Genomic DNA, 285,000 nt, shown 5'->3' with positions numbered 1-285,000 from the left:
CACAAACACACACACAAACACAGAGAGATACACTGACATACAGGCACACACATAAACACAGGCAGATACACACACATAAACACATACAAACACAGGCAGATACGCTCACACACAGGCACACACAAACAGGCAGATACACTCACACACGCACATACACACAGGCAAACACATACAAACACAGGCAGATACACTCACAAACACACACACAAACACAGAGAGATACACTGACATACAGGCACACACATAAACACAGGCAGATACACACACATAAACACATACAAACACAGGCAGATACGCTCACACACAGGCACACACAAACAGGCAGATACACTCACACACGCACATACACACAGGCAAACACATACAAACACAGGCAGATACACAGACACAAACACAGGCAGACATACAATCATGACTGTAGTGGGTCAGGGATGTGTGACAGCTCCCCAACACCACCTTCTATGGGACACGATGGGATTGGCCACAAATGCTGGCCTAGATGGCAAGGCCCACCTCAGAAAGAGTAAGGAAAGCAGCTGGACACCACTGAGGACAAAGCAGCTGCTTGGTCACTCCACCTTCAACATTCTATTTCAGTTACATCACCCATCAACAAGACTGTGGCTGGTTACACCTTGCTGCAATTAGATTAGTTTAGGGAAATCTGCAATACATCCCCACCAAGTCCAACATATGCATCCTGAGGTATCCTGTTCAGAACTGAATGATACTGTGACATATACAATTGGTAAAAAAAAGATCCAGTCAGGTTTTTATATCAGTGCAGGAGTGGGGCGGCTCAGTGGTTAGCACTGCTGCCTTGCAGTGCCAGGGACCTGGGTTCAATTCCCGCCTCAGGCGACTGACTGTGTGGAGTTTGCACGTTCTCCCCGTGTCTACATGGGTTTCCTCCGGGTGCTCCGGTTTCCTCCCACACTCCAAAGATGTGCAGGTCAGGTGAATTGGCCATGGGAAATTGCCTGTAATGTCTGTGGATATGTAGCTAGGTTTCAGGAGAAAATGAGGACTGCAGATGCTAAAGAGTCAGAGTCAAGAGTGTGGTGCTGGAAAAACACAAGTCAGGCAGTATCCAAGGAGCAGGAGAATCGGCGTTTCGGGCATAAGCCCTTCATCAGCTAGGTTGATTAGCCATGGGGATGGGATGCTCTTTGGGGAGTCAATGGATCCAATGGCCTCTATCTACACTTCATGGTTAAACCAGAATTACTGTTTATTACAAGTAAATAGATTCAAGCAACAGGTAAACAATTATAAACTATTGATTCATGGCTTTTTTGGGGGGATTACAATCAGTTTCCTAACTCGCCTGCAGGGAGAAACAGTAACCACAAGGTTATCACTTTTGTACCAAGGACCAAACTAAGAGGTCAATCGAGACTATCTGCCATGGCCAATGGAGAGATGCTGGTATTTTCTTCAAATTCACTCCTGGGGTATGTACATCACTGGCTGACCAGCACTGATTGCTCATCCCTAGTTGCCCTTGTGAAGGTTGTACCAAGCTGCCTTCTTGAACTTGGAGACCTGGGTAATGTTCTGGGGACCTAGATTCACATCCTGCCATGGCAGGATATGGTGGAATTTGAAGTCAGTAAAAATCTGGAATTAAAAGATGACCATAAAATCATTGCTGATTGTCAAGAAAACCCATCTGGTTCACTAATATCATTTAGGGAAGGAAACTGCCATCCTTACCTGGTCTGACCTACATATGACTGACTCTCAACTGTCCTCTGAGCAATAAAGACAAAAATAGAAATTGCTGGAAAAGCTCAGCAGATCTGATAGCATTTGTGACAAGAACTGTTTCAGCTCCAGTGATCCTTCCTGGAGGAGGGGATATAGCATTGCTGATCAGAGAGTGTATCACAGAGACAGAAACGAAGGGTGTTGAGGACGGTTTGTCTACTGAGTCAGTTTGAGTGGAAGTTAGGAACAGGAAGGGAGCAGCCACCCCATTGAGGGTTTTCTACAGACCACCTAGTAGCAGCAACGAGATTGAAGATTCTGGAAAAATGCAGAAGTAGCAGGGTGTTGTTGTGGGTGACTTCAACTTTCCCAATATTGACTGGAACCTCCTGAGTGCAGGTGGTTTGGATGGAGCCGTTTTTATCAGGTATATTCAGGAGGGTTTCCTTACTCAGTATGTAGACAGACCGATGAGGGGAGAGGCCATTTTGGATTTGGTGCTCGACAATTAGCCAGGACAGGTGTCAGATCTCGCGGTGGGAGATCACTTTGATGACAGTGACCATAACTGCCTCACATTTACCACAACCTTGGAGAGGGAAAGGAGCAGTTACCATGGCAAGATATTTAATTGGGGAAAAGGAAATTATGACGCTGTCAGACAGGGGTTGGAAAGTACAGACTGGGAGCAATTGTTCCACAGAAAGGGCACAGCAGACATGTGGATTCTATTTAAGGAGCAGTTATTGGGAGTGATGCACAAATTTGTTCCTCTGAGACAGGTAAGAAGGGGTAAGATTAAGCAACCTTGGATGACGAGAACAGAGGAGCTTCTCATCAAAAGGAAGAAGGCAGCTTATATAAGGTGGAGGAAGGAAGGATCTAGAACAACTTTAAAGGGTTACAGGCTTGCTAGAAAGGAGCTCAGAAATGGACTGAGGAGAGCCAGGAGGGGGCATGAAAAAGGCCTGGCAGGAAGGATTAGGGAGAACCCAAAGGCATTTCACTCATACGTGAGGAATAAGAGAATGATCAGGGAGAAGGTAGGGCCGATCAGGGAGAGCGGAGGGAACTTGTGCGTGACGTCTGAGCAGATAGGGGAAGCACTAAGTGCAATTTTTTGCTTCAGTTTTCACCAAGGAAAGGGAACTTGTTGTGAATGAGAACTTTGAGCAGCTGAGATACAGGCTTGACCAGATCAAGATCGATGAAGCTGATGTGCTGGAAATTTTGGCAAACATTAAGATTGATCAGTCCCCAGGGCCAGACCAGATTTATCCTCGGCTGCTCCGGGAAGTGAGAAAGGAGGTTGCTAAGTCACTGGCGAAGATCTTTGCCTCATCACTCTCCATGGGAGTCGTACCGGAGGATTGGAAGGAGGCGAATGTTGTTCCTCTTTTCAAGAAGGGGAATAGGGAAATCCCTGGCAATTACAGACTACGTCTGTGGTCAGCAAAGGTTTGGAAAGAATTCTGAGGGTTAGGATTTATGACTATTTGGCAAAACATAGTGTAATTAAAGGCAGTCAGCATGGCTTTGTGAGGGGCAGGTCATGCCTCACAAATCTTATTGAGTTCTTTAAGGAGGTGACGAGATAGGTCGACGAAGGTCGAGCAGTGGATGTGGTGTATATGGACTTCAGCAAGGCATTCAATAGGGTTCCCCATGGATACCTCATTCATAAAGTCAGGAAGTATGGCAGACAGGGAGATTTGGATATCTGGATTCAGAATTGGTTGGCTGACAGAAGGCAGAGAGTGATTGTAGATGGAAAGTATTCTGCCTGGAGGTCAGTGTTGAGTGGGGTCCCGCAGGGCTCTGTTCTTGGTCCTCTGCTCTTTGTAGTTTTCATAAATGACTTGGATGAGGGGGTTGAGGGGTGGGTTAGTAAATTTGCAGATGACACAAAGGTTGGAGGTGCTGTCGATAGTATAGAGGGCTACTGCAGGCTGCAGCGCAACATAGACGGTGCAGAGCTGGGCTGAGAAATGGCAGATAGAGTTCAACTTGGATAAATGCGAAGTGATGCATTTTGGAAGGTCGAACTTGAATGCTGAATATAGGATTAAAGACAGGATTCTTGGCAGTGTGGAGGAACAGAGGGATCTGGGTACATAGATCCCTCAAAGTTGCCACTTAAGTGGATAGGGTTGTTAAGAAAGCATACGGTGTTTTGGCTTTCATTAACGGGAATCAAGTTTAAGAGCCGCGAGGTTTTGCTACAGCTCCAAGTCCCTGGTGAGACCACACTTGGAATATTGTGTCCAGTTCTGGTCACCCTACTATAGGGAAGATACAGAGGCTTTGGAGAGGGTACAAAGAAGGTTTACCAGGATGCTGCCTGGACTGGAGGACTTGTCTTATGAAGAGAGATTGAATAAGCTCAGACTTTTCTCTCTGGAGAGAAGGAGGAAGAGAGGAGACCTGATCGGGATATACAAGATAATGAGTGGAATAGATAGAGTCAATAGCCAGAGACTTTTCCTCAGGGCAGGATTGACTGGTACGAGATGTCATAGTTTGAAGATATTAAGAGAAAGGTATAAAGGAGAGGTCAGAGGTAGGTTCTTTATGCAGAGAGTTGTGAATGCATGGAATGCGTTGCCAGCCGTGGTGGTGGAAGCAGAGTCATTAGGGACATTTAAGTGTCTGCTGGACATGCATATGGATAGCAGTGAGTTGACGGTTGCGTAGGTTGTTACTATATTTTACATTAGGATTAAATCTCAGCACAACATCATGGGCCAAAGGGCCTGTTCTGTGCTGTACGTTTCTATGTTCTATGTTGCTTGGAGCTGGGCTGTGGGCAATAAATGCTGACTTGAGCCAGTGATGCCCACATCCTGTGACTGAATACAAAAAACAGCAAGGATAAAGGAAGATTGGTAACAGTGAACCCTTACCCAGTGCCACGTGCTGGTCGAGGTGGGAAATAGGAATGGTACTAGGAGTGGTCATCAGGGCACGTCCCACATTGAGCACTTTATGAACTTGTTCTGGGGACCGTGGACTCCATTTGGCATCTAATAGGAGATGATACATTGGATATGTTCACAGAACATGATTGTTCTCAAGATCTTGTGTTGTAAGCAAGGCTTGTTGGGTGAACAACCATAAACAGAAAATGGAGTACTGACTGTGTTCTGGATGGGTGCAGCTCCAACAGCATTGAAGGAGCTCCACCCCAGGATAAAGCAGCTATCTTGATTCAAAAGCACACTCAGCACTTGGACATTCACTGCCTCCATTACTGATACAATGGCCATAGTGGGTACCATCGACAGGAAAAGGATTCTTGAGGCACACTGGTAGTGTCCTTACCTGTGGGCCAGAGGGCTGGGTCAAGTTCCACCTGCTCCAGAGGTGAGTCATATTATGTTTGTACAGGCTTTTAAAAATAATTGCCTTCGACAAGATTTCTTGCACAAATTCATCAAATTCCCATGGATGGCACCTTCCAGCTACCTTAGGGGCACAGGGGCAGTGGATTGATGGGAACATCAGTGACTGCAGTTTCCCCTCCCAGCCACATGCCAGCCTGACTTGGAAATATATCGTCTTTCTTTCAGTCTTGTTGGGTTAAAACCCAGAGCTCTCTCCCTGGCAGCATTGTGGGCCTACCTGCAATACGTGGACTGCAGTGGTTCAAGACGAGAACACACCACTACCTTCTTCAGGGGCAACCAATAAATGCTGGCCCAGGCAGCGATATCCACATCCCAGAAATTAATTTTTAAAAATCACTCTGATGCCAGTTTGTGGTGCTCCCCAGTTTATGTTTTGTCGGGGCAGCTCAGCTCCTGACCTTGTTACAGCCTTGGTTCAAGCATGGACCAAAGAGCTGCATTCCTGAGGGGAGGGGAGAGGGACGGCACTTCACATTAAGGCTGCACTTGACTGAGTGTGGCATTGAGGAGCCCTAACAAATCCAGAGTCAGTGGAATTAGGGGTAAACTCTCTGCTGATTGTAGTCATACCTGACACAAAGGAAGATGATTGTTGATGTTGGAGATCGCTTATCTCAGCTCCAGGGCACCTCTCCAGGAGTTTCCCACAAAACAAAACTGGGATGTTAAAAATACTGTAGATTTAATGAGTGAAAGATGGGGGGGTTTCTGTAATGGAAATTAGGGAGAATGTAATAGGGAGGTTATACTGTCAGGATGAGGTGGTGAGAAATATGGGGCATAAATCCTGCAAAGATTGTTTCGATATGTCTGGTATGGTTCTCTCCTGTAAATTGTATGTGATCCATCGTTTCACTATCACCTTCAATATTTTCTCTCCAGTTATTGTTCAGTTCCTATTGAACGTTTAGTTGGCCCAGAATCAAACATGATTCAACATGTAGTTACAACATTTAAAAGGCATTGGGATAGCTACATGATAGGAAAGGTCTGCAAGGACGTGGGGCACACAAAGGCAAATGGGACAAGTTTAGTTTGGGAACCTCGGTTGACCGAAGGGTCTGTTCTGTGCTGTATGACTGTATGACTCTGACACTGCAATATCACTGGGTTGGTTATCCCATACCCCAGCCTATGTATGTTTGAATCACACCATCGCAAAAGGTGACATTTGAATTCAGTAAAGTCTGGAATTAAACACTGGCGTATTAGTGACCATGTAACTAAGATCCATGTCGGCCAGAGCAGGTAAACGTAACAGACATCTTTCCTTAAAGGGCATGAGAGAATCTGATGGGGCTTTTTATGGCATAAGGAAAGACGTCTGCCATGTTTACCTGCTCTGGCCGACATGTCACTCCAGACCCAGCAATGTGTTTGACTCTTAACTTACTTCTGAAATGAATAACAAGTTATGCAACTCATGTACAATTAGGCAAAAGTGAGGAGTGCAGATGCTAGAGGTCAGGGTCTAGACTAGAGTGGTGCTGGAAAAGCACAGCCGGTCCTAATGAAGGGCTTTTGCCCGTAATGTCGATTTTCCTGCTCCTTGGATGCTGCCTGACCTGCTGTGCTTTTCCAGCACCACTCTAATCTAGACTCCAGTTCAATTAGGATGGGCAATAAATGCGAGTGTTACCAGTGACACCCACATCCTCTTAACAACATTTTAAAACTGATACTCACAGAAAAAGAGTTAGATATGTATTTCCACAACCATGGAGAGAGGCAAATGTAATTCCTCTCTTCAAGAAAGGAAATAGGGAAATCCCCGGCAATTACAGACCAGTAAGTCTCACGTCTGTCGTCTGCAAGGTGTTAGAAAGGATTCTGAGGGATAGGATTTATGACCATCTGGAAGAGCATGGCTTCATTAAATGCAGTCAACACGGCTTTGTGAGGGGCAGGTCATGCCTCACAAACCTTATCGAGTTCTTTGAGGATGTGACTAGAAACGTTGATGAGGGTCGAGCTGTGGATGTGGTGTATATGGACTTCAGCAAGGAATTTGACAAGGTTCCCCATGGTAGGCTCATTCAGAAGGTCAGGAGGAATGGGATATAGGGGAACTTAGCTGTCTGGATACAGAATTGGCTGGCCAACAGAAGACAGCGAGTGGTAGTAGAAGGAAAATATTCTGCCTGGAAGTCTGTGGTGAGTGGTGTTCCACAGGGCTCTGTCCTTGGACCTCTACTGTTTGTAATTTTTATTAATGACTTGGATGAGGGGATTGAAGGATGGGTCATCAAGTTTGCAGATGACGCAAAGGTTGGAGGTGTCGTTGACAGTATAGAGGGCTGTTGTAGGCTGCAGCTGGACATTGACAGGATGCAGAGATGGGCTAAGAAGTGGCAGATGGAGTTCAACCTGGATAAATGCGAGGTGATGCATTTTGGAAGGTCGAAGTTAAAAGCTGAGTACAGGATTAAGGATAGGATTCTTGGCAGTTTGGAGGAACAGAGGGCTCTTGGTGTGCAGGTACATAGATCCCTTAAAATGGCCACCCAAGTGGACAGGGTTGTTAAGTAATCATATGGTGTTGTGGCTTTCTTTAATAGGGGGATTGAGTTTAAGAGTCGTGAGATCTTGTTGCAGCTCTATAAAACTTTGGTTAGACCCCACTTGGAATACTGCGTCCAGTTCTGGTCACGCTATTGTAGGAAAGATGTGGATGCTTTGGAAAGGGTTCAGAGGAGGTTTACCAGGATGCTGCCTGGACTGGAGGGCTTATCTTATGAGGAGAGGTTTACTGAGCTCGGACTTTTTTCATTGGAGAAAAGGAGGAGGAGAGGGGACCTAATTGAGGTATACAAGATTATGAGAGGCATAGATAGAGACGATAGCCAGAGACTATTTCCCACAGAAGAAATGACTAACACGAGGGGTCATAGTTTTAAGCTGGTTGGAGGAAAGTATAGAGGGGATGTCAGAGGCGGGTTCTTTACACAGAGTTGTGAGAGCATGGAATGCGTTGCCAGCAGCAGTTGTGGAGGCAGAGTCATTGGGGACATTTAAGAGACTCCTGGACATGCATATGGTCACAGAAACTTGAGGGTGCACACATGAGGATCAGTGGTTGGCACAACATCGTGGGCTGAAGGGCCTGTTCTGTGCTGTACTGTTCTATGTTCTATGTTCTATTTCCTCAGGCCTATACACATCCCTGGAACATCTGTGTAACAAGGATACCTATGTCAGGCTTCTAATTACTGACTACAGCTCCGCCTTCAACACCATAATTCCAACCGAACTAATCTCCAGTCTCCGAGGCCTACTGCAACTGGATCCTTGACCTCCTCATCCAGAGACCACAGTCAGTGAGATTAAGCAACAGCACCTTCTCCATGACAATCCTCAACACTGGTGCCCCACAAGGCTGCATACTCAGCCTCTTACTGTAATCCCTGTACACACATGACCATGTGGCCAAATTTAATCTGAACTCCATCTCCAAGTTCACTGACAACACCACCATTGTAGGCTGGATATCAAATGATGATGACACAGAATAAAAGAAAGAGAGAGAATGCTTGGTGACGTGGTGCAAAGATAACAAGCTCTCCCTCAATGTCAGCAAAACTAAAGAGCTGATCATCGACTTCAGGCAGCAAGGAGGAGGGTACGCCCCTGTCTACATCAACAGAGCTGAGGTTGAGATGGTCAAGAGCTTCAAATTCCTCAGAGTGACCAGCACCAACAATCTCCCTGGACTAGCCACATTGATGTGACAGTCAAGAAGGCACAACAACGACTCTTCTTCCTCAGAAGGCTAAGGAAATTCAGCATGTCCATAAGGATCCTCCCCAACTTTTACAGATGCACCATAGAAAGCATTCTATCTGCACGCATCACAGCCTGGTACAGCAACTGCTCTGCCAGGACTGTAGGAAACTACAGGAAGTTGAGACCACAGCCCAGTCCATTACGCAAGCCAACCTCCCATCCATTAACTCCAACCACACTTCTTGTTGCTGTAGAAAGGCAGCCAACATCATCAAAGACACCTTTCACCCCAATCGTTATCTGTTCCAACTTCTTCCCTTAGTCAGATGATACAAAAACTTAAACACATACCAATAGGTTAAAGAATAGCATTTTCATCCGCTGTTATTCGATTTCTGAATGGACTTCTGAAATTTTAAATCTAATGTTGATCTTTGCCTTTTGTGCACCTTTTTTGCAGCCGTCACTCTGTACTCCTCACTCTGTACAAGCACCCCATCGTCTTTGTGCCTTTGTATGGTATGATCTGCCTGTACTACACGCAAAACAAAACTTTTCGCTCTGCTTAGGTATATGTGATAATAATAAATAAATCAAATTACTTTCCAATCAATCTGTTAGGAGATGTTATCCCAGACCTTTGGTGAAGGAAGGAGTTGAGCCTGATCCCCTGGGTCAGAAATAGGGACATAAACACTGAGCCACAAAAGCCCAAAGAGGAATGAGACAAGCACTTGATGTAAATTTAGACTCTTTAATTGTTCCTTATCTATTTTAAGCAGATAATTCAATCTGCCCCACCCTCTTAATATCTCCAGTGGATCTGTGTCATACAGGTGTGTCTTTTACATTATTCCTGGATCTGACCAAAACCCAGCTGAAATTCTTGTGTTCCTTTTGTAAGTGTGTCCCACAGATCTTCCTGATGACGTATGTAATTGTTTCCGACGTTGTCAATTGCTTACGTAAGAGGTGACTGCAACGTGAGCATCACACAGTACAATGAATATTATCTCAAAGGAAGACTGAACCTTGCACCTTTCACAAATGCAGGATATTTTAGGGTGCAGTTATTGTTATAAGACTACAAACTTGACACTCAATTAGCGCATAGCAACCTCTCACAGACAGCAGTCAGATGTTGATCAGAGATTTTATAGAACATTCCAGCACAGTCCAGGCCCTTCAGCCCTCGATGTTACGCTGACCTGTGAAACCAGTCTGAAGCCCATCCAACCTACACTGCTCCACGTGTTTGTTCAGTGATGTTAGGGGAGAGATAAGACTTAGTCCATATACAACAGGGAGAACATTCTTATTCTTTCAAATCAGGGCCATGAACTCTTTCATCATATAAAAACAGAAAATGCTGGAGAAACTCAGCAATTCTGGCAGCATCTGTGGTTGCAGAGACAGATTTAATGTTTCGAGTCCAACGTTTCCCCACTTCAGGGGCCAGGTGGACTTCAATTCAATATCAAGCAGCACCTCTGAAAATATAGCACTCCCTCAGAGCTCCCCCTCCAACAATACAGCACTCCCTCAGAGATTCCCCTCCGACAATACAGCACTCCCTCAGAGATCCCCCTCCAACAATACAGCACTCCCTCAGAACACCCCCTCCAACAATACAGCATTCCCTCAGAGATCCCCCTCCAACAATACAGCACTCCCTCAGAGATCCCCCTCCAACAATACAGCACTCCCTCAGAGATCCCCCTCCAACAATACAGCACTCCCTCAGAGATTCCCCTCCAACAATACAGCACTCCCTCAGAGATTCCCCTCCGACAATACAGCACTCCCTCAGAGATTCCCCTCCGACAATACAGCACTCCTTCAGAGATCCCCCTCCGACAATACAGCACTCCCTCAGAGCTCCCCCTCCAACAATACAGCAGTCCCTCAGAGTGCCCATCTGACAGTGCAGCACCCGATAGTGCGACACTCCCTCAGCACTGACCTCCCAACAGTTGACTACTCCTTCAGCATTGAATCTCTGACAGTGTGGTGCTCCCTCAGCACTGACCCTCCGATAGCGTAGCACTCCCTCTGTACTGACCCTCCAACAATGCTGTGCCCCCCTTGTCAGGTTAATGGGCTCAAGTCTTTGAGTGAAGGGGTGTAGAGACAACCCTGGTAATTATAGCCCAGTGAGCCTTACTTCTGTTGTGGGTAAAGTGTCGGAAAAGGTTATAAGAGATAGGATTTATAATCATCTAGAGAGGAAGAAGTTAATTAGGGATAGTCAACACGGTTTTGTGAAGGGTACGTCATGCCTCACAAATCTTATTGAATTCTTTGAGAAGGTGACCAAACAGGTGGATGAGGGTAAAGTGGTTGATGTGGTGTATATGGATTTCAGTAAGGCGCTTGATAAGGTTCCCCACTGTAGACTACTGTACAAAATATAGAGGCATGGGATTGAGGGTGATATAGTGGTTTGAATCAGAAATTGTCTAGCTGAAAGAAGACAGAGGGTGGTGGTTGATGGGAAATATTCATCCTGGAGCTCAGTCACTGGTGGTGTACCGCAAGGATCTGTTTTGGGTCCACTGTTGTTTGTCATTTTTATAAATGACCGAGATAAGGGCGTAGAAGGGTGGGTTAGTAAATTTGCGGATGACACTAAGGTCGGTGGAGTTGTGGACAGTGCTGAAGGATGTTGTAGGTTATAGAGAGACATAGATAAGCTGCAGAGCTGGGCTGAGAGGTGGCAAATGGAGTTTAATGTGGAAAAGTGTGAGGTGATTCACTTTCGAAGGAGCAACAGAAATACAGAGTACTGGGCCATGTACATCGATCCCTGAACGTTGCCACTGAGGTTGACAGGGTTGTTAAGAAGGCATACATAAGTTAGCTTTTATTGATAGAGGGATCAAGTTTTGAAGCCATGAGGTCATGCTGCAGCTGTACAAAACTCTGGTACGGCTGCACTTGGAGTATTGCGTAGAGTTCTGGTCACCGCATTATAGGAAGGATGTGGAAGCTTTGGAAAGGGTGCAGAGGAGATTTACTAGGATGTTGCCTGGTATGGAGGGAAGGTCTTACGAGGAAAGACTGAGGGACTTGAGGCTGTTTTCGTTAGAGAGAAGAAGGTTGAGAGGTGACTTAATAGAGACATACAAGATAATCAGAGGGTTAGATCGAGTGGACAGGGAGAGCGTTTTTCCTCGGATGGTGATGGCTAGCATGAGGGGACACAGCTTTAAATTGAGGGGTGATAGATATAGGACAGATGTCAGAGGTAGTTTCTTTACTCAGTAATAGTGGCATGGAACACACTGCCTGCAACAGTAGTAGCCTCGCTAAATTTAAGGGCATTTAAATGGTCATTGGATTAACATATGGATGAAAATGGAACAGTGTAGGACAGATGGGCTTCAGATTGGTTCCATAGGTTGGCGCAACATCAAGGTCTGAAGGGCCTGGACTGAGCTGAAATGTTCTACGTTCTATGAGTGGGACTTGAACCCACAAATTATCAGAAATTGCAGCAGGACCTTGATCAGCTGGGGAAGTGGGCCGAGAAATGGGAAATGGAGTTTAATATGGATAAGTGTGAGGTTTTGGATGTACGTTTGCTAGCTGAGCTGGAAGGTTCATTTCTAGACGTTTTGTTACCCTACTAGGTAACATCTTCAGTGGACCTCATGTGAAGCAATGCTGAAAATTCCTGCTTTCTATTTATATGTTTGGATTTCAAATCTTCTCAAAACTCGATAAGTGTGAGATCTTGCATTTTAGAAAGTCAAATCAAGGTAGGAGTTTCATAGTGAATGGGAGGGGCTTAAGGAGTGTAGTGGGACAGTGGGACCTTGGAGTTCAGGTGCACGATTCTCTGAAAGTGAAGTCCCAGGTAGACAGGGCAGTGAAGGAGGCTTTTGGCACACTGACCTTCATCAGTCAGGGCATTGAGTATAGGAGTTGGGATGTTTATGTTGCAGTGATACAGGCCACACTTGGAGTATTGTGTTCAGTTTTGGTCACCTTGCTGTAGGAAGGATGTTATTAAAATGGAAAGAGTGTGGAAGAAGTTTACAAGGATGTTGCCAGGACTCGATGGTCTGAATTACAGGGAGAGGTTGGACAAACTAGGACTTTTTTCTTTTGAGTGTAGGAGACTGAAGGGGGAGCTTATAAAAGTGTATAAGATCATGAGAGACATGGAGAGGGTGAATGCACTCAGTCTTTTTCCCAGGGTTGGGGAATCGAGGACTAGGGGCATCAGTTTAAGGTTAGAGGGGAAAGAATAAAAGGGAACCTGAGGGGCAATGTCTTTACTCAGAGGGTGGCACACACATGGAATGAGCTGTCAGCAGAAGTGGTTGAGGCGGGTACATTAACAACATTTAAAAGGCATTTGGACAAATACATGGATAGGAAAGGGTTAGAATGATATGGGCCAAGTGCAGGGAAATGGGGTTAGCGTGGATGGACAGTTTGGTCAGTATGGACCAGTTTGGGCCGAAGGGCCTGTCTCTGTGCTGCAGGACTCGATGATCCTTAAACTGGCAATGAGAATGCTAACCAAGGATCGATATTGATGAAGAAAGCACAAGAATCTTTCTTTGACTGGAATGATGAAGGGCAGGAACAAAAGGAATGTGGTCATACATTAGGTTCAATTTTCAATTTTTAGGGAGAGTCAGAAGTAGCAGTGAGATGAATAACAAGATGGGTGTGCGTTTGTCGGAAGTGGGGAAAGTCGGAATGCCAGTCTACAGTTTCACAGACTCTGCACTGAGTATAGGGCCTTCTGTTAAATACCTGCAGGCTGATATTGATAGCAGTACTGCCTCAGTGCTGTCTGAAAGGATTATTGTTCTTATCCAGCAGCTCATTATCAATGCCGGAAATCATGGGTGATGTCAAAAACATTGGGTGGGTGGGGGGATATTAACAGGAGATGAAATCTAACTATGCCAGTTGTCTGGGACCCCCCACCCACTTGGGTTCCTGTTATTTTACACGCAAAGAATGTTCTGTTCAGTAGATTGGCAATGTGAGCATTCAAAATGCCTTTTGTACATTTCAAACCTGAAACACTTAACAAGGTAAGAAATTGGGGCTGGACTCAGGCCTTCAACCTCTTGAGAGTGCTCTACCATTCACAATCCCAGCTTATTTTCCACCTCAGACAATGTTTGCACTGTCCACACATTCCTGAAACTCTTACTGCGCAAAAACCATCCAACTTTGTCCTGAATGTTGTCAATGAAGGAGCATCAACAACCATCGGGAGCAGAGAATTCTAAAAAGTCACAACATGCTGAATGAAGGAATTTCTCTTTATCTCAGTCATAAATGATTAGACACTGACAATGTCTCAGTGTTCTGGATTCCCCTTTTTTCATAAGATGTGACAATGCCAGTATATTACTGCAGATCCCTAACTGTCCTTGACCAAAGTGGCGCACTTGGTCATTTCAGAGGACAGTTATGAGGCAACCACATTACTATGAGTTAGCAATTTTTGAGAAGATTTGTAGCTCAGGTTGATGATATGTAGGTAAGTTAGCTCGCTGAGCTTGAAGGTTTATTTACAGACATTTTGTCCCCATACTCAGTAACCTCATCAGTGAGAGTCTCTGGTGAAGTGCTGGTGGTACATTCTGCCTCTCTACAGGTCTTGGCTTCTTAAAGTGGGTTTTGGCATTTCTGGTTCTTTTTTCCGAGGGAAGGTAGGTAGGATCTAAATCGATGTGCTTATCGATGGAATTCTGGTTAGAATGCCACGCCTCTAAGAAATCTCATGCGTGTCTTTGTTTCGCCTGCCCTAGGATGTGTGTGTTGTCCTAGTCAAAGTGGTGTCCTTTGTCTGTATGTATAGAAACCAGTGAGAGTGGGTCGTGTCTTTTGGTGGCCAGTTGGTGTTCATGTATCCTGGTAGGAAATTTCCTGCTAGTGTGTCTGAAGTAGTGTTTTTTTACAGTTCTTGCGTGGTATCTTGTAAATGATGTTAGTTTTGCTGGTACCACATTAGACAAACTAGCAGGAAACTAGTTTATAAACTTTGTTATAAAATACAGTGAAGAGTGTTGCATAGTGTTGCCATTATCTGGCACTTTCTTAAAAAACAGAAAGATAAACCAGAACATAGACTCTAAAGGCAGAGAGGTCAGGAAATAAAGGTCAACTTCACAGTCCTTTTTGTTAAGTGCTCTCTATGGGGCCATGGGCCTGGTGACTAGGCACAAGACCCTCCACCACTGCTGTGGGAACAAAGGTCTTTGGCACCACCTCACCTCCACCAACACCCTCGCCACCATGAGTCCTCAGTGGACATTGCCAATTCAGAGACCATAGATGTTGCCAGGTACTGCACTGACTCAAACTGAACTCCACCTCCACCGTGAGTCTGCCTCAGACTGACTTCACCTTTGGGTGTCATACTCGACTCAAACCTGGTTCCATGACCATCGCCATGGACCTGAGCTGGAGGCAGACGCTGCTAAGAACCTAAATTCACCCCCCCCCCCCGCCCCCAGGGCAGGCAGGAGTCGGCACTGGGACTGCCTCAACAGCCTAAACATTGCCTGCCTCACCTCCCTGCTACTGCCAGGATTCAGGTGGTTGTCAGTAAATTTCTAAAAAGAGAATAAAGGTGACATTAGTCACCAATGGCATGTGGGGTGCCGGGCCCTCATGGTCAATGTGACAGTGGTAGCGACCTGAGAGAAGAGAGGCTGGTCAGTCCAGAGTTGGCTGGGAACCAGCTTCTGTAGGTCAGACGGCGGAACACAATCCCAGTCACTGAGATGCTCTCTCAAGCTGACATACCCAGCACCCAACAAATATCAGGACAGTCACAACTAAGATGGGCAAGTGATGCAGCCTGACACTCACTATTCAAAGTGAATCTTCAATGATGGGCCCAGGTATGGTGTGTGGCCCTCATGGGGTTGTCACTCAGAAAGCTTCACCCCAGTGTCTGAATGTGGCGTTCACTCTGTAACGAAGCTCGGCCATGATCATTGAATCTGATGCAACCAAATAAATCAACCTTGCAGCCTCCTGCAAAAGCAGTTTTGAATGGGGTGAAAGATAGCAGCACGCTGCTGTGCAGAGGGATCTGGGTGTCCTTGTGCATGAATCACAGAGGGCTGGTCTGCAGATGCAGTAGGTAGTTAAAGCAAATGGAATATTGTCCAGCATTCCTACATGGATGGAGTTTAAACATAGGGAGGTAATATTGAGGCTGTACAAGGTGCTGGTGAGGCCACACCTCGAGTACTGTGTCCAGTTTCGGTCTTCTTACTTGAGAAAGGATGGACTGGCACTGGAGGGGGTGCAGAGGGGGTTCACTTGGATGATTCCGGAGTTGAGGAAATTGGCTTATGAGGAGAGGCTGAATAGATCAGGACAATACACATTGGAATTTAGGAGAATGAGGTAGGATCTTATAGAATTCTTATAGAATCACATATAAATGATGATGGGAATGGATGTGATAGAAGCAGGGAGGTTGTTTCCACTAATGGGTGAAACTAGAACTAGGGAGCATTGCCTTGAAATATCGGGGAGCAGATTTCGGACTGAGTTGAGGAGGAACTTCTTCACCCAAAGTGTTGTGAATCTGTGGAATTCCCTGCCCAGTTCAGACTACCTCATTGAATGTTGTGGTTCTGTTCGCCGAGCTGGGAATTTGTGTTGCAGACGTTTCGTCCCCTGTCTAGGTAACATCCTCAGGCCACTATAAATGCTGGAGGAAAGATCACAGAAGTGCTTCACAGGAGGCTCCCAAGCACTGAGGATGTCACCTAGACAGGGGACGAAACGTCTGCAACACAAATTCCCAGCTCGGCGAACAGAAGCACAACATCGAGCACCCGAGCTACAAATCTTCTCACAAACTTTGAATATCTCATTGAATGTTTTTAAGGCAAAGACAGATAGACTTTTGAACAGTAAAGGAATTAATGGCTATGGTGAGCAGGAGGGTAAGCAGAGGTGAGGCCACAAATGATCAGCCATGAATTATTGAGAGGAAGGGTAGGTGTGATGGGCTGGATGGCCTCTTCCTGCTCCTAATTCTTATGTTCTTATCAGAGACAGAGAGAATATAAGGAAATCCCAAGACAGCAACTTGTTCAAATCCTTCCCTTACTGCTGCAGAGGATTCTGGGTACTGATCAGTTTTGACAGTTGCCTACCCACTGACTGGAATCAGACAAAACTCCCGAGATGGTCACCTTTGGAATCTGGGAGGGTTTCCCTTTGAATGTCAACATTTCCAAGTCTCTCACTAAGCAGTCTCACACTGCGTTTTTAAAAATTTTTCTTAACAAACTGATTATTTTCAGAGTTTGCCATACTATGTTCCAGTTGCCATATTCCTCCCAAATTGCTCATGTTCTCTATTTCCTTAGTGCACTCCTCATAGATTATTCTCCCAATTTATTTTGTATTGTCAGCAAACAGGAATATATTACTCTGTTCCTTTGTTGAAGTTATTAATGTAAGCTGGAAATACTTGAGACCAAAGTCTAATCCTGGTTATAAAGAGCTAGTTATAACCTGCTAATGCAAAAATGTCCCATTTGCTTCTATCCTTTGTTTCCTGTCCATTCCCAATCCTTGATCCATGTCAATATTTTAGCCCCAATCCCATGGGTTTTCTTTTAGGTAATAACCTCTCATATGGCACCTTATTCATTGCATTTTAAAAACTGAAATACACTTTGGCCAACAGCTCCCTTTATCCATATTACGATATTTATCAAACATGATTTATTTTTTTCAAACCTATGTTGATACTGCTGAATCATATTTGGACTTTCCAACTGCACTGTCACAACATGTCTCATAATTCAATAGCTATTTCAAAGCACCACCAACGGCTCAAGTAAGGTTTTAGCATGTTGTAGAATACTTTCTGTCTAAAACGCCATGTCATTTTCTCTCCTGTGAGCACAGACACTTGCTGGTGCTGGAAAGAGTTGACTTAGTTACTGCAATCTGTCAAATACAATTTCCCTTCCATAAATCTGGATTGACTCTGATTAATATTTTGATTTTTCAAAGATTTCAGCATTGTGTATATACAACTGACACTGGGCTAACCAGAAAAAAGTGAGGACTGCAGATGCTGGAGTATCAGAGTCAAGATTAGAGTGGTGCTGGAAAAGCACAGCAGGTCAGGCAGCATCTGAGGAGCAGGAAAATCGACGTTTTGGGCAAAAGCCTTTCATCAGGATCAGCCCTGATGAAGGGCTTTTGCCCGAAACATTGATTTTCCTGCTCCTCAGATGCTGCCTTACTGGGCAGACCAGCCTTGCTGTAAGAATATAAGTCGGAATAGGCCATTCAGCTCCTTAAGCCTGCTTTCCCAATTAAATACAATCATGGCTGATCTCATCTTGATCTCAACTCCACTTTTCTGCCCATTCCCATAATCTTTTAACCTGTTCCTAATTATAAAATCTCTCTTTGTCCTCCTTAAATTTACTCAGTATCCCAGCAATCACTGCACTCTGGGGGAGTGAATCCCACAGATTGATGACCCTTTGAGAGAAGCCGATCCTCCTCATCCCTGTTTTAAACTTGCCCCCCCAATCTTAGAACTATGACCTCTTATTCCAGATTGTCCCACATAAAGTACCATCCTTTCTACATCTACTTTGACAATTCCCTTTAGCATCTTACATACCTCAGTTAGATTAGATTAGATTAGATTACTTACAGTGTGGAAACAGGCCCTTCGGCCCAACCAGTCCACACCGACCCTCCGAAGAGTAACCCACTCAGAACCATTTCCCTGCTAACACTAACACTAGTGGGGAAGGCAATTTAGCATGGCCAATTCATCTGACCTGCACATCTTTGGATTGTGGGAGGAAACCGGAGCACCCGGAGAAAACCCATGCAGATACGGGGAGAATATGCAAACTCCACACAGACAGTCGACCGAGGCAGGAATCGAACCTGGGTCCCTGGTGCTGTGAGGCCATGCCGCCATTTGATCTCTCATTCTTCTAAACTCTGCAGAGTATCGACCCAAACTGTTCATTCTCTCCTCATAAGACATACCCCTCATCTCTGGAATCAATCTAGGGAACCCTCTCTGAATAACATCTAAAACTGTCCAGTACTGCAGATACAGTCTCACCAATGCCTTATGCATTTACAATAACACTTCCCTACTTTTATACTCCATTTAGATCCTCCTTTTTAAACCTTATTCTTTTCTTAAATTGTGTGGTTAGGTTTGCTAATTTTTAATCTTTGTGTAACTAGGAATTGTGTAAGATCAAAGCTAATATTTCCAGCATCTCTGTGGTCTATCCTTTGACAACCTAAGGCTGCAGATCATCAGGTCCTGGGCTACCTTTGCAGTTCATTGGAAGGAAGACGACTTAGGAAAAGGTGCAAATGATGACAGCCGAGATTGACAGAAAGCAAGGACCAGGTTGCTGAACTTAACATGAATCACTATAGGGTGGCATGGTAATAATAGTTTCGATCAAATCTTTTAATAATCTGAAATAGCTCATGCTTCTGAAATGGAAAGAATGTAACCTATCCTCGTCATTTAACCCTTTCATCACTGGGCTCATTCTGGGGACTCTCTCTAGGTTTAATATCTCCATCCTGTGATATGGTGCTTTATATAACCCAAACTTCATCTCCTCGCTGTTATACTTCTGTTTTCCTGTTAATTCAGCTCTTTAGTTATCATTTGTCCTCTAGTTTTCAAATCCTTGAGTCTCTCCACTCCTCCACAGTTCCAAGCTGCTCATCATTTGGAAAATACTTTGATGACATCACATTTGGCCACTTTGCAGTCTGTTGTGCTGCACTTTAGATCAGATGATAGTCTCAGCTCACAGAGCAAGATCAAATTCAGAATCCCTACACTATCAGAATAAAGAGTGGTTGATTTGGATAGCTCTGTAGTGATTGGAGCGAGGTCAACCAGGTGGACGTTATAGAATTGAATTCCCTGACTGGGCCGTTAGCCTGGATCAATCAGGGAATCCTGGCTGACAGATAGCAATAGGAGGGTCAGTGGTTCTGTTCACTCTGAGAACTGGCTCTGAGGGAGCTGGAACAGTGTCAGGGACTTGGTGATGGGATACTGGCCTCTGGGGAGTTATGTCAAGTTCAGCTAGCTGGACAGCTGATTTGAAATACAGAGTAATGCCAGAATGTGGGTTCAATTTCTGCATTAGCTTTGGTTACAACTAAGGACTTTCCTTGTCAAACCTTTCCTCTTACTTGAAGTGTGGTGAATCTCAGGCTAAGCCATCACCAATCATCTCTCTCTAATGAGAGAGCAGCCTTATATTCTGCTAAAGACACGTCAACCCTACATTCAGAGAGCACTTAGCTGAGCCATTCTGACAATGCACTTGTGAAACAGGAAGTCTCAGCATCCTAAATAAATGTGTAAACAAACAACAAAGAAACGTTACAGCCCAGGAACAGGCCCTTCGGCCCTCCAAACCTGAGCTGATCTAAATGTACTGCCTAAACCTGTCGGTCAATTTCTAAGCATCTGTATCCCTCTGCACCTACTTATGTATCTGTCCAGATTCCCCTTAAATGAATCTACCGTGCCTGCCTCTACCACCTCTGCTGGTAACGTGTTCCAGACACCCACCACCCTCTGTGTAAAGTACTTGCTGCGTGTATCCCCCTTAAACTTTCCACCTCTTGCCTTGAAAGTGTGACCTCTCGTTACTGAATCCTTCACCCTGGGAAAAAGCTTGTCTCTATCTACCCTGTCTACACCCTTCATGATTTTGTCGACCTCAATCAGGCCCCCCCTCAATCTCCTTTTTTCTAATGAAAACAATCCTAACCTACTCAACTTCTCCTCATAGCTAGCACCTTCCATACCAGGCAACATCCTCGTAAACCTTCTCTGCACCCTCTCCAAAGTGTCCACATCCTTTTGGTAATGTGGCGACCAGAACTGTACACAGTATTCTAAATGCGGCCGAACCAAACTCTTGTACAATTATAACACGACCTGCCAGCTCGGATACTCAATATCCCTAAATCAGTTGGTTTTAACAGGATTGACTGAGATCTCACTTCTCATAATCTAACTCATTAGTTTTGATCATAGTTCCTCTTGATTCCCTGTTGAAGATGCTGGTGCACAGATCCACAGGTGCTGGATGAACTGTGATCACTTCCCAGAATTTAACATTCAACAAGAATATTTTGAAAGAATCCCCACAGTTTGGAAATGGCCATTCAGTCCATCATGTCTGCACCAACCTTCTGAAGAGCATCCCACCCCACCCAGCCCCTTACTCTATCCCCATAGTCCTGCGTTTCCCCGGGCCAATCCACCCTAACCTGCACATCTTTGGACTGTGGGTGGAAACCGGAGCACCCGGAGGAAACCCACGCAGACACGGGGAGAATGTGCAAACTCCACACAGACAGTCACCCGAGGCTGGAATCAAACCCAGGTCCCTGGCGCTATGAGGCAGCAGTGCCAACCTCTTTGGGAGGTCTTGGGGATTTGAGGATGTTGTGTAAGTGGAGGTTTGGGTATTTGTGTCTGATTGAACCAAGTGGGAGATTGCTGGGCTTAAACTGGCTTCTATGTTTTCTACAGCAATGACTATACAAGGCAAGGTCTTCCATTGGCTGGAACAGGCTTTGGGACATCCTATGGCTGTGAAAGGAGTTACATAAATATAAGGCATGAGGGGCATGGATAGGGTGAATAATTAAGGTCTGTTCCTCAGGGTGGGGGAGTCCAAGTCTGGAGGGTAGAGGTCTAAGGTGAGAGGGGAAATATTTAAAAGGGATTTAAGGGACAACTTTTTCACACAGAGGGTGGTGTGTGTATGGAATGAGCTGCCAGAGGAAGTGGTGGAGGCTGGTACAATTACAACATTTAAAAGGCATCTGGATGGGCACAGGAAGGGTTTAGAGGGATATGGGCCAATTGCTGGCAAATGGGACTAGATTAATTTAGGATATCTGGTCAGCATGGACAGGTTGGACTGAAGAGCGTGTTTCTGTGTTGTATATCTCTATGACTCCACAAGTCTTTCTTATTTTTAAAATGATAAATTATTGTGATGTGGAATGCACTGCCTGAAAGGACATTGGAAGCAGATTTAACAACAACTTTCAAAAGGAAATTGCAGATTGGATAAATAATTACAAAGAGAATATGTACTGGGCTAAGAGGGGAGGGACAGCTGGTGAAAAGTAAGGGGAGTGGGGATAACTGGACAGCTCTGCCAAATAGCCAGCACAGGTATGATGGGTGAATGGCCACCTTTCTTGCATAAAATCTTTCTTTCTCCCGAGCGGATGGCAGCTATAGATGTTTGCTGATGCTGCAGAGAGTTCACTTTCCTGTTCTAACTGGTTACCAGAAATTAGTTTCTTCTGTATCTTGTTAGCCATGTCATGCTCAGGCATGAGCAGAGAGATCGGATCTGTCCACATTCATAGCTTCAATTAGAATTTAGTGAGTCACTTGCAGTGACATGCTGCATATGAGGCAAAGATTGTGTTCTCCAAACACTTTCCCAAACCTTCTCTCAATCAGAAAATACCAGATGGGAAGGAATTGCATTAATATAGCAGCCTTCTTGACCACAGGTCAACCCCACGTCTTCGAAGAGAAAAACAAATAGCTTATCTCTAAAGGCAAGCTGAAACTAGACCTGGCAGCTCCTCTGTTCACCACCTCCCACCCCACATTAGCTTGTGCAGTTGATACTCTCTCTGGATTTGCAATTATCAAGCAGAGCACAAGAGTCGCCAATGTTTGAGGGTTAAAGAACAGTCAAAGTCACTCCTTCTCTCCTGCAATCTCTGCATCGTTAATAGCTCCAGGATCATTGATTTCCTCATAGTCAGTGAAGTATTTCAAACCATTTTCCACCAAAGGCGTTTCAGTCTCAGTAACTCTGTGTCGAACTTCCACCTACTCTCGACCTGCTTGACTCGCTTTCAAGTGATCGTTGAAATGATTGAAAAGTTGATGGGGGGGGGCGTTAAAGATTCAAACTGGATTGATTAAACACCCACAACCCCTCACCTTCCCCAAAGCCGTCTCACCTGTGGAGTTCCAGATGGTTTTATTTCCTGTCCGATGCTGTCTGTGCTCTTCAAGTAATTGGCCCATTTTTTGAGAAGTCTCATTTAGAATAAGTGTAAGGAGCTGCGGGCTGACATGAAGAGATAAATATACTGCAGCTCGAGCGAGAGGCAGGGACCAAGCTGCTGGCAGGCAAACTGTTCCCCGGATGGGCTCTGACAATGACACAAGAGTCTCACCTGAAAGATGATCTTCCACCTGTCACCAGGGAGACAGCAGCAAAACACCTGGAGGGCAGTGTTTATCACAGATTTACTAATCCAGAGCGACAGAGGGTGGAGCTACTCACACACCAATCCTTCCAGATTAGTTTTGTGTTTGGTGCCAGTGGAATATTTCCAATCTATGATGGAAGGGCAAAAATGCAAAACACAAACAATACAGCAGATCCCCTGAATAACCTCGGAACAGGAGAAGATCACAGCAAAGGCTTTTCATAATATCGAGCATAGTACTCCCAATGCAGCACGGAGGGAGGGTCAGTGCTGAGGGAGTGCCGCACTGTCGGAGGGTCAGTACTGAGGGAGTGCCGCACTGTCGGAGGGTCAGTGCTGAGGGAGCACCGCACTGTTGGAGGGTCAGTGCTGAGGGAGTGCCGCACTGTCAGAGGGTCAGTGCTGAGCGAGTGCCGCACTGTCGGAGGGTCTGTACTGAGGGAGTGCCGCACTGTCGGAGGGTCTGTACTGAGGGAGTGCCGCACTGTCGGAGGGTCAGTGCTGAGGGAGTGCTGCACTGTCGGAGGGTCAGTGCTGAGGGAGCAGCGCACTGTCAGAGGGTCAGCGCTGAGGGAGTGCCGCACTGTGTGAGGGTCAGTGCTGAGGGAGTGCCGCACTGTCAGAGGGTCAGTGCTGAGCGAGTGCCGCACTGTCGGAGGGTCTGTACTGAGGGAGTGCCGCACTGTCGGAGGGTCTGTACTGAGGGAGTGCCGCACTGTCGGAGGGTCAGTGCTGAGGGAGTGCTGCACTGTCGGAGGGTCAGTGCTGAGGGAGCAGCGCACTGTCAGAGGGTCAGCGCTGAGGGAGTGCCGCACTGTGTGAGGGTCAGCACTGAGGGAGTGCCACACTGTCGGTGGGTCAGTGCTGAGAGAGTACCGCACTGTCGGAGGGTCAGTGCTGAGGGAGCACCGCACTGTCGGAGGGTCTGCGCTGAGGGAGTGCCGCACGGACAGAGGGTCAGGGCTGAGGGAGCGCCGCACTGTTGGAGTGTCAGTGCTGAGGGAGCAGCGCACTGTCAGAGGGTCAGTGCTGAGGGAGCGTCGTACTGTTGGAGGGTCAGGGCTGACGGAGAGCCGCACTGTTGGAGGGTCAGTGGTGATGGAGTGGGCTCTGTCGGAGGGTCAGTGCTGAGGGAGCGCTGCACCGACGAAGGGTCAGTGCTGAGGGAGCGCCGCACTGTCGGAGGGTCAGTTCTGAGGGAGTGCCGCACTGTCGGAGCGTCAGTGCTGAGGGAGCACCACACTGTCGGAGGGTCAGTGCTGAGGGAGCGCCGCATGGACAGAGGATAAGCGCTGAGGGAGTGCCACACTGTCTGAGGATCAGCGCTGAGGGAATGCCGCACTGTCGGAGGGTCAGTGCTGAGGGAGTGGGCTCTGTCGGAGGGTCAGTGCTGAGGAAGTACCACACTGTCGGAGGGTCAGTGCTGAGGGTGCGCCGCACTGTCTGAGGGTCAGTGCTGAGGGAGCGCCGCACTGTTGGAGGGTCAGTGCTGAGGGAGTGGGCACTGTCGGAGGGTCAGTGCTGAGGGAGCACCACACTGTCGGAGGGTCAGTGCTGAGGGAGTGGGCACTGTCAGAGGGTCAGTGCTGAGGGAGTGTGCACTGTCGGAGGGTCGGTGCTGAGGGAGCACGGCACTGTCGGAGGGTCAGTGCTGAGGGAGTGGGCACTGTCAGAGGGTCAGTGCTGAGGGAGTGGGCACTGTCAGAGGGTCAGTGCTGAGGGAGTGGGCACTGTCGGAGGGTCAGTGCTGAGGGAGCGCCGCACTGTCGGAGGGTCAGTGCTGAGGGAGTGGGCACTGTCAGAGGGTCAGTGCTGAGGGAGTGTGCACTGTCGGAGGGTCGGTGCTGAGGGAGCACGGCACTGTCGGAGGGTCAGTGCTGAGGGAGTGTGCACTGTCGGAGGGTTATTGCTGAGGGAGCGCCGCACTGTGGAAGGGCCAGTGCTGAGGGAGTGGGCACTGTCAGAGGGTCAGTGCTGAGGGAGCGCCGCACTGTCGGAGGGTCAGTGCTGAGGGAGTGGGCACTGTCAGAGGGTCAGTGCTGAGGGAGTGGGCACTGTCAGAGGGTCAGTGCTGAGGGAGTGGGCACTGTCAGAGGGTCAGTGCTGAGGGAGTGGGCACTGTCAGAGGGTCAGTGCTGAGGGAGCGCCGTACTATCGGAGGGTCAGTGCTCGAGGGAGTGCCGCACTGTCGGAGGGTCAGTGCTGAGGGAGTGGGCACTGTCGGAGGGTCAGTGCTCGAGGACTGCTGTCATGTAGGAGCTTGTGACTTTGGGAGTGGGTAATAATCTGAGGCTGCAGATATTCTGTCAACGTCGTGACAAAATCTTGAGCCTAACTCTCAGCAAGTGTTTTGAAAGAGAGCATTGTGTGGTGACATTAGAATGGTGTGTGGTGTGCTGGAGAAGGATGCAGAGGTTGTGAGCTGTGTGTTTCTGCCTCCAACTATTGGCAGGGCGTGGAATGGAATCAATTGTGAGGAAATGGAATATGTTGGGGACTGTTGTCAGTGATGTCTGTCTTCCCAAGGAAATTTTATTTCATCAAAGACAAGCAATATGACAGCACAAAATGTAGGTACAGGGTCAAGAGAAATGCTGCCGAGGTCGAGTTGTGTATCATCAGTGTGCATGTGCGGTCTCACTGTAACACTGAACAATGTATGAGGGATATGTGGGCTGGAGGGCAGATCCTTGAGGGGATCCAGAGGTAATGACACAAAAGGAAGAGAAGGATGAGCTGAAGCTGCCCTGCCTTTGACAGATATAAGAGAAGAGGAACCAAGTGAGTTAAAGCTGCAGAGACACTGAGGAAGGTTCAGAAATCCTTTTTGAAAGTTAGTTCTGAATCTGCTTCTGATCCTGATCACACCAGCTCATTGTGCAAAAAGAATTTCCCTTATCTTCCCCAATGGAACCTTTGTCAATGTGTCTCTCTGGTTACTAACCCTCTCTACTGAAGACAGTTGATCATTAGTTACTCTATCATAACCGCATACCATTCTGAACATTACCTGCCGGGTAGCTTTTTCACACAGAGGGTGGTACATGTATGGAATGAGCTGACAGAAGATGTGGTGGAGGCTGGTACAATTACAACACTTAAGAGGCATTTGGATGGGTATATGAATAGGAAGGGTTTGGAGGGATATGGGCCGGGCACTGGCAGGTGGGACTAGATTAAGGTGGGATGTCTGGTCAGTATGGATAAGTTGCATTGAAGAGTCTGTTTCCGTGCTGTACAGCTCCAGGGCTCCAGGACAGAGTCTTTGGGTAATGTCCCTGTGTCTCGTCTGGAAGGTCTGGGTTCAAATCCCACTTCAGAATGTGATAGCTACAGAGATTTGTCATAACATAACCAAGAAATATTGATTAAATCTGCTTTTAACCCACTACCCTTGGATACTTCATCAAGGAACTCAACCAGATTAATCAAACATGATTTGCCTGAACAACTCTAGACACATTTTACAAACGAATCCATAGCTTTCATATACCATTGATGATCATCTCTCCACCAAGCTCCAGCCTGCTGCTACTACAGATTACTACAAAGCTTGTTAATCAACATACCTTAACGTTACTGAAGCACAGTGGAATTCACTGGTGAAAACACACCTCAGCTGGATAAGAGATTATATCTTCAATCGTCAGCTTCTGTCTTCTTGATTTTAGAACATGGAACATTCCAGCACAGATGGGCCCTTCATTCCTCGATGTTGCGCTGACCTGTGGCACCAATCTGAAGCCCACCTAACCTATACAATTCCCTTTCTTCCATAGGTTTATCCAATGACCATTTAAATGTCGTTAAAGTTGGTGAGTCTACTACTGTTGCAGGCAGTGCATTCCACGCCCCTACTACTGAGTAAAGAAACTACCTCTGACATCTGTCCTGTATCTATCACCCCTCAATTTAAAGCTATGTCCCCTCGTGCTCACCATCACCATCTGAGGGAAAAGGTTCTCACTGTCCACACTATCTAACATTATTTAATATGTCTCAATTAAGTCACCTCTCAATCTTCTTCTCTCCAACAAAAATAGTCTCTCAACCTTTCCTCATAAGACCTTCCCTCCATACCCTGTACTGGATTAGTGGTTCTGGAAGAGCACAGCAGTTCAGGCAGCATCCAACATGCTTGTTGGATGCTGCCTGAACTGCTGTGCTCTTCCAGCACCACTAATCCAGTATTTGGTTTCCAGCATCTGCAGTTATTGTTTTTACGTTCCCTCCATACCCGGCAACATCCTAGTAAATCTCCTCTGAACCCTTCCCAAAGCTTCCATATCCTTCCTATAATGTGGTGACCAGAACTGTATGCAATCCTCCAAATGCGGCTGAACCAGAGTTTTGTACAGCTACAGCATGACCTCATGGTTCCAAAACTCAATCCGTCTACCAATGAAAGCTAACACACCGTAGGCCTTCTTAACAACCCTATCAACCTGGGTGGCAACTTTCAGGGATCTATATACCTACTCATCCACACTACCAAGAATCTTACCATTAGCCCACTACTCTTTATTCCTTAATGCACAATCCACAACTCCACCATTAAATCACCCTCAATCCCATGCCTCCATATTTTATGCAATAGCCTACCATGGGGAACCTTATCAAACACCCTATTGAAATCCATATACACCACATCAACCGCTTTACCCTCATCCATCTGTTTGGTCACCTTCTCAAAGAACTTAAGAAGGTTTGTTAGGCATGGCCTACCCTTCACAAAACTGCATTCACTATGCCTAATCAACTTATTCATTTCTAGATGAATATGATTCCTATCTCTTATAACCTTTTCCAACATTTTATCTACAACCAAAGTAAGGCTCACAGGTCTACTATTACCAGGGTTGTCTCTACTCCCCTTCTTGAACAAGGGAACAGCATTTGCTATCCTGTAGTCTTCTGGTATTATTCCTGTCGACAATGACGAGATAAAGATCAAATCCAAAGGCTCTGCAATCTCCTCCCTGGCTTCCCAGAGAATCCTAGGATAAATCCCATCTGGCCCAGGGGACATATCTATTTTCACATTTTCCAGAATTGCTAACACCTCCTCCTTGTGAACCTCAACCTGTACCTCAGTATTCTCCTAAACCACATTGTCTTTTTCAAGTATGAATACCGATGAAAAATATTCATTTAGCGCTTCCTCTATCTCCTCAGACTCCACGCACAACTTCCCACTACTGTCCTTCATTGGCCCTAATCTTAGTCCAGTAATTCTTTTCTTCCTGATATTCCTGTAGAAAGCTTTAGGGTTTTCCTTGATCCTATCTGCCAACAACTTCTCACATTCCCTCCTGGCTCTTCTTAGCTCTCTCTTTAGGTCCTTCCTGGCTAACCTGTAACTCTCAAGTGCCCTGAGTCATCACATCTCATTCTAACATAAGCCTTCTTCTTCCTCTTGACAAGAGATTCAACTTCCTTAGTAAACCACAGCTCCCTCTCTCGACCACTTCCTCCCTGCCTGACCAGTACATACTTATCAAAGACATGCAGTAGCTGTTCCTTGACTAAGCTCCACATTTCAATTGTGCTCATCCCCTGCAATTTCCTTCCCCATCCTATGCATCCTAAATCCTGCCTCATTGCTTCCTAATTGTCTTTCCCCCCACCTATAACTGTTGCCCTGCGGTATATACCTAATCCTTCCCATCGCTAAAGTAAACATAACCGAATTGTGATCACTATCACCAAAGAGCTCACCTACCTCCAAGTCTAACCCCTGGCCGGGTTCATTACCCAGTACCAAATCCAATGTGGCCTCGCCCCTTTTTGGCCTGTCTACATACTGTGTCAGGAAGCCCTCCTGCACACATTGTTCAAAAACTGACCCATCTAAAGTACTCAAGCTGTAGTATTTCTGGTCAATGTTTGGAAAGTTAAAGCCTCCCATAACAACTACTCTGTCACTCTTGTGCCTATCCAGAATTATCTTTGCTATCCTTTCCTCTACATCTCTGGATCTATTCAGAGGCCTATAGAAAACTCCCAACAGGGTGACCTCTCCTTTCCTGTTTCTAACCTCAGCCCATACTACCTCAGTAGGTGAGTCCTCAAATGTCCTTGACTAACAGTGCCACACCTCCCCACCTTTACCACCTTCTCTGTTCTTACTGAAACATCTAAATCCTGGAACCTGCAATAACTATTCATATCCCTGCTCTATCCATGTCTCCGAATTGGTCACAACATCAAAATCCCAGGTACATGCTATATAATCCCATGCTATAAGTTCGCCCACCTTATTCCGGATGCTCCTGACATTGAAGTAGACAAGCTGGGAATTTGTGTTGCAGATGTTTCGTCCCCTGTCTAGGTGACATCCTCAGTGCTTGGGAGCCTCCTGTGAAGCGCTTCTGTGATGTTTCCTCCGGCATTTATAGTGGTTTGAATCTGCCGCTTCCGGTTGTCAGTTCCAGCTGTCCGCTGCAGTGGTTGGTATATTGGGTCCAGGTCGATGTGCTTATTGATTGAATCTGTGGGTGAGTGCCATTTGATGTAATGGCACTGTTCACCTCTATTGACAAAGCCCTAGCCAGAGAAACAATAGCCAACCTGCTGGACATACAGAACAGACAACAGGACGGTGAACCTATCAACAAAGACGGCATAGTCAAACTACTGGACCTATGCCTCACAACACACTTCACATTCAACAACCAAATATATGAACAAATCAACGGCACCCCCATGGTCTCACCGATCTCTGGACTCATAACAGAAGCGGTAATGCAAAGGTTAGAACAAACAGTCTTTCTGCAAATTCAACCCAAACTCTGGGTCAGATATGTGGATGACACCTTTGTAATCATTAAAAACACAGAAATAGAGAACACACACCGGATCATCAACGCCACACTCACAGGAATCTGATTCACTAGAGAGGAAGAAAAGGACAACCAACTCCCATTCCTAGATGTGATGGTACAGAGAACACCGAACGGAGAATTCACCACAAAGGTATACAGGAAAGCTACACACACAGACCAAGTCCTGAACTGCAAAAGCAACTACCCCAACACACACAAAAGAAGTTGCATCAAGACACTGTTCTAAAGGGCCACAACACACTGCACTACACCAGAACTGCAAAAAGAGGAAGAAGAACACCTATACAAGGTATTCGCCAAAAACGGATACCCTCGCAATTTCATCAACAGATGCGTAAGGGAAAGACAACGGAACGAGGACATGACACAACCCAAAGGACTAGCCACACTACCATACATCATGATGATCCGTTGTGTGTTCTCGATTTCTGTGTTTTTAATGATTACAAAGGTGTCATCCACATATCTGACCCAGAGTTTGGGTTGAATTTGCGGAAAGACTGTTTGTTCTAACCTTTGCATTACCACTTCTGTTATGAGTCCAGAGATCGGTGAGCCAATGGGGGTGCCGTTGATTTGTTCATATATTTGGTTGTTGAATGTGAAGTGTGTTGTGAGGCACAGGTCCAGTAGTTTGACTATGCCGTCTTTGTTGAACTGACAGCCAGACTACTGCGACCACTAGGACTCATAACAGCACACAAACCAACAGCCACGCTCAGACAGCAACTCACCAGAACGAAAACCCAATATCTAGCATGAGCAAAACCAATCTAGTGTACAAAATCCCATGCAAGGACTGCACAAAACACTACATAGGACAAACATGAAGGCAGCTAACGATCCGTATCCATGAACACCAACTAGCCACGAAACGACACGACCAGCTATCCTTAGTAACCACACACGCAGATGACAAGCAACATGAGTTCGACTGGGACAACACTACTATTATAGGACAAGCCAAACAGAGAACAGCCAGGGAATTCCTACAGGCATGGCACTCATCCACAGATTCAATCAATAAGCACATCAACCTGGACCCAATATACCGGCCACTGCAATGGACAGCTGGAACTGACAACCGGAAGCGACAGATACAAATCACTATAAATGCTGGAGGAAACATCACAGAAGCGCTTCACAGGAGGCTCCCAAGCCCTGAGGATGTCACCTAGACAGGGGACGAAATGTCTGCCGCACAAATTCCCAGCTCGGTGAACAGAACCACAACAACGAGCACCCGAGCTACAAATCTTCTCCAAACTTTGAAGTAGACACATTTCAAACCACCTTCCTGCTTTCTGGTGAACTCTTGCAACCTTAAAACCTTATTCCCTGACCCCACTTCCCTAAACCTCCTGGACACTGGAACTACAATTTAGATTCCTATCCCCCTGCTGCATTAGTTTAAGCCCATCAACCCCTCCACCCCCCACACCTCCCCCAGGATATTGGTACCCCTCTGGTTCAGGTGAAGACCATCCTGTTTGTAGAGGTCCAATCTACCCCAGAATGAGCCCCGATTATCCAGGTATCCGAAACCCTCCCTCCTGCACCATCCCTGTAGCCATGTGTTCAACTCCTCTCTCTCCCTATTCCTCACCTCGCTAGCACATGGCACAGGTAACAAACCAGAGATAACAACTCTGTTTGTTCTAGTTCTAAGCTTCCACCCTCGGTTCCTGAATTTCTGCCTTAAATCCCCATCTCTTTTCCTCTCTATGTCACTGGTGCCTATGTGGGCCACGACTTGGGGCTGATCCCCCTCCCCCTCAAGGATCCTGAAAACACGATCAAAGACATCACAGACCCTGGCACCTGGGAGGCTACACACCAACCGTGAGTCTCTCGTTTCCACAGAACCTCCTGTCTGTCCCCCTGAGTAGGAGGGAAATCAGGAGGGCAAAACGGGGACATGAGATAGCTTTGGTAAATAGAATTAAAGAGAATCCAAAGGGTTTTGACAAATACATTAAGGACAAAAGGGTAACTAGGGAGAGAATAGGGCGCCACAAAGATCAGCAAGGCGGGATTTGTGTGGAGTTGCAGAAAATGGGGGAGATACTAAATGAATATTTTGCATCAGTATTTACTGTGGAATAGGATATGGAAGATATAGACTGTAGGGAAATAGATGGTGACGTTTTGCAAAATGTCCACATTTCAGAGGAGGAAGTGCTGGATGTCTTGAAACGGTTAAAAGTGGATAAATCCCAAGATCTGATCAGATGTACCCGAGAACTCTGTGGGAAGCTAGGGAAGTGATTGCTGGGCCTCTTGCTGAGATATTTGTATCATCGATAGTCACAGGTGAGGTGCCAGAAAACTGGAGGTTGGCTAACGTGGTGCCACTGTTTAAGAAGGGGGGTAAGGACAAGCCAGGGAACTATAGACCGGTGAGCCTGACCTTGGTGGTGGGCAAGTTGTTGGAGGGAATCCTGAGGGACAGGATGTTCATGTATTTGGAAAGGCAAGGACTGATTAGGGATAGTCAACATGGTTTTGTGCGTGGGAAATCATGTCTCACAAACTTGATTGTGTTTTTTGAAGAAGTAACAAAGAGGATTGATGAGGGCAGAGCAGTAGATGTGAACTATATGGACTTCAGTAAGGCGTTCGACAAGGTTCCCCATGGGAGACTGATTAGCAAGGTTAGATCTCATGGAATACAGGGAGAACTAGCCATTTGGATACAGAACTGGCTCAAAGGTAGAAGACAGAGGGTGGTGGTGGAGGGTTGTTTTTCAGACTGGAGGCTTGTGACCAGTGGAGTGCCACAAGGATCGGTGCTGGGTCCTCTACTTTTTGTCATTTACATAAATGATTTGGATGCGAGCATAAGAGGTACAGTTAGTAAGTTTGCAGATGACACCAAAATTGGAGGTGTAGTGGACAGTGAAGAGGGTTATCTCAGATTACAACAGGATCTGGACCAGATGGGCCAATGGGCTGAGAAGTGGCAGATGGAGTTTAATTCAGGTAAATGCGAGGTGCTGCATTTTGGGAAAGCAAATCTTAGCAGGACTTATACACTTAATGGTAAGGTCCTAGGGAGTGTTGCTGAACAAAGAGACCTTGGAGTGCAGGTTCATAGCTCTTTGAAAGTGGAGTTGCAGGTTAATAGGATAGTGAAAAAGGCGTTTGGTATGTTTTACTTTATTGGTCAGAGTATTGAGTACAGGAGTTGGGAGGTCATGTTGCGACTGTACAGGACATTGGTTAGGCCACTGTTGGAATATTGCGTGCAATTCTGGAATCCTTCCTATCAGAAGGCTGTTGTGAAACTTGAAAAGGTTCAGAGGAGATTTACGAGGATGTTGCCAGGGTTGGAGGGGTTGAGCTATCGGGAGAGGCTGAACAGGCTGGGGCTGTGTTTGTTGGTCAGCATAGAAGGGCTGAAGGGCCTCTTTCTATGCTGTATGACTTTAAGACTATAAAAATAAAATCAATGGTTAATTTTTTTTATTCATCAGCAGGAAGAGCGAGAGGTGTCGACTGGGGGCTGATGGGAAGGTGAATCACTCATTTAAAAACTTACCTTGAGCATTGGGGCCCTCCATTTTTGTTCCTATGTGGGAAGTGCACCCAACTCGTCAGAGGCTGAGGGGTGACCTTGTAGAGGTTTACAAAATTATGAGGGGCATGGATAGGATAAATAGACAAAGTCTTTTCCCTGGGGTGGGGAGTCCAGAACTAGAGTGCATAGGACCAACAAACACCAAATTACACTGAACCCATTTACTCACAATTGGTCCATAGCCTACTCTGCCTCCACCACTCTCTCAAGCAGCACCTTTCATACTTCTACCACCCTCTGGGTGAAAATTTATTTTCTCAGATCACCTCTAAACCAGGACACTAGTGGTGACACTTACCTCCCACATTCTGCAGGAGGAACATTCAACTGTCCTAATCTCCAGTCCCACTATTCTAAATTCCCATTTAGACTTCCCAAATAGAAAAATATAGAATGGATCCAAGATGGCAGCCTCCTTTAGGATCGTGTTTGTTGGGCTCCACGCTACAACATCGACCCGACAGAGCCAAACCCATCCTAAATACTTTACTGTGAGTAAAAACACAGTAAAGGAGCAAGAAACCTGAAAAAAAAATCTACTTCCCTTTGTCCTTGCAGCCGGAGAATGCTGAAGAAAGGAGGAAGCTCACCTGACGGTGGGGCCATGGCCCAGCCCACTGAAGCAGTGAGCTTGCTCATTCATTGGCCCTGGTTGAGGAACTGGTCAAATCTCGTGAGGTCCTGAGGAGGCAGATCCAGGAAACAATCGAGGAGAAGCTGGGCCCTGTATCCTCTATGCTGCAAGACCTGGGGAAAAGGACCAAAGAGCTGGAATGCTGGGCCGCAGGGATACAGGCAGAGACTGACTCCTCTAAGAGCAGGATTGAATCCTGGAAATACAAGTCCGGGGTCGGTTGGATCTGGCAGACAACCTTGAAAACTGGGGTAGAAGAAAGAACCTGCATGTTGTTGGCATACTAGAGGGGCAGAAGGTGAACGGCTGGTGGAGTTCTTTGGTAAGTGGTTCATTGAATTCCTTGGTTTGGAGGTTGAGAAGGGAAGGATAACAATCGAAAGAGCCCACTGGACCGTGGCACAAAAGCCAGGTGCGGATCAGCATCCACACCCTGTCCTGGTGAGGTTCCATCATTATAAAGACAAGCAGAGGGTCATGGAAGCTTCCAGAGCCCAGGCAGGGACCCGAGGGCATCGGTGTGTGGGGGCTCCAGGGTCATGTTCTTTCAGGACTTTTCGGCGGCAGTGATCTGGAAAAGGAAGTCCTACGATGGCGTCAAGAAGAGATTGAGAGAGCTTGGGATCCAGTATTCTTTAAGGTATCCAGCAGTGCTTCAGCTCAATCATAATGGATCCATACATTTGTTCAACTCACCAGAGAAAGTGAAGGACCTTTTGGACACACTGGCTTAAATTGAACAACTGAGTAGGTGTAAAGGACAGAGCTGTTTGGGTTTATTCTTTAAAAAGGACTTGGTGCAGTCTCCTTTCTGGTAATAAATTGTGAAATGATGTCCGGGATGGGTAGAGTATTTATCTTTAATCTCTAAGTTATGTGAAGGGATGGGTGACATATTTATTTTTATTTTACTTGTCTATGGTACTAACCTTGCTCTTGGTGTTTTCTTTTCTCTACCAGGTGGTGGGTGTATGTGGCACGACCCCAGCTGGTAGGAGTTGAGGGGGTGGTTGGGATGGTGGGTAGGATGTGTAGGTACCCCCTTTGAATGGGGAGTAATTCCTCCAATCAGTGCCTTGGGCAATCTTTTTTTTTTGTTTTTGCTATATATAGTTTTTGTAAGTTTTGCAGATTTGTTGGCTGTAGTTATTTTAGTCTGTGTAGTTTTTGGGACTTGTGGATTTTTTTGCATTAAAGCTCTGCCATCTGTAAGGTAAAAACAATAACTGCAGATGCTGGAAACCAGATTCTGGATTAGTGGTGCTGGAAGAGCACAGCAGTTCAGGCAGCATCCAACGAGCAGCGAAATTGATGTTTCAGGCAAAAGCCCTTCATCAGGAATAAAGGCAGTGAGCCTGAAGCGTGAAGAGATAAGCTAGAGGAGGGTGGGGGTGGGGAGAGAGTAGCATAGAGTACAATGGGTGAGTGGGGGAGGGGATGAAGGTGATAGGTCAGGGAGGAGAGGGTGGAGTGGATAGGTGGAAAACGAGATAGGCAGGTAGGACAAGTCCGGACAAGTCATGGGGACAGTGCTGAGCTGGAAGTTTGGAACTAGGGTGAGGTGGGGGAAGGGGAAATGAGGAAACTGTTGAAGTCCACATTGATGCCCTGGGGTTGAAGTGTTCCGAGGCGGAAGATGAGGCGTTCTTCCTCCAAGCGTCTGGTTGTGAGGGAGCGGTGGTGAAGGAGGCCCAGGACCTCCATGTCCTCAGCAGAGTGGGAGGGGGGAGTTGAAATGTTGGGCCACGGGGCGGTGTGGTTGATTGGTGCGGGTGTCCCGGAGATGTTCCCTAAAGCGCTCTGCTAGGAGGCGCCCAGTCTCCCCAATGTAGAGGAGACCACATCGGGAGCAATGGATACAATAAATGATATTAGTGGATGAGCAAGTAAAACTTTAATGGATGTGGAAGGCTCCTTTCGGGCCTTGGATAGAGGTGAGGTAGGAGGTATGGGCGCAGGTTTTACAGTTCCTGCGGTGGCAGGGGAAAGTGCCAGGATGGGAGGGTGGGTTGTAGGGGGGCGTGGACTTAACCAGGTAGTCACAGAGGGAACGGTCTTTGCGGAAGGCAGAAAGGGATGGGGAGGGAAATATATCCCTGGTGGTGGAGTCTTTTTGGAGGTGGCGGAAATGTCGGCGGATGATTTGGTTTATGCAAAGGTTGGTAGGGTGGAAGGTGAGCACCAGGGGCGTTCTGTCCTTGTTACGGTTGGAGGGGTAGGGTCTGAAGGCGGAGGTGCGGGATGTGGACAAGGTGCGTTGGAGTGCATCTTTAACCACGTGGGAAGGGAAATTGCGGTCTCTAAAGAAGGAGGCCATCTGGTGAGTTCTGTGGTTGAACTGGTCCTCCTGGGAGCAGATACGGCGGAGGCGGAGAAATTGGGAATATGGGATGGCATTTTTGCAAGAGATAGGGTGGGAAGAGGTGTAATCCAGGTAGCTGTGGGAGTCGGTGGGTTTGTAAAAAATGTCAGTGTTAAGTCGGTCGTCATTAATGGAGATGGAGAGGTCCAGGAAGGGGAGGGAGGTGTCAGAGATGGTCCAGGTAAATTTAAGGTCAGGGTGGAATGTGTTGGTGAAGTTGATGAATTGCTCAACCTCCTCGCGGGAGCACGAGGTGGCGCCAATGCAGTCATCAATGTAGCGGAAGAAGAGGTGGTAATGGTGTAATTACGGAAGATAAACTGCTCTATGTAGCCAACAAAGAGACAGGCATAGCTGGGGCCCATACGTGTGCCCATGGCTACGCCTTTGGTCTGGAGGAAGTGGGAGGATGATATTGTACACCCTGGATAATGAAGACAAGCATCCTGTATGCCTTCTTCCCCACCCTGTCTATCTGTGCTGCCACCTTCAGGGATTTATGGTCTTGTACACTAAGGTCCCTTTATTGCTCATTACTGCCTGGGGACCTTCTCTTATTAGACCTTCCAAAATGCATCACCTTACACTTATCAGGATTAAATTCCATCTGCCATAGCTCTGCCCAATTTACCAGCTGATCAATATTAGACTTTAGCTTGAGATAATCCTCCTCACTATCTACAACACCCACCAATTTTCATGTTGTCTACAAATTTACCTTCTACATTCAAATTATACCATCTACATTCACATCCAAGTTGTCAATTTACGTAACCAACAGCAAGGGTCCCAGCACCGATCCTTTTTTGTACACCGTTTATCATAGGCTTCTCATCACAAAAACATTCTTCTACCATCCCCCCCTTGTCTCCTATTTGCAAACCAATCTTGGATCCAGTTTGCCAACATGCCTTGGATCCCATTGGCTCTTTCATTGTGGACCAGCCTTCCATGTGGGACCTTGTCAAAGGCCTCACTGACATCCAAAGGCCTCACCACATCAACTGCACTACCCTCATTAATATACTTAGTCATCTTTTCAAAGAAAAACTCAACTAACTTTGTCAGTTAGGATCTCTCTTTAACAAATCCATGCTGATTATTCTTGATCAATCTCTGCCTTTCCAAGTGTTGATTAATCCTGTCCCTCAGATTTTTTTTTCCAATAATTTCCCAATCATTGATGTCAGACTAAACAGTCTGCCCTATACCTGTTGCCCTTCTTGAACACATTAGCTATCCTCCAGTCATCTGGCACTACACTTATGACCAGCGAAGTATTAAATGTCTCCACTAGACCCCCAGCAATTTCCTTCCTTAGCTCCCATAGTAGCCTGAGATTAATGCTCCTTTTTGCCCACTTAAACATCTATTACCTCCTTTTCATTAATCTTAACATGTTCTGGAACCTCACCTCCGAAATCCCAAGCTACAATGTCTTTCTGCTCTGTGAACACAGATGAGAAATATTAATTTAAGACCTCACCCATGTCCTCATGCTCCATTCCCAGGCTGCTCCTTTCATTTCGAATAGGTCCCACTTTTTTCTTGGCAATTCTTTTTCTCTTCATCTATTTATGGAAAGCCTTGGGGTTTTCCTACCTGCCAAAGATATTTCATGGCCAATCTTTCCTTCCTAATTTCTTTTTTAACCAATCTACAACTCTCCATACTTTTGAAAGGCGCTCCCTGCGTGTTCTGTGCTGTACCTGACATTTACTTCTTTCTTTTTCTTTATCAAACTCATAATATCCATTGACATTCAGAGGTCCCTGACCTTGCTGCCCTTCACTCTTAGAGGAACAGGTTGGCCGTGAATTCTCACTAGACTACTTTTAAAAGATCCCCATGTTCCACACGCAGACTTAACTGCATGTAGCTGCTTCCAGTCTATGTCATCCATATCCTGTCTAGTGACATTGAATTTGGCTTTCCCCCAAATTAGACACATAAATTCTGCCTGTCCTTATCCTTTTCCATAATGACTTTGAAAGTTGCAGTTATAGTCACCTTCCCAAAATGCTCAGCCACTGAAACGTCAACCACTTGACCATCTTCATTCCCTACGATTAGGTCTAGCACTGCCCTATCCCTAGTCGGATGATCCATGTACTGCCACAAAAAGCTCCTCCACATACCTTTTAAAATGACCACTCTGACTAATCCTTTCACGTTAAGATGATTCCATGTAATGATGAAATCCTATAACCCAATTTCTCTCACATCTCCCTGTGATTTGCCTACATTTCTGTTCCTCGGTCTCCCTCTGACTGTTGGCAGGCCTGGAAGTAAATCCCAACAAAGTATTTGCCTCTTCTTTAATTCTAAGTTTTACCCAGATGGCCTCATTTGGAGACCTTTCTGTGACATCCTCTCTCATGCCTGCAGTGATGGTCTCCTTTATCAGTAATGCATTGCCCCCACCTCTCTTGTATCTCTCCACTGTGCCTGAAATTTCTTTACCCTGGAATGTTGAGCTGCCAATCCTGCCCTTCCTTCTGTTATGTCTCAGTGATTGCAATAATATCATATTTGTGCATGCTGATCAATGCTCTAAGTTAATCTGCCTTACCACCTCCTTTCATCACATTCGATACAATTTTGTTTTCCAGTCCGCCCATGTGCATTATCTGGATCATGTCGTCTCTGCCTACTGGACTGTCCTAGTATTCCTTCTATATCTGATTGGACCTTGCTCCTGACTGTCCACCTCTGTGCCCAACCCCCCTGCCAAATCTGTTTAAATTAGTGAAATCTGTTCAAATCCAGCCCAACAGCATGAGCAACCCTCCTAGCAAGGATATTGGATCCATTCCAGTCAAACTTGTACAGGTCCCATCAATCAATGATTCAAAAATCTAAAGCCCTCCCTCCTACAATGTCCTTTAGCCACATGTTCATCGGCATGGACGAATTGGACTGAAGGGTCTGTTTCCGTGCTGTACATCTCTATGACTCTATGACCTATCTTCCCAATTCCTATACTCAGTAACATGTGGCACGAGAAGTAAGCTGGAGATTACAACCTCAATAGGCTTCCTCTTTAATCTATTACCTGACTCTCTAAACTCCTGTGACAACACCGCATCTCTTTTTTCACACATGTCGTTGGTGCCAACATGCACCAGATTGCCCCCCTTTAGAATGTCCTTCAGCTATTCTGAGACATCCCTGACCCTGGCATCAGGGAGGCAACATACCATTCAAAAGGCTCACTGCATCCACAGAACCACTTGTCAGTTCCCCTTATAACTGAGACCCCTATAACCAAAGCTCTCCCAGTCTTTTTCCTTCCCTGCTGTGCTGATAGCAGGCTAAGATAAACCTGGCTGTTGCTGCTTTCACCCTGAGAGGCCATCCCCCACCTCAACACGGCATCCAACATAGTATATCAGTTTGAGAAGGGGAAAGGACATATGGGACTCTTGCATTGCCTGCCCTCTCTTATGGGTCTTCCTGATGATCATCCAACACTTCTCTTTCTGTGTAGGCCTTAATTATGATGTGACTGGCTCATTAAATGTGCTATCCTTGACATCCTCAGCCTTATGGATGCTCCATATGTGCCCATCCACAGCTCCATGTGCTCTATGTGACAATCCTCTTCCTCTCTGTATGAGCTTGATCTGCACCCTGTCCCTCTCCCTCTCCGACTGAGCTCGATCCACTCCCTCTCCCTCTCCCTCTCCCTCTCCAACTGAGCTCGATCCACTCCCTCTCCCTCTCCCTCTCCCTCTCCGACTGAGCTCGATCCACTCCCTCTCCCTCTCCCTCTCCCACTGAGCTCGATCCACTCCCTCTCCCTCTCCGACTGAGCTCGATCCACTCCCTCTCCCTCTCCTGCTTCAAGTGAGATTGATCCATCCCTCTCTCGTTCCTCCATTCAGAGCTGCTCTGAGGAATGATCACTCAACTGAAACGTTAACTCTGGTTTCTCTCTACAGGTGCTGCTAGACCTGCTGAGCTTTTCCAGCAAGTTCAGTTTTTGTTTCTGATTTCCAGCATCCACAGTTCTTTTAGTTTTTAATGTCTAGAGGCGATGGTCTCCAATTCTACAGTGGCATATGTAAATTTGATTCCAATAAAATCTGGAATTAACAAGTCAGTCTAATGATAACCATGTATCCACGTCACAACCAACAACACAAACAGAAGTTGCTGTAAAAGCAGTTCTTTCAGTTTTTATTTAGCATGTAACAAAATCAATTGTTATAAAATTATGTCTGGTTTACTAATGGCCTCTAGGAAATTTGCCGACCTAGCCTGGTCCTGTCCACATGTAACTCCAGACAGACAGCAATGTGTTTGACTCCTAATTGCCTTGTGAAATGGCATAGCAAGCCACTTGGTTATCTCAAACCGTTATAAATTCTGAAGAAAATCATGAAACTGGAGAGACCACCTGGCATCGGCCTGGGTACCAGAAATGACAATGGCAAAAAATCAGCCCTGTTCACTCTGCAACGTCCTCCCGAGTGATATCTGGTGGTTAGTGCCAAAACTTGGAAAGCTCACTCACTAATTCGTGAAACAACAGCCTAAAAAGGTCATATACGTGGACTCATACCGTCCATGTTCCAGTCATCACCATCCTGTGAGTGCACTAGGAGAACTGACCTAACTTTGAGTCCTCCACATTGACTCTGCTCTACATGAGATGTCATAGCATCAGGTCATACATGGAAAGAAAACCTCTTACTGATGATCATATACCAACCCTACTTCAATTGATGAATTGGTATTCCTCTACATTGAAACCCATTTGGTAATGGCACAGAATATACTCGAAGGGAGGAATATCAAATGCCAAGAGTGGCTCAACAGCACAATTACTGAATGAGGTAAAGCAAGCTAAAGGATGTAGCTGTTAGACTGGGTCTCTTTTAAAATGCATTCATGAGATGTGGCCATCGTTAGTGAGGTCAGCACTCAGGGACCATACCTAGTTGCCCTTGAGAAGGTGGTGGTGAGCTCACTGCTTGAGCATCTACAGTCCATTTGGTGTCAGTCACAATGTCCTTCAGGAGCCAGTTCCAGGATTTTGACTCAGCGATGGTGAAAGACCGGTGATGTGTTTCTGAGTCAGGATGGTGAGGAGGCTTGGAGGAGAACTTGCAAAGGGCTGTGTTCCGATGTATCTGCTGCTCTTGTCCTTTTGGGGTGCAAATACTGTTTTAGTATTTTTGGTGAATTTCAGTAGCGTGTGTGCTGAGATAGTCAACACTGCTGCTCCTGAGCATTGAAAGCAGAGGGAGTGAATACTTGTGGATCTGGTGCCAGCCAAGTGGGCTACTTTGTCCTGGATGGCGCTGAACTTCCTGAGTGTTGTTGGAGCTGTGACCATCCAGGCAAGTATTCCATTGCATCTCTGACCAACATTCCCTCTAAGCTGTGCGATTGCATTACTTTGTTTCAGAAAGTTGCTGCCATACATCGATATCAGAGGCTTATATCGTTGGCAAGGCACTGCTCCTGACTTGTGATTTGTAGATGCTGGACAGGTCTTGCAGAGTCAGAAGCTTAATTACTTTGCGGCAAGCGGTGAGGGAATCAACAAGAATGGAAAATCAACTTGATCTCAACGCCAACAATCTATCTGTCATCGATGCATCTGCTCGTAGCAGCATCAGTAGAGATTAGCACCACTCACTTTGTCTTGGTGGTGACAAAGTCTTGTCTTCACACTGAAGCTCCCTCCATCACGTTATGTGACAGTGCCACCATGCTAAATGGGACAGGACAGATTGACCAAACAAGACCAAATATCGTAGAGAAGCTATGGGCCATCAGAAGAAGCAGAACAGTTTTCAATGACAATCTGTAATCTCATGGTCCTCAGTTCCCACGCACAAAACCACGTTGACTATCCCTAATCAGTCCTTGCCTTTAGAAATACATATACATCCTGTCCCTCAGGAATCTCTCCAACAACTTGCCCACCACCAATGTCAAACTCACTGGTCTATAGTTCCCTGGCTTGTCCTTACCATTTTTCTTAAATAGTGGTACCATGTCAACCAACCTCCAGACTTCTAGCACTTCACCTGAGACTATCAATAATACAAATATCTTAGCAAGGGGCCCAGCAATCAGTTCCCTAACTTCCCACAAAGTTCTAGGGTACACTTGATCAGGTCCTGGGAATTTATCCACTTCAAGACATCCAGCACTTCCTCCTCTGTCATGTGAACATTTATAAGATGTCGCAATCTATATCCTGACATTCTATATCTTCCATGTCCTTTTCCACAGTAAATACTGATGCAAAATACATGTTTAGTATCTCTCCTCATCATCTCCGGCTCCACATAAAGGCCGCCTTGTTGACCTTTGAGGGGCCCTATTCTCTCAATAGTTACCCTTTTGTCCTTAATGTATTTGTAAAAACCTTTGGATTCTCCCTAACATTATTTGACAAAGCTATCTCATGTTCCTTTTTTGCCCTCCTGATTTCCCTCTTAAATATAATCTTCTAAGGATTCACTCGATCTATCCTGTCTATACCTTACATATGCTTCCTTCTTTTTCTTAACCAAACCCTCAATTTCTTTAGTCATCCAGCATTCCCTATACCTACCAGCCTTTCTTTTCACCCTGACAGGAATATACTTTCTCTGGATTCTCGTTACCTCATTTCTGAAAGTTTCCCATTTTCTAGCCGTCCCTTTACCTGTGAACATCTGCCCCCAATCAGCTTTTGAGAGTTCTTGCCTAATACCATCAAAATTAGCCTTCCTCCAATTTAGGACTTCAACTTTTAGATCTGGTCTATTCTTTTCCATTACTATTTTAAATCTAATAGAATTATGGTCGCTGGCCCCAAAGTGCTCCCCCACTGACACCTCATTCACTTGCCCTGCCTTATTTCCCAAGAGTAGGTCAAGTTTTGCACCTTCTCTAGTAGGTACATCCACATACTGAATCAGAAAATGTTCTTGTACACACTTAACAAATTCCTCTCCATCTAAACCTTTAACACTATGGCAGTCCCAGTCGATGTTTGGAAAATTAAAATCCCCTACCATAACTACCCTATTATTCTTACAGATAGCTGAGATCTCCTTACAAGTTTGTTTCTCAATTTCCCTCTGACTACTGGGGGGTCCATAATACAATCCCATTCTTATTTCTCTGTTCCACCCAAATAACTTCCCTGGATGTATTTCTGGGAATATCCTCCCTCAGCACAGCTGTAATACTATCCCTGATCAAAAACACCTCTCTTACCTCCCTTTCTATCCTTCCTGTAGCATTTGTATCCTGGAACATTAAGCTGCCAGTCCTGCCCATCCCTGAGCCATGTTTCTGTAATTGCTATGATATCCCAGTCCCATGTTCCTAACCATGCCCTGAGTTCATTTACCTTCCCTGTTAGGCCTTTTGCATTGAAATAAATGCAGTTTAATTTTTCAGTCCTACCTTGTCCCTGCCTGCCCTGACTGTTTGACTTGCTCCTTTTCCCGACTGTACCAGTCCCAGGCTGATCTCTTTCCTCACTATCTCCCTGGGTCCCAACCCCTCGCATTACTAGTTTAAATCCTCCTGAGCAGCTTGATCAAATCTCCCTGCCAGTATATTAGTGCCCTTCCAATTCAGGTGCAATCCATCCTTCTTGTACAGGTCACTTCTACCTCAGAAGAGCTTCCAATGATCCAAAAATGTGAACCCTCTGCCCAGCTCCTCGGCCAAGCATTCATCTGTGCTATCCTCCTATTCCAATCCTCACTAGCTTAACTCAGATATGATTACTCTTGAGGACCTCCTTTTTAAATTTCTGCCTAACATTCTACATTCTTCCTTCAGAATATCATCCTTTTCCCTTCTTATGTCATTGGTTCCAATGTATACAGTGACTTCCTGCTGGTCCCTCTCCCCTTTGAGAACATTCTGCACCCTCTCTGAGACATCCTTGATCCTGGCACCAGGGAGGCACCACACCATTCTTCATGCTGCCAGCCCCAGAAACGTCTGCCCGTGCCTCGGCCTAGCGAGTCACCCTAACACAATCGATTACTTGGAAACCACTGTATCCCTCTTGCATTAGAGCTTGCCTTGATACTAGAAACTTGGCTGTTTGTGCTACATTCCCCTAGAGTCCATCACCCCCTACATTTTCCAAAACTTGTTTGAAATGGGATAGCCACAGAAGACTCCTGCACTACCTGCCTAGCTCTCCTACCTTTTCTGGACATAACCAATCAACCCGACTGTTTCTGCAGCTTTTTTTCCCTTCCTATAACTGCCATCCATCACACCCCTAGCTCTTTAATTCCTCATTGCCTCTAACTGTTGCTCCAACCGATCCATGTGATCTGGTAGGATTTGCCGCCAAAGACACTTCCTGCCGACACAATCATCAGTAACATGGAAACTCTCCCTAAACTCCCATATCCAACAGGAAGAGCATATCACTGTACTAAAAGTCATCTTTACTCCTTCACAATCTACAGACCCAGAAAACAGCACCATCTTATTGCTCTATAAAACACTGCTCCATGCTAACTTAGTACTTACGGTTTATATTTTAAAATTTAATAAAGAGACAGGTTTCAAGAAAACATATAGTCAAGAAAGAACCCAATCTACTCACTGCTGCAGACTTACAGTGAGGTTACATGTTAAAAACAATACACTGGTCTGTACCTGTGCTGTGAGCTCTCCCACACAGGTTCCTCCAAGGTCAGCTGTGAATTTTGCTGCTTGTTAATTTTTCCTAGATGCACTTTGATGTCCAGAGGTACATTAACTCAAACAGCAAAGGTAGTGTCTGTGCAGATTCACTGCTGTGTCAGTTAGCAGTGTAGGTTTCTTACTCTCTCTCTCTCCCTCACTTACCATGTGCTCGCCTCCCTTTGTCTTTCTCCCGTTTAAAAATGTCATTGTTTTGACTTTTTTCCCCAAAGTTCCAAAACAATTCAACAACATATAAAATGCTCCTGGAATTTGAGGAAATCACCTCCAACACCTAAAATACCTCAAAAAAAAGAGCAGCTCTTACAGCCACAATTTTTTCCCATCCTCAATCTTGGGGATTACCCAGAATCCTGCCAAGGGCAGGGCGCATGGGAACACCATCGCCTGGAAATTCCTCTCCAAGCCACACACCAAGATGTATCCCAGAATGTTGTGGGAAGTAAGGGAGGAAATTATGAGACCCCTTGCAGAAATATTTGCATCATCTATCACTAGGGGTGAGGTAAAAACAATGACTGCAGATGCTGGAAACCAGATTCTGGATTAGAGTGGCGCTGGAAAAGCACAGCAGTTCAGGCAGCATCCGAGGAGCAGGAATATCGACATTTCGGGCAAAAGCCCTTCGTCAGGAATACAGGTAGAGAGCCTGAAGGGTGGAGAGATAAATGAGAGGAGGGTGGGGGTGGGGAGAAAGTAGCATAGAGTACATTAGGTGAATGGGAGTGGGGATGAAGATGATAGGTCGGGGAGGAGGGTGGGGAAAGGTAGCAAAGAGTACAATGGATGGATGGGGGTGGGAATGAAGGTGATAGGTAAGAGAGGAGGGTGGAGTGGATCGGTGGAAAGGAAGATAGGCAGGTAGGACAAGTCATGGGGACAGTTCCCTAAAGATGCACCTGAATTGGAAGGGGACTAATATACTGGCACATCCACCAATATCATTTATTGTATCTGTTGCTCCCGATGCAATCTCCTCTACATTGGGGAGACTGGACGCCTCCTAGGGAACTGGACGCTTTAGGGAACATCTCTGGGACACCCGCACCAATCAACCACACCGCCCTGTGGCCCGAAATGTTGATTTTCGTGCTCCATGGATGCTGCCTGAACCACTGGGGTGAGGTGCCTGAACCACTGGGGTGAGGTGCCTGATGACTGAAGGGTGGCTGCTATTGTACCTTTGTGAGATCTATAGACCCTTGAGCGATTTTGGTTGTGGGTAAATTATTGGAGGTGATTATAAAAGGATTTACGGACATTTAGAGAGGCAAAACTTGATTCGGGATAGTCAGCACGGTTTGTGTGAGGAAAATCATGTCTCACAAACTTGATAGAGTTTTTTGAGGAACTTACCAAAAAGGTTGATGAGGGCAGAGCAGTAGACGTTGTTTATCTGGATTTTAGTGACACCTTTGACTAGGTTCGGCATGATAGACTAATTAGTAAAGTTAGGTCACATGGGATTCAGGGTGAGCTTGGCAATTGGATATATAACTAGCTTCATGGCAGGAGACAGGGTAATAATGGAGCTTTGCTTTTCGAACTGGAGGTCGATGACTAGTGGTGTTCCATTTTTATTTGTCAGTTATATAAGTGATTTGAATGAGAATATAGAAGGCATGGTTAGCAATTTTGGTGTCATTGTAGACAGTGAAGAAGGTTATCTAAGTTTACAGAGGGATCTTGATCAAATGGGTCAATGATTGTAAATGGCAGATGGAGTTCAACTTGGATAAATGCAAGGTATTGCATTTTGGTCCAACAAACAAGGGTATGGATTATACAATTAATGGTAGGGCCTTGGATAGTGTTGAGAGTGTGGTGCTGAAAAAGCAGGTCAGACAGCATTTGAGGAGCAGGAGAATTGCCGTTTCAGGCATAAGCCCTTCATCTGGAAGCATCCTGACCTGCTGCACTTTTCCAGTACCACACTCTCGACTCTGATTTCCAGCATCTGCAGTCCTTTTCTCCTTGGGTAGTGTTGTAGAACAGAAAGACCTAGGGGGTGCAGATACAAAATTCTTTAAAGTTTGCATCAGATATAGGCAGGATAGTTAAAAAGTCGTTTGGCATACTTGTCTTCATTTTCTGGATTAGTGGTGCTGGAAAAGCACAGCAGTTCAGGCAGCACCCAAGGAGCAGTAAAATTGACGTTTTGGGCAAAAGCCCTTCATCAGGAATCCAGGCAGAGAGCCTGAAAAACAGTAAAACTTGTCTTCATTGCTCAATCCTTTGCGTATAGGAGCTGGGGCATCATGTTGAGGTTGTACAGGACATTGGTGAGGCCTCTTCTGGAATACTGTGTCCAGTTCTGGTTGCCCTGTTATTGAAAGGATATTCCTAAGCAGGAGAAGGTTTGGAAGAGATTTACCAGGATCTTGCTGAAAGGCTGGATAGGCTGGGATGCTTTTCCACAGGAGTGTAGGGGGTTGAGAGGTGACCTGATAAAAATTTATAAAATAATGAGAGGTATAGATAAAGTTGACGGTAAGTTTTGAGAAGATTTGTAGCTCAAGTTGAGGTTCTGGATGTAGGTTTGTTCTCAGCAAGCAAATCTACATCCAAAGTTGACAGTAGTTGTCTATTCCATAAGATCAGGAATGTCAAGATGAGGGGACCCATTTTTCAGGTGAGTGAAGAGAGATTTAAAAAAGACAGAAGAGGCAAATATTTTACACAGAGGGTAGTTACCGTGTGGAATGAACTTACTGAGGAAATGGTAGGTGCAGATACAATTACAATGTTTAAATGACAATTGGATGGAGACTTGAATAGGAAAGCTTTGGCGGGATATGGGCCAGGAGCAGGCAGTTGTGACTAGGTTAGTTTGGGATTAGGTTCGGCATGGACTGGTTGGACCGAAGGGTCTGTTTCTGTGCTGTGTAACTCTGTGATTATCCTGACTTGGAACTACAGCAAAACTTGTTTTAACCAGTACCTTATGGATTGGCACTCTTGAAGAGCCGGCAAAAATTATATAATTCAAATACAAGAAGGTTTCCGTCTTATCACAATTTCCGCGATGTCTGAGTAGCTAGTTGAGGGTGCGAGTGAAAAATGTCTGACAGTAAGTTTTATTATGGCAAAGTTGCATTATTATTTAAACTATTTGTGCTGTAAACAAAATGGTATGTATACCCCCTGCATTACATTTCTATTACTTAGAGTGTGTTTCATATTGATTATGAGGACCTCCTGATCAACTGGAATATTTGATCAATTGGCATACTCCTGGTCCCATAGGTGCGGGTTAATAAAACATTTGGTGCATTTCAGTATTCTTTTACTGTTGCTGAGTAAAAAGCCTGGCACTATAACTGGATGAATGAATAAAAAGGAATCTCACATATCGAATGAAGTAGCTGAACTGAATGAAATGCTTTCACTGGTTTTGCATTGGTGATCACCTAGCCCTGCCGAAAGGCAAATGTCTACACTGTGGGTGCAGAATGGATGCAAATTAGCCTCTGGGCACTCATCAAGCATGGAAGAAAGCATTTGTTTTTCTACAAGTGTTCACAATCTCAGGTCATACTCAATATAACTATTGTCAACTGTGGTCATCGCTGCAGTGCACAAAACAGAAAAGGCAATTTATGCCCATTAACAATAAAGAATGTTTAAACATAATTTTTTTCACAGGTTTGGAGAGTCACTAGCAAGTACACTGTTTATTTTCTATTCCCCATGACCAGGTCATTGTCTCAGTATTGTTTGTTGAGGGATAAATATTGGCCCCAGGTCAACCCACCTCCCCCTCCTTCCTTGAATTACTGCCCTGGGATTTTATGCATCTATCTGAAAAGGCAGCTGGAACCTCCCCTTGATATCTCATCTGAAAGTTGGGGCCTTTACAGTGCAGTGTTCCTTTAGCACTGCATTCAAATTACTGGAGGAGGAATTGAACTCACAACCTTCTAATTTGCAGATAAGAATGTTCTCCACTAAACTATTTGACCCATTAAAGCTATGTTCAGGAATCTCTGTTTGGTTTCAACATAGTTTAGTCATATGAACATGTTTCCCATTCTTTAATTCTTGCAGAAAGCACCAACTGCTATTTCCTGGGATTCAGTTTAGCTCTCCATTGGCTCACCGGCCTTCCTAAGGACCTGAATCTCACTTGAGTTTTCTGTTTCAATCATGCTTTGGAACAGGAAATTGAACGTTCATTCTGTTATGATCTCAGCTGATGTTATTACTGGACAAGTCCGCTCTGAAATCTGGCTTGACAAATCAGATAAACAAAAAACAAAGAACTGTAGATGCTGGTAATCTGAAACAAAAACAGAAATTGCTGGAGAAACTCAGCAGGTCTGATGGTATGTGTAGAGAGAGAAACAAAGTTAACATTTTGGGTCTATTGACTCTTCTTCAGAATGTTGGAATTTCTCCAGCAATTTCTGCTGTTGTTTTTGATAGATTATATTTTGTTTGGTTTTAACAAGATGGTCTTTCACTGAAACACAAACATACAATGCTGCAGATATGAATTTAACAACAAAACAGAAAATTATTATACAAAAGTAATTAAAATAAAACAGAATAAACCAAACTATTTACATATAACACAATTTCAAAGATTTCAAAAGACACAGTGAAAATACAATCCCATTAATCCCAAAACACTTCCATTACAGTACTCAATCAGAGACAGTACATTTTTCTATCCCACTTAAGGTTTGACTAAGCTTTAGGTTCAATTCCAGTTGTGAGAATCTGCTCGCTTAGTTGGCTGGATAGCTGGTTTACTATGGTTTACTTAGGTTCAATTCCTGCACAGGCTGAGGTTATTATGAAGGATCCTCCTCCCTTATGTGAGGTATGATGATACTCAGATTAAACATCCACTGGTCACTATTTTCTAATGACCGAGCACCCTATGGTCTGGTAAGACTACTGTAATGTTACCTGTTACTGTTTTATCGGTAATGAATCCTTCACGTATGAAGTAGAAGCAGGAGTTGGCAATTCATCCCCCTGAGCCTGCTCCTCCCTTTGAGTGGATCATGGCTGATCTCATCTTGTCTTCAACTCCACATTCCTGCCCGCTTTCCATAACCTTTGAACCTATTGCTCATTAAAAATCTATCTCCTCCTTAAATTTACTCAATATCCTAGCATCCACCACACTCTGGTATGTGAATTCAACAAATTCACAACCTTTTGAGAGAAGTAATTTCTCCTTAACTCTGTTTTAAGCCTGCTATCCCTTATCCTAAAACTATGACTGCTCGGTCTAGATTGGCCCACATGAGGAAATGTCCTTTTGACATTTACTTTGTTAATCTCTTGTGCACCTTATACACCTTAATTAGATCTACTCTTATTCTTCTAAACTCCAGAGAATATAGACCTAAATTGCTGAAACATTCTTCATAAGACAAACTTTTCATTTCTGGAATCAATCTAGTAAGTCTTTTCTGAACTGCCTCCAGTATACTTACCTGTCCAAAAAAGGCGACCAAAATTGTATGCAATACTCCAGGTGTGAACTTACTAATGTGAGACACTTTAACATTATTGGTGGTATGGTGGCTTAGTGGTTAGCACTACTGCCTCACAGCACTAGTATCCCAGGTTTGATTCCAGCCTTGGGTTGAATTCATATTTTCTAATCTGATTGCTAGAGGATCAATTATACAATTTCAATTTCTGATTCATTGTCTAATTGCTCTAATATCTCTGATTCACTCACTAATTCTTTCACTACCAATAAGTACACTTTGTCCTGGCTATATTTCATATCATATTATTTTTATAGAATCACACAGTCATACAAATTCTTCGGTCCAACTCGTTCATACTGACCAAGTTTCCCAAACCAAACTAGTCCCATTTTCCTGCATTTATCCCATATCCCTCTAAACCTTACCTATTCATGTACTTAATCAAATGTCTTTTAAATGTTGAATTGTACGAACTGTACTTGTATCCACCACTTTCTCAGGCAGTTCATCTCACACACATACCACTGTCTGTATTAAAAATTTGTTCCTCATGTCCTTTTTAAAACTTTCTCTTCTCACCTCAATTCCATGCCTCTGTATTTTGTGCAATAGCCTCTGTGGGGAAAAGACCTTTGTTATTCATTTTATTTATGTCCCTCATGATTTTATAAACCTCTATAAGGCCACACCTACGTTCCAGTGAAAGAAATCTTAGTCTATCCAGTCTCTCCTTGTAACTCTATAGGTATATCAGGAATAAAAGAATGACTAGAGTAAGATTAGGGCCAATCAAGATAGCATTGGGAAGTTGTGTGTGGAGTCAGAGGAGACAGGGGAAACGGTAAATGAATATTTTTCGTCAATATTCACACTAGGAAAAGACAATGTTGTCGAGGAGAATACTGAAATACAGGCTAGTAGGCTAGATGGGATTGAAGTTCATGAGAAGAGGGTGTTTGCAATTCTTGAAAGTGTGAAAATAGATAAGTCTCCCTGGCCAGATGGCATTTATCCTTGGATTCTCTGGGAAGCCAGGGAAGAGATTGCTGAGTCTTTGGGTTTGATCTTTATGTCGGTCATTGTTGACAGGAATAGGGCCAGATGACTGGAGGTTAGCAAATGTTGTTCCCTTGTTCAAGAAGGGGAATAGAGACAATCCTCATAATTATTGACCAGTGAGCCTTACTTCGGTTTTGGGTAAAGTGTTGGAAAAGGTTATAAGAGATAAGATTTATAATCATCTAGAGAGAAATAGGTTGATTAGGAATAGTCAACACAGTTTTGTGAAGAGTAGGTCATGCCTCACAAACCTTATTGAGTTCTTTGAGAAGGTGACCAAAGAGGTGGATGAGGGTAAAACAGTTGATGTGGTGTATATGGATTTCAGTAAGGCATTTGATAGGGTTCCCCACAGTAGGCTACTGCACAAAATACAGAGGCATGGGATTGGGGGTGATTTAGCAGTTTGGATCAGAAATTGGCTAGCTGAAAGAAGACAGAGTGTGGTGGTTAATGGAAAATGTTCATCCTGGAGTTCAGTTACTAGTAGTGTACCACAGGGATTTACATATGAACGAACTGAAACCAGCATGGTCATTCTAAAAGATGAGAGACTTAACAAACAATGCAGGTATTTTTCAATATATAATTTCAGTTACATCACACTGTAAACTTTTGCTATAAATTGTGTGTCTTACAATCTTATTCTTCACAACTACCTGATGAAGGAGCAGCACTCTGATAGCTAGTGCTTCCAAATAAACCTGTTGGACTATAACTTGGTGTTGTGTGATGTTTAACTTTGTACACCCCAGTCCAACACCGGTGTGTCCAAATCATGACTAAGGTTGGTGGAATCGTGGATAGTGCCGAAGGATGTTGTAGGCTACAGAGAGACAGCAGAGCCTGGCTGAGAGTGGCAAGTGGAGTTTAATGCGGAAAACTGTGTCAACTTCCAATTGACTTTGGAAGAAGTAACAGGAATGCAGAGTACTGGGCCAATGGTAAGGTTCTTGGTAGTGCAGATGAGCAGAGAGACCTCAGTGTCCCTGAAAGTTACCACCCAGGTTGATAGGATAGTTAAGAAGGCATTTAGTGCATTGGCTTTTATTGGTAGAAGGATTGAGTTTCGGAGCCACGAGGCCATGCTGCAGCTCTACAAAACTTTGAGGCAGCCGCACTTGGAGTATAGCGTGCTGTTCTGGTCACCGCATTATAGGAAGGATGTGGAAGCTTTGGAAAGCATACAGAGGAGATTTACCAGGATGTTGCCTGGTATTGAAGGAAGGTCTCACAAGGAAAGGCTGAGGCACTTGAGGCTATTTTCATGAGAGAGAAGGTTGAGAGGTGACTTAATTGAGACATATAAGACAATCAGAGGGTTAGATAGGGTGGACAGTGAGAGCCTCTTTTCTTGGATGGTGATGGCTAGCATGAGGGAACACAGCTTGAATTTGAAGGGTGATAGATATAGGACAGATGTTAGAGGTAGCTTACTCAGGGAGTAGTAGGGGTGTGGAACACACTGCCTGCAACAGTAGTAGATTCGCGTTAAGGGCATTTAAATGGTTATTGGATAGACATATGGACAAGAATGTAATAGTGTAGGTTAGATGGGCTTCAGATTGATTTCACAGGTCAGTGCAACATTGAGGGCTGAAGGGCCTGTACTGCGCTGTAATGTTCTATGTTAACTCAAACCTTCCAATCCCAGCAACATCCTTGTAAATCTTTTCAATTTAATAATATGCTTTTTATCCTCAGGCAATTGGAACAGTACTCCAAAAGTGGCCTCACTAACCTCCTGTAAAAAACCGCAATGTGATGTCCCAACTCCTCGACTCAATGGTCTGAGCAATGAAGGCAAGTGTGCTAAACACCTTCTTAATCATCCTGTCTACCTGTGATGCAACTTTCAAAGAGATATGTATCTAAACTCCCTGGGTCTCTCAGTTCAACAATAATTTCCAACATGTTAACATGATATTCACTGATTATTTCTTCTGCTTAGAGTATTCATTACATATTTCACATCATTGAGTTATTTCTTGATTATTTTTATTCATTTGTAGAGTGTGGGCATCGCTGGTTGGGACAAGATATTTTTGTCCATCCCGAGTTGCATTTGAGAAAATGGTAGTGAGTTGTCCTCTGGAACCACTGCAATGCATATGCTGTAGGTTGACCAATAATGCCATTATGGAGAAAATCCAGGTTTTTGACCCAGCAACACTGAAGGAATGCAATATATTTATGAGTCAGGATGGTACGTGCTTTGGAAGGAAACTTGAACATAGGTGGTGTTCCTATGTGTCTGTTGCCCTTGTCCATCTCGGTGGTAGTGGTCATGAGTTTAGAAGATGCTGTCTAAGGATCTTTGGTGACCTTGCATTTAATGGTTCTCCAGTGACAGGTAACAATGTGAATATCTTCTTTCCCGGAACAAAATTGATTCCCTTACTGATTAAAAATCTGAGCCTTGCATATACTTAATGACTCAGCCTCACCAGCCCCCTGTGGTAAAGGGTTCCTCAGGTTTGACAGAAAAAATTCCTCCTCACCTCTAACCTAACTGGGTGACCCCTTACTCTGAAATTATGCCCTCGGGTTCTCGACTTAATCACAGAGGAAAACAACCTCTCAGCATCTACCCTGTGAAGTTCCCTAAGAATCTGTATGTTTGAATAAGATCTCCTCTCATTCTTCTAAACTCCAAAGAGTGCAGGGTCAAACTATACTACCTCCCTTTCTCAGAAGTAACTATTTTATGTATCCAGCTTCAGTCAACACTTCTACAAACTGGTCCAAGCTGAAACTAATAGGGCTAATCATTCAACTCTTTCAGACAGACTGCTCAAACTCATACACCTCTTTTTCACAATCCGAATAAATTATATTAAAATATATACAAATCACACACCTTACAACTCAGTCAGCTGTACGGGGATGTCATGATGAGAAATGGCACACCACTGACTGTTGAGAGAAACTTCTCACCTGCCTTTTCCACATTCTGGTTCACTACTACTGATCATGGAAGGTATGATCTCAACAGTCGCCATTGGTACTTCCTCCTGCCCTGAACTTTGCTGGAACTGGTTTGTATTCAAAGCTGGTGAAGTGATGTTGAAGATCGTAGCATCACAGAAGGCCATTTGGCCCATATGGTCTACACCAGCTATGACTAATGGATTATCAGTCAGTGAGTACATTCAAGGCAGAATTCTTTTTGGTATTGAGAGAGAGTGAGACAAAGTGGGATTGAGGTAGAAGATCAGCTATGAATGTTTGAAACATAACAGACTGAAAGGTCCAAATGGTCTGCTACTGCACCTATTTCTTGTCAATAAAGTAATGCTACGTAGAAATGTTCATTTCAGTGATTTCCATAAGGATTCACTATAGTTTAAATTTCTCAGCAAGTCAGGCAACATGTAAGATGTGACAGACAGAGTTTCAGGTCAATGACCTTTTATAAGATCTGATAATGAGTTTCCTTTGGGGACGGGGGCTCAGTGTCTCTGTATGTCGCCCATGGCACACTGTGAGAATGCATCCTGTCCTGGCAATGTGGGACAAGATTTATTTTACAGCTTGTTCTCCCTTAATTTTCCTGCAGAGAAGAGCAATTAGACCTCATATTGTCAGATATTAGTTTGCACATTCTGTTAATTTCTGAGATATTAATTAAAATGTCAGAGCATGTTGGTTGGAAAGGCTGGAAAGTGGCTCTTTCTGCTCCTGGATTCCTCATGTTGTTAGTCTGAGCCCTTGTTCGATGGTGACGATTTGGAGATGCCAGTGTTGGACTGGGGTGAACAAAGTCAAAAATCACACACACTTATCTCTCCACCCTCCAGGCTCACTGCCTTTATTCCTGATGATGGGCTTTTGCCCGAAACGTCGATTTCGAAGCTCCTCGGATGCTGCCTGAACTGCTGTGCTCTTCCAGCATCACTAATCCAGAATATAGTCCAACAGGTTTATTTAGAAGCACTAGCTTTCGGAGCACTGCCACCTGATGAATGAGCAGCACTCAGAAAGCTAGTGCTTCCAAATAAACCTGTCGGATTATAACCTGATGTGTGTGATCTTTCACTTTGTTTGAAGGCGGTTGTCCTATCGACAGGGAGGGCTTGGAACTGGGTGGGATCCTCTCTAATCGAGGCCCTGGCTTCACCGGCAGCAGCAGGCCCCACGTTGCCATGACAACGGCGGCCAAGCGGGCTCCGTCTCGATTGGCGGAGCCCGGCACCGTCCCCGGCCGCTCATTGGTCGAGGGCGGGGCCCCGCTGGTCGTGATTGGCCGCGAGGCCGATTAATATTCCGGCGGGAAAGGCGCGCGCGGCTTTAGTTCGAGCGGCAGCGGGACCGGGTTCACGGCGAGATCACCAACGGATCACCACATCCCGGTCTCCGGAGAGTCTTCACCCGATCTTCCCCCGGCCCTCACAACACAGACACAGACCCCGGGCCTCAGCAACATGTTCGTCATCAAGAGAGGTACTGAGCCCGGGGGTGGGGACATAGACCCCGACCCTAACGACAGACCGGGGATAGGGGGTAGTATAGACCGGGGAGGGGAGATGGGGAGGAAGTGTATCCCCCGCCTCCCGGTGAGGGATGGGCCTGACCTCTGGGAGAGTGTGGGCTTGGGGTGCAGCCATCCCCCGGGGGAGGGCAGCTTTACCCCCGGGCTGGGGAGCGATGGGCCTGGTCCCCTGGGTGCCGTGGGCCCCCTGTGTGTAAGGTCTTTATTGAAAGATGAGACCCTGAGGGTGTTTACGGGGACGGGCGGGTGTGGGGAGAGGAGGCTCTCCCTGTTGTGGGACAGCCCGCACCCTGGGCTCGCTGGTTTCAAACAAATCAGGGGAATGTCTGTGTGGGTGGGTGTCTGTGTGGGTGGGTGTCTGTGTGGGTGGGTGTCTGTGTGGGTGGGTGTCTGTGTTTGTCTGTGTCTGTGTGGGTGGGTGTCTGTGTGGGTGGGTGTCTGTGTTTGTCTGTGTCTGTGTGGGTGGGTGTCTGTGTGGGTGGGTGTCTGTGTGGGTGGGTGTCTGTGTGGGTGGGTGTCTGTGTGGGTGGGTGTCTGTGTGGGTGGGTGTCTGTGTGGGTGGGTGTCTGTGTGGGTGGGTGTCTGTGTGGGTGGGTGTCTGTGCCTGTATCTCTCTCTCTCTCTCTCTCTCTGTGCAGCTCTCCCTGAAAAGGCGGTGGAAGCAGGATCCATGAACATTTGTAATACAGAAATTGTCAAGACTCCTGTTGAAGGGATGAGGGGTTCTCAGAGGTGGACAGGGATGTAGATTCATCATCCATTATATTATTAAATGGAGCAGCAGGATTTTGGGGCTGAATGGCCACCTCCTGATTTTAATCCTTATATGACATTCAGTCTCCCATTTCATTGTCAAATTATTCAGACTGTATCCAGTTTGAATCCATATGTTCACATCCATAGTGGGAGCTGCCAATGTAAACATGTCACCATGTAGTTACCTCCTCCTGCCAGCGGGAGCGCTAGCTCCATGGGTGTGACATGTTTACATGGACTGTCCCCGTTATAAAGGGGGCATGAGAAATGGTAAACTTTGAATGTGGGCAGATGTTTGACTGTGTGTAGGTATGTTTGATCATTGTGCCAACCCCCAGTCAGTGCAGATAGGGAGCACTGGGGGATGTAGTTATTAGACGTTTTCAGATTAGCTCAGTGTCCAGTGGGTCACTGGGTCCAGTGCCACTGTAAACCCTCACCCTAGCTCGGGTCGTGTGAGCTAAAGCAAGATATTTCGGATTTTCTGCAGTTAAAAAACAGAAACTGCGAGAGAAATTCCACAGGGCTGGCAGCATCTATGGGCAGAGTTGAGATTTCTAGTCCAATATGACTTCTTTGGAGTGCTTGGTGCAGGTTCTTGCAAGGCTGACGAATGGTGAACCTTTCCATGTCTGGTCTGGGGGAAATTTGTAATTGGTTTAATTTCTGTTCTGGCGCTCTGTGGCTGTTTTGTCAACCTATAGCTTTGTGTTTCTGTATTCCACTGAGGCTGGTCAGTACCTGTTGTCCTCTTGATAGCTTTAATTTTCTCCATTATGCAGAAATAAAGTGCGATTGCTCTGCCTCTGAATATAACTATTCATTGCTTTGTCTGATTTTTTAAAAAATCATCTTTCCAGTGTTTCTTTCGACTCTTTGCAGCTCCCTGTAATTCCACGGTTCTACTTCCCTTTATATACACTTTTTTTTGTTCTCCCGCCTGAGTATAGTTTTGAATTTGGCGCCGAAGCAGTTGGTTATAAGAGTGGCGGGAATTGAGTGAACCGCGCTGAACCTCAGCATATAAAAGTGAATTTAAACTGGGCTATGGATCAGGAAGCTGGAGAGAGAGACGTGGATAGAGAGCAGGGCCTCGGGTCAAACTCTCGCCCCGCGTATCAAAGCGAAACTATTCCAGCGATAACAAGTTCAGGGCTTTCGAATGTATGGGGACTGAAATAAGTCAGACGCTGGTGAAATGGACACGGTTTCGGAAGAATGAATAGAATTTATAAATCTCAATTGAGACGATGTCGAAGGTTAGTTTTAACTCATTCAAGACTAGTAATTCTAAAACAAATGCTTGCAGATTACACCAGATGTTCTCCGAAATCGTTGGATGACTATTGGAACATGGTACACCCTCTGTTATACCTCTGGGTGTACAATTTTGCAAGGCTCATTAATCAATCTTCAACCAGCCAGACCGGACCTTTGTAACGTTGGGCAATGGGTGGCAGGACCCAGAATCTATGATCTTGGCTAAGGTTTAGACACCATAAAGTGTGTGTTCTGTTTGGTATTTACAGGCTGCTGATTGCTGCAGAGGTGGACTTGTGGCTTTTCTCTGACCTTCAGTGAGTGTATTTCGAGATGGATTTGCAAGGACAGTGGAAATGATACAAAACTTGCATGTATTATGAATTGTGAAGAGAGAAGTAACCTTGCAAAAAGCTTGAACACACTGGAATAAGTAGATGTGTGGCAGAATTTAATGAAAAAAAAGTGTGAGATAATTAATTTTGGTCTGAAGAAAATGGTGTTGTTATAAATAACATGTACATTTTTAAAGGAGATCTCAGGCATGTATTGGCACCACATTTAAGGTAGAAAGTGTATTAGTGAAGATAGAGAAACTATTTACAACAGCCATTCTTGAAATGAGTTGCAACAGTATGGATTGATCAGAGGTGGCTGTTCTAGTCCTGAGCGCAGAGAGCATTGAGACAATTTGATAGGTGTTCAAAATTATGGTTCTGAATAGTAGATGTAGATCCCCCAAAATAGAAATGGCTGAAAAACTTGTCTTGTAGAGCCTTGGTGCGACCACTTCTGTATCAAACCAGGCACTCAGTCTACACACTAACCCATCAGTCTTGCAGCATTATTCACACCACTCAGCTGTTCTCCCCTTTAAATTAGTTTTAATCAACCTGTTCAAACATGTTACGTGAGGTAGGTGGGTCTATCTCTGGCCAGAAAGTCATAATTGTTGACCCACCAAATCTTCTCACTCTATTTTGTGTCAGTATTGTCTCCTTATTTAAAGAAAGCATTACTTGCCATTGAGTGCAACTAGGTTCACTGGTCTGAGTCCTGGGATGGGGATATTTTCCTTATGTGAAAGATTAACCATGCTAGACCTGTAGTCTCTGGGGTTTAGAAGAATGAGGTGATCTCATTCAAACATGTAGAATTCATACAAGATAGCTGAAGGAATGATGTTTTCTCCCAAGCTTTTGGCTCTAGAATGAGGGGATACTGTTTCAGGATAGTGGAGAGGCTGTGTAAGACCGAATTGAGGATTTCTTCACTGGTGAGCCTTCAACGTTATGTACTTAGGAGGGCTCTGGAGGCTCAGTCAGTGAGCATGTACAAGACTGAGATCAGTAGTTCTACACATGAAAAACAGCACAGGATATGGGGATAGTGCAGAAAATTGTGTTAAAGTACTGGTAGTTCTCTTGTAACGCCATGGTTCGGTATCTGTGCAATCTTGCTTTATAAGAAAATTGTGTGATACCGTCACCATTAGAACTAATGGGGCTGGACTTGTGTTATAGCTAATACAAGTAAGGAAAGTTTGTGTTCTGGAAATATATTTAAATTTGGCAATTGTGTTATAGCCAATTCGTGTTGTAGAAACATGTTATAGGTGATGGTACATGTCAGCACAAATTGATCAGGGATCTCAAAGTGAAGGAGCCATTGGGAAGTAGTGACCATAATACAATAAGCTTCAATCTGCAATTTGAGAGGGAGAGGGTATAATCGGCATGACAATATTTCTGTTGAATAAAGGGAACTATGGAGCTATGAGGGAGGAGCTGGCCAAAGTTCAATGGTGCAATACCTTAGCAGGGATGACAGTGGAGGAGCAATGGCGGATATTTCTGTGTATAATGCAGAAGATGCAGGATCAGTTCATTCCAAAAAGGAAGAAAGATCCTAGGAGGAGGCATGGGTGGCCGTTGCTGACGAGGGATGTGAAGAAACATAAAGTTAAGAGAGAAAAGTATAACATAGCAAAGATAAGTGGGAAAACGGAGGACTGGGAAGCTTTTAAAGAACAACAGAGGATTACTAAGAAGGAAATACGCAGAGAAAAAATGAGGTACGAAGGTAAACTGGCCAAAAATATAAAGGATAGTAAAAGCTTTTTTAGGTATGTGAAAGGCAAAAAAATGGTTAAGACTAAAATTGGGCCCTTGAAGACAGAAACAGGGGAATATATTATGGGGAACAAAGAAACGGCAGAAGAATTGAATTGGTACTTCAGATCTGTGTTCACTGGGGAAGACACAAGCAATCTCCCTGAGGTAACAGTGGCTGAAGGACCTGAACTTAAGGGAATTAATATTTGCCAGGAATTGGTGTTGGAGAGACTGTTAGGTCTGAAGGTTGATAAGTCCCCAGGGCCTGATGGTCTACATCCCAGGGTACTGAAGGAGGTGGCTTGAAAAATCATGGATGTGTTGGTGATTATTTTCCAGAGTTCAATAGATTCGGGATCGGTTCCTGAGGATTGGAGGGTGGCTAATGTTGTACCACTTTTTAAGAAAGGTGGGAGAGAAAGCAGGAAATTATAGACCAATTAGTCTGACCTCAGTGGTGGGAAAGATGCTGGAGTCTTTTATAAAGGATGAAATTATGACACATCTGGATAGTAGTAACAGGATAGGTCAGAGTCAGCATGGATTTATGAAGGGGAAATCATGCTTGACTAATCTTATGGAATTTTTTGAGGATGTAACTCTGAAGATGGATGAGTGTACCTGGACTTTCAGAGAGCTTTTGATAAAGTCCCACATAGGAGGTTAGTGAGCAAAATTAGGGCGCATGATATTGGGGGCAAAGTACTAACTTGGATTGAAAGTTGGTTGACTGATAGGAAACAAAGAGCTCCATTTAGGAATGGCAGGCAGTGACCAGTGGGGTGCCGCAGGGATCAGTGCTGGGACCGCAGCTTTTTACAATATATGTTAATGATATAGAAGATGGTATTAGCAATAACATTAGCAGATTTACTGATGATACTAAGCTGGGTGGCAGGGTGCAATGTGAGGAGGATGTTAGGAGATTACAGGGTGACCTGGACAGGTTAGGTGAGTGGTCATTGGCATGGCAGATGCAGTTTAATGTGGATAAATGTATGGTTATCCATTTTGGTGGCAAGAACAGGAAGGCAGATTACTACCTAACTGTAATCAATTTAGGTAAAGGGGCAGTACAAAGATTTGGGTGTTCTTGTACACCAGTCAATGAAGGTAAGCATGCAGGTACAGCAGGTAGTGAAGAAGGCTAATGGCATGCTGGCCTTCATAACAAGAGGGATTGAATATAGAAAAGCAAAGAGGTTCTTCTGCAGCTGTACAGGGCCCTGGTGAGACCACACCTGGAGTACTGTGTGTAGTTCTGGTCTCCAAATTTGAGGAAAGACATTCTGGCTATTGAGGGAGTGCAGCGTAGGTTCACAAGGTCAATTCCTGGAATGGCGGGACTACCTCACACTGAGCGACTGGGCTTGTATACCCTTGAGTTTAGAAGACTGAGAGGGGATCTGATTGAGACATATAAGATTATTAAAGGATTGGACACTCTGGATGCAGGAAACATGATTCTGCTGATGGGTGAGTGCCGAACCAGAGGACACAGCTTAAAAATACGGGGTAGACCATTTAGGACAGAGATGAGGAGAAACTTCTTCACCCAGAGAGTGGTGGGTGTGTGGAATGCTCTGCCCCAGATGGCATAGAACATAGAAAAATACAGTGCAGTACAGACCCTTCGGCCCTCGATGTTGCGCCGACTGAAGCCTACCTAACCTACACTAGCCCAATAACCTCCATGTGCTTGTCCAATGCCCGCTTAAATGACCATAAAGAGGGAGAGTCCACCACTGCTACTGGCAGGGCGTTCCATGAACTCACAACCCTCCTACCTCCAAGTGCTCACCTACCTCCAAGTCTAACACCTGGCCTGGTTCATTACCTAGAACCAAATCCAGTATAGCCTCACCTCTTGTTGGCCTGTCTACATATTGTGTCAGGAAACCCTCCTGCACACATTGGACAAACACCGACCCATCTAACGAACTCGAGCTATAGCTTTCCCAGTCAATATCTGGGAAGTTAAAGTCCCCCATAACAACCACCCTGCTACTTTCACTCTTCTCCTGAATCATCCTCTCAATACTTTCCTCTACTTCTCTTGGACTATTAGGAGGCCTGTAGAAAACTCCTAACAGGGTGACCTCACCTTTCCTATTTCTAACCTCCGCCCACACTACCTCAGATGGCAAGTCTTCCTCCATCACCCTTTCTACTGCTGTAATACTATCCTTGACAAGCAATGCCACACCTCCCCCTCTTTTACCCCCATCTCTGACCCTACTAAAACATTTAAACCCTGGAACCTGCAACAGCCATTCCTGTCCCTGTTCTACCCACGTCTCTGTAATGGCCACAACATTGAAGTCCCAGGTACCAACCCATGCTGCAAGCTCACCTACCTTATTTCTTATACTTCTGGCATTGAAGTATACACACTTCAAGCCACCTTCCTGTTTACAGGCACCCTCCTTCGAGATCGATGCCATGTTCCTAACCTCCCTACACTCAAAGTCCTGTACCCTAAAGCTACAGTCCAGGTTCCCATGCCCTTGCAGAATTAGTTTAAACCCTCCCAAAGAGCACTAGCAAACCTCCCCCCAAGGATCCTGGTGCCCCTCAGGTTCAGGTGTAGACCATCCTGTTTATAGAGGTCCCACCTTACCCAGAAAGAACCCCAGTTGTCCAGAAACCGGAATCCCTCTCTCCTGCACCATCCCTGTAGCCATGCATTTAACTCTTCTCTCTCCCTATTCCTCGACTATCTTATCACGTTGCACGGGTAACAAACCAGAGACAACGACTCTTTTCGTTCTAGCTCTGAGCTTCCAACCTAGCTCCCTGAAAGCCTGTCTAACATCCTCACCCCTCTTCCTACCAATGTCGTTGGTGCCAACGTGGACCACGATCTGGGGCTGCTCCCCCTCCCCCTTGAGGACCCGGAAAACACGATCAGAGACATCACGTACCCTTGCACCTGGGAGGCAACATACCAATCGTGAGTCTCTGTCGCCCCCGCAAAACCGCCTATCTGTGCCCCTCACTATTGAGTCCCCAATAACTATCGCTCTACCTTTCTCCACCCTTCCCTTCTGAGAAACGGGGACAGTCTCCGTGCCAGAGGCCTGAACCTCGTTGCTTACCCCTGGTAAGTCATTCCCCCCCCCCCCCCCCCCCCCCCAAGTATCCAAAACTGTATACTTGTTCTTGAGGGGAATGACCGCAGGGGGTCCCTACACTGGCTGCTTCCTCCCACTCCCTCTCACTGTCACCCATCTCTATAACTTTCGGAGTAACTACTTCCCTAAAGCTCTGATCTAGGACCCCCTCTGCCTCCCGAATGATCCGCAGTTCATCCAACTCCAGCTCCAGTTCCCTAACACGGTCTTGGAGGAGCTGCAGATGGGTGCACTTCTTGCAAGTGTAATCAGGAGGGACGCGAATGGCATCCCTCACCTCATACATGTTGCAAGAGGAACATTGCACTGCCTTCGCTACCATCCCTCTAAAAGGTAAACTTTAAAAACTAGATCTAAAGAAACAAACAAGCAAAATGCAGCACTTACCTGCTTGTCACAATGGGTCTTATTATTAGGTTAGAGGAGGGCGGCGGGTGGGAGGCTCTACCCCTGTAGTGCTTCGGGTTCCTTGCCTGCGCGTTTTTATAAGAAAAAAAACCTTCCCTGGTAAGCTAGCGCGACACCAGCTTCCGGGTCCGCTAGGCGCTTAAAAAACACTTTAAATTTTAGCCGTTAAAAAAAAACAATAACTGGACTATACCGTGACTTAAAAAAAACACCATCAGACAGCCGTTACCTGCTCCGCTGAGAGAGTGAGCAGTGGAGGCCCAGTCTCTGGATTCATTTAAAGAGTTGGATAGAGCTCTCAAGACTTATGGAGATAAGGCAGGAACAGGATACTGATTAAGGATGATCAGCCATGATCATATTGAATGGTGGTGCAGGCTCGAAGGGCAGAATGGCCTACTGCTGCATCTATTGTCTATAGGAGAACCATCTGTACAAAAATAGCCACAATTTTGTTGGCCGTAGGCTAAAGGTTGAGTGGCCTCCTGTAGTTGAGGAGTGGCCTCCTGAATTATTTGTAGTTGAGCCACAGACTTTGCATCCCTACTACTGATTCCCTCACCTCTTGCTGCTAATGTCTTGATGCTCTTGCAACTTATGAATTCCTTTCCTAATTCTATCTGTCTGTGTGTCTCTCCCTCCTTTACGTCAGTCAGAAACTTTTCATTATGCTAAAGATGCTTTTTAAATTACAGCTGATATTGACTGCTTAATGGATGAAGAAGTGCTTAAACTTGTAATGTTTTGCTATTCAGATGGACGCCAGGAGCGGGTCATGTTTGACAAGATAACATCCCGAATACAGAAGCTGTGCTATGGCCTGAATCCTGACTTTGTGGATCCAGTGAGTGGCTTTTTAATGATTTTCTGTTGCCACTGGTGTGAAATCATCATTAGCATTTCATTGGTGGTTGGTTCTGTGATTGACTGAGCTAAGTGTGTTCCCCTGGTGAAGCATAGAACCATTAGGGAAAAGCTTGCATTGTGATTTTCGGATGCCCTAAAGTGATCCACATCCAACTTATGACATACAGTAAATAATATATTAAATGCAAGATCTTAGTATACAAATGATACCCACGAACAGCAATATAGTAATGACGAAATGATTTTTATATTGAAGGACAAGTATTGCCACTCTCGCCTTAAAAAAAGCTCCCTCATCTTGAAATCCCCACCCTGTGGAAATGATGTCTGCCATTCACCTTATTTGATAAACCTCTATAAAATCACCTTTCATCTTAGAACATAGAAAAGTACAACACAGAACAGGCCCTTCAGCCCATGATGTTGCGCCGAGGATTAATCCTTATCTAAAATAAAATAACCTAATTTACTGACCCCTCAATCCAGTGCTGTCCCTATCGCTTAAGTGTCCCTAATGACTCAGCTTCCACCACCACCACCACTGCTGGCAACGCAATCCATGCGTTCACAACTCTGTAAAGAGCCTACCTCTGGTGTCTCCTCTATACCTTTTCTCCTAACATTTTAAAACTATGACCCTTCCTCGCAGTCAATCCTGCCCTGGGGAAAAGTCTCTGGCTATCGACTATATCCATGCCTGTTATTACCTTGTACATCTTTGATCAGATCACCACTCTTCCTCTTCTCCAAAGATAAAAGTCAGATTTTAGTCATCCTCTTTTCATAACACAAGCCCTGAAGTTTGGCAGCATCTTGGGAAACCCTCTCCAAAGCCTCTGTATCTTCCCTATAATAGGGCGACCAGAACTGGACAAAATATTCCAAATGTGGTGTCTCCAGAGGTTGAAGAGCTGCAGAAAAACCTCACAGCTCTTAAACTCGATCCCACTGTTAATGAAAGCCAAAACACCATATGCTTACTTAGCAACCCTATCCACTTGGGTGGTAACTTTGAGCGATCTATGCACTTGAACACCAAGATCCCGCTGTTCTTACACACTGCCAAAAATCTTGTCTTTAATGCTATATTCAGATTCAAGTTCGACCTTCCAAAATGCATCACTTTGCATTTATCCAGTTTTCTCAGTACACCACCCATGCCCTCCACCTCCTCTAAGACTTCTGTTTCCCTGGCTCCCAACGCCTCATCTTCACCACGGATATCCAATCCCTCTACACCTCCGTCCACCATGACCAGGGCCTCCAAGCTCTCCGTTTTTTTTTCCTCTCCAGATATCCCCAACAATACCCTTCCACCGACACTCTCATTCATTTGGCCGAAGTGGTCCTCACCCTTAACAATTTCGCCTTTGAATCCTCCCACTTCCTCCAGACCAAAGGGCTAGCCATGGGCACACGTATGGGCCCCAGCTATGCCTGTCTCTTTGTTGGCTACGTAGAGCAGTTGATCTTCCGTAATTACACCGGCAACACTACCCACCACTTCCTCCGCTACATTGATGACTGCATTGGTGCCACCTCGTGCTCCCACGAGGAGGTTGAGCAATTCATCAACTTCACCAACACATTCCACCCTGACCTTAAATTTACCTGGACCATCTCTGACACCTCCCTCCCCTTCCTGGCCCTCTCCATCTCCATTAATGACGACCGACTTGACACAAACCCACCGACTCTCACAGTTACCTGGATTACACCTCTTCCCACCCTACCTCTTACAAAATGCCATCCCATATTCCCAATTCGTCCACCTCCACTGTATCTGCTCCCAGGAGGGCCAGTTCCACCACAGAACACATCAGATGGCCTCCTTTTTTAGAGACCGCAATTTCCCTTCCCACGTGGTTAAAGATGCCCTCCAATACATCTCGTCCACATGCCGCACCTCCGCCCTCAGACCCCACCCCTCCAACCGTAACAAGGACAGAACGCCCCTGGTGCTCACCTTCCACCCTACCAACCTTCGCATAAACCAAATCGTCCGCCAACATTTCCGGCACCTCCAAAAAGACCCCACCACCAGGGGTTTATTTCCCTCCCCACCCCTTTCTGCCTTCCGCAAAGACCGTTCCCTCCATGACTACCTGGTCAGGTCCACGCCCCCCTCTAACCCACCCTCCCATCCTGGCACTTTCTTCTGCCACCGCAGGAACTGTAAAACCTGCAGCCACACCTTCTCCCTCACCTCTATCCAAGGCCCTAAAGGAGCCTTCCACATCCATTAAAGTTTTACTTGCGCATCCACTAATATCATTTATTGCATCCGTTGCTCCAGATGCGGTCTCCTCTACATTGGGAAGACTGGGCGCCTCCTAGCAGAGCGCTTTAGGGAACATCTCCGGGACACCCGTACCAATCAACTACGCCGCCCCGTGGCCCAACATTTCATCTCCCCCGCCCACTCTGCCGAGGACATGGAGGTCCTGGGCCTCCTTCACCGCCGCTCCCTCACCACCAGACGCCTGGAGGAAGAACGCCTCATCTTCCACCTTGGAACACCAACCCCAGGGCATCAATGTGGACTTCAACAGTTTCCTCATTTCCCCTTCCCCCACCTCACCCTAGTTCCAAACTTCCAGCTCAGCACTGTCCCCGTGACTTGTCCGGACTTGTCCTACCTTCCCATCTCCTTTTCCACCTATCCACTCCTCCCTGACCTATCACCTTCATCCCCTCCCCCACTCACCCATTGTACTCTATGCTACTTTCTCCCCACCCCCACCCTCCTCTAGCTTATCTCTCCATGCTTAAGGCTCACTGCCTTTATTCCTGATGAAGGGCCTTTGCCTGAAATGTCGATTTTGAAGCTACTCGGATGCTGCCTGAATTGCTGTGCTCTTCCAACACCCCTAATCCAGACACAGGATAAGGACAGCTGGGTTACTGTCAGAGGGAGGAAAGAGAACTGACAGACAGAGCAGGGATCTCCTGTGGCCACTGCCTTTAGCAACAAGTATACCGTCCTGGGGGATACTGCTGGTGGGGACAGTCTACCAAGGATACATAGTTGACAGATCTCTGGCACTGAGGATCAGAAGGGAAGGGCGTTGGGGGAGGGGGGGAGGGGTGGGGGGGCGGGTGAAGGAATATAGAGAAATGCTAGCGGTAGGGGGACTCCATAGTTAGATGGATTAACAGGAGATTTTGTGTCAGGAACAGGAGTCCTGGAAGATTGTCATCGATGGGGTGTACAAGATTCTGAAAGGGGAGGGTAAGCAGCCAGAAAACATGGTACATATTGGTACTAATGATATAGCCAGGAAAAGGATTGAGGATCCGAAAAGGGACTACAGAGAGCTCTGATGGAAACTAAACAGCAGGACAAGTTGAGTAGTGTTCTCAGGTTTGCTATCAGTGCAACGAGATAGTGAGGTGAGCAACAGGCAGCTGGTGCAGGAGGGAGGGTTTCAAATACGTAGACCATTGCTGTGCTCTTCCAGCACCACTAATCCAGAGTCTGGTTTCCAGCATCTGCAGTCATTGTTTTTACCTTCTCCTGTGTCTGCAGAGTGACCTCCTCAATTTCTCCCTCAGCCTCCTGGATGATCTGCAGTTTGTCCAGCTCCAGTTCCCTAACTGTTTTTGAGGAGCTGGAGCTGGGTGCACTTCCTGCAGATGTGGCTAATGGAGAAGTGTCGTGTCTTTCACCTGCCACATTCTCCTGGAGGAACATGCAACTGCCTTATCATCCATACCCTGCTAATCTAAAAGCCCACACAGGACTAAACAAGGAAGAGGGGGAAAAAAAGAAAATCTGAAGAACTCAGATTAGACCCTTATTAATGTTAGAGGTGGGTGGGAGGGAGACCCTGCTGTCTTGGCTTAGATCTCACCCACTTTTTAAAAAAAAAGTGCCCTTCCCAGCAACCCTCACTTCTCTCTGCCCTATCTCCTTGCCACTCTGTAAAGATTGGAGCTTCCTACTCTCCAATGAAAAACATCACAGCCTATTCAGCCTCTCCTTATAATTCACACTCTCCAACGAGCTGGTAAATCTTTTTCTGAGCCTCTCCAGTTTAATATCCTTCCTACAATAAGGTCACCAGAACTGTACACTGTACTGTAGAAGAGGTCTAATCAGTGTCCTATACAACCTCAACGTAATGTCCTAACTCCTACACTTAATGGTCTGAGTAATGAAGGCAAGTATGGTAAATGCCTTAACCACCCCATTTACATGAGATGCAACCTTGCAAGAATTGTGCTCCTGAACCCCTAGTCTCTGTTCTATAACACTGTCCAAGGCCCTACTTCTAACTGTACAAGTTGTTAATATTCTTTAATGCTATAACAATTATCTAATTCCCCTGTAGGGATCAGTGCTCAGATCCCTGCTGTTTGTAATATGCTTAAATGACTTGGAGGATATTGGAGGTGGCCTGATCAGTAAACTTGCGGATGACAGATTGGGGGAGCTGCGGAGAGTGAGGATTGCCAGAAGGTATGACAGGACAGAATACTCTAGGAAATGGATGGAGAAAAGGCAGATGATGGTTTCTCAGGTTAGAAATGTTAATTGCCAGGGAATGTAGGTTAAAGGCAATAAAGTGGTAAGATTAAAGGAGATGTGAGGCGCAAGTTTTTTTTAAAGAGGGATGTAAGTGCCTTAAATGTGTTGCCATATGAGGTGATGGAGGTGAATTGGTGGCAAAATTCAAGGAGGTATCTTGACTAATATATAAAAATGTAGGGAACAGAGGGTTATGGACCATGTAGAGGTGAAAGGTTTTCTGTTCAGAAAGGCATCATTTGTCTGCACAGTCTTGGTGGGCCAAAGGACCTTGAGATTTAATTGCACTTCCTGAATAATCAATGAGTCATATAGACGCTTTTGCCTTGCAAACCTGTGATCAAGGATAGTCAGCATGGTTTTGTGAAGGGCAGGTCATACCTCACAAACCTTTATTGAGTTCTTTGAGAAGGTGACTAAGGACGTGGACGAGGATAAAACAGTAGATGTGGTGTATATGGATTTTAGCAAGGCGTTTGGTAAGGTACCCCATGGTAGGCTACTGCAAAAATTACGGAGGTATGGCATTGAGGGTGCATTAGAGGTTTGGATTAGGAATTGGCTGGCTGGAAGGAGACAGAGGGTAGTAGTTGATGGTAAAGGTTCATCTTGGAGTGCAGTTACTAGCGGTGTTTTATAAGGATCTGTTTTGGGACCATTGCTGTTTGTCATTTTTATAAATGACTTGGAGGAGGGGCTTGAAGGCTGGGTGAGCACGTTTGCGGATGATACGAAAGTCGGGGGAGTGGTGGACAGCGAAGAAGGATGTGGCAGGTTACACCGGGATATAGATAAGTTGCAGAGCTGGGCAGAAAGGTGGCAAATGGAGTTCAATGTAGCTAAGTGTGAAGTCATTCACTTTGGTAGGAGTAACAAGAAGATGGATTACTGGGCTAATGGTAGGCTACTTGGTAGTGTGGATGAGCAGAGGGATCTTGGTGTCCATGTACACAGATCTCTGAAAGTTGCCACCCAGGTAAATAGTACTGTGAAGAAGGCATATGGCGTACTGGGCTTTATTGGTAGAGGAATTGAGTTCCAGAGTCCTGAGGTCATGTTGCAGTTGTAAAAGACTTTGGTGTGGCCTTATCTGGAGTATTGTGTACAGTTTTGGCCACCATACTCTAGGAAGGATGTGGAGGCACTGGAGGTTTACCAGGATGTTGCCTGGCATGGTTGGAAGATCGTATGAGGAGAGGCTGAGGCATTTGGGGCTGTTCTCATTGGAGAAAAGAAGGTTTAGGGGTGACTTGATAGAGGTGTACAAGATGATTAGGGGTTTAGATAGGGTTGACAGTGAGAACCTTTTTCCGCGTATGGAGTCAGCTGTTACTAGGGGACACAGCTTTAAATTAAGGGGAGGTTGGTATAGGACAGATGTTAGGGGTAGATTCTTTACTCAGTGGGTTGAGTATTCATGGAATGCCCTGCCAGTATCAGTGGTGGACTCTCCCTCTTTATGGTCATTCAAGCGGGCATTGGATAAGCATATGGAGGTTATTGGGCTAGTGTAGGTTAGGTAGGCTTCAGTCAGCGCAACATCGAGGGCTGAAGGTCCTGTACTGCGCTGTATTTTTCTACGTTCTATGTCCTATGAATTTCCAAGGAATTTGAGTCTGTAGACTTGTCAGCCGATTGGTGCCTTACTGTCCTGAAGTCAAAAGTCATGTTAGTCATTTGCAATAAATTTGGAATTGTTGTTTGTTCTAATGAGTGCCAGAAGAACACTAAGATGTTTAGATAATCTGCGGCAAGTGTTGTCAGTCACTTAAAGTCAAGAGTGTGGTGCTGAAAAAGCAGCCTGACCTGCTGTGCTTTTCCAGCACCACACTCTGCTCTGATGTCCAACATCTGCAGTCCTCACTTTCTCCTGGTCATTTTGAAAGGACAAGTTAAATGTCTGTGTAGTTTGTGCACCAATTGATGACTAATTTGTGCATTGCTTTCCTGCTGTGATGGATCAACTTGTCTTTCAGGCACAGATCACAATGAAGGTGATCCAGGGTCTGTACAGTGGCGTTACCACTGTCGAACTAGATACTCTAGCTGCAGAAACAGCTGCTACAATGACCACCAAGCATCCTGACTATGCCATTCTTGCTGCAAGGATTGCAGTCTCCAACCTCCACAAAGAAACCAAAAAGGTTTTCTCTGGTGAGTAATATTTGTGAGAATTTGCGATAGAATGATTGACCAAATGTGCAGGCCAATGTCATATTGACAGGTGACTATCAATGACTCTTGATTCTATCAATCCGATATCTAGGCAAGTTGGTGGAGTGGATGGGTAGGTGGCAGACAAATTTCAATGTCGAGTAGCATTATGATGACTAGATGATTCAGTGGTTAGCACTGTTGCCTCTCAGTAACAGGGACTCTGATTCATTTCTGTGTGGCTGTCTGTGTGCAATTTGCACATTCTTCCTGTGTCTGTATGAATTTCCTCCCATAGTCCAACAACGTGCAAGCTAGGTGGATTGGCCATGCTGAATTGCCCAAAGTGACCAGGGATGTGCAGGGTAGAGTAAGTGGATTCGCCACAGGAGATGCAGGGTTTAAGGGATAGTGTAGAATGCTCTTCAGAGGGTTGATGTGGACACAGTGGGCCAAATAGTTTGCTTCCACACTCTACAGATTCTGATTTGAGTAGAGAAATGAAGTGATGCATTTTGGTAGGAACAACTGAAAGACTGGGCTCAGTGGTTTGCACTGCTGCTTCGCAGCACCAGGGTCCCAGGTTAGATTCCAACCTCTGGCAAATGTCTGTGTGGAGTTAGCACATTCTCCCCATGCCTGCGTGGGTTTCCTCTAAATGCTCCAGTTTCCTCCCACAGTCCAAAGATGTGCAAATCAGGTGAATTGGCCATGCTAAATTGCTCATAGTGTGAGGTGCATTAGTCAAAGGCAAATGGGTCTGGGTGGGTTCTCTTTGGAGGGCTGGTGTGGACTGGTTGGGTCGAAGGGCCTGTTCCACACTGTAGGCAATCTAATCTAACAATACAAAACAAGGACACAATTCCAAGGGAAGTGCAGGAGCAGAAGGATCTGGTTATATATGTGCACAGATGATTGAGAGTAGCCAGGTGATTGGAGAGACAACAAGTGAAGCATCAGAATCCTCTGGTTTAGTAGAGGCATAGAGAGTAGGAGCAAGCCCATCCACCCACCTGGAGTATTGTGTATAGTTTTGGGTGCCACATCATAGGAAATGTATGAATGAATGAAAGACAATACAGCCCCTTCAGGAACAGGCCCCTCAGCCCTCCAGGCCAGTACAGGCACGCCTTCCCCTGCCGTGCTAATGCTATGTTCACTTACAGAATCTGTATACCTCTAATACCTTCCTAATCATGTATTTGTCCAGGTGCTTCTTGGATGCTGCTATTGTCTGCTTTTACGACCACCTCTGGCAGCATGGTCCAGGCAGTCGCCACCCTTTGCATTAGAGAGAGTGTAGAAGTGATTTACAAGAATGGTGCCAGGAATGAGAAGTTTTAGCTATGAGGTTAGATTAGGTTAACACCCCTCTTTGCTTGATATCTTTGTTTTTTTTCTTTTGCAGAGGTCATGGAAGATTTATATAACTATGTGAACCCTCTTACTAACTCTCATTCACCCATGATTTCCAAAGAAACATTGGAGATTGTACTGGAAAACAAAGATGTAAGTGCTTTCTTACTCAGGGTTTGGTGGGGTCTAATTCTAACTCCCTTGTGTACACTGAAGGTGCAAATGTTATAATGTTAAGATGTTTTGACAAGAACCAGGATTGATCCAGGATCTAGACTAATTGCAGTAGGTGTACTCTAGATGCAGCAACTGGCCTCCGTACCCTTTGGTTCAGGAAATCTAAATCCCTGATCCCTGTACATCCAACTGTAGATTCCCTTATAGGCAGGGCAATATTGTAATGTCTATTGACTAGTAATGTTTGATGCTCAGGACCTATCTGAATGGGTGAGGTGTCTTTGGGATTAGCTGAATAACAGATTTCTTCTAAAGTGATGCTTTGCTTTTCTTTTCATTTAGCGCCTGAATTCTGCCATTATCTATGACCGGGACTTCTCATATAATTACTTCGGATTCAAGGTGAGCTGGTTGATGAGGTGGTGTTCACTTTATGTTAATACCTTTGTGTTGGCTTACGTTTGCATTATTTTTTCACAGACACTGGAGCGTTCCTATCTTTTAAAGATCAATGGGAAAGGTATGTTTAATTTGCTGTTAATTCTTGGTGTAGGATAGCGGAGATTGGATATCTCACTGGATCCCTTGCTGAAGAAATGTCAGCTGAGAGGAGTCAGCAATTCTCTTCATAACCATTATTTCAATCCTTAATTGGCAGAGCAAGGACAAAATGCCACAGATGCTGGAAATCTGAAATAGAGAATGTTGGATAAACTCAGCAGGTCTGACAGCGTTGATGGGAAAGAAAGTTCTGAACAAGTCACCGTGGAACTTGTTTTTCTCTCTCCTCAGATGCTGCCAGATCTTCTAAGTTTATCCTGCATTGTATTTAGACCATAAAACTTAGGAGTGGAAGTAAGGCTATTCGGCCCATCGAGTCCAGTCCGCCATTTAATTATGGCTAATGGGTATTTCAACTCCACTCAACCATGAGTGGAGTTGAAATTTGTTCCTTCACTGCAGAGACTTGATCTCTGAATATTCGTAGTTTATGAACATATGAGGCAAGAGTATGTTGCTCAGCCTGTCAAATCTCTTTCTCGCCTCCACCCCCCCCCCCCCCCCCCCCCCCAAAACAAAATCACCATTCAATAAAATCACGGATGACTGGGTAACTCCATATTTCACTTACCCCAGATAACATTATCTTGCTTATCAAGAATCTCTGTCCATATTACAAGTATTAAAGACTCTGTTTCCATTGCTTTTTGAGGATGAGTTCTAAAGGCGCTCAACCCTCTGAAATTTTTTTCCTTGTCACGTTTTGTTTAAATCAGTGACTCTTCATTTTTAAGCAAGAAGAAATATCCTTTCACATCTACCCTGTCAAGGCCCCTCAGGATGTTAATTAGTGTCCTTTTGTTTCTAAGATTTGACTCAGCATTGAGCAGAGAATGGAGTGGTGGTTTAACTCTCTCCTTTCTTTTTAGTGATATTTAATCTTTATGTCCCTGAACTGGTAGGAAAATAGATTCATTCCTTACTGAACTGGTTAGTGTTCTAATGAAATGCTGACCAGCATCAGTTTGGTTGATTGACTTTTCTTGTGGCGTGGTTTGTGATAGGCATTTCTGGTATCCATTGTGTATAGGAATTGACTTGAGGATGTTTGGCTGATACAGTCCATTAGTGTAGCACAGCTGTTTCCCGCACTCACCCCATGTGATTTAATGCTGAACTCAATTCAGAGCAGTAGCTCTTGAAAAGTGAGGGGCCTTTTGAGTTAGCCTGAACCTGTTGTGTCCCTAAGAATCCTGGCAGTCTCATAAGTGTTGGATTCAGGTTCATTCTATATGTACTGATGAGATGCTATGTTGTGCTTGACATGGATTCTTGTTTCTCAGTGGCAGAACGGCCTCAGCACATGCTTATGAGGGTTGCTGTTGGGATCCACAAACGTGATATTGATGCTGCCATTGAAACATATAACCTGCTGTCTGAGAAGTGGTTTACTCATGCTTCTCCTACCCTGTTCAATGCTGGTACAAACAGACCTCAACTCTCAAGGTATGGAGCTGTCCTCAGCTTTACTCCCCATTGTTTCTAAAAGTTGAATTTTCTTTCTAAGGCACTTTCTTCTCGTCTTTGCACTTATTATCATTGATAGCAAGCCTCATTAACTTCTGAGGTTGGAGTCAGAATAATTATTTAGAAGCTCCTCAGTATGTTCCTCTACTTTCCCTTCCTCCAGTCTGTGAGCTTTACTGAAGTGGCGTTCATGCTCTTTTACTTTGTCTGATGTTTTCTAATCCTGAGGTGTCTTGGGCAATAGAGGAACTGAACCAGGGCATTTTGGTCAAATAATACTTAATGAGACTGCAGTTCATTATTAGCATTTGAATGCTTCAGAGTCTTGCAAGATAGTTGAACATGTCAGTGTGACCAAACATTACTATGGAAAGGTCATACAGTATTCAACAGACCCATCGTCCTACTGAGTACCTTCAGTTGTTAAACATAATTGAGGGAATTACACTTTCACGTTGAGTTTGTGACTCCAAGTCCATGACAATGTGACTCTTAACTGCTTTCTGAAATGGTCTGGCAAAACCTCAATTATACTAAATTATTAAAATAAAAATGATACTGTGGGGAAGCTAGGAATCATCTGTGCTTTATAGCTTTATCTGTGACATCCACATCCCAGGAATGATTAAAAAGAATAAGCCACTTACTTAGTCAAACATACTGTGTGGATCATTTTGAATAGAGTTGGCAGCTTCCCTTCCTTGAAGGCAGTCAATAAAGTTTTCATTAAGCTATTTTCAGAGTTACGTTTAGTGATTGTCCACAAGTTTACTCTTGGGAAAAATTCAGTAAATTATCTTGTCTGTGAATACTATCATTGCTTGCTTCCAGCCTCCCATCACTACTGCTATGATTATTTTTCTTATTTCTTCTAGCACCTTTATTAGGAGACTTTGCTTTCCTCCATCAATCTTCCCTGTATGAATCAAAGCTCAGTGTTGAGCAGCAGCAATTCCTGATTCATCCTGGGGAAGGATAGTTTAGTGCTTATTTAACTGTGCAAGCAATCCAGTATCTTGGATGAATGCACTGGAGGCAAGTTTCTAAATCCTGCCACAGCAGCTGGGTAAATTAGATTCAATAAGTCAATATAGAATAAAATGCCACTCATTGTTTATGCTCGTGAAACTACCATACTGCCATAAATCCTACTAGTTTCAAGTGTTCTTGTGACAAAGGAAAACTGCTGTCCTTGTGTGGTCTATGTACATATGATTTCAAACCCACACCAATGTTGTTGACTTTTAACTGCCCTCTGAAAGGCCTTGCAAACCATTTAAATGTATCACACCACTTTTAAAAAAAAGACTGCATTGCAGGTGTACAGGCAGTCCCTGAGTTGCAAATAGGTTTTGTTTTGGAATCTGTTTCTTAGTTAATTTCTTTGTCCATCAACTTGTTCTGACTCAATGTAAAGCATCTGTTCATAAGTTAGGAGTGTTTGTCGGTCAGATGTTGGTAAATTCAGAGTCCCATACCTAGATTAGATGAACTGCTGTTTACCACCATCTCCAGCCCAACAAAAGTGGGCCTTCCCAATGACTTCCCCTCATCCTGTGAATGAGTGGTGGCTTGTGCAATGAATCCTTAGTAAGGAAGGGATAGACCCTTTCTCCCCTCTCTGTTGACCCACTGAACTGACTTTGTCTTGCAGCTGTTTCCTGCTGGCCATGAAGGATGACAGCATTGAAGGGATTTATGACACCTTGAAGCAATGTGCTCTGATTTCCAAGTCTGCCGGTGGGATTGGTGTTGCTGTGAGTTGTATCCGAGCGACAGGAAGCTACATTGCTGGCGTGAGTACAGAGAGTGCAGTTTGCACATTCAGCAGATGGGCAGTGGCCATCATGCTGTGGGAAAGTGTTCAGCATTGTAATTACCACGCAAACCTGCAATTAAGCTGCTCCTTGGTGTTGTTTTTACTCAACTTCCTCCCACCCTATCTTAATTTCTTTATCTCTTCTATTCCTTTCTCCTTCATTAGTTATTTTTTAACTTCCCCCTTAAATTTAGCTAAGATTTGTCCCAATTATTTCCTGTGGTAGTTAATTTAATATTCTCACTACCCTCTTGGTAAAGTGGGTTTCTCCTGAATTCCTGATTGGATATATTAGTAACTATCTTGTATGTGTAGCCATTTGTGTTTTTTTTTAGATTAGATTAGATTACATTACAATGTGGAAACAGGCCCTTCGGCCCAACAAGTCCAAACTGACCCGCCGAAGCGTAACCCACCCATACCCCTACATTTACCCCTTACCTAACACTACGGGCAATTTAGCATGGCCAATTCACCTGACCTGCACATCTTTTGGACTGTGGGAGGAAACCGGAGCACCCGGAGGAAGCCCACGCAGACACTGGGAGAACGTGCAAACTCCACACAGTCAGTCGCCTGAGGCGGGAATTGAACCCAAGTCTCTGGTGCTGTGAGGCAGCAGTGCTAACCACCGTGCCACCGTGATCTATATAATTAAAAAACCTTTCTCTGCATCTATATTTATCAAACCCCTTCATAACGTGCCTCAATTTGATCACTCGCTTTAAACATGTCACTCTCTTGCCCTGATGCACCTCCCTTGCTGTTCTGTTCATCACAACATCACTTGGCATAAGCTGGTTATGAAAAGGAGCAAAACAAATTAGAGAAGTGTTCAACTCCAAGAGGACTGATTTCAGTGATTGGACCAATTTGTGGGTGGCACAGTAGTTAGCACTGCTGCCTCACTGCACCAGAGACCCGGGTTCAATTCCCGCCTCAGGCGACGGACTCTGTGGAGTTTACACATTCTCCCCATGTCTGCGTGGGTTTCCACCAGGTGCTCCAGTTTCCTCCCACAGTCCAAAAATGTGCAGGTTAGGTGAACTGGCCATGTTAAGTTGCCCGTAGTGTTAGGTGAAGGCGTAAAATGTAGGGGAATGGCTCTGGATGGGTTGCGCTTCGGCAGGTCGGTGTGGACTTGTTGGGCGGAAGGGCCTGTTTCCACACTAAGTAATCGAATCTAAAAACTGGTTCTAGCCCTAGAACCCTTTAAGGCCCCTATGCTCCTCTAATTCTGGCCTTTTGTGTAAGCCTTGGCATATGAGCAATGTTACCACCAGGTGGGGTCATGGATACATGTGCAGTAAATCACCAGTGGCAGTATGATGTTGATTTAACTATTAATTTCATCCAGTGTTGCTCTAAACTAAATAATTCTGATTTTCATTGGTAGAGGGATCAAAGGTGGGGGAGGAGAGAGGGAGGTATCTAGGAGAATTTTTGAACTCTTGTACTGGGATGCTGGAACTCGCTGCTTGAAAAGGTAGTTGAGTCAGAAGCTCAAGTAACAGTTGAGCGATACTTGTCTGTACAGAGGGATCAAGGTGGGCATTTTTAATGTGGTGACCTGTTTCCTGTCTGAGATCACTAGTCCTGTGCAAATTTTTAATTTTAATCATTCCACCATTGGGGGATTTGGCTCTAAGTTATTAAATCAGGTTTCACTTCTTAATTCGTCCTACTTGGTGTCAAATGTTTGTTTGATAGCATTTTGTCAAGTGCCTCAATGATTCTCAAATTAGAGGGACTATATTAATATAACTTATCGATAATGACCTGTTATCATTTCAGACCAATGGAAACAGTAATGGTCTTGTCCCGATGTTGCGGGTTTACAATAACACAGCACGTTATGTGGACCAGGGTGGAAACAAGGTAATTGTTAATATAGGAGGAGGTGATGTCCCTCTGGTATTGTTGACGGACTGTTAATGCAGAAACCCAGATAATATTCTGGGGACCCACGTTCAAATCCTACCGTGGCGGACGGTGGAATTTGAATTCAATAAATGTCTGCAATTAAGAGTTTGAATGATGCCCTTGAATCATTCCTGGTTGTTGGAAAAACCCTTCTGGTTCGCTTCAAGGAAGTGAAACTGCCATTCTTACCTGGTCTGGCCTACATCTGACTCTAGACCCACAGCAATGTGGTTGACTCCTAACATTAGGCAGTAGTGGGCGGCACGGTGGCACAGTGGTTAGCACTGCTGCCTCACAGCGCCTGAGACCCGGGTTCAATTCCCACCTCAGGCGACTGACTGTGTGGAGTTTGCACATTCTCCCCGTGTCTGCGTGGGTTTCCTCCGGGTGCTCTGGTTTCCTCCCACAGTCCAGGTGAATTGGCCATGCTAAATTGCCCGTAGTGTTTTGTAAGGGGTAAATGTAGGGGAATGGGTGGGTTGCGCTTCGGCGGGTCAGTGTGGACTTGTTGGGCCGAAGGGCCTGTTTCCACACTGTAAGTAATCTAATCTAAATGCTGGTCTAGTCAGTGGCATCTTTGTCCCATGAATAAATAAAGGAGAAAAAAAAAATGTCCTGCTATAGATATACAGTGCCAAAATGTAATACCCTAGATTCCAGACATCAGGAATGAAAAACTGAAATTGGAACACCCTGCAGATCTGGCTGTATCTATGGAGTTGAAGTTTCAGCTTGGCAACCGTTCACTAGAACTGGAAGAATTTAAAGATGAAGCAGTTTAGAAGCAAGTACAAAATTTATAAAGGATAGAGAGGGAAGGACAAGTCTGTATTGGTAGCAGACAATCCTCCATTTAGAGTCATAGTCATAGAGATGTACAGTATGGAAACAGACCCTTCGGTCCAACCCGTCCATGCCGAACATATATCCCAACCCAATCTAGTCCCACCTGCCAGCACCCGGCCCATATCTCTCCAAACCCTTTCTATTCATACAACCATCCAAATGCCTCTTAAATGTTGCAATTGTAACCAGCCTGCACCACTACTTCTGGCAGCTCATTCCATACACGTACCACCCTCTGTGTGAAAAGATTACCCCTGAGGTCTCTTATATTTTTCCCCTCTCACCCTAAACCTGCACCCTCTAGTTCTGGACTCCCCGACCCCAGGGAAAAGACTTTGTCTATTTACCCTATACATGCTCCTCATAATTTTGTAAACTTCCATAAGGTCACCCCTCAGCTTCCGACGCTCCAGGGAAAACAGCCCCAGTCTGTTCAGCCTCCCCCTATAGCTCCAACCCTTGCAACATCCTTGTAACTCTTTTCTGAACCCTTTCAAGTTTCATAACATCTTTCCGATAGGAAGGAGACCAGAATTGCACGCAGTATTCTAACAGTGGCCTAACCAATGTCCTGTACAGCCGCAACATGACCTCCCAATCCTGTACTCTATACTCTGACGAATAAAGGAAAGCATGCCAAATGCTGTCTTCACTATCCTATCTACCTGCGACTCCACTTTCAAGGAGCTATGAACCTGCACTCCAAGGTCTCTTTGTTCAGCAACACTCCCTAGGGCCTTACCATTAAGTGTATATGTCCTGCTAAGATTTGCTTTCTCAAAATTCAGCACCTCTCATTTATCTGAATTAAACTCCATCTGCCACTTCTCAGCCCCTTGGCCCATCTGATCAAAATCCTGTTGTAATCTGAGGTAACCTTCTTTGCTGTCCACTACACCTACAATTTTGTTGTCATCTGCAAACTTGCTAACTGTACCTGTTTTTCTCGCATCCAAATCATTTATGTAAATGACACAAAGTAGAGGACCCAGCACCGATCCTTGTGGCACCCCATTGGTCACAGGCCTCCAGTCTGAAAAACAATCCTCCATCAGCACCCTCTGCCTTCTACTTTTGAGCTTGTTCTGTATCCAAATGGCAAGTTCTCCCTGTATTCCGTGAGGTCTAACCTTGTTAATCAGTCTCCCATGGGGAACTTGTCAAATGCCTTGCTGAAGTCCATATAGTTCACATTTACCACATGTAGGTTTGCTCACTAATCTGGAAGGTTCATTTCCAGACTCTTCGTATTTAAAATGAGACAATTCAGGAGTGAGATAGGAGGTAATTTTTCTCTTGAATATTAGTGGAAATCTAGAAAACTTTCAAAAGTTTGGATGCTGGATGTCAGTTGAGATTTTCAAATAGTTGATAGACTTTTTGATGTTATGGGCGAAGGGCAGGGAAATGAAGTTGGACTGCAGTTTCAAGGGACTGAAAGCTAATTCCGGTGTAAGATTTAGAGGTAATGGACATAACACAAGAGAAAGGAGCAGTAGTAAGCCATTTAGCACTTTGATCATGGCTGGCCTGATGTTCTTAAACTGCACTGCCTGTTCCCTAGTCTACTTTTTCAATCAAAATTATATTTGAACTTGGAGAATATCATGATTTGGCCTCCAATGCTCTGTGGAGAACCTTCTGAAGACTATTGACCCCAGAATGGAATAAAGCATCAGTTGTCTTCAGACCAGCATATTTATCTGACCAGCAGTAAGTAGAAGGTGTTGTCACTCACTTATCAGAATCTACAGCCACAAGATACCAAGTTCAATCCAGAACTTGTTGACACCCTTAATGAATTCATATGGTTGGCCATTCTTGGCGCTTCAGATTAAATCATATCTCAAGCCCACTTTTTGTCTAGAAATTTATTTATAGAATGTTTGAATAATCGTGTATAGTGTAGCTTCAATACTTTCAGTGACAACTGACCTGAGTTTGATTGGCTTTCTTGTCTTGTGCAGAGACCAGGGGCTTTTGCCATTTACCTGGAACCCTGGCACATGGATGTTTTTGACTTCTTGGATCTGAAGAAGAACACTGGGAAGGAGGAGCAGCGAGCTCGTGATCTATTTTATGCACTTTGGATTCCAGATCTCTTTATGAGACGTGTAGAGAACAACCAGGTAAAAAGGTAGTAATAAGTTGATGGAGAGGGGCAAAAGTAGGGAGTATAGAGGCAGGGGATAAGACAACTTCTTGAATGTCTGTTAAGGAAAACATATTCCTGGATGACTTTAACCTCTGGATGTACCACAGGGGTTTATGTGCTCTGAACTAGTTTTGAAAACTGACAACTATTTACACAGCATGCTCCCTCACCGCAAAGTGGGAGTGAGCTGATAATTGATTTTGGTGATTTTAATTGAGAGAACAATATTAGGCAATAAGGCACCACCTCAGTTTCTTGAATAGTGGCTTGTGACCTTCAAGATCCACTGAAAGGACTTTAAATGCCATGTGAAAGATGACATGACCAGACGAAACCGTAGTTAGATTGGAAAAGCTTCTGTCTGTGTTGAAGTGAATGGGCTCCTTTCATAGTTGATTTTCACTTCACACTCACCACTCTGATTCTTGTAGGATTGGTCTTTGATGTGTCCCCATGATTGTCCGCGCCTCGATGAAACTTGGGGAGAAGAGTTTGAGACTCTGTACGAGAGGTAAGGAGATATTTCAAGCAGGAAAGATGGGACTACCTGAGTTTAGAATGCAGCTATCTGAAACCTTGTAATATGGCTGAGATGTGAGGAGTGTGCTGACTTGCACTCATTTCACTATTATGCACGTTATAACATTATAATCCAGTTGATGTTAATGTTGAACAAACCCAATGCCAGAGTGAAACTTGGATTTTTTTAATAGGCTCTAATGTTTTTAAACTGTGGCACTGGCCAATACTTCTGGAATTCTAATGAAGACTAAAGAGTTTACTAAGCAAGAATGAATGTAAACAAATAGACTTTTGGACATCTCCACACCGTGGCCCCAAGCTTCCAGACAAAGCTCTAAAATTGACTGTCCTATTTTAAAAATTTGTTTGTGGGATGTGGGCATCACTGGTTGGATTAGCATTTAATGGCCATCCCTAGTTTCCCAGTGGGCATTTGAGTCAATCCTATTATTATGGGTCTGCGGCCACATGTAGGCCAGACAAGGTAATAACAGCAATTTCATTCTCTGAAAGAAGTTAGTGAACCAGATGGATTTTTATGGCAATTGGCAATTTTTTTTGCTCATTCGATTTTTAATTCCAGATTTTAAAAGAAACGATTGGGTTTTTAAAAATTAGTTGAAATCGCACCATCTTTCCATCGTTTGATGTTGGGTTCCCAGAATATCTGTTTCCTGTTTCTTCTGTTCCACCCTGTGCAATCCTTCAAATTGTAGCCCACAAGCATTATTACTATCTAGCTTTCTCTTCTGGCAGATATGAGAAAGAAGGACGTGCGCGCAAGGTGGTGAAGGCACAACAGTTGTGGTATGCAATCATTGAGTCTCAGACTGAGACAGGAACTCCCTATATGCTGTATAAAGATGCCTGCAACAGGAAGAGCAACCAGCAGAATCTGGGTACCATCAAATGTAGCAATCTCTGCACTGAGATTGTGGAATATACCAGTAATAATGAAGTGAGTAAATGCACAAAAAGATATTGTCTTGTTGATTTTTGAAATACCAAGCTGCTACAGAGAACAGTTTGTAAAAAGCCATCACTGCAAGATTGTGTCTTTAATTAGCATTTCTGTTAATTGATACATTGAAGATTTAGAATGTTTATTACCAGCATTCTTCTGCTGTTTGGCAGAATATAGCAGTTAATTTATGCACAGCAAGATCTCTCAAACAGTATTAAAATAATGACCAGGTAATTTTTATTCCGTGTTACTTGAAGGTTGTATATTAATCTGCAGTTGAACTCCCCTGCTCTGAGATCTAAACTGTGGGATCTTTTGCTTTTTGAGGTGGGCAATGTCTCCTTAATATTGTATAAGTAAAACTGCATTTGCTCACTACTGAGGCTAAAGTGTCAGCCTGGATTATGAATTGAAGTCCCTGGAGTGACACTCTTCCCATGTAAACAAGATTAGGGGGCTATAGTGTTGCTTGCTGGTCCACACTGATAATCATGGGATCAATTAACATTCAAGTAACACTTGTGCCAAACACCTACCAACAAGAGAGAATCTAACTAATGTATCCTAATGTTCAAAGCATCACTTTTGCTGAATTGCCTACTGTCAACACCATGTGAGTTTATCATTAATCATAAACTAAAGTGGACTAGTCAGAAATACTGTGGCTACAAGAGCATGTCAGGTCAGAAATTAGAATCATAGAATCCTACAGTGCAGAAGGAGGCCATTCAGCTCATTGTGTGCATTGACCCTCCAAAGGTCATTCTCTCCCATTCCAGTATCCCTGCATGGCTAACCCCTTCTAAAACCAAGGCACCCCAAGGAAACCCCCACACACAAGAAGAATGTGCAAACTCCACATGTTGTTGCCCAAGACTGGAATTGAATCCAGGTCCCTGGAATTGAGGCAGCAGTGCTAACCACTGTGCTGTGGCAGTGAGTAACTCACTTCCTGATTGCCCCACTGCCTATCCACCATTTGCAAGGCACAAGTCAAGAGTGATGGAATGGCGCCAGCCAGGTAAAACAGCCACTTGATTGGCACCACATCCACACTCTCCACCACCGATGCTCTGTAGCAAGTGTGTTCCATCTACAAGATGCACTGCAGCAATTTGCCAAGCCTGCTTCAACAGCACCTTTAAACATGCAATTTCCAGCACTTAGTAAGCTATTAGGATAGCTGATGAAATACATACCACTTGCAAGTTTCTCTCCAGGCCCCCCACACCAACTGACTTGGAAATATATCTCACTGTTGCTGAGTCACAATCCTAGAAATTATTCCTGAACACTATGGATTCACCTGGACCACAGGGGCATGCAGAAGTTCAAAAGGCAGCTCACTGCTACTTTTGAGGATAATTAGAGATGGACTATAAATGCTGGCCTAGCTAGTGATACCTATATCTCATGAACAACCAAAAACAAACTGTAGTATGGTATCAAAAACAGAAATTGCTGGAAAAACTCAGCAGGTCCGGCAGCATCTGTGGAGAGAAATCAGAATGAAAGTTTCTGGTCCAATGACCCTTCCTCAGAATTGCGAGAGGTCATATTTTTGCAGATATTTTGTTGCCTATGACATAACTCCATAACAAGAAGTCATGTTTTGCTAATTGTCTGCTCCAGAGTACTTCTGTTAATTTATGGTTAATGATTGGTGAAAACCTGATTAATGGGTTCTGGTCTCACCCAAAGCTGCAAAAGTTGAAGCCTTGTATTGGACTTCTGGTTTGTGTATCTGAAACACAATTGCTAGTGTCTTGCTCATTATTGCTGAGAAGGTTATGTGTTTCTATGCTTTGTGATACTTTGAGGCCCTCACCATTTATTTGGTGTACTTGTGGTTCTGTTCGCCGAGCTGGGAATTTGTGTTGCAGACATTTCGTCCCCTAGGTGACATCCTCAGTGCTTGGGAGCCTTCTGTGATCTTTCCTCCAGCATTTATAGTGGTCTAAATGCCGGAGGAAACATGACAGAAGCGCTTCACAGAAGGCTCCCAAGCATTGAGGATGTCACCTAGACAGGGGACGAAACGTCTGCAACACAAATTCCCAGCTCGGCGAACAGAACCACAACGAGCACCCAAGTTACAAATCTTCTCTCAAACTTTGAACATTTGGTGTATTTTTTTTTGTTGGCAGGTTGCGGTTTGTAACTTGGCTTCTCTGGCATTAAATATGTATGTCACTGCGGATCGTACTTATGACTTCAACAAACTAGCAGAGGTAACACGTGTAGTAGTTCGAAACCTGAACAAAATCATTGAAGTGAACTACTATCCAGTTCCAGAGGTAAGCACTGGGGGTGAGGGCCAAGATAAGTGAGGTGTTTCAGTGGTTAAATAATGGAGCAAAACATTTTAGTGGATTGTGGGGGGGTTGTCTGTGTCTGAAAGGGTAATGGAAGCAGATACTTATCACGTTAGATGTGCTCCTGAAGTACTGTGACTTCAAGGGGCTAGGAATCAAAAGCTGGGAGTGGCTAGTTATATAGACAGCACAGGTATGACACCTCTGAAATCTGTAAATTTTCTATTGTTTCAGAGGTTGATCTATGAAAGGGGATTTGTATTTGGGTTGCATGCATTTTCCTCTTACTTAAATAAAGCGATTGATTAGGTCTTGGATATTAGCACAGGAGTATTTGTACTTGTGAGCATTGAGACTGCTGCTGGGGTCTGGAGCAGTTCTGATGTAGAAATAACATGGCTTGAGATGAGTGTTTAACCTGTTGACCATTTCCACTTTGTTTTAGGCGGAATATTCTAATAAAAAGCATCGGCCAATAGGAATTGGAGTTCAGGGGCTTGCAGATGCCTTCATCCTGATGCGTTACCCCTTTGAAAGTGAAGAAGCTCAGAAACTCAACATTCAGATCTTTGAGACTATTTACTATGCAGCACTGGATGCAAGTTGTGACCTGGCCAAAGAACTGGGCCCTTATGAGAGTTATCAGGGCTGTCCTGTCAGCAAGGGGGTAAGTGGTTGTATTGAAGCTGAGCACAAAGCGTTCCTGGTCTATCAAAGAATCATGTAATACAGAAGAGACGCTTTGGTCTTTCAAGTCTGCACTGACCAAAGTTCTACACCTATAATCTTTGTTGAGGCTCCACATTCTACGGTCTGTGCTTTTCAGTTTCCCTGCTATTTACCTTTACTCTATTCTCATAACCACTGGTTCCTTACACCTTGGGTTTTATTCATTTGTGTTTGGTTTGGGCATTACAGGAATCACTTTCAGTTTGTTGCTTATCCCTAGTTACCCTGAGATGGCAGTGGCTAGCTGCCTAATAATTGAATGCCTTTCTAAAGGTGCCTGTTGAGGAATTTGAGAATTTGTAACATTGACATTGGGCTTACCTATGAGTCCAACCCAATCAAATAAGAGCCGCAAGTTCATTTTTTATAAGAATGAAGAGCTGGAATAATCAATTCAGCCCTTTGAGCCTGTTCTAGCATTTGAAAGATCATGGCCGATCTCATCTCTGTCTCAAGTCTACTTTCCTCCCAATCTCAATGTCCCTTCAACTCATCAAGAATTTAAGATCTATCTCCACGTTAAATTTACTGTGTCCTAGCATCCACTACATTCTGGGGTAGTGAAATCCAAAAATTCATGATGCCTGAGAGAAGTAATTTGTTTTAATCTGTTTTAAATCTGCCACACCTTATTCTAAAACTGACCTCTCATTCTAGGTTCTCATACAGGGGAACATTCTTATATCCGTCAATCTCCTTAGCATGTTAGACCTCGATTAAATTTCCCTTCATTGTAGTAAACTCCAGAGAATAGAGATCTAAACTACTCAATCTCCCTTCATAAGAAGAACCCCATATCTGCAATCAATATAGTGAACCTCCTCTGAACTTCCTGTAATTCAACTTCATCCTTCCTCAAGGTGACTAAAATTGTATGTAATACTCCAGATGCACCTTGTACCTTGTACAGTTGTAGCATCACTTCCCTACTTTTATACTGTCTTCATTTTTGCAATAAATGCCAAAATTTCATTTGCCTGTCTTATTATCAGCTGTACCTGCAAACTAGTTTTCTGTATGATTTGTGCATAGGACTCCCAGATCACTCTATACTTAAGCATTCTGAAGTTTCTCTCCATTTAAATAAGTTTCCTTTCTATTCCTCTGACCAAAATAAATAACCTCTCACTTATCCTCATTAAACTTCTGCTAAACTTTGACACCTTCACCCAACCTGTCCATATCTATTTGTAAATTTCTTAGTTCTTTGCAACTTACTTTCCCACACATTTTAGGGTTGTCTGCAAATTTGGCTGTAGTACTTTCTATCCTTGTATCCAAGTCATTGATATAGATTATAAGTAGTTGGGGCCTGCGAACTGAACCCTATGGCACCCCACTCATTGTTTTGCTAGCTAGAAAAAGACAGTTCTATCCCAACTTTGCTTTTTATTGGTTGGCCAATCATCTTTTCAAGTGAATATTGCCCCTAAACCCATATGATCTTACCTTGTGTATTAATCTTTTATGCAGTACCTTATCAAATGTTTCTAGAAATCCACATATGCTGTTTCTACAGGATCCATATGGTCCATGATAATTGGCACATTGTAGAGTCAAAGATAGTGTGGAAGCAGGCCATTTGGGACCTAAAATCCACACCAACCTGTCAAACAGCACCCCACTCAGACACTTTTCTCTCTCTCTTTCCCAGCCCCCACCCCAATCTTCGTAACCCTGCATTCGCAATGGTTGATCCACCTAACCTACACTGGGCAATTTCCCATGGCCAATCCATCTAACCTGCACATCTTTGGACTGTGTGAGGAGACCGGAGTACCCAGAGGAAACTCATGCTGAGGTGGAGAATGTGCAAACTCCACACGTTGCCCAAGGTGGGATTTAACCTTCATCCCTGTGGTTATGAGGCAGCAGTGCTAACCACTGAGCCATTCTGCCACCCCAAGCTACATCTTAAGAGAACTTTAGCAAATTTGTCAAGTATATTTACCCTTCATAAAAGCATGCTTACCCTGATGGGTGTATTTTGACGTTCTGAATTTCATGCCATTAATTTCTTCTGACAGCAGATATAAAACTAACTGGTCTGTGGTTTCCTACCTCTGTCTCCCTTTTTCAATGAGTGAGTTTTATTAGAATTTTTCCAATCCAGTGGAATTTTTCCAAAATTCCCTGGATGTGGGAATGTTATAACCAACGGATCCACTATCTCTGCTGTCACTTCCTTTAAGACCCTAGGATGTAAGCTGTCAGGCCTGATTTGTCTACCTCCAATCCGAATAGTTTGCTCAGTACTTTTTCCTGTCGTGATTATGCTGTTTCTCCCTTTTTATAACCTCTGCATTACCTGTTCTATAAACTATAGGTAGGATGTTTATGAACTGGCTGTGTTTAATTGGACGGCTTTCTGGTCACTTTCCCTACTTGTGTTTTTTTTTGTATTTGCAAATTTTAAGACTTCAGTAGGATCAGAATTTGTTTTCCAAATCATTATTTCAGGCCTCTGGATTGCAAATTGAGTGAAATAACCACTGTGCAACTGTACCCAATTAGCTAATGTAAGCTAACAGGAAATGCTTGCTATAGATAACTATCCAATGATTCTTTCTGTGTGAGGTCTGATTAACTGATGCACTGTGTGGTTGATATTTTTGCCGATATGTACTCCCAAGTTGGATTAACTGCTGGAGGACTGACTGCTTGGAACAATTACTGCTGTGTGTATCAGTGCAGCACAATTTAGATAGTATGGCTCCCTCTATATTGCTTCACCTGCCACTGCATTGCCCCACGTGATACTGAGCAGTGTGTACTCTTAACACTTTGTTGGGGGGCTGGGGGATTTGATTAGGTACAGTGTATGTATGGTATTGATTTCCATGGTTGTGTGTTGCATTGCATTGTTCTGTACTAATGAGGACATAACGCATAGATGTATCACATTTTACTGTTCTGCTTTCAGATCCTTCAGTATGACATGTGGAATGTTACTCCCACTGACCTTTGGGACTGGAAGGGGCTAAAGGAGAAGATTGCAAAGTAAATTTCCACAAATAATTTTGAAAGGCAGAGGATTTTGGAGATTTATATTTTTAGGGGGGGGGGGGGTGGATTTGTAAATTTCTGTTCAATTTTCCTTGGATTAAATTTTAAAAGTTAAGAGACTGAGTTGTTCAGGCTGGAAAATTGTCTAATGTATTCTTGATAGTAGGGCATGAAGCTAAGTGTATAAGAGGATTTTATTGGGCTTATCAAAGTCATTAGTGGCACCTACGATGCAGTTCATTGTTCAATTGTGATATTTCCCTTCCTCTTCAGTACACCTGACCCTAAGCTGGAGGATTAGTATCTTTAGTAGTCTTATATTTAACCTCCTAAATCCTTCCTTCATTTTGAATATGTTATGACCGATGTTTTCTCTAAGCTGCGTGAGCTTGCAGCTCCTCTTGATTTCTGCACATGGCATACTGATGGCATTCACTTCCACATCCAACTGTTGCTGCTGCACATGAACCATGAAGGCCTGCTGACTTCGTCATCATCAAAATGATGGAAGGGGTCAAGTGCCATCAAATAGCAGTTGCACCATAAAGTAAACTGATACTCTGTCTGGGTTTTGCAGGACCACTCAGCTCCTGATGTTATTAATCTTGGTTCAATCATGGACAGAAGAGTTGAGTTCCAGAGGTGAGGTTAAAGTGTGACAGTCTTTGACATCAAGGTGGTATTTGACTGCATTTGGTAGCTGGAAGCCCTAGCAAAACTAGAATCAATGCGAAGCAGGGGAGGAAAGCTCTCTGGATGGAGTCTTACCTGGTATGAAGAAAGATAGTTGTGGTTTTTGAAGGTCAATCCTTTTCGCCCTTGGACATCTCTTAGGAATTTGAGGTACCCTTGGCCCAGCTATTTTCAGCTGTTTTCTTTATTCATTCTAGGGGTGAGGATGACACTGGCTAGGTAGCATTTATTGCCCATCTGTTAATTGCCAGTTTCATCAATGATCTTTCTTCTGTCATTGGATCAGAAGTGGGGATGTTTACTGATAGTTGCACAATGTTCAGTTCCATTTGTGACTCCTCAATCTGAAGCAGTCTGTCCAAATGCAGCAAGATTTGGGCAATATCCAGGCTTGGGCTGACAGTAGCAAGTAATATTTGCTTGATACTTGGCCTTTTGACTATATCCAACAAGAGGAGGGCATTTAATCATCTCCCCATGATGTTTAATGGCATTACCATTGTTGAATGTCATGTTAACATCCTGGGGGTTACAGTTGACCAGAATCTCAGCTGAACTGTCCATATGTACATGTGGCTATGAGGAAAAGGTCAGGTTAGGAATTCTGCCAGTAACTGACCATCTGACTCTCAAAACCTGCTTAACATTGACAAAGGACAAGTTATGAGTATGAGGAATAATCCCCACTTGCCTGGATAGGTGCAGCTCCAATAACAGACATGAAGCTCAAAACTATCCAGGTCAAAGCAGCCCACTTGATTAGCACCACCTCCATAAACATTGTTACTCCACCACCAAAATTTAGTAGTAGCAGTGTGTACCACCTATAAAATGCACTGCAAACATTTACCAGCACCTTCTAAAACCCACTGCCATGTCCATGTAGAAGAACAAGGGTAGCAGATACATGGGAGCACCACCTCCTGCACACTCCCTTCCAAACCTCTGACCATCTGACTTGGAAATATAATGCTATTTTTTCATGTCACTGGGTCATAATCCGGGACCTCCCTCCTGGACAGCATAGAAAATGTCTCTACATCAGATGAGCTGCATTGGTTCATGATGCAGTGAACTCCTCAGCATCTTCTCCCTGGCAGTTCAGGGGTGTATGATTAAATTCAGGCATACCCAGTAACAGCCACATCCCATAAATAATTTGAATCTGAAGAAAGCATATCCACATACCTTCACTCATTCTTTGATCTACTGGTTTGCTACCAGACCTTGTCTTTTATTTTCCCATTGACTCATCTGGTCTGATTGTTCTGTCCCTTGCAGTAGATAGGAATGTTACATTTGAGAGGTATCTGCATTTTATAATCTGCTGGAAGTTTTGACCCCTATCCCCTGTGAATAATGAGGAATTAGTATACTTCAGTTTTCAAAGAGCGGGTGCAACTGCAACAGGCTGAATCTATGATGTAGAATGTGTCAAACTCTAATTGAAAGTTTGTCTTTTCTTGGATTGATGCTTTGTTAAACTTTAGTCTTTTCCTGAGCATTCATAATGAGGCTTCTTGTTCTTTGCACTTTTCACTTCACTTAGATATGGTGTTAGGAACAGCCTCCTGATTGCTCCGATGCCTACTGCATCAACAGCACAGATCCTAGGTAACAACGAGTCAATTGAACCATACACCAGCAACATCTACACACGCAGAGTATTGTCTGGAGAGTTCCAGGTCAGTTGCCTTCATATAAACAGGCTTAAAGTACCAAGTAATATAGGCAGTGTAATATTTAAAACAATGAGACTTGGCAAGTTCAGCATCTTTATATATTATCCCCACAGATTGTTAACCCACATTTACTGAAAGACCTGACTGAACGTGGACTGTGGAGTGAAGACATGAAGAACCGGATCATTTCTCAGAATGGATCTATCCAGGTTTAAAAAAAATGCTTCTTGTGACTCATCTTGTTCACTTCAGAGAGATTCTGTTATTAGCTTCAGTTTAATTCTCATTGGTCCTGTATCCATCTCATCTGGTCTTAGTGCCTTGCTTCCTCTTTCTAGAAATATGAAAGTTGATTCCAAAAGTAATCAAGAAGGTAAAAGGAGGGGGTGCAGGAAATGAATGCAATAACTGTCATTAGTTTTGCAAGCACTTTTTTCCTAATGGGGCTAAAAGCTGATAAGTCCCTTGGACCTAATGGGATACATCCTAGAATTTTAAAAAATAGTGGATGCCATGGTAATAGTCTTCCTAATACCCTGAGATGCTGGAAAAGTCCCAGAGAATTTGAAAAACTGTCACTATAACGTTTTTTCAAAGAAGGAGGGAAACAAAACAGCTATTGTTTCCCTTATGATTTTATAAACCTCTGAGGTCACCCCTCGGTCTCCAATGCTCCAGGGAAAACAGCCCCGGCCTATTCCGCCTCTCTATAGCTCAAACCCTCCAACCCTGGCAATATCCTTGTAAATCTTTTCTGTTGGAGCAAGACCAGAGTTACACACAATATTCTAAAAGTGGCCTAACCAATGTCCTATACAGACACATGACATCCCAACTCCTATACTCAATGCTCAGACCAATATATTTAGGACCAGAGGACAAAATCTGAGTAAGGAGTAATCCAGTGAAGACCAGTGAGGAGGCATGTTTTCTGTGTCAGCCATATCTCACTTGCGCTGCTAGAATCACAGCATTTAGGATTCCAGATCCCCTCAGACCTCAGCATAATTTTAAAAAGTCAAAGTCTGGTGCCTACAGTAATGAGAGAGCTGCTGTCTTTTGGGTGAGAAAGCCAACACTGATAAAACGACACATGGCATTGTTTCAGAAAAGAGCAGGAAAATCTTGCTGTGTCCTGGCCAGTATTTATTCCTTGATCAATATTACTAAAACAGGTTGTCTAGTCATTATCACATCACTGCAAAACCTCACCAATAGTATATATACTGCATGCCGTGTTTCCTACATCACAACAGTGACTACACTGAGAGTCCTTTATTGGCTGTGAAGGGTTTTGAGACTTCCAATATATAAATGCAAGTCTTGAAGGAAATCCATTTCCCATTAACACATTCCCTTAAATTGTTTCTAATGTTCCCACACTTAGTGCAACAACTAAATACTTCTGCTAGCGTTACACAGCCCATCACAATTCAAGATTACAACACAACAGCAATTGACTTTGTTCTGTCATTCTAATCAATCACGGTTGATCTTTTTATTAGCTCTATCCTTACCCTCTGGTTTTATAATCCCTAATGGTCTTACCTAACAACCCATATCAATCTGCTTTGATGTTTTTAGTTGGCTTCCAACCATTTTGAAAGAGCTCAAGATATCCAATATCCTTGTGAAGTGACTTCTTGCTGTGCCTCTATATGGCCTGCCTCCAGATAATAGGCTTGTTCTACGCCATCATTACTTCTCCAAAGTATTGGATTCCATCCATTACATTCTTGCCATGAATGTATTCAGCAAAGGCTTTAGCCAAGAGAATAACAAAATGGAGATGAATTTCTGATTTGTTGTGGCAAAATTCTGCCGTTGTATGTGTTATGAGCATTTGGTACTATGCTGAAAGGAATAATGAAGAGGAAAGTGAAAGCAGAGACATTAATTGGTTGGGGGTGGGCGCTGGGGCAGAGTGTGATGTCTGTAGGAGCTATGAACCTGTTTCTTTTGGCAGAGCATTGAGGGGATCCCTGAAGACCTTAAGTCACTGTACAAGACAGTCTGGGAGATATCGCAAAAGACTGTGATTAAGATGGCAGCAGACCGTGGAGCACACATCGATCAGAGCCAATCGCTTAATATACACGTTGCTGAGCCTAATTATGGCAAGCTGACCAGCATGCATTTCTACGGCTGGAAGCAGGTAAATCATAATGATGGATATGGATTTCATATGCCAAATGGCAAGTACAAAGTGCAGAGAGATGACAAATCTTTCAGTGGGTTGTGTGACATACATTCTATGTATTAGAATGCAGTAGATACAAGTTAAAATTGATGAGTCGTTGAGTAGAATTGGCAATTTAAAAACTCCCAACTATCGGAGAATGGATATGAGCAAGCTTGATTGAACTCTGGGATCAATATCCTATTCCCACTTGTCACTTGTTCAGTGTCTTGCTGAGTCTGTTGGTGTGTCTAGCAAGTTCTCTTCCCCTGCAAGAGTGAATGTCATCAGAAAGGAAACAAACTTGGGGTGCTGGGAATTGCAGATGAATGAAAAATTAGTTGCATAGTACTCTGGAGTAACATTTTTATCCAAACCCCTGAGATCCTGTTTGTGCCTACAATTCTGCTATCTTGAACGTTGTGATTTTAATCATTCCACTGTTAGCTGTTGAATCCTGTCTTTATAATAAACTTTAGAATTTCTTCCCTAAATGCTTTACCGTTCGACTGCAGTATTTGAGACACCTGAAAAGCTTTAATGAAACTTTTAGTAACCTGTCCTAAAATATCTCTTTAATACCTGTATCAAGTTTGTCTGTGTTAAAATATTTTGGACAGTTAACTCTGTAAAGACTAAAACAATTGCAATTTATTAAGAGGTGAAAGACTCAATCTGCTACATTGACAGTCCCTCTGCTTCATTTCACAGGGACTGAAGACTGGCATGTATTATTTAAGGACCCGCCCTGCAGCCAATCCTATCCAGTTCACTTTGAATAAGGAAAATCTCCAGGAAAATGCAGCAGTGGCTACAAGTGTTATGGAGAAGAACAAAGCAGCCATGGTGTGTTCTCTGGAGAACAGAGCAGATTGCACGATGTGTGGCTCTTAAACCCGGGAGTGTTGCCTGAGGCTTTGCTAGTGTGCTTTTAATACTGGGTGTAGGTATCACTGGCAACCCAACATCGAAGGGAATTATAGGAACCATTTCAGTTCACCAGATCTCATCTGTTAACAGATACAATGTCATGTGAATCTTTGCCACAACCAGGATTTAAATACAGAACTAACGAGGTCATTGCTAGGAGATCATTTTGTCCTAATACTTGACATACAGCTTTTGTGGAAGGCACAGCACCAGCTGTGTAGCCATTGAGCAGCTTTTGAATTGCTGCATGTTGGTTTGTGAGCTTGATGTGTGCTACATTGTTGAGTGGGTTCCATTTGAGAAGGAGCTGCTGATGGTATGGTTTGGTTTCAATGACAGTGGATTGTGAGCATTATGTATGTCCCAGGTGCTACTGCACTCACTGCCAAAGAATTAGGTGGGTGGATTGACTATTGTTCAACTATAAGCTCATGATTCTTGGTGTATATTCCTTGTACAGTTTCTTAACTATTATGAATGGTGAACCATCATTAAACTTTCCTATAAAACGTTTTGTTTCTCTTTCTGAAGGTTGGGCTGGAATCTATTTGGTATATAGCTCAGTGGTAGCGTATTTCCAGATCATACTTTCAAAGTGCTCTTCAGAGACTTGAACACCGACTCTAAACTGAAACTCTGTCAAGTACTTGAATTCTGAACCTCCGAAGGTATCCTACACAAATCCAGTGACAATGCTTCAAAGTACTTGGCAAGTTGTGAAGTATTTTGAGATATCTGGAGTTAGGTGAAAGAACCATAGGACCAGCATGATCACACCTCATAACCATTAGAATCTGATAGCTGATCTAGTTATGGTCCATAGAAACATAGAACATGGGGAAACTGTTATGTAAGGTTGACTATTCAGGAATGACAGTTTTGCACAATTGTCAGCATTTTGGAAATTGTGGCAATTGATTAGAATAATTAGGACTTTTATATAATAAAGGCTGATGCAAAAGGAATTCTTAATTTAAATGTTTTAGTCCCTCACCTTGGAGCAGCATTTCCCCTACGTTTTTCTTGGTGTGAATCTATTTTGAGGTCATGGGCTTTGTGTGAGCTGAGAGAGAATCTGGGACTGCGTGTTGGGGTGGGGTTAGAGTTGAAAAGGAAGGGTTCTCAAAATACATGAGCATCTGTCTATTCACGGCCTATCATTGCAAAGCAGAAGCAAAGAGGTCTTGGAGCAGTACATTAAGCTATACTCAATAGCAGAAAAGTACAAGTCTTTAAAGGAGCATCATAACTCAGAAACTCATGACCATTTCCATTGAAAAGGACAAGGGCAGCAGATATATGGGATCAACAACCACTTGCAAATTCCGCTCCAAACCACTCACCGTCCTGGAAATATATTGCTGCTCTTTCACTGATGCAGGGTCAAAATACTGAACACCTTTCTGAAGTGCACTGTGGGGCAACCTGCAGCACATGGACTTCAGTGGTTTGAGAAGGCAGTTCACAAGCAAATTGCTGGCCCAGACAGCAAAGCTCACATCACAGGAATGCATAAATCTATTTAAGTTCCATGACAACCATTGTTGCCTCTAAGCTTGTAACCCCAAATCACATGTATCTGTTACCTAGTTTAATTTTGTCTGCCTGGACAAGTTGGACTAAATAGTCAGCTTCCATATCCTGTAGGTGGTAGGGGTTGTGGATTTGAATGGTTCTGTCGGAGGAGCCTTGATTAATTTTTGCAATGCATCTTATATTTGCTAAACTACTACTGCAATATTGTGTTGAGTGAAATTTGAAGGTGGTGGATGAGATGCTGATCAATTTTGGCTGCTTTGTCCTGGATTGTGTTGAGATTACATTCATCCAGGTAACTGGAAAGTTTTCCTTCACCCTCCCAATTTGTACCTTGTGAACAAACTGTGGTGACAAGCAGAATTAGTCAACACAATTCTTTATAGCCACAGTTTTAATTTTGTTCATGGGATGAGGACTTGGTCAGCATTTATTTCCCATTCTTAATTGCCCAGGACGCAGTTAGCAGTCAACAACAGTGGAGACAGGTGTGGGCCAGGCCAGGTAAGGAAACTGATTTTCTCCCCTAAAAGATAATTTAAGATTGATTTTTGTAACAATTATCAATGTTATATGGTCACTATTAGACATAATGATGGATTTTTAATGAATTCATATTTATCCATTTCTCTGTCTATCCAAATCCCTCACCATTTTGCGTGCCCTTATCAAATTTTCTCTCTGGAGAAGCTAATGTCAACAAACACTCTTCACCCTCTGCTTTCTGCTGCAAAGCCAATATTGGATCTAATTTGCCAATTTCCTCTCGATACCATGGGGTCTTACCTCTTTGATCAGATTTCTATGCATCGCCTTGTCAAAAGCCTTACTTAGACTACAGCAACTGGATTACCCTCATGTTCTTGGAAAAACAAGTGCACCGGTGAGCATGATCTTCCCTGACAAAGCTATGCTGACTATCCTTGACCTATGCCTTTCCCCTTAGAGATTAGTGCTTTCCTCTCAATTTTTCTACTGTTGATCAACTCATTGGACTTTAGTCCCCTTCTTGAATAATGGCAACACATTGGCTATCCTCCAGTTATCTGCCATTCCTCCTTTGAATTAGAATTAAATCCCTAAAGTGTGGAAACAGATCCTTCAGCCCAAGTCCACACTGACCCTCTGAAGAGTTAGCCACCGAGACCCATTCCCCTATGCTACATTTACCCCTGACTAATGCACCTAACCTACACATCCATGAACGCTATGTGTAATTTAGCAAGGCCAATTCACCTAACCTGCACATCTTTGGATTGTGGGAGGAAACCCACACAGACACAGGCAGAATTTGCAAACACCACACAGACCATTGCCTGAGGGTCCCTGGAGCTGTGAAGCACCACTAAGCCACCATCCACCTAAGAGAGAATTTGAAAACTAATTTCAGGGTCCATGCGATTTCCTCCCTTGTCTCCCACAACAACCTGGGATACATCTCATCTGGGCCTGAAGAGTTGCCTAATTTTAAGCCTGCTAATACCACTAATATCTCCTCTCTCAATCCTCTTCCCTGATTGTTTTATACCTATATCATTATTCTCTTACAGTACTCAGCTAAAACCTTACCTACTCACTGTCTCACACACACACACACCATGGGTGCTGGGGAAAAATAAGCAGAGCTATCCCTAACCTCCCCTTTAAAAAAAAACTTACCTACATCTTCTGCCTCCACCCAGATTGCCACTTGGGTTCCTAATGGACCTCTTTTCCTTTGCCCTAACTAATTATAATGTGTTTGGGGAAAATAAAGGAAAAACCAGTTTTTCATGCATCTTTCCAACCTTATATTTGAAGTAATCCTTTCACTTTCTATATAGTTTCTGGTGCCTGGAATTGGGTGTTGACTGGTTTGAAGTTGAACCAGTCTTCATGGCCCTGCTTTGGTGTTCTATGACATTCATCTATCAGCCTCTTCAAGTAACACCTGGCCCATCTGTGGCCAGGTGTGTGGATCCAGTATTGTTTCCTCCCTTCAAGGCTCACAACAGAATGGAGGAAAGTCATAAGGTTGAGGGACTGCTGTGTTTGAAGCTGAATTGGTGTTTTTCTCTAGGTCTGTTTATTTTTTTTTACTCTATGGCACTATTGCTAAAACGAGTATCTCATACAAATGTTAGTCAAACTGACAATCTAAATCAATTCAGGTTAAAAGAAGCAATAGTCAACGTGGGAGAAACTCAGCGGGTCTAACAGCATTTCTGGCAGGAGAAGCGGTTAATGTTTAGTGTCTGATGACTCTTCAAAATGCCGTCTTTTTTCTCTCTCTTTGAGGATACTGCCAGACCTGTTGGGCTTGAAAAGTGCTTTAGTATCATTACAGATATCCATCCACCAGCTGCAGTATTTATCAAATTTTAAGAGGACTATTGTACTGGTTGGCGGAAGATGGCAACATTAAAATAAGTAGAAATCGAGTTCTGCTGAAGTGCCAGGGGACTTGAAACGTTATCTGTCTCCTCAGATGCTACCCAGACCTTTTATCTGTCCAGTAATTTCCGTTTTTCAAAGCCTCTGCAGCTTTATTGTAAGGAATCTAAAACTGCACATGATTTACCTAGGCACAACCTGGCCGGCGGGATAAGATTAACCAGCACGCCGTGGGCCGAATGGCCTGCAACTCCTGGAAGGTCTCGGGTTATGTGCTGGCATTCCATCTTGCCTGCACTAAAGATGGCAGCGCCTCGTTAGTCACAGGCAGGCAGCAGTGGAGCAGATGCGCATGTGTGGCTCACTGCCCACGATTTCCCGCGCAGGCGCGACATTGGGGGCGGCGCAGCGCGGCGGCCTGAGGCAGAGAGACCGGGAGCGTTCACCGCACCCCACCCCCACAACCCTCACCCCCCACCCCCAGGGGACAGAGGCAGACAGACAGACAGACTGTATCTGCGCACACTCCAGGCACAACAACACCAACACCCGCAGCCATGGAGGCCGCGGTTGCCCTCCTGGCCTGGCTGCTGTGCGCAGCGATTGTGAGGCGGAGCGGGGCCACGCTGGAGGAGGTGGCCGGGGCAGGTGAGGGGCCTGGAGGGGGGGCAGACCGCAGCGGAGCCGGGGCCTCGGCTGCACACTGGCATTGGGGGTGTGTGTACCTGGGTCAGGGGAGAATGGGGATAGAGTGTGTACCTGGGGGTGGTGAATGTGACATGGGGGAAGTGTACCTCAGGGTGGGGGTATAGCGGGGGGGAGTGTGTACCTGGGGATGGAGTGAGGGGGGTTGTGCTGGTGAGGGGGGAGCTGGGAGTGTGTGTATCTTGCAGCAGGGAGACCTGACTCTGTGTATTGGTCCTGTGTTGACTCATGGATGGAGGGTGTTTGTGTCCAGGACAGGGCATACTTGAGGGTGTGAGTCTGTGTATGTCCAGGTATGGGCCTTGCATGTGCCAGGGCATAACCGCAAAATTGTTACGGTGTAGAAGAAAACCATCCGTGTCTGCACTGGCTCAGAGCATTTTACCTTTGTGCCAGGCTCCTGCCTTTTCCCCCCACAATGCTGCATGCCATTTTTATTTAATACTCGTCCAGTGCCCTCTTCAGTGTCTCAATTGAACCTTCTTCCAGTCAGTGATTGAAGACCTGAATCTCTTACCATATGGAACAGTTATTGTCAATGCACGTTGTTCAATGTTCCTTGCTAAGAGCATTGTGACTCTATCTACAGCACATGGACTGCAAAGGTAGCTCACCCCCACCTTTATCAGGAGCAACTAGGGATGGGCAATAAGTATTGATCAGCCAGTGATCCTCACATCCCCCGAATCAATTTTAAAGCTGTTTATCAGAGCTCCTCATAGCCTTTGATCCACGGAAAACGCTCCCAATTTCTTCAGTTTTTTTCCATAACTGAAATAACATGTCTCATTCTCATAAACCTCTTCTGTGGTCTGTCCAATCCATTCTTTCCTAAAGTACGATTCCCATAACTAGACTCAGTACTCCAGTCGCAATCTAACTGGTGTCTTGGAGTTGAATCAAACAGTGCAGAAGAGGATCTTCAGATCATAAAGACTGTGCTGACCTATCCAGACTAGTCCCACTTTCCAGCACTTGACCATGTTAGGCATTTCATCCAAGTACTTTTTAAAGATTGTGACGTTTCCCACCTCATTGTCCCAGACAGTGCTTTCCAGAACCCGCAGCCCTCTGAGTGAAAGGTTTTTTTTCAATTCCCCTCTAAACCTCCTGTCCTTTATGTTAAAATTATGCCCCACTTTTGACTGCTCAACTAAGAGGGGAGAACAGCTGCTGCTGTCCATGACTCATAATCTTGGACCTCAGTCACCTCCCCTATCACCCTTCTCTGCTGTAAAGTAAACAAACCAAGCTTATCCAGCCTCTCTTCGTAGCTAAACTGCTCCATTCCAGGTAACATCCTGGGGAATCTCTTCTGTAACCCCTCCAGTACAATCCCATCCTTCCTATAGTGTGATGCCAGAACTGCGCGCACAATGCCAGCTGTGGCCTAACCAAAGTCCTGTACAGCTCCAACACAACCTCCCTGCTCTTCTACCAGTGCCTCGACTGATAAAGGTAAGTTTCCCAAATGCTTTCTTAACTAGCTGACAATGTGTTGCTGGAAAAGCGCAGCAGGTCAGGCAGCATCCAAGGAGTGGGGGAATCAACATTTCGGGCATGAGCCCTTCTTCAGGAATGCCTGAAACGTCGATTCCCCTGCTCCTTGGATGCTGTCTGACCTGCTGCGCTTTTCCAGCAACACATTTTCAGCTCTGATCTCTAGCATCTGCAGTCCTCACTTTCTCCTAGAGCCTTCTTAACTACCCAATTAACATGTTCTGCCAACTTCTAGGATTGGAGGACAAGCACCCCTTTGTTCCTCTGAGATTCCTAGTGTTCTGCCATTTATTGAGTACTCTTGGCTTGTTACCTCTTCTAAAAGGCATCACCTCACACTTGGAGAAAGTGAGGACTGCAAATGCTGGAGACCAGAGTTGAAAAGTGTGGTGCTAGAAAAGCGCATCCCCTCTACAAGGATCTCAGCGAGTCTCTCTCTCACTGCACCCCAAGTCATCTCTGCCCTGAAGCATTGCTGTGCTTTTCTAGCACCACACTTTTCAACTCTGGTCTCCAGCATCTGCAGTCCTCATTTTCTCCTAGTTGATCTTAACCTACTGTAAATCCTCTTGCAAGGATGCCTACCTTGAAGAAGCTCTCCTCCTCCCTCTACAAGGATGTCAGTGAGTCCCTCTCTCACTGCACCCCTCAGGTCATCTCCTCTGCCCTGAAGCACTGCCTGGCCTGCTGCACTTTTCCAGCACCACACTTTTCAACTCCCATCACCTCACACTTACCAGGGTTAAATTCCATCTACAACTGATTTGTCCATCTGACCAACTGTCTCTATCTTCCTGTAACCTAAGACCTTCCTCGTGAATAATTTTTCATGTCATGTCATATCCTGACTCTCCAAGTCGAAATTTGTTCTCTCCTTCAAACTTCTCTTCAAAATTTTTCCTATCACTGATGAGGCACACTGATCTGTAATTCCCTGATTAATCTCTGCCACCCTTCTTGATAAGTTAAAGCATATTAGTTGTCCTCAATCCACTGTGCCAGACAGAAATTAAAAATTTGGGTTAGAGGTCTTGTCAATTCTTCCTTTGCCTCCCACAGCAGTCTGGGGTACAACTCATCTGGGCATTTATTCATTTTGAAGCCTGTCAAAACATCCAATTCAAACTCCCAATGTCTTCCTGAAATCTGTACCAACATCATTCTCATGAGTGAAGGCAGGTTGTGAAGTACTCTAACACTACCAATGTCTTCCAGTTCTACACAGATTGCCCATTGGTCCCAAATGGCCTCTACCTTTTCTGTGGTCCATCATCTTCTCCTTGATGTACTTGTATGTTGGGATTCTCCCTAATTTTATCTGCTGGTATTTTTCTCTTGTCCCCTCTTTGCTTTCTTAATAACCACACACACTTTGTGTACCCTGCTAGGGCCTCTGTTGATTTGCTGCCTTTAAACCTGCTAAAAGGCTCTCTCCCCTTACCCAGTTCTGAATAATCCGAGCCATCCAGGGTTTCTCTAGGTTTGTTGCTCTTAGATTTCACCCTTAAGGAAGCATGTTGATCTTGTACTCTGCCCATTTCCTTTTTAAACACCTCCCATTGTTCTTGTCTTATACAAGTTCATCATATCCTCCCTGAGTGTGTACAGTGTCACCCCTGTTTGGGAAGTATAGGCTACTGTATTCTTTATTAACAATTGTCACTACTTGCCCTGCCACCTTTCGGTGACCACATATCCACCCAAGTTTCCTATTCTCCCCCTGCACCAAAATATCCACTGTCCTCCTTGGTTTACAATTCTCCAAAGTTTTGTGTCATCTGCAAATTTGTAAATTGTCTATAGTGCAGCAAGATCTAGAGCATTTTTATATATTGGGAAAAGTGAGGATCCCAATCCCCAAGGATAGTTTCTCACATCAGCCTGTCAGTTCTCTACCTTTTTTAAAAAAAAAAATCCTGGGACATGGGCATTGCTGGCTGGCCCATCCCAAGTTGCTCTTCAGAAGCTGGTGGTAAACTGTTGCCTTGAACCACAGCAATCCATGTGCTGTCGGTAGATCCATAATACCCTAAAGAGAATTTTGACCCAGTGACCCTGAAGGAACACCAATACATTTCCTAGTCAGGCTGGTGAGTGACTTGAAGGGGGCACTTGCAGCGAGTAGTGTTCCCATGTTCTTCTAGATATTAGTGATGGATTTGCAAGGTGCTGTCTGAGGGGCCGTGAGGAATTACTGTGTAGTGTGTACACATTACACAGTATTGTTACTGAGTGTCAGTGGTGGAGAGAATGGATGTTTGTAGATGTGGCACCAATCAAGTGAGTGGCTGCTTCGTCCCGGATGATGTCAAGCTTCTTGTCTGTTGCTAGAGCTGCCTCCGTTCAGGCAAGTGGGGAGTATTCCATCACACTACTGACTTGTAGATGGTAGACAGGCTTTGGGCAGGTAGGAGGTGAGTTATTTGCTGTAGGATTCCTAACCTCTGACCTGCTTTTATGGCCACTATGCTTCAATGGTTAGTCTAGCTCAGGATTTTAATAGACGGGATAGTTCAATCATGGTGAAATCATTGAATGTCAAGGGACGACAGTTAGACTTTTTCTTATTGCAGGTACTTGTACTTGGCAAGTAATATTCACACCACACATCAGCTCAAATCTAATGTTATATAAATATTACTGCATGGACTGTTTCAAAATCTGAGGAGTTGCAAATGATGCTGAACATTATACAATTCTGGGTGAACATCCCCACTTCAGACCTTACGCTGAAGGGAAGGTTATTAGTGAAGGTGGTTGCGCCAAGCACACCACACTGAGGAATGTGGAAGGATCTTGTCGCACAATAGTAGTGTCCCTATCATTGAGCCATGAGATCGGGATTCAAGATCTATCTGCTCCAGAGGTGTGTCATAAGATCTGCACAGGTTGATTAAACAAAAAACATCCTGAAGATATCCTACAGAGATAGCCTGGAGCTGAGAGATTGGGAATGAGCAGTGACCTCATCCTTTTCTGGAAAACTCTTACAGGGCTTGACAGGAAGGATGTTTCTCCTGGCTGAGAGAAGTGGGTTTGGTTTAAAACAAGGGGGCACATGCAGAATAAGGGGAGGTCATCTTGCTTTCAAATGTGCAAAGGTTAATGTAGTTTGGACTTCTTCATCGCAGTGGACTGTGGAAGTTTGTCATTGAATAAGGTCAAGTCAATAATGAATTTCTACATAATTAAACTATCAAGGATAGCCTGAGATAATGATGTTGAAATGAAAGATTAGTTGTGATTTGGGGCGTCACGGTGGCTCAGTGGTTAGCACTGCTGCCTCACAGCACCAGGGTCCCAGGTTCGATTCCAGCCTTGGGTGACCGTCTGTGTGGAGTTTGCACATTCTTCCTGTGTCTGCGTGAGTTTCCTCCCACAGTCTGAAGATGTGCAGTTCAGGTGAATTGGCCGTGCTAAATTGCCCGTAGTGTTAGGTAAGGGGTAAATGTAGGGGTATGGGTGGGTTGCGCTTCGGTGGGGCGGTGTGGACTTGTTGGACCGAAAGGCCTGTTTCCACACTGTAGGGAATCTAATCTCATTGAATAGCAGACCAAACTCAAAGGGCTAAATGACATGCTGGGTCTAGATGAGATTGATCATGATGTTGCCAGGCATGGAAGATGTGAGTTGTAAAAAAAGGCTGGGACTTTTTTCACTGGAGCATAGGGAGTTGGGAGGTGACTTGATAGAAGTTTATAAAATAATGAGTGGTGCAGATAAATTTGTCTTTTCCCTAGATCGGGAATTTCAAAACTAGGGATCACATTTTTTAAGCTGAGAGGAGAGAGATTTAAAAAAGACACGAGGGCAAATTTTTACTGAGGTTAGTTTGCATGTCGAATGAATTTCCTGAATAAGTGGTGGATGTGGGTAGATGTTTGGATAAGTACACAAATAAGACTGGTTTGGAGGGATATAGGCCAGGAACAGGCAGGTGGACTAGTTTGGGATAATGTTTGGCATGGACTGGTAGAACCATAGAGTCTGTTTCTGTGCTGAATCACTATGACTTCCTCTTGCTGCTATTTAACATGTCATTATAAAAACTGCTGGAGGAACTCGTCAGGGCTGACAGCATCTGTGCTGAGAGGAACATTTCTAGCCCAGCGTCACTCTTGTTTGAAGCCTGGTATCTGATGCAATAAAATAGTTTTCATAATCCACAAGGTCAACAGAGCTGCTTTCTCATCAGAGAGAGATGACTGGTGGTGGTTTAACCTGAGGGTCACCATACTCAGGCAAGGGGTGTAATTGAGAATGTGGGATCTTGATGGCAACCTCAGTCAGTATGGGAATTGAGCTCAGTGTTGGCATCATTTTGCGGATGTAAAGCAGCCGTTCAGCCAGTTGAAGCATTGAACAAGGGAAGTTGTTCAGTTCCTCAGCACAATTGCTACTTTCATTTGGATCCTGTCTGATATCTACCTACACATCTATGTTCCATAACCCCTGCGACCTTATCATGAAACATTTTTGTCATTAACCAGTAAACTTTCCATCTTTGTTTTATTAAAACTATTCATAACTTTTAAAAGGTTTATAAAATTTCCTGTATCTCTTGCCTTATTAAGGGCAAACTTTTCCCAGCAAGCTATTGATTGTGCTGTATGTAAGCTGCAGCTCAGACTCTCTGCACAGCTCCCTTCCTGATTGTGAAATGTAAACGTGACCCCTGGCTGCCATGAGATGTTTAAATATTCAACATCCATTAAGTTAGCAAGAAAACTTCAAGTCATTGCCTCTTTGGCTATGTTGCAGTTGTTATTTCAGCGTTGTTATTTACAGCATTTGTACACCACAGAAAAATCACATTTCAGCCAAAATCCTTTCATATTGTGTGAAATTTCTCACTCACTGTTTCAATTAGCTCCCGCTGCTTCTAATTTCAGTGACAAATGTTTAACTAAAGTATTACATAGCCAGACTTTATTTTTATTTGACAGGGCAACATATCTGATTGTGCATCTTTGTTTCAGAAAGCTGTGTGTTGTTTCTTTCTTTCTGCAAAAGATCTACCACTGGGCAAGCAGTTCCTGTTCCCAAATCTCATTCCTGTCGTGACACCTTTTGGCTCTTTTTTCTCTGGCAATATTTGACGTTGGATACTGCTGTGTCAATATTTTGTATTCTGTTTTGCAATGCCACTTGTCACAACGTAATTGACAACTCTGGACTCTGGGTGGCTTTTTAATTGTGTGAACTTTCTGTCCCAACTCTCTTTACCTGTCTTGGATAAAGTGTTTAAGATATTTCACCCATTATTAGACTTGGGGGGGGGGGAAGGGGAGTGATGCCTTAGGCTATCTGATTGTAGATCTATAATGGATGTTGCATCCACATGTTTATCATTTTTTTCTCAATACCTCAGTTGCATTTCATGTTTAGGTCTGCCATAACATTCTTAAGTAGATGGAAACAGCAGAACCTTTTAAGAACATGGTATTTCCTGATTCATAAGAAACCAAAGTTGTACACAAATCTCAATGTGGTCTTCCTCTGGTAAATTCACAATTACAATATCCTTTTGTATACGCGTGTCTATATTCTAGACTTCTTGTCTGTGAAAAAATATTTCCTTAGTGTTACTTTAATTCTCTTATCTACTTGTACATAGCTCCAGTTACTGTGCAATAAAAATATTTTGAGTCAAATATTTTGCAGACTGAGTGAAGGATTTGTTTTTTGTGAGGAGCTGTGGATACATTGGCAGAAGTTTTAGTTTGTTCATGGGGTTCATTTACCACATTGGGTCATTGCTAGTTAAGTCATCAACACTGGGACAAGTTTGATCATGAATACCTGCAAGCTTTTGCTAATGTTATGCCTATTCTAGGAATAAAATGCCAGATTATTCCATTGAAGAAATGCAAGATGCAGCATTTAAACATGCCTTTCCACACAAAAGTCAGTATTTAACTGCAATGTGAGCAAATAGTCTGACTCACATTTTAGCTGCCCTGTTCTCTCATCTCTTTACTCGCTTATTCACTGATTTGAATTTAATCTTCTGTTGATAGTTTCCAACCAATCACTAACCGTAGACATGAATTCCACACTTCCTTATTTCTGTTAAAGTTCAAATCCCATGTTCTAGACCTCTCAACTACTGCAGTCAATCTCCTTCTGTCTACTGTACCCCATCATTGTCAATTGTTCTGCGCTGTAATTTGCATTGTTGAGTTAGGAGTTGATTTATGATTCCGTATTGTAACAGATGGACTTGCCCAGCCCTCTTGGCATGTCCACACCTGCTTTTGCTTATTGTAAGCCACAGAGACTGTGCTAGTGATTTTTTTTTCCTTCATTAGACATAGGCGTAACTGGCTAGGCCAGCAATTTTTGCCTATCCTGAATTGCCTTTGTGAAGGTGGTGGGGGTGAGTTCCAGGATGTTGACCCAGCGACACTGAAGGGACGGCAACGCATTTCCAAGTCAGGCTAGTGAGTGGTTTGATGGGGAACTTGCAGGTGGTGGTGTTCCCATATATCTGGTGCCCTTGCCCTTCTCACTAGAAGGGGTCATGGGTTTGGAACTGTCTCAGGATCTTTGGTGAAAAATGTCCAGCCAGTTTCTACTTCCTTCATGCTGAAGCAGATGCAGGTATAATCAACATTAACTTTGTAGAATGAAAGCACTGTGTAAGACAGTTGGTCAAGTGTGTGAAGTCATTGTGTGGACACAGGGCCTGCACCACTCATGGGTTATAGACATCGCTGGGTGGGCCAGCATTTATTGCCCGTCCCTAGTTGCCCTTGAGAAGGTGGTGGTGAGCTACCTTCTTGAACTGCTAAGGAAAAAAAAAGCCTTTGTTCTTCATCATATCTTTGTCCCTTGTGATTTTGTAAGCCTCTATAAGGTCACCTCTCAATCTTCTATGCTCCACTGAAAAAAATCCCAACCTCCTCTTATAACACAAACCCTCCAGTCTCGAAAACATCTTTCTAAATGTTTTAACATCCTGCGTGGGATCTTGTCAAAAGCTGCCTTATCTACTCTACTAGTAACACCCTAAAATACAAGCACTATGGGCTTGTTAAATCTGATTTCTTTTTTATTAATCCATGTTGACTCTTTCCAATCCTATCATAATTTTTAATGTGTAAATTATCATATCCTTTAATAGATTTTCATGTTTTCTCTGACTGATGTCAGGTGAACATCTCTGAAGATCCCCATTATCTCACTGTAAATAGTGGGGCTATGTTTACAAGCGGAGGACGTTCCCTTGAACCTCCTCTGCCTTAGGTGGGACTAGATTGGGTTGGGATATCTGGTCAGCATGGACGGGTTGGACCAAAGGGTCTGTTTCCATGCTGTACATCTCTATGACTCGATAACTGCTGTGTTTCTCCAGCAGTTTCTGTTTTGGTTTCATTTTTCTAGCATGAGTAGAGTCATAGAGATGTACAGCACGGAGACCGACACTTTTGTCCAACCTGTCCATGCCGACCAGATATCCCAACTTAATCTAGTCCCATTTGCCAGCATCCGGCCCATATCCCTCCAAACCCTTCCTATTCATATACCCATCCAGATGCCTTTTAAATGTTGTAATTGTACCAGCCTTCACCACTTCCTATGGCGGCCCATTCCATACACGTACCACCCTCTGCGTGAAAAAGTTGCCCATTTGGTCTCATTTAAATGTTGCCCCTCTCTCCCTAAACCTATCCACTCTAGTTCTGGACTCCCCCACCCCAGGGAAAAGACCTTGGATATTTACCCTATCCATGCCCCTCATGATTTTATAAACTTCTATAAGGTCACCCCTCAGCCTCTGCTCTCCAGGGAAAACAGCTTCAGACTATTCAGCCTCTCTCTGTAGCTCAAATCCTCCAAACCTGGTAACAACCTTGTAAATCTTTTTCGAACCCTTTCAGGTTTCACAACACCTTCTGATAAGGAGACCAGAATTGCACGCAATATTCCAACAGTGGCCTAATCAATGTCCTGTACAGCCGCAACATGACCTCCTAACTCCTGTACTCAATACTCTGACCAATAAAGGAAAGCATACCAAACGCCGCCTTCACGCTCCTATTTATCTGCGACTCCACTTTCAAGGAGCTATGAACCTGCACTCCAAGGTCTCTTTGTTCAGCAACACGCCCCAGGACCTTACTATTTAAGTGTATACGTCCTGCTAAGATTTGCTTTCCCAAAATGCAGCATCTCACATTTATCTGAATTAAACTCCATCTGTCACTTCTCGGCCCCTTGGCCCATCTGATCAAGATCCTGTTGTCATCTGAGGTAACCTTCACTGTCCACTACGCCTCTAAATTTGGTGTCAAGTGCAAACTTACTAACTATACCTGTTATACTCACATCCAAATCGTTTATGTAAATGACAAAAAGTAGAAAGAACCCTCCACCACCACCCTCTGTCTTCTACCTTTGAGCCAGTTCTGTATTCAAATGGCTAGTTCTCCGTGTATTCCATGAGATCTAACCTTGCTAATCAGTCCCCCATGGGGAACCTTGTCGAAATCCTTACTGAAGTCCATATGGATCGCATACACCGCTCTGCCCTCATCAATCCTCTTTGTTACTTCAAAGAACTCAATCAAGTTTGTGAGACATGATTTCCCATTCACTAAGCCATGTTCACTATCCCTAATCAGTCCTTGCCTTTCCAAATACATATACATCCTGTTCGTCAGGATTCCCTCCAACAACTTGCCCACCACCGATGTCAGGCTCACCGGTCTATAGTTCCCTGGCTTTTCCTTACCACTGTTCTTAAATAATGGCACCACGTTAGCCAACCTCCAGTCTTCCGGCACCTCGCCTGTGACTATTGATGATACAAATATCTCAACAAGGGGTACAGCAATCACTTCTCTAGCTTTCCACATCTAGGGTATATCTCTGGGTGGCTCAGTGGTTAGCACTGCTGCCTCACAGGGCCAGGGACCTGAGTTCAATTCCCGCCTCGGGCAACTGTCTGTAGAGTTTGCACATTCTCTCCATGTCTGCATGGGTTTCCTCCTGGTGCTCCAGTTTCCTCCCACAATCCAAAGATGTGCAGGTTAGGTGAATTGGTCATAGGAAATTGCCCATAGTGTTAGGTGCATTAGTCAGGGGTGAATGTAGGGGAATGGGTCTGGCTGGATTGCTGTTCGGAGGGTCATTGTGGACTTGTTGGACCGAAGGGCCTGTTTCTACACTGTAGGGAATCTAATCTAATCATCTAATCTGATCAGGTCCTGGGGATGTATCCACTTGTATGTGTTTCAAGACATCCAGCACTTCCTCCTCTGTAATATAGACATTTTTCAAGATGTCACCATCTATTTCCCTACATTCTATATCTTCCATGTCCTCTTCCACAGTAAATACTGATGCAAAATACCCGTTTAGTATCTCTCCCCCCATCTTCTGCGGCTCCACACAAAAGCCGCCTTGGTGATCTTTGAGGGGCTCTATTCTCTCCCTAGTTACCCTTTTGTCCTTTAATGTATTTGTAAAAACCCTTTGGATTCTCCTTAATTGTGTTTGGTAAAATTATCTCCTGTCTCCTTTTGCCCTCCTGATTTCTCTCTTAAGTATACTCCTATTTCCTTTACACTCTTCTAAGGATTTACTTGATCATTGCTGTCAAAACCTGACATGCTTCCCCTTTTTCTGAACTAGGCCCTCAATTTCTCTAGTCATCCAGCATTCTCTATACATTCCAGCCTTCCCTTTCACCCTGACAGGAATATACTTTCTCTGGATTCTCATTTCTGAAGGCTCCCCATTTTCCAGCCGTCCCTTTTGAAAGTTCTTGCCTAATACCATCAAAATTAGCCTTCTCCAATTTAGAACTTCAACTTTTAGATCTGGTCTATTTATTTCCATCACTATTTAAAATCTAATAGAATTATGGTCGCTGGCCCCAAAGTGCTCCCCCACTGACACCTCAGTCATCTGCCCTGCCTTATTTCCCAAGAGTAGGTCAGGTTTTGCACCTTCTCTAGTAGATACTGTATCGGAAATTTGTCTAGTACATACTTTACAAATTCCTCTCCATCTAAACCCTTAACACTGTGGCAGTCCCAGTCTAGGTTTGAGTTCTTGTTTTTTTTATATATACCTGTGGTTGCAAGTCCAGCCTTTCCTCATGCTGTGGAAGTGCCTGTGTTAGACTGGGGGGGGACACACAATTAAAAATCACACAACACCAGGTTATAGTCCAACAGATTTATTTGGAAGCACGAGCTTTCAGAGCGCTGCTCCTTTCTCAGGTAGCTAGTTATCTGCCAAAGGAGCAGTGCTCCTAAAGCTTGTACTTCCAGATAAACTGTTGGACTGTAACCTGGTGTTGTGCGATTTTTAACGTTCCTCATAAGACAAACCACCCATTCTAGGTATTAGCCTGGTAAGCTTTCTTGAAATGCTTCTAACATGTTTACATAACATAAGAAAAAGGAGCAGGAGTAGGCCGTTCAGCCCCTTGAGCCTATGCTGTCATTCTATAAAATTGTGACTGATCTGTCCCAGGCCTCAACTCCTCTTTTGTGTCAACTCCTCATAGTCTTCAGTAGATCTATCTACCACGCCCCCCCCACCGCCCCCGCTTAAATAATTTCCATGATCTAGCTCCTACAACTGTGAGAAAATTCTAGACATTCATTGCCTTTAAGAGGAAAAATGCTTTGCATTTCAATTTTACATGAGTGTCCTGTCATTCTGGAATGTCCTACAATCCAACACCAGTGGAAACATTTTCTCAACATCTACCCTTTCAAGCCCCCTCAGGACCTTGTATGTTTCAATAGAATCACCCCTCATCCTCTTAAACCCAAATGAATAAAGGCCCAACCTGTTTAATCAGCTCTTTCATCCCAGGAATCAATCTAGTGAATCTCTTTTGAACTGTCTCTTAATACCACTATGTCCTTCCTCAAATCCAGAAACCAAAATTGTACACATTACTCCAGGTGCAACCTCACCAACACCCTGCACTGTTTTAACAAGACTTTCCTATTCTTCAACACAGAGTGCTAGCAATAAGGCCAAAGCTCCATTTACCACCTTGATTATTTGCTCCATTTCCATGTTAATGTTTCATTTCGTGCACACAAACCCCAGAGCCCACTGCACAGTACCTTTTTGAAATCTCTCTTCATTTATTTAAGTCTGCCTTTTAATTCTCCTGATCAAAGTGTATAACTTCTCACTTTCTTATATTACACTTAATCTCTCATTGTGTTAAACTATTCTAAATATTCTACGACTTTCTTAATAATGGACGATAGCATTATTCCAATGAAGGATACAGCTAACTGTTTGCTACCTTCCAGTTTAAACCTCTGATTTGTTACATACATTCCTATCTTCAAGGTTATGTGGGAGGAATTTTGTTCCTCTGTTGTTGTTGCAATCTTCAGTCTCCTTTTCTGCTGAATCTTCAAGATCCAACCACCCAATGTTTTGGGTGATTCCCTTGTCTGCTACTGTTTCTTCATCTCTGGTTTAATGGGCCTAGCTCTATGATTTTTCCATAAGAGGAAACCTCATTTCAACATGCACCCAATCAGGTCCCCTCAGGATCTTGTATGTTTCAATTCAGTCACCTCTGACCTTTCCAAACTCCAGCAAATACAGGCTCAGCCTGTCTAACCTTTTGCTAATAAGACAATCCTCTCATTCCAAGGATTAGTCTAGTAAGTCTTCTCTAAACTGTTTCCAACACATTAACATCCTTCCACAGGTACTGTGAGCAATACTGCAGATATGGACTCGCCACTGCCCTGTATAAACCTCACCTTCTTGCATTCAATTCCCCTTGCAATCTCAGTTTTCCTAATAATTTGCTTTACCTGCATACTCACCTTCTGCTTCTCTGCCACCGCAGTAGCAGAAGCCAGGTGTTTCCTATACTGGATAATAGGACAAGGCAAACTCCAGGATCTTGGCTCTGGGTGCCCTCCCCCAACCAAAACCAGACTGCAAATAGAGACCAGATTTGCAACTTCACTTTGATGTTATCACTGAACGTGTCTGCTGCTGGCACTGCACCATTTCCTCGTTTGTTATGTTCCAAACACCGTTTCTTCCTCTGTCCTTTATGTGGTTATTTTTTATTTGTTTGTGCAATGTTGGCATTCCTGGTTAGGCTGTCATTTATTGCTCAACCCTAACTGCTCTTGAGAAGGTGGTAGTGAGACTCGCTCTTGAATTGCTGTAGTAAAATTTATGCCCATGCCCGGTTTCTCTTGTACTCCATTTTCACTTGGTTTCCTTAAGACTCTGACTCACCATCCAGGCAGTTACTACTACCTCCTATAAAGCTACCAGTACATAGAGTTACAATTTACTTTGTAACACAGGATTCAACCTTTTATTAATTGGCTTCAGTAACCTCTGATCTGTGGGCAGCAATAGTTTCACCCTGACCTCTGTGAGTGTGTTCTGTGAAATGTAGGTATACATTTTCCTGTTCAGGACATTGGCTGTGACAGGATGGCACGTTTGAATGTTGTTTGCAACAATCACTAGTGGACAGGAAGTAATTTCTCCTCTGCAGGAGTTTAAAGCAACAAACTGGGTAACCATCCTTCCCGGTGCTCATCCACTAGTCATAACACCAGATCAGTTCAGGCAGAGATGTGCTGTGAACTAACCCACGTTAGTGTGAGGGTGGGGGAAAGACTGACAACTGTTGTCTCTCTTAAGTTGTCCTGATTTTAGTACAACTGTGAGCTCACAGGAACAAGGGTTCCTTCAGAGGGCAATTAAGAATGAAGCATGTTGGAATGGGTCTGGAGTCGTGTTTATCCTGGGATTGGTAAGAACAGATTGCCATCCCAACATTGTACTGAAGATTCAAGTCATTCTTATAAACAATAAGCTGACAACTTGATTTCTTTTTTAACCAATTTTAAAAAAGTTTTATTTTAGCTGTATTTAAACTTGCAGCCATCACCTGGGTGTATTTGAACTCTGACTCCCTGGGTTAATAGTCCTGTGGCACCTTCATTACACTGGCAATAAATGTAGACAAAATTCCCCCCACCCCCCCACACTGTGCATGCTGCACCCAATAAATTAAAAAAACCGACTAGCAATCGCATTATGTGGAAGTTGCTGCTGTTTCTTTTAATTTCCTTTAACTGGGAACTCAGCTCTGCAACTTTGTCATAGAGTCGTGCAGCATCGAAATAGACCCTTCCGTCTAACCAGTCCATGCTGAACATAATCCTAAACTAAACCAGCCCCACTTACCTGCTCCTGACTCATATCCCTCCCAACCTTTCCTGTTCATGTACTTAGCCGAGTGTTATTGTGCCCACATCTACCACTTCCTGAGGAAGTTTGTTCCACAGGCGAACAACTCTCTTGTATAATACATCTGTCTCCTTTCCTCGCACCTTAAAAATATGCCCCCTAGTCTTGAAATGCTCCAGGCTAGGGATAAGACACCTACCATTACCCTATCTCATGATTTTATAAACCTTAATAAGGTCATCTCTCCATTTCCTACACTCCAGTGAAAAAAGTCCCAGCCTTTCTTCATAACTCAAACCCTTTATACCCGGCAACATCCAAGTAAACCTCTTCTCAACCCTTTCCAGCTTAATAACATCCTTCTCATAACTGGGGTGGCCAGAACTGGTCACTGTGCTCCAGAAGAGGCCTCACCAATGTCCTGTACAACCTCAACAGAAGGCCTTTTTAAACATCCTGTCTACATGTGACTTCCTGATGGCTTGTTTCTGTTGGTGACATCAATAGAAGCTGTTAGAAAATCAGTCCTGTGATATTTGTGTTCAGATTGAATTAAGTCTCATTCTCTTGCATTTGTACCCTTTAGGGATGACATGGTGGCTCAGTGGTCAGCACTGCTGCCTCACAGCACCAGGGACCTGGGTTCAATTCCAGCCTATGTGGAGTTTGCACATTCTCCCTGTGTCTATGTGGTTTTCCTCCAGGTGTTCTGGTTTCTTCCCACGATCCAAAGATGTGCAGGTCAGGTGGATAGGCCATGCTAAATTGCCCATAGTGTTCAGGGATGTGGAGGTAAATGTATTCGTCAAGGGTAAATGTAGAGTAATAGGGTTGGAGGGTGGGTCTGGGTGGGTTACTCTTCGGAGGGTTACTGTGGACTTTGTTGGGCTGAAGGGCCTGTTACCACACTGGCGGGAGTCTATGATTCTAAGTTCAGAAATGGAAGCAAACTGATGGTTGGAATCAATTGTGCAGACACTGGGATTGGTCTTGTTAGAGCAGAGAAGGTTAACAGAATGCAGAGTCAGCTAGGGCCCCTCTGCTCCTCTCCTCATCAAACCTCCCTGCTGGTTAGAGTCATACCTGGAACATAGGAAGATGGTCATGGTTGTTGGAGGTCAGTCATCTCAGCTCCAGGACATCTCTGCAGGAGTTCCTCAGGATAGTGTCCTAGGCCCAACCATCTTCAGCGGCTTCATCAATGACCTTTGCTCTCTTATAAGATCATAAGGTCAGAAATAAAGTTGGTTGCTAATATTACAAAATGTTTGCAGCTCCTAAATATTGAAGCAGTTCCTGTTTGTATGCAGCAGGACCTGGACAGCATTCAAACTTGGGCCAGTGAGGGACAAGTAACATTTGCGCTACACAAATGCAAGGCAATGACTACCTGCAACAAGAAGGGGGTTTTAACCACCTTCCCATTACATTTATCGGCATTATCACTGAATCACCCATTATCAGCATCCTAAGAATTACCATTGACCCGAAACAACTTAACCAGCCATACAATACGGTGGTTACAACCGCAGGTTAGAGGCTGGGAATCTTGTAGTGAATAACTCACCTCCTGACCCCCTGAAGCAGTAATTCTTGGGGGGGGGGGGGGGTTAAGGAGTGTATCAATGTGTCAGTGTTAGAGGAGGGGCACGGAGAGTGTGTCAGTGTTTTGGAGGGAAGGGAGGTGGGAACCCCTGGGGAATGTGTTGGTGTTGAGATTGTGGGGAAGGAGTGGGGAGTGTGTTGGTGATTGTTGGGGGTGGGGGAGGTGGGGAGAGAGAGCTCCCAGGGAGTGTGTTGGGGAGGGAGAGCTCCCAAGGAGTGTGTTGGGGAGGGATGGAGCTCCCAGGCAGTGTGGTCAGTATTTGGGGGGGGGGGGGTCTCAAGGGGCATGTGCTGGTGTTGGAGAGGGATGAGCTCCCGGGGCGTGTGTCCGTGTTGGGAGAACACCAAACACTATTGTTAGATACAGGGGACTGTGTCAGTTTGGGGCTTCTGGACAGGTGCATGAATGTATTTACAGGAGGACCCCCCCCCAGCGAGTATGTCAGTCTTGCATTGGTAGGGATGTTTTTACCATGTTGGAATATGGTACAGTTTACTGTATTAGTGTAGCTATCATTACCTGATGTCTCCAGGGCAGTGTGTATTGCTGCGACAGATCTGTTTTGTAATGTAAAATGTCTGCAGAGCGTCCATCTGCAATGAGGCATTTGTATTTTGACTGGAAGTGCAGAGAGAAACTGCTCATTTTCCAGCTAGCTGTTACATCTCATGGTAAGCTCGTTATGTAAGTGTCAGGTTCTGCTATGTGCTGCAGGTGCTAATATACTGTATTAGAGAGAGAGAGAGAGAGAAAAGGAGCTGTACAAAAGCCAATGCAGGAAGTCAAAACAGAAAACACTGGAAATACACAGCTGCTGCAACTGGTGACAGTGACCCAGCACTGGAGGAGACTGTTTGAACTATTGTGTCTATGTCACCTCTTTGAGAGGAACCCAATTAGTGCAATTGCCTGAACAGAATCTGAATGATTCAGTGCAGAAGCAGCCATTTGCAAGAGAGATCTGCCAATGGTTTCTGTCTTTAAGCTGGATGAGTTTTAAAAATGCACAGTAAGCACCAGCAAGTCATTGTGATGATAATGATTGATCTGCCTGTTATGCAATAGTACATACAAACACAGGAATACTTGGCAATTTAACAAATGGTTCACTTGTTCTAGCAGTCTTTATTTAATTGAGATGAAGCACATGGTGCTGAATTGCCACAAAACCTGACAGATTACAAGGCATTCCCGACCTTGGAGCCAGGAGACTGGGGTTCAAGTCCCATCTGCTCCAGAGATTGTAATCACATCTCAGAACAGGTTAATTTGGAAGTATTAAAAAAAGCTGTACCATGGTAGGTTTCAACCTCTCTTTGTAATGTCATTAGAACTTGCTTTGTAGAACTCTCTGATTTGTGTTGTCTGATTTACATCAGAAGATGGAACACTAGAGATAGCCATGATGTGGACTGGGGTGGACAAACCTCGATTGTTGTTTGTTAAATATATCATTTCAGTTGTATAACACTGTAATCTTTTGCCATAAATTCTGTATCTTATGGTCCTACTCCACAATCACCTGATGAAGGATCAGCACTCCAAAAGCTAGCGCTTCCAAATAAACCTGTTGGACTGTAACCTGGTGTCGTGATTTTTAACGATAAATAGTCAGAGAGAAGACTGTAGAACCCAGTCACGCTCTCCACCTGAAGGGGTAAGTGTGGAGGAGGTTACGGTTGGACTTGGTTGTGAGGCTTGTTTGAGCCTGTGGCACAAACAAAGTGGTAACCTTTATAGCTGAGCTTCCAGGGGCAGAATGGAGAAGCTTTCAAGTGGGACTTGTGATTTTGGGCTCTGCTGGTCCTCATTCTTCATGATGTGGTGAGCTGCAGTTCTTTCTCAACGTGTTATAGAGTTGTAGATAGTGGTTACCACTGACTGGCTCCATGTATTCTCCTGAAGGCGCACACTGTCTGTCAATGGGGATAAGGAGTTCTGTTCAAATTTTTGGAGGGAGCTAATGTATTTGTACAAGTTTCCTAATGTCCAAGTCATTTTGCCTGATCAAATGTAATTACACGTGTTGCTACCCTGCAATAAACAACTTGTTATCTAAGAACAGTGTGTCTACTGTCGATATTTCATGATGGTGTATCCTTTGCTACTAACCAGTGGACATAGGGGAGGTGATGGGCTAGTGGTGTTATCGCTAGACTGTTAATTTGGAGATCTGGGTAATGTTCTGGGGACCTAAGTTCACATCCTGCCAAGGCAGATGGCGGAATTTGAAGTCAGTAAAAATCTGGAATTAAAAGATGACCATAATATCATTGTTGTTTGTCAGGAAAACCCATCTGGTTCACTAATATCCTTTAGGGAAGGAAACTGCCATCCTTACCTGATCTGACCTACATATGATTGACTCTTAATTGCCCTCTGGGCAATTGAGGAAGGGCAATAAATGCTGACTTGAGCCAGTGATGCCCACATCCTGTGACTGAATACAAAAAACAGCAAGGATAAAGGAAGATTGGTAACAGTGAACCCTTACCCAGTGCCACGTGCTGGTCGAGGTGGGAAATAGGAATGGTACTAGGAGTGGTCATCAGGGCACGTCCCACATTGAGCACTTTATGAACTTGTTCTGGGGACCGTGGACTCCATTTGGCATCTAATAGGAGATGATACATTGGATATGTTCACAGAACATGATTGTTCTCAAGATCTTGTGTTGTAAGCAAGGCTTGTTGGGTGAACAACCATAAACAGAAAATGGAGTACTGACTGTGTTCTGGATGGGTGCAGCTCCAACAGCATTGAAGGAGCTCCACCCCAGGATAAAGCAGCTATCTTGATTCAAAAGCACACTCAGCACTTGGACATTCACTGCCTCCATTACTGATACAATGGCCATAGTGGGTACCATCGACAGGAAAAGGATTCTTGAGGCACACTGATAGTGTCCTTACCTGTGGGCCGGAGGGCCTGGGTCAAGTTCCACCTGCTCCAGAGGTGAGTTATATTATGTTTGTACAGGCTTTTAAAAATAATTGCCTTCGACAAGATTTCTTGCACAAATTCATCAAATTTCCATGGATGGCACCTTCCAGCTACCTTAGGGGCACAGGGGCAGTGGATTGATGGGAACATCAGTGACTGCAGTTTCCTTCAGTCTTACTGGGTCAGACTCCTGGAGCTCCCTCCCTGATGGCTTTGTGGGTCGGTCTGCAGTGGTTCAAGAGAGAAGTTCACCACCACTTTCTCGGCAGCAACTAGGGGCAAGCAATAAATGCTGGCCCAGGCTTCAGTGCCCACATCCACAAATAAATTTAAAAACTCTCTGATGCTAGTTTGTGGTGCTCCCCAGTTTATGTTTTGTCGGGGCAGCTCAGCTCCTGACCTTGTTACAGCCTTGGTTCAAGCATGGACCAAAGAGCTGCATTCCTGAGGGGAGGGGAGAGGGACGGCACTTCACATTAAGGCTGCACTTGACTGAGTGTGGCATTGAGGAGCCCTAACAAATCCAGAGTCAGTGGAATTAGGGGTAAACTCTCTGCTGATTGTAGTCATACCTGACACAAAGGAAGATGATTGTTGATGTTGGAGATCGCTTATCTCAGCTCCAGGGCACCTCTCCAGGAGTTTCCCACAAAACAAAACTGGGATGTTAAAAATACTGTAGATTTAATGAGTGAAAGATGGGGGGGTTTCTGTAATGGAAATTAGGGAGAATGTAATAGGGAGGTTATACTGTCAGGATGAGGTGGTGAGAAATATGGGGCATAAATCCTGCAAAGATTGTTTCGATATGTCTGGTATGGTTCTCTCCTGTAAATTGTATGTGATCCATCGTTTCACTATCACCTTCAATCTTTCCTCTCTAATTATTGTTTAGTTGCCTCAGAATCGAACATGACTTGATACATATCTTAGATTTGCAAAATATGCTCTATAACACTTTAGGATCAGTTTTGATTGTGAAATATAGCTGGATCCAGGACATGCGAGGGTCTCCTCTCAGCAATATTAGTTTAGTGATCAGCTCATGATGTCTGTGTGTAAAATTCAGGTTGTCACTTTCTGGTGATAGTGTTAAGGACATGAGCTTGGCCCTTGAATGGTGACGTTGTATGTACAAGGCCATTGAGTAAGTACTTCAGAGAGACCTCGCTTGTTCCATCATAGAGAGACAGAGAGAGAGAGAGGCACGGAGAGTCTCCCATTTACAATTTCAACATCCAGTTGTTTCTGAAGTGCCTGCAGAGTGTTTGTATTGCTGCTTTACTTGAAAGTTTAGACCAGCTCTCATTAAGTATTTTATTTGCAGAAGCACTTCTGAATAGTAATCGCAAATTGAACATTTTCAATCTCATAAAACAGAAGTTGCTGGAAAAGCTCAGCAGGTCTGGCAGCGTCTGTGCAGAGAAATCAAAGTTAACGTGTTACCTTGTCTGTGGTGTAATTAGTGTGACCTGCACTGACCCTAACTTACCACTTGAATAATGGTGTTTTGCCCAATGTTGTGTGTTACCACCAAGGCCGGAGAAATGTACTGTCACTCATTCTAGTCCCACTACTCCATTGGTCATGATATAAAATAAGTGAGATACTTCTGGGGGTGCCAAGATAGCCAATTAGCTAACCTCCTATATCAGATTTTAAGCACCAAGATGTGTCAAAGACGTTTCTTAATAAATACTGCCTGTTCTCAAATCCCTTCATAGCTATACAGCTCTCTGCCTCTGAACTTCCTCAGGCTGTGTAACCCTTCAAAATTTAATTTCACACTTGAATCCTTGATTCTCATCACTCCATCATTGGTCACGTTTTCAGCTGCCAAGCCTCTAAGCTCTGGAATCCACTCCCTAAAAATCATCACCACTCCTTACTCCTTTAAGACTCTCCTTAAAACCTATGACTTGACTGAGCTTTCACCAGCACCTCAGGATATTTTACTGTGATAAGGGACTGGTTAACGATGAGCTGCTGTTGTGTATATGTGTAGTTGTAGGTGGAGAGGCAGATTGACACTCTGCACCAGAGTGAATGTACATATGTGTGGGTTGTCTATGTTTGTGACTCTGCTTCCTTGTTTTCAGTAAGCTGTTAATAATAACACAGTGCAATGCAAAAGAGTTCTGAAGAGCTGCACCCTGAGGAGATCTGACATGCGCTCAGTGGGCCTCTCTGTTTGTAAAAGCTGTCATCATTAAATAGCTCTGTACTGTGTGTACCTATTCAGAACTGCAGTCCTTTATGTGGCTGCGATGCACTTTGAATGGAAATGATTTTGCCTGTGGTCAATCCCACCCCTTTAATTTGGCAGCCAGTGAAATGACTTATTTGTTTGAGCTGGATTCTGCTACTGAACTAAATTCTTGGACCTCATTGTTTAAGTGCAGAAGCTTCAGCTGAGATTATTGTAGGGAAGTCTGAAGACTTCTTGTTTTATAATAAGTGTCTGCTACTGTGAGTTCTTGCCACCTGTGTACGAATAGAAGAAGGGAAGCAAGCCATTTGTCACTTTGAGCCTGTTCTGCTATTCAGTTCGATCTTGGCTGATCTGTATTGCAACTCCACCTGTAATTCACTTAATACCAGGACCTAACAAAACCTATCACTCAGTTTTAAAAATTGTAACTGACCCTAAACTTGACAGCTTCTTGCAGGGGAGAGGTCTAGATTCATGATCCTTTTGAAAGAAACAATGCCTCCTCATCAAATTTGCTCCTTGTTACCCTAAAGCTGTGACCTCTCATTCTGGATTTCCCAGAAGAGGAAACTTCCTGTCCATGTCTACTTTGTTGATCTCCTTCAACATTTTATAGACCTCACTTAGATGATCTTCTTCTAAACTCCAAAGAATATAGGCCTAAACTGCTCAGTCTGTCCTCATGAGATACACCCCTCATGTCTGGGATCAATTGAGTGAATTCAACAGTTAACGGCAGTGGATACAAGAACTCTGTTGAACTTGACAAAGTTCAAGCTGTTCCAGTCCAGGTACAACACTGACATCTACCTGACAATGTGGAAAATTGCCCAGGTGTGTTCTGTACACACAAAGCAGGACAAATCAACAAGGTTACTGTCTGCCTCATCAGTTTACTTTTGATTACCAATGAATTAATGGAAGGTGTCATCGACAGTGCTCAAAGCATGTGGGAAGCAAGCATGAACAGGCTACTGAGTTAAGTGATCAGCCATGAAGATATTGAATAGCAAGCAGGCTTGAAGGACTGAATTGCCTGCATCTGCTCCTGTTTTCGATACAGGTTCAGCTGAAGGCGAAGACGACAAAATGGTATGTTGACATTCACAGTGAGAGGATTTGAGTACAGGAGTAGGGATGTCTTACTGCATTGTAGAGGAGCTTAGTGAGATCAAATCTGAGTACTGTGTGTAGTTTTGGTCTCCTTATCTGAGGAAGGATGTTTTGGTTGCAGAGGAGTGCCGTGAAGGTTTACCAGACTGATTCCTGGGATGACAAGACTGATGTATGAGGAGTGAGTACATCGGTTGCCAGTATATTTGCTGTGTTTTGGAAGAATGAGGGGGGATCTAGTAGACACCTGTAAAATTCTAACAAGATTGGACAGGCTAAATGCGGGAAAGATATTCCTGATGACTGGGTCACAGTCTAAGGATACAGGTAGGCCATCGAAGATTAAGATGAGGATAAATTTGCTTTCCCAGAGACTGGTGAGCCTGTGGAATTCTTTGCCACAGAAAGCGGTTCTGCTCAAAACATTGAATGCTTTCAAGAAGGAGATAGATATAGTTCTTAGGGCTAAAGGGATCAAAAGGTATGGAGAGGAAGTGGGAATAGGGTAATGAGTTGGATGATTAGCCAAGATCGTAATTAGTGGTGGAGCAGGTTTGAAAGGCTAACTGGTCTACAACTGCTCCTGTTTTAAGCTGCTGTTTCAATCAAGCAGCATCTATTCAGCAACACCCAGGCCTGCTCCCTGATGTTCAGTTTAGGTTGTACCATGACCACTCAGCTACTGACCTTGGAAGTTGGTTCAAACATGGACAGAAGAACTGAATTCCAGAGGTGGGAGTGAGTGTCTGAAACATGACTCTGCTGCTCCTCAGATGCTGCCTAACCGGCTGTGCTCTTCCAGCACCATGCTCTGAACTGTCCTTGATATCAACGCAGCATTTAACCTGGTAGCATCGAGCTCTAACAAAACTGGAGTCAGTGGCAATCAGGGAAAATTGCTGCAGGTTGGAATCACACCTAGCAGAAAGGAAGATGGTTGTGGATGTTGGAGATCAATCATCTCCCCTCCAGAACATCTCTGCAGGAGTTCCTCAGGTTAATGTCAGAGTTTGATTGGTACCAATGACCTTCAGGAGCAGTGTTTACCACCGAGGTTTGGAGTCATCTGGTTTTGGAAGTCCCTGCCTCGCATGGAGATTGGAAGTCAATGCACCAAAAGCAGAGTGTTGAAGAGACCGTTGTTGATGTTGATTGTTGGGTATTTCTAGTCAGTTTGTGTTCCGGTGTCTAGTTTCTTCCTTCTCCCCTCTTAAAAATAACTTGTGTTCAGTATAAGATTGATACTGGTCCTTTACTTTAATAATTATCTTGTTAAAACTGTAGAAGCTACTGATTAGACCACATTTAGGATACTGTGAACAGGATTGATCCCTTTATCGAAGGAAACCGCTACTGGCATTGGAGGCAGTCCAGGGAAAGTGCACTAGGTTCATTCTGGATATTGGAGGGACTGTTGCTGAGGAGAAGTTGAGTAAGTTGGGCCTGTACTCACTGGAGTGTAGAAGAATCAGGGGTGACCCTGTTCAAACACGCAAGTTTCTCAAAGGGCTTGACAGAGTAGATCTCAAAGTCATAGAGACGTACACCACAGAAACAGACCCTTCGGTCCAACTTGCCCATGCTCTGAAGCCCTTAATTAGTCCCATTTGCCAGCAGTTGGCCCATATCCCTCTTGAATCCTTCCTATTCATATTTCCATCCAGATGCCTTTTAAATGTTGCAATTGTACCAGCCTCCACCACTTCCTCTGGCAGCTCATTCCATACACGCAGCACCCTCTGTGTGAAAAAGTTTGCTTGATTGACTATGTAGCCCAAATGTAATTGTAACAACACGATAGCTGACACAGGATTTATCACTGATAGGTTCTGTATTGACAGTCAACTGTAGCATGTGGAAAGAGGATAAAGAAGATATATGTAGGGTATGGATTATGTGAGCATCATTGCTCCTCATCCTGACCCACCCTTATTCTTTCCCTTGTTTCTGTGACCGAACATGTTGGTATACCTGAGCCAGTCAGTGATCTCTGGGTTAGGGATATATGCAGCAGAGGTTAGGGACTGTACAGGACTGAGTCTTGTGTAGTGCATGGGTCTGTATATGCTGTGTTTCCTCTGAAGGAGCCTCATGTTCGTTGGGCCTTTCTGCGCTCTTCTTCACAGGTTGAGATGCTTACCTCACCGAGTCCACGTGAGATTGCAAGCTTTTTCTTCCCTAGTGAGTGTGTTTGTATTCCAGCACAAGTGTCAGAACGGGGAGGGCTCGGTTACTTATTAAATGTCCTAAGGTGTGTGTGGTTCGTCATGTGACTGGATTCTTCCTGCCTATTCCCTTGTGAGCAAGGCCTCCTGATGTATACACCATGTCCCCAGTCCCCTGCTTTGGATCCTGAGGACCAATAGGATGTGTATGTCTTTTCAGCATATCCTGAGGGTGCTGCTCCTGGCTCTCCATGGCAGCCACCAATCTCTGCATGGTGCCAGTCAGATGTTCACGTGCTTGAGGCAGCTGGGTCCCATGGCATAGCAGTTCTCCTGTTGCCTCTCATTTCTGCTAACTGCTCCTGTTCCTCCCTGTGTATGTGGATGAAGTCCCTGATTGCCAACACCTCAGGGCCCCCTTCTGTGGAAAGATTGTTTCCCTTTGTGTGCATGTCTAGGTCTAGGGAGCATGGCCTCACTAAGAGGTAGCAGCCCACTTAGGGCAGAGATGAAAAGGAGTTTCTTCTCTAAGAGGATAGTCAGTCTGTAGAACTTTTCACTGAAGAAAAGTTTCACTGAGGCTGGGTCACTAAATAAACTCAAATCTGAGCTACAGGTTTTTAGGTGTAATAGTAACAGAATCGAGAGTTATCAAGAAAAGGCAAGAAAGTGGAGTTGAAGATCGTCAGATCGGCTATGTTCACATTTGATAGAGGAATAAACTCAATGGGCTGAATGGTCTACTTCTGTTCTTACATCTTAAAGCCCAAGAACAGCAGCTTGTCACCACCACCTCGAGCAGCAAGGATGGGCAATAAATGCTGGCCCAACCAGCGATGCCCACCTCGCCTGAATGAATGAAAGAGTACTGGCACTGCCATAGGATTGGGAAGGTTATTGGCTCCCCTCACAGCTTGCTGTCTGACTGAGACTACACCATGGCTATGTGTGTCAGTGCAGTTACACCAATGGAAGTGTTGCCAGTACCCCAGTACCCTTGTTGCTGTACTGGCTGAGATCACCCTGACAGTTCTACCTTTACGACGTCGCCCCTTGCCTGTGGTGTGGTGACCCTAAGCTTAAACCACCACTAGTCATATCTCTCATAAGAGAGCAACTGTATGTACCTTTATCACACTTTACGTGCAGATTGTGGGTTGCAGGTATTTAAGATAGATCTTGTAATAAGAATAGGTTTTTGAAGTGATTTGCTACCATATTGGCTCAAAGGCTAGCTTTGACAGACCTGGAGAATTGAATGTGAACCTTTCCTGTCGAGCCCCTTGCTGGAGTATACAGGAGGCCAGATCAGATGCAGACAGACAGCTCCACATTCTTTGTCCTTCATATCATCCACCCAGCAATCTTAGTGAGATGCCTATCCCTTTATGAGGCAGTTCCAAAAATACTGTCTTCCTTTTCCTGGATTAGTTAGATACGGCATGATATCACTTACTGCTGCTGCTCATAGCATCAGGCCAATTCCAGTGTCATTGGAGTTTGCAAGAATTATTCATTGCTTTTCAGCCTGACCTGGTCTGAAGTCAGTCGAATGTACATTGTTCTTGTTTCAGTTTCTCTTTATTCACTCGTGAAATATTAGCATTATTGATTGGCCAGGATTTATTGCCTGTCCCTAGTTGCCCCTTGAGAAGATGGGGGTGAGCTGCCTTCTTGAACCACTGCAGTCCATGTGCTGTGCGTTGACCCACAATGCCCTTAGGGAGGGAATTCCAGGATTTTGGCCAAATGACATTGAAGGAATGGCGATTATATTTCCAAGTCAGAGTGGTGAGTGGCTTGGAGGGGAACTTGCAGGGGGTGATGTTCCCATATATCTGCTGCCCTTGTCCAAGATGGAAATGGTCATGGGTTTGGAAGATACAGCCTGAGGATCTTTGGTGAATTTCTGCAGTGCATCTTGAAGATGTTACACACTGCTGCTACTGAGTGTCAGTGCTGGAGGGAGGGGGATGTTTGCCAACATGATGCTAAGCAAGCGGGCTGCTTTCTCATGGTGTCAAGCATTTTTCAAGTTGAATCGAATTGAATTGAATTGAATTTATTGTCACGTGTACTGAGGCACAGTGAAAAGCTTTGTCTTGCAAGCAATACAGGCAGATCACAGAGTTAAGTAAATAATAGGTAAACAGTGGCAAAAACAAAAACACAGTTACAGGCGAATGTTGAGATTTTGAGAGTCCATTCAGAATTGTAACAACAGGAGGGTAGAAACTGTTTTGAAACCGGCTGGTGCGTGTGTTCAGGCTTCTGTACCTTCTCCCCGATGGTAGAGGTTGTAGAAAAACATTGCCAGAGTGGGATGGATCTTTGAGAATGGTGGTGGCCTTTCCTTGACAGTGGGCCTGGTAGATGGATTCTATAGATGGGAGGTTGGCCTTTGTGATTGTTCGGGCCGAGTTCACCACTCTCTGTAACCATCTCCGATCCTGAATGGTACAGTTGCCATACCAGGTAGTGATACATCCAGACAGAATGCTCTCGATGGCGCACCTATAAAAGTTGGCAAGGGTATTCGCTGTCATGCCAAATTTCCTCAGCTGCCTGAGGAAGAAGAGATATTGTTGGGCCTTTGTAACCAGTGCGTCCACATGAAGAGCCCAAGAAAGCTTGTTGTGGATGACCATTCCCAGGAGCCTGACACCCTTCACTCGTTCCACCTCTGTGTTGTTAATGTGTGGGGGGGCATGAGTAACATCCCGCCGAAAGTCAATAATGAGTTCCTTGGTTTTGCCAGCATTGAGAGCTGGGTTGTTCTCAGTGCATCATTTTTCCAGGTCTTCCACCTCCTGTCTGTAGTCTGTTTCGTTGCCACCTGAGATTTGACTGACTATGGTGTTGCCATCAGCGAACTTATGATTGGCATTAGTCTGGTTCAAGGCGATGCAGTCATGGGTATACAGTGAGTACAGTAGGGGGCTGAGTACACACGCCTAGGGGGGGCTGCAGTGTTGAGTGTCAGTGAGGATGAAATATTGTCCCCAACCTTCACTGACTGTGACCTGTGGGTCAGGAAACAGGATCCAGTTGTAGAGAGTGGGGTTTAGTCTGAGATCGCTAAGTTTAGTAATCAGTCTCGCAGGGATCATAGTGTTGAAGGCTGGGCTATAGTCAATGAGTAGGATCCTTGCACAGCTATTCTTGGTGTCAAGATGTTCTAGGGAGGAGTGAAGGGCATGTATATTGCATCTGACATTGGTCCAATAGGCAAATTGGAGTGGGTCACTAGTAGTGGGGAGGCTGGAGTTGATTCAAGCCATGACCAGCCTTTCAAAGCACTTCCTGACCACCAAAGTTAGGGCCACTGGGCGGTAGTCATTGAGACACAGGGATGATGTTGGCCCTCTTGAAAAGGCAGGGACAGTGGCCTGCTGCAGGGAGAGGTTGAAGATGTCTGAGAAGACCTCTTCAAGTTGATCTGCACATGCTCTGAATGCACTGTCTAGTACTCCCATTGTTTTCCTTGGATTCACATGAAGGAAAACTGATCTGACTTCTGATGCAGTGACTGTTGGGATAGGTTCGTCAGGACTTGTTGGAATAGGTGTTACCTCTCCGCCGAAATTCTGCTCAAAGTGAGCATAGAAGGCGTTGAGATAATCTGGGAGGAATGTGTCATTGTCTGCTATCTTGCACTGTGTCTTTTTAGAACCTGCAATCTCATTCAGTCCTTGCCATAGTCACCAGGTGTCTGTTTGGGTCTCTAGTTTAGATCGGTATTGGTCCTTGGCTGTCTTAATGACTCTGCGCAGGTCATACTTGGATTCCTTATATTTAAGTGGGTCTCCTGACCTGCAGGCCTCACGTCTGGTTTTTAGCAGGTTCTATATGTCTTGATTCGTGCAGGGTTTCCTTTTGGGGAACACCTGGATTGCCTTCCTCGGTATGCAGTCCTCCACGCACTTGCTGATAAAGTCTGTGACAGTGGTGGCGTACTCATCCAAGGTACCTGCGGCCTGTTTGAGCACAGCCCAATCAACCGATTCCATACAGCACCGGAGTTGATCCTCTGCCTCCTCCGACCAGCACTGGACCTGTATCCCCGAAGTGGGGGAGGGGTCTACTGCTTGAGCTTTCGTCTGTTAGCTGGGAGAAGAAACACGGCATTGTGGTCGGAGTTCCCGAAATGAGGACGGGGGATGGAGTTATCAGCATCTTTCACACTGGTGTAGCAGTGGTCTAAAATGTTCGGGCCCCTAGTGGGGCAGATAATGTTCTGGTGGTACTTGGGCAACACCTTCCTTTGATTGGCTTGATTGAAGTCGCCAGTTACAATAAACAGGGCCTTGGGGTGTTCTGTCTCCAGAGTGTTCGTGGTGGAGTACAGCACATCCAGAGCTTCCTCAACCTTTGTTTGTGGCGGTCTGTACAAAACAGTTAGTATAGCAGCTGTGGTAGGTAGAAGGGGCGGCATTTGATGGTGAGGAATTCGAGGTTTGGGGAGCAATGGCTGCCCAGGGTTGCAATGTCCATGCACCACAAGTTGTTGATTAAAAAGCAAACCCCTCCACCCTTTGTCTTACCCAAGGACGCTGTACGGTCCATACAATGGATAGAAAAACCATCAGCCTGAAGTGCGCAGTCGGGAATGGATGGGTTGAGCCAGGTTTCTGTGAAGCAGAATGCACAGCAGTCCCACAGGGAGTGTTGTTGGAGCTGCACTCATCCAGGCAAGTGGGGAGTATTCCATCACACTCCTGCCTTGTGCCTTGCAGATGGTGGACATGCTTTGGGGAATCAGGAGGGGAGTTACTTGCTGCAGGATTCCTAACCTTTGACCTATAAATTCTGTGCCTTACAATTGTGTCCTCCACAACCACCTGATGAAGGTGCGTCGCTCCAAAAGCTAGTGTGCTTCCAATTAAACCTGTTGGACTCTTACACCCCAGTCCAACACCGGCATCTCCAAATCATAGCCTCTGACCTGCTTTTGTAGCCACAATGTTTATCTGGTGAATTCACTTGAGTTTCTGGTAAATGGTAATTCCCATGATGTTGATAGTGGGCTATTCAGTGATGGTAATATCATTGAATGTCAAGAGGTGGGGGTTAAATCATTGCTTATTGGAGGTGGTCATTGCCTGATGTGTGTGTTGTGAATGTTTTTTGCCACTTCATAACATCGCAGAATCCTTATAGTGTGGAAACAGGCCCTTTGACCTAACAAGTCCACACCAACCCTCCGAAGTGTAACCCACCCAGACCCATTCCCCATTACTCTATATTTACCTCTGACTAATGTATCTCGCCAACACATCCCTGAACACTATGGACAATGTAGCCTGGCCAATTCACCCTGACCTGCACATCTTTTGGACTGTGGGAGGAAACCGGAGCACCTGGAGGAAACCCACGTAGACATGGAGAGAATGTGCAAACTCCACACAGACATTCACCCGAGGTGGGAATCGAGCCTGGGTCCCTGGTGCTGTGAGGCACTGTGCTGCCCAAGTCTGGGTATTGTCCAGATCTTATTACATTTGGCCATGTACTGCGTCAGTATCTGAAGAGTCCTGAATGGTGCTGAACATTGTGCGGTCATCAACGAATATCCCCATTTCTGACCCTCTGATGGAGGGAAGGTCATTGATGAAGCAGCTGAAGATAGTTGGGCCTAGGACACTATCCTGAGGAACCCCTGCAGAGATGTCCTGGAGCTGAAGTGACTGACCTCCAACAACCACAACCATCTCCTTAATGTGTCAGGTATGACTCTAACCAGTGGAGAGTTTGCCCCCTGATACCTATTGATTCCAGTGTTGCCAGGGCTCCTTGATGCCACACTCGGTTGAATGTAGCCTTGATGTGAAGGGCTGTCCCTCTCCCCTCCCCTCTGGAATTCAGCTCTTTTGTCCATCTTTGACCCAAGGCTGTAATGAGGTCAGGAGCTGAGTGACCCTGGGGAAATCCAAAATGGGCGTCATTGAGCAGGTTATTGCTGAGCAGGTGCTGCTGGATAGCCCTGTTGGTGACATCTTCCATCACTTTACTCATGATCGAGAGGAGACTGATGGGGTGGTAATGGGTTGGATTTGTCCCGCTATTTATGTACAAGACATACCTGGATAATTTTCCACATTTCAGGTAGAGGCCAGTGTTGTAACTGGACTGGAACAGCTTGGCTCGGGGAGTGGCAGGTTCTGGAGCACACGTCTTCAGTCCTATTGCTGGAATAGGGCCCGTAAGCTTTGCAGTATCCAGTGACTCCAGCCGTTTCTTGATGTCATTTAGAGTGAATTGAATTGGCTGGAGCCTGGTGCCTGTGATGCTGGGGACCACTGGAGGAGGCTGAGATGGATCATCCACTCGGCATTTCTGACTGAAGTTTGTTACAAATGCTGCAGCCTTATCTTTTGCCCTGATATGCTGGGCTCTTTCATCATTGAGGATGGGGATATTTGTGGAGTCTCTTCCTCCAGTGAGTTGTTTAATTGTCCACCACTAATCGTGACTGGCTGTGGTGAGTTTAGATCTGATCTGTTGGTTGTGTGTTTGCTTAGCTCTGTCTGTCACTTGCTGCTTATGTTGTTTGGGATGGAAGTAATCCTGAATCAAAAAGTGTGGGCGCTGGAAAAGCACAGCCGGTCAGGCAGCATTCGAGGAGCAGGAGAATCGGTATTTTGAGCATTAGCTCTTCATCAGGAATGACAAAGAGCTTATGCTCAAAACATTGACTCTCCTGCTCCTCAGATGCTGCCTGACTGGATGTGCTTTTCCAGCACCTACACTTTTTGAGTCTGAGCTCCAGCATTTGCAGTCCTCACTTTTTCCCATGCATGTGTTTGGTGGCTTCACCAGACTAACGCTTTAGGTGTTCCTGGTGCTGCTCCTGGAAGGGTATCCAATGGCGTGCCTTCATACTGTTGGAATTCTATGATTTAGCACAGTGATAGTGCCACCCAACATGAAGGAGGTTATACCAGATTGTTTCATCAGATGGAAAGACTGATTCATAGAGATATTGGATCAGTTAGACCATCAGAAAAAGGAGCAGGAAAGGATTGCTCAGTCCTTTGAGCCTGCTCCCCCATTCACTAGGATCACGGCTGATCCCATATTCCTCACGGCCACTTTCCTGCCCTTTCCCTGTAACCCTCGATTCCCTCACTGACCAAGAATCTGTCGATCTCGGCCGTAGATAGTCTTAATGCATATGTCCCATAGCTTGTTTTTATTCATTCATGGGATGAGGGTGTCCCTGAGGGGTGAGGGGCCAGCAATAATCGCCCATCCCTAATTGCCCCAAGGGCAGTTCTGTGTTAACCACGTTGCTGTGGCTCTGGAGTCACATGTAGGCCTTACGAGGTAAGGATGGCAGTTCCTTTCCCTAATGGGCATAAGTGAACCAAACAGGTTTTTTCTGACAATCAACAAAGACCTCATTAGACTCTTAAATTCCAGATTTTTATTGAATTCTGTTGTGCCCCAGAGTATTCCCTGAGTCTTTGCAGTACCGGTCTAGCAATAATATCACGAGGTTGTCGCTTACCCTCCATCTCTCTGTGACGAGGAATTCCAAGGAGTCTCAATCCTCAGAAGAAATTCTCCCTCATTAAATTGGCTGTCCTTTGTTCTGAGACTATTCCTTCTGGTCCGAGACACTTCCATGACGGACAGCATCCTCTCAGCATTTACCCTATATGGCCCCATAAGAATCAAAGAACAATATACCACAGGAACAGGTCCTTTGACCCACCAAGCCTCACGGACACATCAATGATGCCTTTCGAAACTCAAAGCCTTTTTCCTCTTATGTGGTTTGTATTCCTCCATTCCCTGTCTGTTCATATAGCTGTCAAGATGCCTTTTCATATTGTTGTATCTGCCTCCACCACCACCTTTGGCAGTGTATTCCAGGCAATTCCTACCCTCTGTGTAAAAAGAAGTCTCTCACCCGTTCTTTAAACTTCGCACCTTTTTAACTTCAACCTATATCCCCATGTAATTGCCATTTCTACCCTGGGAAGAAAGACTCTGTCTGGCTATCTATTCTATCCATGATTCTCATAATTTTGTAAACTTCTGTCAGGTCACACCTCATTTTTGCCATGCAAGTGAAAATAAATCAAGTTTTTCCGATCCCTACCCATAAGTTAATACCCTGCAAACCTGGCAACATCCTGTTAAGTATTTCTGTACCCTCTCTACAGCCTGCTGGTAATGTGACAACCAGAACAGTACACAATATTCCAAATGTGGGGCTAACTAAGGTTTTATATAGCTGCAACATGACTTGCCAATTTTTATGCTCAGTGCCTTGACCAGTGAAAGCAAGTCAGCTCTTCTTGACCACCTCACCTGCTTGTGCTGCCATTTTCAGGGAACTTTGGATCTATATTTTGCAATATGTGCCTAGATCCTTCTGTATGTTGATGCTTCCCTCCTACATTTGATCTTCCAAAATGCATCACCTCGCATTTAGAGTCATAAAGCATAGAAAAGGCCCTTGTGCCCATCGAGTTTGCACTGACAATCACCTTGCACTTACCAGGATTAAATTCCATCTGTCCTTGGTCTATCCAATTATCCAGCTGATTAATATCACACTGTAATCAACAGCACTAATGTTTGTGTCATCTGCAAATTTACTAATCATACCTTCTGCATTCACTTCCATGTCATTCATGCACATAATAAACAGCAGGGTGTTAGCACCAGTTCCTGTGGGACACAACTGGTCGCAGTCTTCCAGTTGAGCTTTGCCTCATATTTGCAAACCAATTTGTTCAGATTAATCTCCACCTATCATTACTCTGCTGCATCCTCTGGCAATCCTCCTCACTATGTATATTACAAACAACAGGGGTCCCAGCACTAACCCTGTGGAACACCACTGGTTGCAGATCTTCAGTCAGTAAAAAAACCATCTTCTGTGATTAAGCTAGTTCTGTATATGTCTTACCAGCCCACTGTGGATCCTATGTTACTTCACATTTTGTGTTAGTCCTTGATAAAGTTCCTATAGACAACATCCACCTCTCTGCCCTCATGAATCTTCTCTATCAGTTCCTCAAGAAAACTCAGTCAAGTTTGTGAGCGTCAGGAGGGGGAATGAGATTCTGGCTGTGAGTGGGGGAAAGGGGAATGCAGGACCTGATCTAATGTATCTGAGGATGTGGGAAGTTAGGGAGGAAATTACAGGACTCCTTGCAGAAATATTTGTATCATCTATAATCAAGGGTGAGGTACCAGATGACAGGAGAGTGGCTTTGTTTTAGAATGGATGTAAGGAGAAGCCTGGGAACTATAGACGTGTGTGTCTGACTCTGGTGGTGGGTAAGTTGTTGGAGGTGAATCTGAATTATAGAGTTTATATGCATTTGGAGAGATAAGGAATGATTAGGAATAATCAGCATGGTTTTATGCGAGGGAAATTGTGTGTCTCAAACTTGATTGAGTTTTTTGAGGAATTAACCAAGAAGATTGATGAAGCCAGAGTGGTAGTGATTTGTTTAAGTGAACTTTAGTAAAGCCTTTGACAAGGTTCCACATGGGATTCAGGGTGAGCTTTCCAACTGGATACAAAATTGGCTCAATGGCAGGAGACCGAGTAATGGTGGAGGCCTGGAGGCCTGTGACCAGCTGTGTTCCACAGGAATCAGTGCTGAGTCCACTTTTGTTTGTCATTTATCTAAATGATTTAGATGACAATATAGAAAACCTGGTTAGTATATTTGTGGCTGTCACCAAGATTGGTGATATTGTGGACAGTGAAGAAGGTTACTTAAGATTGCAAAGGGATCTTGATCAATTAGTTCATTGGGCTGAAGAGTGGCATTTGGAGTTTAATTGCATAAATGCAGTTTGGTAAAACAAATGAGCGGGATTTATGTAATTAAAAGTAGGATCTTGGGTATTAATGTAGAACAGAGAGACCGAGGGTTTGAGGCACAGAAGTCTTTGAAGTTAGGACACATCTATAATAATCTTTCTATAAAAGGGCAAACTGGACACAATTCTGCAGAAGAGACCTTCCTAACGTACAAATTCAACACAACATCCCAATAAATGCCTTCATTGCTTACACCTTTGAGTATAGGAGTTGGGATGTTGTGTTGAATTTGTACGTTAGGAAGGTCTCTTCTGCAGAATTGTGTCCAGTTTGCCCTTTTATAGAAAGATTATTATTAAGCTGGAGAGGGCTCAGAAGAGATTTACCTGGATGTTGCTGGGAATAGAGGATTTGAGTTAGGGGAGAGGCTGGATAGGCTGGGACTTCTTTCACTAATGCATTGGAAGTTGAGAGGTTACCTTCGAGGTTGAGGAAATCATGATGGGTGTAGATAAGGTGAATGGCAGGTGTGTTTTCCCTCGGGTGGAGGATTTCAAGTCGAGGGGGAATATTTTTAAGATGAGAAGAGAAGGATTTAATAAAAACATGAAGGGCAAATATTTTACACAGGAGTGGTTCATACATGGAATAAACTTCAAGGAAGTGGTGGATCTGAGTGCAGTTACAATGTTTAAAAGAGATTTGAATATGAACATGAATGGGAAATGTTAGGAGGGATAGTTTAGTTTGGGATTATATTCAGCATGGACTGGTTGGACCGAAGGGTCTGTTTCTGTGCTGTATGACTCTGAGAGTGCGGCAATGAGTGGGGGAAGGGGGAATGAGAGTGTGGCGGGGGAAAAGGGAATAAATGTCAGGCAAGCGTTTGGCGAGGGTCAGGCAGGCAGGCTTGTCAGGAATGTTAAATGGGACACATGTTGGCAACTTTACAGACATCCTATATGCTGCACAGTGACGGTAATAAGCTAACAGTCTGGATCTATGTGAATGACTGGGTGGGTGATTCAGTGACAGCGAGTGAATGATCAGTTCCCTGTCAGGGTGGTTGCATGCAAATGTGTGGATGGGTGAGTGTCTCTCAGCTGCTCATGCAGCCACCCTAACCCTTCTCCCTCCCACACCTACCTCCCCACCAACCAATCCATAAAGCAGGCTGATACTCTGCAAATATGCTGCCTCTAACCCTACTTTTGTGTGAATTTCACTGAGACCAGCTCAGAGCGTGCCCACCAGAGAGAAAGAAATTAGTTTAACCCCCCCAGCAGCTTAGTTCAGTCCCAGGTCCCACCCGTTTTCCTGGTCAGGGTCAGGACTGGAAGCTGAGTGTCTCTCTAGCTCTGTTTCTTAAACAAAAAAGCAGTAAAAATATTTTGGGTTATGTCTGTTGCTCAGCCTGTTTTAATGGGCGTAGGTTTATTAAACATTCAGTTAAATGATCGCTATGTCGAGTTGGATTTGGTTCGTGTCCTCCCTCCAAGCAGAATGTTTGGACAGCCCTGGTCTGAGCAATGTTTTGGTAGTTGCACCATCTTACTGTGTCTGACTGAGGGGGTTTGCGTTGGATGTAGTTATTGGAGAATCACTATCTCGTAGACTGTACTTTGGAAAGTTCATTGATTCGGCCAACAACTTATTTCTCTTTGGAAAAAGTTTTGGGCTCTGGACCTAGAGTTCCTGTTCCCTATAGATTCCTTTTCCAGGGTAACACATGTTTCATGCTTTTGGTGGAGGGTTTATATTGTATGTGATTTTTCCTTTGTTTCTCATTCCCCCCCTTCCTCCACACTGATGTCGCCATGATGTGGTGGTGCTGGTGTTGGACTGAGGTGGACAAATCACACAACTCCGGGCTATAGTCCAACAGGTTTATTTGAAACTGCCAGTTTTTGGAGCCCCTGCTCCTTCCCCAGGCTGCTGTTGAGAGAATATATTGGACACAGAATTTGTTAGTTTTTAAAAGATCTTTTACTTATAAATTCTGTGTCCAATGTATTGTCTCTCACCAGCTGCCTGAGGAAGGAGCAGCTCTGAGAGCTTGCAGTTTCAAATGAACCTGTTGGACTATAACCAGGTGTCATGTGGTTTTTGACTTTGTAAGTCAGGCTGCACTTTAACTGTGACAGCCCATGACTCTGGGAAGTGCTTGCAATCTCATCTCAGCCATTTCATTATCTAGTGGCCGTGACCTTGTGTTTACTGCACGCTTGCACACCCACTCGCATTCTCTCAATTCTTTACGAACATTATGTTCAAATCTCTCTTCTCTCCATGGAGGACCCTTCCACGTTGTTTGGGTGCATGACTGCTGTGTAAATTTGAAAAAAATATTGATTTTTGGATGTGCCTGTCATGTCTTCAGGACACCAAAAAAACACACAGCCACTTCAGATGTGTAGTCACTATGTGGTATTGTCAGGGTAATGTAATATGATGACATATTTCAAATGTCTTTCTCACCATATCCTATCCAAGGCAATTGGACGGGTTAAACTGCATCTGAATGGATTTAATTTATTTTGTTATTATTTTGGATTCCTGAATGTTTGTTTACTAAAGATTTGGGACTGTATTTCATAACTTTGCAAATGAGTGGCATTACTCCTATTGAACATTAAGAATACTTGCATTTCTGCAGGACTTCCATGGTCTTGAAGGTCCCAGAGCTTTTTGGAGATGGTTAAGCAGTTTTGAGGTGTCTTCACTGTTGTGAAGAAGGAAACATGTCAATCAATTTGTGCACATCCCTCAACCAGCAATATTGATGTCAACTAGATAACCAGCTTTAAGATGAAAAGCAGAATAGTGTGGATGCTAGAAAAAAGGCTGTGAAATTAAAAGATCTTTTAATTGAAAGATGAGAAATTGCTTTTGAGCTCCTTAAGGTTGGTTGAGGGATAAACATTGATCCGTTCTCCAGGGAGAGCTCCCAGCTCTCTGTGAGAAGTGTGTTTTGTCACCTTTTGGGTGGAAACGTGGAAAGGGGAAACAGCCCCTCGGTTTACTGTCTGAGCTGAAAGACTTACACCTTTGACAGCGCGGCACTCCTTCACACTACCTGGAGTAACATCCTAGATTATCTTGCTGGAATTTGAATCACAAGACTTAGAAACAGACATAGGCCATTTGGCCCATTGAGTCCGCTATTCAGTGAGATCTCAGCAGATCTGATAATCCTCAACTCCACTTTTCTGCCTCATCCTCATAACCCGTGATACCTTTAATAAGAAGAAACCCATGTACATCTGATGTAGAGGGGAGTGTGGTACCCATCGAGGGGCCAGGTCACCCAAGAGAGGGTGTTGGAAGCAATGGATTCTTCCTAGTGTGCATGTATTAGAGGCCATTCTCCTCTGTCACTACTTAGCAGAATCCAAGGGTTGGATGTGAAGGGACAATTGACACCTCTAAGACCAGACGTTGGCACAGTAGCCATACAGATTGATCTGTGTGGTGCAGGTTAGGTGGATTGGCCATGCTAAATTACCCATAGTGTGCAGACTAGGTGGGCTAGTCAGGGTAAATATAGGGTTACAGCAATGGGGTGTGTCTGGGTGGGATGCTCTTCGGAGGGTCGGTGTGGTCCTGCTCCCACATTGTGGGGATTCTGTGATTGTATGGTTCTCAAAACCGTTGCCCTGCGTCTAAAATTTCTTAATTGCTTTGTTTTAGGATTGGTACCATTCTATCATCTTAGTGGTTAGTGACTTTAACTTCACTATCGTGGGTGTTACATAACAATTCCTTTTGTTTTGAGCATTGCCTTTCCTTCTTTGCAAACGGCTAGCTACTCTTATATTTCTCAGAACCAGCGATTAGGTCAAGGAAAGCTAGGATCAATCGGTCTTGTTTGTGTCGAGAACAGAATCAGTTTGTTAACATTTTAAAATTTATATACCAACCTCCCTGTGCTATCAGCTTTATGGACAATTTTGATAATTCAAAATCAACTTTCAGAAAGATTTTTTCCACAAAATGTTAGTGAATGGGCGTCAGTGATTAACAAACTGGCTATTTCAGGAGCCAGCTTTGTGCACATAATATAATTTTTGAAAATGTTCTTCCAAATTTGCAAACAGGGAGTATAGATTATCTGTAACTAGACCCTGTGACCATACAGTGAACTAGTGACCTTTCTGAGCGTCTCTTGGGGGATTGAATGTCCTCTGCTCACTTTGTACTGACTTCCTGTGCCAGGCTTCATTGACCCGGACAAAGTTTCTCAGCTCTTGAGCAGTGTGCAGGGTCACAAGTCTCTGATTCAGAGTTGCCAATTTGTAAACTTGCACCTTGAGAGAGATTGTTTAAGTGGGCGAGCTGCCCAGGCTGCAGAAATGCTCATTGAGTTCATCTTGAAGTTGCTATATCCAAGTGTTGTATTATTCTCTTAACTTTTCTCTTGGTCACTTTGTTTTAAATATTATCAAATAAAAGTACATATCCAAATGTAAAAATTGCATGTAATTTATACATTAAATTACTGCTATTGATATTTTCAGGCTGAGAGACTCCTCTCAGTCAGCCTGCCTTGATATCTCTCCAGTATTAAAGATTGTTGCAATAAAAGCAACAGTTTCCAGATGAATTTCGGGCTTGTCACTTGAATTGTGTAACTAGATAGAGCCACAGAGTCATAGATTCACACTGTACGGAAATAGACCCTTCGGTCCAACTAGTCCATGCCAACCAGATGTTGCAATCTGACCTAGTCCCATTTGCCAGCACTTGGCCCATATCCCGCTAAACCTTTCATCTTCATATACCCATTTAAATGTTGTAATTGTACCAGCCTCCATCACTTCCTCTGGCAGCTCATTCCATACATGTACCACCCTCTGCATGGAAAAGAAATTGCCACTTTAGGTCCTTTTTAAATCTTTCCTCTCTCATCTTAAACCTATGCCCTTTAGTTTTGGAGTCCCCCATCTTAGGGAAAAGGCCCAGTCTGTTCAGCCTATCCATGCTCTTCATGGTTTTATAAACCTCTAAGGTCACCCATCAGCCTCTGATCCTCCAGGGAAACTAGTCCCAGCCTGTTTAACCTCTCCCTGTAGCTCAAACCCTCCAACCCTGGCAACATCCCTGTAACTGTTTTCTATATCCTCTTGAAGACTGAGGTTTTACTCCTTTTTGGCATCCTGTGTTATGGTTTTGTCCTTGAGCACTCATCTGGGAGGTTTAACTTCTGCATGTTTGTACAGAACCTGTTTGCCATATGCATGATTTTGAGAGAGTCGATAACTAAAATCTGATACAAGCTTCTTTGCCCACACAACTTGTCTTCCCCTTGCATGTCAGTACCTCTGGTGCAGTGGGAATGCAGATTCCTGTGTCTGTAGTGCAGAAGAATCTGTATGGAATCTAAAGTTCTGTGCACTGCGTTTGATCGGGATGTGTTGTATGTGCTCCGCATTAAAGTGTGCATCCCTGTTTGTATTATGCACAGTAGCAGAGCAGGATGTTTTGGATCAGTATGTTTTTTTACAGAGAGCAAATGACAATTGAAGTATAATTTCTGTGCTTCAGTGTGCAGACATTGTACCTGGTTAGCTTGTCAGTGCACAGACAATACTGGGGTGACTGATGAGCTGATTGTTTTTGATATTTGGCGGATTAATGTTGAGGTGGATACTACGAGAACGTCCTTGCTAAATACTGTAGTGGGATCTTGTATGCCCACCTGAATAAGCAGGTGTCTATTCAGTTTAACATCTGACTGAAAGATGACAGCTCTGACAGTGCAGTGCTCCCCCAGTGACACACTAAAGGGCCAGATGTGTTGAATTTCATACTCTGGTCTAATCAAGGCAAGTAGCTTTCTGGTTAATTGAATTGCCTGTTGTACTGTGATAGATTGCTGTTACTGCACATCTCTTAAACAGGACACCATCATGAGTCTGTAACATTTGAGAGGTTAGACTTGTTTGACCACTAGGCAAAAGCGTTCTTCCCATGCTGTAGGATTTGGCATGGACTGTTAACTATGTGAACTGACAGAATAAAGTCTCTTCAAAACATCCTGCAGTTCATTATGGCACTCATGACTTCCACTCCCTGTAGTGTTGTGCAGTCATAGAATGTTGTACAGAATGAGGCCAGTCAGCCCATCAGAATTACGTTGGCTCTGGAAGAGCTATCCAGTTAGTTCCACCTCACACTGCTCTTTCCCTTTATTTTTAATCACTGCAAGTATTTATCCAGTTCCTTTTTGAAAGTTATTATTAAATCTACATTATGCTACCTTATAGGCTGACAAAACTGACTGTGATAGAGAAATTCTCACTACATCTCTGGTTGTTGTGCTAGTTAACTGAAATCTGTCCGTCTATCAGTGGAAGCAGTTTCCTCTTTATGTAATTGGAGTCATCTGTTTCTGTATAAAATTAGTGTCTCTTTAGTTCTGTGTTTCTTCTGATCTAATTCTGGTACGTGCAAGATGAAAAGCTCCTACTTCTAGCTTCAGTTTATGTTTCACTGGGCAGTGTTTAGGAGTTTGGAGTCATTAGTTGAAGGTGTTATGAAGTCAGTCTCAGGCATTTTCATTTAATTTGAATCCTGTCTCATTTTCCAATTTTGTCACTGTAAATGGTTACCAGGTTCTGGTGCCATTCTGGTGAGATTTAAGAGGTGTTGGCATTCATGAAGAGTCAATGTACAAAGAGAACAAGAATAGGTCCCTTGGCCCCTCAAGCCTGCGCCACCATTCAGTAAGATATGACAGATGTGATTTTAACCTCAATCTACATTCCTGCATAGCCTGATAATCTTTCATACCCATGGTAACCAAGAATCTATCGACCTCCTCCTTACAAATATTTAAAGATTTTTCATCCAGTGCCTTTTGAGGAAGGAAATTCCAAAGATACTCAACCCTCAGAAGTTTCTCTCCCCCTCATCTCTGTTTTAAATGGCTGAACCCTTTTTTTTTTATCTAGTTCTAGATTTTCCACATTCCCCCCAGAAGTCCAGTCCCCTCAGGATCTTTTGTGTTTCAATTAAATGATCTCTGACTCTTCTAAACTCCAGAGGATACAAGCCTACCTTGTCTGGTCTTCCCTCAAAAGACTACACATTCATTTCAACTGTTAGTCTGATAGGCCTTCTTTCAACTGCTCCCCACACATTAACATCCTTCCGTAAGTATGGTGACCAGTCGTGGACACAGTACCCTATATGTGGTCTCCCCAGTGCCCTATATAACTGAAGCCTAATCTCCCTATTCCCGTATTCCATTCCCCTCACACTAAGTGATAACATTCCATTCGGTTTCCTGAAGACTTGCTGTACCTGCACACTCTCCTCCTGTGTTTCATGCACAAGGACACCCAGATCCCTCTGTATCTCAGAGTCCTGCACTTTCTCACTATTTAGATAATCGGCTTTTTAAAAATTCTTTCTGCAAAACTGGACAAGTTCACACTTTCCCAATATACACCCCTTGCCTCATCTTTGCCCACTCACTGAGGAGACTTTGAGGATGTGCCTGCTGATTTGGGGTTTGCCAGTCCTGTCAAAGATCCAAGTAGAGTGTCTCATGTTCGACTGAGGATGATGTGATGAGGTTTGCCAGACTCATACCTGGAATGGGTGTCTTATGAGGAAAGATTGGACCAGTTGAGCTTATATATATGCTGGACTTGCAAAGAATAAGTATCAGATTGTGAGATGCCGTGACAGGATGGATGTAGAGAGAACCACAAGCCACTGTTTCAAAATAATTGACTCCCCGTTTAATACACAGATGAGAAACTTTTTCCCCACACAAGGTTGTGTGTCTTTGGAACTCAGAAATATATCCTCCGAAAGTGATGGATGCAATGTTTGTGAATGTTTTTAAGGCAGACTTAGGTTCTTGCTCAGGAATGTAGTGTATTCAGATCAGCCATGATCCGATCTAATGGTGGAGCATGCCTGAGGGGCCGAGGAACCTATTCTTTTGCCTGCTCCTAATTTGTATGTTTGTACTTCATTGGTATGTGGAATACCGTGAGGGTGTTTACTATTACTGACAGTCAAGCCAAATACCTTGGGCATTTATTAGTCCAGTGTTTATGTCAAACTTGCCTCAAGTTCCTCGCTTAAAATTGCTGGCTCTGACTGCACTGGAGAGGACAGTTACTCTCAATGTACTTGTCAGTACTAGCCCTGTGATAAATTTAGAGTGAATGTTGGAATCAGTGACTTTCAGAGCTTCACTTCCCCTCACTGAAGGTCCCGCCTCAATTATCATTCACATTTTTAATGCTGTTAACATTTGGGTTTGAGACTTATTTCAGGGATTGGATTTTGACACTGAAGGAACTGTGATATTTTTCCAAATCAGAATGTTGCACGGCTTGGAGGGGAACTGCCCTAGTCCTTTGAGATAGTCGATATCAGCATTTTGGAAAGTGCCGTCAAAAGAACCTTCTGTGGTTGTCATTGTGTGGGGTTGGTAGAAGAAGTAAACAATGGAATACTGTTCAAGCAGGATGTATTGTGCAGTGTCTTTGGAGCTGCATTCCCCTGCACGTGAGGTGGATCTACAATGGGGAATGTACTGATGAATGTGATTGCATCTATTGGCCAATCCATTTCCTCAGGCTGATCACTATGGAATTATAGAAGGATATAATGCAGGAGGAGGTAACTCGGCTCACCTTGCCTGTTATGGCTCTGCATTTTACCAAAGGTTTTGCAAATGTTTGCTTTGGTGGTTTGGCATGTGCTGCTGCAATGACTCTGTCTGAGTCGCATTACATAAGAATTAGGAGCAGGAAGAGGCCATTCAGCCCTTCGAGCCTGCTCTGCCATGTAATATGATCATGGCTGATATCATCTCAGCCTCAACTTCAGTTAGTCATAGAGATGTACAGCACTGAAACAGACCCTTCAGTCCAACCCAATCATGCCAACCAGATATCCCAACCCAATTTAGTCCCACCTACCAGCACCCAGCCCATATCCCTCCAAACCTTTCCTATTCATATATCCATCCAGATGCCTCTTAAATGTTGCAGTTGTACCAGCCTCCATCACTTCATCTGGCAGCTCATTCCATACATATACTACACTCTGCGTGAAAAAGTTGCCCTTTATGTCACTTTTATATCTTTCCCCTCTCACTCTAAACCTATGCCCTCTAGTTCTAGACTTCTTCACCCCAGGGAAAAGTCTTTGTCTGTTTATCCTATCCATGCCCCTCATGATTTTATAAACCTTTGTAAAGTCACCTCTCAGCCTCCGATGCTCTAGGGAAAACAGCCCCAGCCTGTTCAGCCTCTCCCTGTAGCTCAAATCCTCCAACCCTGGCAACATCCTTGTAAATCTTTCATGTACCCTTTCAAGTTTCACAAAATCCTTCTGATAGGAAGGAGACCAGAATTGCATGCAATATTCCAACAATGGCCGAAACAACGTCCTGTTCAGCTGCAACATGACCTCCCAACTCCTGTACTCAATACTCTGACCAATAAAGGAAAGCATACCAAACGCCTTCAATCTGTGACTCTACTTTCAAGGAGCTATGAACCTGCACTCCAAGGTCTCTTTGTTCAGCAACACTCCTTAGGACCTTACCATTAAGTGTATAAGTCCTGCTAAGATTTGCTTTTCCAAAATTCAGCAGCTCAAATTTATCTGAATTAAACTCCATCTGCCACTTCTCAGCCCATTGGCCCATCTGGTCAAGATCCCATTGTAATCTGAGGTAACCTCCTTTGCTGTCCACTACACCTTCAATTTTGGTCACCTGCAAATATACTAACTGTGCCTCTTATGCTCACATCCAAATCATTTATATAAATGACAAAAAGTAGAGGGCACATCACCAATCCTTGTGGCACTGCACAGGCCACCAGTCTGAAAAACAACCTTCCACCACCACCCTCTGTCTACTACCTTTGAGCCAGTTCATTATCCAAATGGCTAGTTCTCCCTGTATTCCATGAGATCTAACCTTGCTTATCAGTCTCCCATGAGAAACCTTGTCGAACGCCTTACTGAAGTCCATACAGTTCACATCTACTGCTCTGTCCTCATCAATCCTTTTTGTTACTACTTCAAAAAACTCAATCAAGTTTGTGAGACATGATTTCCCATGCACAAAGCCATGTTGACTATCCCTAATCAGTCCTTGCCTTTCCAAATACATGTACATCTTATCCCTCAGGATTCCCTCCAACAACTTGCCCACCACCAACATCAGGCTCACCGGTCTGTAGATCCCTGGCTTTTCTTTACCACCTTTTTAAAGTAGTGGCATCATGTTAACCAACCTCCAGTCTTTGGCACCTCACCTGTGACTATCGATGATACAAATATCTCAGTAAAAGGCCCAACAATCACTTCTCTAGCTTCCCACAGAGTTCTAGGGTACCCCTGATCAGGTCCTGGGGATTTATCCACTTGTATGTGTTTCAAGACATCCAGCACTTCCTCCTCTGTAACATGGACACTTTTCAAGATGTCACCAACTATTTCTCTGCATACTATATCTTCCATGTCCTTTTTCCTTAACTGCTCCCCATTAACCCACAACCCTTTACTGATTCAAGATCTTACAAATGAATATATTCCTGAAGCAGCATGACCCTCCCAACCCATGCGTATCATGTTGATCTGATCATTCATCTCCTAGCTGGAGGGACATGGTTTTTATCATCCTGATCCTTGGCGAAGGGAACAATGGAGGACCTATCCTTGTATATTTTGGATGAGAATTTTGAAGTCAGTTAGAGACTGTTGAGATAGGAACTTAGGAAGAGGCATGGCCATTCAGCCCTCCACCCTGCTCAGCTATTCAGTAAGATCCTGGCTGTTCTGTAGCCTAACCCCCCCTTGCCTGTCTTGGGCCCATATCCCTTGATACCTTTGCTTTAATGAAAATGTGTTTATCTTAGACTGAAGTTTAACTAATAAATTAGCATCGACCACCATTTGTGGAATAGAGTTCCAAATCTCCACTACTCTTTGCATTTAGAAGTGCTTTCAAACATCTCTACTGAATAGTCTGACCCTAATTCTCAGACTATGCTCCCTAGTTCTAGAATCTACATCCAGTGGAAATAGTTGATCTTTATCTACCCTGTCTTTCTGTGTTAATATCTGTTCTATATGGTTCTATGACTCCATAATACCCTGGGGACCTTGATAAGATCACCCCTTAATTGTCTAAATTCTAGATAATAAAGGCCCAATTTGTCTATACCGTCCTTGTACTTTAACTCCTGAAGCCCAGGTATCATCCTTGTGAACCAGCTTTCTGTAATATTTAGCACATGGGAGCACTTTCACCACACAACTACAGTGGCTCAAGGGCAAGTCTTCCCACCAATCCCCATCTCATAGGCAACTACTGACGGGAAGCCGAAATCTGCATTGCCAGCGATGCCTGTGACTGAATCTAATTACAAAACATGGCGGGCGCTCTCTCTCTCTCTCGCTCGTGCTCTCTCTCGCTCGCTCTCTCTCTCTCTCTCTCTCTCTCTCTATCTCTATCTCTCTCCCCGCGCTTTCTCTCTCTTTGGATGCAGTTGTTCCTAATGGCAAGAGATTCCTGCATTAGCTGTAATTCAGCACTAGAATTAACCCCAAAAATTTGTATCTGTTTTTATCTAAATGACAAAAAGTAGAGGGCCCATCACCGATCCTTGTGGCACTGCACAGGCCACCAGTCTGAAAAACAACCTTCCACCACCACCCTCTGTCTACTACCTTTGAGCCAGTTCTGTATCCAAATGGCTAGTTCTCCCTGTATTCCATGAGATCTAACCTTGCTAATCAGTCTCCCATGAGAAACCTTGTCGAACCTTGTTCTTTAGATCCTCATGTTAGGAGACTTCAAGGTTGGCATTCCCATAAGCCCTGGATTTTGGCAGTAGTCTTTTCATTAAACCTTTACTGGAGTCAGGATGGGACGATAGTGGTCATAGATAGCCACTTTGGGAGTTTCTGGTAACGGTCTCAATGCAGCCCTAGATATTGCACACTTGAGGAGACTGGCTGACCATGGTGATCTCTAGAAAGTATTAAGTCCTACACTCTGCATTTGACAGCTGTTTGTCTGGATTCCAGTCGCCTTTGTTGTCTTGAAAAGGAATAGCAACTGAACAGTTCACCTCAATGGTTGAACCTTTTGAAAAAGTGAAGCAGCTGCTCCCAACTGATGCAGCATCTGCCAGTCAACTCTTTCACACTTACAGTCAGCTCAAATGGATTAAGACCACAGTTTTAGTTTGATATTTGAGGTCTGCAGAGATGGATGATTAAAACATTTAGTTGTGCTGTTCTGAAGAAGGGTCACTCAACTCGAAACATTAACTTTGTTTCTCTCTCCATGGATGCTGCCAGACCTGCTCCAGCAATTTCTGTTTTAGTTTCCAATCTCCAGCACCCACATTACTTCATTCCAGTTGTGCTGATCAGTTGTTGTCTCGCCCCTCCTCAGAGTTGACTAATCTAAAACAAATATCAACAGGTTTTGAAAGTTTTTTGTGCACCAATCATAATGTCAAACTCCCACAGCATGGATTGTATGCTCAACACTAGGCCCTTTCTCTTTTTGGTAAAAACAATAACTGCAGATGCTGGAAACCAAATATTGGATTAGTGGTGCTGGAAGAGCACAGCAGTTCAGGCAGCATCCAACGAGCAGCGAAATCGACGTTTCGGGCAAAAGCCCTTCATCAGGAATAAAGGCAGTGAGCCTGAAGCGTGGAGAGATAAGCTAGAGGAGGGTGGGGGTGGGGAGAAAGTAGCATAGAGTACAATGGGTGATTGGGGGAGGGGATGAAGGTGATAGGTCAAGGAGGAGAGGGTGGAGTGGATAGGTGGAAAAGGAGATCGGCAGGTCGGACAAGTCCGGACAAGTCAAGGAGACAGTGCTGAGCTGGAAGTTTGAAACTAGGATGAGGTGGGGGAAGGGGAAATGAGGAAGCTGTTGAAGTCCACATTGATGCCCTGGGGTTGAAGTGTTCTGAGGCAGAAGATGAGGCATTCTTCTGGTGGTGAGGGAGCGGCGGTGAAGGAGGCCCAGGACCTCCATGTCCTCGGCAGAGTGGGAGGGGGAGTTGAAATGTTGGGCCACGGGGCGGTTTGGTTGATTGGTGCGGGTGTCTCGGAGATGTTCCCTAAAGCGCTCTGCTAGGAGGCGCCCAGTCTCCCCAATGTAGAGGAGACCACGGGAGCAATGGATACAATAAATGATATTAGTGGATGTGCAAGTAAAACTTTGATGGATGTGGAAGGCTCCTTTAGGGCCTTGGATAGAGGTGAGGGAGGAGGTGTGGGCGCAGGTTTTACAGTTCCTACGGTGGCAGGGGAAAGTGCCAGGATGGGAGGGTGGGTTGTAGGGGGGCATGGACCTGACCAGGTAGTCACGGAGGGAACGGTCTTTGCGGAAGGCAGAAAGGGGTGGGGAGGGAAATATATCCCTGGTGGTGGGGTCTGTTTGGAGGTGGCGGAAATGTTGGCGGATGATTTGGTTTATGTGAAGGTTTGTAGGGTGGAAGGTGAGCACCAGGGGCATTCTGTCCTTGTTACGGTTGGAGAGGTGGGGTCTGAGAGCGGAGGTGCGGGATGTGGACGAGATGCGTTGGAGGGCATCTTTAACCACGTGGGAAGGGAAATTGTGGTCTCTAAAGAAGGAGGCCATCTGGTGTGTTCTATGGTGGAACTGGTCCTCCTGGGAGCAGATCCGGCAGAGGCGGAGAAATTGGGAATACAGGATGGCATTTTTGCAAGAGATAGGGTGGGAAGAGGTGTAATCCAGGTAGCTGTGGGAGTCGGTGGGTTTGTAAAAAATGTCAGTGTCAAGTCGGTCGTCACTAATGGAGATGGAGAGGTCCAGGAAGGGGAGGGAGGTGTCAGAGATAGTCCAGGTAAATTTAAGGTCAGGGTGGAATGTGTTGGTGAAGTTGATGAATTGCTCAACCTCCTCGCGGGAGCACGAGGTGGTGCCAATGCAGTCATCAATGTAGCGGAGGAAGAGGTGGGGAGTGGTGCCGGTGTAATTACGGAAGATCAACTGTTCTACATAGTCAACAAAGAGACAGGCATAGCTGGGGCCCATACGTGTGCCCATGGCTATCCCTTTGGTCTGGAGGAAGTGGGAGGATTCAAAGGAGAAATTGTTAAGGGTGAGGACCAGTTCGGCCAAACGAATGAGAGTGTCGGTGGAAAGGTATTGTTGGGGACGTCTGGAGAGGAAAAAACGGAGGGCTTGGAGGCCCTAGTCATGGCGGATGGAGATGTAGAGGGATTGGATATCCATGGTGAAGATAAGGCGTTGGGGGACGGGGAAACGGAAGTCTTGGAGGAGGTGGAGGGCGTGGGTGGTGTCTCAAACATATGTGGGGAGTTCCTGGACTAGGGGGGATAGGACAGTGTCGAGGTAGGTAGAGATGAGTTCAGTGGGGCAGGAGCACGCTGAGACAATGGGTCGGCTAGGGTGGTCAGGCTTGTGGATCTTGGGAAGGAGGTAGAACTGGACAGTGCGGGGTTCCCGGACTATGAGGTTGGAAGCTGTGGGTGGGAGGTCTCCTGAGGTGATGAGGTTCTGTATGGTCTGGGAGATGATGATTTGGTGATGGGGGTGGGGTCATGGTCGAGGGGGCAGTAGGAAGAGGTGTCCTCGAGTTGGCGTTTGGCTTCAGCGGTGTAGAGGTCAGTGCGCCAGACGACCACTGCGCCCCCTTTATCCGCTGGCTTAATGGTGAGGTTGGGATTGGAGCAGAGGGATTGGAGGGCTGCGCGTTGTGAGGGTAAGAGGTTGGAGTGGGGGAGGGGGGACGACAGGTTGAGGCGGTTAATGTCCCGGCGGCAGTTGGAAATGAAGAGGTCGAGGGCAGGTAATAGGCCAGCGCGGGGTGTCCAGGTGGATGCAGTGTGTTGGAGGTGGGCGAAGGGGTCCTCGGAAGGTGGGCGGGAGTCCTGATTGTGAAAGTAAGCTCGGAGGCAGAGGCGACGGAAGAAGTGTTCGATGTCACGGCGTGTATTAAATTCATTGATGCGTGGATGGAGGGGTTGAAGGTGAGTCCTTTGAGGAGGACTGATCGTTCGTCCTCAGTGAGTGGGAGGTCTGGAGGGATGGTGAAAACTCGGCAGGGCCGGGAGCTGGGATCTGGTGTGGGTGTGGAGCTGGGAGTGGGTGTGGAACCTGTAACTGGAGTGGGTGTGATGGTGGGGGGAATGGGGGTGGAGTCATGAGCAGGGGTAGTGTTCCCCTCGGGGTTCTGGGGGGTGGGGATAGTGACAGTGGGGTCTGTGGGGGGCGTGTCAGCAGAATGCAGGTGAGTGGCGCTGGTGGGGGCAGAAGTGGTAGTGACCATGGCAGTAGGGGTGGCGGAGCGTGTGGCATCAGCGATGATGTGAGGGCCGGAAGTGGCTGTGAGTGGCCATGATTGGGGCGGAAGTGACATCATCACTCAGCGTGGGGGTGGTAGCTGCGTCAGCCACATGGCTAATGGCGTTTCCGAGGCCAGGGGAAGCTTCTGGAATGTTTGAGGAGCGCTGGTTATGGAGGTGGGTGGATAAAAGTTTGTCGTACTTACAGTTTTTGATGTTTGAGATGGAATTGAAATACTGTTTGTTGAGAGTATGAATTCTCCTGAGGATGTAGTACAGAGTGGGTCCTTTGCAATTCTGAGAGAGTGTGGCCCTCAGCTGAGGCAGGGCTGACTGGAGAGAGGTTAGGTGACGGCGCATTGCTGCAAGTGTGGAGCGGAGGATCCTGAAGAAGAACTGTTGCTGGTGTTTTTGAACCTGTAGTCTATACTGTTTGTCCTGTTCGGGTCCGAACTCTACTGGTTTAAAGGTGGTCCGGAGTCCGTGTGGGATGAGTTGGTTACGGAGGCAGGCACTGAGGAAGCAAATGTGGCTGTGGTACCGAGTTTGTTTCACGACATGGTTGAAGAGCTTCAGAGCAGAGGAAATGACCTGGGAGTTGCAGTGGGAGAGGGTCTCCCTGAGATTCTTGTAGAGAGAGGAGGAAAACTTCTTCAAGGCAGGCATCCTTGCAAGAGGATTCGCAGTAGGGTTAAAATCAATGAGGTAAAAACAATGACTGCAGATGCTGGAAACCAACTACTAGATTAGTGGTGCTGGAAGAGCACAGCAGTTCAGGCAGCATCCAACGAGCAGCGAAGTCGACGTTTCGGGCAAAAGCCCTTCATCATGAATAAAGGCAGTGAGCCTGAAGCGTAGAGAGATAAGCTAGAGGAGGGTGGGGGTGGGGAGAGAGTAGCATAGAGTACAATGGGTGAGTGGGGGAGGGGATGAAGGTGATAGGTCAGGGAGGAGAGGGTGGAGTGGATAGGTGGAAAAGGAGATAGGCAGGTCGGACAAGTCCGGACAAGTCAAGGAGACAGTTACTGAGCTGGAAGTTTGGAACTAGGATGAGGTGGGGGAAGGGGAAATGAGGAAACTGTTGAAGTCCATATTGATGCCCTGGGGTTGAAGTGTTCCGAGGCGGAAGATGAGGCGTTCTTCCTCCAGGCGTCTGGTGGTGAGGGAGCGGCTGTGAAGGAGGCCCAGGATCTCCATGTCCTCAGCAGAGTGGGAGGGGGAGTTGAAATGTTGGGCCACGGGACGGTTTGGTTGATTGGTGCGGGTGTCTCGGAGATGTTCCCTAAAGCGCTCTGCTAGGAGGCGCCCTTTCTCTTTTTGGCTTGTTAAAAATGCCTGCAGATTGCAACTCCATAGTAAAGAATGTCTGAAGTATTTTGTGATGCTTGTACATGCCTTAAGCATGACGCCAGTTCATTACGTTTAAGATGAGTTAATAGATTTATTAAGACAGTGTTTAGCCTATACCATAATAGAAAGCCTCAATCTGAACAGTGTTTAAATTCTTTATATGGACATATGAATTCGGAGTAGGGGTTGGCCACTCAGCCCCTCTTACCCAGAACATCATTCAATTGGATCAATCGTTAAATCCATGTGCCCATCAGATAGCCTTCAAAACCCTTCCTCAACAAGAATCTATCCATCTCTGTCCCCAAGATAATCAAGGGCGCTTGTTTCCATCACCCTTTCAGGAAGAGAATTCTAAAGACTCAAAATCCTCAGAGAAAATTTTGCTTAATCTCTATTTTACATGGACAACCTGTAATTTTTAAACCGTGCCCCAGTTTTAGATTCTCCATAAGAGGAAACCTCCTCTTCAAGTCCACTGTGTCATTTGGGACCTTATCCTTCCGAACTCCAGTGGAGACAAACCAAGCCTGTCCAACCTTTCCTCATAAAACAACCTGCCCATTCCTGGTGTTAGTCTGGTCAGCCTTCACTGAAGTGCCTTCAATGCATTTATATTGCTCCTGAAATCAGGGAGCACTCCTGTGCACAGTACTCTGGATGTGATTGCACTAGTGTCCTGTACACCTGAAACAAAGCCATCCTTTGATTGAGAATGGAATACAAACAATCTGATTGTGTTTGGCCTGCAGACAGCATAAGAGTCATAGAGATGTACAGCACAGTAACAGACCCTTCGGTCCAACTCATCCATGCTGACCAGATATCCTAAATTAATCCAGTCCCATTTGCTATCTGGAGGTTTTTCATTCCCTCCAACATATTATGATCCCGTGACTGAGGAGTGTTCCTGTTGATCCCAAGTATCTGTTCTTGCCTAAAAATCAGTTATCTTACCTTTGCAACTGCGTTAACATCCTCTCTCATTCTTTAGGCTGCCATAGTCCAATTATCTCTGGCAAAGTCCTTGCGGTTCCTATGGGCTGGCCGCTGTATGGCTGGCTCACTGGGTATGACCCTAACCTTGTTAACCACATGCTGGCTGGTATTGTGACCACCTGCCTCATTTCTGCCCACACGTGATAAAGAACGGGACTGAGACTCTAACGTGGCTGAGAATGGAGGTCCCCAGTGACTGGTAAACCAGAGGGGGACACTGATCAAATAAAAGCTGCTAATTTTTCAGAATTATAAGTGCTCTGTCGGTTATCTTCTTAAATAGTTTCAAAGCTAATTCCCTATCAAATCGACTGAGTGATTTAAAATATCCAGTATTCCGATGTTGCTGGCTAATCTGGAAAATTGTTGCTTAATTTACCAAGTTGCATTTGTTTAAGTGCTCCAACCACAAATCCATTCGATTAACCTGAACTGTTCAACACATTTCATCAAAAGAGAATTTAGAATGTAAAACTGCCTGCTTTAGGTTGGTGTTTATTATTATATTTGTCTTCATTCCCAATCTGTTCACTAACCAGTGTTTATTAAGACCATAAGGGGTGGCATGGTGGCTCAGCAGTTAGCACTGCTGCCTCACAGCGCCAGGGACCCAAGTTCGATTCCAGCCTCGGGCGACTGTCTGTGTGGAGTTTGCACATTCTCCCCGTGTCTGCAAGGGTTTCCTCCCACAATCCAAAGATGTGCAGGTCAGGTGAATTGGCCATGATAAATTGCCCATAGTGTTAGTTGCATTAGTCAGAGGGAATGGGTCTGGGTGGGTGACTCTCCGGAGGGTCAGTGTGGACTTGTTGAGCCAAAGGGCCTGTTTCCACACTGTAGGGAATCTAATCTTAAAAAAAAAGACAGAGGAGCAGAATGAGGGCATTCGGCCCATTTAATCTGCTCACCGTTTGATCGTGGCTGATAATTCTAAATATGATGCAGGAAAATGCCATTCGGCCCCTTGAGCTCAGTCTGCTGTTCTATTAGATTATGGCTGATCTGTACCCCAACTTAATTTCTTCTGCTTTATTCTGCATCCCTCACAAACGTCTGTTGCTCTCTGTTTCAAAATTTCATTTGACTTTCACTATCCACAGGCTTTTGGGGAAGCATGTTCCGGTGTTCCAATACTATTTATGTGAAAAAGGACTTCTTATCTCACCCCTCAGCAATCCAGCCCTACCCCAGGAACCTTATTTTCTGGGTTTTCCTATTGGAAGAAATTGTCACCAGGAACCTTCTATCTTTTTAAGATGATGTACGAAAAATCAGGAGAAATAGAATTTCACACTGTGCGCATCTAGCCTTTCATCACCTTAAATACCGTGATCAGGTTGCCCCTCGGCCTTCTAACCTCAAGCGGATACGAGCCTGTAGCCTGTTTATCCCTGGATCAGTGTGGTGACCCTGTGAAGCTGTCTCTCTGAGGCTGATATCTCCGTCCACAACTGATCCCAATTGCTCCATGCAGGCTCTGTCCCAGCTCCATTTAACTGAAGCATCACTTCCTCACGTTTAAATTTCAACTCTTGAGATTAAAAAACAAACAGCATTTCAATAGTCATTAATCCTCATTTTCCCACTGATCATTCTTCTAGGCCAGTGTTCCAATGTTGAATCTGATTTTCATAATGGAGTGGTGGGAGGGAAGGCTGCAGGGAAGAAAAGTTGTTTAAAAAAGCATATAAAACTGAGAAAGTCAGGAGCACATGTCTCTTTACAGCTTCTCACGTTGGTCCTGCTTCACTCTCACTGTAATTTAATGGCTACAAATGTCATTTACGTTTCTGTAGCACGTTTTAACATCGTAAAACACTCCAAGAGTCCAACATATTTTGACACCAAACAAGGGCGTATCAGGACAGGTGACCAAAAGCTAGGTCAAGGTAGATTTCAAGGAGTACCTGAAAGTAGGAATGAGTAATAAGTTTAGGGAGAGAATTCTGGAGCCGTGTAAGCAGACAGCGGAGGCCTGGCTGTTGATATGGAGCAACTAAGATCACAGATTTCAGGAGGACCAGAATGAGGAGATTACAGAGATCACAGCCAGTGCGGACTAGATAGGAGCTTGAGACATTAAAGGGACCTGAAAAGAAAGTCCAAGAATTTTAAAATCGAGATGTTGCTAAGCCAGGAACAGATATAGGTCACTGCCACACGGCTGCTGGGTGTGAGGTAGATTACAGGCACCAGTGTTGTTTGAACTTTAGTCTGTGGAGGGCAGAAGTTGGGATGTCAGCCTAGAGAATGTCAGAACAGTCAAGAGCTAAGACAGGCTGCTATCGAAATAAACCCTTGTCAGTCTGTTAGAAACATGACAATCTCAATCATCCAATTCTCTGAAAGGAATAAACACAGCGCTTGGTACCGGCCTCTATAAACACCTGTTGAAGGAATTACTGGATATAAAAATAGGGATGGTTTACACCAGCCTATCTATAAAACATGCCTGGCATTTGCTGTTCCACTAAAAAGCCTTTGGCAGTGAGATTTGAGGATGTTCTGTCATAAGTGTTCCTTTCCGTTTTCCTGCTGTGGACGTCAGTCACGGGTTGCTCAGGAAAATGAGGAAAGTAAACAATTGCATTACCTCATTGCTCAGCCATTACAATGCTGTGTGCTCTGTTTAAACACTGCACAACCTTTTCCCATATTCACTACATCACCACCAAAGTGGAAAAGGTTTTCCTTAATTATTTTTTCTCAAGATGTGGATGTTGAATGTGTTACTAGCCTGCCTTGAGTGGTTTGATGCAGTTGAGTGGTTTGTAAGAGTGATTATGATTTTAAACACGTTGGTTACTGCAGGATTGGAGTCTCACTGGGATCAGACTGTTAACAGCTGCCTTCCTTCTCTGCAGAAAACAAGGTTATGTTTTTAACTAAAATTGGGTAGCCATTTTTATCTCCATTGTTTAAAATTAAATTCAAATTTTAAAAGTCTAAAAATTGTAAGATTTGAACTCAGGTTATTATAATCCCAATCCAATATTATAGCCATCACACAGATGCTCTAATACCTAGCCATCATAAAATTTGTCACATGTGAGAGTTGAATAAAAGCTGGAGAGAAAGTAAACTTGCCAAAGTGCTCAGCTTAAAAGCTGACCTGAACACTGAGTGATGATGGCTCGGCACTGTCCTATCAGACTAGGTTATCTTGTCATTGTGCCCTGCTTGGAGGTAAGTCCATGCTCATTGTTCACTCATTCTTCAGCTGGAGTTGTTCTCTTGGTAACCTTTGTCAGTGGTGTTTTGCCATTGCCTTCCATTGTCCAGGTTAGGTGAGCAGACAGGTCCTAAGGCTGCCTTAGTTAGGATGGGAATCAAACTGATGCTGTTGGTGTTTTGAACATAAAGCCAGCCATCCAGCCAGCCAACTGAACTAATTCCATGGATCTGAACAGTGCCCCTGTAAAGTACCTAATGTGTGATGCAGAATCAAGATACACTCTTGATCATTGAGCTAGTCATCTGTCTTATATTGTTGCCTCCAACTCCTATCCCATTTCTCCACCTGATGTCACCCAATCACGGCGGTCACTCTGAGCTAGTCCTGTCAGTGGGAGCTTGTCCAGTTGGTTGGTATCTCAGACAGAGATCCAGCTGGAGACCTCCATAGGTTCAGACCTCAGCTTGGTACACTGCCACTGGGAGCTTGTTTCCCTCAGTCCAGTTCCCTACATGAGGCTGTACAGACCCTGAGCTGTGTGTACAAGGACTAAGAAATAACGGTGTTTGGTACATTCTTAACCCCTCAAACTCCTCTTTTATCCTTATCCCCTTCAGGCTCACGACTTCCCCCACCCTTAACCCCTCAGAGTATCCCTTTGTCCTTAACTTGTGACATCTTTGATCCTATGCAGCCTCCATGAGGTTTTACCTCTGTATAATTCCTGTGAGTATCTTTAGCCATAAATTGAATAGCAATTGGGAGATCATCTTGCAGGAGAGTAGAACCATCATAAAAGAGCACACCTATTATTTGAGTACAGTCATGGATCTTGCAAGAGTGTGGGAACCACTGCAATGGACGACATTACATCGTCAGTCCCTATTAACATTCTCTGCTGTTGTATTGAGCTGTATTCCTACATACTTCTGTTCAGGTTTCTGGTCCTGGCTGATGCTCCGCATTGGAGTAGTGTGAGTTAGAGATCTTTCTAAAAGCAGTGCCAGTTTGCAAAATAAAAATGGACATGTTGGAAATCCTCAGCAGGTCTGGTGGTGTCTATGCAGAGAGAAGCAGAGTTAATGTTCAAGTCTCTGATCTTTCACTAGAATAAGCTCTGAAACATTAATTCTGTTTTCCTCTCTACGGTTGCTGCCAGATCTGTTGAATATTTATGACTTTTTTTTCACTTAAGATTCTGACAAAATTTGCAAAATGAAGATCTGGTATAAAAGCCATTGTAACCGTCCCACCTTACAGATACAGGCAGCAGTGATACTGAAGCTAAATTCAAGTTCTGAAATAGTTTACAAGGTTGACCGTGGTTCACATTTATGAGCAGGAAAGGTGCGCCAGAGCAGCTTCACAAACCACAAAGCAACCGAGAGTCAAGTTTTGTTCCCCTGCTCTCTACATCGGTCTTTAGTGAAATCCCATTGAGGGGACTGTGTAGACAGGCCTTCATTAAAAGGCTATACTCTGCAACCACAGAGCATTTGAACCTCCGTAACCTGGTTTCTGGCCTGGCTCTCTCATTCTGAACTAGTTCACAGGCTGCAGTGTAGTAAGTCTCTGGTTTTAATACTTCAAATGCTTAGCTGCCAAGGATTAGGGTGTATAATGTCACCTTGCCCTTTACATTCTTATTTCAAAAATGTTTGCTGGAGGAGTGGGAAGAATTATTTCAGATCCTTTTACAAAGCACATAAAGCTGACATCTTTAGAGATTGGGAATCAATTCCATGGGTATCTTACAGGTTTGGAGGAGCAAACTAGCATCTCTATAACCCACGTGTGTGTGTGTGTGTATGTGTGTGTGTGTGTGTCCCAGAGATGGGTGTTAATGTTGTGTGTATTTTCTTCAGAAGGTGCTGTTGATTGACACTCTAATTGTGTTCCTCCTTTCAGACCTGTGCAGGATTGATGAAGCCTCGTGCCACATCGAGGAGGAAGTGCTCCGTTTTGAAGCCATTATGAGTATTCACAAACAGATGGATGACGATGCGAATGGAAATGTCGATGTGGAGGAGAGTGATGAGGTTAGTAAAAGTACAATTACAATTGTCATAAAACATAGAATAGTACATATCAACACCCGAACACACACTCGGCTGCAATTCAGCCTTTACCCTTCCCCTTGCCCATGCTGACAAGATCCAAAAACAGCGAAACTCCAAGTTGCAGGAAAGAATAAAACAGATTGATGATGTGGTTATCTACCTTGCTTCCTCGAGGAATGGCTGTCCCTTTATCTATATTGTGAAAGATTAATAACAGGTGTATTTTAAAAGTTTAACCCAGTGGTCATCCCTTATTGAAATTTCATTTGAAAGTCTTATTTTGACGGCCAGTGGAACTGTTGCAACCATTACATCCTCAGCTCAGTCCGTAGGTCACTGCTGGCAGTGTATGGTCAGACTGAAGGAGCAGAAGTGCTTGTTACAACTGTCCCCCTTGCAGCATTTTGATTCTGAGTTTTGGGTTGGTACAACTGTGTGTTGTGTTCTGCTGTTTCAAGGCAATGTAACTTCAGAATGACAAGTACTTGACAGTTCAGCCTTCAACACTATTATCCCCTCAAGACTGATTACTAAGCTTAGTGATCTCGGACTCTCTAAAACTGGATCCTCAGTTTCCTGACCCACAGGTCACAGTCAGTGAAGGTTAGGGACAATATTTCATTGTCACTAACACTCAACACTGCAGCCCCCCAGGGGTGTGTACTCAGACCCCTACTGTATTCACGATATACCCATGACTGCATCACAAAATACCAGACTAATGCCATTTGCAAGTTCACTGATGACACCACCATAGTCAGTCGAATCTCAGATGGTGACAAAACAGACTACAGACAGGAGGTGGAAGACCTGGAAAAATGGTGCACTGAGAACAACCCAGCTCTCAATGCCGGCAAAACCAAGGAACTCATTATTGACTTTCGGCGGGATGTTACTCATGCCCCCCCACACATTAACAACACAGAGATGGAACGAGTGAAGGGTGTCAGGCTCCTGGGAATGGTCATCCACAACAAGCTTTCTTGGGCTCTTCATGTGGACGCACTGGTTACAAAGGCCCAACAACATCTCTTCTTCCTCAGACAGCTGAGGAAATTTGGCATGACAGCGAATACCCTTGCCAACTTTTATAGGTGCGCCATCGAGAGCATTCTGTCTGGTTGTATCACTACCTGGTATGGCAACTGTACCATTCAGGATCGGAGATGGTTACAGAGAATGGTGAACTCAGCCCAGACAATCACAAACCCAACCTCCCATCTACAGAATCCATCTACCAGGCCCACTGTCAAGAAAAGGCCGCCACCATTCTCAAAGATCCATCCCACCCTGGCAATGTTTTTCTACAACCTCTACCATCGGGGACACACACACCAGCCGGTTTCGAAACAGTTTCTACCTTACTGTTGTTAGAATACTGAATGGACTCACAAACGCTTAACATTCATCTGTACCTGTGTTTTTGTTTTTGCCGCTGTTTATCTTATTTATTATCGATGCTACTTAACTCTGTGATCTGCCTGTATTGCTCCAAAACAAAGCTTTTCTCTGTGTCTTGGTACACATGACAATAAATTCAATTCAGTTCAATTCAATTATTGCAGGCAGGCCAGGTGGGAATAGGCACCCACTTTGGCAATAGGCTGTGCTATCTAAGCAGATATTTTGCTGTGTAGACCCGGGGTTATCAAACGACCGCCCCTTGATATTTGATTCATCACTGCATCTCCAACTATCGATATTCTGGAGGTTACCATTGACCAGAAGCTGATCAGGACTAGCCATATAAACACAGTGACTATAAAAACAGATCAGAGATAAGGAATCTTGCAATGAGTAGCTCACTTCTTTATTCCCCAAAAGCCTATCCACCATCTACAAGGCCCAAGTCAGGAGTATATTAAAATACTCCTCACTTACCTGGATAGGGTGCGGGTGCAGTTCCAGCAATAACCAAGAAACTTGACTCCATCCAGGATAAACATTGGCCCCATCTTCAAACCTAACCATTCACTCCCTCTGTCATCGATGCTCAATAAGAGCAGTGTGTAACATCTACAGGATGACAGCACCGTCCAAACTCACCACCACTTACATCAAGAAGTACAAGGGCATCAAATATATGGGGACATGTGTATCTATGCGCAGGATAAGGGCCACATTAGCTAGACCAACAGTTAAATCAAATCTCTTGCTTTTTTAAATATTTTATTAAACAATTCACAGTTTACAAAACAATTAACAGTTACAGCTGTATACAGAGAAACAGCAATTTTGCATGGGAAGGGAATGGCAAAGCCAAGCCCCAAACCCTGACATTCAACCGGTTTTCAGGGAGATGAGGACAAACGTCAAATCCCTCCCCTGTTTATATCTGTCAGCTGGGGCTCCCTGATTAGCCCAGATTAACAACCCCAATCAAGGATCTTGTATTCAGTGAGATCCACCTGGTTCCACTCATTTCAGTTATGGATTCAGGCTTCATTGCTGTCATTGGAGCACACATTCCTGGTTAATACGGGGGGTGGGTTTAGGGGGGCCAGCACTTTTGGAGAGATGCTATTGACAGACCTCTGCCTCTCGGATCGTCAGTCCTCCTGTCTTCCCTGTCTCTCCCTCCCTCACTACCCCCTGTGTGTGTGTGAGTGTGTGTGTCTCTTTTTATTTTTGTCTATCTCACTCTCTTTATCTGAATCTCTCTATAGTATACTCTCTTCCTGACCATGTGACATTCTTTAGCTCTCTTCCCCTCCATGTCTCTCCACTTGTCCCTCTCTCCTCTCTCACATTCACTGTCCCTCTCTCACTTACCCTTGCTCGCTCTCTCTCTCTCACTCTCTCTCTTTCGCGCTCTCTCTCTCTCACCCCCCCACCTCTGACACCCTCTCTGTCTCTGTTTCTTTGTAAGTTGAGCTCACTCTTTCTATACGTCTCTCCTCCATCCCTCCCTCGCCCTCTCTCTCCCAGCTCTTTTGCCCCCCGCTCTTTCTTACCCACTACCTTCTCTTCTCCCCACCCCACCCCCACTTTTTCTCCCCCTCCATGTCTGTCTGTCTGTCTCTGTTTTTAAAAATGTGTGAGTGTGAGTGTGAGTGTGATGTGTGGTGTGTGGGTGAGTGTGTGAGAGAGAGAGTGTGTGTGTGTGTGGTGTGTGTGTGTGTGTGTGTGTCTCTGTGTGTAGTGTGAGAGTGTGTGTGAGAGTCTCTGTGTGTGTGTGTCTCTGTGTGTGTGTGTGTGTGTGTGTGTCTCTGTGTGTCTCTGTGTGTGTGTGTGTGTGTGTGTGTCTCTCTGTGTGTGTGTGTGTGTGTGTCTCTGTGTGTGTGTGTGTGTGTGTGTGTGTGTGTGTGGTGAGTGTGTCACTGACTGAACCTGGAGAAGGTGGTAGTGAGCTGTATTTGTGAACCGCTGCAGTTCATCTATGCGTGGAGCCAGAGAACGTGGGCAGAGTTCTAAATGTTAGGGTCAGTGTTCACTAGTGGGAGGAATGATATGGGTTCAGAAATCAGAGAGAATTTTTGTGATACAATTAAAGAAATTAGCACAGACAGAGAAGAGGTCAGGCAGGTTTAAAAATAAATAAATCTCCAAGGACAAATGAAATGTATCCCAGGTTGTTGAGTGAGGCAATGGAGGAAATGACAGGGGCACTGCCAATGAATTTCAATTCCTCTCTGACCAGGAGAGGAGCCAGAGGGCTGGAAGATGACTGATGTGGTACAGTTAGCCAAGAAGGGAGCACAGAATACACCAGGGGACTGCAGGCCCTTGGTGGGGAACTATTGGAAGCTGTTCTGAGGGGCAGTATTAATCAAGAACAGTCTGTATGATTTTATTAAGGAGTGCCATGTCTGATCAACTTAGTTGAGTTTTTCGGAGGTGACCAGATGTGTAGATGAGGACAATGCTTTTGAGGTAGTCTACTTGAACTTCAGCAAGGCTTTTTATTACGTTTGGGGAGCATTGCCAAACAGAGACCTTGGGGAGCAGGTTCATAGCTCCTTGAAAGTGAAGTCCCAGGGAGGCAGATAATGAAGAAGACATTTGGTACAGTTACCTTTATTGGTCAGTGCATTGAGTACAGGAGTTGGGATGTAATGTTGCGGCTGTACAGGACATTGCTTAAACCACTTTTGAAATACTGTGTTCAGTTCTGGTTTCCCTGCAATAGGAAGAATGTTGTGAAACTTGAAAGTTTTCAGAAAAGATTTACAAGGATATTGCCACGTTTGGGGGGTTTGAGCTATAGGCAGCGGCTGAATAGGCTGAGGCTGTTTTCCCTGGAGCATCGGAGGCTGAAGAGGTGACCTTATAGAAGTTTATAAAATCATGAGGGACGTGGATAGGATAAATAGACGAGGGTATTTTTCCTAGGGTAGGGGAGTCCAAAACTAGACAGCATAGATTTAAAGGGAGCAAGGAAAGATTTAAAAGGGGCCAAAGGGGCAATTTTACACGCAGTCAGTGGTGTGTGCGTGGAATGAGCTGCCAGAGGAGACTGATACAATTACAGCATTTAAAAGGCATCTAGATGGGTACAGGAAGGGTTGAGAGGGATATGGGCCAAACGCTGGCAAATGGGACTAGATTAATTTAGGATATCTGGTCAACATGGATGAATTGGACGGAAGGGTGTGTTTCCATGTTGTATAGCTCTATGACAATGAGGTCTCACATGGGAAACTGATAGCATTGGAAAAAGCACGTGGGATTCGAGGACGTTGGGAAAATTGGATCTGCAATTGACTGAGTGGCAGGAATCAGAGAGTGAGAGTCAAAGGGTGGTGTCTAAAGAGGATAGCCTTAGACTACAACAAGATGTAAGCAATCTAGTCAGATGGATTGATCAATGGCAATGGAATTTATTCCAGATAAATAAGAGAAGACAATCTTGGGAAGGACAAAATAAGGGAATTAATGGCCGGATCCTGGGAAGTACCCAGGAGCAAAGGGACTTTGGTGTGCATGTCCAACATTGCCTTAACGTATCAGGATAGGTGGATAAAGTGGCTAAAAAAGGCCTATGGGATACTCACCTTTATTAGTTGAGGCTTAGAGTTTAAGAGCAGGGGATTATGCTGGAAATAAACAAAACTTTGGCTAGGTTGCAGCTAGAGTATTGTTTGCAGTCCTGGAATCCATATCAAAAGAGGGATGTGAGTGCCCTGGAGAGGATGCAGAGGGAGATTTACCGGGATGTTGCCTGGACTGGAGACTTTCAGTTTGGGGTTGTTTTCCTTGGAGTAGAGGCAATTGAGTAGGGCCGTGAATGGGAAGTATAAAGTATTGAGGGACATAGGGGAGACAGGAAGAAGCATACCACTTTGGAGGGATCAATGACTCGTGGCAGAGATTGAAGAGAAAGGGCAGGAGGTTTACAGGAGATGTGAAGGAAAGCCTTTTTCATCCAGAGAGTTGTGGGAGTCTAGAACTGTCAGGATGGGAGAAGCAGAAACGGTCCTCACATTGAAGAAGGATTTAGATGTGCACGAGCATTACCAAGGCACACAAGGCAACGGGACATGCAGGCAAATGGGTTTAGAGTCATTTGTTGCATTCAGTTGTGTGCTGTGGGAATTGTTGCCTGCCTATTCCTGCCTAGTTGTCCTTGAGAAGGTGGGGGATGAGCTGCCTGCTGGAACCACTACAGTCCATGTGAAGGCAGACCCACAATGCTGTCAGGGAGGAACACCAGGATTTTGACAGAGGGACACTGAAGGAATGGTGATATGTTTCCAAGTCAGGGCGATTGGAGGGGAGCTTGCAGTTCCCATGTATCTGCTGCCATTGTCCTTCTAGATGGAAGTGGGTGTGGGTTTGGAAGGTGCTGTTTTTAAGGGTCTTTGGTGAATTTCTGCAGTGCATCTTGTCGGTAGCACACACTGCTGTTACTGAGCATCAGTGGTGGAGGGAGTGGATGTTTGTGGATGTGGTGCTAGTCAAGTGGGGGCTGCTTTGTCCTGGATGGTGTCAAATGTCTGGAGTGTTGTTGAAGCTGCACCCATCCAGGCAAGTGGGGAGTACTCCATCACACTCCTGAGTTGTAGATGGTGGTCAGGCTTTGGGGAGTCAGGAGGGGAGTTACTCACTACAGTGTCCTCGCCTCTGTCCTGCTCATGTATCCAATACACTCAAGGTGGTCCTGGTAAGCTTCAGGATGTGGAGAGCTGGGGATTCAGCGATTCCATTGGCTGTTAAGAGACAATGGTCAGACTCCCTCATGTTGGAGCTGGTCATTGCCTGGCACTTGTGTGGCATCACATGCCACTTTTCAACTCAAGTCATGATATTGTCTAGTACCTCTGTATTTGGGCATGGAATGCTTTGGTACCTCAGTGGTTGTGAATTATTCCAAACATTCAAAGAGAGAGTTCTGTACAATGCAAGAACAAAACAACTACAGTAAATCTCAATCTCTCTCTCTCTCTCTCTCTCTCTCTCTCTCTCTCTCTATTTCTCTCTCCTCCACCCCCACCCCTTTCCCATCTCTCTTGCAGCCCCACAGTATGTTTGTTTTCACTCAATTCCTGAACAGGAGTGTGTTGGTCACGTTGTGCTGTGACCAGGGAGAGTCAGTGTAGGGATTGCCTCAGCTATGGCCCTTTGCTGCTGACAGGCTTCAGTGCTGTGTAGGTACTTTCAGCTTGTGACAAATCAACACTGATTCACACCCTTGTCAAATGGCACTGTATTGTCCCATCCCTTTACAAGCCTGGTTGCTGCTTGATGTCATTTTCAGGTACAGGATAACTGGAAGAGGCAGTAATATTTTCTGTTTGCTTAGCAATCTCCTAGACTATGGGGTTTTTGTATGTTGGCTTCTTATTGAAGTAAAGATTAATCCCAGTGTCCATTCAGTTGAAGGTTAGAAAGGAAAAGGAAAAGAACATGCAGAAAAAACACCATGTAAGAAGAGAATTGAAGAGAGAATGGTTTTTGTTCATAGCTTTGAGAATGCTCAAAACTCCATGTTCTGTTAGTATCTTCGTTTTACCTTATTGCAATCTTCAAACTTCTTTGTGAGTTATTCCCTTGAAATGTAGTGACTGTTGTATTGTTACTTTGCAAGTTTTATGACGGGTTGTAAGCAGCCAGTTAATCTATTGTTACTGGGGAAGGATTGTTGACAAAGAATCTCTCCCTGAACTATTGGAACAGGATGGTTGGATCACTGGATTAAAATCTTGACCAAAGGGTTGGTCTCTCTAATGATGCAGAATTCTGAAACTCAGAGCTTCCTTTCACAGGATGTGGAGTCACTGGCTAGGCCAACAGTTATTACCTATCCCTAACTGCTCAGAGGAACAAGAGTAGGCCATTCAGCCCTTTGAACCTCTCTTCCCATTTGATGAGATCATGGCAGACCTATGACCTAACTCCATATACCTGCTTTTGGCCCATATCCATTAAATGTTTGTTAAGCAAAGATATTATTGATCTCCAGATTTAAAATTAACAACTAACGTAGCATCCACAGCCATTATTGGACCAGAGTTCCCAACATCTACCATGCTTTGTGTGTAGAAGTGCTTCCTAAACACTCTCCTGAATGGTCTGGCTTAGTTCTAAAATTCCCAACCAATGGAAATAGTTTATCTACCCTGTCTTTTCCTATTAATATCTTGAAAACTTCATCTAGGTCACCCTTAATCTGCTAAATGCTCGAGAAACTAGGCCTAATTTTCATAATTTCTTCTCGAAATGTAACCCCTGAAGCCCAGGTATCATTCCTGTAAATCTGTGTTGTATTCCCTCCAAGGCCAATCTTTCCTTCTCAAGGTGTGTGATGCCCAATCTGCTCACATGACTCCAAGAAGGCTCCGACCAGGTTTTTGTATAACTGCAACATAACATCTGCATCCGTGTAGTCAAACCTTGAGATATAAAAACCAGCAGTTAAGAGTCAGCCACATTGCTGTGGTCTGGAGTCACATGTAGGCCAGTAATGATGGCATTTTCCCTGCCTCAAGGGCATTAGTAAACCAGGTGGGTTTTTATTACACTCAGCAACAAGTTCATGGTCATCATTGGACTCTGAATTCCAGATCTTTATTATATTCAGATTCCACTATCTGCCAAGGAGGGATTTGAACCTGTGTTCCCAGAAAATAATATGGGTCTCAGCACTAATACCACCAGGCCATTGGCACCTTTTAGCACTAGGTTAGCAGCAAAGTCTGTTGAGGAACAATGGCAGACATTTAAGAAAGTACTTCACAGGTTGCAGCAGCGATATATCCCAATGAGAGAGAAGGATTCTGAGAAGCAGAACAGCCCAGTGTGATTAACCAGGAGAATTAAGGACATTATCAAATAGTGAGTTTTGAGAAGATTTGTAGCTCAGATTGAGGTTCAGGATGTAGGTTTGTTTTCATCTTTGATGTAGGGGAGGTTGGCTAGGGTTTCTGGACCTGTTTGTCTGCTTGTTTGGGCTTGTTGCTCAGAAATCAGCGGACTGTGTTTATTGGGTACCCCTTTGTTTTGAATACACTGTATGGGTGATTTTCCTCTGCTCTGTGTAGTTCCTCTGTGCTGCAGTGTGTGGTGGCTCATTGGAATAATGTTCTGGTGCAGCTTTGTTTGTGGGTGTTGGGATGATTGCCTCTGTAGTTGGTCTGTATGCGTTGTTTTCCTGTAGATGCTGGTTTGAAGTTCCCAGTTGGCTGTTGGCTCCACTGTGACATCTAGGAATGGCAGTTTGTTGTTGTTTTCCTCCTCTTTAGTGAATTTCATGCCAATAAGGGGATTATTGATGGTCTTGAAGGTTTCCTCGAATTTGTTTTGTTTACTGATGACAAAGGTGTCATCCACGTAGTGGACCCAAAGTTTGGGCTGGATGGTTGGCAGAGCCGTTTGTTCAAGTCTCTGCATTACTGCTTCTGCTAAGAATCCTAATATCGGAGATCCCATGGGTGTTCCGTTTGTTTGTCTGTAGGTTTTGTTGCTGAAGGTGAAGTGGGTGGTAAGGCATAGGTCTACTAGCTTGACGATACTGTCCTTTCTGATGAAGTTGGTGGTGTTTGGTGTATGGGTCTTCTAATAGTGTAGTCAGTGTTTCCTTGGCCAGGTTGATGTTGATGGATATGAACAGGGTTGTTATATCAAACGAGACTGTTATTTTGTCCTCTTCTATCTTAGTGTCTTTGGTCTTCAGGAATTCTTGGGTGGAGTGGATGGAGTGGTGTGAATCTTCTACTGCGTGTTTTAGTCTTTGGTGTAGCTCCTTGGCCAGTCCGTAAGTTGGTGTTCCAGGTAGCGAGACTATGGGGGGGTGGGGGGGGGGGTTCTGGTTTGTGAATTTTGGGTAATCTGTAGAAGTGTGGTGGGTTGGATCTATTTGGTTTCATTTTTTGGAAGTTGGTCTTATTTCTCCAGATTTCTGAAGTTTTTTGAGTAGGGCTGTGATTCGGTTCTCTAGCTGTGGGGTTGGGTCTATCGTCACTTGTTGGTAAGTGTTGGTACTTGCAAGCAGTGCATTCGCTTGGTCAATGTAGTCTCTTTGGTTTACAATTACTGTCAAGCATCTTTTGTCTGCAGGTAGGATAACAATGTTTTTATTTTTTTTAAGTCTTTCCAGTGCTTTCCTTTCTTGCGTACTGAATGCGTTTCCTTCCTTTCTCCTGCTTAATGTTGGTACGACTGCCTGTGTGAAAACGAACCTTCCAGCTCAGTGAGCAAACCTACGTCCAGACATTATCAAATTTAAAGATAAAAACATATAAAGTAGCAAGGATAAATGCTAAACCAGAGAATAGATTGGATTCAGATTAGATTCTACGCAATATGGAAACAGGCCCTCCGGTCCAACAAGTCCATACCAACCTGCCGAAGAGTAACCTACCCAGACCCTATACTTCTGACTAATGCACCGAACAGGCAAAAGTGAGGACAGCAGATGCTGGAGATTAGAGTCGAGAGTGTGGTGCTGGAAAAGCACAGCAGATCAGGCAGCAAGCATCCATTCCTGATGAAGGACCTTTGCTCGAAATGTTAATTTTCCTGCTCCTCAGGTGCTACCTGACCTGCTGTGTTTTTCCAGCACCATACTCTTCACTCTAATGCACCTAACACTCAGGGCAATTTAGCATGGCCAATTCGCCTGACCTGCACATCTTTGGATTGTGGGAGAAACCGATGCACCCAGAGGAAACCCATGCAGACACGGGGAGAATGTGCAATATCCACACAGACTGTCGCCTGAGGTGGGAATCGAACCCGGGTCCCTGGCGCTATGAGGCAGCAGTGCTAACCACTGAGCCACCGTGCTGCCCCATGGTAGATTGACCAGTTTTGAAAACTAACTAATGATGACTAAAAAAAAGGGAGAAAATTAACTTGACAAATGAGTTTGCAAGTAATGTCAAGGTAGACAGTAAGAACTTCTTTCAGTATATACAGAGGAAGAGAGAGGCCAAGGTGAACAGAGGCTCCTTAGAGAATGATGCTGGAAAGGTAATAATGGGGAAGCAAGAAAGTGGCAGAGGAGTTGCATAGATGCTTCACATTGGTCTTCACAGCAGAAGATACTAAACACTTCCACACTTCCAAAATAGTCAAGGGGCAAAAGGAGAAGTGGAAATCATGCAATAGCTATTATTAGAGAAAATGTGCTGGTGAAACTAATGGTGATAAAGCCAGTTCGGTTTTCCTGGACCTGATGGGAGGCACCCTAGATATTACAGGAAATAGCTACAGAGACAGTGGATGGACTGGTAGTAATTTCCCAGGGATCCTTCAATTTTGGAAATGTCCCAGAGGATTAGATAACTGCCAGTGTAACACCTATATTTACAAAGGAACGGAGGCAAAAGAAAGGTAACATTTGGCCAGCTAGCTTAACATCTGTTATTAGGACTTTAGGACTTTATGATAAAGGATGCAATAGCAGAGGATTTGGAAATGCATACAAGGGTCAGAGTCAGCATGACTTCATGAAAGGGAAACCATGCCTGACAAGCTCACTAGAAATCTATGAGGAGGTAACAATCAGATAGAGAAAATGGAAACATTGGATGTGGTATATTTGGATTTTCAGAACACTTCCGATAAGGTACCACAGGTTAGCTACTTAATCCAATAGGAGCTAAGGGTGTCAGTGCAGTATATTAATATAGATAGAGGATTGGATTCCTCATTCATGACTGAGGGTTTGTGATGAGAGGAATCCTTTTCAGGATGGTAAGCTGTAACTTTACTGATTGTAATGTGTTCATCAGCCAGGTGGACCTCAGAGAATCTGAGTTCCCTGATTGGAGCTGTTAGTCTGGTTCAATCAGGGAGCTCTGGCTAACAGATACAAACAGGGCGGGCTCTGAGGCAGCTGGAGTAGTGTCAAGGACTCTGCACTTGGGATAGCAGCCTCAGGGGAGTTATTTCGGAAACTACGCTGTGCCACGGGGACCAGTGCTGGGGCCACAATTATTTACAATATTTATTAATGACTTGCATGAAGAAAGTGAATATACTATTGTCAGGTTTGCAGATGACGCAAAAACAGGTTGCAAGGCAAGTGTGAGGATTACACAAAGAGTTTGCACAGGGATCCAGACAGGCTAAGTGAGGTGGGCAAAATCCTGGCAGATGGAATATGTTGTGAGGGTTATAAGAGGTAGGATTTATAATCGTCTAGAAACTTGATTAGAGATAGTCAAGGGTTTTGTGAAGGGTAGGTTGTGCCTTACAAACCTTATTGAGTTCTTTGAGAAGGTGACCAAACAGGTGGATGACGGTAAAGCAGTTGATGTGGTGTACATGGATTTCAGTAAGGTGTTTTTTTTAAGATTAAATTTTTTTTTAGATTCCATACAGTGTGGAAACAGGCCCTTTAGCCCATCAAGTCCACACTTACCCTCCGAAGAGTAACCCATCCAGACCCATTTCCCTCAGACTAATACACCTAACTTATGGGCAATTTAACATGGCCAATTCACCTGACCTGCACATCTTCGGATCGTGGGAGGAAACCGGAGCACCCGGAGGAAACCCACACAGACACGGGGAGAATGTGCAAATTCCACACAGTCAGTCGCCCAAGGCTGGAATCGAACCTGGGTCCCTGGTGCCATCAGGCAGCAGTGCTAACCACTGAGCCACCGTGCCGCCCCCTGTTAGTGAGATTCTTCATTGGAACCCACCACACATCTACAAAGTTGTTTTACACTTTGGAAGTTTTGTGTCTGGGAATCTTTTTGTTCCCCATGATTGATGTTTGGTTGGGAAAACATAAGGATAGGGAGACTCCTGGGGCAGGCTGGATATGCCTTGGTTACTACAGGAAGTGAGGGAAGAGATTGCTGTGCGTTTGGTGATGATCTTTGTACCCTCACTGTCCACTGGAGTAGTGCCAGATAATTGGGGGGTGGCAAATGTTATTCCCTTTTTTAAGAAAGGGAATAGGAATAACCTTGGGAATTACAGACCAGTCAGTCTTACGTCTGTGGTGGGCAAATGATTGGAGAGGATTCTGAGAGACAAGATTTATGATTACTTAGAAGTACATAGTTTGATTTGAGATAGTCAGCATGGCTTTGTGAGGGGCAGGTCATGCCTCTCAAACTTTATTGAATTCATTGATGATGTGATGAGACAGGTTGATGAAGGTAGAGCAGTGGATGTGGTGTACGTGATTTTAGCAAGGCGTTTGATAAGGTTCTCCAGGGTAGGCCCATTCAGAAAGTAAGGAGGCATGGAATACAGGGAAACCTGTCTGTCTGGATACAGACAGAAGGTGGTGATAGATGGAAAGTATTCAGCCTGGAGCTTGGTCACCAGTGGTGTTTCAGAGGGGATCTGTTCTGGGACCTCTGCTCTTTGTGATTTTTATAAATGACTTAGATGATGAAATATAAGAGCAGGTTAGTATGTTTGCTGATGACATGGAGGTTGGTGGAGTTGTGGATAGTGTGGAGGGCTGTTGTAGGTTGCAACAGGGCATTGACAGGATGCAGAGCTGGGCTGAGAAGTGGCAGATAGAGTTCAACCTGGAAAAGTGTGAAGTTAGTTACTTTGGATGGTTTAATTTGAATACAGATTAGAGTTAAAGGCAGGGTTCTTGGTAATGTGGAGGAACAGAGGGATCTTGGGTCCATGTGCATAGATCCCCCAAAGTTGCACCCAGGTTGATAGGATTGTCAAGAAGGCATATGGCATGTTGGCTTTCATTAGTAGGGGGATTGAATTTAAGAGCCATCAGGTTATGCTGCAGCTCTGTAGAGGCATGGTTAGACCACACTTGGAATATTGTATTCCGTTCTGGTTGCCTCACTATAGGAAGGATATGGAAGCTTCGGAGAGGGTGAAGAGGAGATTTACCAGGATGCTGCCTGGAGTGGAGGGCATGTCTAATGAAGAAAGGGAGAGAGGGAGCTAGGGCTTTTCTCACTGGAGCGAAGAAGGATGAGAGGTGACTTGATAAGAGGTGTACAAGATGTTGAGAGGTGTAAATAGAGTGGATAGCCAGAGATTTTTTTTTCCCAGGGCAGAAATTTCTATCACAAGGGTGCATCATTTTAAGGTGACTGGAGGAAGGTTTAAGGGTTAGAGATAGGTTCTTCAACAGAGTGGTGGGTGTGTGCCACTGCCAGCGGTGGTAGGAAAGTCAGAGACATTAGGGGCATTTAAGTGACTCTTGGATAGGCACATGGAAGAAAGGCTTCTTGTAGGTTAGTCTGATCTTAGAGTAGGATAAAAGGCCGGCACAATATTGAGGGCTGAAGGGCCTGTATTGTGCTGTACTATTCTATGTTCTATGAAGCCCCAAACAGGTTTCGTCTTGCCTCCTTCAGTGGCAATTAATTGAAATGTAGGATGGGCACAAGGTCAGAATGAGAGGGCTGCAGAGGTCTTACCTGGAGAAAGGTACAGAAATAAAGAGGGAATGTGGCTCGAGAGACATTTGAAAGATCAGATTAGCCAAGGTCTGACTGAATGGCAGAGCAGCCTGCAAGCGCCACGGCGATACGTTTTACCATGGAGACATTGCTGATCCAGACCACAGTGTGTTTCAGTAAGTCCATGGTTGATAGTGGATGTTAGTGAGGGCAGGGGAACTTTGAATGAATTCAAGTTCAGGGGAAAAGGAGACCAACCTGGAGAACGTTGAAGTGGTTGAGTTGAGACAACAAAGGCGTGAGTGTTACATGCATATGGAAATAAAGAGCAACAAAAGCAGGTCAGATGCTGGGAATTCTGAGACAAGTGACTAACTCTTCATCATAAGATGTCATTTATCTACAAAACACAAGTCAGGAGTGTGATGCAGTCCTCTCTACTTTGTAAAGATCACTTTTATTTATGGACTATGACCCAAAAATGGGGAAAGCTATTGCTTTAAACCAAGGAAACTGTCGAAGGCGATGTTTGCAGTTTTACTACTAAGTTACAAAACACATTGTAAGTTGTAAATACAAAGTAGCCGCCTTCAAGCACAGGGAGTGTTCCAGACAAAATGGCAATTTTGACCTGGATACAATCTTTTACTTGGTTTTTCAGTTGGCCTCAGTTATTGTGGCTCAGGAGGGCTCAGCATATTTACAAATATTTGATTTGCTCCTGGGCTAGTGACTACTGCTTTCTGTCTGGACAATACAATGGAAAAATCCAGCCTGTGAAGAGAAAGTTTCCATCTCTCGCTCGGCTCTTTCTCACACACTCTCTCTCTCTCGCTCTCGCTCTCTGTCTCTCTGTCTTTCTCTCCCTTCCTTCTATGTGGAGAAATGACAGAAAATTCCAGTAGCTATCTACTCTCCCTCACCTTTCTCTATAAGATGATTTCCCTATGCATAGAGAGACACTGAATGGCAGATCCCCAAACCCTGAATGAAAGGCTGAGAATCAGCGCACTCTCAACCTGGTGTCATCAGTAAAGAATCAAAATTAGGCAAAGAAAACCAAAAGCGGGCAGCTCAATGATGTCAGTGATCCAGACTGGTGCCAGAACTGTGCTTCTCTGACTTTATTTGCCTTCCCCGCCTCCCGCCCCCTGCCAATAATATTTGTATCAAGTCTTAACTGTTTGTTTGTATGTGTGTGGGAATTTTAAGAAAGGAGTAGAACTTAAGTAATAAGATTATAGTGTAGCAGTTTAACGTGTCTACTTTTTGTCATCGATTTAAAAAAAAATTGTTTTCTTGCAATTTTCTAGTGGGGCTGGAATTTCAGCACACAAACCCTGTGAGTTAGAATAATTGGAATCCAAAATCTGCTGAGAAGCTCGACATCATCCAAAGCATCCCTCTTGATTGGAACCACATTCACTCTCTCCACCGTTGATGCTCATTAACAGCTGTGTGTTCCATCTACAGAATACATTGCAGCAACTACTCACCAAAGCTTCTCCATCAGGATCATCCAGACCGTGACATTTACAAGAGAGGGGGACAAGGGCAGCAGGGACACTGCCTTCACATGACTCTCTCATTTGCTCCACACCAACATCATGAGCCCTAACCCCACCCAGTGCCAAACACCTCACCCTCCACCCTTTTTGTTTCTTGAACTTTTTCTGGATCCTTGGACTTAAGCTTCAAAAACATGAGTTCTGCTTGAGTAATAAGATCGGTATTGCTTGCAATTCATTCGAGCACAATGGTGAAATGAGAAATTCTCACTGGGTATGGGGAAGAGTACGTCTATCACTGTGTAACAATGGGGTAAAGGGACAGGTCTGTCCCTGTATAACACTGGGGTACAGTACTGATGGGGACAGGTCTGTCGCTGTATAACACTGGGGTACACTACTGGTGTGGACAGGTCTGTCACTGTATAACACTGGGGTACAGTACTGGTGGGGAACAGTTCTGTCACTGTATAACACTGGGGTACAGTACTGGTGGGGACAGGTGTGTCACTGTATAACACTGGGGTACAGTACTGGTGGGGAACAGTTCTGTCACTGTATAACACTGGGGTACAGTACTGGTGTGGACAGGTCTGTCAGTGTATAACACTGGGGTACAGTACTGGTGGGGACAGGTCTGTCACTGTATAACACTGGGGTACAGTACTGGTGGGGACAGGTCTGTCGCTGTATAACACTGGTGGGAAGGAAACTGCAGGGGATGGACACAATTGAAATGTGGAGCTTATTCAAGGACCAGCTACTGCGTGTCCTTGGTAAGTATGTACCGGTCAGGCAGAGAGGAAGTGGTCAAGTGAGTGAGCCGTGGTTTACAAAAGATGTTGAATCTTTTGTCAAGAGGATGGAGAAGATTTATGTTAGGACGAGATGTGATGGCTCAGTTAGGGCGCTTGAGAGTTACAGGTTAGCCAGGAAGGACCTAAAGAGAGAGCTAAGGAGAGCCAGGAGGGGATGTGAGAAGTTGTTGGTGGATAGGATCAAGGAAAGCCCTAAGGCTTTCTGTAGGTAAATCAGGAATCAAAGAATGACTAGAGTAAGATTAGGGCTGATCAAGCATTGTAGTGGGAAGTTGTGCATGAGTCAGAGGAAATGGGGTAATGCTAAATGAATACTTTTCGTCAGTTTTCGCACTAGATAAAAATAATGTTGTCAAGAATACTGAGATACAGGCCACTAGACTAGATAGGATTGAGATGTATAAGGAGAAGGTGTTACCAATTCTGAAAATAGCTAAGTCCCCTGGGCCAGATGGGTTTTATCCCAGGATTCTCTGGGAAGCCAGGGAGAAGATTGCCGAGCCTTTGGCTTTGATCATTATGTCGTCATTGTCCACAGGAATAGTACCAGAAGACTGGAGGATAGCAAATGTTGTAGAGGAGTAGAGACAACCCTGGTAATTATAGACCAGTGAGTTTTTCTTCGGTTGTTGGTAAAGTGTTGGAAAGGGTTATAAGAGGTAGGATTTATAATCATCTGGAGAGGAATATGTTGATTAGGGATAGTCAACATGGTTTTGTGAGGGGTAGGTCGTGCCTCACAAACCTTATTGAGTTATTTGAGAAGGTGACCAAACAGGTGAATGAGGGTAAAGCGGTTGATGTGGTGTTTATGGATTTCAGTAAGGCGTTTGATACGGTTCCCCATGGTAGGCTATTGCACAAAATATGAAGGCATGGGATTGAGGGTGATTTAGTGGTTTGGATCTGAAATTGGCTAGCAGAAAGAAGACAGAGGGTGGTGGTTGATGGGAAATTTTCATCCTGATGTTCAGTTACTGGTGGTGTACCGCAAGGATCTGTTTTGGGTCCACTGTTGTTTGTCATTTTTATAAATGACCGAGATAAGGGCGTAGAAGGGTGGGTTAGTAAATTTGCGGATGACACTAAGGTCGGTGGAGTTGTGGACAGTGCTGAAGGATGTTGTAGGTTATAGAGAGACATAAGCTGCAGAGCTGGGTTGAGAGGTGGCAAATGGAGTTTAATGCGGAAAAGTGTGAGGTGATTCATTTTGGAAGGAGCAAGAGGAATGCAGAGTACTGGGCTAATGCAAAGATTCTTGTTAGTGTAGATGAGCAGAGAGATCTTGGTGTCCATGTACATAGATCCCTGAAAGTTGCCACCCAGGTTGATAGAATTGGTAAGAAGGCATATGGTGTGTTAGCTTTTATTGGTAGAGGGATTGAGTTTCGGAGCCACGAGGTCATGCTGCAGCTGTACAAAACTCTGATGCAGCTGCATTTGGAGGATTGCATACAATTCTGGTCACCACATGATAGGAAGGATGTGGAAGCTTTGGAAAGGGTTCAGAGGTGATTTACCAGGATGTTGCCTGGTCTGGAGGGAAGGTCTCACGAGGAAAGGCTGAGGGAACTGAGGCTGTTTTTATTAGAGAGAAGAAGGTTGAGAGCTGACTTAATTGAGACATATTAGATAATGTTAGACAGGGTGGACAGGGAGAGCCTTTTTCCTCGGATGGTGATGACTAGCGCGAGGGGCCCTAGCTTTAAATTGAGGAACGATAGGTATAGGACAGATGTCAGCGGTAGTTTCTTTACTCAGAGTAGTAGGGACGTGGAATGCACTGCCTGCAACAGTAGTAGACTGTCCAACTTTAAAGGCATTTAAATGGTCATTGGATAAACCTATGGATGACAATGGAATAGTGTAGGATAGATGGGCTTCAGATTGGCTCAGATTGGAGTCAAGTTACGTAAAGGGGAAGTACAACAAGATCAAGGTGTTCTTGTACATCAGTCAATGAAAGCAAGCATGAAGGTACAGCAGGGAGTGAAGAATGCTAATGGCATGCTGGCCTTCATAACAAGAGGAATTGTGTATAGGAGCGAAGAGGTCCTTCTGCAGCTGTACAGGGCCCTGGGGTGAGACCACACCTGGAGTACTGTGTGCAGTTTTGGTCTCCAAATTTGAGGAAGGACATTCTGGCTGTTGAGGGAATGCAGCGGTCAATTCCTGGAATGGCGGGGCTATCATATGTTGAAAGATTGGAGCGACTGGACTTGTATACACTTGAGTTTAGAAAGATGAGAGGGGATCTGATTGAGACATCTAAGATTATTAATGGATTGGACACTCTGGAGGCAGGAAGCATGTTTCCGCTGATGGATGAGTCCAGAACCAGAGGACACAGTTTAAAAATAAAGAGCAGGCCATTTAGAACAGAGTTGAGGAGAAACTTCTTCACCCAGAGAGTGGTGGATATATGGAATGCTTTGCCTAAGAAGGTAGTGGAGGCCAAGTCTTTGGATACTTTCAAGAAAGAGATGGATAGAGCTCTTAGAGATAATGGAATCAAGGGTTACAGGGATAAGGCTGGAACAGGATACTGATTGTGGATGATCATAATGAATGGTGGTGCTGGCTCGAAGGGCCAAATGGCCTACTCCTGCATCTATTGTCTATTGGTTTCACAGCTCAGCGCAGCATTGAGGGCCGAAGGGCCTGTATGTGCTGTAATGTTCTGTGGTGTACAGCACTGGTGGGGTCACTCCAAGTGAAATCTAATACCGAGATATACTTAGTTCAGAGTCAAAATATGGGGGTGTTACATTCAGCCAGTTATCTGTTGAGTTCTGTAGATTTCAAGCTTGTTTCTGACGTGGATTAAACAGTGAATAATTCTGAGATGAAATAAGGTAATTTTAAATGACGCACAATGAAACATTTATTGCCTGAAGTGATGCTTTTCCTGTTGTTTACTGATTCCAAAATACTTGTTAACAATGCAGCTTTTAAGCATGAGTCCTCTGTTTCTATAGGAACTCCAAGTAATTTTCTCCCATTTTACAGCATGTTTTAACCTTGCACATTGACAGTAACTTGCAACACAGGCTGCCAGGCAGACCCCGTACAGATCCTTCACTGAAGGCTTAGTTGTGTTGTCTTGTATGTGATCACAATAGTCTTGGCCCTCTCATTGCCACAGCCATCATTTGGACCTTTGTCTCTCTCTGTCTCTCTCTCTCTCTCTCTCTGTGTCTCTCTCTCTCTCTCTCTCTCTCTCTCTTTCTCTCTCTCTTTCTTTCTTTCTCTCTCTCTCTGAGTCGTCTGTGGCAGGGCAAGACCACTTTGTTTTTGTGGTGGAGATGGCCCAATGTTTTTAACAGAAGGTTGATCAAATCTGACAGTGTTAAAGCAGAGAACAATTTATTTTGTTAATAGCCAAGTGCATAAACATTTAAAAGCCCAGGAAGAACTGTCAGAGTTGAAGGCTGCAGACTTCCTTCTGTTGCTACAAGTGTCTGTGCTTCCTGTAAACCTCCAAAGGCTCTTGTCCCATCCCATATGACCATAAGAAATAGAAATGGGAGTAGATCATTCAGCCCCTCGAGCCTGCACTGCCATTCCGTAGGATCATGGTTGATCCTGCATTCCTCGCATTCGTTTTCTTGCCCTTTTTCCATAATGCTTGATTCCCTGACTGATCAAGCGTCTATCTGTTTCAGCCTCTAATATACATGAGGACTCTGCCTCACCACTGTGTGGCACTGAGTTCCAAAGACAATAATTAGTGTCCCTCATCCCCTTTGCTGCATCCTCATGGGTGAAGCAAAGTGATCTTCTCTGATTGTCTTTCCCAAGTCCTTGTGCATTTGGAAATCCTCCAAGTTGTCAGTCAGTTTTCCAACAGGTGTGAGGTTCTTTCAACTTGCCTGGAGGCAGGTGAGGACTGTAGGCTGGGGGAGCTATCTGACAGGATACAAGAGACAGGTACAGTTGAGAACAGAAGCGAGCCAGTTGGGGCAGGCAGGGGCAAGGTAGGACTAATAAATTAAACTGCATTTATTTCAATGCAAGAGGCCTAACAGGGAAGGTGGATGAACTGAGGGCATGGTTAGGAACATGGGACTGGGATATCATAGCAATTACAGAAACATGGCTCAGGAATGGACAGGACTGGCAGCTTAATGTTCCAGGATACAAATGCTACAGGAAGGATAGAAAGGGAGGCAAAAGAGGAGGAGAAGTGGCATTTTTGATATGGGATAGCATTGCAGCTGTGCTGAGGGAGAATATTCCTGGAAATACATCCAGGGAAGTTATTTAGGTGGAACTGAGAAATAAGAAAGGGATGATAACCTTATTGTGATTGTATTATAGACCCCCTAATAGTCAGAGGGAAATTGAGAAACAAATTTGTGAGGAAATCTCAGCTATCTGTAAGAATGGTAGGGTGGTTATGGTAGGGGATTTTAACTTTCCAAACATAGACTGGGACTGCCATAGTGTTAAGGGTTTAGATGGAGATAAATTTTTTAAGTGTGTACAAAAAAATTTTCTGATTCAGTATGTCGATGTACCTACTAGAGAAGGTGCAAAACTTGACCTACTCTTGGGAAATAAGGCAGGGCAGGTGACTGTCAGTGGGGGAGCACTTTGGGGCCAGCGACCATAATTCCATTAGATTTAAAATAGTGATGGAAAAGAATAGACCAGATCTAAAAGTTGAAGTTCTAAATTCGAGAAAGGCCAATTTTGACAGTATTAGGCAAGAACTTTCAAAAGCTGATTGGGGTCAGATGTTCGCAGGTCAAGGGACGGCTGGAAAATGGGAAGTTTTCAGAAATGAGATAACAAGAATCCAGAGAAAGTATATTCCTGTCAGGGTGAAAGGAAAGGCTGGTAGGTATAGGAAATGCTGGATGACTAAAGAAATTGAGGGTTTGGTAAAGAAAAAGAAGGAAGCATATGTCAGGTATAGACAGGATAGATCGAGTGAATCCTTAGAAGAGTATAAAGGCAGTAGGAGTATACTTAAGAGGGAAATCAGGAGGGCTAAAAGGGGACATGAGATAGCTTTGGCAAATAGAATTAAGGAGAATTCAAAGGGTTTTTACAAATACATTAAGGACAAAAAGGTAACTAGGGAGAGAATAGGGCCCCTCAAAGATCAGCAAGGCAGCCTTTATGTGGAGCTGCAGAAAATGGGGGAGATACTAAATGAATATTTTGCATCAGTATTCACTGTAGATAAGGACATGGAAAATATAGACTGTAGGGGAATAGATGGTGACATCTTGCAAGATGTCCATATTACAGAGGAGGAAGTGCTGGATGTCTTGAAACGCATTAAGGTGGATAAATTCCCAGGGCCAGATTAGGTGTACCCTGGAACTCTGTGGGAATCTGGAGAAGTGATTGCTGGGCCTCTTGCTGAGATATTTGTATCATCGATAGTCACAGGTGAGGTGCCGGGAGACTGGAGGTTGGCTAACGTGGTGCCACTATTTAAGAAGGGTGGTAAGGACAAGCCAGGGAACTATAGACCAGTGAGCCTGACCTCAGTGGTGGGTAAGTTGTTGGAGGGAATCCTGAGGGACAGGATGTACATGTATTTGGAAAGGCAAGGACTAATTAGGGATAGTCAACATGGCTTTGTGCGTGGGAAATCATGTCTCACAAACTTGATTGAGTTTTTTGAAGAAGTAACAAAGAGGATTGATGAGGGCAGAGCAGTAGATGTGATCCATATGGACTTCAGCAAAGCGTTCAACAAGATTCCCTATGGGAGATTGGTTAGCAAGGTTAGATCTCACGGAATATAGGGAGAACTAGCCATTTGGATACAGAACTGACTCAAATGTAGAAGACAGAGGGTGGTGGTGGAGGGTTGTTTTTCAGACTGGAGGCCTGTGACCAGTGGAGTGCCACAAGGTTCAGTTCTGGGTCCTCTATGTTTCGTCATTTACATAAATGATTTGGATGTGAGCATAAGAGGTATTGTTAGTACGTTTGCAGATGACACCAAAATTGGAGGTGTAGTGGACACAAAGAGGGTTACCTCAGATTACAACAGGATCTGGACCAGATGGGCCAATGGGCTGAGCAGTGGCAGATGGATTTTAATTCCGATAAATGCGAGGTGCTGCACTTTGGGAAAGAAAATCTTAGCAGGACGTATACCCTTAATGGTAAGGTCCTAGGGAGTGTTGCTGAACAAAGAGACCTTGGAGTTGCGGGTTCATAGCTCCTTGAAAGTGGAGTTGCAGGTTAGATAGAATAGTGAAGAAGGCGTTTGGTTTTTCTTTCTTTTATTGGTCAGAGTATTGAGTACATGAGTTGGGAGGTGATGTTGTGGTTGTACGGGCATTGGTTAGGCCACTGTTGGAGGATTTGAGCTATAGGGAGAGGCTGAACAGGCTGGGGTTGTTTTCCCTGGAGTGTTGGAGGTTGAGGGGTGACCTTATAGAGGTTTACAAAATTATGAGGGGCATGGGTAGGGTAAATAGGCAAAGTCTTTTCCCTGGGGTCAGGGAGTCCAGAACTAGAGGGCATAGGTTTAGGGTGAGAGGGGAAAGATATAAAAGAGACCTAGGGGCAATATTTTCACGCAGAGGAAGGTATGTGTATGGAATGAGCTGCCAGAGGAAGTGGTGGAGGCTGGTACAATTACAACATTTTAAGAGGCATTTGGATGGGTATATGAATAGGAAGGGTTTGGAGGGATATGGGCCGGGTGCTGGCAGGTGGGACTAGATTGGGTTGGGATATCTGGTCGGCATGGACTGGTTGGACCGAGGGGTCTGTTTCCGTGCTGTACATCTCTATGACTCTGATTCTGTGCCAGAAAAGGGAAAGGAACAAAAAGAGAGGCTTGTGGGATTGTGTGATGGAGATACACACTGTTCTCTGCATCAAAGAGCGAGAGTCAGACAGCCTGCTTAGCACTCGGGTCTGGGATAGCTGATGGGGCGAGGGGAACTGCAATGGGAAGAAAGAGGATTGTTTACAGAAGTAGTGAGGTTCTGATTCGGTTTATCAGGACTTTGATAAGGAAGCATCGGGATTACGGTGCAGAGTACTGATCACCTGACTGAAGGATGAATGTAAGTGTTAGAAGCAGCTCAGAGAAGTGTTGCTACTCTGGTCCCTGCAATGAGAGAGGGTTGCACCAACTCAGCCTGTATCCAGTGGAGTTCAGAAGAGGGACTTGTTTGAAACATACACACTCCTGAGGGGTTTGGATAGAGTGGGTATGGAGAGGCTGTTTCCTGTTGTGGGAGAATCGTGAACTAGGGGTTGCTTTAAAAATAAGGGGCGGCCTATTTAAAATAGAGATGAGATTTTGTTTCTCTGAGATCATAAGTTTTTGAAAAAATGGTGGCAGCTGACCATGTGATTACTTCTAAGGTAGAGGGAGATAGATTCTTAATAATCAAGTGGTTGAAACGTTTTGGGAACAGGCAGAAATGATGTAAAGACCATATCGTTTTGTTCTTCTATAAACATAGAAATACAAAAAAAACATAGAAAATAAGAGCAGGGGTAGGCCATTCAGCCCTTCCAGCCTGTTCCACCATCCACTGACCATTCAGCTCAGTATCATGCTTTCTCACAGAGTCACACAGCACGGAATCAAATCCTTTGGTCCAACCTGTCCATACCGACCAAGTTTCACAAACTAAACTAGTCCCACTTGCCTGTGTTTGGCCCATATAGAGTCATAGAGATGTACAGCATGGAAACAGACCCTTCGGTCCAACCTGTCCATGCCGATGAGATATCCCAACCCAGTCTAGTCCCACCTGCCAGCACCCGGCCCATATCCCTCCAAACCCTTCCTATTCATATATCCATCCAAATGCCTCTTAAATGTTGCAATTGTACCAACCTCCACCACTTCCTCTGGCAGCTCATTCCATACACGTACCACCCTCTGTGTGAAAATGTTGCCCCTTAGGTCTCTTTTATATCTTTCCCCTCTCACCCTAAACCTGTGCCCTCTAGTTTGGACTCCCTGATCCCAGGGAAAAGACTTTGTCTATTTATCCTATCCATGCCCCTCATAATTTTGTAAACCTCTATAAGGTCACCCCTCAGCCTCCGACGCTCCAGGGAAAGCAGTCCCAGCCTGTTCAGCCTCTCCCTATAGCTCAAACCCTCCAACCCTGGCAACATCCTTGTGAATCTTTTCTGAACCCTTTCAAGTTTCATAACATCTTTCCGATAGGAAGGAGACCAGAATTACACGCAATATTCCAACAGTGGCCTAACCAATGCCCTGTACAGCCGCACCGTGACCTCCCAACTCCTGTATTCAATACTCTGACCAATAAGGGAAAGCATACAAAATGCCGCCTTCACTATTCTATCTACCTGCGACTCCACTTTCAAGGAACTATGAACCTGCACTCCAAGGTCTCTTTGTTCAGCAACACTCCCTAGGACCTTACCATTAAGTGTATACATCCTGCTAAGATTTGCTTTCCCAAAATGCAGCACCTCGCATTTATCTGAATTAAACTCCATCTGCCACTTCTCAGCCCATTGGCCCATCTGATCAAGATCCTGTTGTAATCTGAGGTAATCTTCTTCGCTGTCCACTACACCTCCAATTTTGGTGTCATCTGCAAACTTACTAACTGTACCTCTTATGCTCACATCCAAATTTTATCCCTCTCATCGTTTCTTATTCATGTGCCTGTTCAAAAATCTTTTCAATGTTATAATTGTATCTGCGCCTACCATTTCCTCTGGCAGTTCATTCCACATGTGAACCATCCTCTGTGTGAAAATGTTGCCCCTCAGGTCCCTTTTAAATCTTTCTCCATTCACCGTAAAATTATGCCCCTCCAATGCCCTGGGGATACGACTTTTGCCTTCATCTTATCGATAATGCTCATGATCTTATAAATCTCTATAAGGTCACCTCTCAACCTCCTACACTCTGGTGAAAAAGTCTCAGCCTATCCAGCCTCTCCTTCTAACTCAAACCCTCCAGTCCTGGAAACATCCTGGTAAATTGTTTCAGAACCCTCTCCAATTTAACAATATCCTTCCTGCAGCAGGGTAACCAGAACTGTATACAGTACTCCGGAAGATTCCTCACCAATGTCCTGTACAACCTCAACGTGACATCACAACAACTATACTCAATGTCTGAGCAGTGAAGGCTAGTGTACTAAATGCCTTCTTAACCATCCTGTCTACCTGTGATGCAACTTTCAGAGAATTATGTACTGAACCCCTAGCTCTCTCTGTTCAACAGCACTACCCTAGGCCTCACCATTAACTGTATAAATCCTGCCCTTGTTCATTTTATCAAAATGCAGCACCTCACATTTATCCAAGTTAAGCTCTATCCGTCACTCCTCAGCCCGCTGACCCAATTAATCAAGATCCCTTTGTAATCTTTGATGACCTTCTTCACTGTTGACTATATGACCAATTTTGGTGTCATCTGCAAACTTATTAACCATATCGCCTAAATTCTTATCCATATTGTTAGTTTGATAAATGAAAGTGGACCCAGCATTGATCCCTGTGGAATACAGCTGGTCACAGGCCTCCAGTACGATAAACCACCCTCCTCCACGATTCTGTTCGATCTCTTTAGCTCATGGACTATGTCTGACTCCTTGAAAATGTTCAATATTTTGGCCTCGTGTGTTTTCTGTGGCAGAGAATCCCATAGACTCCCAGTGCTCTGATCAGCAGGAAAATCATCCCCACAAACTCTACGGACAGGAACTTTTCCCTCTGCATGTATGTGTGTGTCCCATTTCCTGTGTGTGTGTGTCTGCCCATATGTCTGTGTGTGTAGGCATTTTATAAGGAGTTTAGAGTTCTAACTAATAGTTATTTGTCGATCATTCATAATTGTTTTTCCATCGCTCAAATTTATTTATTGCATCTATATAGTTGTAATAAGTAATTAATTCTTGTTCAGGACAGAAACCTGCATTCCTTCAACCTGGGTATGAAGGTCAGGTAAATTGGGAATTCTGCGTACTTTCTAAAATCCTTACCTTTTGTGATGCTCCTGGGAATCCCCTCCGGGGATTGATTTTCAGTGTGCTACTTCTGTGAGGCATAACTTCAAGAGGTAATCAGACTAGCCATGGTCTAACTGCATGGTGGAACAGAGTTATGGTGCTGAGTGACCCAGTCATGCTCCATCTGATCATTTCAATCCCTGGTTTATTGGTTAGGTCCTTGACTTGCATTCAGTTAAGTTAGAAGACAGTTGATCAATTTCCAAAGCATTGGCTTTGGTTATGACTGTGGGAAGAGGAACGTGTGGGTAATCGATCCACTGCACTCCATGAGTCGCACCAGCAGTATAATTGTTTGGTTTCAATCACCACAATGGCAAATGATATGCTATTTGGAATAAGAGACTTTCACAAGGCTTCTTTAATGAATTGCAATTTTTAAAATTATAACACAAACTTATTCTTTAAAAAAATGGCAAACACTGTTCAATATCTCAGGTACTCTCCAGAATTAGAGCTGTGCCCCCCAATCCTCTCACTCACATATCAACAAAAAGACAAACATTAAAAAGAGGAAAAACGTCTCTCTTGGCCAAAAGTCTGAAAACAGTAGCTAGAATTTGATGACTTCTCATAGTTTGCTAGGTTTCTGATTGATGAAGTTGAAATGCTGACGATGGTAGCCTGATGGAATTCGGGCTGAGTCCCAGTCTTTGGGAAGTGGCTGCAGTTCAGCTTTTCAGAGTTAACAAAATAATCAGCAAAGTTTGGGAGAAGATTTGTAGCTCGGGTGCTCGTTGTTGTGGTTCTGTTTGCCGAGCTGGGAATTTGTCTTGCAAACGTTTCGTCCCCTGTCTAGGTGACATCCTCAGTGCTTGGGAGCCTCCTGTGAAGCGCTTCTGTGCTGTTTCTTCCGGCATTTATAGTGATTTGTATCTGCCGCTTCCGGTTGTCAGTTCGAGCTGTCCGCTGCAGTGGCCGGTATATTGGGTCCAGGTCGATGTGTTTGTTGATTGAATCTGTGGATGAGTGCCATGCCTCTAGGAATTCCCTGGCTGTTCTCTGTTTGGCTTGTCCTATAATAGTAGTGTAGTCCCAGTCGAATTCATGTTGCTTGTCATCTGTGTGTACCATTACGGGCAATTCACCTAACCTGCACATTTTTGGACTGTGGGAGGAAACCGGAACACCCAGAGGAAAAACATGCAGACACGGGGAGAATGTGCAAACTCCACACAGTTAGTTGCTTGAGGCAGGAATTGAACCCGACTTGCAGCTCCTGGGGATTCTTCCCTATGGTTACATTGGTCTTCGAAACAGAAAACTGGTGAATTGGCGCAGAGGACCTCATTTTTTTTTCAAAGCTTATATTTTCATCAACTAAATGCCATTAACTCCATTTTTAATGTCCCAGAAGTCTCTCTTGTCCTTCACTCCAAAGGGTAAACGACAGCACACACACATTGTTGATTTAATTTCCAATAAAAAACATGGGAGCCCTTTCTCAATCCAGAAACTATCCAAACAGTTCCATATCTTCCAGTTTGCACATGGTCTATAAAACATTAGGTATTCCCAATAGCATTATGGTTAGGAATGTCTTGCATCTGTTTTTGTCTCTGGTGTTCTTGAAAAATTCCCTGCTATTATAAATTGTATTTGACTGAAGCCTGGAATTAAGCTTCAAACACATTCATCCTGGCCACAGCTGGTTTCAGAGTTGCTTACCTTGATGGATAATGATTGGAAAGTCTGGCAGATCTGTGCTGTTCCTTAGCTTGTATTGCATGCTGAGGTAAGACTGACTGAACGACTTGGAAAACCTTTGAGAGGCTGTTGGCTCCTGTCGTTTATTGTGAAATGTAATAGGTCCTTCAGCATCAGTATTCTGTAGAGGAAGTTGTTGGGGTTCGGTGGTGAGAGAGATTCTGAAATCTCACTCTACGTTTTAACTGTATGTCCATCCAGCTAATTCCAAAGCAGTTGACGAGGATGGCTTTATTGACTTTCGGTTGTGGGACAGTACAATCAGCTGCTTTAATGTTTCATCATTGAGCTGATTAGCTCTCACAGTGAGGTCAGGCATTGGTGAATACAGTCACAAGACCATTCTCTGACACACATACCTTGATGTGGAGGTGTCACTGTTGGACTAGGGTGGGCAAAGTCAGAAATCACATGACACCAGGTTATAGTCCAACAGGTTTATTTGAAATCATTAGCTTTCAGAGCACCTGACAAGGGGCTACGCTCCGAAAGCTTGTGATTTCAAACTAACCTGTTGGACTACAACCTGGTGTCGTGTGACTGTTGCCAGTTGTCTTGGGCAAGTAACTCTGCTGCCTTGTCCATTGTTAATGTGTCTGTTTGTTCTTTTTTTAAATTTGGTAGTTTTTGCGAGAAGATCTCAACTACCAAGATGCAGCAGCAAAGCACAGCACGTTTCACGGAGGCGACAAACTGATCAGCGTGGAGGACCTGTGGAAATCATGGAAAAGTTCAGAAGGTAAATGCAGACACTGCAGCTACTGCTGGAGAGTTCTGACTGCAGGGCTGTGGTCAACACTCAGCAACTTGATGTGCCAATATCCTGCTTAGGTTTGGGCACAGACACGTGCAGAGCATCTTTAGCATCACTGCATTATCCATTCCTCCACTGACGTTACAACAGCATACACGTCGCAACCAAAGATGTACAGAATCCCCACATTATCACATAGAACACTCCAGGGTCAGATATGTACCGAATCCTCACACCCCATAGGGCCAGATACCTGGGATCCCCAGATTATCACACTGCACACCCTGGGGTCAGTTACATATAGAATCCCCACATTATCACACTGCACACCCTGGGGTCAGTTACATATAGAATCCCCACATTATCACACTGCACACCCTGGGGTCAGTTACATATAGAATCCCCACATTATCACACTGCACCCCCTGGGGTCACTTACATATATAATCCCCACATTATCACACTGCACACCCTGGGGTCAGTTACATATATAATCCCCACATTATCACACTGCACACCCTGGGGTCAGTTACATATATAATCCCCACATTATCACACTGCACACCCTGGGGTCAGTTACATATATAATCCCCACATTATCACACTGCACACCCTGGGGTCAGTTACATATATAATCCCCACATTATCACACTGCACACCCTGGGGTCAGTTACATATAGAATCCCCACATTATCACACTGCACACCCTGGGGTCAGTTACATATAGAATCCCCACATTATCACACTGCACCCCCTGGGGTCAGTTACATATATAATCCCCACATTATCACACTGCACACCCTGGGGTCAGTTACATATATAATCCCCACATTATCACACTGCACACCCTGGGGTCAGTTACATATAGAATCCCCACATTATCACACTGCACCCCCTGGGGTCAGTTACATATATAATCCCCACATTATCACACTGCACTCTTTGGTTGTCAGTTACATATAGAATCCCCACATTATCACACTGCACACCCTGGGGTCAGTTACATATATAATCCCCACATTATCACACTGCACACCCTGGGGTCAGTTACATATATAATCCCCACATTATCACACTGCACACCCTGGGGTCAGTTACATATAGAATCCCCACATTATCACACTGCACACCCTGGGGTCAGTTACATATATAATCCCCACATTATCACACTGCACCCCCTGGGGTCAGTTACATATATAATCCCCACATTATCACACTGCACACCCTGGGGTCAGTTACATATAGAATCCCCACATTATCACACTGCACTCCCTGGGGTCAGTTACGTATAGAATCCCCACATTGTCACACTGCACTCCCTGGAGTGAGTTACGTATGGAATCCCCACATTATCACACTGCACTCTTTGGTTGTCAGTTACATATAGAACCCCCACATTATCACACTGCACTCTTTGGGGTCAGTGACATATAGAACCCCCACATTATCACACTGCACTCTTTGGGGTCAGTGACATATAGAATCCCCACATTATCACACTGAACTCCCTGGAGCTACTACTTACATATAGAATCCCCAGATTATCACACTGCACTTCCTGGGGTTAGTGACATATAGAATCCCCACATTATCACACTGCACTCCCTGGAGTGAGTTACATATGGAATCCCCAGTTTCTCACACTGCACTCCTTGGTGTCAGTTACACATTATACCACTGATCTCCCTGGTGTTACTTACATATAGAATCCCTACATTATCACACCGCACTCCTTGGGGTCATCACACTGCACTCCCTGGAGTGAGTTACATATAGAATCCCCACATTATCACACTGCACACCCTGGGGTCAGTTACATATATAATCCCCACATTATCACACTGCACCCCCTGGGGTCAGTTACATATATAATCCCCACATTATCACACTGCACACCCTGGGGTCAGTTACATATATAATCCCCACATTATCACACTGCACACCCTGGGGTCAGTTACATATAGAATCCCCACATTATCACACTGCACTCCCTGGGGTCAGTGACATATAGAATCCCCACATTATCACACTGCACTCCCTGGAGTGAGTTACGTATGGAATCCCCACATTATCACACTGCACTCTTTGGTTGTCAGTTACATATAGAACCCCCACATTATCACACTGCACTCTTTGGGGTCAGTGACATATAGAATCCCCACATTATCACACTGAACTCCCTGGAGCTACTACTTACATATAGAATCCCCAGATTATCACACTGCACTTCCTGGGGTTAGTGACATATAGAATCCCCACATTATCACACTGCACTCCCTGGAGTGAGTTACATATGGAATCCCCAGTTTCTCACACTGCACTCCTTGGTGTCAGTTACACATTATACCACTGATCTCCCTGGTGTTACTTACATATAGAATCCCCACATTATCACACTGCACTCTCTGGAGTCAGTGACACATAGAATCCCTACATTATCACACCGCACTCCTTGGGGTCATCACACTGCACTCCCTGGAGTGAGTTACATATAGAATCCCCACATTATCACACTGCACACCCTGGGGTCAGTTACATATATAATCCCCACATTATCACACTGCACCCCCTGGGGTCAGTTACATATATAATCCCCACATTATCACACTGCACACCCTGGGGTCAGTTACATATATAATCCCCACATTATCACACTGCACACCCTGGGGTCAGTTACATATAGAATCCCCACATTATCACACTGCACTCCCTGGGGTCAGTGACATATAGAATCCCCACATTATCACACTGCACTCCCTGGAGTGAGTTACGTATGGAATCCCCACATTATCACACTGCACTCTTTGGTTGTCAGTTACATATAGAACCCCCACATTATCACACTGCACTCTTTGGGGTCAGTGACATATAGAATCCCCACATTATCACACTGAACTCCCTGGAGCTACTACTTACATATAGAATCCCCAGATTATCACACTGCACTTCCTGGGGTTAGTGACATATAGAATCTCCACATTATCACACTGCACTCCCTGGAGTGAGTTACATATGGAATCCCCAGTTTCTCACACTGCACTCCTTGGTGTCAGTTACACATTATACCACTGATCTCCCTGGTGTTACTTACATATAGAATCCCCACATTATCACACTGCACTCCCTGGAGTCAGTGACACATAGAATCCCTACATTATCACACCGCACTCCTTGGGGTCATCACACTGCACTCCCTGGAGTGAGTTACATATGGAATCCCCACATTATCACACCGCACTCCCTGGACTCAGTGACATATAGAATCCCCACATTATCACACTGCACTCCTTGGGGTCAGTTACATATAGAATCCCCACATTAATCCCCAACCCTAATTGTCCAGAGTCAACCACTTGACAGTGGGTCTGGTGTCACGTGTGGGCCAGACCAGGTAAGGATGGCAGTATCCTTTCCTAAAGGACCCAGGTGGGGTTTTGTGCCACTCATCAATGGTTTGGGTACAGCCATGTAGCTCAGATGGTGCTGCCAGTTAGGTCTGGTGTATGATTGCTGTGTTTCCTGTTGAATGGCCTGTACAGCTCCTCTGTGAGTAACCCCTTTCAGGAGCTCATTGTATCTTCCTGTTTTCTTTGTGCAGTATTTAACTGGACAGGCGAGGAGGTGATCGAGTGGCTCATCAACTATGTCGAGTTACCGCAATACGAAGAGCACTTCAGAAAGCTGCACATAAATGGACACGATATGCCGAGGTTTGTATATCACAGCCCCATACCGTATTGTTGAGACACACCGACTGCAGGTCATATAGACCCTATCCTGCACCCACCACAGTCAGACAGCATGGAAGCAGATCCTTTCATCCAACTTGCCCATACCGACCAATTTTCCAAACTGAACTGGTCCTGTTTGCTTGCGTTTGGTCCGTATCCCTCTAAATGTTTCCTACCCATGTACCCGTCCAAATGTCTCCGAAATGTTGTAGCTATACCTGGCTGTACCACTTTCTCTGGCAGTACATTCCAAATACACACTACCTTCCATGTGGAAACATTGCCCCTCAGGTCCCTTTTAAATCTTTCCCCTCTCACCTTAAACCATGCCCTCTAGTTTTGAGCTCCCGTTCCCTGCGGGCAAGACCTTTGCTGTTTGCCTTATCGATGTTAGATACATATTGCCCACCTACAATGGCTCAATGCCAGTCTCTGTCAGACCCAGCCTGTTCCTGTTTTTTTGTCCACGTAGTTTTGAATCAGCTGATTATGGGGCCATCTGGGGTAATGGGATTGGAACAGATTGCTTGCGTTGAAGATCATTGGCCATCACAGAGTTGATGAGCTGAATGATGTCCTCATGCAGAACATCTCTCAATTCTAATACCAAATACTGAAGTGCTAAAGCAGAAACCACGATTTTCATTGTCCGATAAGTTCTACATCTGTGGTTTATTCCATACTCCATGAAAATCATTGGTTAGCTCAGTTGGCTGGGTGGCTGGTTTGCCATGCAGACTGATACCAACAGCATGGGTTCAATTCCTGCACCATCTGAGGTTACCATGAACGATTCTCCATCTCAGGCTTTCCCCTTGCCCTGCGGTCTGATAACCCTCAGGTTAAACCACTACCTGTCATCTCTCTCTGTTGAGAGAGTGGCCCTCTGGTAATATGTTTCATACTCCAAGTAACTGTCCATGGTCTTGGGATTGGATGGATTTGTTTCATCAGGAGCTGTGCTGTTAGTTGCCTAGGTGCCAAGCTATGGAATTGCCTTTCTCAACCTTCCCTACTCTCTGCTCTGCACTTTGTTATATCTGCCTTCCTGTCCAAGCTTCAGTGATCTGATCAGCATCACATTCTGTGCCCAAGTGCCTAATTTTGTTTTATGTTGCTCCTTGGGATGCACGGCGCTCCCTCAGCACTGACCCTCCGACAGTGCGGCGCTCCCTCAGCACTGACCCTCCGACAGTGCGGCGCTCCCTCAGCACTGACCCTCTGACAGTGCGGCGCCCTCAGTACACTGGTAGATATGATTGCCTATTATTTTCCAGTAGGCCTTATTTGTTAGCTACTTCTTGCTGTGTAGGCAGAGTGTCTCTGATGATTTTATTTCTGTCCTTTGCCTGTTTTGGAATATGATGACTGGAGAAACCAACAGCTGGATCTGGATGACAGAGTAGATTTGGGAGTTTGGTTTGGAGTTTACTGTGAATGTATCAGTCCTCTTCTTTTACATCGGATCATCTGAATTCTTAAAGTGGCTCCACTTCTGTCCTCTCACAGGACAGCCTAAATCTTAGACTTCCTACATTCCAGTCATGCTGACCACTTTGCAAGGCCTGGTTGTGTATTCGCTGTTGGTACGGGCAAAGTATCTGTGTGTTTCTGTCACCGACCATGTGTCGTTTATTTCAGACCTGTCTTGCTGTCAGACGTGCCCATCGTTGTGCAGTTGTTTCACTGTATTGCTTAACTCAAGGACATATTGAATGTAAAGAACAGCCTCAAAGAGTTGAAACAAATACTGCAAGTAATCTCTCTGTCAAAGGAGAGGAGGGGAAGGTAGCTGGGGGAAACCAGCTGGGCTCTTCCCTTTTCCCATCCAAATCACTCAGGATCGGGAATGTGTAATTAGTGCCATAGAGCAATGGCATCTTGAAACTGTAAATCATAAACTGCTGTGGCCCGAGGTAAAGGCAGTGTGATTGTGTGCACAGCAGTGAGAGTTCAGTACACAACACTCGCAGTTCATTGACAATCAGACTTGGAAAGTGTGTGAACTCCTGCTCAGAGAGTCTCAGTCACTAAACAGACAGTGTGATTGAGCCCTGGTCTGTCAGAATTGCTCTGGGATATTGTGTAGTCTACATGTGCCACGTTGTCTATACTCAGTGTGTGAGAATGATATCTGCTCGCTGAGAACAGCATGAAACTTCTTCTCTCTTTCATGTCTGCAATCAACAAAACTAACTCTTTGCTTCTTACTTTGTGTCTATTTTTGCCTCTAAGGAGAATTTTTTACTGAAAGCGGGCTGTGTCAATGTGAGCTATTATTTTCATTTGAACAGTGAGGCCTTGGGCTGATGGTGGAGAATGAGGATCACTCTGTGGTTTGCTGTCCATCTCAGAGAAGAACAGCTGAGGGGGCATCCTTGCTCTTCTGTGTTTTATTTCCTTATTTCAGAGTTCGATCCAAGGACACAGCCACATTTCTTGTGTTTCCCTTAAGTGTACCTTTACCATCGATGAAACAACGATCGATGAATCATCGATGAAACAATGATCGATGAATCATCGATGAAACAACAATTCTGTTTTTTTTTTGCCATGGCGTACAGGTAGTCGTATTTTATATGTTTATTGACAGCTTGATTAATGTAAGATTTGCTGAGCTCTGTGCAGTCATTTGTCTTTCAATACAAGTAGGTGTTACATGTCTACTCAGATATTGCTTAAAGCAGCTTCAGAGCTGGGATTCTGAAGCATGCTTGCAACTAGACTCTGGTTTCCGGTAGTTCCAACTGTACAATTATCACTGTAATTAATCACCATCATTTTCTTGCTCAATCTCAGCCTATTCATTATCCAATTTGCTCGCTCCATCTTCCAAAGCTTTTATTTCTGTTTTGACTTTTTTGATGGAGGAGCCTGGTTCATCTCAGTCCTCATGAAAAGGTTGTGAAAGGCTTCAAAAGAATTTTGTGTTTTAGTGTTTCCCTCTGAGCTCTGAAGTTAACACGTCTGAGGTACAGTCTGTGTAGATGCTGTACAATGGGAATTTTTTTGTAGAGCATTGGTCTCTACAGTGATTGGTTACATTGATCTCCCATGTCATGGATCTGCCTTTACTGCCAGTTCTGATTGATAGTGACAGCCCCTGTGTCTGCCTCTTTAGGCATCTCTGTTTAATTCACAAAACCACAGAATTGGCGAAACCTTGGCAAATGACTGAGTGGAAATATAAATTTGGTAAAAGTGATTCTGAAACTATTAGATTGCCCTACCTCCTCATTGATATCTCTTAGAAAGATAATAACCAAGGTGATCCTCAGGTCTTAGGGCCAACCATGTTCAGCTGCTTCATCAATGACCTTCCCTCCATCATAAGGTCAGAAGTGGGGATGTTTGCTGATTGCACAATGTTCAGCATCATTCACAGCTCCGCAGATACTGAAGCAGTGTGTGTTCACATGCAGCAACTCCTGTACAATATCCAGGTTTTTCCTGAACCAGTGGCAAGTTATACTTGTGACACACAAATGCCAGGCAATGCCCATCTCCAGTAACAGAGTAAAAACAATGACTGCAGATGCTGGAAACCAGATTTTGGATTAGTGGTGCTGGAAGAGCACAGCAGTTCAGGCAGCATCAGACCTGAACTGCTGTGCCCATCCATCTCCAGTAACAGACAGGGCACCCATCACCCATTACCATCACTGAATCACCCACTGTAAACATCCTGGGAGTTACTATTACCCTGAAATTGAACTGGACTCACCACATAATCACAGTGGCTACAAGAGTAGGTCAAAGGTCAGGAATTCTAATGCACATTACGCCCCTTCTGACTACACAAAATCTGTCCACCGTTGCCAAGGCACAAGTCAGGAGTGTGATGGAATACTCCCCACTTGCCCTGGATGGGTGTAGCTCCAACAAACACTCAAGAGGCTCAGCATATTCGAGGACAAAGTAGCTGGTGTTACTGGCACAATGTCTACCACTTTCAACGTTCACCCCTTCCACCACCAATGCTCCATAGCAGAAGTGTGTTCTGTCTATAAAATGTACTGCAGCAAATCATGAAGGCTCATTTGACACTACTGTCCAAGCCCACAATCTGCACCATCACTGGAGCAGATAGATGGGAACATGACCCCACTGTGCATGTTCCCCCTCCAACCATAAGACATCCTCACCTGGAACTATGTTGCTCTTTCTTGATTATAGCTGAGTTAAAATCTTGGAACTTCCTAACACCATTGTGGACACACCTACACCAAATGGATTTCAGGAGTTAATGAAGGCAGCTGCACAGCCACCACCTCAATTAACCAAGGGAATAGTCAATATTCACTGACATCCACAGTTCCCGGCCTGTATGAGACTCCTATCTCAAATAAACAGGGTTTATCTTCTGGGATAGACATTGAATTGCATCTGAATTGGTATCAATAGGTGAAGAAGGTGACCCACTACCATCAGCTGTCAGAGCAAGGCCCATATCCCACACATAAAGCATACAAAACTACTTTGTGATATACAAAAGAAGCAAAGGTGATGTGAGAAATGTTTTCACACAGCGAGCAATTAGTTTCTGGATGCACCGTCGAAAATGTGGTGGAGGTAGATTCAATTGAGGTATTCAAGAGGGGCATTGGATGGTTATTTGGATTGAAAAGGTGTGCAGTGATATTGAGAAAAGGCAGGAAGTTGGCACTGGGCAATAGAACTGGTGCAGACATGATGGGCTGCACTGTAACAATTCTGTGATTAGTGCAGAAAGCTGCAGCGGCCTTGCCCTGGTTCTGGTTCCATCCTCTTTTCCAACCCCCCCCCCGATTCTTTCTTAACCTCCTTAATGGTTCAGTCATGGGTATAAATACAGTCTTGCCAATGATGATTGGACTGTGAGAATGAATGTATGTTTTAACATTTCTTAGTTTTGTTAGTGGTGATGTTCCAGTATTGAGTGAAGACTGTTTTTATGTTAGAGATAAAATCTTATTGTGCTTCAGTTGGAATTAGCATTCCCAGCTGCCCTCCTTGACTCTGGTTTGAATTGTCCTTGCGTTGGTAGGTTGGCTGTGAATAACCTCACCCTGGCATGCTCCTTGCTCAAAGTGAACGATCGCAGTCATCGCCAGAAGTTACAGCTGAAGGCTCTGGACACTGTGCTGTTTGGACCACCCCTGTGTAAGTTATTGTGTGATCTCTTTTGTTTCCTTCCCTGTTGCTATGTGCCAGTTAAACCTCTCACACATAATTGCTACTCAGGGGCCAGGACGCTGCCTGGTCTTGGGCTTCGGCTAGATCTTACTGCCTGCTGTCCAAATGTCTTTGATTCCCAGGATGCCAGAATCATAGCCAAATCCATGAGTCTTTGAGTGAGGATATTTCTTGTCATCTCAGTCTTAAGTGGATAAGTCCTTATCTTAAGAGTGTGCCTTCAGAATTTTGGATGTTTTTGTGAGATCTTAATCTCTGAAAAGTGTGAGCCCACTAAACTGAGCCTTCCCTCACAGGAGAGCCCTGTCATTCCAGAGACCAGTCTAGTGCCACCTCCTACACTAGTATATCCTTCCTTAAAAATGGAGACCAAAACTGCACACAGTAAGACCATCATACACAGGAGCAGAAATAGGCCATTCAGCCCATCGAGTCTGTCATTGAGATTCAGGCTGATCTGGTCATCCTCGACTGCTTTTCCCTTTTCCTATTGCTGTTGATTCTCTTACTGATTAAGAATCTTCTATCTCATCCTTGAATATACTTAATGGCCCAGCCTGTCCTGCCCATTTCACTAAAGCGGAGATTCACTACCCTTTGAGTGAAGAAATTCCTCCTATCTCTGTCTTAAATTTTCGATCCCGTACTCTGAGATTATGTCCTGTGGTCCTGCACACTCCCACAAGAGGAAACAGCCTTTCTGCATCTACCTTGCCAAGTCCCTTCAGGATCTTATACATTTCAGTAAGGTCACCTCCCATCCTTCTATGTTCCAATGCATACAGGCCCAACCTATTCAACCTTTCCTCATGAGACTGTCCCACCATACCCAATACCCCGCTTCCAGGACCTTTCCTTAGATAAGAGAACCAAAACTGTTCACAGTATTCCAGAGGTGGGCTGACTAGTGCCTTGAATAGTTTTAGCAAAACCTTCCTGCTTTTATAGGCAAAAGTGAGGACTGCAGATGCTGGAAATCAGAGTCTGGATTAGAGTGGTGCTAGAAAAGCACAGTAGGTCAGACAGCACCCGAGGAGCAGGAAAATCGATGTTTTGGGCAGGAGCCCTTCATCAAGAATCTCCCTCAGATGCTGCCTGACCTGCTGTGCTTTTCCAGCACCACTCTAATCTAGACTGTAATCTCCAGCATCTGCAGTCCTCACTTTTCCCTAGTGCCTTGTATAGTTTTAGCAAGATCTTCCTGCTTTTATACTCCATTTCCTTGAAATAAAGGCCATTGCCTTCCTGATACCCATTGAACTTAAATAGAAACTAGGAGCAGGAGTAGGCCATTCTGCCCTTTGAGCCTGCTTCCCCCATTCATTATGATCATGGCTGATCATCCAGCTCAAGAGCCGGTTCCTGTTTCTCCTCCACATCCTTTCATCCCTTTAGCCACAAGGGCTATATCCAACTCCTTCATGAAACCATACAATGCTTTGGCCTTGACTGCTTCCTGTGGTATCACATTCTATAGGCTCACCATTCTCTGGGTGAAGACATTTTTCCCCACTTCAGTCCTCAATGGTTTATCATGTAGCTTTCAACTGTGACTCCAGTCATTCGGAACATGGTTCTTGCATAGGATCATAGAATCATCCCCACAGTCCGGAGCAGGTCGTTCAACCCAACATAGACCTTCCAAAGAGCATCCCAGTCACAACCACCCTCCCCTATCCTACCTGTGTAACTCTGCATTTCCAATGCCTAATCCATCTAATTTCCACAACCATGGACACTATGGGCAGTTTAGCATTGCCAGTAGTCCTGTTGGAATTGTATAGGTTTCTATGAGAACCCCCTCATCTTGTGAATTCCAGAGAATATAATCGTCAGGGACTCGACCACTGTTTGTATGTTAGTGCCGCCATCCCAGGAACCAGTCTGGTAAACCTGTTGCTGGACTCCTCAGATAAGGAATCCATTACTGCAGACAGTACTGTAGCTGTGGTCTCAACAAGGCGCTCCACAATCGCAGTAAGACATCTCTGCTCCTGTACTCAAATCCTCTTGTTATGAAGGCCAGCACATAAGGGTGACCTTTTAGAGGTTTACAAAATCATGAGGGGCATGGTTAAGATAAATAGACAAAGTCGTTTCCCTGGGGTAAGGGAGTCCAGAGCTAGAGGGCACCCTAAACTAGGTTTAGGGTGAGAGAGGGACCTGAGGGGCAACTTTTTCTCGCAGAGAGTGGTACGTGTATGGAATGAGCTGCCGGTGGAGGCTGTTACAACATTTAAGAGGCATCTGGATGGGTATATGAATAGGAAGGGTTTGGAGGGATATGGGCCGGGTGCTGGCAGGTGGGACTAGATTGGGTTGGGATATCTGGTCAGCATGGACGGGTTGGACTGAAGGGTCTGTTTCCATGCTGTACATCTCTATGACTTTGACTCTATACTATTTGCCTTTTTCACTGCTGGCTGCACCTGTGTGCTTACCTTCAGGAACTGGTGTACAAGAACACCCAGGTCTCATTGCACAATCCCCTCTCTGTTTATAGCCATTCAGTTTAATACTCTCCCTCCTGTATTTGACCCAAAGTGGATAACCACTTTGCCACATTTATCCACATTTTGCAGCAATTAACATACATTTCCCCACTCACTGAACTTATCCAAGTCACACTGAAGTATCTCTGCGTGCTCCTCACAGCTTGCCCTGCCATGCAGCTTTGACTATATAAACAGTGGCTACAGGAGTAGGTCAGAGGCTGGGATTCTAAGGCATATTACTCCCTTTCTGACTCCAAAATCTGTCCACCATCTAAATCATTAACATATGTTGTGAATAGCTGGGCTCCTAGCAGTGGCCCTATCATCACTGGGAGAAAGTGAGGACTGCAGATGCTGGAGATCAGCGCTGAAAATGTTTTGCTGGAAAAGCGCAGCAGGTCAGCCAGCATCCAAGGAGCCTATCGTCACTGTCTGCTCTTTGTTTTCTGTCTGCCAACCAATTTTCTCTCCACCTCAACCCATGCCCCTTAATTTTTCACATTAATCCCTGACATGTCAAGAGCTGTCTGCAAGTCCAAATAAACTAAATCCGCTGGTTCACCCATGTCAGCTCTACTGAAAATTTGCAAAATCCCAGTAGATTTGCCAAGCATGATTTCCATTTATTAAATATTTACTAACTTGTTAAAATTTGTGTGAGGACTCTAAAATCATTCTGTGCTGTAGTTTTCTGTGGTCTTTCTTCATTATGTGGCTTCACCAAAGAGCTGTACAGTTATAACCACACATCATCTTTTAGATTAGATTCCCTACAGTGTGGAAATAGGCCCTTCGGCCCAGCGAGTCCACACCAACCCTCCAAAGATTAACCCACCCAGACCCATTCCCCTACACTCAACCCTGACTAATGCACCTAGCACTATGGGCAATTTCCCATGGCCAGTTCACCTAACCTGCACATCTTTGGACTGTGGGAGGAAACCGGAGCACCCGGAGGAAACCCACGCAGACACGGGGAGAATGTGCAAACTCCACACAGACAGTCGCCTGAGGCGGGAATTGGACCCGGGTCCCTGACGCTGTGAGGCAGCAGTGCTAACCACTGAGCCAATGTCCCAATCTATACTTCAATCCCGTTGTAATGAAAGCCAGCTTGCTACTTGCCTTCCCAGTTGCTTTCTGTTAATGCTAATTGTTTGTATTCTGTGTGTGAGTACATCCACATCTTGAAAACATATTCACTTTTCTATTCTTACAACCCAAGTGAATAACCTCTCACATTCTGAGCTTAGAACAAAGAACAGTACAGCACAAGAACAGCCCCTTCGGCCCTCCAAGCCTGTGCTGCCACATTTTGCCCTTCCATATTTTGCCAGCGGAGGTGGTAGGGTCAGGAACAATAGCATCATTTAAGATGTATCTAGACAGATACATGAATGGGCAGGGAGCAGAGGGTTACAGATCTTAGAAAATTGGTGACAGATTTAGATCGCGGATCTGGATTGGTGCAGGTTGGTGGGCCAAAGGGCCTGTACCTGTGCTGCAATTTTCTTTGTTCTTTGTTCATACTAAAACTGCCTTCACTTACAGGATCTATATCCCTCTATTCCCTTCCTATTCATGTATTTGTCCATTGAATGTTGCTGTTGTGTCTGTTTCCAGCACCTCCTCTGGCAACATGTTCCAGGCACTCACCACCTTTATGTGGAAAACTTACTTCACACATCTCTTAAACTCTGCCCCCCTTCCCTCCCCTCACCTTGAACTTGTATCCCCTAGTAACTGACCCCTCCACCCTGGCAAAAAGTCTCATATTTTCCACTCTATCCATGTCATTCACAATCTTATAAACTTCTATCATCAACCTCCTGTGTTTCAGTGAAAACAAACCCAGTCTATCCCACCTTTCTTCATAACTAAAATCCCCCATACCAGGCAACATCCTGGTAAACCTTTCTGTACCCTCTCCAAAGCATCCACAACCTTCTGGTAGTGTGCTGACCAGAACTGTACACAATATTCCAAGTGTGGCCTAACTAAAGTTCTGTTACACTGCAGCATAACTTGTCATCCTTACACTCAATGCCCCTTCCAATGAAGGCAAGCATGCCATAGGCCTTTCTAACTACTATCTGTCACCTTGTTACCTTTTCAGTTAACATGTCTTTATCACTTTAAAGTCTTTGATTTCTCCATAACTCTTATATTCAAACTGAAATTTGTAATGTCAGCAAACTGAGATGTATTATTGTTGGTCTCTTTGTGAAATCATTAATATTAATTGTACATAGTTGTGGCACCAGGACTGACCTCTGCCACACTCATGTGAAGCATCTCAACTTGGTTACTGTGTGGAAGGTGCCATATAAATGAAAGTGGTTATTGTAGGAAGGGGAGATGCTACTGAAGGAGTTGCACAGTCTGAAATCCCAGGAGAGTAGTAAATAGTGGAGGTGATGTAGTGAGTCTTGATTTCAACATGGTGAGGATACAGGGAGGCATTAGAGCAAATTGTACGGATGATTGATAGTTTAGGATTGAATGGTAATCATTCTGGAATGGTGAGCACAGTAAGGTTAGAGAGCTAGAGAAGAGAGGGTTGGGCAGCTGCCAATAACTGGGCCATTGTGACCGAGAGCCAAGCTGGTCTAATTTCACCTTCAGGAGAGGAAGGCTGTTTAAACATTTCCCTAAATCCTTGAACCAAGTCAGAAAGGTCTAATCAAAGGACAGATGTCACCTCTGACAAATAACAGTCCGTGGGCTAAAAATACAATGCCTAATCTCAGTGCAGCTTCGAAAATAGGAAGTGATAATCTGAGTTTCAGTCAGCTGTTTAATATTTCCATCGATGGGGGGTGTGCTATCCTGCAGAAATCAGGCAGTGAGCAGGTGAGATGAAGTTACTTACACACTTCTCCATCATTGCCTGGCCTCCGGAACACTGTCAGTGTGAAGGCACCAACTTCATTCCCACACTGTGGAGCACAAAGTTAGCTCTATCGGTGTTTCATTACGAGAAGTTATTCAATAACGCTGAGGTGGGGACAGCACAAACCTGATGGTATCATTTTAATAAAAACAGACCCTGCTCACCCACCCACCCAGCTCAGCCAGGATTCTAAAGCCCCTATCCCTTATCCACAGTCCTGTATCTAACCCCGTGCTGTCCCTGTCCTGGGAGTGTTTGACAGGGGACAGTGTAGAGGGGCTTTACTCTGTATCTATCCATGTGCTATCCCTGTCCTGGGAGTGTTTGATTGGGGAACAGTGTAGAGGAAGCTTTACTCTATATCTAAGCCAGTACTGTCCCTGTCCTGGGAGTGTTTGATGGGGGGCAGTGTAGAGGGAGCTTTACTTTTCTTTTGGCAGTGCTGTGCCTAACCATGACTGATACTGATGGTGACTATCAGAAATCACAGTGCTTCTCTTCCTGCTCTTCCTTCTTTATAACTGCCCGCATTACTACACTCATCTGGATTCATGACCTGTTCTGGGCACTATATCGAGGGAAGGACAGGAAGGCTATTCGAAGGTGGTGAAAAGACTCATTGGAATGGGTCCAGGGCCAAGGACCTTAGTTACATAGATTGGAGAAGTTGTGATGGTTTTTGAGAGATTTAATCGAGATTTTCAAAATCCTGAGATGTCTGGGCAGAGGAGATGAGCAGAAGCTGTTCCTATCCAGGGAACGGATTTATTGTGGGATTGATAAAACAAGCAATGAAGATATGAACACAAGATGTTCATGCACGAAATGGTTAGAGTCTGGAATGTACTGTCTAAGGGTGTGGGGGAAACAGGATCTATCAGGGTATCAGACGGAGTGGATTATTATTGTAAGAGGGGGAATGTGCAGCATTCCTGGAGATGACAGACCACTCTGATATCATTCCCCTGTGCTGTAACCACTGATATCATTCCCCTGTGCTGTAACCACTGATATCATTCCCCTGTGCTGTAACCACTGTGATATCATTCCCCTGTGCTGTAACCACTGTGATATCATTCCCCTGTGCTGTAACCACTCTGATATCATTCCCCTGTGCTGTAACCACTGTGATATCATTCCCCTGTGCTGTAACCACTGTGATATCATTCCCCTGTGCTGTAACCACTCTGATATCATTCCCCTGTGCTGTAACCACTGTGATATCATTCCCCTGTGCTGTAACGACTGTGATATCATTCCCCTGTGCTGTAACCACTGTGATATCATTCCCCTGTGCTGTAACCACTCTGATATCATTCCCCTGTGCTGTAACCACTGTGATATCATTCCCCTGTGCTGTAACGACTGTGATATCATTCCCCTGTGCTGTAACCACTGTGATATCATTCCCCTGTGCTGTAACCACTCTGATGTCATTCCCCTGTGCTGTAACCACTGTGATATCATTCCCCTGTGCTGTAACCACTGTGATATCATTCCCCTGTGCTGTAACCACTGTGATATCATTCCCCTGTGCTGTAACCACTCTGATATCATTCCCCTGTGCTGTAACCACTGTGATATCATTCCCCTGTGCTGTAACGACTGTGATATCATTCCCCTGTGCTGTAACCACTGTGATATCATTCCCCTGTGCTGTAACCACTCTGATATCATTCCCCTGTGCTGTAACCACTGTGATATCATTCCCCTGTGCTGTAACCACTGTGATATCATTCCCCTGTGCTGTAACGACTGTGATATCATTCCCCTGTGCTGTAACCACTGATATCATTCCCCTGTGCTGTAACCACTCTGATATCATTCCCCTGTGCTGTAACCACTCTGATATCATTCCCCTGTGCTGTAACTACTGTGATATCATTCCCCTGTGCTGTAACCACTGATATCATTCCCCTGTGCTGTAACCACTCTGATATCATTCCCCTGTGCTGTAACCACTCTGATATCATTCCCCTGTGCTGTAACCACTGATATCATTCCCCTGTTCTGTAACCACTGATATCATTCCCCTGTGCTGTAACCACTGATATCATTCCCCTGTTCTGTAACCACTGATATCATTCCCCTGTGCTGTAACCACTGATATCATTCCCCTGTGCTGTAACCACTGATATCATTCCCCTGTTCTGTAACCACTGATATCATTCCCCTGTGCTGTAACCACTCTGATATCATTCCCCTGTGCTGTAACCACTGTGATATCGTTCCCCTGTGCTGTAAACACTGTGATATCGTTCCCCTGTGCTGTAACCACTGTGATATCGTTCCCCTGTGCTGTAACCACTGTGATATCGTTCCCCTGTGCTGTAACCACTGTGATATCGTTCCCCTGTGCTGTAACCACTGTGATATCATTCCCCTGTTCTGTAACCACTGATATCATTCCCCTGTGCTGTAACCACTGTGATATCGTTCCCCTGTGCTGTAACCACTGTGATATCGTTCCCCTGTGCTGTAACCACTGTGATATCATTCCCCTGTGCTGTAACCACTGTGATATCATTCCCCTGTACTGTAACCACTCTGATATCATTCCCCTGTGCTGTAACCACTCTGATATCACTCCCCTGTGCTGTAATCACTCTGATTTCATTCCCCTGTGCTGTAACCACTGTGATATCGTTCCCCTGTGCTGTAACTACTGTGATATCGTTCCCCTGTGCTGTAACCACTGATATCATTCCCCTGTGCTGTAACCACTGTGATATCTTGCCCCTGTGCTGTAACCACTGTGATATCATTCCCCTGTGCTGTAACCACTGTGATTTAATTCCCCTGTGCTGTAACCACTGTGATATCGTTCCCCTGTGCTGTAACCACTGATAACATTCCCCTGTGCTGTAACCACTGTGATATCATTCCCCTGTGCTGTAACCACTCTGATATCATTCCCCTGTGCTGTAACCACTGTGATATCATTCCCCTGTGCTGTAACCACTGTGATATCATTCCCCTGTGCTGTAACCACTGTGATATCATTCCCCTGTGCTGTAACCACTGTGATATCATTCCCCTGTGCTGTAACCACTGTGATATCATTCCCCTGTGCTGTAACCACTGTGATATCATTCCCCTGTGCTGTAACCACTCTGATATCATTCCCCTGTGCTGTAACCACTCTGATATCATTCCCCTGTGCTGTAACCACTCTGATATCATTCCCCTGTGCTGTAACCACTCTGATATCATTCCCCTGTGCTGTAACCACTCTGATATCATTCCCCTGTGCTGTAACCACTCTGATATCATTCCCCTTGAATTTTCAGTGACTCGTCACAACCACCTCAAGGATTTCATGTTGGTGGTTTCCATAGTGATTGGTGTTGGTGGCTGCTGGTTTGCCTACATCCAGAACCGTTACTCCAAAGAGCACATGAAGAAAATGATGAAAGATCTGGAGGGACTGCAGAAAGCAGAGCAGAGTCTCCATGACCTGCAGGAAAGGTGAGGATTGTGGAAGTTACCCTGCGTAGTCAGGAGGAAGAATTCCTGATGAACTTTACTCTGTAAGTCTAGCTTCATTGCAGAATGCCAGGAGCTTGGACGTTCTCCTCTTGAGTATTAGGTTTGTGGAGAAAAGGGTGTTACAGGCAATGAAAGTGGCTGATCTTGACAAAGCTGCTTAGGCATGTTGGCATTGCACCTTTCTGGATCAGGTATTTGGCCCATATCACTCCTATTATCCATTCTTAGGATTTCCCAACCCTAGTTATCCCGAGAAGATGGGTTTGAGAGTCTCCTTGAGCTGCTAGAACTGGGTTACAGAGTCCCCTTGATGAATTATTCATAGATAACCACACTGTGTGGCTTTGGAGTCCCGTACTGGCCCAGAGTGAGAAAGAGGAAAGATCTCCTTTACTAAGGAGCCATCAACGAATGTCATCTCAGGGCGAGCCAGTACATTATTATTACTCCAGTCTGACAGATTAATACTCACTTATGCTGAGAGCTGAGGGTTTTTGATGCTGTGAAGTTGCCTGGTAAGCAGTTTCTTGTGTAGGATATATCCTACACATTCTTGCACAGCTCTTGTATAATTCTGAAAATGTGTTGCTGGAAAAGAGCAGCAGATCAGGCAGCATCCAAGGAGCAGGAGAATTGACGTTTCGGGCATCAGCCCTTCTTCAGGAATGATGATGCCCGAAACATCAATTCTCCTGTTCCTTGGATGCTGCCTGACCTGCTGCGCTTTTCCAGCAACACATTTTCAGCTCTGATCTGCAGTCCTCACTTTCTCCTCTCGTATAATTCTGCCAGGGAAGAATGTTGGGGGTAATACTATGGAGCCAATGGTATGTGAAGATTACCAAACTGGACTTTTATTAGTTCAAATCCTCACCAGGGCACATTTGAATATACCTGATCACTGGTCAACTAGTAAAAGAAAAGAAACATTTCGACATGTGCTTGGTTGGGATGGAGAAGGAGGGATATGGCAAATTGGACTGGGATAATTGTGACAATTGGGCGGTACAGGCAATTTGGGCTAAAGGGCTGTCGGCCTCTGAGAGTTTAAAATAATTATCTTGTTGGACTGGAATCTGAAAGTTACGACGCACCATTTTATGATTGTTCTGCGGGAAAGGGAATGTGACCAGTCTTACCCAGTTTTGTCAATACGTGACTCCAGTCCTACACTAATTGTGGTTGAACCTTCACAGTGACTGGGAATGGGGAGTCAATGCTGACTTGCCAGTGTGAAGCCACTACCCAGCCCCAAACCAAGAACTAATGAAGAAAACGTTTTTATTCCATAAGGTCATGTTCCTGCTCTGGGTCTCTGCTTCCACATTCCCTTTGACAGACAGACTAACATCAGAGTTTGCTCCAGAGGGGTGGCCATGAGCTGTTGAAGTGCCATGAGTCATGGGGTCACAATCTGGTTCATGAATATCCTGACAGGAAGTGGAAACGGCCTTCCTCATCCAGTCTGGATGTGTATCTGACTCCAAGCTTCAGCCTGTTGGACTCTTCCCTGCTCTCTGAAATGGCCCAGAAAGCCACTCAGTCATATCAAATTACCCAGGGCCCTGGGAAAAGCTAGACCACCACCTTTACAAAGCCCCTAGAGACAGTTAATAACTACTGGCCTTATCAGCAGTTCCCACATTCTGGGAATGAACCATTCAGATAAAGACTTCTTGAATGAAGCAACAGCCATACTGCCATCTGTTGAATGACAGAATTACCTTCAAATCCGTGCTGTAAACTGAAGGCAAAATACTAATTTCACACATGAAACATTCAGCACTTTTGTATCCCTTCTGGTATGTTACCCACCTCAAAGTTAAAACAGAGCAGAATATAAATCCAGCAGATTCCTGTACACACACACACACACACACACACACACACACACACACACACACACACACGTTTTGGTGTTGAGGAGGTTTTGAACTCTTGGACCCTGCAGGCTGCAGAAGGCACAGGAGGAGCATCGATCAGTCGAGGTGGAGAAAGTCAATCTTGAGCAGAAGCTACGGGATGAGATCAATGCAGCAAAGCAGGAAGCCCAGCGATTACGGGGACTGCGGGAAGGCACGGAGAACGATCTGAGTCGGCAGAAATATGCGGAGGAGGAGTTGGAACAGGTAGGAGTTGTACGTTTCGCTAGGATCAGGTACAGTGCGATGTGTTTGGGCCGTGTGCGCTCACTGTCAGTGGACTGAAACAACTGCAAGTGTAACATTAGAAGTGGATTGGGGTGGGGACGGGCCAGGACTGGGGGTGTGGTTGTGGATCAGACGGGGCCATTGGTTGTGGTAGTCAGGACGTTGGGCACAGATAAGATCAGGCTTTGGGCTTGGCCCTTGGCGATATTGGATCTGTGAATGTACGCCTGGCATTTACATTCAGTCTCACCTGCTGCATGGAACTGTGGTGAGGAATCACAGAATTGGTGTAAGAAATTTTTAGGATTGAGATCAGAACAAATGTCTTCACCCCGAGAATGTGGAGCCTTGGAGTTCACTACCACAGGAAGCGATTGAGGCCAACAGGGAGAAGACACCGATAGGAACCGAGTTGAATGATGGGCTGTGAACACAGCAAATGACAGAGCAGATTCAAGGGACTGAATGGCCTCCTCCTGTTCCTACTTTCTGTGTAAGAAGGTGTTTGCTTTGTCCCTTGTCTCCACGCCCACTTTACTTGGGGTAACTGGAATGTGATAATGTAAAATGAAACGCTCTGTGTCTGTCACCCTCAGGTACGGATGGCCCTGAAGAAAGCGGAAAAGGAATTGGAATCACGTGGGAGCTGGTCCCCACCTGAAACCCTCCAGAAGTGGCTGCAGCTGACTCATGAGGTGGAAGTGCAGTATTACAATATCAAGAAGCAGAGTGCTGAGAGGCAGCTGAACATTGCTAAAGAAGGGGTAAGTGCTGTTTGTGAAAAGTCAGTGTCAGGTGAGAGGAGAGAAACAGGTTAAATCCAGGCAGTTTAGGGGCTGCACTGTGGCTCAGTGGTTAGGACTGCTGCCTCCCAGCACCAGGGACCCAGGTTCAAGTCCCGCTTCGGTTGACTATCTGTGTGGAGTTTGCACATTCTCTCTGTGTCTGTGTGGGTTTCCTCTGGGTGCTCTGGTTTTCTCCCACAGTCCAAAGATGTGCAGTTTAGTTTGGTTGGCCATACTAAATTGCCCATAGTGTGCCGGGATCTGCAGGCTAGCTGGATTAGCCATGGGAAATGCAGGGATGGAGAAGGGTGTTCAGTCTGGAGGGTTGGTGTGAACTCGATGGGCCAAATGGCACTTCAGGCCTGCTTCCCCTATTCATTATGATCATGGCTGATTATCCAACTGAATAGCAGGATTCTGCTTTTCCCCCACATCCTTTTATCCCTTTTGCTCCAAGTACTATACCCGACTCCTCCTTCAAATTATAAAATGTTTTGGCTTCAACCACATTCTGTGGTACTGAGTTCCACAGGCACAACACACACATGAAGGTGGATAAATCCCCAGGAAGCTAGGGAAGTGATTGTTGGGCCTCTTACTGAGATATTTGTATCATCGATAGTCACAGGTGAGGTGCCGGAAGACTGGAGATTGGCTAACGTGGTGCCACTGTTTAAGAAGGGCGTTAAGAACAAGCCAGGGAACTAAAGACCAGTGAGCCTGATGTCGGTGGTGGGCAAATTGTTGGGGGTAATCCTGAGGGACAGGATGTACGTGTATTTGGAAAGGCAAGGACTGATTAGGGATAGTCAACATGGCTTTGTGCGTGGGAAATCATGTCTCACAAACTTGATTGAGTTTTTTGAAGAAGTAATAAAGAAAATTGATGAGGGCAGAGCAGTAGATGTGATCTATAGGGACTTGAGTAAGGCGTTTGACAAGGTTCCCCATGGGAGACTGATTAGCAAGGTTAGATCTCATGGAATAAAGGGAGAACTAGCCATTTGGATACAGAACTGGCTCAAAAGGTAGAAGACAGAGGGTGGTGATAGGTTGCTTTTCAGACTGGAGGCCTGTGACCAGTGCAGTGCCACAAGGATTGGTGCTGGGTCCACTACTTTTTGTCATTTAAATAAATGATTTGGATGCGAGCATAAGAGGTATATTTAGTAAGTTTGCAGATGACACCCAAATTGCAGGTGTAGTGGATAGCGAAGAGGGTTACCTCAGATTACAACAGGATCTGGACCAGATGGGCCAATGGGCTGAGAAGTAGCAGATCGAGTTTAATTCAGATAAATGCGAGGTGCTGCATTTTGGGAAAGCAAATCTTCGCAGGACTTATACACTTAATGGTAAAGTGAAGTTGCAGTTAGATAGGATAGTGAAGGAGGTGTTTGGTATGCTTTCCTTTATTGGTCAGAGTATTGAGTACAGGAGTTGGGAGGTCATGTTGCGGCTGAACAGGACGTTGGTTAGGCCACTGTTGGAATATTGCGTGCAATTCTGGTCTCCTTCCTATCGGAAATCTGTTGTGAAACTTGAAAGGGTTCAGGAAAGATTTACAAGGATGTTGTCACAGTTGGAGGATTTGAGCTATAGGGAGGGGTTGAATAGGCTGGGGTTGTTTTCCCTGGAGCATTGGAGGCTGAGGGGTGACCTTATAGAGGTTTACAAAATTATGAGGGGCATGAATAGGGTAAATAGGCAAAGTCTTTTCCCTGGGGTCAGGGAGTCCAGAAGTAGACGGCATAGGTTTAGGGTGAGAGGGGAAAGATATAAAAGAGACCTAAGGGGCAACATTTTCACGCAGAGGGTGGTATGTATATGGAATGAGCTGCCAGAGGAATTGCTGGACTGGTACAATTGCAACATTTAAGAGGCATCTGGATCAGGGTATGACTAGGAAGGGTTTGGAGGGATATGGGCCGGGTGCTGGCAGGTGGGACTAGATTGGGTTAGGATATTTGGTCGGCATGGACGGGTTGGACCGAAGGGTCCGGTTCTGTGCTGTACATCTCTATGACTGTATTTCTCCTTCTCTTAACCCTAAATGGTTTACACTGTTTCCTTAGACTGTGATCCCCGGTTTTGGATCTGCCCATCACTGGGAACATTCTTCCTTCATCTACCCTGCCTAGTCCTGTTAGAACTTTATCGGTTTCTATTGAATTTCCCCTTGTTCTTCTGAACTTCAGTGAAAATAATCCTCATTCATCAGTGCAGCCATCCCAAGGATCAGTCTGGTAAACCTTGGTTGCACTTTCTCTGTAACCTTCCTCAGAGAAGGAGGCCGAAACTGCACATTATTCCAGGTGTGGTCTCACCAATTCCCTGTATCGTTGTAGCAAGACATCCGTGCTGCTGGACTCGAAACCTCTTGCAATGAAGGCCATCATAGCATTTACCTTCTTCACTGCCTGCTGCACCTGCAATGCTTACCTTCAGTGACTGGTGTACAAGGACAATCCAGATCGCATTGCACATTCCCCCATCTCCCAATTTATAACCATTCAGATAGATGTTTGATTTGATTTATTGTAGTCACATGTACCTGAGTACAGTGAAAAGTTTTGTTTGTGAGCAGTACAGGCAGATCACCACAAACAAGGACATACAGGTCAGAGGGTGCTAGGACAGAGTGAGGCATATAGAGTTACACTGCACAGGAGACACATCCAGCAAGATCAGCGTTATCTGAAGTTAGAGAGTCCATTGATCAGTCTAATAACGGCAGGGAAGGAACTGTTCCTGAACCTGTTGGTGCGTGTGTTCAAGCTGCTGTATCCTCTGCCTGATGGAAGAGGTTGTAGGAGATCGTTATCAGGTGGGAGGTGTCTTTGATGATGTCAGCAGCCTTTCCCCAGCAGCGAGATGTGCAGATGGAGTCCATGGATGGAAGGTGGGCGTCCGTGATGGTCTGGGCTGTGCACACAACCTTCTGTAGTTTCTCACAGTCCTGGGTGGAGCAGTTGCCACACCAGGCCATTATCCCCCCAGGCAGTCTGCTTTCATCTGTGCATCTGTAAAGGTTGGTGAGGGTCCTGATGGACATGCTGAATTTCCTGAGCTGCCTGAGGAAGATGAGAGGGTGTTGTACCTTCTTGACTGTCACATCTACATGGGAAGGCCAGGACAGATTGTCAGTTATCGTCACTGCTAGGAGCGTGAGGCATTCGCACCTCTCCACCTCAGCTCCGTCGATGTAGATGGGGGGGGTGTCCTCTTCCTGAAGTTAACGATTAGTTCTTTAGTTTTGCTGATGTTGAGAGAGGGGTTGTTCTCATTGCATCATGTCACCAAGCCCTCTATCTCCTTTCTGTATTCTGACTCAGCGTTGTTTGATATCTGTTCCTGTTTTTGCTCCCAAAATGTATACCCTCATGGTTGTTCACATTATACTACATCTGCCTTGTATTTGCCCACTCACTCAAATCACACTGGAGCATATCGACAAACTCCTCACAGCTCCAACTCCTTTTGTGTCATCTGCAAATTGAGAGATATCAATTTAGTTCCTTCATCTAAATCATTAATATATGTTGTGAACAGCTAGAGTTCTAGCAGATCTTTGAGGTACACCATTGGACACTGCTTACCTTTCTTGAAAAGATCCATTTATTCCTACCTTGTGTTCCCTTCTCCCAACCAGTTATTAATCCATCTCCATACACAACTCCCATTCACCACCTTAAGGGCAGCTCGGGATGGGCATTAATGCTGACTGGCCAGCAAACCCCACATCCCATGAGTAATTTTTTTAAAATCCCATGTGCTGTAATTTTCATGCTACCTTCTTATGTGGGATTTGTCGAAAATCTTCTGGAAGTCTAGATGAACCACACCCAGTGGCTCCCCCTGGTCAACTTTATTCATTACAACACTGAGAATTTCCATAGATTTGTCAAAAATGATTTCCCTTGTGTGAAACCACACTGACTATGTCTAATCCTGCCACTGTTTTCCAGGTGCTGTGTTATTAAATCTTTGAGAATGGAATTTATCCACTTCTCTCCACAGTTTACCGCACTGTCGATGTCAGACTGACTGGTCTATAATTCTGTTTTCTCTCTGCCTCTCTTTTTGAATAGTGGGGTTACATTAGCAACCGTTCAGTCTGTACGAACTGATTGGAAGATGACCACCAGTGCATCCACTATTTCTAGGGCCCCTTTCTTTGGGATATAGACTATCAAGTTTTGAGGATTTATTGGCCTTCGCTCTCATCACGCGCACACCTTCCCCCCCCCCCCCCCCCCCACCGCCGTCCAAGGCCCCGAGTGATTTACCTGCACCTCCACATCTCATCTATTATGTCCATTGTTCCCGACGTGGTCTCCTCTCCATCAGGGAGGCAGGACACCAACTTGCAGAACGTTTCAGAGAACATTTGCAAAAAACAACCCCAAGGCCTTGTGTCCAAACACTTCACCTCATCTTCCCAATTTCCCCCCCTCCAACCCCCCCCCCCCCCCCCCCAATGACATGCAAGTCTTGGGCCTCCTCCACCACCAAATTCTAATCACCCAACGCCTGGAGGAAGAACGCCTCATCTTCCGTCTTGGGATCCTCCAACCACACAGGATCAGTGTTGATTTCATCAGTTTCCTCATTTCCCCTCCCCTCACCTTATCCCAGATCGAACTCTCCAAATTGACACTGTCCTATCTGTCCATCATCTTTCCCCCCATCCACTCTACCCTCCACCTCCATCTACCTATCACATTCCCAGCTACCTTCCACCCCCAGCCCCACTGACCCCCCCCCTCCCATTTATCTCTCTGCTCCCCCCCCTCCACCCCCATCCCACATTCCTGATGAAGAGCTTATGCTCGAAACGTCGACTCTTCTGCTTCTCAGATGCTGCCTGACCAGCTGATGCTTTTCCAGCACCACAGTTTTTGTCTCTACACTCCCATCAATTTTCCCAACACTGTTTCCTACTAATAAGGGTTTTCTTCAGTTCCTAACTCTCACTAACCCTTATGTTTCCCAATATTTCTGGTATGTTATTTGTATCTTCCTTTGTGAACACAGAACCAAAGTATGTATTTATTTGGTCAGCTATCTGTTTGTTCCCCATTATGAATTCCGCTGTTTCTGACGGTAAGAAACTTGTATTTTGGATCATAAGTATAGGAGCAGAATTTGGCCATTCGACTATTAAATCTGCTGAGTCAATTGATCGTGGCTGATATGTTTCTCTACCCCATTCTCCTGCCTTCTCCCCATAACCGTTGACACCCTTACTAATCAACAATCTATTTATCTCGGTCTTAAATCCATTCAATGACTTGGACCCCACAGCCCCCTTGGTAATGAGTTCCACAGAGTCCCCACCCTCTGGCTGAAGAAATTCCTCCCCATCTCAGTTCTGCAGAGTCATCCCTTCACTGTCAGGTCCCAGTCTCTCCTACTAGCAGAAACTTCTTCTCCATGACCACTCTACCCAGGTTTCTCAGTAGTCCATTAGTTTCAATCAGAACGACCCAGAGTCCTCAACCACTTTGCATTTCGAAATGCAAAACTTGCGCCCACACCTCCCCCCGTACTTCCCTCCAAGGCCCCAAGGGATCCTTCGATATCCGCCACAAATTCACCTGCACCTCCACACACATCATCCATTGCATCCGCTGCACCCGATGTGGCCTCCTCTATATTGGGGAGACAGGCCACCTACTTGCGGAACGTTTCAGAGAACACCTCTGGGACACCCGGACCAACCAACCCAACCACCCCGTGGCTCAACACTTCAACTCCCCCTCCCACTCCACCAAGGACATGCAGGTCCTTGGACTCCTCCATCGCCAGACCATAGCAACACGACAGTTGGAGGAAGAGTGCCTCATCTTCCACCTAGGAACCCTCCAACCACAAGGGATGAACTCAGATTTCTCCAGTTTCCTCATTTCCCCTCCCCCCACCTTGTCTCAGTCAAATCCCTCGAACTCAGCACCACCTTCCTAACCTGCAATCTTCTTCCTGACCTCTCCGCCCACACCCCACTCCGGCCTATCACCCTCACCTTGACCTCCTTCCACCTATTGCATTTCCAACGCCCTTCCCCCAAGTCCCTCCTCCCTACCTTTTATCTTAGCCTGCTGGACACACTTCCTTCATTCCTGAAGAAGGGCTTATGCCTGAAACGTCGATTCTCCTGTTCATTGGATGCTGCCTGACCTGCGCTTTTCCAGCAACACATTTTCAGCTCTGTATTGTTTGTATGCCAGGCAGAAACGAATGACTGTTGCAGTTCGCCCATATGCTCTACTATTGCCTTCCTATTCATAGAGTCATAGAGATGTGCAGCACAGAAACAGTCCCTTCAGTCTAACTCGTCCGTGCCGACCAGATATCCTAACCTAATATAGTCCCATTTGCCAGCACCTGGCCCGTATCCCTCCAAACCCTTCCTATTCATATACCCATCCAGATGCCTCTTAAATGTTGTAATTGTACCAGCCTCCATCGTATCCTCTGACAGCTCATTCCATACACATACCACCCTCTGTGTGAAAACCTTGTGCCTCGGGTCCCTTTTATATCTTTCCCCTCTCACCTTAAACCCTGTAGGTTTTGGACTCCCCTACTCTGGTCCAGTCCTTCGGGTTGGACCAAAGGGTCTGTTTCCATGCTGTACATCTCTATGACTCTATGTCAGAGCTAATATCCTTCCTCACTATGGTGTGTGAGACAATACAGGGATTTGAACACACAGGGTAAAAATGACAACTCTTGAAACCAATGTTGTTTAAGCTTTGTAAAAAGTTTCTTTAACTTGATAGTGAACAGATTTTAAACTCCAACTGAAGTTACACTCCAAGTCACAGGGCACTGGTCTGAAATGTTTAAACCAAATGCTGGGGAAAGGGGGCTGAAAGTGAGCCAAGCGACATTCTGAATACACAGTGATGAGCTTGTCTGTTGCCTTGACTTGACTGTGCTTTCAAATCGACTAAAACAATTGCTTGGAGAGGATCCAGTGCAATTAAGAAAGGGGAATAAATACTGGCCTCGCCAGCAACACCCACATCCCATGAATGGGTTAAAAAAACACCCAAGGCCACAGGAGAAAAGGGTACACTTATTAAACATTTTCTACAAAAGAATGGCTTAGCTTTTAGGGTGAGGGCTTTTAGTTTTTTTTCATTTGAGGCAGTTTATTACCTACTATGAGTGTACTATTGTTTTGTTTTGCATGTATTTCTTTGTCTTGAGCTGCTGCAGTGGTATTGTGTATGGTTACCCACAGGCTGCTAGGGAGTGAGCAAGCTCCTGGGTTCAGACCCGGTGACACTTGTTTCCAAGTCAGGATGGTGTGTGGCTTGGTGGGGAACCTGCAGAGGGTGGTGTTCCCATGTATCTGCTGCCTGTGACCTTCGTGGAGGTGGTCATGTGTTGGAAAATACTGTTGGAGGAGCCTTGGTGGATTTCTGTCTGATTCTGAGAGCTCACTGCTCCTTTTTAATCTCACTACCACTGAGTCCCAAACAGCTGCACTTCCAGTCTGACTGCTTCAGCCTTTTGATAGTGCAGTCTCGATCCTGATCAGTAATGCTGTGATCCCCTGTCTCCCTCGAGCCTGATCCCCTGTCTCCCTCCTTTCCCATCCTACAGACCGGTGGAATGACGTCCTCAGTCCCGTCCCGTCTCCCCCCCCCGCCCCCCCCCCCCCCCCCCCCACCCTGCAGGTTACCAGCTGAGTTTCTCAGGCTGCTCTTTGCTGGGTGTGGTTCTGAGCCAAGGGTCACCCACATCTCTTTGCCTTGCCCACCCTCAACCCCCTTTTCTGTCCCAACAGGCAGAGAAAATAAAGAAGAAGAGAAACACATTGTTTGGAACCTTTCACGTGGCACACAGTTCTTCGCTGGATGATGTTGATCATAAAATACTATCGGCAAAGTGAGTATGGACCAGTGGAGGGAGAGGAGGTGCTGCTGGTGGTGACAGTATTCCAAGAGTATGGCATTGTATTGAACCGTTCTGTGAAGTAATCAGCGGAGACAATTTGGGCAGCAAGTGTCTACAGACAGTGACCACAAGTCAGCAGGAATACTGAGATAGAGAGCTAACCCCATGATTCAGATCTCACTGTGTCTCTAGAGCATTAGTATGTAAGCATGATAGTTGGTGTTGGGCAGTTTGATATAAGGGGAATCTGCAGCAGCTCTGGCCGCATTAGTGGTTAATGACTTGCTGCTCAGTGTAGTAGCCAGTTCCGTGAGGATCTTCACTAGTGGATCTTAGCCACTGTAAGGTGGGCTTTCACAGCGTCAACTGTGAGAAGTTCCCATAATTCAGCAGCATGCTGCTTGGGTTTCAGAGGTGACCCTTTAATTATTCCGGTTGATGTTGCCTGGGGTAACCTGTCAGTATTGGAAGTGAACTTCCTGCTCCTGAAGTACAGTAAAACCAAAGGAGTGATGCTGCGTGTGACGCCATGTGACAATAATGTGCTATCCAGGAGGAGCATGTTCAAGGGATGAGGAGAGGGAGTTTCCCACTGAGCTGTAGGATGTGGGTCTTTGGCAATGTTACTCTCTCGGAGAGTTGATGCAACTGAGGATCTCTAGAATGTATGGAAGTAGCTGTGGGTGATAGTGACCTGTGTCTACATGGGCAGGGTGGGGGTGTTGTTCTCACTGGGAGTATGTGGTTGTGTATTAGCTGCCGTTTCTCTTTGCAGGCAGTCTCTGAGTGAGGTTACAGCAGCTTTACGGGAGCGCCTTCATCGATGGCAGCAGATCGAGATGCTGTGCAAATTCCAAATTGTCAATAATCCTGGCATCAGTGCCCTGCACTCGGTGCTGAACGTGGATCCAAGCTGGCTTGGACAGGCGCGGTCCACTCCCACACACTTCATCCTTACTGATGATCTAGACGATATGGAGGAGGAGTTGGTAACTCCAGTCACTCTCCAATGTAAGTAACAAGAACAACTTACTTAATGCAACAACCGTTAGCAAAAGGCCATTTGACACATCCCACCATCTCCCTCAACACCCTAACAGCCCTCTAACTTACCCTCCCACAATCTCAGCCACTGAATCCCACTGTCTCATGTTTTTGGTTGGTCTCTTCATTAACTCCAGAAACACGTATATTTAATCAGCCACACGCGTATTTAGTCAGCCGCATTCCATTTAACTGCTTTGATATCTATTCACAATTTACTCTGTAAAGACAGTAACTGACAGGTGTTGACTGGATCGTTTGTGATGGGCTCCAATTTGGCACAGGATTGTAATGGAGGAAAATTCTAATCCTGGTCTACCCTTTTTGGCAGTTTCCGCTCTTCCTATTCTAACATTTTTTACAGGAGTCTTTGTCTTTAAACCCTTCGATCTCTTCACCTTCCCTTACGTGAAGCTAACCACTCCATCTAAACCTCAGGAATCCTGTCCAGTCTCTCCTCCTCCCTTGCTGGCTCTCTGTTGTCCAGATGTTTCCTGGAAAGCACTAGTAAAGGTGCTGGATAAATGCAGGTTATTGTCTGGACTGTGTGAGGTTCTTATCTCTTCCAGTAAGAGCAGTGTTTTGATTGAAGAGTGAGTTGGAGTTGATGAAACTGTGATTTCACCTTTTGCCCTGGTGTGGGCCTCCCTGCTAAGAAAATTAATCATGCAAACATGAATTCTTTCTTCTTTCCCATTCTTCCTTCCTCCATATGGTCATGTTTCTCATTTACATTTGAAATATTTATCTTCTACTCCCTTAAAAGGCACACTGGTTCTTGCCTGAACTAGTACCTAAAAATAAGGAGCAACATGAGGATACTCAGTCCTTCAGCCCAGCTCTGCCCATTCAGTAAGATCTGATTGTAACCTCAATGCAACATTCCTTCATCCCATGTTTATCTTTCATCCCCTTGGGAACCAAAATACTATCTAACTATTTGAAGATTCTGTATCCACTGCCTTTTCAGGAAGGGAATTCCAAAGACTCTCAACCGTTTGAGAGAAAAATATTCTCTCAGCTCTGTCTTAAGTCAGCAAACCTATATTTTGATCCCTAGTTCTAGATTCTCCCTCCACAACCACCCAGTTAAGTTCCCTCAGGGTCTTACATGTTCTGATGAAAGGCTTTTGCCTGAAACGTTGATTTTCCTGCTCCTCGGATACTGCCTGACCTGCTGTGCTTTTCCAGCACCACTCTGATCTAAACCCCTGTCTTACATGTTTCAGTTGAGTCACTTTTGACTCTTTGAAACTCCAGAGGATACAGGCCTAGTCTGTCTAATCTTTCCTTATAAGGCAATCTGCTTATTCCAGGTATTAGTCAGGTACACCTCCTCCAAAGTGCTTCCAGCTAGAGGTGGAGCAATTAGCATTCCTCAGTGTAAAGAGGTGTCCGCTATTTTCACTCTGGCTTTGGACACAGCACTCAGTTAGAGAAGGCTTCATGTTGTCGGACTCGCTTCCTCCCACCATCCATCACTTCTCCACCAAAGAAAGACTTCGGCCAAGCCCCCTCCTTGTGTTCTCACTTGCTGTGGCCAGTGGGGGATATGATTATCCATGTATTCACAACCTGGTTCTTTCTGTGCTGACTTTACCAGTTCACCTGGTGTCACTGCCCCAGCATAGAAAGAGGCTGTGCAGCCTGTCTTGTCTTTGCTGGGTGAATAAACGAGCCAACTACCCTGATCCCATCAGCCAGCACCTGGTGCACAGCCCGACAGGTTACACTGCTTCAGGTGCAGATCCAAATTGGTGGAAAGTTTCCTTCTCAACCACTGAACAGTGCAACGGATTCTGGGAACACCCCACCCTCTGGGTGAGAAAGCTTTTCTTTATGTCTCCTTCTTTCAAGCAGCCTCCTTTGCCCCCTGGTAGCTGACCTCTCCTCTTGGTGGAACAGGTCTTCAAGCCCCTTATTATTTTGAGCACCTCACTTAATTCAGCCCTCAGCCTTCTCTGCTCCAAGGAAAGCAGTCTCAGTGTTTCTGATCCTTCCTCCTTTGTCCTTTTTCCACATCAATTCTGTCCTTCCTACAACTTGGTAGCCCGAATACACAAGCCCAGCTCTGGCCTAACCAATGTCTCTTCCATTTCCAGCCTTACACCCCTGATCAATAAACACCTTCTCTCTGTAAACCCTGCACATGCTTCCTTTTCAGATACTGACCCAATTCCTCTTGAGAGCATGGATGAAAGCGAGTATCAGGCCATTAGCACTCACATTCCACCGTCACCATTGCTCCTAGTCACCTAATCAACCTGAGCTTCTCCAACCTAACCTTGTTATTAAGTCTGCTCATCCCTGGAACCATTTCATAAACCTCCCCTGCAGCTTCTCCCGGTCGCTTCCTAGAGTGTGGTGACCAGGACAGTACTCTAGTTATTGTCTAATCATAATCTTATAAATGCTCCACACAGCCTCCCTACTTTTGTACTCAGTGCATCTGAGATCCCATACACTTTGCTAACTCAAGGGCAGTTAGGTATGAGCCCTGAATGCTGACCTAACCAACAGTGCCTGCACCCCACGAACAAATAGGAAAAATATTCATCTCTCAGAATGTCCTCCTAAGATCGATCCCACATCCCTTTGTCCCTGCATACTCCTTAGATCTGGGCCATTTGCTCTCTGTCACTTCTCCCTATCTCTTCAACCAAAATGCAACATATCTCACTTCCCTGTGCTAACTTCCATCTGTCACTTGCCTGGCCAATTGCTCAGCCTATCTGTATCCAGTTGTGGTTGAGTGGTATTATCCTCACCATCTGTAACTTCACAAAGTTTGATTTCATGGTCAGATTTTAAGATTTCACTCTTGTTTTCCAATGTTCAAGTTATTTATATCCATCAAAACGATAGTAGTTCAGCACTGACCCTTGGGGAGCCAGGCTCTCCATTATGGTCTAGTCTGGAATGTAGCTATTTATCAAGACTCGCTGTCTTCAGCTGTTTTTTAATCCAGATTGATGTTGATCTTCCACTCCACAAGGTTCAAAACCAGAGCATTTGGGTGGGTGTTAGCAGTATTTAAGGTTACTTTGTCTGCACTCTGTCTCTGTCGTGACTCAGTGTTGTTGTGAGTAGTTGGTCCAGTGAAGCACTGGGGACTGTCCCTTAACATCCCTGTGTATGCATCAGCGGCAGAGCTTAGTAATGTCTGAGTAATTGTTACAAGTGATTTTGTTGCTCTGACAAAGGCATTCACTAATCCCTTTCTTTGTAGAATGACTTTCCATTATTTGGTAGAGTCTGTTTTATTCTCTGTTTCTGCTCTAAAACTCATCCTCAATCTGGTTATGTGTCAGGAAAGTAAATGGCTAGCTAATTATTTAGCCTCCTGCATTCTGCCATCTCCTGTCTGGCTGTCACCAATAACCAGTTCATTGACATTGTTTTTCTGTTTGCACATCCATGTCTTTGTGGTGATTTCAGCCATTTATAGCACTGAATGTGGAAAGCCCTGACCATCACCTATTTCTACATTATATACTCTGCCTTGCAAACTGAAGATTGTATCTAGGGAGAGCAGTTTAAACAGCACAATCCACTCATGATCTCCGTTTAAAAAACATGTTTAAAATTACTCAAACTGATCCCTAAATGCTGCTTTAAAAAAAGACTTCAGAGGCCATATTTAATCACTGGATCTGTCATTCATTAAGTGCATTTGTCTACAGATACACTTGTCTCCAGAGCAGTGGTAAGATAATGCAAGCCAAGCACACTCAGTACTGGCCCACATTTCCTTACAAATGCCCTTTAGCACATGAATGTTGTGTATCAAGTAATCCTGTATCACACAGCTTAGTTCTTACACCTGATTTAATGTCCCAGTCACACTTAATGCATGAACATGTTTGCTAGGTTTGGGGAGTAGATTTAAGGGTGTCATGATTTAAGGGGTGGCCAAATTGCTGACTGTATTGTGTGCAGTATGTGAATATGTTCCTTTTTTCTTTACTGGATTGGCATTGGACCAGATATGGCATGGTTAATGGATCAAAGAGTCACTGATCGCTCCAGGACACCCCTGGATAATCTTTCAACATGGAACTCCACTGGTTTGAGATTATATATATCTCTCTTTCGTTTCTTATTCATCACTTCTGCTCACAAAACCAGGCATGCTGTGCTTCCTGACTCTCTGCAGGTTGTGACCTTTGAGCTCTATCTTTGCAGAAAACTTCTGGATGAAACAACTTACCTTCTCATTTTCAGTTTTTCATGGGATGTGGGTGTCACTGGCAAGGCCAGCAGTTATTGCTCAACCTTAATTGCCCTTGAACTGAGTGGCCAGCTTGGCCATTTCAGAGGGTAATCACCAATATTACCAGAGGTCTGGAGTCACGTGTAGGCCAGACCAGGTAAGGACCAGTTTTCCCTCAGCTGTGATGGGTGTAGTTGCTTTGAGGTTGGCGAGACAACACGCATTTGCTTGTGGTTCGTACAAAGACCTCAGAGATCTATGTAGAAGACAGTGAGGTGCCGGAGGACTGGAGGGTAGGAGGGATATTCCGGCTAACTACAGACCAGTGAGCCTGACTTCAGGCCGTGGTGGGAAAGTTGCTGGAGAAGATACTGAGGGATAAAATCTATTTATATTCAGAAAAGAATGGGCTTATCAGTGATAGGCACATGGTTTTGTAGGTGGTGGGGGGGGGAGATCGTGCCTTACCAACTTAATAGCATTCTTTGAGGAAGTGACCAAGTTGATAGATGAAGGAAGAGCTGTAGATGTCATACACATGGACTTTAGAAAGGCATTTGATAAGGTTCTCCGTGGTAAACTAATGGAGAAAGTGAACTCACATGGTGTTCAGGGTGCTCTAGCTAGGTGGATAAAGATCTGGTTGAGCAACAGGAGACAGAGAGTAGTAGTTGAAGGGAGTTTCTCAAAATGGAGAAAGGTGCCCAGTGGTGTTCCACAGGGATCAGTGCTGGGGCCACTGTTATTTGTGATATACATAAATGATCTGGAAGAGGGCACTGTTGGTCTGATCAGTAAGTTTGCAGATGACACGAAGATTGGTGGAGTAGCAGAAAGCATAAGGGTCTGTCAGAGAGTACATGAGAATATACATACACTGGAGAGTTAGGCAGAGAAGTGGCAGATGGAGTTCAATCCAGGCAAATGTGAAGTGATGCAATTTGGGAAGTCTAATTCTAGAGCAAACTATACTGTAAACGGAAGAGCCTTGGGAAAAGTTGATGAGCAGAGAGATCTGGGAGTGCAGATCCATTGTACCCTGAAGGTTGCTGCACAGGTGGATAGAGTGGTCAGGAAAGCATATGGTATACTTGCCTTCATCGGACGGGGTATCGAGTATACGAGCTGGCAGGTAATGTTAAAATTGTACACAACGTTGGTTCAGCCGCATTTAGAATACTGTGTACAGTTCTGGTCGCCACTTTACCAAAAGGATGTGGACGCTTTGGAGAGGGGGCAGAGAAGGTTTACGAGGATGTTGCCTGATATGGAAGGTGCTAGCTATGAGGAGAGGTTGAGTAGGTTAGGATTAGTTTATTAGAAAAAAGGAGATTGAGGGGGACCTGATTGAGGTTTACAAAATCATGAAGGGTACAGACAGGGTGGATAGAGATAAGCTTTTTCCCAGGGTGAGGGATTCAATAACGCGAGGTCACGCTTTCAAGGTGAGAGGTGAAAAGTTTAAGGGGGATACACACGGCAAGTACTTTACATAGAGGGTGGTGGGTGTCTGGAACGATTTGCCAGCAGAGGTGGTAGAGGCAGGCACGGTAGATTCATTTAAGGTGTGCCTGGACAGATGCAGGAGTAGGTGGGGAGCAGATGGATACAGATGCTTAGGAATTGGGCGGCCAGTTTAGACAGTAGATTTGGATCGGTTCCGGCTTGGAGGGCCGAAGGGCTGTTCCTGGGCTGTAAATTTTCTTTGTTCTTTGTTCTTTCATTGAGTTAGCTGAAACGCAGCAGCTTTCCCCTTGTAAAGGCCCTGTATGACCCAGATGAGCTTTTATGACAACTGATGGCGCCATTACTGAGAATAGTTTTCAATTCCAGCATTTTTAAGTTAATGGATTAAATTTAGATTATCACCAGCTGCCACAGTGGGGTTTGAGTCTGTGTCCCTGAACATTTGCCTGGTTCTCTGGATTAGTAGGCCAGCTACGTTGCCACACCAACAGCACTGCCCCTTTGCTGGGGTTAATTCTGCATGACGTCACTGTGCAACCTAGCACTGGAGCAGCGATCCAGATAGAGAGCAAAAAGCCCACCACAAAATATCAAAGTGAAAGGAACTGCACCGATTTCAAATTGTTGCAAAATTCCAACCACTTGAGTTGAGGCCTTCGATTGAAGGAAGCCAGTCAGTCAGTCAGTCAGCCGTCCTTACTCAGTCTGGTTCTGTCTTTGACTCCATTCCCGTTGCTAAAGTGGTTAGCTGATTGTTAGCTGTCCTCTGAAGTGGCCCAGCAGGGTCGTCATACCAAAGTTGTTTCACCTTCTCCAGGCAGTGGTCAATTGGCAATAATTATTGTCACTGCCAGATGTGAGTCATTTCTGACCAACTCCAAATGGCCAGGAGCAGGTGGTTTTGAGCTGTCGAGCTGTACTGCTTCAGTCTGTGTAGGATCCCTCAGAATGCCGTTAGCGATAGAGCTCCTGCTATTGGAATTGTACCCGTCCAGGCAAGTGGGGAATATTCAATCACACCTGACTTCGGCCATGTAACACCCAGCAACCCGGGGGTTACTATTAATCAGAAACTGGACCAGCCATATAAATCCTGTGGCTGCAAGTGCAAGTCAGAGGCTAGGAATACTGCAGCGAGTAACTCACCTCCTAATTCACCAAAGCCTGTCCAGCATCTACATGGCCCAGTGGTTCTGAAAGGCAGCAGTGCGTATCATTTACAAGATGCTTTGCAGAAATTCACCAAAGGTCTTTAGACAGCACCTTCCAAACCCATGACCCATTCCATCTAGAAGGACACAGGCAGCAGATACATGGGAACACCACCCCCTGCAAGTTCCCCTCCATCCTGACGTGGAAATATATCACCATTCCTTCAGTGTCACTGGGTCAAAGTCTTGGAATTCCCTCCCTAAGGGCATCGTGGGGATATCTATAGGCATGTCAACCATCAAGAAGCCCCCCAGCCACCACCACCTTCAAGGGGAACTTGGACAGGTGGTAATTGCCAGCCCATAGTCAGGGGTAAATGTAGGGGAATGGGTCTGGGTGGGTTGCTCTTCGGAGGGTCGCTGTTTACTTGTTGGACCAAAGGGCTACTATATGGAATCTAATCTAATCTAATCCAATTTCTCATGAATGACTACAGAAAAATATAGTGAGCAGGAATTGGAAACATTAGCTGAGTTGCTTGCCACAGAATTCCCAGCCTCTGACCTGTTCTTGGGGCTACAGTATTTGTAAGGCTCGTCCCATTATGTTTCAGTTTGAACTCACCTCTTTCCCCCCCCCCCCCCCCCCCCCCCCCACCTCCCACCTAAATTCCCAAAGATTCCAATTTCCAATCTTGCTTTGGCTTCTTGATGCCACACTTGGTCATCTGTTGGGTTGCTGTTAGGGGCAGTCACTTCCACCTCATCTTTTGGGATCAGCTGTATTATCCATGCTGGGATCAAAGTCAGGAACTGAGTGACTCTGACAGAATCCAAATTAAATGTCAATGAGCAGGTTAATGCTGACAGAACTCTGGCAACATCAGTCATTGGAAAGATATTACATTCATTATACAGGATTTAATTGCCGAGTGTTTAGAAGTACCGACTGTGATTTAAGCAGAGTCAGCATGGCTTCATGAAGGGCAGTTCTACCTGACCAAATTCATTAGAATTTTTTAGCAGGATAAATAATGAAGAATCAGTTGATGTAATATATTGGTATTTCCAAAAATCATTTAATAAGATAACCACACATTAGTGTACTTAATAAGATACAAGCCCATGGTGTTAGAGGTATTGTATTACCATGAATAACTAATAGAAGACAGAGAGTTGGGATAAGGATGGAAACCTTAAACCAGTGGAGTGCCCCAGGGATCAGTGCTGGGGCACAATTATTTAGAATGTATGTTAACGACTTGGATGAGGAAAGTGAATAGACTATCACCAACTTTGCAGATATTGCAAAAATAGACGGGAAGGCAAGTGGTGAGGATGGCACAAGGAGTGGGCAAGGACTTGGCAGATGGAATATAATGTGTGGGAATGAGAGGTTTTGCACTTCCTCAGGAAGAACAGAGGGACTGAATATTATTTAAATGGAGAAAAACTGCAGTATAGAGCAGTTTGGGAGTTCTCCTTCATACGTCACAAAAAGCTAGCATTCAAATTCAGCAGATAATAGGGAAAGCAAGTGAAATGTTAGCATTTTATTTCAAAGGGAGTAAAATATAAAAGTAAGGAAATCTTGCAAAAGCTATAGAAGGCAGTGTCAGACCACAGCTGGAATACTGTGAACAGTTTTGGGCCTGTTATCTAAGGAAGGGAATTGGAGGTAGTCAGGAGGCGATTGACTAAGTTGGTCCCAGGTGGGGTTGAGTATGTTGGGCAGGTACTGATTGGAATTTAGAGGAATGGTTATTATACCTCATTGAAACAGACCAGATTGTGAGGGACTTGACAGGTTCAATGTGGACAGGTTGTTTTCCCTTTGTTGAAGAGTCTTCTCTCGGGGTCACCAGTTTTCTCTCTCTGTCTGCCTCACTCTCTGTTAGCTCTCGCCACCACTTTGTTCTCCTCACTGTTTTGCTGGCTCTCGCTCTGTCGTCACCTTTTCCTCCCTTGCTGACCCTCATTCCAAGTCACAAACAGAGAAACCCCCTTCCTAAAGTGAGGTGAATGGTGTCTTTTCACAGTTCAGAATTAAGCTGATCTAGTGGTGCTTTTTTTTTGTCACTAACAAAGCCTTTTCCACAGCTCGGTCAGCACCGGGCCCTGTCATGTTGAAGCTTTTGCGCAATAATCCGCCTCTAACAGCACGTTAGCTCTGATCTGGTCACTGTATGTCCACAGTATTTGTATAGTGACAGGAGGAAGGTGTTAAGAAGGTTCCTGGTAGAGTTTCCCTTTCTCCCACAGCCCTGTCTGTGGTCTGAGTGACACTGGTCTGTTCACAGTAAAGGCTGGACTCTGACCGGTAGCTGCAGCACCCTCACTGTGAAGGGCCATTTCTATATTATTTCATGAGCAGGAGCTGAGGAGGTTGGCCCACCTGCCTTGAGCTCTGTGTGTACGTGCTGCCCATTTGTGAAGTGAGAAGAGTAGAGGCTGTGCCTCTCTTCGGTGGCACTGGGTCTGGTGTTTCCCAATGGCACAGCTGATGGGAGACACTGGCCCCTGTGACGCAGCAGTCCTCCATTAGGTGGCACTGGTGCCAGGTCCATTGGGGATTTAGTGTTGAATTTGGATTGGTGCATTGGGGATGGACAAATGCCAAAGGGTAATGAATGTAGGCAGACATGACAGCATGGGACTGGCACTGGGGGCAGAAGGGGGTGGGCATTTGGGGCCTTGGGCAGGTAATGATGTTTCCTGTGCACTGAGTGTTTTGTTCTATTTTCTCTCCTCACAGCTTCCCTCAGCGTGCACCCATCTGTTCGCCAGCGTCAGGTTGACTCTCAGCACGCTGCTGGCTCCCAGAGGTTGGTAGAAGGTTTTATTCCTGGGCAAAGTGAATCTCTCCCATGGAGCAACAGGGCATCTCTCCGCCGTATGCAAAGTCTTTCCTATATCTGTCCCTGCTCTGATGTGTTTGGACCTGCCTTATCCTCCTCCTGCACTCATTCTCACTGCTTCCATCATCCCTCTCACCATCTGGAAACCATTCCTGACCTTCCCCCTCCTGATGTCCTTGATGTCTCCACTGGGATCCGTGTGCGGACTAGAAGTCATGGGTACTGCACTTTTCCTTTTGTTCCTGCCTGCCAGACTGGCTTGCTCTGACTTGCAGCTTGTTGCTGACTCTGAGAGTGTGTTTCTGTGTGTAGCTGTGCAGTTCATCAAGGTGCCAGTAGCATGTGTGCAAACCCAGCTCCACGCTGCATGGTGTGTTCTGAACAATCTTATGTGTTTATGTCTTATCCCAAGATTGTGTTTGGGGTAGTATGCACAGTTCTGTTTGTACAGACCCCTGCTACCAGGCTCTCCTTTGTATAGGATGCAGTGCTTAGACCTATGTGTGTCTGGGTTGCTGCATCAGTGAATGAGTATGTGTCCATGTGTAGTCACCATAATTCGGTTAGGTTTAGTTGTTACAATCTCTGTAGTGAACGATACCATTTAAAATGTGAAAGAAAAACAAATTGCTGGAGAAACTGAAAGAAGTCTGATGTTGGTGAGGCCTATTCTGGAGTATTGTGTCCACTTCTGCTCTCTGTTATAGCAAGGATATTATAAAGCTGGAAAGAATTCAAAAGAGATTTAACAGGAGGTTGCTGAGAATGGAGGGTTTGAGTAGTAAGCAGTGGCTGGATAGGCTGGGAGTATTTACAATGGAGCGTAGGAGGTTGGGAAGTGACCTTATAAAGGTTTATAAAATCATCAAGGGTATAGATAAGGTGAATGGCAGGTGTTTTTTTCCCTAGGGTGGGGAATTTCAAGTCTGTGGAGCATATTTTTAAGGTGAAAGGGGAAATATTGAAAAAAAGACTTGGGGGGCAGTTTCTTTACACAGAACAAGAACATTACAGCGCAATACAGGCCCTTCAGTCCTCGATGTTGCACCAACCTGTCATACCAATCTGAAGTCCATCTAACCTACACTATTCCATGTACGTCCATGTGCTTGTCCAATGACAACTTAAATGTACTTAAAGTTGGCGAATCTACTACCGTTCCAGGCAAAGCATTCCATACCCTTACTACTCTCTGAGTAAAGAAACTACCTCTGGCATCTGCCGTATATTTATCACCCCTCAATTTAAAGCGAAACCAGAGAGTGGTTTGTGTGTGGAATGAACTTCCAGAGGAAGTGGTGGATGCGGGTACAGTTACAACATTTAAAAGACATTTGAACAAGTTCGTGAATCGGAAAGGTTTAGAGGCATATGGGCCAAGAACAGGCAAGTGGGACTTGTTTAGATTAGCATTATGTTTGGCATGGACTGATTGGATCAAAGGGTCTGTTTCTATGCTGTATAACTCGTATTTGTGGAGAGAAAGCAGAGTCAATGTTTTGGGTCGAGTGACCCTTCTTCAGAACTGGAAATTCAGAAATTCCAGTTAATTGCTGGAAAGGCTGCTACAACAAGATTTCCAAGTTTCAAAGCTTTTATCACAACTAGTGACGAAAAGCACTAATGACTAAACACAATTTTCTTCTAGTAGTTATCTATGGTTCTAAACTACAGGCAGAAACATTCCTATTTTATTCTTGATTAGGAAATGCTGGTTTTGGACTGGGGTCTACAAAAGTTAGCAATCACACAACACCAGGTTATAGACCAACAGATTTATTTGGAAGCACTAGTTTTTGGAGCGCTGCTCCTTCATCAGATACTGTCACACATCAAGTTTCCCATGGCATTACAGTCTCTTTCACAAATAGTCCACAACTGTTCCCAGCTTCCGTTGGGTTTTTTGTAGCTCTGATGTGCTGGATAATAAATTTGAAGAGTTTCCAGTCACTTTCTGATTTTCTGGGGATTCCTAAACCCACCATCAGCACTAAAGCTTGTTGTATTGCCCCCGGCTGTGCCTGGACAGAATCCTTTGGTGACTGCAGCATGTGTCGCTTTGTTAGAGACACTCCATCTCCCATACCCAGCTGTGATAGCTCACAAAACAAGCAGTCTTTGTTCTCCACATAAACTGCTGTTAGTCTGTCATATTTATTACTCTAGGGAAGCGTGTAACCTGATCTCAAAAATGGCTTCTGTACCCTCTTTCCCTGTAGCAACATGGAGTATGTTAATCTTGCATTGAAGGCTAAATGCTAATTAGCTATTACTACCCTCAAGGTTCACTGTCCTCACATGACCCCAAAGATTTACCGTAAGTTTAAAGCTATTGTTCCAAAGTATTATCATCGTATAAATGTCATCATTGTTACATAGCGTAAATATGAAGAAGATCAAGATGGACCAGGTTTAAACATGCTTCATTAGGGCAAAGGTCTGCGTTATGAATCTGAGCGATGATTTGGACTAGAAGCACCGAGCTGCAGATGGTCAGTGTCAGAGCAATGGGTAGTATTGAAGGAAGAGGTAGAGAGGGAGAGTAAGTTATGTTCCTTCAAAGAGGAGGTTGGGATTTCCAGATAGGCCTTAATGGCAATCAGCAACATAGTCATCTGCTGTACTGGGATTCAAACCCAGGTCCCTCTAGTGACAATACCACTCTGCCATCGGCTCTCCCAAATCACAGATCAGTAAAATGGCCTTGTACTGCTATCCAGAGTAAAAGAGACTTTCACCAGCTTTCTTTATTGTGCTAAAAAAAACACCTTTGTAATAAAACAAAATCATCCTGAACAGTAAATGTCATACATTGGTTACCATGTGGACTATAATTTCCATATTAAATCACCCTTTTAATCCCAGGGATACTTGCACAGCACAACAGATAACAGACTCTGCAGAGGTGATATCTTCTTTACAAAATACGTAAGAAACAGCCCTGTGAGCCAAGGGTCCAAAAACAAAGATAGAATTTGATGAATTCTTACAGTACATTGAGTTTCTTGTTGACTAAGTCGAAGTGCTAAGAACTGTAGACTGATCAAAGATCTTCAGTTTAGTTTGAACTTAACTAGATCCAAGTATTTGAAAAGTGTCCACAGCCCTTCTTTACAAGGTTATAAGGTGGCCAGAAATAATGATACTGTGAAATTTTATCAGGTTCCCAACAATACAACAGAGAGAGAGAGAGAGAGACTGGGGCTGTCCTTCCTTGTAACTGCTGAGGTCTTTGAAAGCTGAAATTAAACCCAGAAAGAGTTACAATACATCCAGCAGCAGAGAGAGCCCCTAGACATTCAAAGCCAGATTTTCCAGCAATTAAGAACCTTAAACACTTTTTCTTAAAAACTCTATCTCTCAGATCATTTCCAAGAAACCACATGGTTAAAATTCAGATAATATCCAAACAGTTGAATATCTTTCAGTTTTTCACCTGAGTATAAATATGTATTCCCAACAATGGGAAGGTTCATGATTCCTCTGGTTTCTCTTCCATTTCCTCTTGTACCCTCTGAGGTAATCTTGTTGAGGGGAGACGACTCTCCTTCTGAACTGTTTACTGTCCTGTCCCATATTTGTTGTTAACATTAACAGTCCTCTCTCTTCAGGTTGATGTCCCCCTCTCCTTTAAATCTGCCATCATCACCTTCTCCTCAAAAAAACAGCACCCTATCTCCAACCTCCCTTTTCCCCTAAACCTCGTGACTGGGTAGTCATCACCTACATGAGTTCCTATCATTCCCAGAACACCTGTTAGAATCTCTCCCATCAGGTTCGTGCCCCAATACTGAAATAGCTCTTTTCAAAGTACTGACATGGTGACAGTCTCCTCCTCCTCCAACCCTTCTCCATTGTCATCGGCTGGTGGGATTCCTCTCACTTGGTTCCATTCTGATCTGTGTCATTGTAGCCGAAGAATCGTCAGTAATGATTTCTTCCTGCACTTTTCCCTCTGGTGGACCTAGGAATCTGGACTTGGTCTCTCCGGTTGCTCATCTACACACTGCCCTTGTTGACACCATCCAAACCCAGCAGTAGTTTTCCCATGTCCACTGACAGCACTGAGCTCCACCTCAGCAGCACCTCCCTCGACTTCTCTGCTGTTGCTAAATTACCGTAATAATACCCACCATCCCAAGAAATTTCCTACCGTTAAATATTGGAAAGACTGAAGCCAACATCCCTGCTCCAAACTGACTTCATTCCTCTCCTCAGTAGCAGTCTGACATTAAACCCGTCTGTTCATTTAACCTTGAGATCAGCTCCCAAACTCTTTACTTATGGCACCATTACAACCACGTATTCCAACCTTTGCAATGTTGACTCTGTGTTCTCACTCAGTTTATCTGCTGCTGAAACCTTCATTTATTTCTTTGTTACCTCTGGACTCAACTGTTCTAGTACACTCCTGGCTGGTCTCCTGGTTGTTCTAGTACACTTTTGGCTGTTCTAGTACACTCCTAGCTGGTCTACTGGCTGTTCTAGTACTCTACTGGCTGTTCTAGTATTCTCCTGGCTGTTCTAGTATTCTCCTGGCTGTTCTAGTACAATCCTGGCTGGTCTCCCACCTTCTACCCTCTCAACCTGGTGTTATCCATGGTCTAACTGTCATCAAATCCCCTTCACCCCATGACCCCATATCTGGCTCTTAGTCAAGTGGCGTATTATCTTACTTGAAAATAAGGATGAGAATAGTATGATTATTGCCTTTATGTCCTTCCCTTTTTCCATGATCTTATCCAGACCCATGTCCAAGATCTCTGCACTCCTCTTCATTGTGCCCTGTTGAACATCCTGGAGTTTGATGCTTTCAGTTGTTTTGGCCTGTCAATCTGGAATTTCCTCCCTACATCTGTCTGCCTCACTTTCCTCCTTTTGAGATACTCCTCAAAACCAATCTCTGGGTCAACTGACCTAATATCTCCCAGTGACCTGCCATCCCTGGATCAGAGACATTTGGTTCTGTGATGCTTCTGACATGTCGTTAAGTCAAAGATACCACATGAATGTAACTTGTGTCGGCTGAAGTGGAGCATTCAAGCACAGGGAGGTTTATGTTAGAACTCTGTAAAAGATCAACTACTCCATAGCTACAGTCCTGCATATAGTTCTGGTTACCACATTGGAGGAAGAGATGATCACAGCAGAGAGGGTAAAGAGGAGATTTAAGATGCTGCTGCCAGAGTGGAGTCTTTAGAAGGATTGAGAACAAGACAGCACAGATTTAAACTAATTAATAAAAGAAGCGAAAAGAAGGGTGAGAGCAAACAGTTTCACACAGTGTGTGGTTAGGGTCTGGATTGTGCTGGAATGTGCTGTGTTCCAGGGCAAAGACTGGAGAATGGCATATTCAGTGGTTCAGACACAACGATGCCGAAAGGTCTCCATTTATTCTGTAACAATACTGTGAAGAGAGAAGCATGAGGAGAGATTTAATTGAGATGTGTAAAATTATGAGGAACTGCAATAGAGAGGATTGATGGACCTGTTTTCATTACCATTACCAAACAAGTCAATAGGGAACAGGGAATATAGTAATTGGTAGGATTAGAAAGGAACGAAGAAATTATTTTCACCATGTGATCTGAAAGAGTGGTACAGGCAGAATCCCTCCTCATATTGAAAAAGGTCACTTGGATATGGACTTGAAATGCTGTAATCTACTGGATAATTATTATTATTAAAGAACTAGAAAGTGAGATTAGTCTGGGTGTGTTCTTTCAACAGGCACAGCCATGATGGGCCAAATGGTCTCCTTTGTGCTGGCATTTGTGATGTGGGTTTTGTCAGCGATGGGTTGCTCCCGGACTCTGTCTATCTTTGTGTGTCGTCTGTACTAAGTGTGCCATCTCCTAACGGTTAGAAACCTTAACTGAGCTGTGTTTCTGCATTGGCTGCTGTGTGGTTTCTGTTTTAATGGTGAGCCTATCCTTCAGTTTCCTCCAGCCTCTATTTTAATTTCAATCCTTGCTTCAGCCTTTTTATTGCCCTAACTTTGTCTTCATTTCATTGGCCTGTTCCCCTTGCTTCTTGATTAAGCTGTTTATGCATTCACCCCCAGCACACCATGAAGTCTCTGCTTTCAGTTTGAAGCCTCCTCCCTTTCAGGAGCCAACAAAAACATTACAAATGGCTGCCAGTAACTGGGGAGGAACATTAGAGGGGCATTGCAAAAAATCTGTGATTTTAGTAAAACAAAAGTCAGATTGTTGGTTAATTAAATATTGGATATGGAGAAGGGAAACAGAAGGATTATCCAGTTGTGTCATGATGAGTCTTGTATCTGTTTAAAGTACGAGGGATGGGTTGTTCTGATGGTGAGGCTATCAGGTGAACCATGATGGCTGACTGTGAGACACCAGGTGGAAACTTCAGGATTACACCTGGCCAGCAGCAACACCTCAAAACAACAAGCTTCACACTCCAGAGCTGAGGGGAATCGCAGTGCTTGGGTATGAACACCAGCAGGTAGCAGTGTAGCCAGAGGAACCACTGCAGCTACCATCCTTAGTGAGTGGTGGCAGGGAGTCACCTCACTGTTAGATGTATAATGTGTTCTGTGTAATGTTAACATGTGGCCAAGCCTTTTGGAACAGAGTGTCCCCTGATGCTGTTCAGTGCTGGGCTGGCTAACCTGAGGGTAGGGGTGTCATAATTGGCCTCAGTAACCTTTGGGATCGAGATTGGTGAGAGAATTAGCTTTGGTTCCCAATGAGCAGCTTGTGATCCATTGAGCCTTCCCAGAAATCTGTTTGACAACTGTGATTGCACAGAATTCCTTGTCATTGATCAGCCCACCTGAACCAGTCCTTGTTATTGGTAGTATTGTCATTGAAATAATTGTACAATTTATTTTTGGACCTGGAAGTTGCTGTGTGATGTCTAAGGAATGAATTTTGTTTTGGGGCCCACCAGGGTAATCCTTCAGGTTTGCAGCCTCAGCTCAGGGAGTGTGTGTTGTATTGTATCAGGTGGGGAGGGAATGGTGCACAAATGTGATGCTGCTGCAGTTGAATGCCACGGTGCTTGCTTACGTAGCGACTAGTCTTCTGGAGTTGGGCAGGAGACTTGGCCTCTGAAGGTCAGAGAGCAGGAGGTGGAGGTGAGCAGAACAACTGTATTGAGTCACTGCTAAAGGAACAAGACCTTGGGGTCTTTGATAAGTCTGGAATCCCAGGGGTGAATTGGATGGGAACGGGACGTATCATTCTGTGATTGGGAGTGAATCCAGAGTCTGTGGTTCCTGCTAACCCCCACTCTGAGTGCGTGTACATTTTGCTGTAGTTATTCCTGAGTGGCTGGTCTTGTTTTCCTGTTTTTGCTTGAAGCATCAAGTGGTTTTCTGCTGGTGTGAGTGGAGCATGTTTTCACAGTGCTCCGATCTCTGTCACATCTCGGGGTGGCTGATTACTACCTTCATTGCTGTTATCTCCTCACTATTTCTCTCATCTCAGAATTTAAGGATTTGAACTTATAATGTCTTATAATGGTTGGCAGTTCCTGCCTTGTTCCTTCTGTCACTCACTTGGCCACTTGATCTGTCTTTCCTCACCCCCTCTCTGTGTGTCCACCCCACCCCAATACTCCTCTTTGATTCACAGAGAGTTCGATGAGGGAAATAAAGCTTATGGTAAAACAAGGAAAGGAGGATGTGTGATGTACCTGAGATGAATTCTTCAAGTGAGAACCAGGCCAATTAAAATAAGTTTGAGAAGCAAGATGAAGGGGAATCTAAGATTGAAAGGGAAAGCGAGAGTGTATGATTGGCGAAGTTGATGGGATGTTGGGCTTTATTAATAAGGGTATTGAGGAGTCACTTTGGTGCACTCCTCCATGGATCACAAAATAACCATGTTTTCCAGTTACCAAGATGATCATTTCAATCCCTTTCCATCAGATGTTAAATAACAAGCTCCATCGACCAGCTTTATTCATAAAGCGATTGTTGTTTCATTATCAACGATTATTCAATGAAGATAAAATACCTGGATAAAATACACAGTCAGTGTTACAGAAATGTAAATTGTACTTTTTTATAACCCAAAATGGCACTGTGGCTCAGTGATTAGCACTGCTGCCTCACAGCACCAGGGACCTGGGTTTGATTCCAGCCTCGGTAACTGTGTGGAGTTTGCACATTCTCCCTGTGTCTGCAAGGATTTCTCTGGGTGCTCCGGTTTCCTCCCACAGTCCAAAGATGTGTAGGCTAGGTGGATTGGCCATGAGGAAATGCAGGGTTACAGGGATTAGGTAGGGGGAGGGGTTGGGTCTGGGTGGGGTGATGTTTAGAGGGTTGGTGTGGACTCGATGAGCTGAATGGCCTGCTTCCCCACTGTAGGGATTCGATGCAAATGCACTAATTTAAGGAAAAGAGAAAAGGAAATATTTCTCTGCACAATTTGACTTTCTGAAGGAAAACCATAAACACATTGAGGTTAATGACTTATTCTTAAAGGCAAAAGGATAAAAGATGGAATGTTGCAACATCTGTTGCTGTGATATTCTGACATGTTTGGTCAAGTCACTAATCATGGACAGCTGTCTCTAAAATCTGAAACTGATGATAGGGTTGCTGCAGTCAGATGGGCTGAATGGTCACCTTCTCATTGTAACAAGAATCTGATTCTTATGGACACAGCTTACTCAGGAAATACAAACTTGATAAGTTCTTTCAATTTCTGTTCCAGAAGAAAACAAGCCTTACCTTGACCTCAACAAAGAGAAGAAATGGGAAATCTCAGCTGGGCAGCTTGTTCTTATCAGGCTTTCCTCCACAAAGTACAATGAATGGTGGAGCTGGTCATTGCGGCATGCAACATTCATGCAATAAAAATGTCAGGGAATGATTAACCCCCACAAGGGAGAATCTGTCTACCATCTCTTGACATTCACTTGAGATTCTCCTCATTCTTCGAAACTGCAATGAATATAATCCTCACTGATTCATCATGTCCTCATGCGTCATGCTACCCTCTCAGGGATCAGTCTGGTAAACCTTCATTGCCTGCCCTCTGAAACAAGAACATTCTTTCTCAGAGAGAGACAATAACTGCACACACTATTTCAGGTGTGGTCTCACCAAGGCCCTGTACAATTGCAGCAACACATGCTGCTTCTGTTGTCAAATCCTCCTGCTATGAAGGCCAATAAACTATTTGCTTTCTTTACGATCTGCTGCACCTGCATACTTACCTTCAGCAACTGGTGTACAAGGATACGCAGGATTTGTTGCACATTTTCCCCTCTTAGTTTATATCCATTTGAGATATTCTACCTTCCTGTTTTTCTTATCAATCAGCATGTTCGGATGACACTGCAACAAATCTGCATCCAGCCCAGAGCTCACCCTCCCACCCAGCTCACCCTCCCACCCAGCCCATAGTTCACCCTCCCACCCAGCCCAGAGCTCACCCTCCCACCCAGCCCAGAGCTCACCCTCCCACCCAGCTCACCCTCCCACCCAGCCCAGAGCTCACCCTCCCACCCAGCTCACCCTCCCACCCAGCCCAGAGCTCACCCTCCCACCCAGCCCAGAGCTCACCCTCCCACCCAGCGCACCCTCCCACCCAGCCCAGAGCTCACCCTCCCACCCAGCGCACCCTCCCACCCAGCCCAGAGCTCACCCTCCCACCCAGCTCACCCTCCCACCCAGCCCAGAGCTCACCCTCCCACCCAGCTCACCCTCCCACCCAGCCCAGAGCTCACCCTCCCACCCAGCCCAGAGCTCACCCTCCCACCCAGCCCAGAGCTCACCCTCCCACCCAGCCCAGAGCTCACCCTCCCACCCAGCTCACCCTCTCCCCCAGCCCACAGCTCACCCTCCCACCCAGCTTTGTGTCATCTGAAAATCTAGAAATATTATATTTAGTTCCCTCATCTAAATCATTGATATATTTTGTGAATAATGGGTCCTGCCGAGCTACACTAGCCACTGCCTGCCACTCAGTAAAAGACCCGTTTATTTGTATTCGTTTCTTGTCTGCCAACTAGTTTTCTATCCATCTGAAGACTCTGTCCCCAATCCCATGAGCTTTAATTAGAAACATTAATCTCTAATGTGGAACTTTGCTGAAAGACCAAATAAACCACATCCACTGGCCCCCTCTCATCAACTCTACTGGTTGAAACATCTTCTCCACCTCGACTCTATCCAGGCCTCTCAGTATTCTGAAAGTTTCAATCAGATTCCCCCCCCACCCACTTCAACAGCTCCTCACATGACAAGCCCTTCACCCCGGGATCATTCTTGTAAACCTCCTCTGGATCCGCTCCAAGGCCAACACACCCTTCCTTAGATAGAGAGCCCAAAGCTGATCACAGTATTCCAAATGTGAGCCTTATGCAGTCTCAGCAGTACATCCCTGCTCTTGTATTCTTGAAATGAATGCTAACAGTACATTTGCCTTCCTAACTGCCAACTGAACCTGCATGTTAACCTTAAGAGAATCCTGAATAAAACTCCCAACTTCCTTTGTGCTTCAGATTTCTAAAGTCTTTTCCTGATTTTACAACAGTCCATGCCTCTATTTTTCCTACCAAAGTGTATAAACTCTCACTTTCCCACACTGTATTTCATCTGCCACTTCTTTGCCCACTCTTGTAGCCTGTCCAAAGCCTGCAGCCGCCCCATTTCCTCAACGTTATCTTTCCCTGCACCTGTCTTTGTGGCATCTGCAAACTTTGCAATAATGCCCTCAGTTCACCCCTTTGTCCAGATCGTAAATGTATAAGGTGAATAGTTGTGGTCCCAACACTTTAGAGTCATAGAGATGTACAGCACAGAAACAGACCCTTCGGTCCAACCCGGCCACACCGACCAGATATCCCAACCCAATCTAGTCCCACCTGCCAGCACCCGGCCCATATCCCTCCAAACCCTTCCTATTCATATATCCATCCAGATGCCTTTTAAATATTGTCATTGTACCAGCCTCCACCACTTCCTCTGGCAGCTCATTCCATACACGTACCACCCTCTGTGTGAAAAAGTTGCCCCGTAGGTCTCTTTTATATCTTTCCCCTCTCACCCTAAACCTATGTCCTCTAGTTCTGACTCCCCCACCCCAGGGAAAAGACTTTGTCTATTTATCCTATCTAGGCCATAAACGTCAGTAGTCACCAGCTGCCATCCTGAAAAGACTCCTTTATCCGCCCATTCTGCTTTCTGCCAGTCAGCCAATCCTCTATCCACGCCTGTACCTTACCCCTAACACCATGGGCTCGTATTCAGCAGCCTCCTGTGCACCACCTTCTGGAAATCCAAATAAATCACAGCCACTGGCTCTCTCTGTGCAACTTGTTCAAAGCATTCTAATGGGTTTGTCAGGTGTGGCTACCCCTTGATGAAGCCGTGCTGACCCCACCCTATTTACCGTGCACTTCCAAGTACTCTGCAATCTCATCCTTAATAATGGACTCTAGAATCTTAACTATAACTGAGGTCAGTCTAACTAACCTATAATCTCCTGTCTGCTGCCTCCCTCACTTCTCAAACGGGTGTTACATGAGCCATTTTCCAGTCCCCTGGGAGCCTCTGCAAATCCAATGATTCCTGAAAGATCATCATCAATGCCTCCACAATCTCCTCAGCTATCTCCTTCAGAACTCTGGGGTGTAGTCCATCTACTCCAGGTGATTTATCCCTATCAGCTCCTCCAGCACCATCCCCTTAGTGATGGCCACTACACTCACCTCTGCCCCCTGACTCTTTTGAAGCTCCGGTATGCTGCTGGTGTCTTTCATCATGAAGACCAATGCAAAATACCTATTTCGATTCCTGCGTCATTTCTTTGTTCCCCATTACTACTTCTCCAGACTCGTTTTCCAGTTGTCTAATGACCGCTTTTGCCTCTCTGTCTCTCACTTTTTAGGTATCTAAAAAATCTCTTACAATCTTCTTTTATATTACTGGCTAGCTTCTCATCTTTCATCCTTCCCCCCCCCCCCCCCCCCCCATTGCTTTTTCAGTTATCCTCTGCTGGTTTTTAGAGGCTTTCCACTAATCTTCACCACATTGTATGCTTTTTTTGTTTCTTTCATGCTGTCCCTGACTTCCCCTGTCAGCCATGGTTGCCTCATCCTCCACTCAGTATGTTTCTTATAAAATGCAAATTCTCCTGTTTCTTATTGTAAGGGATCTACATTTGTCTTCATCAATTGTTTTCTCTTCACATGTGTATAGAAACTTTTACACTCAGCTTGTTCTCCATAGGCTTACTCTATTACTTATTTACTCCCTCTTAATCAATCCTGTTCTCCTCGTTCGCTGAATTCTAAGCTGCTCCCATTCCTGAGGTCTGTCAGTTTTCTGGCTACAGTTTGACCTTCCGTGCTACTGATTGGCCGCTTTACAGCGGGAGCAGGTTACAGCCTGGGGTTGTGAAGGAAGGCAGTCCCATTGTCTGCTGTCCCTACTGCTCCTTGCACAGGGTGTCTTTTTCCCAAAACTCCCAATAAATTGTTGCTGGGAATGGGGGTGAGGGGTTTGCTGTGTTACTCAGGGTGGTATTTCTGCAACCTCCGAAAACGGTAATTGTGTAAATCTGGTCCAGTCTCTTCACTGGCTATTTTTCTGAAAATGAAGAACTCTGCACACGTTGTCCTGGATTAAAAATGGTTCATTTGACTTGAGTTTCCTATAACAAGTTAATTTGGAGAGATGATTATGGAGATAGGAAATAAGAGCAGGAGCCCATCCAAGCCCGTTCCTCCCCTCAGTTCGGTTGTGGCTGACCCATGGGGTGATATGGTGGCTCAGTGGTTAACACTTACAGCACCAGGGACCTGGGTTCGATTCCAGCCTCAGGCGACTGTCTGTGTGGAGTTTGAACATTCTCCCCGTGTCTGCGTGGGTTTCCTCCCACAATCCAAAGATGTGCAGGTTAGGTGAATTGGCCATGGGAAATTGCCCATAGTGTTAGGTGCATTAGTCAGAGGGAAATAGATCTGAGTGGGTTACTTTTTGGAGGGTCAGTGTGGACTTGTGGGGCCGAAAGGCCTGTTTCCACACTGTAGGGAATCTAATCTAGTCTAATCATCAGCTTTGCTGCATGCTCCTCATCTCCCTCGATTCCCTGACATAGCAAACCTCCATCTCATCCTTAAGGTAGTCCACAATGGAGCAGCTGCAACTGTCTGGGACAACGATTTGCCACACTTTGACCAAAAAATAAATAGCTCCTTATCTCTGTCCTATACTATTGGCTGCTTGTGCCGTGCCATGGAGGAGAATCTTAAGGGATTGAATATGGCCAGCAGAGATTATATACCCAATTTACTCAACCTCTCACCAGAAGAGAGCCACCCTAACCCAGGGACCAGTCCTAGTGAACCTTCACTGAACTGTGTCCAGTAGAAATACATTCTTCCTTCAATATGGAAGAACCTTCACTCAGGACTCCTGATGTAGTCTCACCAAAACAATTGTAGTCATAGAGACGTACAGCATGGAAACAGACCCTTCGGTCCAACCTGTCCATGCCGACCAGCTATCCCAACCCAATCTAGTCCCAGCTGCCAGCACCTGGCCCATATCCCTCCAAATCCTTCCTATTCATATACCCATCCAAATGCCTCTTAAATGTTGCAATAGTATCAGCCTCCACCACATCCTCTGGCAGCTCATTCCATACACATACCACCCTCTGCGTGGAAACGTTGCCCCTTAGGTCTCTTTTATATCTTTCCCCTCTCACCCTAAACCTATGCCCTCTAGTTCTGGACTCCCCGACCCCAGGGAAAAGACTTTGTCTATTTATCCTATCCATGCCCCTCATAATTTTGTAAACCTCTATAAGGTCACCCCGAAGCTCCAGGGAAAACAGCCCCAGCCTCTTCAGCCTCTCCCTGTAGCTCAGATCCTCCAACCCTGGCAACATCCTTGTAAATTTTTTCTGAACCCTTTCAGGTTTCACAACACCTTTGCGATAGGAAGGAGACCAGAATTGCACGCAATATTCCAACAGTGGCCTAACCATTGTCCTGTACAGCTGCAACATGACCTCCCAACTCCTGTACTCAATACTCTGACGAATAAAGGAAAGCATACCAAACGCCTTCTTCACTATCCTATCTACCTGCAACTCCACTTTCAAGGAGCTATGAACCTGCACTCCAAGATCTTTGTTCAGCAACACTCCTTAGGACCTTACCATTAAGTGTATAAGTCCTGTGAAGATTTGCTTTCCCAAAATGCAGCACCTCACATTTATCTGAATTAAACTCCATCTGCCATTTCTCAGCCCATTGACCCATCTGGTCAAGATCCTGTTGTAATCTGAGGTAACCCTCTTCGCTGTCCACTACACCTCCAATTTTGGTGTCATCTGCAAACTTACTAACTGTTCCTCATATGCTCGTATCCAAATCATTTATGTAAATGACAAAATATAGAGGACCCAGCACCGATCTTGTGGCACTCCACTGGTCACAGGCCTCCAGTCTGAAAAACAACCCTCCACCACCACCACCCTCTGTCTACTACCTTTGAGCCAGTTCATTATCCAAATGGCTAGTTCTCCCTTTATTCCATGAGGTCTAACCTTGCTAATCAGTCTCCCATGGGGAACCTTGTCGAATGCCTTACTGAAGTCCCTATAGATCACATCTACTGCTCTGTCCTCATCAATCTTCTTTGTTACTTCTTCAAAAAACTCAATCAAATTTATGAGACACGATTTCCCACGCACAAAGCCATGTTGACTATCCCTAATCAGTCCTTGCCTTTCCAAATACATGTAATTCCTGTCTCTCAGGATTCCCTCCAACAACTTGCCCACCACTGAGGTCAGGCTCACTGGTCTATAGTTCCCTGGCTTGTCCTTACCCCCCTTCTTAAACAGTGGCACCACGTTAGCCAACCTCCAGTCTTCCGGCACCTCATCTGTGACTATCGATGACACAAATATCTCAGCAAGAGGCCCAGCAATCACTTCTCAAGCTTCCCACAGAGTTCACGGGTACACATGATCAGGTCCTGGGGATTTATCCACTTTTAACCGTTTCAAGACATCCAGCACTTCCTCCTCTGTACACTGGACATTTTGCAAGATGTCACCATCTATTTCCCAACAGTCTATATCTTCCATATCCTTTTCCATAGTAAATACTGATGCAAAATATTCGTTTAGTATCTTCCCCCATTTTCAGTGGCTCCACACGGAGTAAATCTCCAGTGTACAGTGCTCGAGTTGTTTTCCTTTTTCTCTTCACATACCAAGAGAAACTTTTACAGTCAGTTTGTATGTTCCCCATAAGCTTACCGTCTCACTCTCCCTCACCTGTTAATCAGTCCCTTCCTTCCTAGTTGTTTGCTGTTCCTGTGTGCTGAACCCTAATGTTGCTTGTAGGAGTACCCTCCGAGTCTCTGAACAGGACCAGTACAGATTGGTTGGACTGAATGATGATCTCCCTGTGCTGTCATTGTTTTGTGATCCACATCTGTGAGTGTCAAGTGGTTTTTTCTAAAAAGCTGTTTTTCTGTTGTTATGAGCGAAGTGATGACCTCACAGCTTGACACATTATACTGCATTTGTTGTGCATGCACTGAACCTGTCTACACCTCTGGGCAGTCTCTGTGTCCTCCTAACAGCTTTCATTTGCATGGAGCTGTCATTGTTAGCAACCCTGGAATGATTACATTTTGTCAAAGCTATTAATTGTGAATGTATCTCGCTGAGGGACATGACCACTGGCTCTTGCAACGCCCTGTTAGAATCTGCTGCCAGCGTGTAATTTTTAATCACTTTTAATAATGTTTAAAGCTGACATATTAAGCCTCTGGTCTAGAAAAACGAGGCATGTTTAGACAGAATCACGTGAATCCCTCAAAGAATATAAAGGCAGTAGGAGTATACTCGAGGGAAATCAGGAGGGAGAAAAAATGACATGAGGTAGCTTTGGCAAATAGAGTTAAGGAGAATCCAAAGAGATTCTACAAATACATTAAAGACAAAAGAGTAACTAGGACCCCTTAAAGATCAACAAGGCTGACTGTGTGTGGAATCCCAGGAGATAGGTGAGGTACTAAACAAATATTTCCTGTCAGTAGTTAACTGTGGAGAAGGATATGGAAGCTAGAGAAATTGGAGAAATAGATACCGACATCCTGAAGAATGTCCATATTAAAGAGGAAGTGCTGGATGTCTTAAAATGCATAAAGCTGGATAAATCCCCAGGACCAGATCAGGTGTACCCGAGAATTCTGTGGGAAGCTAGGGAAGTGATTGCTGGGCCTCTTACTGAGATATTTGTATCATCGATAGTCACAGGTGAGGTGCCGTAATCAGACATTGTCTTGTACGCACTTAACAAGCTCCTCTCCATCTAAACCTTTTAACACTATGGCAGTCCAAAGCACTGCTGGTTGTGGTGGGCTAACGTGGTGCCACTGTTTAACAACGGTGGTAAGAAAAAAAACAGGGAACTATGGAGCAGTGAGCCTGACATTGGTGGTGGGCAAGTTGTTGGAAAGAATTCTGAGTGAGAGGATTTATGTGTATTTGGATAGGCAAGCACTGATTAGGGATAGTCAACATGGCTTTGTATGTGGGAAATTGTGTCTCACTAACTTGATTGAGATTTTTGAAGAGGTGACAGAAAAGATTGATGGTCATGATGTGAAGGAGCTGGTGTTGGACTGGGGTGGACAAAGTTAAAAATCACACAACATCAAGTTCTGGGATTTACAATTAATTGAAATCTGCAACTCCTTTCTAAGTGATTCAGGCTTAACAATCTCGGTTTGTTCAATACATCGCATCGGTTGTATGACACTTTGATCTTTTGCTATAAATTCTGTGTCCTATGACCCTGCCCCACTAGCTACTCGCGAAGGAGCAGCACTTCGAAAGCTAGTGCTTCCAAATAAACCTATTGGACTAGAATCTGGTGTTGTGTGATTTTTAAGATTGATGAAGGCAGAGCAGTGGATGTTGTTGATATGAACTTCAGTAAGGTGTTCGACAAGGTTCCCCATGGGAGACTGATTAGCAAGGTTAGATCTCATGAAATACAGGGAGAACTAGCCATTTGGATACAGAACTGGCTCAAAGGTAGAAGACAGAGGGTGGTGGTGGTGGAGGGTTGTTTTTCAGACTGGAGGCCTGTGACCAGTGGAGTGCCACAAGGATCGGTGCTGGGCCCTCTACTTTTTGTCATTTATATAAATGATTTGGATGTGAACATACGAGGTATAGTTAGTAAGTTTGCAGATGACACCAAAATTGGAGGTGTAGTGGATGGACAAAGGTTACCTCAAATTACAACATGATCTTAATGAGATGAGCGACTGGGCTAAGGAGTGGCAGATGGAGTTTAATTTAGATAAATGCGAGGTACTGCGTTTTGAAAAGGCAAATCTTCACAGGACTTATACACTTAATGGTAAGGTCCTAAGGAGTGTTGCTGAACAAAGATCTTGGAGTGCAGGTTCATAGCTCCTTGAAAGTGGAGTTGCAGGTCGATAGGATAGTGAAGAAGGTGTTTGGTATGCTTTCCTTTATTGGTCAGAGTATTGAGTACAGGAGTTGGGAGGTCACGTTGCAGCTGTACAGGACATTGGTAAGGCCGGTGTTGGAGTATTGCGTGCAATTCTGGTCTCCTTCCTATTGGAAATCTGTTGTGAAACTTGAAAGGGTTCAGAAAAGATTTACAAGGATGTTGCCAAGGTTGGAGGATCTGCGCTACAGGGAGAGGCTGAACAGGCTGGGACTGTTTTCCCTGGAGCATCGGAGGCTGAGGGGTGACCTTATAGAGGTTTATAAAATTATGAGGGGCATGGATAGGATAAAAGACAAGGTCTTTTCGCTGGGGTGGGTGAGTCCAGAACTAGAGGGCATAGGTTTAGGGTGAGAGGGGAAAGATATAAAAGAGACCTAAGGGGCAACTTTTTCACACAGAGGGTGGTACGTGTATGGAATGAGCTGCCAGAGGAAGTGGTGGAGGCTGGTACAATTACAACATTTAAGAGGAATTTGGATGGGTATATGAATAGGAAGGGTTTGGAGGGATATGGGCCAGGTGCTGGCAAATGGGACGAGAAAAATTTAGAATATCTAGTTGGCATAGCTGAGTTGGACCGAAGGGTCTGTTTCTACGCTGTACATCTGTATGACTGTATCCTTTGGGGTGTAAATCACGTTATTTGTCCTGTCCTCAGCTTTGTTTTAGGGCATGAGTTTTGTAAAACCGAGCTGATGTAATTTCCTCTCTTCTCCCTCAGGGAGTTAAACCGCTCTGATTCTGAATCCTCCATTTCTCAGTCCAGTGATCAGCAACGTCTTGCCAATCCTTCGGGGTCTCCCAGTGCCCTCCTACACAGCTCTGGATCCAGGTCTGCGCCATCCAAGCCTACCTCCCTCCTCAGACTGACAGAAGAGAGCACTGCGAGCGTGAGTGTGGTGTCAGACTCCAACATCCCCAGCCCGAATGGCAGCAGCAGCAGTAAACAGGCTGACTCGCTGAGCAGCATGTGTTCTGAGAGCATATCAGATAGTCCTGTGACCGGTAGGAAGCCTTACCCCAATCGGGGCCTGGAGAAGTCAGCTAGTCTGGGCGAGATCCACCGCGGCACGGAGGGTTTGGTCCTCAGCCCCTCTGAATCCTCGCGCTCGCTCAGCCCCACATCCACCGACCCTGAGCCCACCGTGACCGACACCAAAAACGGCATTAAGGGAACCAAAATCCCTCAGCTGTCCTCAAAAAAGTCTCCAGTGGAGGAGGACAGCACGTCAACAGGTGAGGAGACTGAGCCCAACCCTGGCAAAAAGAAACCAGGATTTAAGCTGTTCAAGAAAAAGAACAAATAAGTCGAGTTGGCCTGGGGAGCTGGCCTTTTCCAAGCAGGAGGTCTGCACACAACTGAACTGAACTGAGAAAACATGTAGACACCCAGCACTTCAGGGACTCAGTTTATCCTTTGGTCAAGCTTTTTACTAGAGCTCTTTGTCCCCAGGGAGTGGATTTTATTTAATCTTATTTATTTTACAGACTGGGGTTCCTCATTTCTAAGCTTCTCCCAAGTTGATGAAGAAGGGGAACTGTGAGGAGCTTCCTGCTTTTTGGGACATCTCTCTCTATCCTGCTGCATGCGTTGTTTCCCAGTGCCTGAACTGTATCAGGGCAGCATGCACTCGCATTGCTTCTGCAAAAAAAAATTACATATTTTCAAAAGGTTTCTGTGGAAGGTTTGAAAACCTTAAGGTTTGAAGATGTGGAGAAGTTTGATGTATCTTCTCCAAAGGTCTGAGTTACAAAGCTTGTAAATGACTCAGTATGACTGTACCTTTAATAAGTGACTGGGGATGGGAGTCACGTCTATCACAGAGGCCAGTGCTTTCCTTTCTGTCCATTTGCTAATGTTGGTTTGCCAGTGAGTGGCTTGCACATGCAGTGGCTGTGTGCAGACACACTTGGTTGAATAGTTGGTCTCTGATTAAAAGTGGATGTGTCCAGTCAGGGATGCTGGGGCTGATCATTGATTGTGCACCGTACATTGAAGCAGGTTGACCTGCCCAAGCAGAGTCCAGGGAAAGGTGACTGACCCAGTCTGCTGCACTTACAGAGCACACCCCCTTCCATGACCTTCCCACCCGTCCACCGCCATCGCGCTGATGGCCCACTCTGAGAAACCTTGGGCCCAGCCTGAAAACAAGACAAGCAGTGCCTTCACTCTTTCTAGCCCTTGCTACTCCCTCTCTAATCCTCACTCTATTGTTCATCTCACTCCATCCCCCCTCTCCCCATGTTAATCTTTTTGAACCTTCACTCCCTGACTGGGATTACTCTCTCGAACCCTCCATGTTGTTAATCTCACTTTAACCCTCAATGCTGTCACTGTTACTCTTCTGCTGCTGTTGTGCTAATAACCTCTGACCCTTTCTCCCTGACTTGTTAATTTAAGCACTTTGAAGATATTATCTGAGTGACTCTCTTGAATATCCCTCATGTGTGACTATTCCTGATATACACAAACTGTGGGTTATGTGTGCTACTCCCTCTTCCTGATGGCTGCTGGATGTTTAAAGCTGGCTGTGATGGGTTGTGTCCCAGATCTCCAAGTTCTGTCATAGAATTAGTTTCTCCTCCTGAGACTGTACTCATTAACTTAAAATGATTCTGCTGTGACTGAACTGCATTCAGAATGTGGGCATTGTTATCCTGAACTCCGCAGGTAGTTGGGAGATTCTGGTTCCTGTCGAGATTCTCAGTCGAGAAGGTGTAGACTGTACTCATGTCTCACTGTGACATTACAATCTTCAGCACTCCTAGCTGGACATAAACCCATGAGCGGTACTCACTTTTACTAGAGTTTGTCTTTGAAATGAGCTGTTGGTTTCCTGGGGCTCGGTTGATAGTGTTAACCCTGGTGTGTGCACCTGTATCCCCGTGTCTGTCTGTGCATCTGTGTGTGTTACACTACTGAGGCTACACCAGCCACAGAGTATGTCAGTGTAGACAGTACCCCTGTAATGGGTGTACGCAATCTATCCTGGGCTATGTTTGGCGATTGTTCTGTTATTGAGGCTGTGGGCATCAATGAGCTGAAAAACTGACTCTCAGCTTCTGAAAGTCTCCACGTTCAGAGAGCCGGTCATAAGGTTGGTTTGGGCTCAACCCTGACTTAGAACTAGGTGTTTCTAATCATGTATCAAGAACTTTGACTTTAAATTGTGAGCGCAGGATGCCTTTGATGGTTAGAGACTGAGTCAGACAGACAGCCAGACAGGCTCAGTGTAGTGTAGTGTGAGAAAAGGGAGTAGAACTGCATTCAGCTCTGAGTGTGCAAACTGAAAAAACTGTGTGGGCACATGTGTTTGTGCATGTGGGCGTGTGCGTGTGGGCACGTGTCTGTGTGCGTGGGCACGTGTATCTGCGTGGGTACGTGTGTGTGTGTGGGCATGTATGTCTGTGTGTGGGGGCACATGTCCCTGTGGGTGCATGTGTCTGTGTGCATGGGCGCATGTGTGTGCACGCATGAGCGCGTAGGCGTGGGGGCACATGTCCCTGTGGGTGCATGTGTCTGTGTGCGTGGGCACGTGTGCGCGCGTGGGCACGTGTGTCTGTGTGCGCGCATGGGCGCGTGTGTCTATGCGTGGGCGCGTGTGTCTATGCGTGGGCGCGTGTGTTTGTGCGTGGGCGCGTGTGTCTGTGCGTGGGCGCGTGTGTCTGTATGGGCACGTGTCAGTGTGTGTCTGTGTGCGTGGGCACGTGTGTCTGTGTCTGTGCGTGGGCGCATGTGTCTGTGCGTGGGCATGTGTGTCTGTGTGCGCGTAGGCGCGTGTGTGCCTGTGTGCGCGTAGGCGCGTGTGTGCCTGTGTGCGTGTAGGCGCGTGTGTATGTGCGCACGCTTAGGCACAGGTGTCTGTGCGTGCGTGGGCGAGTGTGTGGGTGCATGTCTGTGTGTGCGCGGACATGTGTGTGGGCGCGTGTGTCTCTGTGTGGGTGCGTGTCTATGTGTGCGCGCATGTCTGTGTGGGGGTGCGCGTGTATCTGTGTGCGTGCGTGGGCGCGTGTGCCTGAGTGTGCGTGCGTGGGCGCGTGTGTCTGTGTGCGCGTGCGTGGGCGCGTGTGTCTGTGTGCGTGTGCGCGTGTGCCTGAGTGCGCGTGCGTCTGTGCGCGAGTGCGTGGGCGCATGTGTCTGTGTGCGCGGGCGTGTGTGTCTGTGGGCACGTGTGTCTGAGTGTGCGTGCGTGGGCGCGTGTGCCTGAATGTGCGTGCGTGGGTGCGTGTGTCTGTGGGCGCGTGTGTCTGTGTGTGCGTTCGTGGGCGCATGTGTCTGTGCGTGCGTGGGCGCGTGTGTCTGTGTGTGCGTGCGTGGGCGCGTGTGTCTGTGTCTGCGTGCGTGGGCGCGTGTATCTGTGTGTGCGTGTGTCTGTGTGTGCGTGCGTGGGCGCATGTGTCTGTGTATGCATGCGTGGGCGCGTGTGTCTGTGCGTGCGTGGGCGCGTGTGTCTGTGTGTGCGTGGGCGCGTGTGTCTGTCTGCGTGCATGAGCGCGTGTGTGTGGGTGTGTGCGTGGGCGGGTGTGTCTGTGTGTGCGTGGGCGTGTGCGTGGGCGGGTGTGTGTGAGTGCGTGTGTCTGTGTGCATGCGTGGACACGTGTGTGCGTGCGTGGGCGCGTGTGTCTGTGTGTGCGTGCGTGGGCGCGTGTGTCTGTGTGTGCGTGCGTGGGCGCGTGTGTCTGTGTGTGCGTGCGTGGGCGCGTGTGTCTGTGTGTGTGGGCGTGTGTGCCTGAGTGTGCGTGCGTGGGCGCGTGTGCCTGAGTGTGCGTGCGTGGGCGTGTGTGTCTGTGTGCGGGCGCGTGTGCCTGAATGTGCGTGCGTGGGCGCGTGTGTCTGTGTCTGTGTGCGTGTGTCTGTGTTGCGTGCGTGGGCGCGTGTGTCTGTGTGCGTGCATGGGCTCGTGTGTCTGTGGGCGTGTGTGTCTGTGTGTGCGTTCGTGGGCGCGTGTGTCTGTGTCTGCGTGCGTGGGCGCGTGTGTCTGTGTGTGCGTGCGTGGGTGCATGTGTCTGTGGGCGTGTGCGTGGGCGCGTGTGTCTGTGGGTGTGTGCGTGGGCGCGTGTGTCTGTGGGTGTGTGCGTGGGCGGGTGTGTCTGTGTATGCGTGCATGTGTCTGTGTGTGAGTGCGTGGGCGCGTGTGTCTGTGTGTGCGTGCGTGGGCGCGTGTGTCTGTGTGCGTGGGCGCGTGTGTCTGTGTGTGCATGCGTGGGCGTGTATGCCTGAGTGTGCGTGCATGGGCGCGTGTGCCTGAATGTGCGTGCGTGGGCGCGTGTGTCTGTGTCTGTGTGCGTGGGCGCGTGTGTCTGTGTCTGCGTGCGTGGGCGCATGTGTGCGTGCGTGCGTGGGCGCGTGTGTCTGCATGGGTGCGTGTGTGGGCGTGTGTCTGTGTGCGCGTGCGTGGGCGCGTGTGTCTGTGTGCGTGTGCGCGTGTGCCTGAGTGCGCGTGTGCCTGAGTGCGCGTGCGTCTGTGCGCGAGTGCGTGGGCGCATGTGTCTGTGTGCGCGGGCGTGTGTGTCTGTGGGCACGTGTGTCTGAGTGTGCGTGCGTGGGCGCGTGTGCCTGAATGTGCGTGCGTGGGTGCGTGTGTCTGTGGGCGCGTGTGTCTGTGTGTGCGTTCGTGGGCGCATGTGTCTGTGTGTGCGTGCGTGGGCGCGTGTGTCTGTGTGTGCGTGCGTGGGCGCGTGTGTCTGTCTGCGTGCGTGGGCGCGTGTATCTGTGTGTGCGTGTGTCTGTGTGTGCGTGCGTGGGCGCATGTGTCTGTGTATGCATGCGTGGGCGCGTGTGTCTGTGTGTGCGTGGGCGCGTGTGTCTGTGTGTGCGTGGGCGCGTGTGTCTGTCTGCGTGCATGAGCGCGTGTGTGTGGGTGTGTGCGTGGGCGGGTGTGTGTGCGTGGGCGTGTGCGTGGGCGGGTGTGTCTGTGTGTGCGTGCGTGTGTGTGAGTGCGTGTGTCTGTGTGCATGCGTGGACACGTGTGTGCGTGCGTGGGCGCGTGTGTCTGTGTGCGTGCGTGGGCGCGTGTGTCTGTGTGCGTGGGCGCGTGTGTCTGTGTCTGTGTGCGTGGGCGCGTGTGTCTGTGTGTGCGTGCGTGGGCGCGTGTGTCTGTGTGTGCGTGCGTGGGCGCGTGCGTGGGCGTGTGTGCCTGAGTGCGTGCGTGGGCGCGTGTGCCTGAGTGTGCGTGCGTGGGCGTGTGTGTCTGTGTGCGGGCACGTGTGCCTGAATGTGCGTGCGTGGGCGCGTGTGTCTGTGTCTGTGTCTGTGTGCGTGTGTCTGTGTTGCGTGCGTGGGCGCGTGTGTCTGTGTGCGTGCATGGGCTCGTGTGTCTGTGGGCGTGTGTGTCTGTGTGTGCGTTCGTGGGCGCGTGTGTCTGTGTCTGCGTGCGTGGGCGCGTGTGTCTGTGTGTGCGTGCGTGGGTGCATGTGTCTGTGGGCACGTGTGTGTGTGCGTGCGTGGGCGCGTGTGTCTGTGGGTGTGTGCGTGGGCGCGTGTGTCTGTGTGTCTGTGGGTGTGTGCGTGGGCGGGTGTGTCTGTGTATGCGTGCATGTGTCTGTGTGTGAGTGCGTGGGCGCGTGTGTCTGTGTGCATGCATGGACGTGTGTGTGTGCATGCGTGGGCGCGTATGCCTGAGTGTGCGTGCATGGGCGCGTGTGCCTGAATGTGCGTGCGTGGGCGCGTGTGTCTGCATGGGTACGTGTGTGGGCGTGTGTCTGTATGTGCGTGCGTGGGCGCGTGTGTCTGTATGTGCGTGCGTGGGCGCGTGTGTGTGTGTGTGTGTGGGCGCGTGTGTCTGTGTGTGTGTGTGTGGGCGCGTGTGTCTGTGTGTGTGTGTGTGTGTGGGCGCGTGTGTCTGTGTGTGTGTGTGGGCGCGTGTGGATAACGGAGTTCACCTAATACATCCTGTGCATTTTGTTGAGTTTTATCAAACTTTGTTCTTTAAGAAACCCTTGCTGCCCGGCTCAGGCCGCGCTCTGGGAAGCGGTCAGTGCAGGGTCTGGCTCAGGCTGCGCTCTGGGAAGCGGTCAGTGCAGGGTCTGGCTCAGGCCGCGCTCTGGGAAGCGGTCAGTGCAGGGTCTGGCTCAGGCTGCGCTCTGGGAAGCGGTCAGTGCAGGGTCTGGCTCAGGCTGCGCTCTGGGAAGCGGTCAGTGCAGGGTCTGGCTCAGGCCGCGCTCTGGGAAGCGGTCAGTGCAGGGTCTGGCTCAGGCTGCGCTCTGGGAAGCGGTCAGTGCAGTGTCTGGCTCAGGCGCGCTCTGGGAAGCGGTCAGTGCAGTGTCTGGCTCAGGCCGCGCTCTGGGAAGCGGTCAGTGCAGTGTCTGGATCAGGCCGCGCTCTGGGAAGCGGTCAGTGCAGGGTCTGGCTCAGGCTGCGCTCTGGCCAATGTTAATTTTGGAGATGTTGCTGGGAATATATCCTGAGTAATGACCATCAATTGGCTGTTGGTCAGTCAGTACCCAAAAATGCTCGATCAGTATTTGATCTTTGTGCCAAACCTGTTCAGTGTTGGAAAGTGTCTTTTACAGAATTACATTCAGCTTTTGTGGATGGGAGTATTTACACTGCTGTGTTAACAATCAGCCCCAGTCCTCCCTCTCTGTCTCACACACACATTTGCACTTCATCCCTCCCTCCCTCACTCTCTCCCTCCATCCCTCCCTCGATAGGTGATTGATAATTCAGGGGTGGTCACCCTCAGTTGTGGCCTGTTAGCTGTGTGTCAGTGTATGCTGCAGGTGGTAACTGTGCACGTACTGCTCTCGATAACAGTAAGTACTTTCCTATCATCTGTGTAAGCCCACCCCAGTCTATTCTGTATCCCCACCCCCCCACCCTCTACCTCCTGCCCCAGTGTTGCCCAGTTCTCCCCATTTCCTTTACTCAGTGTTTAATGAAGTAGCAAGGGCAGTGATAAACCTTCTCCATCCTTCACGTGATCTTCCCACTGTCCCCCCTCCATTCCCCAACATTCCCACTCTCCATCTACCATGCCTGCCACCCATGCAGGCTGTCCATCTCTGCCCCACTGTGGTGGCCTCTCCTCTCTCCCTCCCACAGGCAGTACTCCTCCCCCCCCCCCCACCGTCCCATGTTCTCTGTTTCCAGCTCCCCCGCCCCCACCATTCCCCCTGGTCCTGGCTTGCTCAGTGATGTTGGAGAGATGCACAGACTCTCCTTGGTGTTAGGGGAGGTCTGTTTGTTTCCTGTCCAGTTCTCCCTGTGTGTCTGTGCCATTGGGGAAGGTTGAAACTGCTCGGAAATGGCGTTAGTGACAAGGAGCTCCTGGCCATGATTTCCCTGTGAACCCTTCCCCCATTACAAACTGATCATTGATATCTTGTGTCTGTGCTCTGTGTGTGTGTGTGTGGGGCATGCTTATGGCTCCAGGGGCCTGCCTTTTAATGCAGTGACACTGTGTGTAATGTTATAGGCTGATCAGCTTCTCAACAACCAACTTTCTATTTTTTATATAAAGGGAATGTAGGTTTTTTTTGTAGATAATGATGAATTTGATTCTGGGTTCAGTGTTGGATACTGTGAACATTTAATGTGTATTGGGTTGAAATGGTCTGGCCAGCTTAAGTATGTAGCTGTTAGCAAAGACCATTATCCCTGTAGGTACTGGCACCATCTGGAAAACTAACACAGCTCTCGCGGGCGCGCTCTCTCTCTCTCTCTCTCTCTCTCTCTCTCTCTCTCTCTCTCTCGCTCACTCGCTCACTCGCTCGCACTGTCTCTCTCTCTCTCTCTCTCTCTCTCTCTCTCACTCAGATGCGCACACACTCTCTCTCTCTCTCTCTCTCTCTCTCACTCTCACACACTCACTCACTCCGGTGTGTGGTTTGGTTCAGATACTGTTCATCTGACCCACCCTGGGAAGGTTTGATGGGGGATAGTGTAGAGGGAGCATAACTTTCAGTTTAACAAATAGAAGAATCTTTACTCTGTATCTCACCCCGTGCTGTCTCTGTCCTGGGAGTGTTTGGTGGGGACAGTGTAGAGGGAGCTTTACTCTGTATCCAATCCCGTGCTGTCCCTGTCCTGGGAGTGTTTGATGGGGACAGTGTAGAGGGAGCTTTACTCTGTATTCCACCCTGTGCTGTCCCTGTCCCTGGGAGTGTTTGATGTGGACAGTGTAGAGGGAGCTTTACTCTGTATCTAACCCCGTGCTGTCCCTGTCCTGGGAGTGTTTGATGGGGACAGTGTAGAGGGAGCTTTACTCCGTATCTAATCCATGCTGTCCCTGTTTGAGGTTACCTTACAGCACAGGTCAAAGATCCTTGGGTCTTGAACGTATTCTCAGGCTGTCTCAAAATACAAGGTTGTTCACCTGAGAACCTTCCACAAATCTGGGCTCTGAGCCACCATTGGGTGATTGTACTGTTTTCTGATGTGTGTTGGGTAAGTGAAGCCAGTATTTACTGAGGCTCCAAGTGTTTCTGTTAATATCTCAGTGATGCACGCTGTATCAGCCTATCTGTCCCCTTCGCCCTCCCAAACCCCTTTCGGTATTGCATGTTTGGGGAGCATGCCCACCTCAGTATAGTCCGGCTGTTCCTTCCTCCCTGCTGTCTGCAGCTTGGCTCACTGTGCTGTTCCTGGCTATAAGGACAATGTGATGATGACGTGGAAGGTTCTGTACACTGGCAAAGGGCAGCCAGTTACTCAGGAGTATGCAAGAGCTGAATGAGGAATTGACGAATGACTGGATTGTGGAGATGCCACAGGGGCCTTTGCACAGTCCAGGGACTGTGATTTCTCTCAGCACTGTTCTCCTGCAGGGTCTTCTCCAGGTCCATGGCTGCAAGGCAAGGCTGGGGATCTTCCCTCCAGTTGGGTGAACTGTGGGGGCTGGTCGGGGCCTGTTTCTGAGGATTGTGTGTGATGGTGCATTTGGGGACTGCTTCCTGAGGCTGATGTTTGTACAGCCGAGCTAAATCACCACCAGCTTTTGCTGCGTTGTTACCCAATCTTCATATCTGTGTTCAATTTCCCCTGTGCTTTGTTATGAAGAGAAAGGAAAGTCTTTGTAAAATGAAATACAAGTATAATGTACGAAATCTTTCACTTTATTGGCAACAAATGCATGGAAGCAATAAATTGATCAAATGTGAAGCTGCTCCTGGATGACTCGCTGTATTTTGTTCCCTCGGGATGTTCATTCACCATTATCTTCCTTTCATGGTCTCTGGGTCAGAGTGACCCGGAGTGACCCCTCTGTATCTCCAGTCTGGGTCAGAGTGACCCACAATGACCCCTCTGTATCCCCAGTCTGGGTCAGAGTGACCCGGAGTGACCCCTTTGTACCCTCCCTCTCTGGGTCAGAGTGACCCGGAGTGACCCCTTTGTACCCTCCCTCTCTGGGTCAGAGTGACCCACAGTGACCCCTCTGTACCCTCCCTCTCTGGGTCAGAGTGACCCGGAGTGACCCCTCTGTACCCTCCCTCTCTGGGTCAGAGTGACCCGGAGTGACCCCTCTGTACCCTCCCTCTCTGGGTCAGAGTGACCCCTCTGTACCCTCCCTCTCTGGGTCAGAGTGACCCGGAGTGACCCCTCTGTACCCTCCCTCTCTGGGTCAGAGTGACCCCTCTATATCTGGTGTTTTCTCTCTGTCCCTTTTGGTCCTGTTTGCCAGAGTGCTGTGTTCCCGGCTGCTCCCACCCACCCGACAGACTCAGAGTGGCATCTCCTGATGGCTCCCAGTTCCTGCAGATCCTGAGACAATCAATTCAAATAATTCCTCAGGATCAGCTCCCTCACCAAAACAGTAAAATGATTCCACCTACTAATCTGTGCCTCCCAATCTAGTACGTGTTTTAATCTCGTCCCTGTCCAGTTATCAATATTTGGTATTAGACCTTTCCTCCTTTGGTGATGTGTTCTCTCTCTGTCTATTACTAAGAGCACTACTGCGTCCCAAATATGAAGTTGCAGCTTCTGGAAACTGAAATAAAAACATGAAATGTCAGTATCGGGTGGGGATTGCTGAGGAAGGGGACAGTTTATCACGTTGTTTTGTCAGAAAGAGCAGTGAGTGGGGAGCGCTGTGTTATTCAGTCTGTGAAAAGTGGGCTGTCCTCCTTGAGGTCAGAAGTGGGAATGTTCGCTAAAGTTTATAAAATGTGGGAACAGGAGTAGGCCATTCAGCCCATCAAGTCCATCCCACCATTCAAAGAGATCACGGCTGATCTGATCATCCCCAAATCCACTTTCCTGCCTTTTCCCATGATCCTCAATTCCCTTACTGAGTAAAAATCTGTCTGTCTCAGCCCCGAATTTCCTTAATGACCCAGCCTTGACAGCGCTCTGTGATGAAAAATTCATTACACTGAGAAGAAATTCCTCATGTTTTAAATCCTCATTCTGTGGCCTCTTATTTTAGTCTGCCTCGTCCCCACCCCAGGAGGACTCTCCTTTCTCTATCAAGTTTGTCAATCTCCTTTAACATAGACCTCAAAAAATTCTCCCCTCCTTCTTCTAAATACCAGAGAGTATGGGTCCTAGCTTCTCAATATCTCTTCACAAGACAAGCCCCTCATCCCTGGAATTAATCGAGTGAACCTCCTCTGAATGGTTTCCAATACAATTACATCCCTCCCCAAGTAAGGGGATCAGTATTGTATTGCAGTACTACAGGGGTGGTGTCCCCAAAGCCTTACAGCAATACCTCCCACACTCTCATTACTCAATAACACGCTTAATGACCCGGCCCCAACAGCCCTTTACATTAAAGGATTTCACAGATTCACTGCCCTCTGACAAATTCCACCTCATCTTCAATGGGTGACCGCTTATTCTGAGATGATTTCTCTTCCAAGGCTAGCCTCCAAGAGGAAACACCTTTTCCACACCTACCCTGACAATTCCCCGAAGAATTTTGTATATTTCAGTAATGTCACCTCTCATTCTTCCAAACTCCAACATGCACAGGCTCATCAGACAGTTCCTTCCTTACCTGGGATCAGCCGAGGGAACCTTCTCTGAACTGCTAATGATGCCAGTCTATCTTTCTTTCGATACGGTGCCCATGACTGTTTACAGTTTTCCAACTGTGCTCTGACTTGTGCCTTATATAGTTTTTGAAAAACCTCACTATTTTTATGCTCCATTCTCTTTGAAATAAGAGATTGCATTCAGCACCACTCCCACCTCCTCCGATACCAAAGCAGTCTATATTCAAATGCAACAACATCAATATCCAGGCTTGGGCTGACACGTGGTAAGTAATGTTCTCACTAAACAAATGCCAGGCAATGAACATCATTAACAATACAATCTAACCACTGCCACTTGACGGTCAATGGTATCAGTATTCGCTGAATCCCCCACTATTGACATCCTGGAAGCTACCATTGCCCAGAAATTGAATTAGATACTTTGACTAGCAGCAACTCGAGGGGAAGTTTCTCGTTGGTCACATTCTGAATAAATTGTAAGATTATAGAAGGAAAAAGATTTTAATGGGACCTGAGGGGCAACTTTCTCAGAGGGTGGTTCATGTGTGGAATGAACTGCCAGAAGAACTGGTAGATGCAGGAACTTACATCGTTTAAAAGACCATTGGACAGATACATGGATAGGAAAGGTCGAGAGGGCTGCAGACAACTGGGATTAGTTTTGGGAACCTTGGCATGGATGGGTTGGACCAAAGGGTCTGTTTCTGTGCTGTCAAACTTTAAGGCTAGTCATAGAAATACAATATTGTGGCTACAAAAACACATCAGAGACTAGTAATACAGCAACAAATCACTCACTCCTATCAGCCTGATACTGTGGACTGAGCCTCCGACAATGTGGCAGTCCCTCAGCACTGACCCTCGGAGTGGGGGGGAAGGAGGGGAGAGGAGTCATCATCACCTTCATCATCTCTGGCTGTTTGCAGCTTCAACACCAAAGGAGCTGAGATCTGAGGAATGAATCATTAACAATCACTTCCATCTCACTCCTATCAGCTGTTAGTTCTCTAGTGGTAGAGGTAAAGGGGCAGGTATTGCACCTTCTACGATTGTATGGAAAGGTGCGTGTGTGATGGGAGAGGTGTTAGGTTTGATGGAGGAGTGCACTAGGTTGTCCCGGAGGGAACGATCTCTGCAGAATGCAGACAGGGGGAGGGAAGGGAAGAGGTGTTTAGGGGTGGCGTCATGTTGGAGTTGGCGAAAATGGCGGAGGATTATTCTTTGCATGTGAAGGCTGGCGGGGTGAACAGTCTGACATAGTCATACTCGTGGAATCATACCTTAGAGACAATGTCCCAGACCCCACCATCACCTTCCCTGGATATGTCCTGTCCCAGGGACAGCACAGTGGGGTACAGTCAGGAGGGAGTTTCCCAGGAGTCCTCAACATTGACCCCAGACCCATGAAGTCTCATGGCTTCAGGTTAAACATGAGCAAGGAAACCTCCTGCTGATTACCCCGTACAGTTCTTCCTCAGCTGATGATTCAGTACTCCTACATATTGAACAACACTTAGAGGAAGCACTGAGGATGGCAAGGGCACAGAATGTCCTCTAGGTGGGGTGTGGTGGGGCAGGGTTCAATATCCCACCAAGAATGGCTCAGTAGCAGTATTACTGATGGAGCTGATCAGGTCCTAAAGGACATTGCTGCCGGACGGGGTGTGTGGCAGGTGGTGAGGGAAAAACATACCTGACCTTACTCCTTACCAATTGTACTCCAACACAGTCTGTAACCTCATGGTCCAGCAGGAGGGCATGCCAGGGGCAGTGCCAGGCAGACCTGAAGGTGAGAGGTCAACCTGATGAAGCCACCAAACAGGATAGTTACTTGCTAAACAACACAAGCAGCAAGTGATAGAGCTAGGGCTCCCACAACCAATGGATCAGACCTAAGCGCTGCAGTCCTGCCACATCCAGTCGGGAATGGTGGTGGACAATTAAACAACTCACTGGAGGAGGAGGTGGTTCCACAAATATCCCCATCCTCAATGATGAAAGAGCCCAGCATATCAGGGCAAAAGATAAGGCTGCAGCATTTGTAACAAACTTCAGTCAGAAATGCCGAGTGGATGATCCATCTCAGCCTCCTCCAGTGGTCCCCAGCATCACAGGCACCAGGCTCCAGCCAATTCAATTCACTTTAAATGACATCAAGAAACGGCTGGAGTCACTGGATACTGCAAAGCTTACGGGCCCTATTCCAGCAATAGGACTGAAGACGTGTGCTCCAGAACCTGCCACTCCCCGAGCCAAGCTGTTCCAGTCCAGTTACAACACTGGCCTCTACCTGAAATGTGGAAAATTATCCAGGTATGTCTTGTACATAAATAGCGGGACAAATCCAACCCATTACCACCCCATCAGTCTCCTCTCGATCATGAGTAAAGTGATGGAAGATGTCACCAACAGGGCTATCCAGCAGCACCTGCTCAGCAATAACCTGCTCAGTGACGCCCAGTTTGGATTCCCCCAGGGTCACTCAGCTCCTGACCTCATTCCAGCCTTGGGTCAAAGATGGACAAAAGAGCTGAATTCCAGAGGGGAGGGGAGAGGGACAGCCCTTCACATCAAGGCTACATTCAACCGAGTGTGGCATCAAGGAGCCCTGGCAACACTGAAATCAATAGGTATCAGGGGGCAAACTCTCCACTGGTTAGAGTCATACCTGACACATTAAGGAGATGGTTGTGGTTGTTGGAGGTCAGTCACCTCAGCTCCAGGACATCTCTGCAGGAGTTCCTCAGGATAGTGTCCTAGGCCCAACCATCTTCAGCTGCTTCATCAATGACCTTCCCTCCATCAGAGGGTCAGGAGTGGGGATGGTCACCGATGATTGCACACAATGTTCAGCACCATTCGGGACTCTTCAGATACTGAAGCAGTACATGGCCAAATGTAATAAGATCCACTTAATATCCAGGCTTGGGCTGACGAGTCACAAGTAACTTTCACGCCATACAAATGCCAGTTTATGACCATCTCTGATAAGAGACAAGTTAATCACTGTCTCTTGACATTCAATGGTGTCACCATCACTGAATCCCCCACTGTCAACATCTTGGAGTTACCATTGACCAGAAACTCAACTGGACTCACCATATAAACACAGCAGCTACAAGACCAGGTCAAAGGCTGGGAATCCCGCAGCGAGTAACTCACCTCCTGACTCCCCAAAGCCTGTCCACGATCTACAAGGCACAAGTCAGGAGTAGGATGAAATACTCCCTGTCAGGACAAAACAGCCACTTGATCGACACCACATCCACAAACATCCACCCCCACCACTGATGCTCAGTAGCAGCAGTGTGTACCATCTACAAGATGCACTGCAGAAATTCACCAAAGATCCTCAGGCAGCTCCTTCCAAACCCATGACCACTTCCATCAAGAAGGACAAGGGCAGCAGATACATGGGAACACCACCCACTGCAAGTTCCCCTCCAAGCCACTCACCATCCTGACTTGGAAATATAACACAGAATGGAAACAGACCCTTCAGCCAAACCAGTCCATGATGACCAGGTGTCCCAAACTAAACTAGTCCCATTTGCCTGTTTTTGGCCTATATCCCTCTAAACCTTTCCTGTCCATGTACCTATCCAAATGTCTTTGAATTCTTCCCCTGGCAGTTATTTCATACACACAGCATCCTGTGTGTGAAAAAATCCCTCAGGTCCTTTTTAAATCTTTCTTTTCTCACCTTAAAACTATATCCCTAGTTTTGAAATCCCCCACCCTGGGGATACTCATCCTATCTATGCCCTCAGGATTTTATAAACCTCTATAAGATTACCCCTCAGCCTCCTGTGATCCAGGGAAAAGCACCAGCCTCTCCTAATAACTGAAACCCAGTAACATCCTTGTAATATTTTCTGAATCCTCTTCAGTTTAATAATATCCTTCGTATAGCAGGGCAATCAGAATTGGACACCGTACTCCAGAAGTTGCCTTACCAACATCCTGTACAGCTGTAACGTGACGTCCTAACCTCTGTACTCAATGCTCTGACCAGTGGAGACAAGTATGATAAAGGCCTTCACCACTACCCTGCCAACCTGTGATGCCACATTCAAGGAGTTATGTACCTGTGGCCTCTAACTCTCTGTTCAACAACACTCCACAGGATCCTAACACAAGCTGTATAAGTCCTGCCCTGGTTTGTCTTCCCAAAAAGAATGTATTTATCCAAATTAAACTTCATCTGCCATTCCCCAGCAATGTTCCTTAAGTGTTGCTGGGTCAAAATCCTGGAATTCCCTCCCTAAGGGCATTGTGGGGTCAACCCACAGCACATGGACTGCAGCGGTTCAAGAAGGCAGCTCACCCCCACCTTCTCAAGGGGCAACTAGGGACGGGTAATAAAAAACACACTCGCTCAGTCAGCAACACCAGGATCCAAGGGATTCACAATGTGATGGGTACCTCAGTGTTATCATTGTAGTGGTTTAATATATAGAGCAGAGCCCAAGGATTGTCTGTTGAATACCAAATGTGAACTCGCCAATGTTTCTTAAATTGGATAAAGATGTTGCAGGATTGAAATGAATGCAGTTCCAAAGAGCCAAAGAGGTGAGTGCAAGATGAACTGGGATGGAACTGGGACTTGGTGTGAACTGGGATAATGGCAACTGGGTTCAGACAAGCTGCAGTATCCAAGGGAGTGGAATATGAACCCAGGTCCAAGGGGCTCGGAGAGACACGGCCAGTCTCACTGCCTGCTCCTGCACTGTTCAAACCAAAAAACCATTGAACTGTGTGATAAATGTGTTGAACTCTCTTTTCCATTTAGGTAATGGACAGGGTGAGAGCTCTCTCTTAAACCAGTAATTGGCTGCTTTTAAATCATCAAAGCCAGTTTTCCAAGCTTTGTTCAGGAGACACAAGTAAGTAACTTCCACCTTCAAATACACAAATGACAGGGGGGTGGGGGGGAAGGTGGAAGATCTGACTGTGAAATCACCCCTCTGCCCCCACTCCTGCATGTTTGATGGGGACAGTGTAGAGGGAGCTTTACTCTGTATCTAGTCCTAGGAGTCTGGGGGAGGGGGTTTCTGGGCATTGCGTCTCGGGGAATCCTCTACTGGGTAAACTTTATGAATTTTATGACTGATTGGGGGGATTAATGAGAGCAGGTGCATGAGGAAAGGGAGAGTGAGTGGGACAGGTCATTGCAAGCTGTCCAAGGTCCTGTTTATCTGAGGTTGTGTTTGAGTCTGCCTGACCTTGGTGACTGAGGCAGGTGAAGGTGCTGGGACTGACTGACTGTGTCACGTGGTGCTGGGATCGCATGGACAGTGACTGTGGTGGAGTCATCACCCACAGCTTTAACACTGACACCATGATAGGGAGGGGGGTCCGAGAGGGGGGGGGGGCAGTGAGAGCAGCCAGCATCGGTCACTGTCCCTGACCTCACAATCACCCAAAGACAGACAGAGGCAGAGACAGACGGGGGTGGGGGCAAGGAGAGTCTCACCAACACAGACACGGTTCCCAGCAACCTGTGGGCACCACCCCCAATACACGGGGGGTACCACCCCCAACACAGGATACACATGGGGGGTACTACCCCCAACACAGGACACACACAGTGGGTACCCCCCCCCACATGACAGGATACACACAGTGGGTACCACCCCCAACACAGGATACACACGGTGGGTACCCCCCCCAACACAGGACACACACAGTGGGTACCCCCCCCAACACAGGACACACACAGTGGGTACCACCCCCAACACAGGACACACACAGTGGGTACTGCCCTCAACACAGGACACACACAGTGGGTACTGCCCCCAACACCGGACACACACAGTGGGTATATACCTGCGGTATATACCTAATCCTTCCCATCGCTAAAGTAAACATAACCGAATTGTGATCACTATCACCAAAGAGCTCACCTACCTCCAAGTCTAACCCCTGGCCGGGTTCATTACCCAGTACCAAATCCAATGTGGCCTCGCCCCTTGTTGGCCTGTCTACATACTGTGTCAGGAAACCCTCCTGCACACACTGGACAAAAACTGACCCATCTAAAGCTGTTTGAATTCATGTATCGCTGGACATCAGAGTGCATCTGGGAAAATTAACAAACAGTGAAATTCATTACTGATCTTGGAGGAACCTGTTTGGGAGAGGTCACAGCACAGAAGCAGATAAGTGAATTGTTTTAAGTAGCCTACAGAAAGTCTGCAGTAATGAGTACTGTGGGTTCTTTCTTGATTATATGTTTTTTGAGATATGTCTCTTGATTAAACTAAAAATATAAGCTATAACTATTAATCTAACCAGGGGCAGTGTTTGCAGAGGAATATGACGGTGTTATTTTCTGGGTCTGTAGATTGTGAAGGAGCAAAAATGGCCTTTGCAGTGATATGTACTTCTTGTCAGATGTGGGAGTTTAAAGAGAGTTTAAGGGTTACCGCAGATTATATCTGCAATAAATGCTGTTGGATGTAAATCTTATCAAATCGAATGGATTGGTGGGAGAGACAGTTCGATGCAACAGTGTGTGATAGATGGCAGTTATACAAAAGAGGAAATGTTGCAGATACAGTCACATAGATGGGTTAACTCCAGGGAAGGTAAGAGAGGTAGGCAGTTAGTGCAGGAGTCTTCTGTAGCTATCCCCATTTCAAACAAGTATGCTGTTTTGGAAATGTAGGAGGTGATGGATACTCAGGGGAACGTAGCACGGACAGCCAAGTTTCTGGTATTGAGACCGGCTCTAATGCAACAAAGTGTATGTCGGGTTCCAAGAGATCACTTGTGTTAGGGGATTCTGTAGTCTGAGGTACAGACAGACGTTTCTGTGGCCAGCAGAGAAACAACAGAATAGTGTGTTGTTTCCCTGGTGCCAGGATCAAGGATGTCTCAGAGAGGGTGCAGAATGTTCTCACGGGGGAGAGAGGCCAGCAGGAGGTCATTGTCCACATTGGAACCAACGACATTGGAAGGGAAAAGGTTGAGATTCTGAAGGGAGATTACAGACAGTTAGGCAGAAATTTAAAAAGGAGGTCCTCAAGGGTAATAATATCTGGATTACTCCCAGTGCTATGAGCTGGTGAGGGCAGGAATAGGAGGATAGAGCAGATGAAGGCATGGCTGAGGAGCTGGTGTATGGGAGAAGGATTCACATTTTTGGATCATTGGAATCTCTTTTGGGGTAGAAGTGACCTGTACGAGAAGGACGGATTGCACCTAAATTGGAAGGGGACTAATATACTGGCAGGGAAATTTGCTGGAACTGCTTGGGAGGATTTAAACTAGTAAGGTGGGGGTGTGGGACCCAGGGAGATAGTGAGGAAAGAGATCGATCTGAGACGGGTACAGCTGAGAACAGAAGTGAATCAAACAGCCAGGGCAGGCAGGGACAAGGTAGGACTAATAAATTAAACTGCATTTATTTCAATGCAAGAGACCTTGGAGTGCAGGTTCATTGCTCCCTGAAAGTGGAGTCGCAGGTAGACAGGATAGTGAAGAAGGCGTTTGGTATGCTTTCCTTTATTGGTCAGAGTATCGAGTACAGGAGTTGGGAGGTTGTGTTGCAGCTGTACAGGATATTAGTTAGGCCACTGTTGGAATATTGCGTGCAATTCTGGTCTCCTTCCTATCGGAAAGATGTTGTGAAACTTGAAAGGGTTCAGAAAAGATTTACAAGGATGTTGCCAGGGTTGGAGGATTTGAGCTACAGGGAGAGGCTGAACAGGCTGGAGCTGTTCCCTGGAGCATTGGAGGTTGAGGGGTGGCTTTATAGAGGTTTACAAAATCATGAGGGTCATGGATAGGATAAATAGACAAAGTCTTTTCCCTGGGGTCAGGGAGTGCAGAACTAGAGGGCATAGGTTTAGGGTGAGAGGGGAAAGATATAAAAGAGACCTATGGGGCAACTTTTTCACACAGAGGGTGGTACGTGTATGGAATGAGCTGCCAGAGGAAGTGGTGGAGGCTGGTACAATTGCAACATTTAAGAGGCATTTGGATGAGTATATGAATAGGAAGGGTTTGGAGGGGTATGGGCCGGGTGCTGGCAGGTGGGACTAGATTGGGTTGGGAAATCTGGTCGGCATGGACAGGTTGGACCGAAAGGTCTGTTTCCATGCTGTACATCTCTATGACTCTATAATTTACTTGAACTATTGTATTTCCAGTCAATATTTGGAAAGTTAAAGGCCCCCATACCAACTACCCTGTTACTCTTGCTCTTATCAAGAATCATCTTTGCTGTCCTTAGTTAATATTAATCAGGAAAAGCAAGATCCCAATACTGACCACTGGGTAGCTCCATTACAGTCATTTCACCCAGCCCAAACATTACCCTATACCACTCTGTCTCTGTCTGTCTGTACATCCATCTTATGATCCTGACAGACTGACAGATGGATGAACAGACAAACAGACAGACAGACAGACCTTGTGTTTGCTGCTAATACCAGCCTGGTATCCTGAGAGTGATCTGTTTATTCCAACACTTTCTGCCTATTCCCCAATTCTCAAGGCTGTGCTGTAATTTTATTGATTAACTTCCTGTGTAGGACTTTACCAAAAGCCTGAAAATCCAAATCTCGTACCCACACTAGATCCTTTTTATCAATGTTCCAAATACCATCCAGAAAAAGATCTAACAAATTTTGTCAAACATCATTTCCCTTTAATAATCCATGTTATCCCATCCTTAATAACAATATTTTCCCAACAGCTGATATCTTACTAATGGGTAGTTTTTCCACTCTCCTTCACTCCAATCATGGAATCTCTACAATGAGGAAGCAGGCCATTCAGCCCATTGAGTCCACACTGACCCTCTGAAGAGCATCCTACCATGACCCCCACTTTACCCTATTCCCGTAGCCCTGCATTTCCCATGGCTAACACACACATCTTTGGAATGTGGGAAGGAAACTGGAGCACCCAGAGGAAACCCACACAGAGGAATTGAATTCAGGTCTCTGGGACTGGGAGGCAGCAGTGCTAACCACGGAGCCACTGTGTCACCATTACACCCAGCCCCTGCTGTGCCCCATGCTCCATGACTAATCCCATCAGCAGCATCCTTTCCAGAACTGACACAATCATGAAAGATAATCACCAATGAATCCACTTGTTCAGTTGTGACTTTATTCAATATTCTGAAATGATCATCACCTGCTCCAGCAGATTTGTCAACCCTCAATAATGGTCGTTATCTCTTTCCTGAAACTGTTTCCTGTCAGTTCTCCAGGTTTTTAGTCCCTTGGTCTCCTGGTATTTTGGTGGGATTTCCTGGAACCTCTTTCAATGAAACAGACAGAAAGGAACAGTTCTGTTTCTCTGCCATTTCCTTGCGCCCCCCCCCCCCCCCATTAGAAATCCTCTTGTTCCCACCTACAATGGGTCCACTTTATCCTTCTAACCATTCCCCTTTCACATATCTTACAGCTGTATTTAGCTTATTCACGAACTTCAGATTCGTTTCTCACTTTTCTGATCAGATTTGGTGCATTTTCTGTAACCAATCCTCAAGATTACCATGATCTCTGACATCTTTATAAATCACTTCCTTTGATGTGGCCCCTTTCCCAGTCTCAGGAGTTCTGCAGTCTTCAGTAATTCTGGAAGTATCATTCCTGTTCTGACCCACAACCAATATGTGCACAGGAAGATCTCACAACAGTGATAAGCACCAGCCATATTGTTGGCTCCTGAACATTTTGTCAGGGGATTCTAATCCCACTCTCCCACACACTCACGCACATTCACATTCACACAGTCTCATTCCCACACACACTCACTCCCCCCACCCTGCACACACACACATGTTCTTACCCTCTTTACACACTCTCACACATGCAGATAGAGTTTGACTTTCTGAACAAATATATTAGGAACAGGAAGAGGCCATTCGGCCCCTTGAGCCTGCTGTGCCATTCACTCTGACGATTCCTGCCTATCCCCTGATAATCTTCCACCCTTTGCTTTACAGAGTCAACCCACCTCTGCATTTTGCAGACAGCGGGGACTCGGAATCCACCAGCTTTTCAGGAAGACAGTTTCAAGGACACACAACCCTCTGAGAAATAAACACTCTCCCTTTCTCTGTCTTCAAAGAACAGCCCCTGATTCTGAACGGTCATCCCTGGTTGTCATCACCTGATACAGAACATCCTTTCAGCATCTCTGTCTGTCAGCTAGTTCTTTTACATTTCAATACACACATCTACCTGACAATGTGGAAAATTGCCCAGGTGTGTTCCGTACTCAAGAAGCAGGACAAATCCAACATAGCCAATTACTGCCCCATCAGTCTCCTCTCGATCCTCAAGTGATGGAAGGTGCCACCAACAGGGCTATCTAGCAGCACCTGCTCAGCAATAACCTGCTCAATGACGCCCAGTTTGGATTTCCCCAGGATCACTCAGCTCCTGACCTCATTACAGCCTTGGGTCAAACATGGACAAAAGAGCTGAATTCCAGAGGGGAGGGGAGAGGGACAGCCCTTCACATCAAGGCTACATTCAACCGAGTGTGGCATCAAGGAGCCCTGGCAACACTGGAATCAATAGGTATCAGGGGGCAAACTCTCCGCTGGTTCGAGTCATACCTGACACATTAAGGAGATGGTTGTGGTTGTTGGAGGTCAGTCACTTCAGCTCCAGGACATCTCTGCAGGGGTTCCTCAGGGGAGTGTCCTGGGCCCAACCATCTTCAGCTGCTTCATCAATGACCGTCCCTCCAGCGCTGATGCTCATTAGCAACAGTGTGGACTGTCTGCAGTGCAGTGCAGTGAGGTGACTGAGTTCTGATTTATCTGGATGTCAGACACAGGAAGCAGATTCAGCAGTAACTTTCAGAATGGAGTTGGGTAAATATTCAAAAAGGAGAAGGTTCTCGGGGAGTGAGGGGAGAGAGGCGGCTGACGGAGATTAATGGAAACCTCTTCAGGTGCTACCTGTAGCACAATAGGCCAAATGGCCTGACATTTCCTGACAGGGGCTGTCTCTGCTTTTTCTCAGAGCTTCCCGTGCCTGGGTTTACTGAGGCTAATTATAATCCCCATCAGCTCTTCCCTCCGCAGTTTAACAGCTGAGGCCTCAGACACAGAGTGTCATTTTCATGAAGACCTCGCAGTTTCCCAATGAAATGGCAAGCACCGGCCACATGGTGGCAGCCTTGTCCATCTGCTGCCCATATTCCAGAGGCTCTGGCCCTGAGCCCTCACCCTGCATCATTCAGGACAATTACCACTTTGTCAGGACAAGCCTGGATACTATCCAGATCTTGTTGCATTTGAACACAGACTGTTTCAGGATCTGAGGAGTGATGAATGGTGCTGAGCATTGTGTGCAATCATCGGTGACCATCCCCACTCCTGACCCTCTGATGGAGGGAAGGTCATTGATGCAGCAGCTGAAGATGGTTGGGCCCAGGACACTCCCCTGAGGAACCCCTGCAGAGATGTCCTGGAGCTGAAGTGACTGACCTCCAACAACCACAACCATCTTTATATGTGACAGGTACCTGAGCAGCTCCATCAGTCGTGCTGCTGCTGAGCCATTCTTGGTGGGATATTGAACCCCACCACACCCCCCACCCCACCTGGAGGACATTCTGTGCCCTTGCCATCCTCAGTGCTTCCTCTAAGTGTTGTTCAATATGGAGGAGTACTGAATCATCAGCTGAGGGAGGACTGTACGGGGTAATCAGCAGGAGGTTTCCTTGCTCATGTTTAACCTGAGGCCATGAGACTTCATGGGTCTGGGGTCATATTTGAGGACTCCCTGAGAAACTTCCTCCCAACTGTACCCCACTGTGCTGCCCTCTCTGCTGGATCTGTTCTGCTGGTGGGACAGGACATATCCAGGGATGGTGATGGTGGAGTCTGTAAGGTATGATACCGTGAGTATGACTCTGTCAGGCTGTTGCTTGACTAATGTGTGTGACAGCTCTTCCAGTGTCGGCCCTAGCCCCCTGATGTTAGTGAGAGAGAGAGAGAGGAGAATTGGTGAGTGCAAGAGTGAATAGGTGTGAGGTCATATGTGAGTGCCAGGGACCTGGGTTCAATTCCCACCTCGGGTGTCTGTCTGTGTGGAGTTTGCACATTCTCCCTGTGTCTGTGTGGGTTTCCTCCTGTTTCCTCCCACAGTCCCAAGATGTGCAGGTCAGAGTGGATTAGCCGTAGGAAATGTAGGATTACAGGGATAGTGTAGGGGACTGGGATGCTCGTCAGCAGATCAGTGTGAACTCAATGGGCCAAATGGTCTCTCCACACTGTGGGGATTCTGTTTGGGTGATTGTATATCCTGCTGAGGTCATCACTTGAAACCTTCTCCAATACATTTTGTTTTTCTGATCCGAAATGTCTGAGTGTCGTAGTTAGTTGTATTTCTGATGTCAGTTCACCCTCAACTTCTGATCTCTGCTAGACCAAGTCTCCAGTTTGGGATTCTGGGTCCCTGTGCTGTCACAGGTAGGACAGATTTACAAAAAAATAAAGGGAAAGACTTTCTATCATGGTGGGTCAGACAGACACAGAGAGTCAGACAGACACAGAGAGTCAGACAGACACAGGGTGTCAGAGACACACAGAGAGTCAGACAGACACAGAGAGTCAGAGAGACACAGGGTGTCAGAGAGACACAGAGAGACACAGGGTGTCAGAGAGACACAGAGAGTCAGAGAGACACAGGGTGTCAGAGATACACAGAGAGACAGAGTGTCTGACAGACACAGTGTCAAAGAGACACAGAGAGTCAGACAGACACAGGGTGTCAGAGAGGTCAGACATAGGGTGCCAGAGAGACACCGAGGGTCAGACAGACACAGGGTGTCAGACAGACACAGAGAGACACAGAGGGTCAGTCATAGCTGACAGAGCAGACTGGCCTCAGGTTGGAGACCCTTCACTCACTCTCAGGATTATTACAGTACAGCAGGAGACTGTTCAGCCCATCAGGTCAGCACCAACTCTCCAACTGAACAATTCACCCAATGCCAGACCCCCTCCCCGTACCCTGCACAGAGTCCCTTTTCATTAACTAATTCCCCTTTCAAAACCTCGAGTGAACCCCCCTCCCCGACACCCTCAGACAGTACATTCCAGACCCTAACCCCTCGAGTGACCCTGCCATTTAAATAACATTCAGGTCCTCTATTCTTCCTATCAAAGTGAATGACCTCACATTTACCCACATGATATTCCATCCATCATATTTTTGCCGACTCCCGTCGCCCTGTCAACGTCCCTCTGCACTTACCCTCCCACCTGTTTGTGTGTCATCCACAGACTGGAGATTGTTCATTCACTTTCCTCATCCAAGTCATTAATATATTGTAATTAATTATAGCCCCACCACTGATGTTTGTGGCACATCACTAATTACATGTTGCCATTCTGAAAATGTTCCCCTTATCCAAACTCTCAGTCTTCCAGATACTGAGGGAGTGCCACACTGTCGTAGGGTCAGTGCTGAGGGAGTGGGCTCTGTCGGAGGGTCAGTGCTGAGGGAGTGCTGCACTGTTGGAGGGTCAGTGATGAGGGAGTGGGCTCTGTCAGAGGGTCAGTGCTGAGGGAGTGCTGCACTGTTGGAGGGTCAGTGCTGAGGGAGTGCTGCACTGTCGGAGGGTCAGTGCTGAGGGAGTGCTGCACTGTTGGAGGGTCAGTGCTGAGGGAGTGCCGCACTGTCGGAGGGTCAGTGCTGAGGGAGTGCCACACTGTCAGAAGGTCAGTACAGAGGGAGTGCTGCACTGTCAGAGGGTCAGTGCTGAGGGAGTGGGCACTGTCGGAGGGTCAGTGCTGAAGGAACACCGCACTGTCGGAGGGTCAGTGCTGAGGGAGTGCCGCACTGTCGGAGGGTCAGTGCTGAGGGAGTGCCGCACTGTCGGAGGGTCAGTGCTGAGGGAGTGCTAGATTTTGGTGTGATATTAAACCAATTTTGTGTTAGACCTCTGTATTATGGAAATGAGCGGGTGAGTTGTCCATGTGGTCAGTCTCCATCGATGAACCAACGTTGTGAACACACTGATAAATCGGCTGTTCAGAGTCCTTCAATAGGAGCTGCACGTTATCTGTGTTTTATTGGCTGTGACCACTTGTCTCCTTGAAAGTGGAGTCGCAGGTAGATGGGATAGTGAAGATGGTGTTTGGTTTGTTTTCCTTTATTGGTCAGAGTATTGAGTACAGGAGTTGGGAGGTCATGTTGCGGCTGTACAGGACATTGGTCAGACCACTGTTGGAATATTGCATGCAATTCTGGTCTCCTTCCTATCGGAAAGATGTTGTGAAACTTGAAAGGGTTCAGAAAAGATTTACAAGGATGTTGCCAGGGTGGGAGGATCTGAGCTACAGGGAGACACTGAATAGACTGGGGCTGTTTTCCCTGGAGTGTCGGAGGCTGAGGGGTGACCTTATAGAGGTTTACAAAATTATGAGGGGTATGGATAGGGTAAATAGGCAAAGTCTTTTCCCTGGGGTGGGGGAGTCCAGAACTAGAGGGCATGGGTTTAGGGTGAGAGGGGAAAGATATAAAAGAGACCTAAGGGGCAACCTTTTTCATGCAGAGGGTGGTACGTGTATGGAATGAGCTGCCAGAGGATGTGGTGGAGGCTGGTATAATTGCAACATTTAAGAGGCATTTGGATGGGTATATGAATAGGAAGGGTTTGGAGGGATATGGGCCGGGTGCTGGTAGGTGGGACTAGATTAGGTTGGGATATCTGGTCGGCATGGACGGGTTGGACCGAAGGGTCTGTTTCCGTGCTGTACGTCTCTATGACTCTATAATCAGTTTTGGATGATACAAGGTCAGGAAAGGTATTGTAGAAGTTCATGCCTTTCCCATTTCAGTGTAACTGTGGTCAGTCATTCCCCATATCCGTGAGTGTTGGACACCTGGTCTCCGCGGTACCGGGTAACGGAATCTATTGTGTGAAGAAACGCGGTGTCAGACTGTCCAAGAATGAGGGCCGGCCTGATCGAAACAGACAAGATTCTGAGGGGACTTGACAGGGAAAGGTGCAGAAGTTGTTTCCGCTTGTGATAGACCCCAGGACCAGAGGGTGCAATCTCAGAGTAAGGGATGACCCATTGAAGATGGAGGTAGGAAGAATTCCTTCTCTCCAAGGGGAGTGAATCACAGAGAGCTGTTAAAAGCTGAGGTTTTTAATCAGGAAGAGAATCAAGGGTTATTGGGAAAATACAGGAAAGTGGAGTTGAAGTTCAATTGGAGTTTGGAATAATGCTGGAAAAGTACAAGGTATTATCAAATGTGAAAATATTGCAGTGGAGAGGGATACCTTTGTGTGAGTTAAATTGGAATCCAGTCGGACTGATATAGAGTCACAGATTTGAAGAAATTAGAGAAGAATTGGAGATCTTGGGTGAAGGTGATTTTGGATCCCAACAGATTTCCTTAAAGATGGAATCTCAAGCTTGAGTTCCTGGAGATTAGGGTGAAATGACAAAGAGGAGCAGATACATTGAAGTTCCAGGAGGGTGACCAGAGAGTGTAGGTAGCAGAGGATTGTCTGGAAACAGCAGCCAGACATTGTTTCTAAAGAGATGGTGAGCGGACAGTCAGGGTCAGATCAAGGAAGAGAGTGTTATCCAGGCACAGAATCTGGGTGAGTTACTCTCAGAAAATGCAAAATCACAGCCAAAAGTAGCAGGAGTCAGCCATCTGGTCCCTCAAGCCATTCAGTACGATCAGGGCAGATCTTCTCACGGCCTCAACTCCTCTTACCCACCCTCTCACCATTACCCTTTAATTCCTTTAGATTAGATTAGATTACTTACAGTGTGGAAACAGGCCCTTTGGCCCAACAAGTCAACACCGCCCCGCCAAAGCGCAACCCACCCATACCCCTACATCTACATCTACATTTACCCTTTACCTAACACTATGGGCAATTTAGCATGGCCAATTCACCTGACCTGCACATTTTTGGACTATGGGAGGAAACCGGAGCACCCGGAGGAAACCCACGCAGACACGGGGAGAACGTGCAAACTCCACACAGTCAGTCGCCTGAGGTGGGAATTGAACCCGGGTCTCAGGCGCTGTGAGGCAGCAGTGCTAACCACTGTGCCACCGTGCCGCCCATTGTGCCGATAATTGTTCAAACAATTATCTATCTTAGCTTTAAAAACATTCACTAAGGAAGCCTCATCTCCTGTAACTGCTTGTACAGATTCACAACCCTCTGGGTGACCAAGTTCCTTCTCAATTCGGTCCTAAATCTGCTCCCCCTCATTTTGAGGCTATGTCCTCTTGTTCTAGTCTCACCTGCCAGTGGAAACATCCTCTCAGCTTCCAGTGAATATAATTCCAGTCTACTCAGCCTCTCCTCATAAGCCAACCCTCTCGACTCTGGAATCAACCCAGTGAACCCCCTCTGCACCCCCTCCAGTGCCAGTCCATCCTTTCTCAAGTAATGAGACCAAAACTGCACACAGTGCTCCCGGTGTGACCTCACTAGCACCTTGTACAGCTGCAGCATAACCTCCCTGCTCTTAAACTCAATCCCTTTAGCAATGAAGGACAAAATTCCATTTGCCTTCCTAATGACCTGTTGTACCTGCAGACCGGACCCTCTGTGATTCACACACAAGGACACCCAGGTCCCTCTGCACAGCGGCGGGCTGCAACTTTTCGCCACGGCAGAGAAATGGGGATTTGTATCATTTTGCAAAGAACGAGTGATGATGATGATGATGACGATGATGACGATGGACGATGACGATGACGATGACGATGACGATGATGATGATGATGACGATGACGATGATGATGATGATGACGATGATGATGACGATGACGATGACGATGACGATGACGATGATGATGATGATGATGATGACGATGATGATGACGATGATGATGATGACGATGACGATGACGATGACGATGACGACGACGACGACGATGACAATGATGATGATGATGACGATGATGATGATGATGATGATGACGATGACGATGACGATGATGATGAATGACGATGACAAGGGAACAGTGTTAGAGACTGCACCAGTTTGGGGTGGGGTCTGTGCCAGGTCACAGACATTGGAAGGTTCATGAATCTTGTACGATAATTCATCAGAGCCTCGGCAGAGCTTCATTAGACCATTGTTTCTCGTGGGGGGGCATGGCACTTTAGGAAGTAGGGGAACGCCTTGGGGAAGGAGATTTCTCGGAATGGGAGCAGGGATGGTGGGGAGAGTTTGGACAGACTGGGGAAGCTGGCACGGTTCACATCAGGACAGAGAGGGTTGGTCTGTCCTTGAACTGTGAGGTCGAGGGTCAGGAGGGGTTTAGAGTAAGGAGGGGACAGGAGGGTCAGGGTCAGTCATCAGGGGAGTCTCACAGATTCAGGGGCCTCACTAACATAGCCAGAGGGGGGGGGGGGGGGGGGCTCCTGGGATGAAGAGAATATTTTTATTAAAAGATACTGCTGCCTGACTGGGCAATGGGAACTTCCAAAAAAGACAAACTGCAAAAGGAATCAGCTCCAAAACAGGAGAGAGGGACCAACTGGAGAGAGCTAGTACACTCTCAATGGGTTGAATGGTCTGACTGTGAGAATCTGTCCCATACACAGATCGGAGAGAGGGAGGAGAGAAGGAGGAGAGAGGGAGGGAACCAGTCAGTTCTGAGGAAGGGTCACTGGACCTGAAATGTTAGCTCTGATCTCTCTGCACAGATGCGGCCAGACCTGCTGAGCTTCTCCAGCGATTTCTGTTTTTGTTTGAGATTCTCTCTCCCTCCCTCTTTCCTCCCCCCCCCCCCCCCCCTCTCCATCTCTCCTCCGTGTCTCTGTCACACTCCCTCCCTCACTCTGCCTCTCCGCCCGGTGCCGCCGGGAGCCGGGAGGATGGACGGGAACAGGAGCCTGTGGCCGCAGATGGAATGTCTGAACCTGAACGAGAGCGGAATCCTGAACCGATCGTGCGGGGAAACGGGAACACGGAGAGCTGTCCTCACCGGGAGAAAAGGTGAGTGTGGAAGCTGCTGGCAGAGAGAGAGAGAGGGAGGAGGAGGGAGCAGAGGGAGGGAGGAGGGAGAGGACGAGGGAAGGAGGCAGAGGAGGGAGACGAGGGAAGAAGGGACGGAGAGGGAAGGGAGCGGAGGGAGGGAAGGAGGGGAAGAGGAGGGGAAGGAGGGAGAGAGGGGAGGAGTGAAGGAGAGGGAAGAGGAGAGGAGAGAGCGAGGAGGGAGGGAGGGAGAAGGGAAGGGAGTGAGAGGGAGGGGAGAGAGGGGAAGGAAGGGACGGGAGAGGGAAAGGGAGGGAGGGAGAGGAGGGCAGAGGGAGGGAGAGGGAGGAGGGAGGAGAGGGACGGAGGGAGGGAAAGGGGAGGGGAGAGATGCGGACGGAGAGGGAAAGGGAGGGAGAGATGCAGAGGGAGGGAGGGAAGGATGCAGAGGGAGGGAGAGAGGGAAGAAGGGACGGAGAGGGAAAGGGAGGGAGAGATGCAGGGAGGGAAGGAAGGAGACAGAAAGAGGGAGAGATGGAGGGAGAAGGAGACAGAGGGAAGGAGAGATGGAGGGAGAGAGGAAAGGAGACAGAGATGAGACAGAGGGAGGGTGGGAGAGATGGAGTGAAGGAGACAGAGAGAGAGCGACAGGGAGATAGAGGGAAGGAGAGAGATTTTTTTAAACCTGCTCTGAATGGGATTTGAGGCAAATAATTTCTCCCCGTATTGAGAGGTACAAAGAGGGAGAGAAAATCATAAAATACAGACTCCAGAAGGAGGGTGAGGGAGAGAGAGATGGAGACAGTGATCGAGAAAAGGACAGACTCAATCAGTAAATGGGAGAAGGGAAGGAATTGGAAACAGGGCTTTTGGAACCAGACTGTACTCCTCTCTTTCATGCCCCCCCCCTCCCCCCACAGCTAACCCACTGCTCCTTTAGTAACCCCACCCCACCCCCACACCCCCACTCCCAGGTATTTCCCGACAATGCCTTCTTGATTCCCTCAGGACCCTCTTGAAGTCCTCATTTATTCTGAATGTTTTCCCAACAATTGTGTCTCAGTGAGAATTGGCCAATTAACTGAGGGGTTGACCCAGTGGCATCTGCAGGATCTGTTTTCGATTCGAAGTTTTGATCTCCCTCAATGGCAGGGTCCACTCCCCCCTCCCCAGCCTGACTCCCTGCCCAAAGGAGGGTACAGCTCTCTTACCCCCACATTCCTTCTCATTGCCCCCGTCAAGGCAATCAGACAGAGTGAGACACACCAACAAAGCATTTTGACACAAACCACTATTTAACCACAAACCTATTCCAGCAAAGACAGAGGGAGTGAATGTAAAAGCACCTAACACACCCTGAGATTTTCCACAGCCAAGGAAGCGCAGTAGTCAATTTGTACACAGTATGATCCCACAGACAGCAATGTCTTTAATGGTCATACAATGATGGATGGAGACCATTGTGCCCAGACTGACCTTCTGAAAGATCGACCCAGTTAATGCTAGCCCACTGTTCCACATCCCACAGCAGCCTCCAAAATATTCCTCTTTTAATTTCCTTTTGAAAGTTGCTGTTGAAGGTGGCAGGACAGGTGGAGAGCACGACTAATAGAGCAGGCAGTGTCCTGGGCTTTATTAATAGGGACATAGAGTACACGAGCGAGGAGGTGATAGTGAACTTGTACAAGCCCCGTGTTCAACCTCAGCTGGGTGAGTATGTCCAGGTGTAGGCCCCACATTACAGGGAAGGTGAGGGTGCAGAGACAACTTACAAGAACAGTCCCAGGGATGAGAAACTTCAGTCCCAAGAACAGTTGGAAGATGCTGGGATTGTCTCCTCAGAGGAGAGAAGGTTGAGGGGAGATTTGATCGAGGTTTTCAGATTCATGAGGGGTCTGGAGGGAGATGGAGAAGTAGAGGCTGGGGGTTGAGGGGGATTGATGAAAGCAGCGGTGGAGACGCGGGGAGGTTCACACAGATGGAGGGAGTTAGGATCCAGAATCTCGTGCCTCAGGGTGTGGGGGGAGACAGTGTCCATCGAGGCTTTCAAACAGGAATGGGATCAATATCTGAACAGGGAGAACATGCAGGGTTACAGGGCAGGAGAATTCCACCAGCTCATTCAGAGAGCCAGTATCGACAAAGTGGGCCGAATGGCCTGGTGCTGTGCTGGAACCGTTCTGTCACTGTTTCCACTGTCATTCCAGAGAGTGAACTCCTGATCACAACAGCCTGCTGTGGCTCGGCCCCACAGCATCACTTTTCTGAATTACATTACACTTGCAATGTCCCAGTTCCTCTCAGCAGTGGGTCTCAGTGCTGATGGAATCTGTTACTATCCTCCTCATCGTTTACCACGTTCCCCGATCTGTCACATCCCCAACTCCTGAACCTAATTTACAGGAAATCTTGACCAGAAAACCTGGAGAAACTCCATTCTTCTCTCACAGAGAGTCCACGGAACATTTTAATATTGTGTTCCCCTGACAGTGAAGTGGCAGTGTTACACCCTGCACCATCCTGAGTGCGTTACTCACTGGATAATGGAGAGAGACAGTGGGAGAGATAGAGAGAGAGAGACAGACAGAGAGAGAGACAGAGAGAGAGAGAGACAGAGATAGAGAGAGATAGACAGACAGAGACAGAGAGAGATGCAGAGAGACAGGCAGACAGAGGGATAGAGAGAGAGAGGAAGACAGATAGAGTGACAGAGAGAGATAGAGAGGGAGCAGTAGAGAGACAGAAAGACAGAGAGAAAGTCAGAGAGACAGAGACAGATTGTGTAAGAGACAGAGAGAGAGACAGAGAAATTAGCACTGCTGCCTCACAGCACCAGGATCCCAGGTTCGATCCCAGCCGCGGGTGTGGAGTTCACACATTCTCTCTGTGTCTGCGTGGGTTTCCTCCGGGTGCTCCGGTTTCCTCCTACAGTCCAAAGATGTGCAGGTCAGGTGGATTGGCCATGCTAAATTGTTAGGTGCATTAGTCAAAGGGAAATGGGTCTGGGAGGGTTACACTTCAGAGGGTCAGTGTGGACTTGTTGGGCCGAAGGGCCTGTTTCCACATGACGATAGGGAATCTAAACAAAAGGGAGAAAGACAGAGAGGGAGAAAGAGAGAGAGACAGAGGGAGGGGGTTGAGGGTTTCAGACTGGGGGTTTGTCACTCTGCTGTTGCACAGTGAGAGCGGTGTGTCTGCTGAATCAGCAATGTTCAATCTCCACTCTCCCTCACACTCCAGGCATCAGGTGTGAGGGAGGGGCAGTTCAGTTACCCCTCTGTAGGCAACAAATACCACCCCATCTCCCCCCCTCCCCCCCCCCCACCCCGTCCCAGTAACCAGCTTTGGGATACACTCCACAAACCAGCTCACATTGAGGAGAAATCCTGGAACCAAGAGATGATAAAGTAACTCAACGGAAAGACCTCACCATCACAGAATCTCACGGCCCTTCTGCCCCCTCTTACTGCCCTCCCATCTCTCCTGCCCCTTTTGACTTCTGTTATTTCTAGCCCTTGCCTTTTGTTGTCCTGCCCTCTCTGATTGCTGTTTTGCACCCTAGTTGCCCTTGACCTTAGCCCCTGGTGTGGTTTAGTGAGAGTTTCTTCCACCTTTACCCCTTGCTGACTCCTTCAGGACTGACTATCATTGTTATGGAGAGAGACTGCAGACTCCCACAGCATTGAAGGATTTGGGAATCCTCGTCCAGGTATCATTAAAACTAGTGTCCAAGATCATTGGGAATAGGGAGAGTAAACAAAGAACATAGGGGCAGGAGGAGGCCATTCAGCCCTTCACGTATGCCCCACCACTCAGTATGATCATGGTTGATCATCCAACCGAGTATCCTGTTCCTGCTTTCTCCTGTTGGAACCCTTTATCCCTAGAACACATTCCTGATGAAGGGCTTTTGCCCGAAACGTTGATTTTCCTGCCCCTCAGATGCTGCCTGACCTGCTGTGCTTTTCCAGCACCAACCACTCTAACCTAGACTTTGATCTCCAGCGTCTGCAATCCTCACTTTTGCCCTGGACCTAGATCAAACTCTTTCTCAAAAACATTCAGCGTGTTTCAGCCTCAACCACTTCCTGTGGCAGAGAGTTCCCCAGGCTCCCTACTCTCTGGATGAAGACCTTCTTCCCCATCTCAGTCTGAAATGGCCCACCCTGTATTCCCAGACTATGCTCCTGGTTTTGAACTCCCTGGTCGTTGGGTCTATCCGATGGGATGGAATGTTGGCCTTTGCATAAAACGAGGGAGGTTTGGCAAAACCTATTCAAGCACTGGTCAGACCACAGCTGGAAGATTGGGAACACTTTTGGGCCCTTTAACTAAGGAAAGCTGTACTGGTATTGGAGGCAGTGCAGAGATGGTCACAGAGTCAGGGAGCTGTACACCATGGACAGACCCTTCAGTCCAAGCCGTCCGTGCTGACCAGGTATCTTAAATGTTGCAATTGTACCAACCTCCACCAAATCCTTTGGCAGCTCATTCCATACACGTACCACCCTCTGTGTGAAAAAGTTGTCCCTTAGGTCCCTTTTAAATCTTTCCCCTCTCATCTTAAACTGATGCCTCTAGATTTGGACTCCCCTACCCTGGGCAAAAGACTTTGTCTATTTACCCTATCTATGCCCCTCATAATTTTGTAAACCTCTATAAGGTCACCCCTCAGCCTCTGACGCTCCAGGGAAAACAGCCCCAGCCTGTTCAGCCTCTCCCTGTTGCTCAAATCCTCCAACCCTGGCAACATCCTTGTAAATCTTTTCTGAACCCTTTCAAATTTCACAACATCTTTCCGATAGGAAGGAGACCAGAATTGCACACAATATTCCAACAGTGGCCTAACCAATGCCCTGTACAGCTGCAACATGACCTCCCAACTCCTGTATTCAATACTCTGACCAATAAAGGAAAGCATACCAAACACCTTCTTCACTATCCTATCTACCTGTGACTCCACTTTCAAGGAGCTATGAACCTGCACTCTAAGGTCTCTTTGTTCAGCAACACTCCCTAGGACCTTACCATTAAGGGTATACGTCCTGCTAAGATTTGCTTTCCCAAAATGCAGCACCTCACATTTATCTGAATTAAACTCCATCTGCCAGTTCACAGCCCATTGGCCCATCTGGTCCAGATCCTGTTGTACGCATTCACCAGACTGATCCCAGATATGAGGGATTGTCTGATGGGGAGGGGTTGAGTAGTTTGGGCCTGTGCTGTTGGAGTGTAGAAGACTGAAAGGTGACCTGGTTGGGATATCGGGACGGCATGGAGGGGTTGGACCGAAGGGTCCATTTCAGTGCTTACACCTCTATAACTCTATGACTCTATTGAAAATTGAAGATTTCAAAGTCAAAATACAATATATCTGGGTCAGCACGGGTTTGTGAAAGGTAAATCAAATTTAACTAATTTGCTGAGCTCTTTGAAAACGTGCCAATTAATACGGATCCTGGGGTTCCTGTAGAATCAGCATATCTGGACATCTAGAAACATTTGGTAAGGTATTGCATAAAAGATTAATACACAAGGTCAGATCACATGGGATTGGGGTAATATTTGCTTGGAAAGATGATTGGGTAAACGTTAGAAAGCAACGTTGGGATAAAACTGTCTTTTTCTGGCTGGCAAGACAATGAGTGCGGTGTCACAGGGTTCAGTTCACAGACCCTGTCAGAGGGTCAGTGCTGAGGGAGTGCCGCACTGTCGGAGGGTCAGTGCTGAGGGAGTGCCGCACTGTCGGAGGGTCAGTGCTGAGGGAGTGCTGCACTGTCGGAGGGTCAGTGCTGAGGGAGTGCTGCACTGTCAGAGGGTCAGTGTTGAGGGAGTGCCGTACTGTCAGAGGGTCACTGCTGAGGGAGTGCCGCACTGTCGGAGGGTCAGTGCTGAGGGAGTGCTGCACTGTCAGAGGGTCAGTGCTGAGGAAGTGCCACACTGCCGGAGGGTCAGTGCTGAGGGAGTGCCGCACTGTCAGAGGGTCAGTGCTGAGGGAGTGCCACACTGTTGGAGGGTCAGTGCTGAGGGAGTGCCATACAGTCTGGAGGTCAGTGCTGAGGGAGTGCCGCACTGTCGGAGGGTCAGTGCTGAGGGAGTGCCGCACTGTCAGAGGGTCAGTGCTGAGGGAGTGCCGAACTGTTGAGGGTCAGTGCTGAGGGAGTGCCGCACTGTCGGAGGGTCAGTGCTGAGGGAGTGCCGCACTGTCGGAGGGTCAGTGCTGAGGGAGTGCCGCACTGTCGGAGGGTCAGTGCTGAGGGAGTGCTGCACTGTCGGAGGGTCACTGCTGAGGGAGTGCCGCACTGTCGGAGGGTCAGTGCTGAGGGAGTGCCGCACTGTCGGAGGGTCAGTGCTGAGGGAGTGCTGCACTGTCAGAGGGTCAGTGCTGAGGGAGTGCCATACAGTCTGAGGGTCAGTGCTGAGGGAGTGCCGCACTGTCGGAGGGTCAGTGCTGAGGGAGTGCTGCACTGTCGGAGGGTCAGTGCTGAGGGAGCGCTGCACTGTCGGAGGGTCACTGCTGAGGGAGTGCCGCACTGTCGGAGGGTCAGTGCTGAGGGAGCGCTGCACTGTCGGAGGGTCAGTGCTGAGGGAGTGCTGCACTGTTGGAGGGTCAGTGCTGAGGGAGTGCTGCACTGTCGGAGGGTCAGTGCTGAGGGAGTGCCGCACTGTCGGAGGGTCAGTGCTGAGGGAGCGGGCACTGTCAGAGGGTCAGTGCTGAGGGAGTGCCGCACTGTCGGAGGGTCAGTGCTGAGGGAGCGCCGCACTGTTGGAGGGTCAGTGCTGAGGGAGTGGACACTGTCGGAGGATCAGAACTGAGGGAGTGCCGCACTGTCGGAGGGTCAGTGCTGAGGGAGTGGGCACTGTGGGAGGGTCAGAGGGAGAGTTGAAAAGTGTGGGTGCTGGAAAAGCACAGCCGGTCAGGCAGCATCTGAGGAGCAGGAGATTCGACGTTTCGGGCATAAGCTCTTCATCAGGAATCCTGAAGTGCTGCCGTGCTTTTTCAGCGGCACACATCTTGACTCTGACTCTCCAGCATCGGCAGTCGTCCCTATCCCCCGGGGTCTGAGGGGCAGTTTACCAGGATGTCACCTGGGCTGTAGAGACTCAGCTAATGGAGACAGAGTGGACAGACTGGAGCTGTTTACTTGGGGTCAGAGGTCACACGACATCAGGTTAGAGTCCAACAAGTTTATTTGAAGTCACAAGCTTTCGGAGCACTGCTGCTTCTTCGGGTGAAGTGAGAGTGAAGAACCCAGCCACAGCATCTATAATCAGAGAGGTCACCCTGGAGTTCAAGTGGAGTGAGTGGTGATAAAGTGAACAATCCCTGCAGCTGATCGAGAGTGTCAGACCGTGTGAGTAAAGTGTCAACAGCTGATTAATGGGTGAAGGGATGACCGAGAAACCGATTAATTGAGGCAGAGAGATCATTACAAAACATTAAAAATAAGGTGGTGCTGGAGCTAAACTAAATGACTGGAATAACATGTCAGGTATAAGAGTCACAGGCCGAGGGTCTAATCAAAGTAACGAGTAACCGTACAAACTAATTAAGGTAGAGAGACCATAACCATTTATCAAAGGTGATGGTGTCAAAACAGGATGGTAAGGGAGATGTTATAGATACAGAACAGTACCTAGTGTGACATGAACCCCAGGTCATAGGTGAGGCTGTACCCATGAAGACACCGTTTGGTTGGACCCTCAGCCTGTGACTCTTACACCTCATGTGTTATTCCAGTCGTTTAATTTATCTCCAGCACCACCTTATTTTTAATCTTTTGGTTTTATCTCTCTGCCTCAATTAGTTGGATTATAGGTCATCCCTTCACCCATTAATCAGCTGTTGACACTTTACTCACACGGTCTGACACTCTCAATCAGCTGCAGGGATTGTTCACCTTATCAACACTCACTCACTCCATTGGTACAGCCCTCTGATCTCTCTGCCTATAAGGTCAGTGCGTGTGTGCTTCCCTCTCACTTCACCTGATGAAGGAGCAGCTCTCCGAAACTTCGGGGTTTCAGATAAACCTGTTGGACTATAGCCTGGTCTCATGTGACCCCTGAGCTTGTCCACCCTAGTCCACCCTAGTCCAACCCCAGTCCACCCCAGTCCAACACCAGTCCACTCCCAGTCCACCCCCAGTCCACCCCCAGTCCACCCCCAGTCCACCCCCAGTCCACCCCCAGTCCACCCCCAGTCCACCCCCAGTCCAACCCCAGTCCACCCCCAGTCCACCCCCAGTCCACCCCCAGTCCAACCCCAGTCCAACCCCAGTCCAACCCCAGTCCAACCCCAGTCCAACCCCAGTCCACCCCCAGTCCACCCCCAGTCCCACCCCCAGTCCACCCCCAGTCCACCCCCAGTCCAACCCCAGTCCAACCCCAGTCCAACCCCAGTCCAACCCCAGTCCAACCCCAGTCCACCCCCAGTCCACCCCCAGTCCAACCCCAGTCCAACCCCAGTCCAACCCCAGTCCAACCCCAGTCCAACCCCAGTCCAACCCCAGTCCAACCCCAGTCCAACCCCAGTCCAACCCCAGTCCAACCCCAGTCCAACCCCAGTCCACCCCCAGTCCACCCCTGACACCTCGCCATCATGTTTTATTTAGAGCAGAGGAGGAGAGGAGATGTTACTGAGATGTGTAAAATAATGAGGGACATAGACAGGGGAGACAGAGTGAATGTTTCCCCTTGAGGGAGAGGTCAGTGACCAGGGGGACATGGATTTAAAATAAGGGGCAAGAGGTTTTGGGGGGATGTGAGAACAAACTTTTGTTCACCCAGAGGGTGGTGGGAATGTGGAAGTTACTGCCTGTGAGGGTGGGAGAGGCAGAAACCCTCAAACATTGAGGAAGTGTTTAGCTGGGCTCTGGTCATGTCAATGCAATGGGCCAAGTATGGGGGAAGTGAGTAGAGAGCAGTAAGCTGGTCCAGACTTGATGGGCAGAAAGGCCTTTCTCTGTGCTGTGCATCTGGATGAGTCTCTGACTCTTTGAGATCAGTGAATACCCTTCCAGGGGTCTGTGCCGAGCTGTCGAATATTCTTGCTTCTATCCAAGTGGCGGTTTGGATGTGGGAAGGCCTCCTCTTCCTGAATCCACACGGGTATCTCTGTGCTGAACTATCCCAGGGGCCAGTGGCAGCGTCTATATGTCAAGGAGACTGCTCTGTTGATCCATCAATGAGATCCCGAAATCAGGAATTCCTCATTGGTTCCAGCCCCACTGGGAGATTGCAATCAGCTGTTGGTCCCAGCACTGAGTCCCTGACCTCTCTCAGAACATAAGGGTGTAAGGGCCAGAAGCACAAGGAGGCCATTCGGCCCTTCGACTCTGCCCCACCATTCAATAAGATCATGGCTGATGATTTTGCGGCCTCAGCTCCACTTACCCACCCTCTCACCACAACCTTTAATTCCTTTACTGTTCAAAACTCAACCTTTGCCTTAAAACTGTTCAATGAGGTAGCCCCAACTGGGCGGGCGGTTTCACAGATTCACAACCGTGTGGGTGAATAACATTCCTCCTTGGCTCAGACCATCTCTCTGCTGTTCCGGTGAGGGGATGTCCTGGTCCTTCACTCGATGATGGTCCTTCCAATTTCATTCCTTCCTGCCGCTTTGATAAACCTGACTGACTTCATTCAGAATTATCTCCCGTTGCTGTGGGTCTGGAGTCACATGTAGGGCAGACCAGGTAAGGATGGGACATAGTGAACCCGATGGGTTTTTAATGTGATTGCCACGAGACTAGACTTTTTAAAATTGCTAGTTATGTCTCTGTCAGCAGACAGGGTGGGATTTGATCTGTGACTCGGTCTGTGTTAGACTGTAGTTCTGGGTCATTAACCTCTATGGCATTATCACTACCCCATTACCTCCCTTTAATTCCTCACCGCTGCTCTGATGCTTTCTGTTAAATGGTGTCAGTTCTGACAGACTGCATACGGAGACAGTCAGTCAAAGCAGGAGATGACAATCACCAGATCTCTCTGACTCACTGTCTGCGTCTCCCACTCTCTGTCCCTAGCTGGGTGTCAGACAGGGGAAGGCTTTTTAAAGGGACAACAACCTGAGCATGTTCAAAAAGATCAAAATCCTACAGATACTGGAAATCCGAAACCAAGACAGAATGTACTGGAGAAACTCAGCAGGTCTGGTGGAGAGAGAGAAACACAATTACCATCTTGATTCCAGAGTGAGTCTCCCATCACTGCAGAGGCACCCTCACACCACCACCTAATCCATTCCCAATACCCCCAACACCGGGTAATACATACAGCCCAGAACTCTGTCCCTCCATCAGAACTCTCACCTCAGACCTTTGCTCTCTCCCCCTCCCTCCCTCCCTCCCCTCTCTCTCTCTCTCCCCTCTACCACTCTGTCTTCCTCTCCATCTCCCTCTCCCTCTCCCCCCCCTTTCTCTCCCCCTCTCCCATTCTCTCTCTCCCTTTCCTTCTCTCTCTCTCCCCCCCCATCTCTCTCTCCTCCCTCTCCCTGTCTCCCTCTCTCTCCTTCCCTCCCTCTCACTCTCACTCCTTCTCTCCCTCTCCCACTCCCTCTCTCTCTCCCCCCCTCACTCTCCCTCTCCCTCTCTCTCTCTCACACACTCCCCCCTCCCACTCCCTCTCTCTGTCTCTCTCTCTCCCTCCCCCTTTCTCTCTCTCACTCCCTCTCTCCCCATCCCCCTCCCACTCCCTCTCTCTCACTCCCTCTCTCCTCTGCCCCCTACCACTCCCTCTCTCTTTCCCCCTCCCCCTCTGTCTCTCCCTCCCTCTCTCTCCCCCTCTCTCTCTCCCTCTCCCTCCCCCTCTCTCTCTCACTCCCTCTCTCCCTCTGCCCACTCCCCACTCCCTCTCTCTCTCTCCCTCTCCTCCCCTCTCTCCCTCTCCCTCCCCCTCTCCCTCTCTCTCTCACTCCCTCTCTCCCTCTGCCCCTTCCCACTCTCTCTCTTTCTACCCCTCTCCCCGTCTCTCTCTCTCTCACTCCCTCTCTCCCTCTGCCCCCTCCCACTCCCTCTCTCTCTCCCCCTCCCTCCCCCTCTCTCTCTCTCTCACTCCCTCTCTCCCTCTCTCCCTCTGCCCCCTCCCACTCCCTCTCTCTCTCTCTCCCTCTCCCTTCCCCTCTCTCTCTCACTCCCTCTCTCCCCTCTGCCCCCTCCCACTCTCTCTCTCTCTCCCCCTCTCCCTCCCCCTCTCTCTCTCTCACTCCCTCTCTCCCTCTGCCCCCTCCCACTCTCTCTCTCTCTCTCCCCCTCTCCCTCCCCCCCTCTCTCTCTCTCACTCCCTCTTTCCCTCTGCCCCCTCCCACTCCCTCTCTCTCTCCCCCCTCCCCCTCTATCTCTCCCTCCCTCTCTCTCTCTCTCCTCTCTCTCTCCCCCCCTCTCTCTCTCTCTCCCTCTCTCCCTCTCCCCCTCTCTCTCTCTCACTCCCTCTCTCCCTCTGCCCCTCCCACTCCCTCTCTCTCTCCTCCTCCCCCTCTCTCTCTCACTCCCTCTTTCCCTCTGCCCCCTCCCACTCCCCTCTCTCTCTCTCCCTCCCCCTCTCTCTCTCTCTCACTCCCTTTCTCCCTCTGCCCCCTCCCACTCTCTCTCTCTCCCACTCCCTCTCTCTCTCCCTCTCCCTCCCTCTCCCTCCCTCTCCTCTCTCTCTATCTCTCTCTATCTCTCTCTGTCTCTGGGGTGACAGTCAGTCCACAATTCACAGAGGGTCTTTATCCCCCCCCCGCCCCTGTTTATCTCTCTGGTGGTTGTGGGGACCCCTCACCTTCCTGTCACCTACTTCCTCATCATTGATCTGAACCTGGCAGAACGGTTCCAGCACAGCACCAGGCCATTCGGCCCAGTGTGCCAATACTGGCTCTCTGAATGAGCTGGTGGAATTTTCCTGCCATTACCCTGCACGTTCTCCCTGTTCAGATATTGATCTCACTCCTGTTTCGATGGACACTGTCTCACCCACACCCTGAGGCAGGAGATTCTGGATCCTAACCCTCTCTCTCTCTGTGTGAACCTCCCTGTGTCTCCATCGCTGCTCAATCCCCTCAACCCTCAGCCTCTGCTTCTCCGTCTCCCCCCTCCCTCTCCCCCTCCCTGTTCCCTCTGTCCAGACCCCTCATGAGTTTTTGGAGCACAGTCACAACTTCTCTAACCTTTCCCCGTATCTGAAGTCCCTCCACAATTCACCAAAGATCCTCAGGCAGCACCTTCTACACCGATAACCGCTTCCATCTTGAAGGACAAGGGCAGCAGATACATGGGAACACCAGCACCCACCTGCAACTTCCTGTCCATACCAATCCCCATCCTGACTTGGAAATATATCACCATTCCTCCCAACGTCACTGGGTCAGAATCCTGGAATTCTTCCCTTAGGGCATTGTGGGTCAACCCACAGCACATGGACTGCAGCGGTTCAAGAAGGCAGCTCACCCCCACCTTCTCAAGGGGGCAACTAGAGATGGGCAATAAAGACTGGCCTAACCAATGATGCCCATGTCTGTCAAGTGAATGAAGGAGGTAAGCACCAAGGCCTGGGTGGGATCCCAGAGAAACTACAGAATGAGCCTGAGTCACTGTGGGACAGAGTGTGACAGAGTCAGCCCCGAGGTCTCTCAGATATGGGAGTGAACGGTACACTATGTTCAAACGCATGCTGTGCAGTCACAGGGTGGTGCAGTCAACCTGAGGTGACACTACAGACAGGATATAAGACAGCAAGATGAATACATCCACCAGGAATGGCAAGATTGTTTTCCACAGAGATGCTGGGGATTT

The 285,000-nt window shown here is 45.8% G+C and overlaps 4 protein-coding genes across 6 annotated transcripts in view; 3 read left to right on the top strand and 1 right to left on the bottom strand.

Moving 5' to 3' along the window:
• Positions 1-23,113, bottom strand: part of slc6a7 (solute carrier family 6 member 7) — an 80,814-nt gene extending 57,701 nt beyond the window's left edge. Inside the window, exon 1 of the mRNA XM_072576702.1 lies at positions 22,884-23,113. Within this exon, the coding sequence (XP_072432803.1) occupies positions 22,884-22,967 (84 nt within the window). The 5' untranslated portion in view covers positions 22,968-23,113. The remainder of the gene's footprint in view (positions 1-22,883) is intronic.
• Positions 23,114-56,026: 32,913 nt separating this feature from the next.
• Positions 56,027-95,311, top strand: rrm1 (ribonucleotide reductase M1 polypeptide). Its single transcript, XM_072576697.1, has 19 exons — positions 56,027-56,205; positions 64,682-64,770; positions 71,301-71,478; positions 72,887-72,987; positions 73,354-73,413; positions 73,492-73,531; positions 74,856-75,018; positions 76,694-76,835; positions 78,653-78,736; positions 81,595-81,756; positions 82,214-82,293; positions 83,061-83,262; positions 85,416-85,565; positions 86,029-86,250; positions 89,236-89,312; positions 91,561-91,696; positions 91,807-91,902; positions 93,660-93,848; positions 94,584-95,311. The coding sequence occupies exons 1-19, from the start codon at positions 56,187-56,189 to the stop codon at positions 94,764-94,766; spliced, it is 2,373 nt and encodes a 790-aa protein (XP_072432798.1). The 5' UTR covers positions 56,027-56,186; the 3' UTR covers positions 94,767-95,311.
• Positions 95,312-98,938: 3,627 nt separating this feature from the next.
• stim1b (stromal interaction molecule 1b) lies at positions 98,939-252,431 on the top strand. 3 transcript variants are annotated; one of them, XM_072576700.1, is made up of 13 exons: positions 98,939-99,359; positions 156,741-156,871; positions 185,332-185,446; positions 189,060-189,171; positions 194,219-194,334; positions 203,046-203,223; positions 205,196-205,373; positions 205,991-206,158; positions 213,981-214,081; positions 214,866-215,101; positions 219,121-219,201; positions 224,721-225,042; positions 243,047-252,431. In XM_072576700.1, the coding sequence occupies exons 1-13, from the start codon at positions 99,269-99,271 to the stop codon at positions 243,630-243,632; spliced, it is 2,415 nt and encodes an 804-aa protein (XP_072432801.1). In that variant the 5' UTR covers positions 98,939-99,268; the 3' UTR covers positions 243,633-252,431. The 3 variants fall into 3 exon arrangements, with proteins under 3 accessions (XP_072432801.1, XP_072432799.1, XP_072432800.1); XM_072576698.1 differs by lacking the exon at positions 219,121-219,201 and having other exon boundaries at positions 98,943-99,359; XM_072576699.1 differs by lacking the exon at positions 219,121-219,201 and having other exon boundaries at positions 98,967-99,359; positions 224,721-224,790.
• A 19,371-nt stretch (positions 252,432-271,802) lies between these two features.
• Positions 271,803-285,000, top strand: part of LOC140480975 (cholecystokinin receptor-like) — a 45,510-nt gene continuing 32,312 nt past the window's right edge. The window contains exon 1 of the mRNA XM_072576580.1: positions 271,803-272,242. Within this exon, the coding sequence (XP_072432681.1) occupies positions 271,951-272,242 (292 nt within the window). The 5' untranslated portion in view covers positions 271,803-271,950. The remainder of the gene's footprint in view (positions 272,243-285,000) is intronic.

This window comes from Chiloscyllium punctatum, chromosome 9 (assembly GCF_047496795.1).
Source record: "Chiloscyllium punctatum isolate Juve2018m chromosome 9, sChiPun1.3, whole genome shotgun sequence".
Taxonomy (NCBI): domain Eukaryota; kingdom Metazoa; phylum Chordata; class Chondrichthyes; order Orectolobiformes; family Hemiscylliidae; genus Chiloscyllium; species Chiloscyllium punctatum.
Note: the sequence above shows the minus strand (reverse complement) of the source record. Positions and strands in the feature narration are given on the sequence as shown.

What these genes read in the sequence shown, in the direction of transcription:
- stim1b (XM_072576700.1), top strand. Translation starts at nt 99,269, where the DNA reads ATGGAGGCCGCGGTTGCCCTCCTGGCCTGGCTGCTGTGCGCAGCGATT. An exon ending in AACTCCAGTCACTCTCCAAT is followed by an intron (nt 215,102 to 219,120) that starts GTAAGTAACAAG and finishes GCATTGGACCAG; the next exon opens with ATATGGCATGGTTAATGGAT. An exon ending in GTGCGGACTAGAAGTCATGG is followed by an intron (nt 225,043 to 243,046) that starts GTACTGCACTTT and finishes CTTCTCCCTCAG; the next exon opens with GGAGTTAAACCGCTCTGATT.
- rrm1 (XM_072576697.1), top strand. An exon ending in TGGACCAGGGTGGAAACAAG is followed by an intron (nt 78,737 to 81,594) that starts GTAATTGTTAAT and finishes TGTCTTGTGCAG; the next exon opens with AGACCAGGGGCTTTTGCCAT. An exon ending in CTCAGAATGGATCTATCCAG is followed by an intron (nt 91,903 to 93,659) that starts GTTTAAAAAAAA and finishes TTCTTTTGGCAG; the next exon opens with AGCATTGAGGGGATCCCTGA.